We start from the raw sequence: 210,187 nt of genomic DNA, 5'->3' as shown, positions 1-210,187 counted from the left end.
GTTTCCCCCCAGTCAGAGCAGGTTCTGCCCTTCAAATGCTCTAGTTCCCTTGCACACAATTGCTTCCCTCCCCTGAGAACCTCATTGACTCGCTGAGTGAGAAAGGGTCCCTACCTTTAAATCCAGAAGCTCACTTAAATACACCCTGCGGTTCATTACAGTACCTGCCTGCCCTCATCTGCTCAGTTAAATACTTCGTGGTGCTTCCCAAAGCTTGGCTCCACATTGCTGGTCACCAAACCCTAATGCCCCCTCCACCCTCCAGTGCAGCAGTGGTTCCAGTCGAACCAGCTGATCTGGTCTGTCCACCCCCTGCCCCAGTGCCACTTAGGTCTCCCCCCCTAACCCCCCCTCCTCCTGGGCATATCCTGTATCCAGTCCTGGGGTCCAGGTTGTGCGGATCCAGGTCTTTTGAGAAAAAAGCACAACTACTGGAGAGGGTGGGGGCAGGGAAGGCCTGGAGTGGAGTGGGGAGTGTGCAGACCTGAGGTGGGGAGGTCCAAGGCCTGGTGTGGGCTCTGGCCCTGAGACCTTAGGAACCTCGCTCATGACCCCTGGGCCTTTGCGAGCTGTGACGTTTGCTTCCCTCTTAAGGAGACGCTTCTGAATCGTTGCTCCTGGCTGACCTCTGCAGCCAGACCACTGCCTCCTTCCCCTGCCTTGTCAGAACTTGTCACTCCTGCGTCCTGTCCCCTCCCCCTGCTTCCCAGGGGACTGTGGTTGACAGTGGGTGTTCAGCAGAGTAGGGAAGGTGGAGGCAAAAGGCCAGAGAGGGTGTGAGAGGCAGGGCCCAAAGCACAAAATGGCACACGGGCTCAGCCCAAGAGACTTGGAGTTTCTTCCTTCCCATCCCTCAACGCCACCCAGCCTGGGGACACACGGTGCCTGCGTGCCCCCAGCCCCTCACTGCCGAGGCTCAGGGCTGGGGTCCTTGATCAGGTTCACCTAGGAGCTTGCAGTCAGGATCGGGGTTGTCCGGGAAGGCCTGGAGCAGCACGTTCTCAGCATCTCTGACGGCCATGTCCAGGGAGGTGCGGAGCATCCGGTATACGGTGGCGAAGGACAGGCCGCAGGCGGCCAGGGGTCCCAGGATGGGCACATTGAGGAGCTCCTGGCTGAAAGCCGAGGCATCCCCAGAGGCCTGGCCCAGCCGTTCTGCCACCAGCGCCTCCGTGACCTTAGTCTTCGGGTCGTGCAGGGCTTCCAGGATCTTGTGCAGCGGCCGGCCCGTGTGCCCTGCCAACCTGATGAGGGAATGCTGGTCCAGGCCGAGGCTGTGGCGGTAGCCCTCCAAGGAGTGGGTGAGCAGGAACAGGTCGCATGCCACTTCCGGCACGCCTGGCACGGGACTCGGGTTGGCCCCACAGGCCACCGTGGCCACCAGCCAGATGTGCTTCCGCAGCGAGGCCGCCTTCCGCTCCAGTGTGGGCTTGGAGACGTTGGGGAGGGCCATCAGGAATGCGTGCCGCTTGTGGCTCTCTAGGCCCCTCACCATCGCCTCCTCCAGCAGGTCGAAGTCATATTTGCCCAACTCAAACATGGAGAGCAGGAAGACCTTGGGGTCCTTGAGGCCCTCCGCTGCAGGAGACAAGGGCACCTTCAGGGGGTGTCCACGCCCAGCAGGCCCAGCTGTCCTGCCAGCTTCCCCAGGCGCAGGCTGGGTCTGCACAGCACTTGTTTTTAGAGCGTCTGCCCTGGAGGCAGGCTGCCTGCGTTCAGATCCCAGCCTCGCTCCCTACTCCCTGTGTGGCCTCGGGCTGGTTACCAAACCTCTCTGGTTTTACTTACGCGTAAAACAAGGGAATGATTCTACCCACCTCCTAGGGATGTGGTGGTGGTGAACTGAGTTTGTGAAAGTGGTGCCTGGCCTGTGCTGAGCCAAAATGTTAGCTGCCGCCAGCAACAGGTGCCAGCATTTGCCTGGGCGGGTAGTGTTTGCACGGTTCTACCTTTGCAAATACACGAGTCAACACCTACCCTTTTTTGCCCTTAATGCAAGTGACCGTTCTCTGTCACCTGAGACTGCAATGGCAGCTGTAAGCAACCTGCACCCTGAGACCCCGTTCCCTCACCCTGCGTGACGCTGGGCGGGCCCCTCCCGCCAGCCCGGGTCTCGCGGGAAGATGCAGGGGAAGGGGCGGGCCGTCCCTCCAGAATCCAGCTCCCCCCAGAGCCTGCCCCTCACCCTCCAGCCGCTGTACACAGTCGTCGCGGATCTGGCTGAGCACCCTCTCTTCCGAGAAGGAGCTGGGGCGGCGGCTGCGGGAGGCGGCGATGTCCACGTCCACCTTGGAGCGGACGCAGTAGAAACGCTTGCCCTGCTGCAGGATCTCGCGGGCCAGCCGTGCGTGGTTGGCAGTGAAGCTCTCGGACGTGAGGAGGAGGAGGAAGTCGTACCGGTCCAGCAGCACCCGCTGGACATATTTGTCAGCCTGGAAGGCGGGGGCGCCTATGCCCGGCAGGTCCCAGATGATGACATTGGGGTACTTGGGGTGCAGGTACGGCGTGGGGGCCATGGTCATTTCCACCACGCCCGTGCAGGCTGAGGTGGGGTCCTCATCCCCCAGCCCGCGGATGGCATTGACAAAGGTTGACTTGCCTGAGCCCGTCCCCCCGGTGACACCAATGTCCAGCCGGACATTCTCCAAAGAATGAAGTGTGGACTGTAACATGGCAGCTACTGCTGGCAGGTCCCCTGCCTCGAAGGCCTCCTTCAGAGCCCTGGTGTCCCCCAAGAGCTCCAGCATCTTGGACTGGCTGAGGCCTGACGGGAAAGCTTCGCTGGCCATGGGCTGCCTGATCCCTGGTCCTCCGCCTTCAGGACTTGGTGACCCTGAACAGGACAGGCAGGTAAGGGAGTATTTTCCCTCCGAGCAGCACCCTCTTCCTTACATCCCTCCTCTTGCCCGAAGGATGTGAGACACCAGCAGGAAGAGCACTGAGAATGTCATACGATGCCACCCACCCCACCCCCACCGGCGCCCTGAGCGCCATTTTTGTTTCTTTTTAGGGCCACACCCGAGACATATGGAAGTTTCTAGGCTGGGGTTGAATCAGAGCTGCAGCTGCCGGCCTATGCCAGAGCCACAGCCACGCCAGATCCAAGCCACATCTGCAACCCACTCCATAGCTCAAAACAACGCCAGATCCTTAACCCACTGAGAGGGGCCAGGGATGGGATCCGCATCCTCATGGATACGAGTCGGGTTTGTAACAGGGACTCCCTAAGTGCTTTATTTTTGTTAACATGTATTCATCACGGCCAGCTTCTCCTGCAGCATCTCATCCACTCCTCTTCACAGCTGGAAAAGGAGATCCTTCCCACCCACATTGGGCACCGAGACCATAAGTCACTTGCCCCAGGCCTCCAGCTCGTGCATGGGGATGTTGGGAATAGGACCGAGGTCTTCCGAGCCTAGAATTTGAAGTTTTAGTATTTAGGAAGCATTTACCATGTCCTGGGCACTAGGATGAATCATAAAGGGTGGTGACTAAGAGCTGGAACCCTCATCATTGCTGGTAATCATAACGTTGATTTGACGCGGACTCCGGGCCAGCCCCTGCTCTAACCACCTACACAACTCCACCAAGGCCCCGTTTACAGACCAGAAACCTCAAGCTCAGGGAGGTAAAAGTCACTTGCTAAATGTCCTAACAGCCTGACCAGAGCCAGGATATCTGCCAGCTCCCTCTGATCCTTTTGCCGCATACCAGGCCCCTCAGTCCTTTCCCAATTGAGCCCCTGCCTATGAGCCAAGACTTCCTTTGGGTGCAACAGTTCTCCTGTACCAGCAGGAGACCCGGTGGGTCTGGCGCATTCCAGGAATTTTTTTTTTTTTTTTTTTTTTTTTGCTTTTTGGGCCTGCACCCGTGGCATATGGAGGTTCTCAGGCCAGGGGTTGAACCGGAGCTACAGCTGCCGGCCTATGCCACAGCCACAGCAACTCAGGATCTGAGCCCCATCTATGACCTACACCACAGCTCACAGCAACGCCAGATCCTTAACCCACTGAGCAAGACCAGGGATCAAACCCCCAACCTCATGGTTCCTAGTCAGATTCGTTTCCACTGAGCCACGATGGGAACTCCCTGGTGCATTTGTGGAAATATTGCTCACCCTTGCTGCATAGCTCTTGAGTACCCTTGTCTGCTGGGGAACTCACACAAGCCAGCCCCTTCCCACCTCTGGGCTTCGGAGTCCTGGCGGTAGAATGGACGAGGCAGCCGCACCTACATCCTGGTGCTGCACGACTGCATCTAGTAGTGCACTACTATCCTGGTGTCGTGGGGTTGCATGACACGGGGCAAGTCCTATCCCCCCTGGAGCCTTTATTTCCCCCTGTGACAGGTGGGGGCATCGGTTTCCTCACCGGGGGGGAGTGAACGGTGACTCCTCAGAGTCCTCCCAGCTCTGCTGTTTGAGGAAGACTCAGGGTCTTACTGCAGATGAAGCTCAGGCAGAGGCCAGCTTGGGAAGGGCTTGGGACATCTGGCTGAGCTTGACCTTTCTCTGCGAGTAGCCACGAAAGGCTTCTGAGCAGGGAAGGGAGGGGTTGGAGGCAGACGTTCAAAAGAGCCCTCCGTGGCCTTCCGGTGTATGAGATTGGAGCCTGGGAGACAAGGCAAGGGGCTGGGGCAAGACCCAGGTGAGAGGGCAAAGCCCGAGCTGGAGCAGGGGCTGGAGGACGTGACAGGGGACAGGGAAGGGAGAGACGGAGGCAGAAGGGACAGGAGGAGGCCACCAGATGGAAGCAGGAGATACAAGTAACCCAGGCTCTCTTTTTTTCTCCCCTTTTGGCCACATCTGGGCCAGGGATCGAATCCAAGCTGCAGTTGCCAGATTTTTTAAAATATTTTTTGGGGGGGACTCACACCTGCGGCATATGGAGGTTCCCAGGCTAAGGATTGAATTGGAGCTGTAGCCACTAGCCTACGCCACAGCCACAGCAATGCCAGATCTGAGCCGTGTCTGCAACCTACACCACAGCTCACAGTAACACGCAATTCTTAATCCACTGATCGAGGCCAGGGATTGAACCTGCGTCCTCATGGATGCTAGTCAGATTTGTTTCCCCTGAGCCAGGAAGGAACTCAGTTGCCAGATCATTAGGTTGTCTCTCTAACCTTAGGCCCAGTGTGGTGAGGGCATGCCTGACCGTTCCAGCCCAGCCACTCAGGGCCATTGAGTCCTGTGCTTAGGAGGAGGTCTGAGGGTCCACAGGTGTAGGGATGTGGGCTTTCTTGAGAATGGATTTGGAAGGGGCCGCCTTTCTTGTGCATCTGGGGGTCTGGAATATCCTATGATCCCCCCACCCCCTTTGGTGCAGGAGGGTCCATGTGAACCCCAGAGTCAACAGGAGACTTTCTGGGAAGACAGGAATCCTTTTTTTACCAACCACAGAGCTCTTCAGCAAAGAGCATCAGCACCCCGTTTAATCCTCCAGGCAAAAGTGGACCCCCTTAGTCTGTTTCCTAGGGGTAATTTGAGGCCCCCTGATGAGGCTAGAAGTATCACCAGGGCTCAGAACACCCTTAGGGAGTATTGGTGAGGCCACCTCCATGGCACTGGAGCCACCTTGTGAATTCCTGGAACCTCACCTTCTCTGCACTTAAATCCTTCCCTTCCCTGACCCTCATCCATGTCCGAAGCAGCACCCAGGTCAACCTGTCCTGTCCGAGCCCCCCGTCTGGTGGATCTTTAATTTTTAAACATGACCCACCCTTGACTCAGCATGTGCTTGAACAGATGAGTATGTCAGATTCACTTTTGCCTCTGGCTGAAGAGCCAAGCATTCAGCGAAAGGCTGTGCCAAGGAGCTGGGTTCCCAGGGACCCCAGGAACACCTGGGCCAGACTAATTCGCTCATTCAATGTGTTGAACACCATCTGCCATCCAAGCCTCGTGCAGCTTCAGAAACTCCAATAGGCGCAGACAGACAGACACACACACACACACACACACACACACACACACACACACACACCCAGAAGCCCAGTCGCAACCAACCACCCTGGATCTCAGACCCACAGCATCTCCCAGATCTTTCTGATCACAGACACACCAGCAAGCGCATCACCACATACATCCACATGCAGACAGCACACCAGCTTTCTCAAACGGGACTCGTTCTAGATGGCCCACTGTTGTGGCCACCTCCTCTTCCCTTGGAGGCTCCTAGAAGCACCCACTGGTCCTCTCACCACCTCCGCTCTCGTTCTGCCTTCCCCAGGCTCTACACAGAGGCCAACCCAGTGGCCACCTGGCCTCCCCTCTCCCTGCCACCCACCCTCACCATCACTCACAGGCAGTAAGGCTGGCCCAGGATGTCTGGTCTCCCCCACATTTGTGTAACCCAGTTGCTAAGCACCATTGTGCCCATCCCTGGGCACCGATTGGTTGCCCCTCCCCCACCAGAGTAGGCCCCTGGGACACTGGGGTTCTCAGAAAGGGACATAAGATTGCAGGCCCCAGTGCCCCCTCAGCCACCGACCAAGGTGGATCCAGGGTGGGCTGACCTGTCACCCCACAAATCCCTCTTGGTCACTTGGGGGATCAAAGAGCCCTGGACCCCCATCCTCACCTTGAACCTCTCCCTCGCAAGGTCAATTCCTATCCCAGGTCAGGATATCCCTCTTGGACTTGGGCCCACCTGCAATCCCCCGCCCCCATCCCTGCCCCAGCCCCTCCACACCCCGCCCCTCAGCAACTGCAGCTCTCATTTTCACCACATTGGCCTTTTGGGTTCGGCTGGTTTTGTTAAGGCTTGGTTTGTGGATGAGGCGGGGGGTGGGGGCTGTGCTTTTCATTTGTCTTCCGACAAGTCGCGCTTCTTCCAGCTGTCCAGAATGTACTTGAGGAGGAGGCCGAGCTTCCGGCGGGCTGAGAGCGGGGCCTCCTCGCAGCTCCCCTCCCTGGATCCCCGCTTTTCCACACCATTGTCACCAGCGGCCTCCAGGCTGACGGGGGGCTGTGGCTCGTCCTCTTCCAGGGCCTTGATGCGGACCCGCTGGGCGTCCTCCGCCATCTCGTTGAGGCAGCCCTGGAGCATGGTGTAGACGGTGCCGAAGCTGATGCCACCGGCCACCAGCGTTCCAAACACGGGGATGCCCTTCTCAAAGGCCCGGGCCACGCGCATGGCACCGTCGGACGACTGCGAGTAGAGCCGCAGGACCGTCTCCGGCGAGACCTCGTTGGCCAGCGGGGAGCGGATAACCGAGCGCAGGTCGCCTGCCTGTTTGCCCACCTGCTCGGCCAGCTTGGCCAGCGAGTCATCGTCCAGGCCAAAGCTACGGTGGTAGCCGCGCAGCGAGCGGATGAGCAGGGCGTCGTCGTAGGCGGCCGCCAGCCCCGGCACGGGCAGGGCCTGGATGACGCCTGATACCAAGGCCGTCTTGAGCACCTGCTCCTGGAGCATGTCCTTCTTCTTCTGCAGGGCCTCCAGCGAGATGTCGGGCAACGACAGCAGGCCGGCGTGGCGCCAGTGCGCGGGCAGGTCGTGCTCCCAGGTGGACACGAGCAGTGGAAAGTCGTAGCGCGCGGGCGAGAGGTTGGACACAAGGAAGATGCGCGGGTCGCTCACGCCGGCCGCGCGCAGCCGCTCGGCGCAGTGTTCGCGGATCTCCTGCAGGACCGCCGCCTCGCTGAAGCCCGAGGGCCGCTGGGTGCGCGAGGCCGCCAGGTCCTCGTCCACCTTGGTGCGCACAAAGTAGAACTTCTTGCCCTGGCGCAGGATCTCGGAGGCCAGGCGGGTCTCCACGGCGCCGCAGCGGCGCGGGGACACCAGCAGGAAGAAGTCGTAGCGGCCGAAGTCCACCTGCTTCAGGTACTTGTCGGCCGAGCAGCCCGGAGAGCCGGCCCCCGGCAGGTCCCACAGGGTCACGTCTGGAAGCTGCGGGTGCGGGTAGGGCGAGGGCTGCATGGTGGTCTCCACGACGCCGGTGAGCGCCGCGCCGGGGTCCTCGGCGCCCAGGCCGCGGAGGGCGTTGATGAGCGACGACTTGCCGGCGCCCGACTCGCCGGTGACGCCCACCTCCAGCCGACCGCCCTCCGAGGAGGCCAGCAGCTGCTTGAGGCGGGAGGCGGCCTGCGGGATGTCACCCGACTCGAAGGCGGTGCGCAGGGCCTCCAGCTCTTCCTTGGCCATGAGGATGGTGGTCTCCTCCTCCCCGGGCACCGCGGGCAACTTCGAAGTAGCCATGGTGACCGGCGGTTCAGAGGGCGCGGGAGGGGGGCTGGGAGGGTGTCACGGACCGACGCGTGATCCTCGGCGTCTGCAGAGAGCGGGGAGAAGGAAGCCGTTCACGCCTCCGGGGCCTTGGCGTGGGGCAGGGAGAGAGACTCACTAAGCACGTCCCCGTGGAACCGCACAGCCCTCTTCCTTCTCAAAAACCCGGGGACCGCTTGGGACACCGAGTAGGGGGCCTTGGAGTCTGGTAGGCCCGGGGTCCCATCCCATCGAGGCTACCGACTCGACGTGGGACCTGGGGCAAAACGCGGCACCTCTCTGAGCCTGTTTGCTTCCAGGCTTAATGGATGTAACAACCGACCAGCCTCTGGAGGTGATGAGGACTCTTCGGAATAAGCTAGGAACTCAGACATTTCGTAGGCAGCTTGGAAACCCATTCGGTCCCACGGACCTCCAGGCTTAAAAGCCCAGCTCTTAGCTTATTGCTGTGGTGACCATGACTAAACGTCCTGCGTTTTCATCTTGCACTGAGCCCCAAAGCAGCCAGGCCTGTGCCGAAAAGGGCTTCAGCTCAGCTCCTGGGCTCAGGCATAGAGAGCAGCTGCTCTCCCACTGCTGCTGTGATGGGAGCAGCATGAAGGGATGGCCAAGGGCACCCGGACCTGGATCCACACTGCCGGGGATGCCATCAGGCCCTGCCATGTACCGGCTGAGACGCTCAGGGCAAATTCCTTACCTCTGCCTCACCTTCCTCATCTGGAAGACGAGGATCCTAATGCTCATAATAGCAAACTAAGGGCTGTTGAGAATGAAACGAGTTAACATGTCTAAAGCACTTAAAATAGGGCTCGAGAAGTTCCCATCACGGTTCAGAGGAAACAAATCTGACTAGCGTCCACAAGGACACAGGTTCGATCCCTTGACCTTAAGGCTCCTGCACTACCATGAGCTCTGGTGTAGGTTGCAGTCTCAGCTCGGATCTGGCGTTACTATGGCTGTGGTGTAGGCCAGTGGCTATAGTTCCAATTTGACTCCTAGCCTGGGAACCCCCATATGCCACAGGTTTTGCCCTAAAAAGACAAAAAAAAAAAAAATTGGGCTCAACTCAGAGCAGGGGATCTGTGTCATCAGCATCATGGTCACTAGTATCATGATTCCTATTCCTCGCTGTGTGACGTCCCTGCCCTCTCTGAGCCTCAGCTGCAGCTTTAGCACCAGGGAAGGGAACCTTGCCCACCTCTCAGGGCTGCTGTGACCATCGTGAGCACCATCGTCTGTCTGACCCTGGACCACCTCTGGAGACAGTCTTGGGTTCAGCCTGGCCTCATTAGACACCCAGCCCTGCTTGGCAGGCCTTGCTAGGCCAGGTCCCCGGGGCCCGGGGAGATGGTCTCTCCTGGGATCCCGTCCTCCTCACCTTGCAGCTTCCCTGGCCCTCCCTCTTCCCGGTCACCCTCTCCTTGTCCATCGCCTTTAAAATACACGCCCTCCTTGTCTGAGATACTTCAGAGAACCCTGGGAGAGACGCTCAGGTCAGGGATCACTGTCCCCATCAGATGGAGACGGACTGAGCCTCAGACTAGACAAGCGATGTCCCTGCTCAGAGGCACAGCCAGGACTCAAACCAGGGTCCCTCCAAAGAGCTGCTCTCCCTTCAAACACGTGTCCTTGCCTCCCCTCTTCTCTCCTTGGCTGTCCCCTTCCTACCTCATCTCCATCCCCTGCAGAAGATTGCCCTTATTCCATTGTTCCCACCAGGTCTGATCTCCCCCCCACCTCCGCACCCCCAGGGCTACCCCAGTCCCTCCTGCACCTTGTCCCCTGCTGACCCACAGGGCCCAGCTAGAGAGCCCTGCCCTCGGGGAACTCACCTGCCCTGCAGGCTCTCCCTCTCCCCTCTCACTCTCCCTGCTGGTGGGGCCTCCTCCCCTGTTAGCACAAGGTCAGGGCCCCCCGTTGCTAGGACCCATTATAATGGCAAGCCACAGCTTATTGGTCAGCCAGCCCTAGCGCAATAATGTAAGAGTGATGTCAGGGGGGCGGGGTCCCACGTGGGACTGGGACCCCGCCCCCCAACTGCTCACCGGCCACCACTCACCCACACACAGGGACCCAGGGAGAACTTTCTGACACCAACTTTTTCCAACCCTGACTGTGGTCTCCATCATCCCCGGACAAAGTCCCAGCTCTGCAGCCGGGCATCTGAGGGTCTGGCCCGATCACCACTCCACTGTCTATTTCTCCTCCATCTCAGGACTCCGTCTCCCAAACAAGTGGTTCGCGTTCCCTTCTCTGCACTGCCTACGCACTTACCCACCAGACAAGGGGTTGCACATGCGCTGAGGGTGGCTGCTGAGCTCAACCAGCGCTGGCTGGGATGGGAAGAAATGCTGGCCAGGACTCTCGGCCTCTAGTGGTAGCCAGGCAGTGCCACATCCCAATTCAGGATCTGGTTGCCAGGCTCCCTGCCCCCTGGAATTTTAACATCCTCTACCCACCCCTGAGCCCATCCTTCAAATCCCAGCTCAGGGAGTTCCCATTGTGGCTCCGTGTGTTAAGACTCTGATTAGTGTCCATGAGGATGCAGGTTCAATCCCTGGCCTCACTCAGTGAGTTAAGGATCCTGCTTGGTGCAAGTTGCGGTGTAGTTTGCAGATGCGGCTCGGATCCTGCCTTGCTGTGGCTGTGACATATGCAGGCTGGTAACTGCAGCTCGGATTTGACCCCTAACCTGGGAACTTTCATATGCTGCAGGTGTGGCCCTAAAAAAGAAAAAAAGAATGTTCCTGACGATCCGAAACTCAGTCATGGAAAGGTGCTGCCAGAAAACAGCTGGGGAGGAGGTGGAGGCCCAGAAAGGTAAGAGACAGCTCAAGGCCGCACTGAGAATGGAGGAAGGGTAGTCTGCTGACGAGTCTAAGTTATCTTAAACCACAGGCAAGACCACGCAGACTCATACATCCTTCTTGACACTAACACAGAGACCAAGAGATTTAAAAATATTCTCAGACATTCCCAGACAGCAAACACACAGACCAGGGTTCCTCCCCCAAATCCACAGACACACACCCCTGGCCCAGGAGGGAAAGGAAAGACACAGACCCTCAAAGAGAGTCATTGCAGAACAGCCAGACGCAGGCAAACATACAGATACGACAGCCTCGAAAACAACACACTTTCAGGTACACACAGACTGGATCCTCTGAAACCACTGCATCCCTTCACTCTGCTCCAGCTCCCGAACCCCTGTACCCAGCCATGAGCTGGCAGGGGTCCCCACAATTGCCTCAGGCCAGACTCTGCCCTTGGGGCCTCCAGGTCAGAGGAAAGGGGGATGGTCACAGCCCAGGGTGACTGTGGGCCAAGCCAGCTGCAGGGCACCTGCACAGATGCAGTCAATGCAGGCTGCCACGCTGCCAGGCATGCTTCCCCCAGCTCCTGAGAGCACCAGTCAGAGAGAGGCTGCACCAGTGCCTGCCTACCAAGCCTCCTCTTTTCTTCTTTCAGCAAACACTCAGCACCTCCCCAGGCTCCATCCTGGGCTGGGTCCTAGGGATGCAACAATGACTAAGGCAGCCCTGGGCTTTGCCCCCACAGGACTCAGCATCCAGTGACAGAGTCAGATCCATGCCCCAGACAGGGACAGCCCAGAGCAGGCAGGACAGAGATGGCAGCCCCCAGAGGGCTGTGGGAGTGCCAAGGGACCACCTGACCCAGGTAGGGGGTCAAGGAGGGCTTCCTGGAGGAAGAGGCACCCGAGCTGAGCTCTAAGAATGAGTAGGAGTGAGCCAGATGGCCTGCAGGGGAGCTGCATCCCAGGCGAAGGAACCAGCCTGGGCAAAGATGCTGCGTTGAGAGCTCTCATTCGCCTGGTGACTCACTCAGTTATTTGGTCATTCCACACGCATGTGTTTGGACCTGACCCCAGACCCAGTGCTGGTCCAGAGACGTGACACACACACACATCCCTGCTCTCGCAGATGTCCCGGGGCTGGTGGGGGTGCTGACATGCTTACATGCCAAGGCAGAGGGTTCATTTTCAGAGTGTTTATGAGGCACCAGATGTGCATGAAGCCCATCAGATGGAGAAATGGCTTCCCCAGGGCTAGAATTCTGGCCTTCCACCTATCATCCCAAGCCAGACACGAAACCCAGGAGCAAGACTGGAAGAGAGAGGGAGACAGAGACAGATGAGATGATCACATCCAGCCTTCCCGACTCCCGCGGGTTCGTTCCCCACATCCTCCAGATGAAGGTGCCATGGTCATCAGCGGCACCGTTTTCCATCCCACTAACAAGGGGGTATGTGTGGAAATGCTGCCACTGAAACTATGACAGGAGTTCCCTCGTGGTACTGAGGGTTAAGGATCCAGCATTGTCACTGCTGTGGCTCTGGTTACAGCTGTGGTGCGGTTCGACCTTTGTCCAGGAACTTCCGCATGCCTCAGACATGACCAAAAAGAAAAAACCCACCAAAAGAACCCCCCCCCAAAAAAAACTATGACATATATCCTTATTGCTTAAAATGTTTATTTTACACTTATTGCAAGCGTTCTTTGTAGACTTATTTTAAAAATATGGATCTTTATCACTCACCACTCATGTGGGTATCTAACTAGGAAACTACACAGGAAACAAACCTGGCTAAGCTCTTCCTAAAACCACAGCATCTGACTCTGTGGAGTCACTTCTGCCTCTGAGCAGCAGACATCCGCACTTTCCCCCACCACACATGTCTCATCAGGGGCAGCCACGAGGCTATAAAAAGCAGCTCCATTGCCCTGAACCCAGGCAGTGACAGCTGCGTCACAATGGCTGCCTGGCGGTAAGGGGCCATCAACTGTGACACTTCTCGATTTCAGAACTGCTAAAATGCAGGGAGGGTGATAGGGGTACCTCTTAGAATCAATGACGGCCTTTCCCGAGTGTCCACCCTGCATCTGCCGGTCCAGGAATCCAGTGATGACGGAGATAGGACTTCACGCAGGGGTGAAGTTTGTGCAACCTATGCTTTCCTTTCCAAGGAGAGGAAAAGAGTGAAGCCTTGAGTCAAAAGATTCAAAGCATGGAGTTCCTGTTGTCGCTCAGCTTAAGAACCTGACATGGTATCTCTGAGGATGTAGGTTCGATCCCGGGCCTCACTGTGGGGGTTAAGGATCCGGCACCACTGCAAGCTGAGGTGTAGGTTGCAGATGTGGTTCTGATGCAGCGTTGCTGTGGCTGTGGTGCAGGCCGGCAGCTGCAGCTCTGATTTGACCCCTGGCCTGGGAACCTCCGTGTGCTGTGGGTGTGGCCCTAAAAAGAAAAAAACAAAAAATTCAAAGCATGGACATGTGTTGCAAAATTACAAATACCACGTTCAGGGCGAGTTTATCTCATGAGAGGAGAGAGGAAAGGCTCGCGGTCAGGACAAGGGGATTTCGACTGTTTTGACAGTGTTTTCTGCCTTTCAGCTGAGCGGTGCGAAACACTGCTTATTTCTTTGTTTTTGGAGGTTTGGAGTAATTTATAATGTATTTTTTAACTTGAATAATGGGCTCACAACTTATGCCCTTACAAAAAAGTAGAAACGTACCAGAAGTTCCCATTGTGGCTTCATGAATCCGTCTAGGAACCATGAGGTTTCAGGTTCGATCCCTGGCCTTGCTCAGTGGGTTAAGGATCCAGTGTTGTCGTGAGCTTGGTGTAGGTCACAGATGTGGTTCGGATCCCGCATTGCTGTGGCTGTAGTGTAGGCTGGCGGCTACAGCTCCGATGAGACCCCTAGCCTGGGAACCTCCATATGCTGCAGGTACAGCCCTTAAAAGCAAAAAAAAAAAAAAAAAAAAAAAAAAAAAGAGTAGAAACATTCCATAAAATTAAAGTCTCTGCCATATTGGCCCCATTCCATCCCCCAAAGCAGTCCCTTTCTTCCCCTGCAAACTCCAGGGTCACCATCATTCAGCGACTGTTTCCGCCTGTGATCATTTCCTGAGCACCTGCCATGGGCTCCCAGCTCATCCGGTGTGGATCACATCCTGGCCCCATCCCCGGGGGCCTCCAGGCTCACAGAAACGTCTCCTTCCTTCCTCGCCCCGTCCCCACCACCCCAAGGCCCTCTGCACCCACACCTCGGGGCAGGAATCCTCCAGACAGGTTGTGCTGGGGAGAAAGAAAGGGGCTTTTGAAGTAAACACAAATCCTGACCGCGTGGCCCCCGAGGGTTCACTCCCTCCGCATTAACAATAGTAAATGTGGAGCTCCCGTTGTGGCTCAGCGGTTAATGAGCCCAACTAGTATCCATGAGGATGCAGGTTTGGTTCCTGGCCTCTCACAGTAGGTTAAGGATCCAGCATTGCCGTGACCTATAGTATATGTCACAGATGCCACTCAGATCCTGAGTGGCTGTGGCTGTGATGAAGGCCAGCAGCTCTGGGTGCTGCCTAAAAAGACCAAAACAAACCAACAGTAGTAAATGTTCCTGGTTATTTGTGTAACTCTTTCCACGTGTACTTTTCTGATTTCTGTGCACAGTTCAGTGCTTTCAACCATCACATCAACTCTGTGCGTGGGAACTGTTACTGCCCCATGTCACCAATCCCAATGGGAAAATTGACTTCCAGGAAATCACCCAAAGTCATAAAACTGGTAACTGGCTCAGCTGTCTTTGGAGCCCAGGCAGACGGGTGTCAGAGTCCCTATTTTTAACCACTGGACTGGACTCTCTGATTTGCGTCTCCTCTCTGGCTACTGAACTTTTGATTTGATTTTGCTATGGAGAGGCCTTAGAAGAATGCCACTTCCCTAGGGGTGAAGTGAGATCTCTGAAGGTCAAGGACATTCTAGGAAGGGCCTTTTGCTAATGAGCAGGGAGGGAGGCACGTCATGCCTGGCTCTCATCGGACTCTATGTTGTGTGTATGGGCTCTGAGGCACCCTGAAGTATTTGAGGATGAAATACAATGTCTGGTATTTGCTTTAAAACTTCTCAGCAGGAGTTCCCATTGTGCTGCAGGAGAAACCAATCCGATTACTATCCATGAGGATACCGGTCTGATCCCTGGCCTTGCTCAGTGGGTCGGGGATCCCAGCATTGCAGTAAGCCGTGGTGTGGATTGAAGATGAGGCTTGGATCCCACATTGCTGTGGCTGTGGCGCAGGCCAGCAGCTATAGCTCTGATTCGACCCCTAGCCTGGGAAACTCCATATGCCATGGGTATAGCCCTGAAAAGCAAAGAACAAACAAACAAACAAACACACAACTTCTCAGCAGAGGAGTTCCCTGGTGGCCTAGTGGGTTAAGGATCTGCTATTGTCACTGCTATGGCTCAGGTTGCTGCTATAGCATGGGTTTTATCCTGGCCTGGAAACTTCCACATGCCTCATGCATAGCTAAAAAAAAATTAAAATTAAAAAAGCTTTTTAGTGAAAATAAGATAGTAAACAATTATGAACTTGTTTCTAATTATCATTCTGTGGTTTGGCAAATTCACAAATACTTTTTCACCTTTTTTTTTTTTGTCTTTTTGCCTTTTCTAGGGCTGCTCCCATGGCATATGGAGGTTCCCAGGCTAGGGGTCTAATCAGAGCTGTAGCTGCCAGCCTATGCCAGAGCCATAGCGACGTGGGATCCAAGCCTCGTCTGCAACTTGCAATGCCGGATTGTTAATCCACTGAGCAAGGCCAGCGATCGAACCCACAACCTCATGGTTCCTAGTCGGATTCGTTAACTACTGCACCACAATGGGAACTCCCCCTCTTTTTTTTTTTTAAGGCTGTACCCCTTCCCAGGCTAGGGTTTGAATCGGAGCTACAGCTGCTAACCTACGCCACAGCCACAGCAATACTTGATCTGAGCCCCATCTTCAACCTACACTACAGCTCATGGCAATGCCAGATCCTTAACCCACTGAGCAAGGCCAGGGATCAAACCCACGTCCTCATGGATACTAGTCAGGTTTGTAACCTACTGAGCCACAATGGGAACTCTATTGTTTCTTTTTATGGCTGAATAGTATTCCATTTTATTAAGAAGTACCATATCTTTTTAATCCATTCATCTGTCAATGGACATTTAGGTTGTTTCCATGTCTTGGCTACTGTGAATAGTGCTGCTATGAACATACAGGTGCCTGTATCTTTTTGAATTGTAGTTTTGTCCAAATATATACCCAGGAGTGGGGTTGCTGGATCATATGATTGCTCTATATTAAGTTTTCTGAGGTGCCTCCCCAGGGTTGAAGTGGGGAGACTGTTTTCCACGGTGGTTGAGGGTTCCCTTTTTTCCAGACCCACTCCAGCATTTGTTATTTGTAGACTTATTAATGATGGCCATTCTGACTGATGTGAGGTAGTGCCTCATTTTAGTTTTGATTTGCGTTTCTCTAATAGTTTGTGAAGGTGATCATTTGTTCATGTGCCTCCTGGCCAAGCGTATGTCTTCTTTGGAGAAATGTCTATTTAGGTGTGAACTGGAGTTTGGCACTTGCCTCTACATGGATTAAATCATACGTGGTGCTCTGTGATCTGGGAAAACTGAAAGTTTTCGATAGATTTTTTTAGGAGATTTTATATGCCCACTTCTTACATCTCCGATTTGACCCCTAGCCTGGGAACCTCCATGTGCTGCGAGTGCGGCCCTAAAAAAAAGTCCTTCTCTTGAAACACCTAGAGTGGGTTGCCTTTCCTGACTGATCCCTATGGATTTAGCCACACTCCTCCTTCTTTGCTAACAGAGCCCCATTTTTGTCAAGAATCTGGGGTAGCCATGTGAGCACTGGGGGCCTCTCTCAACCCCAGGAACTGAGTCTTAATTAGGCAAAGTCAATCAGGATATGCCCTCACCTTGCCAGGGACTGGCCCATGGGACAGGGAAGCCTGCCAGGGGATGGGTTTCTGAGAAGATAAGGTTGGGAAGCCACCTCTTCCAGCCTCGGCCGTGGATGTAAGAGGACATGGTACTGGAGCTCTAGCCATCATGGTGCAAACACCAGCATGCTGAGGATGGCAGGGCAGCAAGGTCGATCCTCCAGGGCTCCTTGGAACTGCTGAAGGAGTTCCCCGGGGACCCCCACCCCCATTCCTTCTGTTGTGCTGAGTAACATGAGCTCTTCCTTCCTGTTGCTACCCCCAGGGGGCCTTTGTGTTGGCCATTCCCTCTGCCTGGAGGGCCCCCCACTCACTCCCCAGGCATCTGCAGGGCCCCCTCCTCAGCCCCTTCAAGTCTTTACCCAGATGTCACTCTTAACCCCACCCCGTATGAAAATGCACCCCTTTTGCAGCGTCCTCACCCCTTTTCCCTGAACTGATTTCTCCAGCGTACCCAACACTATCTGGAGTATCATATGAGAGCTTTATTATCTTCCTGAGAACATAAACTTCCTGAGATCAGAGGATTTGATTTTTTTTTTTTTTTTTTTTTTTTTTTTTGTCTTCTTAGGGCTGCACCCACAGCATATGGAAGTTCCTGGGCTAGGGGTCAAATCGGAGCTGTAGCCGCCGGCCTACCCCACAGCCCCAGCAACACTAGATCTGAGCCATCTCTGCAACCCACACCGCAGCTCACGGCAACGCCACATCCTTAACCCATTGAGCAAGGCCAGGGATCAAACTCACCCCTCGTGGATACTCGTCAGGTTCATTACCACTGAGGCATGACAGGAACTCCCATAGGATTTTATTTAGTGAGTATCCCAGTGTCTGACACTGTGCTGGATGTGTAGTATTGTGATCAGCGCATTTTTGTTAAATGAATGCGGAGTGAACTGTCTCAGTGCTGTAGTTGGACTTTCCATTACTTTAGGCTACACGCAAATGTTCTTGGCATCCTGCTGCCTGGTAAGGTCCTCAGGTTTACCTCTCTGCTCCGTCCTTAGGGTCCAATGCTTGCTCTAAAATGATGCTCACTCCAGATGGAGCATGTGATCTTAATGCCCATCCTGGCTCCTGGACATTATCATCTGCAGGTCCCCTCAGGTCCCAGAATCCCCAGAGGTGAGAAGAGACCACACATCAGGGCCCCACTTAAGGCTGCAGTGGCAGACAAAGGAAACGGCACACCACTCGGCTTTGTGGGATGTGATTCATTCAGACGTGGTTATACCAGGAAGACCAAGGCTGGACTGAAGGGGGCCCCTGGTCAGGATGGAATGAGCCACTCTGAAAGCCTTGGAGAGGGAGTGTATTTGGCCTCGAACCTCACCTTGGCTGCCCGGGATTTTGCTAGACCCCAAAGAGGGAGACAAAAGGAGGAGTTGTTTCCCAATGTTCATGAGAAGAGATAGAGCCCTCATCTGAGGCAGTGGCCTGGTGCTCCCCTAGTTTGAGGAAGACTGCTTAGTCTTTGGGGACCCCAATCTGAAGGAGAATGTGTAACCGTGGAGCCATCTCTAATCCGAGGAAGAAAAACAGCCTAGTCTGAGGGAGGAGGTAGAGTCTTTGGGGTCCCGGCCTGAAGAAAGAGGACTAGCCTTGGGGAGCCTCGTCGTCCGATGGAGGATGTTCACCCTGGTTTTTGACTTTTCTTACCAGAAACTTCCAGGCCCCTAGAGATGCCCTAGGAAGGGGGAGCCAGGGCGCCATCTAGCGGAACAAGCAGGGGGCTGGGGGATATGAGCGTGGACTGGGTGGGAGGGAAGGGGTGAGCGGGATGAAGGCGGAGAGGAAGGGTCGGGGGTAAAGGGTTGGCGGAGGGAAAGGGGTGCGGGGGAGGTTGTTCGGGGAGGGGGATGCCTCAAGAGAGCGCCGCGGTGCCCAGGGCGACCATCAGCAGGGGCAGAGCGAGGCGGAGGCCGGGCGCCGCGCCCGAGTGGCACTTGGCGTCCAGGACGGCGCGTTGGCTGGTGCTGCAGACGGGCCGGCGGGCCAGCCGGTGGCTGGGGAGCGCCGGGAACGCCTCGTTCCCGCACAGGTCGCGGGTGCCGCAGCCGCGCACGCTCACGTTCCGGCCGCCTGCGGAGACACGGGTGGATACGGGGACGTGAGGATGCGCGCGGGCAGGTGACCCACTGCCCGAGCGCGCCTGGCACACGCGCCTGGCGCCTGGCACCAGCCCCGCGTCGCCGTCTCCAGACCCTGGGGGTTCCTCTAACCAAGCAGGTTTCCCTGAAACTCCCTCTAGCCCTATGGGGTCACTTTCCTAAAACACTCTGTCACCTGGAAAGGGGAACATGGGAGCCGGCCAGCCTCAGAGGGAGTGTCACAAATCCATGTCCTTCGGGAAAAACTCACTGGGAATGTTCCGATTCTTGAGGTGGGGCCGGTCATGGTCAGCATGTGGAAGTTCCCAGGCCAGGGACTGAACCTGAGCCACGACAGTAGCCAGAACCACAGAAGTGACAATGCTGGATCCTTAACCTGCTGAGCCCCTAGGGAACTCCCCTAGAAAAAAAAATTTTTTTTAAGCTTTATTGAAGTATAGTTGATTTACAAGTTGCAGAAAATTTTAAATTACACCTGTGAACACTGTGTTTCTTTTGGACAGCACACATCTAGAAGTGTAATGGATTCTCTTAACTATCACAACAGTCTTGGGGGTAAGAGACCATAATTGCCCCCTTTCTCAGACGGGGAAATCCAGGCACAGAGAGACAAAGTCTCAATCCCCAGATCACTTGTCTCATAAGTGGCAGATCCAGGATTGGAACTCGGCAGCCTGGCCCAAGTCCCACTGTGGGCCCTCTACTCCACCACCTTGCTCATGAACGCACTTTATCCTCACAAAACCCTGTGAGATGTGCTCCCACCATCCCCATTTATCAGAGGAGAAAACTGAGGCTCGAAGACATGAAGTTGCTTGTCTTGGGCCACATAGACTCAGTGATGGAGATGGACCCCAAACCCAGGCCTGCCTCCACCCAACAGCAGGGCATCAGGCTCACTTCTGCACATGGGCACGCATGCACACTTACCTTCTTCAGACACCAGGTCCAGCTGGACACACTCGGTCTCCTCGCTGGGACACTGCATGTAGAAGGAGTGGTTGCAGGGCCCCGAGAGGCCCTCGGGACATGCAGGACACAGGAACTTGCTCAGGGTGCTTGAGGCCGGCAGAGTGGCTATAGAGGGGAGAGTGACCAAGAGCTGGTCAGGACCTCCCAGGGCCCTTTGTGCCCTCATTGGCTCTACTACAGGAGAACAACCTTCATGAGCTTTCCCACGGAGATGGGCAGCCTGGTTGGGAAATGGAGCTGGAGGGCCTGCCCTCCTCAACCCAGGACAAACTTCCCTCCAGAGTCACCCCACCACCTCCTCAGCCACCCATCTGACTGCTCTCTGGCAGCATCATACCCAGAGGGGTGGGCGCCTGGCAGTTGCCTTGGCAACAGGTGGTGTTGACCCAGAAACCAAAGCCAATGCTGTAGGTCAGGGCAGAGATGGAGTTGTCAGATGGGCAGTCCTCGGAGGCCATGCAGGAACCATTTCTCCAGGCGACAGAGTTACCTTCACCTGAGGCTGGAGAGGTATGAAGAGAAGCAGTCACAAGCCACCACCCAACGGAGTCCCCCAGTCCCTCTGGGTGCTCACTCTGCCTGAGATGCCCCTACTGCATGTGACGCTATTGCTCATCAGATGCATAAGTTCAGAAAGTCGAGTTCCCGTCGTGGCGCAGTGGTTAACGAATCCGACTAGGAACCATGAGGTTGCGGGTTCGATCCCTGCCCTTGCTCAGTGGGTTAACGATCTGGCGTTGCCGTGAGCTGTGGTGTAGGTTGCAGACGCGGCTCGGATCCCACGTTGCTGTGGCTCTGGCATAGGCCGGTGGCTACAGCTCTGATTGGACCCCTAGCCTGGGAACCTCCATATGCCGCGGGAGTGGCCCAGGAAATAGCAACAATAACAACAACAACAACAGCAAAAAAAAAAAGAAAAAAAAAAAAAGAAAAGAAAGTCTTCCTCCTGGTGCCTTCTCCTCTGACGGTTCCAATGAACAGGTGGCTTGGTACCTGTGATGTCTCCCCAGTCTCTCTCTGAGTCCCACATGGGCTTAGCCAGAAACTTCTCTGGGACCCTGAAAACGCCCAGCACTTGGTCTGGTACATTATCGTCAGTGTTCCTCGGTATATCGCTGGAGTTCCTCTTTCTCCCATTCATGTACATCTTGGAATTCATACCAGAGAAGAGCGGATTTCTAGTTTAATTCCTCTTCCCATTTACAGAAGAGTCCAGTCTTTCCCTTTATGGGGCAGCCGACAGGGAACTTGGGGGCTCCCTCTCCCGAATGTTGCAATAGATGCCAAGTTGGCTGCAACTGTATCTCTCAGCCCACATGCTTTTTTTGCAACACGACGACCACTCTCCCATCAAGAGGTGGCATCTATTGGAGTTCCCTTGGTGACTCAGTGGGTTATGAACCCGACTGTTATCCATGAGGATGCAGGTTCAATCCCTGGCCTTGCTCAGTGGATTAAGGATCTGGTATTGCTGTGAGCTGTGGTGTGGGTCTCAGACGAGGCTTGGATCCTGAGCTGCTGCGGCTGTGGTGTGGACCAGCAGCTGTAGCTCTGATTTGATCTCTAGTCTGGGGACTTCCATATGCCACTGTTTAAAAAAAAAATGAACTTTTTTTTTTTGGCCATGCCAAAAGTTCTGGGGCCAGGGATTGAATCCACGCACAGCATTAACCCAAGCCACAGCAGCGATAACACCAGATCCTTAACCCATTAGTCACCAGGGAATTCCTAAAATTTACTTAACTTTTTTTTTTTTTTTTTTTTTTTTTTTGCTTTTTAGCACCTCTTGATGGCACCTGCTGTATATGGAGGTTCCCAGGCTAGGGGTCTAATCAGAGCTACAGCTGCCGGCCTACACCACAGCCACAGCAATGCAGGATCCAAGTCCCATCTGTGACTTATACCACAGCTCACGGCAATGCCAGATCCCTGACCCACTGAACGAGGCCAGGGATCGAACCTGCATCCTCACAGACACTATGTCAGGTTCTTAACCTGCTGAGCCACAACAGAACTCCCTAGTATCAGATTTTAAACTCATAGCCCCCATTGCAACCAGCCTCTGTTCTCCATGGCCAGGGAAGGGCTACCATGACTGGAGTCAAGGCAGCAAACTCAGGAGGGCAAGCAGAGGTCTCCATGTGTCTCAGGCCACATTTCTTTTTTCATTTTTTTTTTTTTAAGGGCCGCACCTGCAGCATATGGAAGTTCCTAAGCTATGGGTCTAATCAGAGCTATACCTGCTGGCCTATGCCACAGCCACAGCCACAGCAACATGGGATCCGAGCCATGTCTGCGACCTTCACCACAGCTCATGGCAACGCCAGATCCTTAACCCACTGAGCGAGGCCAGGGATCGAACCCGCATCCTCATGGATCCTCATCAGGTTCATTAACCGCTGAGCCATGAAGGGAACTTCCTCGGGCCCCATTTCTGCCTCTCCTCCCCAGTCCTTTCCGCAGGGGCACTTACCTGTGATGCCCGCTGTCTGAAGGCAGTGGGTCCTTTCTTCTGGGAAGGGGAGAGGGCTGCAGTGGTAAAGCTCTGAGCAGGTGAAACAGGTGGTGACCTTAGCCTTGGTGTGGGTTGCAGGTGCACGGGGACCTGAGGCGAGAGGAAGATGAGCTGGCTGGAAGACAACGCGTGCGTGCCGGCGTGCCCAGGTGAGTGCGTGTACGTTTCTGAGCCCATGGCTAACTGCCTGTGACCGTGTTTTGTGTATGCACTTCTGTGATGATGCAGTTTGTGTGCACGAGCATACGGGCCTGTTTCTCTGTGTGCACACATGATTGTGTGCGCCTACATTGCACTCTGAGTGTTGTGGATTTTTCTGAGGAAGGAAAAATGTGGGTGTGTCCGCTTCCACGGCCCCTGTGTGTAGGTATCTCTGTGCATATCTGTGGGAACAGAGCCCATGTTTATGTGTGGGTGTGAAGAAGGCTGGTTTTGGAGGTCTGTGTTTCCAGCAAGGCCTAGGATGCTTGGAGATATAGGTCAGCGCATAGATGTGAATTTTGCGAATGTTAGTAAACTGTTTCAGGATGTCTGTATGTATTCTGTACCTTTGTGTGTTTGTGTGTTTGTACCTGAGTCTTTCCCGGTCCATGAGTTTCGATCTGATAACCACTTCGTCCCCACATGGATATATTATATGTCCGCAAGGATTGTATACACAAAAATCCCATGTCTGGGAGTTCCCATTGTGGCCTAGCGGTAAGGAACCCGACTAATATCCATGAGGATGTGGGTTTGATCCCTGGCCCAGCTCTTGGGTTAAAGATCCGGCATTGCTGTGAGCTGCCATGTAAGTCGTAGACATGGCTCAGATCTGGTGTGGCTGTGGCAGTGGTGTAGGCCAGCAGCTGCAGCTCTGATTCGATCTCTAGCCTGGGAACCTCCATATGCTGCAGGTGTGGCCCTAAAAGGACAAAACAAACAAACAAAAAACCCACGTCCCATCTTCCGGTTGTTAGTAATCCTGCGATGCCCTTTTCCTTTTCCATGTTGTACATTTTAGCTCCCACGTCTGCCTTTTCTCTCCCTTTGTCATGATCAGCCATTCTATCCTCTGCTTAGTTTGGAAAAAGAAACCTCCTATCAGCTGGTAATCTGAGGCAGTGAAGATGAGAATGTTCCCACACTGCCTAAGATTCAGCAAACAGATCCGCTCCTGCATCCCAGAACTGGCCTTGCTGTGCGGGTTCTAACAAGCGCATCTCTAGGTCCCTGGAACCGAAGGATGCTGCTCTATCCAGTTTTGAAAATTGCCTTTGCTCCTCTGAAGGGTCTGTGCTTCTATTCAGTTGTCTCACTTAAAAAGCTGTTGCCCTGATAAATACTATATCAATTAGCACCTGTCTCTTCTGGAAGACAGGTTATGGTCAATGTTCTTTGTTAAGCTGAAGGAAGACTGTTGGCAAATCTGTCTTCTTTCACAAGCAAGGAAGTGAAGAAAAGAAAGGCTGCCAGGTTTCTTATTTCAACCAAGTTTAGATCTCTAACCTCATTTACACAACAGGATGTTTGTGTTTAGAAATACTTGCTCCTCTGTAGGTGTGTTTTGGGTGATGAGACCTAAATGTAGGTGTCTGTTGATGTGTGGATATGTGCCCATGGGATTTTCTGCTTCCAGGTGTCAGGTGGTGTGAGTGTGTGTGTGTGTGCGCGCGCCTCTGCGCTCGCTCATGTGGGTAATTGAACCCCCAGGAGCGGGATGAGAGGAAGGGACCCATAGGACTGGGAAGGGCAGGTGGGATTAAGGGTGGGCAGAGAGGGTGGGGTCTCAGGAAGTCCAGGCTCGAAGCACCTGACTGGGTGGGAGGAGCCACATAGTTGCATTCAGGCTTGGCAGTGAGATGAAATCCACACGCTTCCGGGCCCAGGGTGGTGTTTGCTTGCAGATGGCAGAACTCCAGGGTAGCACAGCCCTTCAGGACCTGGGGAACCCCTGCAGAAACAAGGGGACGCTGCAGGGAGAGACTCTGAGCTTGAGCCTTCCCACTTTTTTGTTTGTTTGTTTGTTTTTTGCTTTTTTTTTAGGGCTGCACCCATGGCATATGGAGGTTCCCAGGCTAGGGGTTCTATCAGAGCTGTAGCCACTGGCCTACACCAGAGCCCCAGTCAATCTGTTTTTTGCTATTACTATGTATCAGCATTCCCAAACAATGGCAGTGATAAAATACCTCTGTCCCTGAGTGGACCACCCCCATCATTCTTGCTCCTCCCACCCCCACCTTCCCAGCACATCACTGCTTAGAGCAGAAAGACCCCTCAGAGAATCTAGTCCACCAGACTGTCAGGAGCAGAAGCCCAGGCGACTTCTCTCTTTCACTTTGCTGGCTTCATAGTCTATTCACTGATCAGTGTGGTTCTATTCTAAGCTTTCTGCTCAAAAAGTCTCTGCTCCAACCCTTTGCAAACCCATAGTGATGATTTAAAAATACATCTGTAGGAGTTCCCATCGTGACTCAGTGCTTAACGAACCCGACTAGTATTCATGAGGACGTGGGTTTGATCCCTGGCACCACTCAGTGGGTTAATGATCCTGCGTTGCTGTTGCTGTGGCTGTGGTGTAGGCTGGCAGCTACAGCTCTGATTCAACCCCTGGCCTGGGAATCTCCATATGCCATGGGTGCGGCCCTAAAAAACACAAAAGAAAAAAAAAATGCATCTGCAAATTCTTTGAGACCAAGAGGTGGTGGCCTATACCTCCTCTCCATGACACCAAATGGACTTTTGTGATCTTTCAACCAACAAAGTATGGCAGAATAACAAGGTGTGATTTCTTAGTCTAGGTCATAAAAAACCATGTAGCTGCCCCTTTGTTTGCTGGAATACTCGCTCTTATAATCAGTTGCCGTAAAGATGGTGGCAGCCATGATATGAGGAAGCCCAGTTTGACCAAAGAGGAGAAGCCACATGGAGAGAGAGAGAGCGACCAAGTAGCCCCAGCCACTGCCTTATTTGCTGCACTATTCGGTATTAGAGTCTCCAGCCACCAAATAAAGAGCCCTGAGGCAGCCATGCTGTGAGGAAGCCCATTCTAACCAATGTAGAGAGAACACCTGGAAAAGCCCGGAGTCTACATGGATGAGATGCTCATCAAGCCCCTAGCTGCTCTCAGCCCTGCAGTTCCAGCTCCAGCCACCCTCTGACTGCAACTATATGAGTCCCACAATGGTCCAATGGAGCTTTTCCTGAATTTCCAACCTACAGAAATCATAAGAGTTAATAAAATGACTGTTGTTGTTTTAAGTCACTACAGGCAAGAGTGATGCGTTAAAAAGCCATAGATAACCAGAACACATCTGCAAATAAACCTCAACACTTATTTTTGTGCAGGTGGGAGGGAGGCTGGCCGTGCAAGGGACTTCCTGAAGGGGACGCTTACCTCCATGCCGTGTCCCGTTGGGGGTGAGACACATAGTCTGGTTCCCGGTGCAGTTCATGACCGAAATGGAGTCACACGGGGCCGTCTTATCCCCAGAACAGTAGCGACACTTCACCCCATTGGGCTGAGCTTCGGGTTCTGCCTCTGGTGGGAGTGGGTGTCGTGAGGGTGGGGTGGAGCAGAAGAAGACCCCCACTCAGCCCCCCTGCCCCACCAGCCCTCTGTTCTTGCTGCCTCTGTCCACCACAGCCAGGCATTTTCCTCAAAAGTGGGACCAGCCTGGTGTCAGATGCCACCTTCTGGCCCTTGAAGATGTCTTCTGAGGAGAAGTGATCTGGCCTCACCACGCTACTTTGTCCTAAACAAACCTTCAGGCTGAATTCCAAGGGTTTGTCCATTCATTCCACAAGCATTTCTCTCTTTTTTTTTTCTTTCCCCACAAGTATTTCTTGAGCACCTACTATATGCCAGGCCCTGTTCTGGAGACACAGTTCTGACCACACAGACAAAAGCTCTCCCTCAAAGACCTTGAGTTCCAAAAGCGATGAAAAAGCGATCCTTGTCACTGTAGGTTCTGAGGGGCTGTGGTCTTCTACAAAAGAGTGGGACTGTGGCTTCCGGGTCCTCTACCACCTTATTAATTTCAGAGCTTCCTTAGAGATCCGAAACATTTAAGAGGAAGCTGTTTACGCATATTTTTGCTGCATCCAAACTAAGCCATAGATCTTTTTAATGTGGGTTTATACTGAAATGTTGGCAGATACAGAAAAGTAGCATCAAGAACTGTGCTGGCTAATAGGTGGCTGCTATCTGCACACAGCTACTAAGTACTTAAACTGTGGCCGATTCCCTCTGGGAGGTATTGTGAGTATAAAACACACCCTAGGAGTTCCCGTTGTGGCTTAGTGGTTAACAGATCTGACTAGGAACCACAGATCTGAGTAGGAACCACGAGGTTGCACGTTCGATCCCTGGCCTGGCTCAGTGGGTTAAGGATCCCAGCGTTGCCGTGAGCTGTGGTGTAGATTGCAGACATGGCTCGGATCCCGCGTTGCTGTGGTGTAGGCTGGCGGCTACAGCTCCGATTCGACCCCTAGCCTGGGAACCTCCATATGCCATGGGAGCGGCCCTAGAAAAGGCAAAAAGACAAAAAGACAAAAAAAAAAAAAAAAAAAAAAAAAAACCATCCTAGGCTTCACAGGCTTAGTATGGAAAAAAAGAAAATATTAATAATTTTGTATTAATTATCTCCATGTGGAAATAATGTTGACTTATTGATCTATTTATTTATCCGCTTTTTAGGGCCTCATGTGCGGCATATGGAAGTTCCCAGGCTGGGGTCGTATCAGAGGAGAAGCTGCCAGTCTATGCCATAGCTCACAGCAACACTGGATACTTAACCCGCTGAGCAAGGCCAGGAACTAAACCCGCATCCTGAAGGATACTAGTTGGGTTTGTTACTGCTGAGCCACAGTGGGAACCCTTTTAGATAAGATACCTTAAATAAGATCTGTCTTGAAAACTAATTTCACTTGGTTCTTTGTACTTTTGAACGTGGCTACTAGAAAAGTTTTCATTCCAAATAATGCCACTTGCTGCAACATAGATGGACCTAGATTTGATCATACTAAGCAAAGTCGGAAAGGCAAAGACAAATATCATATGCCATCACTTATATGTGAAAGCCAAAATGATACAAATGAACTTATATATGAAACAGACTCACAGACATAGAGAACAGACTTGTGGTTGCAAAGGGACCGGGGTGGGGTGGGGAAGGGATGCAGTGGGAGTTTGGGATTAGCAGACACAAACTATTATATAAACTACAAAGTCCTACTGTAGAGCACAGGGAGCTGTATTCAATATCCTATAATAAACCTTAGTGGAAAAGAACATGAAAGAGAATACACACACACACATGTATATATGTGGTGTACTTTGCTGTATACCAGAAACTAGCAACATTGTAAATTCACGATACTTCAATTATTAAAATAATAAATTAAAAATTTTTAAAAGTAAAGCTTTGCTGTACAGTAGAAAAAAATTTGTCTTGGGGAAATAATTTAAAAAAAAGAAAAAAGAAAGAAAACTTTCATCCCCACTATGGCTCACGTTATATTTCCACTGCCAGCACTGCTGTGACCACCTACAGGAGACAATTGCGCCAAGTATTCCGAGGGAGTTTGGTTTGATGCTCTCCTACGAGCCGGCTTTACAAGCTGCCTGGCATGCCTATCTCGCAGCTCGGACCTGGCTATTTGATTCGGTTGACGTGCCCCGTTTAGGAGAAGGGAAATCAGCCCAGACTGTAGAGCTGTCTGCCCACTGCTACACCTGCCACATACAAACTCCTTCTTTGGAAAAAAAGAGCCAAGGAACACAAAGTGATCTTTATCACTGCTCAGGGGCAGGTCTGGAGTGAGCCAGTGAGGAGGTGCTCACTGCCAAAGTCAAGCAAGTGCAGAGTCCTGAGCACCTCCGCTCACCCTGGCCTGGGGCCCATGACATTTCTTGTTGTGCTTAGCTGGCCTTCAGGGAAGTCCCTCTTCTAAGGAAAAGTAAGAGCCTGGGGCTTCTCTCCAGCACCCCAGCAACTCAATAAGCACAGGTACATTTTTTTTTTTTTCTTTTTTGGCCATCCCGTGGCATATGGAGTTCCCCAGGCCAGGGATCAGATCTGACCTGTGGTTACAACCTAAGCCAGAGCTGCAGCAATGCAGGGCCGAGCAGGGACAGAACCTGTGTCCCAGTGCTCCCAAGATATCGCCCAAATCCACACAGCTAGCGATTTATAGAATGCCCACTCTGTGCCAGCCTTATGCTAGATGCTCCTCCTGCCAAAGTTATTTCACACCTATTTCCCAGATGAGAAAACCAAGGTTCTTCTTGCCCCCTAATCATCCAGGCAGTGCCAGGAACTGAGGCCAAATTCCCACGACATCCCACCCGGGTGTGTGATGCCCCCAGGTCCCCACTTACAAACCTTGTAGGGTAGACAGGCTGCAGTCACTCTCACAACAGGCCGTGCTGACCTGGAGACTCAAGCCAGGACCGTAGGTCAGGACATAGATACCTTCGCGGCACTCCTCGGGGGCCATGCAGGACCATTCCTAATGAGAGTCCCATTTGCTGGTGACAGATGTTGAGGAGGGAGATTAGAGACGCCCCCCTCAAGCCCTGTGGGACTTCTGCCTCCTTTGCAGCCATCCCCAGAGGTCAATCTGGGACCTCAGCTGGAGTTGAGACCACACCCCCACACCCCACACCCCACCGAGCCCAGCAGCACCAAGCTGAGCCAAGAGGGAGTTTGGGACCGCCAGTCCCAGGGGGCTTGTCTACACCTTTCCCCTCCAACCTCCACCCACCCATTTCGTCCATCCTCTCTGCCTAGCCCCCTCCCCCAGGCTGGTCCCCCACCCATCTGCATCTGGCTGAATAAACAGGAGTCCTGGGCCAGAGGTCAGGTTATCTCCGTGCAGTTTCCCAGCAAAGGGCAGGCTGGACATGTCTTGGAGGTCCCTGCGGGGAGAGAGGGGTGATCAGACCTTGTGATTTGAGAAGGAGAAAAGGAGAACACGCACGCGCGCGCGCGCACAGGTGCGATTCAAGAACAGAACTAAGGGCTGGGGAGTTCCCGTCGTGGTACAGTGGTTAACGAACCCAACTAGGAACCATGAGGTTGCGGTTTTGGTCCCTGCCCTTGCTCAGTGGGTTAACGATCCGGTGTTGCCGTGAGCTGTGGTGTAGGTCGCAGACGTGGCTCAGATCCTCCATTGCTGTGGCTGTGGCGTAGGCCAGTGGCTACAGCTCTGACTGGACCTCTAGCCTGGGAACTCCATATGCCATGGGAGCGGCCCAAGAAATAGCAAAAAGACAAAAAAAAAAAAAAAAAAAAAAAAAAAAGAACTAACGGCTGGGGCTGAATAGCATAGAGGGAACTATGTCCAATCACTCATGGTGGAACACAATGAAAGATAATAGGAGAAAGAGTGTGTATAAATGGATGCCTGAGTCACTCTGCTGTACAGCAGAAATTGACAGAACAATGTAAATCAACTATAATAAAAAAATTTTGAAACAAAGACAAGTGCTTAGGTACAATCATAAAATCAGTTATTTGTGCAGTATTGCCATGAAAAAAAAATAGTAACTAAGGGCTGGGGTTGGAAGGCTATGGGGAGAAGATCAAAGAACCTGGTCCCAGTGGCATGTGAATGGCATCCTGGGTGGGTGAAGCAGCGTGGGCAAAGCCTAGGAGAGGGAACCAGCATCTCCACGCTGGAGCTGTGGACCGTCTCCATCTGATCTCAGCATGAAACTCATCCTCCTAACTTCTCCCCGCCAAGCCCAGAACCGAGAGATGTGAGCTCCAGGTTTGGTTCCAGCCCATCAGACTCTGGCTCTGGGCAAGCCCTTCCCCTCATCCCAGACTGAGCCTCATTTTCTTCATCTGCAAAATGGGAATGAAGATTTCCAAGGTTGTCAGGAAGATCACAAAGGGACTACAGTGTCACTGTCTTAGAAAGATGGGAGGCCAGATGGGGGAGTAGTTTGCCAAAAGAACCAAAGGATAGGACCAAAGGATAGGACTAAGTGAAGTTAGTCAGACAGTGAAAAACAAATATCATATGATATCACTTAGATGTGGCGTCTAAACAAGGCTACAAATGAACTTAATTTGCAGAACAGAAATGGACTCACAGACTTTGAAAAACTTGTGGTTACCAAAGAGGACAGGTTGGGGGTGGGGGTGGGAGGAATGGGCTGGGGGTTTGGGGTTGGCCCACATGGAAGGATTGGCCAATGGGGACCCGCTGTACAGCACAGAGAGGTCTACCCAGCGCTCTGTGATAAGCTATGTGGGAAAAGAATCTGAAAGAAAATGGATGTGTGTCCGTGTTCAAAGGCATCATTCTGCGCAGCAGAAATTAGCACAACATTGTAAATTAACTATGCTTCAATAAAACTTTAAAAAATGACAGAAAATTTGGAGTTCCCGTCGTGGCGCAGTGGTTAACAATCCGACTAGGAACCATGAGGTTGCGGGTTCGGTCCCTGCCCTTGCTCAGTGGGTTAACGATCTGGCGTTGCCGTGAGCTGTGGTGTAGGTTGCAGATGTGGCTCGGATCCCACGTTGCTGTGGCTCTGGCATAGGCCGGTGGCTACAGCTCCGATTCGACCCCTACCCTCCATATGCCGCGGGAGCGGCCCAAGAAATAGCAAAAACAAACAAACAAACAAACAAAAATGACAAAATTTAAAAAGAGAAAAAAAAAGAACCAAAGGGGAGATAGGCAGGCAAGGTAAATGAATAAAAATAAGTCATTCATAAGAGCTCACCATCAGACAGGACTACTCATGGCCTCATACTATTCTGTGCTCTTAAAAACTCCTCAAACAGGAGTTCCCGTTGTGTCAGAGTGGAAACAAATCCGACGAGGAACCATGAGCTTGAGGTTCAATCCCGGACCTCACTCAGTGGGTTAAGGATCTGGTGTTGTCATAAGCTCTGGTATAGGTCACAGGCTCGGCTCGGATCTGATGTTGCTGTGGCTGTGGCGTAGCTCCGATTCAGCCCCTGGCCTGGGAACTTCCAAATGCCCCGGGTGCGGCCCTAAAAAGCCAAAAAAAAAGCTCCCAACCATATTTTTTTTAAGTTGAGAGTTATGTTTTATTTGGAGCAGTGCTGAGAACCTAAGCCTGGGATACAGCCTCTGAGAGACTGTTCTAAAAAGATAGTGGAGTTTCCTTGTGGCTCAGCAGGTTAAGGTGTGGCACTGTCACTGCAGTAGCTCAGGTTGCTGTTGTGGTGGGGGTTCAATCCCTGGCCCAGGAACTTCCATATTCTTTAGATGCAGCCAAAAAAGGGGGGGGGGCCAAGGTATATAGGAGTTTTTGCAAAAAAAAAAAAAAGCAGGTAGCATGTAGTCAAGTATCAAAAGATTACTGCTAATTAAAGACAACCCCGAAGTTCCCTGGTGGCTCAGTGGGTTAAAGATCTGGCATTGTCACTGCTGTGGCCAGGGTCGCCACTGTGACAAAGTTTCCATCCCTGGCCCAGGAACTTTTACATGCCATGGGCACAGCCAAAAAAAGAGAAAGAAAGTAAAAGAAAAGAGAAAATCCAGATGTCTCAAGTTAATGAATTTACTGCTTTTCTATCTCTTCAAACATATTAATTTAATGAATGTCCCCAACAGTCCCCTGATGCAGAGTCATTATCACCTTCATCTCACAGGTGGGGAAACTGAGGCACAGAGAGATTAAGTGGCTTTCTCAAGGTCACACAGCTAAAAAGTGGCAGAGCCAAGATTTGAACCCAGACAGCCTGGCTCCAGAACTATGCTCTCAAATACTCTCTTCCGCTGCCTGTGCCAGACAAAAAGCCAAGGCAGAGGAGCAGGGGCTCAGACTCTGAAGCCAAATTCCCACCACCCACGGGACCTAAGGGTCCACCCTCTCGCTCTCTGAGGGACCATGCAAAGCATGCCTACCTTCTGGGGCTGCCAGCGCTCCAAGGAACGCCAGAGGAGGGAGAAGCCAAAGTATGATCCAGGCTGGAGAGGAGGAAGCAGGACCCAGGTGCCCAGGCCTTTTATCCTGGAGCCTTGGCTAGGGAGGCAGCCCTGGGAGAGGGAGAGCAAATAAGCTGGGGAGATAGAGGCCTCACCTGCCATCTGGGCCACTGGGACACTGGGCAGGGAGGGGACTTAGAGAGCTCAGAGATGGGGAGACTGAGTCCTGCAGGGCATGTGGGACAAGCCTGAGGCTACACACTGAAGCCAGAGAAGGATGATGGGGGATTCTTCAGTGGCTCAATGGGTTAAGGATCTGGCATGGTCACTGCTGTGGCTGGGGTTGCTGATTCGGCACTGGTTCAATCCCTGGAACTTCCATTGGCCAGAGACATGGCCCCCTAAAAAAGGATGATGAGTATGTTATTATTATTCCTATCATTATTAAGTTTGCTGGTCATTCCATAGAGATGTTAACTCACTGGACCCTTAAAATAATCCTGCAAGCCGGGAGTTCCAATTGTGGCTCAGCAGATTAAAAACCTAACATAATGTCTGTAAGGATGTGGGTTTGATCCCTGGCCTTGCTCAGTGGGTTAAGGATCTGGTGTTGCCACGAGTTGTGGTATAGGTCCCAGATGTGGCCTGGATCCAGGGTTGCTGTGGCTGTGGTGTAGGCTGGCAGCTGAAGCTCCGATTTGACCCCTAGCCTGGGAACCGCCATCTGCCATGCATGCAGCCATGAAGGGAAAAAAAAAAATCCTACCATTACCATTAGCCATTAGCCTCAGGAGGCGTATTCAAAATATTTGACCATCAGTCAGTCTAGGCCAGGCTATATGGCGGTAACAATTCTACCCCATTACTAGAGTGGCATCCTGGTGCCCTCCATGGACCTGGCGTCTCCCTTTTAGTTACTGGAAACTGGGGGTGTCTGGGAGGACCCAGACCTGTCACTGGGTGTGGGGAAGCCAGAGTCTTGGGAGGGAAGATTTTTACCAATCAAATTTGGAAGTATCTCAATTTGTTTTTTTGTTTTTTTTTTTTTTTTTTTTGGCTTTTTTAGGGCCACATCCATAGCATATGGAGGTTCCCAGGCTAGGGGTCAAATTGCAACTGCAGCTGCTGGCCTATGCCACAGCCACGTGACGCCAGATCCGAGCCACATCTGGACCTATGCCATAGCTCACAGCAATGCTGAATCCTTTATCCACTGAGCAGGGCCAGAGATTGAACCCACATTCTCATGGATACTAGTCCGGTTTGTTACCACTGAGCCACAATGGGAAGTCCCATCTCAATATTTTAATAACTGATACCGTTGAAATCAGCCCTAGTTTTCCCATCACACAGAGAAGGAAACTAAGGCTCAGAGCAGCCCAGGCCCTTGTCCAAGGCCGCAAAGTGAGGATGTGGGCACAACAAGGATTTGAACCCAGGCCCCTCTGACCCTTGGGCTTCACTATGAGGAGAGAGGAAAGACAGCCCTGCTCTGGATGAGGCCGGCATTGCTCTCTCACCCCTGCCTCTGCTGGGCAGCCTTGATGTGCCTATCTGTTCAATGGGAATAAGGTCCATCTCAACCGCCCCCAAAGGGCCTTCCGCCCCAGCGCTTGGAATGTCTCTGCACAAACCTAGAGTCCCCACCTCTCCTTTGAGGTATAATTATGAGGACCTCTCTTCCCTTGTTTGGGGCCTGAGTGTGTTGAACCCTAAGATCCATTTCTTTCAATTCTGAAAGCCTATGATTTTTTTTCCCCACTGTACAGCAAGGGGATCAAGTTATCCTTACATGTATACATTACAATTACATTTTTTTCCCCACCCTTTGTTCTGTTGCAACATGAGTATCTAGACAAAGTTCTCAATGCTATTCAGCAGGATCTCCTTGTAAATCTATTCTAAGTTGTGTCTGATAAGCCCAAGCTCCCGATCCCTCCCACTCCCTCCCCTTCCCATCAGGCAGCCACAAGTCTTTTCTCCAAGTCCATGATTTTCTTTTCTGAGGAGATGTTCATTTGTGCTGGATGTTAGATTCCAGTTATAAGTGCTTTCATATGGTATTTGTCTTTGTCTTTCTGGCTCATTTCACTCAGTATGAGATTCTCTAGTTCTATCCATGTTGCTGCAAATGGCATTATGTCATTCTTTTTTATGGCTGAGTAGTATTCCATTGTGTATATATACCACCTCTTCCGAATCCAATCCTCTGTCGATGGACATTTGTGTTGTTTCCATGTCCTGGCTATTGTGAATAGTGCTGCGATGAACATGCAGGTGCATGTGTCTCTTTTAAGTAGAGTTTTGTCCGGATAGATGCCCAAGAGTGGATTGTGGGGTCATATGGAAGTTCTATGTATAGATTTCTAAGGTATCTCCAAACTGTTCTCCATAGTGGCTGTAACAGTTTACATTCCCACCAACAGTGCAGGAGGGTTCCCTTTTCTCCACAGCCCCTCCAGCACTTGTTATCTGTGGATTTATTAATGATGGCCATTCTGACTGGGGTGAGGTGGTATCTCATGGTAGTTTTGATTTGCATTTCTCTAACAATCAGCGATGTTGAGCATTTTTTCATGTGTTTGCTGGCCATCTGTATATCTTCTTTGGAGAAATGTCTGTTCAGGTCTTTTGCCCATTTTTCCATTGATTGATTGGCTTTTTTTTGCTGTTGGGTTGTATAAGTTGCTTATATATTCTAGAGATTAAGCCCTTGTCGGTTGCATCATTTGAAACTATTTTCTCCCATTCTGTAAGTTGTCTTTTTGTTTTCTTTTTGGTCTCCTTTGCTGTGAAAAAGCTTTTCAGTTTGATTAGGCCCCATGGGTTTATTTTTGCTCTAATTTCTATTGCTTTGGGAGACTGACCTGAAAAAATATTCATGATGTTGATGTCAGAGAGTGTTTTGCCCATGTTTTCTTCTAGGAGTTTGATGGTGTCCTGTCGTATATTTAAGTCTTTCAGCCATTTGGAGTTTATTTTTGTGCATGGTGTGAGGGTGTGTTCTAGTTTCATTGCTTTGCATGCAGCTGTCCAGGTTTCCCAGCAGTGCTTGCTGAATAGACTTTCTTTTTCCCATTTTATGTTCTTGCCTCCCTTGTCAAAGATTAATTGACCATAGGTGTCAGGGTTTATTTCCGGGTTCTCTATTCTGTTCCATTGGTCTGTCTGTCTATTTTGGTACCAGTACCACACTTTTGATGACTGTGGCTCTGAAAGCCTATGATTTTAAATCACAATTGCTGGAGCTCCCTGGTGGACTGGTGGCTAAAGAACTGGCATTGTCACTGCTCTGGTGCAGGATCTGAGCCATACTTGCAACCTAAACCACAGCCATGGCAATGCCGGATCCTTAACCCACTGTGCCGGGCCGGAGATCGATTCCATTGCACCGCAGCAGGAACTCCAAAAAGCCACCACAATTGTTAATCCCCAGTGGGCAGGTCTATCCTCCTGCAAGCCCATGCTCTGGCCTCAGGGGGCAAGGTCAAGGATGCCCACCCCCAATATCTATATTAGATCTTAGGAGACCATAGCTGGACTGGCACATCCCAGGAAGGAAAGAAGTTATGTTGTCAGGCCTCCACCAGTCCCTAAGCACGTGACAGACAAGGAGAGTGAGGTGTCACTGCCCCAGGGACACTAAACCGACTTAGGCCAGTGCCTTCAGGAAGCTCTCGATCAATGGTCGCAATATGACCATAGGGGGGATTTGTACTAGTGACGCTCAGGCTTCCAGGAACCCACAAGCGTGCACACACACACAAGCGCGCGCGCATCCAGAGGGGGATGAGCGTCATGGAGCCATAAGGCCTGGATTTAAGTTCCGTTCAGCTGCTTCCAGCTGGGTGGTCTGGGACATTTCACCCACCTGAACCTCAGCTTCCTCGATTGTCAAGCAGGGCAACTAGGAGGATCTACAGAAAAGGGCTGCTGTGAGGATAAAATGAGCTGATGTATCAGCAAGAGCTGAGAACAACAGACACTCTATAGCATCATCATCTCATCATCATCTCATCATCACCGTCATCATCTCATCATCACCGTCCTCATTCTCTTCTCATCATATTCATCATCATCTTCATCTTCCTCCTCACCTTCCCATCTAGCAGCAGGCCTGGCAAGGCTGTGTGGGCCTCTCCTTTTGGCTCAGAGGAGAACTCCCAACCAAGAGAAAGGACCAATCCAAGGCCACTCAAAGTGCAGGCCGGTCAGGCTTCCCAGGCTATGGGGCGATGACGGCATCGCATCAAGGAGCTCGCTTTAGAAGGCACCAGTCCTCAGGGGGAAGGGAACCTGGGGACTCCTCCTGCCAGGGCGCTGCAGCAGGGACAAGTTTGGGGAGGAGGCCCACCTCCTTGCCGGGTGAGCCCTGAGCCCCTTTGTTCAGGAGCAGTGGAAGAGGGAGAACCGTCCCCGGGGAACCAGGGAGGAGGGAGGGGCTCCTGGTGGTTCGTGACTGGAAGCCAGTCTCCGCAAAGGTTAGTTGATAACTCGGGCTGGATACACAGGCCACGAGCTGCACAAACATGATGTTTTCAGGGTAAAGAGCATGAAGGGCAAGGAGACAGGGAAGGGATGTTTCCTTGCCCTTAATTTGAAACCTGGAGGTGAGGGGACATCGGAGAAGTTCTTTCATGCACATCGAAATAAGTACCAGCACATGCAGCTCCCTTTTATGACCAAACACACTGTCCTGCCCCTAGACTTTTCTACCTGACAATCATGTAACCTGACTTACAGAGTTTCCTCTTTCTTTTTTTCTGCTGGATAAGTGTGCTTCTTGTATTGTTAGGTATGTTCCCATTGCTCGGTATTACAAACTCTGCCGCTGTAAAGAATTATGTACCAAGTTCGCTCATGTGGTAAGTGGTTTTGAAATGTCAAAAAGGTTTTCTACATTTGTAACTTTGAGAACAATTGCAAAATGACCGTCCACGGGGTTGTACCAATTTACAGCAGTGTGGGGTGGTCCCTGCAGATCCTCCAACTCTGTGTATCATCCGATGGTTTTATTTTGGCCAATCTATAGGTGATTGTGGCCATGAATTCTCTGTGGATCCTTCCATCAAGAGATCAAATCTATTTCCCTTTCCTCAACTCTGAGCCAGCCTTGGAACTTGCTTTGCCTGATAGAATGTAGCAGAAATTGGAGTTCCCTGGTGGCTCAGTGGGTTAAGGATCCAGCATGGTCACTGCTGTGGCTGGGGTTTGACCCCTGTTCTGGGAACTTCCACATGCCAAAAAAAGAAAAAAAGAAGATCGCATGGGTTCTGAGCTTCACCTAAGGGGAACTTGCAGCTTCTAATTGTCACTTTCTTACTGCCGAGAACCGTTCTGCTGCTGTGTGAACCAGCTTGCCTCCTGCAGGATGCGGGAGCTGAGCATCCCAGCTTTTCCAGCTGACAACCTCCAAGTGAGGCCGTCTAAGACCAACCGGGCCTGGCCAAGCCAACCTGAACCAAGATGAGGCCAGACCACCCACAGACTCTCCAGGCGTAATGTTTGCTTGTTTCGAGCCACTTAATTCTGAGGTGCTATGACAGCAAAAGCCAGCTGCCCCAAATGGTATATTAGCATCATTTTCATAAGAGCCATTGTGCCTCCTCTTTTGTCTTTTCCTAATTTTTCTATCGATTCATAGGAACTATATCAATTTCCTGTGGCCACCACAGCAAAGTACCACAAACTGGGTGGCTTAAAACAACAGAAATGTGGAGCTCCTGTCGCGGCTCAGCAGTAATGAACCCGACTCATATCCATGAGGATGCAGGTTCAATCCCTGGCCCCCACACTCAGTGGGTTAAGGATCCGGCATTGCCATGAACTGTGGTGTAGGTCACAGCCGCAGCTCAGATCTGGCGTTGGTGTGGCTGTGGCGTAGGCCAGCAGCTGAAGCTCCAATTAGACCCCTAGCCTGGGAACCTCCATATGCCACGCCATAAAAAAAAAAAAAAAAAAAAGAAAGAAAGAAAGAAAGAAAAAAAAAGAAAGAAAAACCAGAAATGTATTGTCTCACAATCTGGAGACTGGAAGTCCAAAATCCAGATGTTGTGAGGGCTGTGTGCTGTGCTGATATGCTGGCAGTCTTTGGCTGGCAGCTCATAACTCCAATCTCAGATTTTAGCATCACATGGCCTTTTCCCGTGTCTCTGTCTTCACGTGGCTATCTTCTTCTTTTTTTTAATTAAATGTTATTGGAATACGGTTGACTTGCACTGTTGTGCTAGTTTCAGGTGTATAGCAATGTGAATCGGTTATCTGTACACATATACCCATTCCTTTTCTGATTCTTTTCCCCCATAGGTTATCACACAGTTTTGAGTAGATTTCCCTGTGCTAGACAGTAGGTCCTCGTTCCTTATCTATTTTTTATTTTATATATAGTACATGTGTGCATGTTAATCCCAACCTCCTAATTTATCCCTCTCCACCCACCCCCACATTTCCCTTTGGTGAATATAAGTTTGGTTTCAAACTCTTTGCATCTGTTTCTGTTTTGCAAATGTGTTCTTTCACACGTGGCCATCTAAAGACACCAGTCACACTGGTTTAGGGGCCCACCCCACTCCCTTGTGACCTCATCTTAACTAATTACCTCGGCAACAACCCTGTTTCCAAATAAGGTCACATCCTAAGTACCAGGAGTCAGGACTTGGACGTCGATGCACTTCTCCCTCCCTCCCTGTCCTATCTTTCTTTTTCCTCCTTCCTTCTTTCTTTCTTCCTTCCTTCCTTCTTTCTCTCTCTTTCTCTCTTCCTTTCCTTCTCTTTCTTTCTCTCTCTCCCTTCCTTCCTGCCTTCCTTCTCTTCCTTCTCTTTCTTTTCTTTCTTTCTCTCTCTTTCTCTCTTTCTCATATTTCAGTCCCTACTAGGGACTTTTTATCTATTAGCAACATGAGCCCTTGCAATGGAATGGTTATTTCTGCTACTGCAGCTAACTGGGGAAACCTGAGCTGCTCAGTGCCAGAGGGAGGAAAATCTCCTTCGCACAAACTCAACACATCTTTCCCCTCTGGATCCCCTCTTCTCCCCAGGTCACCCCAACCCCATGAAGCCAGAAGGAGTGTGGCAAACGGGATGAAGGGAGGATGGGATGGAAAGAGGCTGGGGCTTCCAACAGCTGGTTCTCGTCCCTCCAGGGCAGTGACACTCAGCGCTGTAATTTTGAGCGTGGGTGGTAGAGCCAGGCTGCTTGGATCCAAGATCTATACTTACAAGTCATCTTAGTCAAGTGACTTAATCGCTTGTATTCAGTTGCTATTGTTGATGTAATAAATTACCACCAACCTAGTGCCTTAAAGCAACAGAAATGTATTCTCTTACAGCACAGAGGTCAGAAACCTGAAATGGGTCTTCAGGGGCTCAAACCAAGGGGTTAGCAGAGCAGTGCTCCCTCTGCAGATGGTAGAGGTGCAGTGGTCTCCTTGCCTTTTGTCTTTTTCTTTTCTTTTCTTTTTTTTTTTTTTTGGCCGAACCCGCAGCATATGGAAGTTCCTGGGCCAGGGACTGAACCCAAGCTGACTCAGTGACAATGCCGGATCCTTAACACGCTGTGCCACAAGAGAACACCCTCCTTGCCTTTTTCAGTAGCTGGAGCTGCACCCCTTGCATTCCTTGGCCCGTGGCCCCTTCCTCCATCTTCAAATTCGGTAGCAAAGCAGCTTCTCTCTCTGACCCTGCTTTCATCTGCTTCTGCCTATAAGTTGCGAGTCACCTGCCTCTGTAAGGACACTGGTGGTTACAGGTAGGACCCACCCATATCATCAGGATAATGTCCCCATCTTAAACTCTGACTTAATCACATCTGCAGAGACCCTTTCTTCCCATGAGGGACATTCACAGGTGGCAGGCTGAGGACCTGGCTATCTTGGGAGGCAGGTTCAGCCCACCACACCTTTCTAAACCCCCGTTTCCTCGACTGTAAAACAGGAGACTCTGAAGATTCACTGAGTTATACAGAAAAGCACTCAGACAAGTGCCGTGCATAGCACAGTCACCCAGTCGCATTGAAAGGGGAGGGAACTCATTTAATGGCACCCCTTTGGGCCTCAGTTTCTCTGTCTGGAAAATGGGGGAAGAGGGAAGGAGATCGTGGGGGTTTCCCAGCTCTGCTGCTCTTGAGGGGTATTCCTCTTCTTCTTCTTCTTCTTCTTCTTCCTCTTCCTCTTCCTCTTCCTCCTCCTCCTCCTCCTCTTCCTCTTCTTCCTCTTCCTCTTCTTCTTCCTCTTCCTCTTCTTCTTCCTCTTCTTCTTCTTCCTCTTCCTCCTCTTCCTCTTCTTCTTCCTCTTCCTCTTCTTCTTCCTCTTCTTCTTCCTCCTCCTCCCCCTCCTCCCCCCCTCCTCCCCCCCTCCTCCTCCCCCCTCTCCTCCTCCCCCTCCCCCCCTCCTCCCCCTCCTTCCCCTCCTCCCCCTCCTCCTCCTCCCCCTCCTCCCCCCCCCTCCCCCTCAGCGTATGGAGGTTCCCAGGCTAGGGGTTGAATCAGAGCTGCAGCTGCCAGCCTTCACCACAGCCACAGCAACTCCCGATCCGAGCCACGTCTGCAACCTACACCACAGCTCATGGCAATGCCAGATCCTTAACCCACTGAGCAAGGCCAGGGATGGAACCCACAACCTTATGGTTCCTAGTTGGATTAATTAACCACTGAGCATGACAGGAACTCCTCCCACCTCCTGTTTTCTCAGTCTCTCTCTCCCTTCTCTGATTCCCCCTGAGTTGTCTTCAGCCTCTAGCTCTATCTCTCTCGCTGTGTCTCCTTCCCTGTGTGTGTATGTGTGTGTGTGTGTGTCTGTCTGTGTGTCTCTCTCATCTCTCTCCCTCTGTCTCTGCATGAGAATTCTCCTCTCCTCAGCCCTGGGAAGCCCCCGAAACTGTGGGCCTCACCAGGAACCCCCAGGCAGGTAAGAGACGGGCGAGGCCCAGGTGAGTCACAGAGGAAGGAGCTGACATTCCAGCCGCTTTTCTGGCGTCTTGCACAGCCCAGCCTCCTGCCTGCCCCCTCCCGTGTAACACGTCACTGGACCTCACAGTGTGTGTCACTTGAGACACAGAGAAAGCGAGTCAGAGACAGAGATAGAAAGAGAGGGACCGAAACAGAGGGACCGAAACGAAGACATGGAGAGAGACTAAAAACAGAAAAAAAGATATAGGAGTTCCCATCGTGGCGCAGCGGAAATATATCCGACTAGAAAGCATGAGGTTGCAGGTTCGATCCCTGGCCTCACTCAGTGGGTTAAGGATCCAGCATTGCCTGTGGTATAGGTCGCAGATGTGGTTTGGATCCTGCATTGCTGTGGCTGGGGTGTAGGCTGGCAGCTGTAGTTCCGACTAGACCCCTAGCCTGGGAACCTCCATATGCTGCAAGTATGACCCTAAAAAGCAAAAAAAAAAAAAAAAAAAAAATACAGAGACACAGAGAGAGGGAGACAGAGTCAGAGAGAGACCAAGAGAAACAGAACAAAGAAAAAGAGTAAAACAGAGGTAGAAAAAGACAGAGACAGAGAGACCCAAAAAAGGGGGGAGACAGATGGACAGATTTACAAGACCAGAGCAGTCTGAGGTGGGGATGGGAGCGCTCTCAGTTTATTTCTCTAATTCTTCAAGTAAGAGAGAATATCTCTGCCTGGAGAAGTGAGCTCATCCAGCCCGGAAGTGATAGGTCCAGACCCCACAGCTCCATGTGACCCTCAACCTGAACTTACTTTGCCCTAAGAGATGCCTCCAGCCACCCCAACCCCAACCCCATTTCACAGCTGGGAAGAGCAAGATCTGCCAAGTGAAGCCACCTGCCCAGGGTCCCCCAGGAGCAAGTGGCCGAGCTGGGTCTCAGGCCCACCTGGACCAACACCCCAACTTCCTCTCTTCTCATTTCATCTGCATTCACATGCCACTCCATCTTCAGGCCAACCCCAAAAGAGGCCCCTTTTGCCACATGAGGAAGTCATGGCTTGTGGGGGAAGGATATCTGTTGACCCAGGTGACGTATCCTGCTGTTGTCAGCATGACAGCCGCTGTCCTCAGACTCCTGACGGCACTGCCTTCCTCCCCATACCACAGAGAGGAAATTCAGGGCCAGAGTCTAATAACAATGGCAGTGATGTTTTTGCTGAAAACTTACTACGTGCCAGGCATGATGGCAATCTACTGGGGGGCCCTTTTTATGTCCTTAGCCCACCAGCCCTGGGAGAGAGGCACTTTGCTTTCCCGATAAGGGACTTCAAGCACAGAGAGGTGAAGTAACCTGCCCAAGACCACACAGCTAATGTGTAGCTAGAATTTGAACCTTCAGAGTCTGATCCCAGACCCCACACTCTTAACCCCTAGGCTGTACTGCCTCTTAGAAAAGAGGATTTCTGGAGTTCCCACTGTGGCTCAGCAGGTTAAGAACCCAAGTATCCATGAGGATGCAAGTTCAATCCCTGGCCTTGCTCAGGGGGTTAAGGATCTGGCATTGTTCTGAGCCGCGGCATAGGTTGCAGGCGAGGCTTGGATCCTGCGTGGCTGTGGCTGTGGCGTAGGCTGGCAGCTGTAGCTCTGATTAGATCCCTAGCCTGGGAACCTCCATGTGCCTTGGGTGCAGCCCTAAAAAGCAAAAAAAAGAAAAGAAAAGAGGATTTTTTTTTCAGGATTTTTCTTACCTTGTCTTAAAATGATTACCTTAAGACTTTGGTGAATTAGTAAGAATAACAATAGTATAATCATTTTCACAGTGGCAGGGGTGACTAGGGCTTACTCACAGCCTACAGCTGTGTCCCTCCCAATTCTGTTCCCGTCACGCTGGCCTTTCTGCTGTTCCTTAGGTCGCCTCAGGTCCCCTCCCACCTCTAGACCTTTGTATTTACTGGCTGTTTCCCTTCCCTGGAACTCTTCCTGGACCATCTGCCCATCTTCTCGCACTACATTCAGCCTCTGCTCAAAGGCCACCTCCTCAGGAAAGCCCTCCTGGATCACCTGGCCTAAAACCAACCTCGCCTCACTTGTATCCTTGAACCTCCTTTGTTTTTCTGCATTTTACTTATCACTGCCTCATGGTGACAGATTAGATAGCATATATTCACTCCCTACTGTTTCAAGGGCAGGGACTTGGTTTCCTGCCATGTCCCCAGCTCCTGGACCGTTGCCTGGCACAAAGTAGATCCTCGGTAAATGTAAAGAAATTTTTTGAGTCCTCCATGTGGGCCAGTGACTGCTTCAGGCATTTAACTGCATTACATTGCTCTGACTGGTCAGAAGCATCCTGGGAAGGAGAAATGACTTTATCTTTTGCACTCTTCCTTTTTAAAAAACTTATTGTAGGAGTTCAGTGGTAATGAACCCAACTAGGATCCATGAGGACAGGGGTTCGATCCCTGGCCTTGCTCAGTGGGTTAAGGATCTGGCGGGCCGTGAGCTGTGGTGTAGGCTGACAGCTGCAGCTCCAATTTGACCCTTAGCCTGGGAACTTCCATATGCCACGGGTGCGGCCCTAACAAGACAAAGAAAAGTGTTTTAACAAAACATTTATTATGAACTCTTACCAGTTACTACAAACTTTTACACAGAGGAGACAGAATGGCATGTAAGTTAGCTTGATATAATTGATAGATTTTTTTTTTTTTTTTTTTTTTTGCTAGTTCTTGGGCCACTCTTGTCGCATATGGAGGTTCCCATGCTAGGGGTTGAATTGGAGCTGCAGCCACCGGCCTACGCCAGAGCCACAGCAAAGCTGGATCCGAGCCGCGTCTGCAACCTACACCATAGCTCACGGCACCGCCGGATTGTTAACTCACTGAGCAAGGGCAGGGACCGAACCCGCAACCTCATGGTTCCTAGTCAGATTTGTTAACCACTGTGCCACGACGGGAACTCCTCGATAGATATTTTTGCTATTTTACCTTTCCCTTTTCCCAAGGTATTTCAAGGTAAATGCAGACACCACTGTCTTTCAACTTCTAACACAACTTATCACAGTGGCAGGGGATGACATGGCTTACTCAGTGAGCATCTGTAAAATATAAGAATAATTTTCCCACATAACCACAAAGCCACTGTCATAACTTTTTGGCTTTTCTACTTTTTTGGCTAAAGTGTTTTAAGGTAAATTGGAGATGTTATTTCATCCCCAAATACTTCAGCGTACGGCTCTAAATGATAAAGACATTTCTCACATAACCACGATACCGTTATCCTTCCCAACAAGACTAAGGAAAGCCTTGTATTATCTAATAATCAGCTGCAGATTTGCTATCGCAAAAAAAAGTTTTAATCCGAGGTGTGAGGTCCTTTGCCCAAAGTCCCATGGCAGGAAGAGAACTGGAATTTGCACCCAGGCAGTGTGGGGACAACTGTGACTACGGCCAGCATGAGTCAGAGTAGAGCCAGCCCCCCACCCCGGGCTGGCCGCGCCCTGGTAAGGGAAATTTTTGAGGAAGAGGGGGGTGCCCCACGCATCTGGAGCTGACTCCTTCTTTCGCAAAACGTTGGGAGGAGCCCCCGGAGCCACAAAACCGTCTCCTTCCTGGGGCCAGACTGAGAAGTGCAGGGAGACGGCAAACAGGAGCCGCTGCCGGACATGGGCTGCCCCTTGCTGCTGCTGCTCTTGGTTCAGATCTGCGTTCCAGGTAGGGGCTGGGTGCCTGAACCCCTGCTCCGGGGACCAGGACCGATGGCGGGGGAGGGAGAGGGAGGGGAGGGGAGGGGAAAAGAGCTCAAAGTCTGATGAGTTGGAAGAGGAGGTCTTAGCATCCAGCTTCCCCCCCACCCCGACCCCACTCTCATGCTCAAATAATTCTGCTATCTGCAGCCCCACACGGCACAGTACCTGGCAACCAGTAGATGCTCAGGAAATATTAGTTGAATAAAGGCACTTGACTTCTGCCACCATTTGGCGAGTGCGTTCTTGATTCCAGGCACTCTTCTAAACTCCTTCCTTGCAATTTCCAACTGGGCGGGCAGTAACTATTTTAACTCCGTTTCACAAAGAAGAAAATAGGCACAGAGAGGTTAAGAAACTGGCCTGAGGTCACACAGCACTCCATGAATAAGTGGGATTCTGACCCCGTAGGGGCGTCTCACAGCCCTCTCTTCTCCCCCCTCCACACACACACGCACACACACACGCACACACACTTGAAAGAGAGAGGACAGCGCCTCATTTTACAAAAGGTCTAAAGAGAGGCTGAGCGTCGCAGAGCCAGGGTTCGGGGACCCAGAACTTGTCCTTCGAGGAGCCTTTACTGTTTTCAAGCCGACAAGACCCTCTCAACTCCTTTCCCCGGAAAATGTAAAAAGTGTTGAAAAACGAAAGGAAATTGGGAAGGAACTGTCAGGGCGGGGCGGGAGTAGGGGTGGGGGTTGGGAAGTGGTTTAGTAATGAATACCTCGGAAAGCCTTCCGGACCGCGGGAGGCCTAGAATGAGTAATGACTCGGGGCAACTCGGAATTTGGAATGGGGAAGGGACCGCAGTGGGGGTCCGGGGAAGGGATAGGCCTTGGGGGCGGGGGCTAGTGGGGCGGGGGTTATGCTGTGGGGGCGGAGATGGTGGGCGGGGTTAGAAAGTCGGGGCGGAGCTAGTGGGCGTCGTTGGGACGTCGGTGGGCGGGGCTAACATCTCCGGAGCAGCTAGTGGGCGGGAGGAACTCTTCCCCCCTTGGCTCTGTCAGTTGCGGTTAAACTCTCCACAGGTCTGATAGGCGAAGTTAAAAGTTTTCTTGGATTGCTGGATGGGGAGAGAACGCTGAAGAGAGGCCCCGGAGGGGAGGAGAATTTGTGTGTGTGGGCGTCGTGGGGGGGCACCGGGAGCCGGGGTAGAAAGTAAAAATCCGGAGTTCCCATCGTGGCGCAGTGGTTAACGAATCCGACCAGGAACCATGGGGTTGCGGGTTCGATCCCTGCCCTTGCTCAGTGGGTCGAGGTTCCGGCGTTGCCGTGAGCTGTGGTGTAGGTCGCAGACGCGGCTCGGATCCCGCGTTGCTGTGGCTCTGGCGTAGGCTGGCAGCTACAGCTCCGATTCGACCCCCTAGCCGGGGAACCTCCATGTGCCGCAGGAGCGGCCCAAGAAATAGCAAAAAAATGACAAAAAAAAAAAAAAAAAAAAGAAAGAAAGTAAAAATCCGCTGGTGTCGGTGAGGGTAAACACCCCTAGAAGAGCTCTCGAGGCCAAACAGACCGAAGGCGGGCGGGGTGGAGGAAAGGACCTAAAAGGGAGCTGGGCTAGAACGTCCACACGCGCAGAGACATTGGGGTATCAGACTTTCAGGATGGGCCCGGCGCCGACAGAATTAAAGGGGAAATGAGCGAGAGCAGGGCCTTGGAAGGACCTGTAGTCGGGGAAAGGTCTTCAGGGTAGAGCGCGGGGTTAGGACGTTGGCCTAAAGATAGGCTCGAAGTACAGCTGGCTGGAACCCCGGGGCGGGCACGAGGCCTGGAGACTTGGTCCCAGGTGTTAGGGCTTAAGGAGGCGAGAGGGGGATCCTGGTGCTGAGAAATAACACTCTCCTTCCCTCTGCCCCAGCCTCCTGGGGCCTGCAATGCATGCTCTGCAAGAGGACCGGGAATTGCAAAGTGGAAGAATGTGCCCCTGGCCAGGACTTCTGCAGGACCACGATCCTGCACACCAGGGAAGGTGAGCTCCCCCAGTGCCCCCACCACCACCTCCAGGCAGGGAATGCGAATGCGAGTGACTGAAAAACCTTATCTAGCAAAAAATCAGGGAAATGCGCACCAAAAAGACAATGAGACTCAAGACCCACCAGGTTGACAAGCATTTAAAAATCTGACAAGGGAAGTTCCCATCGAGGCCCAGCAGAAACGAACCCAACTAGGATCCATGAGGTGTGGTTTGATCCCTGGCCTCGCCCAGTGGGTTAAGGATCTGGCCTTTCCTTGAGCTGTGGTGTAGGTCAGAGAGGAAGCTCAGATCCGGATTTGCTGTGACTGTGGTGTAGGCCGGCAGCTACAGCTCTGATTTGACCCCTAGTCTGCGAACTTCTACATGCCGGCGGTGTGGCCCTAAAAAGACCAAAAAAAAAAAAAAAAAAAAAGTTCTTAACAGTATGTTTGTGATATGAAAAACAGGAAAGAACCTGAAGTCAGTGGTCAGCAGAGGAGAAACATGGCATAGTCACATATTATAACCCACCGCAGCTTAAAGGAAGGAACTAAGGTTCCAAGTATTAACATGGATACATCTCAAGTCTGTGGCGCACCAGACTGTGTCTAAATAAGAAACTTAAGATTGAGGAGTTCCCGTCATGGCGCAGTGGTTAACGAATCCGACTAGGAACCATGAGGTTGCAGGTTCGGTCCCTGCCCTTGCTTAGTGGGTTAACGATCCAGCGGTGCCGTGAGCTATGGTGTAGTTTGCAGACGCGGCTCGGATCCCACGTTGCTGTGGCTCTGGCATAGGCCGGTGGCTACAGCTCCGATTTGACCCCTAGCCTGGGAACCTCCATATGCCGCGGGAGCAGCCCAAGAAATAGCAACAGCAATAACAACAACAACAAAAAAAAAAAAAAAAAAGAAAAGAAAAAGAAACTTAAGATTGAGAGGAAAAAAAGTGTATTGCAAAGTCTGATACCTTTTGAATAAATAGTATACAAAAATTTAAAAAAATAGAGATTCTCTTGGTGGCCTAGCAGTTAAGAGTTGTGTATTGTCACTGCTGTGACTCTGGGTTGATCCCTGGCCCAGGAAGGAACTTAACACGCTGTGGGCCCAGCCAAAAATAAATGAATCAATTTGCAAAATATTGATCCAGAAATTCCTCAATCTGCAAATAAATGATAGTATATATTGTTACACTTAGAGAGTGTGAGAGTTGCACCAGAGGTTGCCTCTGGATGGGCATAAGGGGAATGGGATTGGGAGGGTGGTGGTAAGCAGCAGGATTTACCTGACATGTGGAGTATGGAGTTCCCAGGCCAGGGATCAGATCCAAGCTGCAGTTGTGACCTAAGCTGAAGCTGCCACAACATTGGATTCTTAACCCAGTGTGCCAGGGGCCAGGGATCGAACCTGTGTCCAGTGTTCCCAAAAGGCCGCCGATCCCATTGCACCACAGGGGGAATTACTAACTAACTATCTTTTTTTTTTTTTTTTTGGTTTTTTAAGGGCCGCACCCGCGGCATATGGAGGTTCCCAGGCTAAGGGGTCAAATCAGAGCTGCCACTGCCAGCTTACACCACAGCCACAGCAAGGCAAGATCTGAGCTGAATCTGCAACCTACACACCACAGCTCATGGCAATGCTGGGTCCTTAACTCACTGAGCAAGGCCAGGGATCAGACCTGCAACCTCATGGATACTAGTCAGATTCATTTCTGCTGAGCCACAACAGCAACTCCACTAGTCCGGTTCTTAATTGGCTGAGCCACAACGGGAGCTACCTATCTTTTAAATTTGGTGTCTTTTTTCAAAAAATATCTGAAAACATATATGGCAAAATGCTCATATTTTATAAAGTTCAGTGATGAATGCACAGTATTTATTATATCATTCTCTTATACTTTTTGGTAAGCTCGAAGCATCTTCCTTTAAAGATTCCCACTAGGGAGTTCCCATCGTGGCTTAGTGGTTAACGAATCCGACTAGGAACCATGAGCTTGCGAGTTCAATCCCTGGCCTTGCTCAGTGGGTTAAGGATCCCACATTGCCATGAGCTGTGGTGTAGGTCACAGATGCGGCTCAGATCCCCTGTTGCTGTGGCTCTGGCGTAGGCCAACGGCTGCAGCTCCGATTAGACCCTAGCCTGGGAACCTCCATATGCTGCAGGAGCAGCCCAAGAAAAGGCAAAAAGACAAAAAAAAAAAAAAAAAGATTCCTATTAGAGGCATGTCCCTGCTAAGCGTACCAAGCTGAGAGGGAGGGGTAGATGGATCCAGAAGTTCCCAGAGATAGTGGTGTCACTAAGAGAGACACTGGAGGGGCGGGGGCGCGGTAGGGGGGAGATAACTCTAGAGAAGATAGAATTGGATTCGAGCAAGAGGAGAGGCCTGGGCAGGGATCAGCCCTGGGAGTGGGTGACCTTATAACCAGGTCACCCCAGAGGCTGATTAGGCCCAGCAGAGCCCGTGGGGTGACAAAGAGACTTTCCTCGCAGGAGGTGAGGAGCTGGAGGTGGTGGAGAGAGGCTGTGCCCACCCGGAGAAGACCAACAGGACCATGAGTTATCGGACAGACCTGCAGATCGTCACCCTTACAGAGGCCGTGTGTGGCTCCAATTTGTGCAACCGGCCCAGTCCTGGTGAGTAGGGCAGTGCTTGCCATCCCCAGCCCCAAAGCATCCCCACCTCAGCCTTATCCCCATCCTGATCCCATCCCAGTCCTATCCTACCTCCACCCCAACTCCATGCCTGACCCCAGCTCAGACCTTTCCTTCTCCCAAATACATCCCCAGCCCAGCCTCACTTTCAATCCCATCCCCAACTTTGTTTTACTCCCAACACTCCCAAATGCAAACCCATCTTCCCTCCAAACACATGTCAACTCCATCCCCCAATCAACCCCATCTCATATCAGACTGTCCCCAATCCCACTCCCAACTGCACACACACCCCATCCCTAATCCTTTCTCATCCTGTACGTGTCTTGTGTGTGTGTCGTTGTTTTGTATAAGATGCAACACCTTCCTTTAGAAGCTATACACACCGCTTGAGGGATAGGTGAGGTTCCTCACTGCAGTTTTGCCATCTAACTTTTCTCAGGGGACAGGAGATGGTTCGGGCAATAGATGCTTTGTGTCTTGGTCCCTTAGCAGACTAGAGATACCAGAGACTTAAAGTTCTTAAGGCACATCAGAGAGGAGGGGATCAGACAGACGGTGGGCCCAGAAAGTTTCTTAGAATTGACGATCCTTGAGTTAAAGGGGAAGAAAATTCAAAGAAATTTCATGTTTGTTTTTGTTTTTGTGTTTTAAGGCCGTACCTGCAGCCTATGGAAGTTCCCACGCTAGGGGCCCAAGCAGAGCTGCAGCTGCTGGTCTACACCACAGCCACAGCAATGTTTAGCTCTGAGCCACATCACAACTTAGGCTGGATCCTTAACCTTCTGAGCGAGGCCAGGGATCAAACCTGCATCCTCATGGACACTAGTCAGGTTCTCAACCTGCTGAGCCACAGCAAGAACTACCTCCATAAGGTTTTTTGTTGAGTTTCATGGCTTTGGGCTCTGGTCAGTTTCAGAAAAAGATTTAGAGGCGTTCCCTGGTGGTCCAGGTTAAAGATTCAGCTTTGTCACTGCTATGGCTTGGGGGCGCAGATTAGATCCCTGGCCCAGGAACTTCTGCATGCCGGGGCATGGCCAAAAAAACAAAAAGGAAAAAGACTTAGAGAGGCTCAAATTCCCAAGGTCTCACAGGAGAGGAAGGGTGGGGAAGGGTAGACCCATGGTGTGAGTTCAGGCAGACGTTCCTCTTTCTGGCCCTGGTGAGGAAGGAAATTGTCCAGGCCAGGCGGGTCACGGCGACCGACACGTCAGCAAGCAGAACGCCTGCAGATGCGCTGGGTATTTTCTTGCTCTTCATCCTTCCTGATTCTGTTAGATTGTCATTTATCTTGCCCTCAAACTTTTATCTGTTGGCGGGGACTGAATCAGATGTTTATTTTCAAGTAAGTGACAAAAGAGAGGATGCTAGCTTCCTCTCCCTGTTAGATGTGCTGAAAGAAAGCACTAATAATTGAATCCTAGTAATACTTGTAATCAGAAGTAATATTCAAAATATTTAACAATAGGGGTTCCTGCTGTGGCTCAGCAGATTGAGATCCCAACTAGTATCCGTGAGGATACAGGTTTGATCCCTGGCCTTACTCAGTGAGTTAGGATCCAGCGTTGCCACAAGCTGATCTGGCGTGGCTGTGGCTGTGGCCGGCAGTTACAGCTCTGATTTGACCTCTAGCCTGAGAATCTCCATGTGCCTCGGGTGTAGCCCTAAAAAAAAAAAGGACAAAATATTTACCTGTTTGCCAGGGCAGAAGGCATTGACAAGTCAGGACAGACTCCCCTGGAAGCTTCCTACTGGGCCTGGTGATGCCCCTGTAGTGAATCTTGCAGACGTGATAGTTCTCAAGAGGAAATTGGAGAGTTTTCTGGTGGCTCAGCAGATTCAGGATCTGGTGTCATCACTGCAGCAGCTCAGGTTGCTACTGTGATGCAGGTTCAGTCCTTGACCCAGGAATTTCCACATGCCGTGGGCATGGCCAAAAAAATAATAAAAATAAAATAAAGGAAGGGTTGGGAGTGGTCAGGAGCCCACCAGGGCGCTTGGGCAACAGCTGTCAATTCAGTAATTTAATAACTGATATAACTATGTCAGTCCCATTTATTTTTTATTTATTTATTTTTTGACCACACCCGCAGCACATAGAAATTCCCAAGCCAAGGATCAAACCCATGCCACAGCAGTAACAATGCCAGGTCCTTAACTGCTAGGCCGCTAGGGAACTCCATCAGCCCCATTTCTGATGCCATTTTACCCTTCTCATGCTGATTAGAATCGTTGGCTAAACCACATCCTGTACCTACATGATACTTGGTCCATAGCAGTGACCAAGACAGCTGTGGGCCCTGCCCCTGTGGGGCTCATAATCGAGTGTGTGTTTGTATATGTGTGACAGACCCATCACCAGACAGTGACTGCTGTGACTCACATTAGTCAGAGCTGGGACAGCAAAGAAGTCAGGTCAATGATGGGGAAACAGAGACCAGAGGGGTCAAGGCCAGGATGACTAAGAGTAGAGGCTATGGGACATTGATGCAGGTCAGGGAAGGTTTCCTACAGGAAGCAACAGCTAAGCTGGATTTTGAGGGCTGAGTAGGAGTCAGACTGTTAAGACAGTGGAGGAGTTCGCGCTGTGGCATAGCAGGTTAGAGACCTGGAGTTGTCTCTCTGGCAGCACAGGTTCGATCCCCAGCTCAGGCGCAGTGGGTTAAGGATCTGGCATTGCTGCAGCTGTGGCATAGGTTGCAGCTGTGGCTCAGATTTGATCCCTGGCCTGGGAACCTCCATATGGGGCAGCCAGAAAAAAAAATAAATAAATAACCCACAGTGAAAAGGTGGTCCAGACAGAGGGAGCATCCGATGCAAAGACCTAGAGGTGAGTGAAAGTAGCAGGGCTGGAGGAAGGACGAGATGGGGCAAGAGGAACTGATGAAACTGGTCAGGTCCCATTACCCAGGGCCTTCTAGGCTGCGGCGGGGAATACAGACTTCACCCGGGGGACACGGAAGGTCATGAAAGGGCTTAAGCAATGAGTGTCAAGATCAGACTTGTATTTTTTAACAAGTTATTCTGGCCTCAGAGCGGAAGATAGACTGGAGAGAAGCAAGGATGGTAGACGGAAGACAGGCGAGGGGAGACTGACTTGGAGGTGTGTGAGGCTGTCCAGATAGGGAAGAGTGTCCAGAAGTTCCCGCCATGGCCCAGTGGTTAACAAACCCGACTAGTATCCATGAGGACGTGGCTTCAATCCCTGGCCTCGCTCAGTGGGTTAGGGATCCAGCATTGCCGTGGCTGTGGCGTAGGCCGGCAGCTGTAGCTCCAATTCAACTCCTAGCCTGGGAACCTCCATATGCTGCAGGTATGGCCCTAAAAAGACAAAACACAAAAAGAAAAAAAAAGAAGAAGAAAAAGCATGTCCACTGTGCAGATGGAGAGAAGGAGATGGGTTTAAGAAATATTTAGCAGGTAGATAATCAGGACTTAGTGATGGATTAGATGTAGGGGGTGGGTCTGCAGTTCTGGTCATGATGCAGACTCTTGTATCAGATCCCCCACCACCACCAATGACAGCTGTGAAAGCTGGACAAATTAGAAAGTTATTGAAGTCACTCAAGAGCAGCAGATGAAGAGAGGAAGTTGAGGTGCTCCGGCCTTTGAAATAAGGGAAGCACAGAAGCTGAGTTCCACAGACAAGCTGGCTTTTTTCTTGAGCGCACTTTGTAATTCACGGTTCTGGAGGGGAAGTAGAACACAAATAGAAAGAAATCATCGCGAGACGGAAAAGGCAGAGGTTGGAGTCTGCGGCTGCCAGAGTGTCTGGGAAATGAGAAGTGAAGTCCTGGAATGCATGGAACCACAGAAAAGGGAGTCCCCAAATCTGCAGATTTCCTTCAAGTCATTGGCAAGCTGTACATGCATAGGGTGAGGCTCCAAGAAACTCACAGAAAATAGTATTTGGGAAACTACAGAACTGAAGAGGGATTCCAGCAGACATATGGTGCTGGGGGACTGAGGTTGCCAAGTTGGAAAGAGAGGTCTTGGGCTTTCCTCTGAGACCACACCCTAGGCGTTAGGGCAACACTGAAATAGACCAGCCATAAAAACGCCTTCATCCAATCTTCAACAGGAAGAAAACCTAATCCTCTTTGGCAAAAGATGAGATCATTTAGAGCCTTTAAAAATCATCTTCATGGGAGTTCCCATTGTGGTTTAGCAGCTAAGGAGCCCGACTAGTGTCCATGAGGACACAGTTCGATCCCTGGAAGGATCCCGCATTGCCGTGAGCTGTGGTATAAGTCACAGATGCGGCTCGGATCTGGCGTTGGTGTGGCTGTGGTGTAGGCCAGCAGTGGCAGCTCTGATTCGACCCCTAGTATGGGAACCTCCACATGCCACAGGTGCAGCCCTGAAAAGAAAAAGAAGAAAGAATTCTCTTCATAGAGTTCCCACCATGGTGCAGTGGGTTAGGAATCTGACTGCAGCAGCTCCACTCCTTGCAGAGGTGTGGTTTCAATCCCAGGCCCAGAACAGTGGGTTAAAAGAGCTATCATTTCCACAGCTGTGGCTTAGATTCAATTCCTGACCCAGGAACTTCCATATGCCATGGGTATAGGCATAAAAAGAAAAAAAAAAAATTGTCTCCTATATCTGGTACAAGGTCAAAACTTGCAAGGTATCCTAAAGGAAATAGAAAAGACCAATTGACCAGAAACCAAGAGAAAAATCCAACAATTGAAACAGACTTGAAGTTCCCGTCATGGCTCAGTGGTTAACAAATCTGACTAGGAACCATGAGGTTGCGGGTTCGATTCCTGCCCTTGCTCAGTGGGTTAACAATCCAGCGTTGCCGTGATCTGTGGTGTAGGTTGCAGATGCGGCTCAGATCCCGTGTTGCTGTGGCTCTTGCGTAGACCGGCAACTACAGCTCTGATTACACCCCTCCCCTGGGTACCTCCATATGCCACAGGTGTGGCCCTAGAAAAACACAAAAAGACAAAAAAAAAAAAAAAAAAAAGAAAGAAAGAAAGAAAAGAAAGAAACAGACTTACCATGATTTAGATATTGGAGTTATTAGACTGGGAACCTTAAATAGCTATGATCAACATAGTCAAGACAATAGCAGGATCTTTTTTAGCAGAAATCTGGAATCCAGATTTAAAATGAGTCCAATAAATAGAGAATAGGGGCTGAAACTCAATAGACATGCTTAATGGAGATCAGAAACAGCAAAGAATTAGAGAACTAGAGGACAGGGCTGTAGGAGTATCCAGAGTCTGCCAGATTTCTCCCTAGGGGACTTAGGTCCATCTCAGAGATGTGGAACTCAGGAGATGGAACAATTTGGAGAAGATGGTGTCTCGTTTGGGGCATGTAAAGATTCAGGTATTTGATGGATAGTCAGGGGACCTCCAGGAGGCACTTGGGTGTACAGATGTGAAGCCCAGAGAGAAATCTTGCCTGGAAAGAGATTTATGAGGTCCTAGCAGATGGGTGGAGATGAAGCCATGTCAATGGATAATATCCCATGGAGAGAGTGTGTATCATGAGAAATGATTAAAAAAAAAAAAAGGGCTTAGGACAGAGCCTGGGGATCACCCACATTTAGAAGAGAGACATGGGAAGAAGAAGACCCACGGGTGCTATTTTGGCAATGATGGCAATTCATGTTTTTATTTTCATGGTAGTTCCTATGAGAAGACATGGGTAGTTGGCCTTATTTTTCTTTTGCGAGGGTGTGGGGAAGATTCAGCTTTGGATGTAAGTGATTCACCTAATTATAACTGCTGGCCTGCCAGTTGAGAGCCTTGGCTGAGGCAGCCCTCCAATTTCTCTAAGACCTGGCCCAAACTCAACTCAGATATCTGGGGTCAGGAAGAAGAGGGCATGCCAGGCTTGGGAATGGTGTGAGCCAAGACCTGGACCGAGGAAGGACTCTGGTGTTTCCAGGGAAAAGTAACTCATCCCCTTGGCCTGGACCGGAAGGTGCATGTGAGAGAAAAAAGTTATCACAGATCAATCAAGTAAGGCTTTGACCTCTGACCCAGTTGGGTAGTATATTATCTATTGCTGCATTAGAGATTGGGCCAGAGCTTAAAACAAAAATAAGCGTGTATTATTTCACAAAGTTTTTGAATTCAAGAGTCTGGGAGTGGCTTAGCAAGGTGGCTCTGGATCTTTCAAGGGTTTTTGTTTGGTTTTTGTGGGTTTTTTTTTTTTCTTTTTAGGGCTGTACCCACAGCATATGGAAATTCCCAGGCTAGGGGTTGAATCGGAGCTGTAGCTGTTGACCTACACCACAGCCACAGCAACACCAGATCCAAGCTGCGTCTGCAACCTACACCACAGCTCACGGCAACACCAGATCCTTAACCCACTGAGCGAGACCAGGGGTCACACCTGCATCCTCATGGATACTAGTCAGATTAATTTCCCCTGAACCACAATGGGAACTCCTTTCACAGGGTTTTAGGGAAGAATGAAAGTAGGCCGCAGTCATCGGAAGGCACCCAGGGTACCTTCATTTATGGAGATAATAAGCTCCCATGGTTGTGGCAGAGGACTCAGCTCCTCATCATGGAGACCTCATAGTGGGGCCGCCTGAGTGTCTGTACAACAGGGCCCAGCTTCCCCCAGAGACAGTGATCCAGTGGAGTCAGGAAGAAGTTGCAGTGTCTTAGATGAACTAGCCCAGAAGCCATGCACCATCATTGCCACAATATCCTGTTGGTTCCACAGGTCAGCTTTATTCCTTGTGGGAAAGGACCACACAGGGGCACAAACACCAGGAAGCAGGGTTCACTGGGGGCCATCTCCGAGGTTGGCTACCGCAGGGAGCAATAGAAGGGTTTTAAGTAAGTGTTCGTTCTCCCATTCATTCATTCACTTATCAAATATTTCTTGAATATCTTCTCTGGCTCTGGCCCTGTTCTGGGTCATATTGGGACACAGTAGTGACCAAGACAGCCCTGGCCCTACTACCTCTTGGGACTGAATCCAGCGAGGGAAACAGACCTGTCACCAGAGTGGGCAGGACTGGGACTGGGGAGTCCAGCCTGGGAAGTCAAAGAGGGCTTCTTGGAGGAGGTGAAATTGGAGAGGATGACCCCTTGCAGAAGGAGAAGGATATACAGAAAGGAGGCAGCGAGGGACAGTGTTCCAGGCAAAGGCAACAGCAGATGCAAAAGCGGGGTGTCAGGCAGCACATGCACTCGGGGACTGAGGGCAGCCTGTGTGGCAAAGAGTCTGAGGGGCCGGGGGAGGGAAATGAGGCAGGAAGGGTGGCCAGGACCCAGCCTTTGATGGGCTTTGAATGCCACTCTGAGTTCTGTGGATTTTATTCTGAGAGCACCGGGGACCCACGGAGGAGTTTTGAACAGAGGAGAGGCAGGGTCAGATTTGAGAATTAGAGACTTCCTTCCAGGGCTGTGTGGGATGCACTGGGGTGGGAAGGGCAAGAATGGAAACCAGGAGGCCAGGGAGGAAGCCGGTTTTGAAGGAGGTCTAACCTGGTCATGGAGCCGGAAAGGAAGGGATGGATTCTGGAAAGATTCAAGAGGTGGCACGTGCAGGACCTGATGATGGCTGAAGGGTGGGATGAAGAAGGATTGATGCTGATGTGAGTCCTCAAGGGAGCTGGGTCTCTAGGACTCTCCCCATGGAGCCTCACCCTCCTGCTCCTTCCCAAACAGGCCGGGCTCCTTTCTTTCCCCGAAGTCGTTACCTTGAATGTGCTTCCTGTGCCTCGTCAGACCTGAGCTGTGAGCGGGGCTGGGACAGGAGCCTGCAGTGCCGCAACCCTGGAGAACAGTGCCTGGATGTGGTAACCCACCGGAGCCTGGAAGGTGAGCCCCCACCTGCCAGCAGCTCCTCCTCCCTGCTTTGCTCCTCCCCAAGGCTGTACTGAACAATCCCCAAAATAACAGGGGTTTTAGCAGGGTAGAAAGTACTCACAAAAAGTCCAGTGAGGGGAAGTCCAGGGCCACTAGGGCAGTTCCACAATCACCAGGAACCCAGATGCCTTCTCATTCCTTCCATAGTGCTTCCATTCTCAAGTTTGCCTCTTAGTCCAATATGGCTGCCTGAGCTCCAGGCCTTGTGCCCAAGTTCCAGGAAGGAGGAGGAGGGAAAAGATGGGACAAAAAGGGGGCACCCCTCCTTTTGGGAAGGTTCTCTTTTCTGGAAGTGCCATAAAACCTTCCTACTTAGATCCCACTGGCCAGAACTTAGCCACATGACTATACCTACGGAGGCTGGAAGTTGTATCTTTTGGCTAGACAGATGGCTGCCTCCAAGACAATGAGGGCTGTATAGTGAAGGAGGTAGCAGAGGACGGATGGCCAACTGTGGCAGCTGGCGAATTCAGTCTCAGCCCCTCACCAGCAATCTGACCTCGTCCTCTGCCCTTTACAGGGAGTCCCGGGGATGAGCGCCACACCCGAGGCTGCGGCAAACTTCCTGGCTGCCCCGGCCCCACCGGCTTCCACAATAACCACACTTTCCACTTCCTGCGGTGCTGCAACACCACCAAATGCAATGGGGGCCCAGGTAAGGGGCAAGGGACCTGGCGTGAGGCCCAGGATTGGGGCAGGGAGGTGCACTCTGGCTGACTGCTGCTCACAAGCAAACCCCTCTGAAAAATGAACCTACCAAGCCCCTCCTCAAAGAAGGATTCTGTGTGGGGAGTTCCCGTTGTGGCTCAGTGGATTAAGAACCCAGTACCGTGTCTGTGAGGATGCAGATTTGATCCCTGGCCTTCCTCAGTGGGTTAACGATCCCTCATTTCTGTGGCTGTGGTGTAGGCTTGTGGCTACAGCTCCAATTCAACCGAATGTGGCGAGTGGCTACCACATTGGACAGTGTAGCTTCAAACTGCAAGCTCTCTGAGGGCAGGGACTGTTTTGTCTTACCCAGTGCCCGCCAGGTAGGGACCAGGAAGGGGCTCATGGGTAGCAGGGAGCTGGGATTTCCCTCACAGGCCCTGGAGAACCCTCCCAAAGTGGGTGCTGTTCCGAGCCTGGCCACAAGGAGGCCCCATGACATCTCGGGTGGAGAGTTGGGAGTCCTGGGGGGGTGATGCTGTGAACTCCCTGTGCTAATTTCCTTGGTTTGTGTCCTTTTCTCCCTAGTCCTGGATCTTCAAAAGCTGCCTCCAAATGGCTTGCAGTGTTACAGCTGTGAGGGGAACAGCACTCATGGATGTTCCGCTAACGAGACTGCCCTCATTAGCTGCCGAGGCCCCATGAATCAATGTCTGGAAGCCACAGGCACTAACGGTGAGGCCCTTAGGTGACTGGGAGAGAATACTTATGGGGGGAACGGCCTTCTGCAAGAGGGGACTTCCTGTCAAGTTGGATTTAATTGAGATGGATCTTCTTATTGAAAAAGGCGGGGCTTCACTCAGGAGAGTGCAAAGCATAGTAAAGAATTAGGACTTGTTCATTAGGAACTGGATCTTTGAGCCACAGAAACATGGACTTTGGGGCTGGGACTTCCTGTGGACCTCATGGGAGTCCATGCTGTGCCATCCTGGGCAGGTCCCTCTATTCCAGTGGTCCTCAAACTTTGGGGTCTCAAAAGTCCTTCATGCCCTTAAAATGTATTGTTTATGTCAGTTATACCTGTAGATATTTATTGCATTAGAAATGAAAACTAAGAGACTTTAAAAGATGTATATATTCATTTTAAAAGAACCACTGGAGTTCCCTCTGTAGCACAATGGGATCAGCAGCATCTCTGCAGCTCCAGGACACAGGTCTGCCCCGGCCTGGCCCAGTGGGTTAAGGATCCAGCGTTATCACAGCTGTGGTATAGGTCGCAGCTGCAGTTCAGATCTGATCCCTGGCCTGGAAACTTCCATATGCCATGGGGAGGCCAAAAATGAAAATAAAAATAAATAAAAAATAAAAGAACAACTAGGAAACTCATGACAGATGAGCATAACACAGTTGTTTTATGGAAAAGAAAAGACATTTTCCAAAAACGAAAAAAAAAAAAAATGTAACGAGAAGGCTGGCATTGTTCTAGCATTTCGCATTTCTTTAATGTCTGGCTTCACAGAAGACAGCCTGATCCTCATATCTGCGTCTGCATTGAGTCTGTTGCAAGATCCCACGCCCTGAGGTTTCTGGGAAATCCTGTTGAACCCCTGTGAGAGGAAAAAAATGCCGCATGATGTTTTAGCATTATTGTGAGAATAATGTTGGCTTCACATATCGCCTGGAAGGGTCTGGAACCCAGGGTCCCGGGACCATTCTTCAAAGTGCTGCTTTCTCCAGGCAGCGGCCACAAGGTGGCGGGTCACCCAGCCCCAGGTCTCACAGGATCTCCTCTCTCCTCAGGCCTGGGGAACCCAAGCTACACTGTCAGAGGCTGTGCAACCCCTTCATGGTGCCAAGGCCTCCACGTGGCTGAAGCCTTCAGCCTGACCCATCTCAACGTCTCCTGCTGTACTGGAAATAGCTGTAACCAGCCAGCCCTGGATGTCAGGCCCCGCACTGGGGGCGCAACGCGGCCTGACCCTGCCTACTTCAGCTTCTTTGTCACCCTGCTTATGACTGCCAGACTGTGGGGAGGCACCCTCCTCTGGACCTGAACCTCACACCCCCACTGCCCTGGCTGGATCCAGGGGACCCCTTCGCCCTTCCCTCAGCTCCAGCCCTGCCGACTTGCTGTGTGACCTCAGGCCAGTGTGCTGCCCTCTCTGAGCCTCCGTGTACCCAGCTGTCAGAATGCTTATCTCAGAGGAGACTTGTGAGAAGCAGAGGAGAAAAGCCAAACAAAGGCTGCGGGCCAGCAGGCTAGAGCTCTTGTTATGATGAATATTGTTGCCGCTATTATTGTTATTATTAATTATTTGTTTTATTTAATATTTTATATGGAAATAAAGATTTTTCTACCAGTGAACAAAGGCAGGTCCACCCTTCGCCATGTGGGACGGATGGGGGCGGGCGGGCACATTTCCTCAGGCTCCTGGAATTAGGGGTCACATTGTGGGAACTGGGCAATAGAGGCCCGAGCCTGGGGAGCTGTCCCGTGGAGGCTTCCACCTTAAGCCACCTCCATCTCTATTTCTGGGCTCCACATGCAACCTTCTAACTCACTCCCCCAAGCACTAAGCTGCCAGTCTCTTCTCCCACATCCAGAGATCAAGGCTACTGCGCTGTTCTGAGGAGACATGCCTGCATTTCCTGGGGGTTCTGAGATGGGAGATGAATAGGAGATGACCCCCGAGTGCCCTGCGGTGAGAAGCAAGGACAGGACTGCGTTCCCCTGCTGCTCCGGGGGCCGGCGATCAAGGCTGGCCTCTCTTTCCTGGGATGCCCTCAGACTGACTGTGAAAAAGACACAACTCCCATTTCAGTGGCACTCTTTGAACACAACAGGGAAGAATTCATGTTTTCCCTGGTTTGCCAAGAGACTGAATTACATTCCCATGGCTTAGGAAGAAAAAGGACTTTTTTCAGAGTTCCCGTTTTGGCTCAGCAGGTTAAGAACCCGCCTAGTATCCATGAGGATGCAGGTTCCATCCCCAACCTCACTCAGTGGGTTAAGGATCCAGCATTGTCGCGAGCTGTGGTGTAGGTCACAGATGAGGCTCGGATCTGGCTTGGCTGTGGCTGTGGTATAGGCTGGCAGCTGAAGCTCCGACTGGACCCCTGGCCTGGGAACTTCCATATGCTCCAGGTGCTGCCATAAAAATACAATAAAATAGGAGTTCCTGTTGTGGCTCAGTGGAAACGAATCTGACTAGGAACCATGAGGTTGCAGGTTCGATCCCTGCCTTGCTGAATGGCTTAAGGATTTGGCGTTGCTGTGAGCTGTGGTGTGGGTTGCAGACACAGCTCGGATCTGGTGTGGCTGTGGCTGTGGCGTAGGCCAGCGGCTACTGTTCCAATTTGACCCCTAGCCTGGGAACCTCCATGTGCCACAGGTGTGGCCCTAAAAAGCAAAAAAGAACAACAAAAAAACCCAATAAAGTCAAGTCTCTGGGGAAGAATCCTTCCTGGCCTCTTCCTCACTTCTGGGCATTGCTGGCAATCCTTGGCTTGTGGCCGTATCACTCCAGTCTGCCTTGGTGCTTAGGTGGCCTTCCTTCCTGGCTGTGCGGCTCTGAATCTCTTTCCTTATAAGGATATTAGGCATTGGATCGAAGGGCCTGCCCTAATCCAGTATCATCTTAACTTATCACATCTACAAAGACCCTATCTCCACATAAGTTCACTTTTTTTTTTCTTTTTTGGCCACACCAGCAGCAGGCAGAAGTCCCCAGACCAGAGATCAAAACTGCACCACAGCAGCAACTGGAGCCACAGCAGTAATAATGCTGGGTCCTTAACTGATAGGCCACCAGGGGACTCGAAGTTCACATTCATAGAATCTGGCGTTTGGGATTTCAACATATTTGGGGTGGGCACATTTCAACCTACAACACCAGCTGGTTTCAGATACATGGCCCTAGATAAATCAGCCCATCCATCTCCAGCTGTTCCAGCCAGCCCATTTGGGCCCCAGTCCCTTGAGCAGACACGCACCGATCCTGCTGTGCCTTGCTCAAAGTCCTGACCCACAGAATCATAAAACAAAGAGGTTGTGCTTTTACACGGCTGAGTTTTGGATAATTTTGCTATGCTACAGCGGTTGGCTGGAACAATCAATTGTTTGTCTGATTTTTTGCTAACTCCCCAGGAGCATTTCCATAACGGGCAGTGTCTTTTATTTGCTCCCTACAGTATTCCCAACACCTAGAAGAGTGCCCAGGGCATGGCAGGTGATGAAGAAAGGAAGGAAAGACTGCATCTTCTATGCAAAACCTGGGCTAGGGTTATATTGCCCATGATGCCCTAAGGCAGAGTTGAGGCCAAGATGACATTTTCTGAGATGCTTCATAATTAAAAGTGAGGTTAGTTTCACTTTCCCTGTAATGCCCTACAGCACAGATTGTGTTGCAGAATCCAGCCCTCACACAACCAAAGCCCCCCTAGTCAGTCAAGGAATTCTCTCCCACTCAGGTTTGTGCTGCCAATAACAAAACTGAGTTTGGTGCAAACAAAAAGTCTTTTATTATTATTTTTTTTTTACAGCTTCACCTGCAGCATATGGAAGTTCCCAGGCTAGGGATCAAATTCGAGCTGCAGCTGCCGGCCTACACCACAGCCACAGCAACACCAGATCCAAGCCTCGTCCAGGACCTACGCTTCAGCCTGTAGCAACACCGGATCCTTAACCCACCCACCAGGGCCGGGATCAAACCCACATCCTCATGCATACTAGTCAGTTTCTTAACCTGCTGCACCACAGTGGGAACTCCAAGACAGGCTTTTATTCAATGGCCAGAGAATGGAGAAGCGGAGCTTAGGCTCTAAAATTTCCTTCTCCCTGACTGCAAGCTGGGACAAGCTTTTTATAGAAAAGTGTGGGGAGTTCCCTGTTGGTCTGGTAGTTGGGACTAGGCGCTTTCACTGCTGCAGCCTGAGTTGGATCCCCAGTCTGGGAACTGAGACCCAGCATCAAGCCACTGCAGGCTGAGGTGGCAGGGAGGGTTGAAAAAAAAAAAAAAAAAAAAGAGTAGGTGTTCCCATCATGGCTCAGTGGTAACGAATCTGACTAGAATCCATGAGGAGGCAGGTTCGATCCCTGGCCCCGCTCAGTGGGTTAAGGAGGCTCCTGGGGATGGGGGTCTTTTGTCATCCTGATTCGTGGCAATGGGTGGTGATTTTCCAGAATGCAGTTCAGGACTCTTTTCTGTCCTCCTCTGGCCCCTTGCTGTCTGGGTGGGAACTGGGTGAACCGATAGGGTGTAGCAGGTGGAGACCTTATTAATGCAATGAGATGGTAATGAGCTGTAGAGCAACATTTGTCTCGGTTTTGAATTTCAGTCAGCTTATACTGGTTTCTCGAGGTTAAAGCCCTCATGTCTCTGTCTTGTAAATGCAGCTAGAAGATTTAGTTTGGGTTCTCCAAAAGTCCACTGGAAGTAAGGATTTTATTAGAAATTGGGGAGGGGAGCCTTCCTTACCTCCTTGCCTAAGACAAGAGTACTTGTTTTGTAGAGACAGTTAAGGAGCAGGTTAGGACTCTTGGGTTGGCTCCCCTGGGTGACAACTGGAGGCTAGGATTGCATCCATCAAGATACCCCAGAGCAGAGACAGGAGGCTGGGAATACAATTCCCATGATGCCTCACAGCAGAAATAGAGGCTAGGACTACATCTCCCATGAGACCCTACGGCAGAGAGAGAGAAGGTTAAGATCTCATGTCCCGTGAGGCCCTAACAGTGGGGATCAAAGGATGGAAATGTATGTCCCATGGTGCAGATATTGGGGCTAGAGATAAAATTCTCATAATGTTCTACACCAGAGCTCGTGATCAGGACCTCATCATTAATGGCTCCCAAGTTTTTGTTCAGGGATCTTGGTTGCAGGAAATAAAATCTGTTTAAGCTGACTCAAGCAAAATGACAGCATCATTGGAAGTTTAGAATTCAAGCAAAAGCTAGGTCTCTGGACTGCACCAGGGACAAGACACAGAACTGGAAAGCCGTGTGTGAAATCAATGTTGTGCCCCTTTTGCAAAATCTCTGTCTCTCGGTCTATGTCCCTCTCCCCCCTGAATATTTGGTTTCCCTCAGGGGCTGGGCTTCTGCTTTAGTTTTGTCTCCTCACAGGCTACCTTCTTCTGTCTCAAACATAGCAGCCAAATATGTCCTTGAAATGTCAAATGCCAATGAAACTGAACAGGAGGACCCTGTGGGTCACCTCAGCACAAGCCTTTGTGTCCCCCCATTCTTGTTTGAAAGGAATAGGCCTCGCTCAGCCTCCATGACCCCCCAAAGGGTAGGTTGGGTTACCCATCAGAGAAGACACCCCCCCCCCACCGCAGAGACCAGGGAGGAACAGTCAAGAAACAATAGTGCAGCCCTGGGGCAGGGTCCCAGTTCTTCTTCAAGGAATATACACAACAATAACTTTGAGCTCTTCCGAGGAGCTAAAACCCCCAAGAAGTGGAAGACATTATGAAGACGGCTGCACTCCAGGACCACCAGAACCAGTCCTGAGGGCACCAAACACCAACTTTGACCAAAAATGAAAGCGTGCCTCTGCCTGATCCTTATCTGTGGCCCTATTTTCTACACCCAAACTGTAAAACCACTTCCTCATCTCTCCCACGGGAGGGCACAGTCTTTAGGGCGTTAGCCTACTGTGGCCTCCTTTGCCTGGCAAAGCAATAAAGCTATTTTTTTTTTTCTCCTTTGCTCCAAATTCTGTCCGCATGTTTCTATTTGGCACTGGTGGACAGAGGCCAAGTTTCAACAACACCAAGAACTACTTGTGTCTGGTTCTAAAATTTTTTTTTTTTTTTTGGTCTGTTATCCTTTTAGGGCCACACCCTCGGCATATGGAGGTGCCCAGGCTAGGGGTCTAATAAGAGCTGTAACCGCCAGCCTACACCACAGCCACAGCAACTCGGGATCCGAGCCACGTCTGCAACCTACACCACAGCTCACGGCAACGCCAAATCCTCAACCCACTGAGCAAGGCCAGGGATCAAACCCATAACCTCATGGTTCCTAGTCAGATTCGTTTCCACTGCACCATGACAGGAACTCCCTGGTTCTAAAATTTTAATGAACAGACTCTTCTCTGATGGGGTCCAGTTTGGGTCAAGACTTGCCTGTGACCCTCCTCGGCTATGGCCAGTGATGTTTACATCAAAGCCCCCCGGTATAGCAGTAAACAGATATCCACTGCTCCTGCAGTTATCCTGTTAGGAGACCATTGACTGAAACCACTCACCTCAGCCAGGCACAGTAATAGCCACTTGCAAAAGGATCCTGAGCCAGACCAAGTACGGGCCAAGCTAGACAACTAGCAAGAGACAACCAGTCTCTTTCCCATAAAACGGGAGACTGTGAGCTGTGTGGTAGAGCAGTTCTCCTGGGTTCCTTTACCCTCCTGCTCTCCACCCAGACACCCTTTCCCAAGAGAGTCTTTTGCTTTGTCAGCACATGTGTCTCTGTGGACAATTCATTTCTGAGTGTTAGACAAAAGCCCATTCTCGGGCCCCGGAAGTGGTCCCCCTTCCTGCAACAATGGAACACAGCCCACAGCCCAAAGATGGTACACAGCCCACTATCCTAGCTCTGGCCCCATGGGCTGTGTACACATTGTGGGGGAGCAACTGAAAAAGAACACTGCTCCTTAGAATGTTTTAATCTGCAAACAGGGCTGCCTCCATGTGTTCTATGGGAATCACAGGCAATATGGTGGCCAGGGCTGTTTTTAAGAGGACACTCAACTCAAAATGGTTGAAACAAAGAGGAAATTGATTATCTCACAGAACAAGAGATCATGAGTTAGGGCAGTTCCTGGGCTGACTAATTCAATGCTTCCATTATGTCCAAAAGGATCCATTCAAGCCTCATCACCTCATGGCCTCAAGATGGCTGCTGCAGTTCCACACATCACACCCACATTCAGAGGCAATAACAAAGGGCCATCTCTTCTTGGGTCTCTTTTTAAAACAAAGAAAGCTGATCCCCAAATTTCCAGGCCTACTTGCCCTCCTCATGCTTTACTCATCTGACTAGTTTTATACTCCCATGCCTACAGCATTCACCAGAAGGCGGTATGGAACCACAGTATCGGGCAAAGTGTATTCAGACCCCACTCCTGGGGCTTCCCCCACATCTTCTATTAAAGAAAGGTTGATGCCTGAACAAAATCAGGATTCTCTTAGGAAGGACCCAAGGGAGAGGGAATGTGTATGAGAAAAAAACCCCAAAGCACCACCCAGTTTTCTTCCAGTACAGGGAAAAACACACTTCTTCCCTACTGTGTCTTTCTCCTGTGTGTCTCCTTTCCTCTCACACTATTACCACATTCACAACACTTCTGGTTTCCTCCACACTAAGGAATTCTCTGTGACACCAACTGGGTATTTTACAACTTCACTCACTTCTGATGCTACCTACCTGGAAATAGCCCCAGATCCCACAGATTAAGGGCTCAGTCCTACACTCTGCACTTCAGATAACAGTTGGAAGTCCAATAGTTTCCCAGTGGCTCAATGGGTTAAGAATCCAGTGTTGTCACTGCTGTGGCAAGGTTTTGATCCCTGGCCAGGGAGTTTCCAGGCACAGCCAAAAACAAAAGTGTCAACTAAAAAAAATACAACCTGATAGTTGAGAGTTAAGTTTTATTTGGGGTGAAATTAGGACTTAAGCCTGGGAGACATCATCTTGGGTAGCCCTGAGAAACCGCTTGGAGGAGACAAGGGGGAAAGCTAGGGTTTATGAGTTTAAGAGGGTTTTTGGGTTTTGTGTGTTTTTTGCTTTTTTTTTTTTTTTTTTGTCTTTTTTGTCTTTTCTAGGGCCACACCTGTATTCCCAGGCTAGGAGTCCAATTGGAGCTGTAGCCGCCGGCCTATGCCACAGCCACAGCAATGTGGGATCTGGGCCGCGTCTGTGACCTACACCACAGCTCATGGCAATGCCGGATCCTTAACCCACTGAGCAATGCCAGGGATCGAACCGCAACCTCATGGTTCCTAGTCAGATTTGTTAACAACTGTACCACCACAGGAACTCATAGGATTTTATGAGTTTTTGCAACAAAGGAGGGGGTAGTAGGAATAAAATATTTACAGATAACCGGATTTACAGAAGATTTACAGAAAACCCATTTCTGTGGGAAGACTAAAAGTCTAGGCTTACTGGAATCCCTCCTTCATACGCCTTCCTGAGTTCCCTCAGGGCTCATTGGCCCACCCTTGGGAGCGGCTGTTCTCACAGGTGACCATGACATCTTTTGTCTTGCCCACCAACTACAGCCCAGGAGGCAGTATTTCAGATAGCTCTGAAATACTACTCCAAAAAGGAAATATCAAATGTAAGTGGAATATCAAAATATAAGTGATAAAGCTGAGGGGGAGGTGCGTGCAGCCACACACACATCTTACAGGAGTTTTCTGCTGGTCTTGTGAAGGTGACTGCTAGTCACAGACATTCGTCATCATTGATAGATTTAGTGCTTTTCCTAGATATGAAGAGATGCAAGAATCAGGCTCATAAAATCTTCTCCTAGGGAGTTCCCTTCGTGGTTCAGCAGAAACGAATCTGACTAGAATCCCTGAGTTTGATCCCTGCCTCAATCAGTGGGTTAAGGAGCCAGCGTTGCCATGAGCTGTGGTGTAGGTCACAGACTCAGCTCAGATCCCAGTTTCTGTGGTTGTGGCTGGCAGCTACAGCTCCAATTCGACCCCTAGCCTGGGAACCTTCATATGCCGTGGGTGTGGACCTAGAAAAAAATGCACAAAAAAAAGGGCTCCTAAAAATATCTATCTGAAGATCTGTTCTTCCAGTTTTCCTAGAGCACAGAGTGCTTCACTCCTGGTCTCCACCCTGGGCTCCACTGGGGGTGCTGTGGGGTCGGCAGCTTCAGTGGCTCATGTTTTACTCCATGTAGAGGCTAATGGCAGGTGCCAGACTTCAGTTCACGAAAGAAAGTCCAGGAGTTCCCGTCATGGCTGAGTGGTTAACTAACCTGACTAGTATCCATGAGGACTAGGGTTCGATCCCTGGCCTCGCTCAGTGGGTTAAGGATCCGGCATTGCCATGAGCTATGGCGTAGGTCACAGACCTGGCTTGGATCCTCTGCTACTGTGTCTGTGGTGTAGGCTGGCAGCTGTAGTTCTGATTCAGCCCTCAGCCTGGGAACTTCCATATGCTGTTGGTGTGGCCCTAAAAAAAAAAAAAAAAAAAAAAAAAAAGGAAAGTCCAGCTTGTTACCTGTTCATCTGACCAATAGGCTATAAATCAGAGAGGTTCCCATGAACCCTCTCTTCAGGTTTAATTAATTTGCTAGAGCGGCTCACAGAACTCAGGAAAATAGTTACCTTTACTGGCTTATGAAAGGATGTGATTAAGGATACAGAGGAACATCCAGATGAAAGGAGTTCCTGCTATGGCACAAGGGGGTCAGTTGTCTCCAGAGTGCTGGGATGTAGGCTCGATCCCCAGCCTGGCACAATGGGTGAAAGCATTCAGAATTTCAAAGCTGCAGTGTAGGTCACAACTCTGGCTAGGATTTGATCCCTGGCTGGGGAACTCCTTATGCCTTGGGGTAGCTGAAATAAAAAAAGCAAAACAAAACAAAGAGCATCCAATTGAAAAAGATGCATAGGGCAAGGTCTGCCGGAAGGGGCACCAAGCTTCCATGTCATCTCTGGGCGTGTCACTCCCCTGGCACCTGCACATGTTCACCAGCCCAGAAGCCCCCTGAACCCCGTGCTATTGGGATGCTGACAATGTCAAGCTAGCAATCATAGTTTGGTGTTTCGGTGATCAGTCCTTACCCAGGAACCCACTGAAAGTCACCTATTAGAACAAAAGACACTTTTATCACCCAGGAAGTCACAATCATTTCAGGAGCTCTGGGTCAGGAACTGGGGTCAGAGACCAACTATTAGCACAAAAGATGCTCCTGGTACGCTTATCATCTAGGAAATCACAAGGGTTTCAGGAGGTCTGTGCCAGGGACCAGGGGCAGAGACCAGTATATATTCTTATTATCTCACAGAATGATACTGAGAGAACAACTAAGCAACTCCGAACCTTATCAGGACTTCAGAAACTCAAGAATGATCAACTCATGGTGTGCAGCCCATCTGTCCCCAAAATGGCAGGCACAGCAGCTGTCTTCCCAGTACCCACTTCCGTTTGAGAAATCTAACTTCACCTCTGACCTGGGGATGGGGAAGCCCGTGGTTCAGATCTAAATTAACCAACTTAATCTCATCCCTTAGCCATTGGCAGTGATTCAGTGATTCAGAGGTGCCATCATCTGGACCACCGAGACACAATGGAAGGTGGGTTTTTTTTCTGGGGGTGGGGGGATGCTCCTATGGAAAAATACTTCCCCACTCTGCTGACGAAGCTCTTTCTTCTCTCCTTTCTCTTTCTCCACTCCATCTCCCACAGTTTGGCTCTTTGAGTCTGTCTATTTTTTTCTCTCTCTCCCCCTCTCCAAATGTGGAGGAAAAGTGTGGCCCCAGGGCTATTTGCCAGCCATCCTGCAGCATAAGTGAACCATTTATCCTTAGGAGAGATCATGCTGAAGCCAGCCATGCCCAAGATTTTTTATGTGTGAAACAATCCTCTTTTTCTTAATTTTTTTCTTTTTTGTCTTTTTAGGGCCGCACCCATAGCATATGGAAGTTTCCAGGTTAGGGGTTGAATCAGAGTTGCAGCTGCGGTCTACACCACAGCCACAGCAATGCAGGAGCCAAGCTGCGTCTGCAACCTAGACCACAGCTTATTGCAGCATCGGATACTTAACCCTCTGAGCGAACCCGCATCCTCATAGATACTCGTCAGGTTCATTACCACTGAGCCACAATGGAAACACCAACAATCCTCTTTTTCTTAAGCCAGTTGGGTTGGATTTGCTGATACTTGCATGATAACCCTAATGGAGAAAGTACCCTGGAGGAGGACAGGGACGGGACCGTCACTCTTTTGATGCCCTCAGGTGGAAGAAAAGGTGGGACCCCAAAAAGACAGCTGAGAACCAAGCCAACATCCCCCAGGGCACCCTGCAGATGGAGCAAGAGACGTCGGTTAGAGCCATGAGCAGGGGGTCTAAGGTTCTTGGGAGGAAAAACCACCCTTAGCTACTACCCCCAACCCAGTTGGACACCTCTCTTCCAGCTATCCTAACACAGAGTATGAGCCCTGGAAGGATTGGAGATTATCCAGCCTGACCATATCTTTCCCTGGTTTACAGAAAGGTAAACTGAGAATTTAAAAAGAACAGAATCACTCAGGGCTGTGGTCCTGGGACTTAGAGGTTGATGGGAGTTTGGGTCCCAAAGACAGAGGACGCTGGGAACTGGACACTGAGGACAGAAAGGGTGCTGGCAGCTGAAGCTTGTTGGTGGACCTTGATATAGATTTATTTGTTCTTTCTACAGCCTCACTTGTGGTACATGGAAGTTCCAGGCTAGGGGTTGAATCGGAGCTGCCACTGAGGCCAGATCTGAGCGGCATCTTCCACCTACACGGTAGCTTTCAGCAACACCAGATCTTTAACTCACTGAGCAAGGCCAAGGAGGGAACCCGCATCCTCATGGATACAAGCTGAGTTCGTAACCCACTGAGCCACAATGGGAACTCCTGGGTGTAGAATTTTTTTGGTGGTGATGGAGATGAAGAGCAAGGATTTTTATAGGTGGCATATCCCTGTCTACCCGATCATCACCTGATGATGGAAGAGGTTGAGGTTTCCTAGCTTCTGTTGTTTCTCTCATTCTTCCTGGGTCCTAAGGGTGATAATCCTGCAACAGGTCTACAGGATCCCACAGAAGTGGGCTCAGGGAAATCCACCTCCCAGGAGGGAGAAGGGACCCAAGTCTGGATGGGTGAGTCAGCACCAAAGATGGGAGAGAAGTGAGAAGGGCACACAGACAAGGGCACAAAGAGAGACTGGGGCAGGAAGAGCAGGGAAGCAGGGTGGGGAAGCTAGACGCCAAGGAGCCTCTCCCTCCGGGGGAATGATGCAGAGGGTGAGGACAGGAGGGAGGGTGAGACCTGACCCCAGCCCAGCCTAGTCCTGCCGCCAGAGATCCTGGACCTGCCCAGACTAGGCTGCTGCCTCCCCTCTCAGGGTGGCTCAGGGCACAGCCTGTCACATGACACTTTTACCCTCACACTCACCTGTCCACAGAATACCTCTCACGCTCACCTTTCCCATAGCCCACTCCCGTTTCCTCCACGCTCGCACCTTCACAGGCACTCCCCCTCCAGGGTATGCGCACCCCGCACCCACACCTCCACTCACCACTCACACTCACCTTTCTTGCCCAATTCCCCCTCTCTCGACGCTCGCAGCCTCACACACATCCTTCCCCTCCACGCACACCGGAGCCCTCGTGCACCCTTCCCACGCCACCCTCACCTTTCCCACGACACACTCGCGTCACACCACCTGCACGCCCTCCCCTCTTCACCTGTCACCCACCACCTCTGCCCTCACCTACCACCCGCACTCTCGCGCGGCGGATCGGGCTCGCACACGCCCCCAGCCCGCCCCCGCCCGCGGCCCCCCCAGCTCTCAGGCACCGCCCCCCTCCGGCCCCCCCACTCTCTCGAGGTGCCCTCTCCCCGCTCGTCCGGGGCCTCCCCGCCCCCTCCTCCGCGCCGGCCCCGCCCCGGCCCCGGAGCCCCGCCCCCCGGCGGGCAGGGGGCGGGGCGCGGGGGGCGGGGCGGGCGGCGCGGGCGGTGCAGGTGCCGGGCCGGGAGCGAGCGGCGGCGGCGGCGGCGGCGGCACCATGGGCCGGGCCCGGCGCTTCCAGTGGCCGCTGCTGCTGCTGTGGGCGGCCGCGGCGGGGCCAGGTAGGGTCGGGGGCCGGGGCCGGCGGGCCGGGCTGGGGCGGGGGGCGCGCCGCGGTGACAGCCCGGGCGGCCGCGGGACCGCAGAGGCCGAACAATGCGCGTGGGGCCGGGCCGGGCCCCCTCCCCGGGACAAAGCGCAGCGCGGGCCGGGAGCCGCGAGCCGCGAGCGGGGGAGGGGGCGCGGGCCCTGGCCGCTGTGCCGCAGCCCCCCCACTCCGCACAGGCCCGGAGCCTGGCGGGGACAAAGGGCCCGAGACCCCCTCCTCCAGCCCCCAGCCAGCCTTCTTGGGGCTGGCCCCGCTGTCCTTCGGTCCGGCGTCTGTGTCCCTCTGTCCACCTGTCTCTGAGTCCCTCAGTCTCTCTCCTTGTCCCCCTACCCTTGTCTTCTGTCCCTCAGTCTCCAAGTCTGTCCCTCTGTCTGTCCCCCTTTCTCCTTGCTTCCCTGTCCCCCACCTCTCTACCCTGTCTTTGTCCCCCACCTCTTTCCCGTCGTCTCTGTTCCTTTTTACTGGGTCACTCTGCCAGCCCCCATCACCCCCCTCCATTCCCTCTCTGTCCCCCTGTATTTCTGCCCTCCCCCTCTGCCCCCATTCTCCCTCTCTGTCCCTGTCTTGCTGTCACCTCTGCTTCTCTCTCCCCACCTGTCCCATTCCCTTGTCTCTCTGTCCCCTTTCTGTCATTCCTGTTTCTTTAGCCCCCTCTGTCTCCTCTCTCCCTCATTCCCCACTATCCCTTCTCTCTGTCCCACTGTCTCCCCATCTCCCGTCTCTCTGCCTCCCCTCTCTACCCGTACAGCCTCCATCCTGGGATTCCCCCATCGCCATCCTTCATTTCTCCGTTTCTCTATCCTTCTGTGTCCCTGGAGAGGAATTGAGTCAGGCAGGGCATCCTGAAGGGCCCTGGAGGGAAATGTGTGTGTGTGGGGGGGACCTTGGCATGTGGGCACACACGTGGATTCAGCAAATGCCTCCCAAACGCTGCCCCTCCCCACCCATTCACATAGCCAGGTGGTGACCTACAGAGAAGCCCCCACGCTCCAGGACATCCAGGAAGCCCTCCACATACCCTTGTCACACACAAGGAAAGCTGGAGACCTCCAAGATAGGGTGACCCTGAGATTGGGGACAAGGTCAGGAAATGTCACCCCCACACTCACACTCTCACACTGGGGGAGGAAGCCACTCTTGGGGGGAATGGTGACTGGAAGGTGGCTGGGCAGAAGTGGGAGGGCTGGATGTCCTGTAGAGACTTGGGAAATGTGACCAGATGGCACAGGGCTGGGAGCCTGCCTGGGTTGAAATTCTGGCTCTTGGCATTTGCCAGAGCAGCCAATGGCAAGCTCTCTTCCCTCTCGGGGCCTCGGTTTCCCTTTCTTTAAAGTGAAGTTGTTGAACTCAGTGACCGGAAAGGAAAGGAACTCCAGCGTGGACCCCTGAAGGGCTTTCTGGCAAGCTGGGTGCAGTCGCACCTTCCCCACGCCAGAGTCTGAGGCAGAGCCTCCCTCTCCTCCCCTGGGCACAAGGCGAGGGACAGAGCTGGCCGGTCAGGCACCCTCCGCCTTGCTTGCTTCTATAGTTCTCTGCTGTAGCTTCAGAACTTTCACCATTACCTCCTTTCTTTGTGGCAGAGATGACACAGTTTCCCAGATGAGTGTTTTGGTACCTTGGCTACTCCTCCATCCCGTATTTCTTTCTTTCTTTGTTAGGCCCTAAAATCCTGGCTCACAGACTCCTAAAACCAAGGAATCCAGTAAACAAAGAACCGGGGATTTTAGAACATTGACGTCTTTAAGCTTCTAGAATCCCAGAGTCTTCAGAATCTTGACACCTTTAAAATTCTAGAACCTTGCTGGCATTGGCCGCCTAGCCTCCTGACATCTTCAAAATCCTGAAACCCTGACCTCTTGGAGATCCCGAATCTTGACCCCTCTGATGTCTAGAATCTTGACAGTGTAGGATCGTGGGACTTTGGATTCTCGGAGTCAGAAGATAGCCTGATGACCAGCTGCTCAGTTCAAAGAATCTCTTCTGTAGCACTTCTGGGAGGGAGCTGTACAGGCTCGGCCCTTGTTTAGTTTTAAATTCACTGCTTCCTGGCACCCTAATCCCTTCCGTAAACTTCCTCCAAGTTAAACGGTGTGGGACTTTACAGGTTGAGAGAGAGCTAGGTGTCTCGGGAAGTACTCTGGAACCAGGCCTCTCTGGTGTCATTCGGACCCCTGCCCGGGCCCTCTCTGAGTCTCACTTCTCATTCTGTAAACCATGGGCTGGGCAGCTGGGATGCGTAATCTCAGAGGACCCTGCCTGCTTTCCTTCTCCTTGGAGATTTCTGGACGGCCTTGGCCACCAGATTTTAGGAGGTCCCCGTGGTCCCCACACTTCCCTCTTAGTCACTGCCCCCCTTGCACTCTCACCTGGCCCAGTCAGCAGGGGTGGGGATGGGAGATGGGGTTCATTTATGCCCTTTCAAAAATGTGCTCTCTTTTTCCTGGCTCACTCATCTGCCAAGAATACCAGAAGAGGATGGTGAGCTTTCTTCCAAAAGAAAGAAGGGTCCAGGCTGGGTGGGTGAGAGGAAATGAGAGATGGGTTGCCTGCTCAGAGATGCCCCCAGGCAGAATCTGAGACCCTACCTGCAAGCCAGGAATTGGATGTACGTGAAAGAGCAGAGGAAACAGATAACCGAATGCAAAGGAAAGACATAGAGGCTAGTAAGGGTTGGGGGGCTTTGTGGAGGGAGACTTTGTTGATCCCCAATAATGCTTTCCTCTCAAGTGACTCACGTTCCCCTCCCTCTTAAAGTTCTGACCAGCCACTCTGAGAGCAGGGTTCTGTCACGGATCCCCTCCCACCCATGAGCCAGATGCCTGAGTCCCCAGAGCTGGGGTCAGGCTCCGCAAGGGATTCCAAGACCTTCGACACAGCAGGGCTGGGGCCTGGGGTGGGTTAATGTCGTGCGAGCCTGGCCTGTCCCCGTCTTGGGGAACACAAAGGCAGCTTTCTCTCTCTGGGGTGGGGGTGGGGGGGCTGGGACACCGTCGGACTCGCCAGCGCCCAAGGGCCTGTGGCACCAGGACCCAAGCACCCACTGGTTCCCGCCTGTGCAGATCCCAGGCCTCTAGGTCCTCTGGGAACCAGGCACCAAGGCTCCTCAGTGGGCACCCAGTGGGGCAAGAGGGCAGCAGCAGAGCCCAGGCTCTTCTGGAGAGGGGTGAAGAGGGGGCACTGGGGGTGGAGGATAGGACAGTGCGTGCTCAGTGCAGACTCACACGCTTCCTGGAGGAGCAGGAATTCTTCCCCTGACCCCACACCCGGGGAAAACCTCCGGAGGACTCCCCCACCCCCTGGCTGGGCTTGTGGCCCGGAATCCCCGGAGTTCTGACTATCCCAGGAACGTGGGGGCTACAGGGGGAACTTTGTGTGTGAGGCTGCTGACTCACCCCTACGCCCCCACCTGATGCTTGCTTCTCAGATTGGGGCTCAAGAGGGCTGGGGAGCCAGGGCTGTGCTTCTGGGGGTTGAGGACTGTGGACCTTGAGTCAAAAGTTCCCAGGAAACGAGGGGGATGGGGGCCTGGACTCTGGGTCCGAGGGAGGAGGGCTGGGGGCCTGGACTCTGGGTCCGAGGGAGGAGGGCTGGGGGCCTGGATCCTGGGTCTGAGGGAGGAGGGGCTGGGGGCCTGGATCCTGGGTCTGAGGGAGGAGGGGCTGGGGGCCTGGATCCTGGGTCTGAGGAAGAAGGGGTTGGGGTTTTAGATTCCTGGGCCTGAGGAAGGAGAAGGCTAGGGGTCTAGACATGTATGTCAGAGGGAGTAGGGGCTGCGGGTCCCAGACTCCTAGGTCTGAGGGAGGAGGTGGCTGGGGTCTTGGACTCTGGCTCTGAGGGAGGCGGGGGCTGGGGGCTTGAACTCCTAGGTCCCAGACTCCTAGGTCTTGAAGGAGGGAGGAGTGGGGGTACAGACTCTTGAGTCCTGAGAGGAAGAGGCTAGGGGTCCCTCTCCAGGTTTCTGAGGGAGGAGGGGCTGGGACCCCGATGCCTAGGTCCTGCGAATACAGGCGCCTTCACAAGGCTGAGCTGGGAAGAATTGATGCTTTGTGCGAGGATGTTCGGACTCCGCCATTGATGGGGGGCTGAGGGGGGGGTTTGGTCAGGACACAGGGATGTACCACCTCCCTAGGGAGGAAGTGGGGGAAGGAGGCATGATGCCATGAGCCCCCTGGGGAGAGGATACAGAGGGGGTGGCTGTGACCTTCCCGGAACCGTGACCTTGAGACTCCCTTGGGTATTCGCTGACTCAGGACCCAGGAAGTGCTCCCCCCACTCTGCTTAGTCTCCGTGGAAACATCCACCAGCTGTGTACTCTGGACCCCTGGCTCCTGGGTCCTGAGGGAGGAGGGGGTTGGAGGCCCAGAATCCTGGATTTGAGGAGGGAGAAGCCTGGGGGTTTGAGACGTCTGGATTTGAGGGAGGAAGATGCTGCGAGCCCAGACTCCTGGTCCTGATGGAAGAGGCCGTTAGGAACCTGGACTCCTGGATCCTGGGGAAGGAGGCAGCTGGGGGCTGGGTTCCTGGGTCTTAGGGAGAAGAGAGGTGGATTCTGGGTCTCTATATCACCTGCTCAGCCACTCTTTCCCAAACCCTCCCCAGTCCCTTTTCCAGGCACCATCCCCATGACGGCTCCAGGCTGTCAACACGTTTAAAGGGCCAGCGCCCCAGTCCCCAAAGCTCAGCCCCTCTCTGACCAGAGTCCTGCCTCGCCACCCCCCAACCCCGAGACAAAAGCTCCTGGGACATTAATATTCCGGGCACAGACGCTGTTGGTTACTGACTCCTCAGGAGGGGGAGGGAATGAGACAAAAGCCCCCCACCCTCACCCCATGTGCACCCTCAAGTAGAGAGCAGGGGATACATGGAGGGGGTGCAGATCCGGAGGTCCCGATGGCTTCCAAGAGATGGTGAGTTTCTGTCACTGACTTGCCTGGGACCCTGAGCCTCATTCTCCACATCTGTAAAATGGGGGGCTAGCACTGGACGAGCCCTGAGGTCCAGGATCCACCGATAGGCTTCAAGATGATTTTTTTTAAATCGCCGGAATGTGCAGGCAGGCCAGTTTTCCTGTGAATGGGCATGTTTCCAGAGGTTGTAATAAGAGCAGCTTTGCACAGAGGGCTCCCAGAGCTTCGGGTCCAGGACTAATCCTTGTGAGTCAGGACTGGCACCATCCCCATCTTACAGACGGGGCATCTGAGGCTCAGAAAGGTTAGGCTACTTGCCCCCGTTCACACAGTTGGCAAGTGGTCCAGCTGGGATCCACCGAGGCGTTTAAAATGAGAATTATGTGATGCCACAAAGTTGTTGTGAGGCTGAAATGAGATAGTGCCTGACACATACAATCCAGGCATCAGCCTCCCCGGCCATTTATCAGGTGCCAGGCACGCTTCAGCACTAGGTGCAGCAGTAAACCTGAGGGGCTACATCCCTGCCTTCATGGGGCGGATACTGGAGTGATGGGAGACAAACAGATGATAAACTAGTACACAAATTCATAATTTCCATCAAGTGAAATAAATAAAAGTGAAAAATTTCCATCAAGGAAATAAAACGGTGGTGATGAAATAGAAGGAGTTCTGGCGATGAAGGCACAGGGGTGGGGGAAAGAAGGCCTCTCTGAGGAGCAGAGACCTGAATGAGAACAGGAGGCAGTCCTGGGATGATCAAAGGGGAAGTACTTTCCTGGCAGAGGTTAAGAGCAAGTGCAAAGGCCCTGAGGTGGGAACCAGCTCAGCATGTTTGAGAGGCAGCAAGGCCAGTGAGGCTAAGTGAAGTGAGTAGCAGGAGTGTGGTCAGAATTGTGGTCAGAGGGGGGGCCAAGCCACAAAGCACCTTGAAGACTAAGAAGTCTCCATTTTCTTCTTCTTCTTCTTTTTTTTTTTTTTTTCCTTTGGCTTTTGGCTTTTGGGCCACACTCACGGCATATGGAAGCTCCCCAGCTAGGGGTTGAATTGCAGCTACAGCTGCCAGCCTACACCACAGCCACAGCCATAGCAACGCAGGATCTGAGCTGCCTCTGTGATCTACACCACAGCTCACAGCAATGCTAGATCCTTAACCCACTGAGCGAGGCCGGGGATTGAACCCATGTCCTCATGGATACTAGCTGGATTTGTTTCTGCTGTGCCACAAGGGGAACTCCCTGTATTTTCTTCTAAGTGTCATGGGCAGCCTTTCAAGTGTTGTAAGCAGAGAGGTGACTCGATCTGATATCCTTTCTTGAAAAGTCCATCCAGTTGCAGTGCGGAGAATGGCCTGGGGGGAGGTCGCTATGGAAGTAGGGAACCTCAGTAGCTCTTAAAGGTCCAGGTAAGAGATGCTGTCCTTGGACTGGGTGATGGGAGGTGAGGCAGACAGGCGAGTAGGTTTGGGATACGTTTGGGAAGTAGAGTGCCTGGATCTTGCTGACAGAATGGATATCAGCGGTGAAGGGAAGGGTGAGAAGGCAGATGATTTCTAGGTTTGGGGGCCTGAGCACCTGAGTGGATGGTCATGACATGTACTGAGATTGAGAAAACATGGGGAGGAAAATGTTTGGGGCAAGGGCTGGACGTGTTCAGTTTGATTTTTCAGGAAGTAGGAAATAAACCCCTAATGGTGGCTTAAGTTCACAAACTTTAACTTATGGTTATATTTAAACATAAGAGAAGGCAGAAGCAGGCATCCAGGGCTTTTATGGCAGCTCCACCTCATCACCAGAGACCCAGGAACAGACTTGTCCTCTTTCTTTCTTTCCTTCTTTTTTTCTTTCTAGGGCTGCACCTGCAGCATATGGAAGTTCCCAGGCTAGGGGTCCAATCAGAGCTACAGCTGCTCGCCTACCCCACAGCCACAGCAATGCCAGATCCGAGCGAGCCGTGTGTGTGATCTACACCACAGCTCATAGCAACGCTGGATCTTTAACCCACTGAGTGAGGCCATAGATAGAACCTGCAACCTCATGGTTCCTCGTCGGATTTGTTTCCACTGCACCATGACGGAAACTCCTGTCCTCTTTCTTTAGGAGGTCCTCCCCAGATGACACAGGACACTTTTCCTTCTGTCTGATCAGAGAACTTTATCACATGGCCTCACTTAGCTGTAAGGGGGTCTGGGAATTTCTCTTTCTACTGCATCCAGGGCAACAGTAAAATACAGTCAGGATTCTTTTACTAAGGAGAAAGGGAGGACTGGATACTGGGTGGAATGCTAGCTGTCTCTGCCTCCTCCGCTTAGAATTAATCTTTTCCATCCCTCAGCCCCCAAATCAGGTAGCCCATCCCTCTTACAGGGACCATAACACTTCGATGGGATATTACATGATTCATGTCTGCTTCCCCATAAATCTTGAAGGCCTTCCAGAATAGGGACCTCATCTGCCTCATCTCTGGGCACCTAGCCCCTGAACATCCCCCACCCCCCACACACACAGCTCAGGAAATACTCAAACGAATGAATGAGACAGAATGTAAGAGGCACGAAGCGATAGTTATCCAGACTTTAAAGGTAAATAACCAGGTCCAATGGGGCTCTTTCCCACTCCAGTTCCTTCACTGGCCTTCAGGATAGAAGCTAATCTCCTAGCCTGGCATTAGAGGCCCTTCCTAAGCACATCCCACAGCCCCTCGCCAATGCTCGATACTTTTCACCCGGACAGCAAGGCGTGGATGTGATCAGGATATAGAGCCGAGGGATCTGGATGTAGATCCTGCCTCTGCCACTCTCAGGCTGTGCCCCCCGGCCGAGTCATTTGCTCTCTCTGGACCTATTTTCCCATCTATAAAATGGGAATTAGAAAAAAAAATCGGGGAGTTCCCGTCGTGGCGCAGTGGTTAATGAGTCCTGCAACCATGAGGTTGCGGGTTCGGTCCCTGCCCTTGCTCAGTGGGTTAACGATCCGGCGTTGCCGTGAGCTGTGGTGTAGGTTGCAGACGCGGCTTGGATCCCGCGTTGCTGTGGCTCTGGCATAGGCTGGTCGCTACAGCTCCGATTCGACCCCTAGCCTGGGACCTCCATATGCCGCGGGAGCGGCCCAAGAAATAGCAACAACAACAACAAAAAGACAAAAGACAAAAAAAAAAGAAAAGAAAGAAAAAAAGAAAAAAAAATCGGGATTGATAATAGTGCCTGCCTTGCGATGATGAAATGGAAATTGTAAAAGTGATGCCTTTACCACAAAACCTGGAACAGGAAGTGCCTAATAAACAGTAGCTATCGTGGTTATTGTTGTTTTGCAGATGATAGTGACAATGGTGATGCTTCTGATGATTAATCTCAGCTTCGTAGGCTGTTTCCTCAGCTGGAAACACCTCCTTACTAATCTTGTACCTTGTTTCTCTGATGGGTTCATCAGGTTAAGTTAACTGCTATAACAATGGACCTGAATCTCAATGGCTTAACAGAAAAGTGTCTTTCTCACTCATGTCACAGTCCTCTGCAGGCAGGTCCCAGGGTGTAGGCAGGCAGGGCCCTGGGCGCCTTCCAGCTGGTGAGCCTGTCCTCCTCTGGGCTCCTTGGAATCCTCTCCATTTAGGCAGCATGAAGGATTGCCAGTGAGATAAGGCTCAGAGAGGCAGTTCTCTCTTCTACCTACAGCCCATTGGCCAGAAATCAGTCACATGACCCTATCTAAGCACAAGGGATCCTAGAAAATGTAGCCTGATCGTGTGTTGTCCTGTTGCAGCAAGAGGGACCCCTTCCAGGACCCGAGCACAGGCTCTTGTCTAACACTCAGAAATGAATTGTCTGAAGAGACACATGTGCTGACAAAGCAAAAGACTTTATTGGGAAGGGGCGCCCAGGGGAAAGCAGGAGGGAAAGGGAATCCAGGAGAACTGCTTTGCCACGCGGCTCAAAGTCTCAGATTTTATGGGAATGAGGTTAGTTTCCGGCTTGTCCCTGGCTGATCATCTCAGCCCATGCTTGGTCTGGCCCAGGGTCCTTTTTGGTGGCACGCGCACCTTTTGGCCAAGATGGATTCCAGTGCCAAGGATCCTGAGGGGTTGGTTGTCCCTCCCAAATCCTCCGGGTGAGCCTTCAGGGCAGCACCGTGTGTGCCTTATCAGGGCCTCCTGTTGTGAGACAACTTGTGCAGGCAGCTATTAAGGTAGGCAGTTTCAGCCGGTGGTCCCCTAACAGTACCAGTTAACTTTAGTGGTGTTAAGAGATCTTCCAAGATTATCTGCCTTAGGAGTTCCGATTATGGCGTAGCAGAAACGAATGCGACCAGGAACCATGAAGTTGCGTTTTTTTTTTTTTTTTTCTCTTTTTTTTAAAGGCCACACTTTGGAAGTTTATGGACGTTCCCTCGCTAGGGGTCAAATTGGAGCTGCAGCTGCCAGCCTGCACCACAGCCACAGACACGATGGATCCTTAACCCACTGAGCGAGGCCAGGGATCAAACTTGCATCCCCATGGATACTAGGCAGGTTCATTACCGCTGAGCTGCAATAGGAACTTGTAAATTTTTTCTTTTTTCTTTTTTTTTTTTTTTTTTGATTAGTTGCATGTTCGATTCCTGGCCTCGCTCAGTGGGTTAAGGATCCGGTGTTGCTGTGAGCTGTGGTGTAGGTCGCAGACAGGGCTTGGATCCCACGTTGCTGTGGCTGTGGTGTAGGCCGGCAGCTGTAGCTCCAATTTGACCCCTAGCCTGGGAATCTCCATATGCCGGGGGTGCAGCCCTAAAAAGCAAAAAACAAGCAAAAAAGCAAAACGATTAGCTGCTTTTATTTATTTATTTATTTTTGGTCTTTTTGCCTTTTCTAGGGCCGATCCTGTGGCATGTGGAAGTTCCCAGGCTAGGGGTCTAATCAAAGCTGTAGCTGCCGACCTGCGCCAGAGCCACAGCAACGCGGGATCCGAGCCGCGTCTGCGACACACCGCAGCTCACGGCAATGCCAGATCCTTAACCCACTGAGCGAGGCCAGGGATCGAACCCACAACCTCATAGTTCCTAGTCGGATTCGTTAACCACTGAGCCACAATGGAAACTCCAACAATTAGCTGCTTTAAACGACAATTATGTTATCTGTTCATGGCTCTTGGTGGGGGCGGGTCAGCAATTTGGACCTGATCAGTTGGGCACTTCTTCTCTTGGTCTCATCTAGGGTCACTCATGTGGCTCCAGTTACCTAGCGGTGCAATCCACTGGGGCTGGATGGCGCAGGATGGCCTCACCCCCATGGCTGGCAGTGGGTGCTAGCTTCTGGCTGGGTTTCTCTCTCCATGTGGTTTCTCATCCTCAAGGAAAGCTAGTCTGGACATCTTCACCTGACAGTGTCGGGGCAGCAAGAGGGTGTGAGCAGAAGCTGCAAAGTCTTTTGAGATCTAGGCTTTAGGACTCATGCAATGTCACTTCTAGAAAATTCTGTTCGTTAAAGCAAGTCACAAGGACTCCCCAGATTCACAGGGGCAGGGTGCTTCGTTAATGGGAAGAGCAGCAGAGTCACTTACAAAGGGCCCGTACATGGGTGGGAAGAATACCATGGCCATTTCCGCAGACAAGCTACAACGTATGCTCAGGTGTGAAAGATGGGGTTTGGTGAATGCATAGCGGGTTCCCATGCCTGGTGAACTCCTGCTCGCCCTTTAAAATGTGGATCCAATGGTGCTTTCTTTTAGAACCTTCTCCGAGCATCCATCTCCCTGGGTGATCTCTGTCCAGGTCCTCTGGGCTCCCAGGGTGCTCTGTGCTGCCCCCATTAGAGCACATACCCCTGGATCTTGCCTGCTGCGCCACTAGAGCAGGGGGCAGGTTTTGTCCACCTCCCCAACTCCAGCCCATAGGAAATGTTGGGTGTAATGAACTGAATGAGGGGGGAAGGGAAGGGATTGGAGGTTTGGATGGGGAGCAGCGGGAGAGAGCAAAGACTGAATGGCACCCCTCAGCAAGTCTCCTTTCCTGTCTCTCTGTCATCTGGTCCAGGGGCAGGACAGGAAGTACAGACAGAAAATGTGACAGTAGCCGAGGGCGGGGTGGCCGAGATAACCTGCCGCCTGCACCAGTATGATGGATCCATAGTTGTCATTCAGAACCCAGCCCGGCAGACCCTCTTTTTCAATGGTACCCGCGGTGAGTGCTGGGGTCTGGAATCCTGGTTCTTGAAGGAAGAGAGGGCTGGAGCCTGACTGAGGACAGAGCTGAGACTCTGGGCTCCTAGGTGGGAGGGAGGAGGGGGCTATCAGCCTGGATTCCTGGTCCTGTGGGTGGGAGGGCGTGAAACGTTCTGGGTCCCCAAGGGAGTAAGTAGGTGGGCGACTTAGACGTAGCTACGGTTGGAGAAAAGCGGCAGAGAGCTGGACTCCAAGCTCCTGGAGGAAGATGGGACTTCTGAGGTCAGGATTTCCCAATTTCATTCTTGCTCGTTCACTCTCTAGCCCTGAAGGATGAGCGATTCCAGCTTGAGGAGTTCTCCCCGCGCCGGGTACGGATCCGGCTCTCAGATGCGCGCCTGGAGGACGAAGGGGGCTACTTCTGCCAGCTCTATACGGAGGATACGCACCACCAGATCGCCACGCTCACTGTCCTGGGTAACGGCCTCGCCTTCCTCGGACCCAGCCCTTTCTCCTTTCTCCTCTGCTTACCCCTTTTCCTGAAACCTGACCCTGTCTGTGTTTTAACTTCCTGGACATCTGGACCCAGGACATAGGGCCGGCCTTCCTGACCTCTGGCCTCTGGGTTTGACCCCTGCCACCTGGGACCCTTGTTCCTGTTGGTCCCTGGAATCCCTGAAGCTTGGGTACTTTGAGGCCCCCCCGCCCGCCCCCCCCCAGGGTCTCCCCTGACTTCGCCTTTGCCCTCTTCTCCCTGTGGCAGTGGCCCCGGAGAATCCTATAGTGGAGGTCCGGGAACAGGCAGTGGAGGGTGGCGAAGTGGAGCTCAGCTGCCTAGTTCCGCGTTCCCGCCCGGCCGCCATCCTGCGCTGGTACCGAGATCGAAAGGAGCTGAAAGGTACTACCTGGGGTCGGGGATGTGGTGGGTAGGGGAGGTGCCAGAAAAGGGCAGGTCTTGAGAGGAGGCGGGCCTCCTGGGGGCGTGGTTTGGGAAGGGCCGTTTACGTGTGGGCGGGGCTTAAGGAAGCGCACAGGTTTGGGCCGACACCCTTCGGTCACTTTATAGCTGTTGAATCAATTGATAGATAGGAGGGCGTGGGGTGAAAAGGGGAGGAGCTTTGTGAAGAAGCTGGTGGGGTTCTGGCCCTCTTTCGGGGAGTGGCGCGATTTGCAGGATTAGAGGGGAGAGCTGTGTATAAGGGGCGACACTTGGCAAAGAGCTTGCTTTGGGATTGGCTGGGGGAGGCGTTGCTCCTTCGGAGTGGCGCCAGAATCTGGGACTGACAGTGTCTGGGCGGGGCCTGGCAGGGGTGAGCAGCGGCCAGGAGAACGGCAAGGTCTGGAGCGTTGCGAGCACAGTGCGGTTTCGTGTGGACCGCAAGGACGACGGCGGTATCGTCATCTGCGAGGCACAGAACCAAGCGCTGCCCTCTGGACACAGCAAGCAGACGCAGTACGTGCTGGACGTGCAGTGTAAGTGCCCGGCGAACCAGAGGGAGGGTTCCTAGCCACGAGTGATAACCCAGACAACCACTGGTTCTGTCTCACTTCTGCCCACAGACTCCCCCACAGCCCGGATCCATGCCTCCCAAGCTGTGGTGCGAGAGGGAGACACCCTGGTGCTGACGTGTGCTGTGACGGGGAACCCCAGGTGAGTTCTGGGGCCCGAGAATCCTGGGTCCTGAGAGAATAGGACTGGTGACTGGACACACGTGTCTCGGGAAAGAGGGGACTGTGGCCCGGACTTCTGAGTCCTGAGAGAGGAAGGATCTGGGGGCTCAGACTTCAGATTCCCCCCCCCCTAAGGAAGGAGGTTGTGGGGCTCCGGACTCGAAGATTCTGAAGGTAGAAGGGGCTGGAGGAGAGGCCAGGATTCCTGAGACCCTGGTGATGGGTAGAAGCTAGGCCCCGGACTGTTAGTTTTCTAGGAAGGAGAGGGTTAGTAGGGACCCTCTTACTGGAAATGCTGCGCATTCCCGAGATGTCGGTATTGGGTGCTGGCACCTGCATCCCTAACTCTCACTAACTTTACCTCCGCCCAGGCCAAACCAGATCCGCTGGAACCGCGGAAATGAGTCTTTGCCGGAGCGGGCCGAGGCAGTCGGGGAGACACTTACGCTGCCCGGCCTAGTATCAGCGGATAATGGCACCTATACCTGCGAGGCGTCAAACAAGCACGGCCACGCGAGGGCGCTCTATGTGCTCGTGGTCTACGGTGAGCACCTGCTTCAGCAGGCCCTCGGAAAAGGCTCAGGGCCGAGTCGGTGCGGGTCTCCGCTTTGTCCTGGGTGGGGCGGGGCCTTGGGAGTGGGTGGGCTGGACTGGATAGTGTTTGAGGCCCCAGGCCTGTGCAAAGAACCATCTGAGTTCAGATTCGGTTCTGCACTGTGCTATTATGAGTAACTGTTCCTTAAGTTACTCATCGGTAAAGTAGAAATGAACAATATCCGGAGTTCCTCTGTGGCTCAGCGGGTTAAAGACCCAGCATTGTCACTGCTGCAACTCCAGCCGCTGATGTGGCACAGGTTGGATCCCTGGCCCGGGAACTCCCACATGCCATGGGCACCACCAAAAAAGAAAAAGAAATGAACATCACGTACCTTATAGGGTTGTTGTGAAGATTAGATGAGCTAAATATAAAGCGGTCAAAGGCCCTAGCTCAAAGTATTAAGTGTTTAGCTCCTACGATGTGGGGCAGGCATTTTGGAGTGGTTGGGTCCTAGCTTAGCATTTTAAATACGGAGCGGTTTTAGACAAGATGGGAAGAAACTTGGAACTGAGGTCAGAAGCAAAGGGATGTACTGTTTTTGTTCTCTGGGGGGGGGGGAGGGCGGAGAGGGGAAGAGGAGGAAGTTGGCATTAACAAGATGACTTGGGGGTCGAGTCGGGCAGTGTACAACCCGAAGTTTGCTTCGGGAAAGAGTGGCACCGGGAGCCAGGGGCCACCCGGTGGCAGTAATTTGAGGGGCGTGGTAGTAAGGGGGCGCGGTTGGATGTGGCTTGCAGAATGGTTTAAGACAATGGCAGCAGTGCAGCCGGGCTGGGACTGTCCTCTGATGACCTGGTCCTGCGCCCTGTCCCTCTGGCAGACCCTGGTGCCGTAGTAGAGGCTCAGACGTCAGTCCCCTATGCCATTGTGGGTGGCATCCTGGCGCTACTGGTGTTTCTGATCATCTGTGTGCTGGTGGGCATGGTCTGGTGCTCAGTAAGGCAGAAAGGTGAGTGGGGGCGAGGCCTCAAATTCGGCAAGGGCTGTGGTTGGTGGTGGGGTTCGGAAAGGGGTGGGGCCTAGAAGATTCGTAAGAGGGCGGGCGCAGAGCCGGGACAAGGGGGTGGAGCCTACATCTAGCATTTGAAACTTGGGGCCCAGCCCCCAAAAGGGGCGGGTCTTTCAGTGCACAACCCTGAAAGAGATGAAGGGTTGAAGCTGCGTTTAGGCTACGCCTTTGAGTTCTTAACTGCTGAATTTGTTGGGAGCAGAGTAAGGGGATGCCACCGCGAGGAGGGATAAAGGGCTGATCTTTCTGTGAGCTTTTGGAGTGTCGTCCTAATTCTGCTTTTGCCCCTTTCTCTGCCCCCGTTTTGCTATTTCCTGGACTTGATTCCCTCGCCCTGTTTGTTTCATCTCTCTCTCTTGCTTCGTCTGGTATGTCTTGTCTGCCTCCCTGACCAACTCCTGGGTCCACACCTATGTGTCGCCTCTGCCCCCGGGGCACCCCTCAGGCTCCTATCTGACCCATGAGGCCAGTGGCCTGGATGAGCAGGGAGAAGCAAGAGAAGCCTTTCTCAATGGCAGCGATGGACACAAGAGGAAAGAAGAATTCTTCATCTGACCCCACCTCCATCCCAGGCCTGGGCCTGGGCTGGGGTCCACCCCACTGCCAGCTGCAAAGACATTTATCAGAGTCTGGGATGGTGGGCTTCTCCCCCCACCACTAACACCTCAGACACTTGGGCAGGGATGGGGGTGTCGGATGCCTGGGTCTCTGCAAGGGCCAGAAGCAAGAGTCCAGAGGTCTGGGTCCCCCAGGGGGCAAGGGCCAAAGGTCCAGAAGCCCCAAGTCCAGGGAGGGCGGTAGGGATTGGGTTGGGGGAAGATAACTGGGGGAAGGTCAAGGCCCCTAGGCTACAGAACCAGGTCTTGTGGGGAAGGGTCAGATTCTGGGAAGGGTGGGGTGGGCAGGGAAGGGGAATACAGATTTCTTTGGGGGTCCCAGACCCCATGCCAGCCATTGTAGGAGTTCCACAGAGCTCTGGGCACCTCTTTGCAAAGCCATGTTTGCACGGTGGGGGTAAGGGTGGGGGGAGGGCGTGGAAACAGGGATTCTGTGTCTTTGTGTCATAATTTTGATGGGGGCAGTGAGGGAGACAGCCCCAACTCTTTTCTCCAATCCCCCTTCCCCAGGCTCCTGGGCTCCCCTCCCCTCCACCTCCTCCCCCCACATCTGTCCCATCCATATTTGTCTCTCTGTCCACCCACTCCTGGGGGGGGCCTTCCCCATCTCTCCTCCGGCCCTCCAGGGAGGGGGAAAGGAGTTTGGGGGGAGGGTGCGTTGGTCTCTATGGTTTTATATATAATATATTAAAAAAATCAAAAATCTGTATGAAAATATCAGATTGCGCCCCCCTCCCCCCATTCCTGGCTTTTGCCCCCTTTTTCTTGTTTAAAAAAAACAAAACAAAACACATTTTGTACGGGGCGGGGAGGGGAACGGGGAGGGGGGTTTGGCAATCCCACTAACCACCATTAAACTGAGGAGAGAACACGTGTTTGGGGTGGCTGTGTGTCTGTCCTTCTGCCCAGAGCTGCAACATGTTGGGAGGGGTACTAAACCAAGGGAGGAGGGAGGGAGTGTGATGGTTGCTGGTGGACAGTATAGGCCAGGAGAGGGTCCTTCCTTCTCCAAGGACACCTCCACCCTCCCAGGAAACCTGGATTTTTTCTGGTCCATCTTTAAACCAAAAGTCACAGTCTTTCTTCATCAGCCGCTGAACTACCCCATCCCCTCCCAATGGCCAGGATTCTTCCACTAGCTCACCCCAACCCTGCCATCACCCTTCAAGGAGCTCAATCACTCACATCTTTTGTTGTATTTTTTTTTTTTTGTCTTTTTTGTCTTTTCTAGGGCCACACCCGAGGCATATGGAGGTTCCCAGGCTAGGGGTCGAATCGGAGCAGTAGCCGCCGGCCTACACCACAGCCTCAGCAACGCCAGATCCGAGCCACGTCTGTGACCTACACCACAGCTCACGGCAACGCCGGATCCTTAACCCACTGAGCAAGGCCAGGGATCGAACCTGCATCCTCATGGTTCCTAGTCGGATTCATTAACCACTGAGCCACCACGGGAACTCCAATTACCGGCATCTTGACCTGTCAACACCTGTCCCTGCCCTACTCAAAAATCTTTCCCTAGCTCCTCATCACCTCCAGATCAACTAAGAGCTCATCCATTCATCTAAATTTAAGACGAGTGATTCTAATTTTCGATCAAGAATATATTAACCTTACTTTGTGCCAGCTGTTGCTAAAAGGGTTGGAGATGCCATGATGAATACAATAGGCAAAAGTTAGGTGTTCCAGACAGCTTAGCATTAATCTCAAACTAAGGACCCAAAGTGAAAAAGGGTAACTCCAGTCTTACCTTCACAAAGCTTTCACGAGGGAAACAGGAAGCAAAAAAACTTAATATCAAATTGCCATAAGTACTATTAAGATGAAGTACAGACGGAGTTCAGTTGTGGTGCAGCGCTGACTAGGAACCATGAGGTTGCAGGTTTGATCCCTGACCTTGCTCAGTGGGTTAAGGATCCGGTGTTGCCAGGGCTGTGGTGTAGGCCGGCGGCTACAACTCCGATTAGACCCCTAGCCTGGGAACCTCCATATGCCGCGGGTGCGGCTCTCAAAAGACAAAAAGACAAAAAAAAGGCAAAGTACAGAGTAAGGGGGTGGGGAGGTACTATTATAACTTGCTATTATGGAAAACATCAAACATACAGAAGTTTGCAGGATAATGAAGTTCCATACACTTGTCACCCCAGCTTGAACAACCATCAGCTCACCACCAATCCTGCTTTATCCGCAACCCATTCACTTCTCTAAAGCCAATTTGGAGGTGCTAGCTTAGATCAGGGAAAGCCTGTCAGATTGACATCTGTGCCAAGATATGAATGATGAGCACAAGAGTAGCTATTAGAAGGTCGGGAGGCAAAGCATTTTCAGGCAAGAACAGCAAGGGCAAAGGCCTGATATGGTAAAGAGATCGGGGTGTTTGAGGGGGAAGTGGAGCTAGATAGGCTCTGATAAAGAAAGGCTGGTGAAGCCAGAGATAAGCAAGATTAGACCACGTGTACAGCCTCTGGACCATAATAAAGGGTTTGGATTTTTAAGTGGTGGGATCTCACTGGACAGTTTTAAACTGGAATGTGAGTCACTTCCAGGAAGCCTGGAACGCAGCAGTAAAATCTGAGCTCTTAATGTCACCTGTGAGACTTTCCTCTCTCTAACTCTGTTCCGGGCATACTAAACTGCTTTCGAGTCAAATCTTGCGATTTTTTTTTTTTTTTTTTTTTTTTTGCCTTTAGGCCTTTACTCTTGCTATTCCATCGCCAGAAAGACTCCCTGGGGCAGGCGCCACCTCTGGTTCCCAGTTTCCTCTGTTCAACTTAACCCCCAGTCTGACTACTCTGGCTTGTGGTTCTGATTATGTGTGACCCTCCTTCCTTTGATTCGAGGGCCAGGGAGGCAGAGGCCGAGTATGTTCACTGAAGAAACCACAGTGCCCAGGGCCTGACATAAAAGAGAGCAATAAATATTTATCTTGGTTGTGGGGTGAGGGTTGATAAGGGTCAGTAAGGGTCTTGTCCCTTGTGCCACCTCTCCGGATGCAAACTAATCCTGACTAATCTAAACTCACGCTACCCACTTCGCGCTAGTCCACAGCCCCTGTGCGCATGCGCTACGGTCAGGCGCAGCGCCCCCCACCCCCTATGCTCCGCATATGCTGATCACTGCGCTCCGGAGTAAGGCCCCTCAGGAGAATATGCAAATCAACCTTGCCAGCGCCAGAGGCCTCCCCTGGTCCCGTGCTAAGATTATGCAAATGAGCAAGCCTCAGGTCCAGGATCCTGGCCGAGCTGGCAGCCCCCCACCCGCAGAAAATCCCATTTTGCGCCTTAGGCGCGTTCAGGCTCGCTCACGCAGGCGCGAGGCTTGCAGCTTCTAGTTCCGTCCGGCAGCGGACTGTACCAAGTAAGCCCGGACAGCGAGGGGCAAAGCCCAGAACCCTCGGCGCGAGGTTCGTCGATTGCCCAACTCAGAAAGCCCCTCTTCCCACTGTGCGACAGGAATGGTCTATCTCGCCGCGCAAGCGCCCTAGGCTCTTCACGCCCCTTGCACGCCCTCCTACCCACTTGCGGCGCAGGCGCAAAGCCTGGGCGTGCAGCCGCTGCCGCCGAGCCGGAGCTGGGGGCCGCCAGCGCGGGTGAGTGTACGGGATGGAGGTGCGCGGGGCATGCTGGGAGGCGGGCGCTACGGCACCGCTGCATGATGGGAGTGACGGCTCCCGTCACCGAGGAGCCACCCGCGGTCGTCAGCGGCCGTGATGGCCTGAGGGCGAGACCCGGGCTCCCTTTTCTCCTCCGACGAGGCTTCGTGCTGCCCTGGGGCATCCTGGGAAGACGGGATGGCCTGCCCTAAAGCATTGTGGGAGTTTGTTTGCTAGTCGTTATGGGCCTGGTGCATTCTGGGATTATCCTAGTATCTTGTGGGGAAGACGTCCCTTTTGTCACACACCTTCCGCTGAGCATCCTGGAAACTTGGAGTGCTTCGACGAAGAGCGCATTGGAAGGTGGTCATTATAGGCCCCATACATCCTAGGGGAAATTTCTGCAACAGCAGGGCATTGTGGGGAATGGTCCTTATATTCCTGTTTAAGATTTTGCTCTTGCCTTCTTGTCCTAGCTTTGTGGGAATGGATGCCTATTATGTTAACGCATGGCATCTTGGGAGGTGGTTGCTGTAGGCTCAGGACATTGTTGGGTCTTGGTACTGTGTTTGCATCATGGTGGTGAGAGAGCCTCATTTATGCCCCTCTAAAATCGTGGAAGCCAGTCTGGCCGCCATATTCATTGTAGGAATGGAACTTGGGCACCAAGGAATGCCTCCACCTGACATCTGGAGTACTCTGGAAGGGGCTTTGTGTGATGTGGGCTTGGGGAAAGGTAGGCTAGACTGGAGAGCAATGTTTCCTGGCAATCCAATAGGAAGTTTTGTCCGTGCTGTGTGGTTTGTTGCCAGTTAAAATATAGAACATCCAGTTAAATTTGCGTTTAGATAAAGAATTGTTTAATACACCTATGTCCCATGCAATATTTGGAATGGACATTTCTGAAAGACTTTATCTGAAATGCAAATTTAACTGGGCATAGTATATTTTTATTTACTAAATCTGGCAAGCTTATCCTGCCATAAAGTAGAATTCCCAAATTAAATGGGGCCCTATAGGCCATAGGGTATTATGAGAACCCTCCTGTGCCAGTTATGAATCCTCTCTGTCTTTAAAGCCCAGCCCAGGTGTCATTAAAAAGCTTACCTGCCATTGATGCCAGCTTTCCCATGCCCCAGCTTCCTCCAGGCTTCAATCCTAATCTTTTTCTCTTTAGTCCCTAGCATTAAACTTGCCCTCTAGATTTTGAAGGGATCATCTACCTTCCATCATATTACCCAGTGCCCAGCACAGGCCATGGCATGTAAGAGGTGCAGCTAAGACTGCTAGCCCCTTCATAACTTGCTCTGCCTGGCTCTCTACTGTCAGCGAGCGCAGTGGGAGACAAAAGAAGCTGTGTGTGTGTAGGGAGTATTGCTGAAGGAGAGGCGTCAGAGAAGGCTTCTTGGAAGAAGCAGAGGTGGTATTTGGGTGGGCAGAAGTACAGAGGTTCTTGTGTTTGAGGTGGGCTTTGGAGGGGAGTAAGCGTTCTCCAGACAGACAGACAAGGAGGAAGGAGCACATTCTTGACAGTAATTGCAGGATTTGCTACAGCAAATGTGAAATGTCCTGGCGTGCACAAGGAGAGGTGAGATGTCTGGAATGGCCAGGGTTTATGGAAGGGTGGGGATAGTGATAACCACAGTTAATGGAGTACCTACCAGTAAGAGCACTTTATATGAACTGAATCTTCAAAAAGTCTTTTCAGCTGTAAGCCCATTTGATGAAAGAGCTAGGATGACATGGCTTCAAATCCTAGATCACCCACCTACCGGTTTGGTGTGACCTTGGCCTCCTTGTTAATCCTCTTTGTGCCTTAATTTCCTCATCTGTACCAGGGAGATAATTATCTGTCTCAGTGTGCTTATGAGGACATAAATTAAGCCCTGGAAGCCCTGTTTGTACCTAGAAGGAAACAGGCTAGCAAACAGGCTTTGCTGGAACCTACACAGCTAGAATGTGGCAGATTTAGGTTTCAAACCCAGACACCATCTTTCCAAGATGTGAATTGATGTAGAATTAGGGCGGACATTCACAAATTAGTGCAGCCATTCTGGTTGTTTACATACTGAACTACTTCTAGACTGGTTGTATATCAAGTGAATCCCTACCTCCAGCTGCCACCTTGGACTCTCCCCTCAGCCCCGGACCTTCCCGCAATCCAGCAAGTAAAGGGCTCATGCACAGGACCGTGTTCCATTCTCAGTTCTTTTTTTTTTTTTTTTTTTTGTCTTTTTGCTATTTCTTGGGCCTCCCCTGCGGCATATGGAGGTTCCCAGGCTAGGGGTCGAATCGGAGCCATAGCCACCGGCCTACACCAGAGCCACAGCAACGCGGGATCCGAGCCGCGTCTGCAACCTACACCACAGCTCACGGCACCGCCGGATCGTTAACCCACTGAGCAAGGGCAGGGACCGAACCCGCAACCTCATGGTTCCTAGTTGGATTCGTTAACCACTGCGCCACGACGGGAACTCCCCCATTCTCAGTTCTGATTGGTTCCCCTGTCAGTCCCTGCTGTTAAATATTTGAAATAGTACCCTTCCCCACCCCATCGAATGGGAACCACAGACAGCTTTGTTGCCCAGATGGGGAAATTAAGGCCTATAGAGGGGCAGAGCCTGCCATCAAGGCCCTATAGGCACTCAGGGACAGAGCTGGGGTCATCTTTGCCTTGCCCACAGCAGGGAGCACACCGAGTCCTGCGGAGGCAGATGCTATTAAAAATTTATTGAGTCACCACAGGCCTTTCCTTCCCCTGTCCAGCATCCCTCTCTACCTGCCGACATCCTGCCTTTGAGGACTTGTGGCCAAGGTGTGGCTGTGGAAAGCTGGCCGGGAGGGACACTGCTCAGCTGCTGCTCTGCTCCTGTCTCCCATCCCCTCCCCTGGCCATGACAGAGACCCGTGAGCCTGCTGAGACTGGGGGCTACGCCAGCTTGGAAGAAGATGATGAGGACCTCTCTCCAGGTGAGATGGCCTTAGACGTGGTGTTGGCTTGAAACCCATCCTGCTTTGGGATTAGGGCCACACTGAGAAATCTTGAGGGGGAGTGGGTCCTTGTCTTGCTAGGTGTTCTATTCTGATGAGGACTCTGTGCCCTGCTAGGGGATCCCTTCCTGCTGAGACTCCTGGGGGTTGTAGATTGGCTGGCATTGCTCTCTTTGCTGGAAGTTCCAGATTGGCTGTGGTCTCTCGTCTTTCTGGGGGTTCTAGATTGGCTGTAACATCTTTCCTTGCTGGAGGTTCTAGTCTTGCTGTGATCTCTCTCCTTGCTAGAAGTTGTAGATTGGCTTTGATCTCTTTCCTTGATGGAGGTTCTAGCTTGGCTGTAATCTCTTTCCTTGCTGGAGGGTCTAATTTGGCTGTGATCACTCTCCTCACGGGAGGTTTCAGATCGCCTGTGATCTTTCTCTTTCTTAGGGGTTCTAGATTGGCTGTCATCTCTCTCCTTACTGGAAGTTCTAATTTGGCTGTGATCTCTCTCATCACTGGAGGTTTGAGATTGTCTGTGCTTTCTCTCTTTTTGGAGAGTTCTAGATCGGCTATGATATCTTTCCTTGCTGGAAGTTCTAGTTTGCTTGTGATCTCTCTCTCTTTTGGGAGTTCTAGATGGACTATGATCTCTTTCCTTGCTGGGGGTTCTAGAGGGTCTGCGGCCTCTGTCCTTGCTGGGGGTTCTAGAGCGTCTGCGACCTCTGTCCTTGCTGGGGGTTCTAGAGCGTCTGCGACCTCTCTCCTTGCTCGGGGTTCTGGATTGGCTGTAGCCTCTCTCCTTGCTGGGGGTTCTAGACCGGCTGTAGCCTCTCTCCTTGCTCGGGGTTCTAGATTGGCTGTGACTTCTTTCCCTTCTGGGGGTTCTAGATGGGTTACAATTTTTCCCCTTGCTGTAGATTCTAGACTGGCTATGTCTTCCCATCTGACTGGGAGTGCCCTTCCGGGTACGACTTCTTGCCCTACTATGATTTCTCTTCCAACTGTGACTTCTTGACCTGCTGTGGGCCCTCTCCCGACTGCGACTTCTTGCCCTTCTGGGCATTCTAGACTGGCTGCGACTTTGGGGCCTGCTGGGCGCACTGCCTTGGTGGTAACTCTCGACCTTGCTGGACTCTTGAGTTGGGCTGTAACTCCATTCCCTGCTGGGGGTAATCATCTGACTGTAACTCTTCACCCTCCTCGGTGACGCTGGAGGCCGGTTGTGACCATCCTCCTTGAAGGGAGTTCTTGTGGGGCTATAACTCTTGGCCCTGCTGGGGGCTACAGCCAGGCTGGAACTCTTCCCCGGACCCGAGGCTCCTGGTGGGCTGTAGCTCTTCTTTCTGCTCTTGTGTCTAGGCTGGCTCCTACTCCTTTCCCGATTGTTGGTTCTAGGCCGGCTGGAACTTTGTTTTTGCTGGGAAGTGGCAGTTCTCACCCTGCTGGGCGTAGCTGCTCTGGCACCATGAGTTCTTACCCTGCTGGGAGTGCTGGCCCTGTTGGCTGACCTCTTGGAGCTGCGGCTTCCCCTTCTGCCCGGAGTTCTGCCCCGGCTGCGTGTGCCTCTGCGCCGGTGTCTTACCCCGCTGGCCTCACTCGCTTTGCTGGCCCTAGTGTCGGTGCTGGCTTTGCTAGGCGTTTGTGCCCTGCTGTGGACTCGGGACTTGCCGCAGGACTGGCTAGAAGGGGCTGCCTTTGTACTTGCCCATTTGGGAGACTTGGAACTGCCTGGGCTTGTGACTGAGTTGGGGGCTCTCGATGGCTTGGTGGGCACTGGGGAGCTGTTGGGCATTGTCGATCTGGTGCTCTTCAAGGAGGGTGGAGGCTTGGGAGACGCTGCGGGCATCGAGGGTCCAGTGGACGCCGGAGACATGCTGGGCTTTGGGGCTCTTGTGGGCGGAGAAGGCGTGGTGGCCGCAAAATGGCTTGTGGTCCTGGAAGTCATTGTGGACATGAAAGGCCTGGTAGCCGTGGGCGATGACCTGATTGCCTTTCCCAGGCCAGCTTCATGAAGTCACAGTGGGCAGTGAAGACCCCGGAGGGGAGGTGGTGTGAAGTCAGGTGTGGGAAGAGAAGGAGGGGTGGGGCCCCCACCCAAAGGTGGAGGTGTTTCCTCTCCGTTTTGCAGCCATTCAGCAAATGCCTCCCAAGGCTGCCTTAGGCTCAGCATTGCTGTGGACGCAGAGATGGGTCAGACCCAGGTCCTGCCTTCTATGAGTCTCCAGTCTCCAGACCCAGGCAGTGAGGGTGTGTTAGGGGCAGGGGGAGCCCAGACGAGACACGGACCGCCTGGACAGGTGGGGGGGACCTCACAGAGGAGCTGATGTGGAGTTTCGGCTTAAAGAGGAGCAGGAGTTTGCTAGTAGAGAAGGAAGGGTCTCCCCAGGTGGGACAGGAGCAGAGGCAAAGGCCTGGAGGAGGGAGAGCAGGGCCTCGGGGCCACCCCTATTCATTCAACCCTCATGTCCTGTTGGGGACCCTGAGATGAGTCAGACCTGCCCTTGAGGGGTTCCTAGCCCGATGGGGGAGACGTTCTGGGGCCCAGACGGCTACAGCCTTTAGGGCAGTGACAGGGGAGAGAGGACAGGAAGAGGGAAGAGACCCTCCCCCTGAAGTTGTCAGGGGTGGTGACTTCCTAGAGGACAAATCCTGTGCCAGGCAGATAGAGCTGGAAACAGTTCCAGGAAAAGGGACCAGCCCAAGCCAAGGCCTCAGGCAACATTTGTTAAATGGCAGACGATAGGGTAGAGGAGGCGGGAACAGGTAAGAGCACAAGAAAGCTGCAGGAAAGGATGTTGAGCAAAAGTAACCTGTTCTTCCGAGCTGGGTGTTGCCTGTGACCCAGCAGGGAGTCTGACCTGGCCTGCCCCCGGGCTGGGGGGGAAGGGACTTGGACAGGCACAGCCCTGCGGGCTCAGGGCTAGGACAGCCCAAGGTAAAAGAAAGCGGCAGGCTGCCTAGGATTAGGAGACCTGGGATGCGCTCTTGCTCTCTCGGGGGGAAAGCCCTCCTGCTACGTACTAAATGATGCCCTGGAGACCCCAGCAGAGGGAGCCCATGTGTGAAAGCCTCAGCAGAGGTTTGTCAGATTGAATGCCAGGCACAGAGACTGTTTCAGATGCCAGGGACACAGCCACGAACCAGACGAAGTCCCTGCTTTGGGGGACAGGCAGTAAACACACACGTAGGTGTTGCATACGGTAAATTGAGGAGAAAAATAAAGCTGAGCTGGGGTGTAGCGAGTGCTGGGGAGGGATTCCTGGGTAGACAGTCTGACCAGCGTTTCACTGAGGTGACACTTGAGCAGAGTCGTGGCAGAGGGGAGGGATCAAGCCTTAGTTATCTGCAGAAAGGGTGGCAAAGGCCCCGAGGGGGGTGCCAGTCTGGGCTGTTGAGAGATATGAGGAGCCAGTGCGCCTGGCTCAGTCATGACAGGGTCCCCGTGCACTGCCAGAATGAACTGAGGAAGGGGGGCTGGATATCCAGGGCTAGGCTGTCGCTGTCCTGAGAGATGCTTTTGGCAGGCTCCTGCCACTGCACCTGAAGAAGCCAGTATTTCCCACCCTGCTGCTGCCGCTGAAGTGGGGGACTCCCTGGCCATGACCAGGCCCGAGCCCGCATCCCCCATAAGAGCTGCTGGTGCCACCATTTCCTGCACACCAGCTCTAAATTTTTTCCTTTTTTTTTTTAACCTAAGCTTATCCTGGGCATGTCCTTCATAGCCATGAAATCACAGCAGTATATCTATACTTATAAGTAAATTAACTCAACTGGATTTTTTCTTTCGGCCACACCCACAGCACACAGAAGTTCCCTTGCTGGGGATCGAACCTGCACCACCATAGTAACCTGAGTCACAGCAGTAACAATACCAACTCCTTCACCTGCTAAGCCAACAGGGAACTCCCAGATATTTATGTGTATATGTATGTGTTATAATTTGCTTCGATACCTGTTCAAGTGTTTGGCTTCCTGAAATGCTCCAGTGTAGGCCATCACCATGTGTGGCTTTCCTTGTTAGAGCTTTGTGACAGGAGGCCAGTGAGGTGCCTGACTTCTTTGTGCCTCAGTTTCCCCATTCGTCACTTAGGGATCGCAATGGTACTTCCTTCAGGGCTGTCCTAAGGATTAGTTAATACATAAAACTAGGTCCTTGGAGTTCCTGTTGCGGCTCAGCAATAACAGACCGACTGGTACCTATGAGGATGTGGATTCGATCCCTGACCTTGCTCAGTGGGTTAAAGGATCCTGGCTTTGCCTCAAGCAGCGGTGTAGGTCGCAGATGTGGCTCGGGTCTGGTGTGGCTGTGGCTGTGGTGTAGACTGGCAGCTTCAGCTCCAGTTCGACCCCTTGCCTGGGGTGCGGCCCTAAAAAGCAAAATAAGACAGGAGTTCTCATCGTGGCTCAGTGGTTAACGAATCTGACTAGGAACCATGAGGTTTCGGGTTCAATCCCTGGCCTTGCGCAGTGGGTTAAGGATCCAGCATTGCCGTGAGCTGTGGTGTAGGTTGCAGATGGGGCTCAGATCCCGCGTTGCTGTGGCTGTGGCATAGGCTGGTGGCTACAGCTCTGATTAGACCCCTAGTCTGGGAGCATCCACATGCCTTGGGAGTAGCCCTAGGAAAGGCAAAAAGACAGAAAAAAAAAAAAAAGGCAAAACAAGACAAAACTGTTCTTGAAATAGCAGCGGACACTGTCGTTTTTATGATTCCCACTTCTCCAACTTTGCTCTTTTCACACGCCTAAGATGAAGTTCATTTGCTTGACACATAGGTGCTGAGCGCCTGCTGGGTGCCGGGCTCTGTGCATAGGGAAGAGCGGGGCGTGCCCAGGTTCTCCTCCCCCTACTGTGGCCAGTCTGCACCGGGGACAGAGAGGGGACAGCCAGGCGTAGCCCTCCGTCCTCTGATGCCATGACCTTCCTCATCCATCTCCCATAGGCCCCGAGCATTCCTCTGACTCCGAATACACTCTCTCTGAGCCGGACTCCGAAGAGGATGAGGAGGAGGAGGAGGAGGAAGAGGAGACCACTGATGATCCTGAATATGACCCTGGCTACAAGGTGAAGCAGCGCCTGGGGGGGGGCCGGGGGGGCCCATCCCGCCGGGCCCCCCGCGCAGCCCAGCTCCCGGGCCCCCCAGCCCAGCCCTGCCAGCTCTGTGGCCGTTCACCCCTTGGGGAGGCCCCGCCAGGCACCCCACCTTGCCGGCTCTGCGGCCCCGCTACAGCCCCCCAGGAAGCGCCAGCCCCTGACAGCAGGGCTCTCGGGGAGGAAGCGGAGGAGCCACCTCGGGCTGGGGAGGGCCGGCCAACCGGGAGGGAGGAGGAGGAGGAAGAGGAGGAGGAGGAGGGCACCTACCACTGTACGGAGTGCGAGGATTCCTTCGACAACCTGGGGGAGCTGCATGGGCACTTCATGCTGCATGCCCGGGGTGAGGTGTAGGCAGAGCCCCCCCCAGGGAGCTTGCAGGGGGGTGGGGTGGGGGTGGGAGGAGGGGTGGAGGACATTGGGTGGTCCCAGTAGTCCTGGGGACGGGGTGCCGCCGATCTGTGTTGTCTTAGCAGTAGATGTGTGAAGGCCAGAATAAAAGCCGAATTCTGTGTGTGTTGGCCCAGTGTGCGTTTGGTGTGTGTGTGTGTGTGTGTGTGTGTGTGCGCACGTGTGCGAGCACTGGTATGTGAGGCACGTGCCTGGGCATTAACCCACCATCCCTGGCTCCTTCGGGAAACCCTAGGATGGTTGTTGCCAAGATAATTAATATTTACTAAGTATGTATGTTCAGTGTGGTTTCCGTGTATTTAATCATAGACCCCATGATGTATATAGGCCCAGACACAACAGAATTTGGCGGGTGTTTCGGGTGGGCAGATAACCTCCACAGGGTGGTTTGGGGGCCCAGGCCATCTTGTCAGCTTTTCGTCTTTCACACGGTCATGGCTGTGTCCGTGGCCTGGCTTCTGCTGGTGGAAGGGGAGAGGGAGCCTGGAGAGGTACATGTGTTCTCTTAGAAGCCCCAGCCTGCAAGAGGTGCTGCTTCCACTTAGCTTCCTTTGTGGAGAGATGAGTCACATGGCCACAGCTCGCAGCAAGGGAGTCTGGGAAAGGCGGTCTAGCCAAGTGCCCAGAAAGCGGAAAACAGTTTGTGGAAGACAGCTCGTGCTCTCTGCCATTTCATCCAGGACCCTCACAAAGAGGACTTGAATTATAATCATAGCTGTGCTTCACGAGCGCTTCCTGGGTGCCAAGTGCCGGTCCAAGAGCTTTATAGATATTGACTCGGAGAAGTGGTGCATCTAGGAACTTACAAAAATAGAACCTTAATTATAATTACAGCTGCCATTTTCCCAGCACTTACAGAGTGCCGCATTTTATTTGCATGAGATCATCGGGTCCTTAGAATAACTCTGCGAGATAGGGACTGTGATCCATTAATTCATTTAGCAGGTATCTTTTGAGGACTTGCTGTGTGCTAAGCATGGGGGACATAGCAGTGAAGAAGATAAAATCCTTGTCCTCGTGGCGCTTACGTGGAGGTGGGAAGGGGCCGCTGTGGGGCAGACAGTAAACAAGCAGGACGCAGCCCAGGCTGGATGGTGCTAAATGCCATGGAGAAATACAGAGCAGAGAAGGTAGAACAGTTCTGGAAGAGGGTGCAGTGAGGGTTTTTTTATTTTTATTTTTCGGTTTTGGGGGGACAGCTTTAAATAGTGGGGTCCTCCCTGAGGAGGTGACAGAGACCTATGCCGAGACCGGAAAAACGGGAGGGAGGGAGCCTTGCACGCCAGTGGGAAGAGGATCTCAGCAGGAGGAAGGAGGAGCCCGCCCCACGCGTGGTTGGAGGGGTGAGCTCCGGGGAGCAGAGGGCCAGCTCATGACAGCCTTGTGGAAACATCGCCTCTTGCTCTGAGATGGGAAGTATTAATTCACAGAAGCTTGGCATCAAAGCGCCTTTGAAAATAGAAGCCTAATTATAATAATAGCTACCCTTTACTGAGCATCTACTGTGTGCCAAGCTCCGTTCTAAGGCGCTTTACATGTGTTAACTCATAGAAGCTTGGCAGCTAAGAACCTTCAAGAATAGAACCTGAATTACCATAATGGCCATCATTAAGTCAGCACTCACAGCGGACCAGGCCCTGGCTATGCGCTTTGTGTGGACAATCGCATCGGATCCTTATGAGGTAGGGACTGTTCCTTACTTACTCATTCGACGAGGATTTCACGAGCACCTAGCAGCTGCAGGCACTGCTGGGGGAGCTGGGCATAGAGTGGTGAACACAGTGAACAAGGATCTCTACCTTTGTGGAGGTTATGCATAAAGGGGAAAACAGATACTTAAACAGTTAAGTAAAATGTGTAGAACGGTAGAAGGTAGTATGTGTGGTGGAGGAAAAGGGGAGGGAGATGGGGAGCTTTTGTGTGTGAAGCCGTTTCAAATGGGGGTAATCAGGGAAGGCTCCACTGAGAACATGACAGCAGAGCAGAGACCTAGAGGAGGAGGAGGCGACCATGCTGCTGGCTGTGGGAGCAGCAAGTGCAAAGGCCCTGAGGTAGGAGCCTGCCTGGGATGTTTGTGAAAGCATCCTTGGGGTTGTTGCTGAGGACGGCAGGGGAGGAGACGGTGGGAGGGCAAGGGCCGTGGGGGCCAGAGAAGGGCAGCAGGGAAGAGGGCCAGGTCGTGTAGGCCATTGCACCAACTTTGCTTTTTCTCTGAGTCTGTCATCATCGTAATCGTTAGAGGCATAGGGGCTGTCATCCTGCCCACTTTACAACTCCTACAATTAGGGCGCAGAGAGGTTGAGTCATCTGCTAGAGGTCACACAGCTAGAAAGAAGCAGAGCCCAGGTTTGAATCCAGGCAACTGGATGCAGGGCACACATTCTTAGCCACTGAGCCACACTCGAGAGATGGCTGTTCATAGCCACCATCTGATTTGCAGGAGTGTATTTGGTCTCTAGAGTTATTGAGGTTTTTTAATCACATTGGTTGCCAACATTTTTAAATGGGCAGATTCGACCATAAAAATGGAAGTTTCCGGCTTCCCTGCTGAACCCACAATCCCATGGGGCGATAGTTTGCTGGAGCTCAGCAGGGGTCACCTGTTAATGGCCAGTTCCTCCCACATGCCCGGTCCCCACTGTCTGGCATCTGGACCCCTCATACCCTGCTTGCATCACTGACTTATAGTACCTGCTTGGCCCCAAAGAGCATTTGCACTTTGACGCTGTTACAGGATCTTAGACCAAAGTATTTCAGAACGCATACTTTTCATCCTAGAAGCTCCGAATCTCAGAACCTGGCATATTTCCACTCTTTGAGGCTTTCATAGCCACTATAGCTTAGCATCACTGAATCTCAGAATTGTCAAACTTAGGGCTCATTAAAACAGCAGGGATGGATTTTATTTCCTGGGGCAGCATGCCTAACCCTCTTCTGATGTCACACAGGGTCTTCTAAGCACAGAGGTAGAGAATTACCCATTCATCAGCTAAAGTTACTAGGGATCATGAGAGACTGGGAATCAAGAGACCTGGTCATGCCATTCTGGGTCCAGGCAGGATATGGAAACCACGCTAGGAATTCCCAAGCGGATTCAGTGCTGGGAATTGGTTATCACACAGGTGTTAGAAGGCTGAAAGCACAAATGTGGAAAAGTGAGGTAACCGAGAAGTTAGTGTCTGCCAGGCGCTCCTCCCTCTAGGGCTGGGCTACAGAAAGGGAAGCTTGGTGACCAGAACCAGTGGGAGCTCGGAGGGCAGGCAGCAATGTGTGGCTGGTGAGGGGACCGGTGACGAGGTGCCACACAGCTACTGCTAAACCTCGAGGGAGCCATAGTGCCATGTGCTGAAAGTAAAGGGGCTGGAGCCCGAACTGCTGCTGGAGGAGGGGTTCCAGCAGGAGCCCAAGACAGGGTGAGTCCCTTCTCCCCTCTTCCAGCTTCCTTCTGCTCATCGCCCTGTGGGAAGAACTGAAGGAAGCCAGCTCCACAGGGGGTCTGGGAAGCCCAGCTGCAGGAAGCCCAGCATCAGGGAGCAGTGCGCAAGGGTGGGCTGAAGCTGAGAGATAGGTAAACAGTGGGGCACGGTCAAGGAGTTTTGTGGGCAGGGACAGGGGTGTCTTTTTAGGGGGCGCACCTGTGGCATATGGAAGTTCTCAGGCTAGGAGTCAAATTGGAGCTGTAGCTGCTGGCCCTACACCACAGCCACAGCCAAGCCAGATCTGAGCCGCGTCTGTGGCATGCACTGCAGCTGACGGCAATGCTGGATCCCCAACCCACTGAGCGAGGCCAGGGATCAAACCTGCATCCTCGTAGATACCAGTCAGGTTCGCCACAGCTGAGATAGTTTTAGTGGCCATGGTAAAGTGCTGTCCTGGGTGTGAGGATAAAGCAGTGGGAAGACATCACACTTGCCTCAGCAGCTGGGCACAGAGGGAGGACACAGATGACATAAACAAGAGTGATAATTCCAGGTGTTGAAGAGTTCTAGGAAGAAATTAAATCAGGGTAAGGGTTATAGGTGCCATTTTAGCTAAGAAGGCCCTCTCTGAGGTGGCAGGCATTGAGACCTGAATATTGAGGAGACAGTTTTGCAAAATTCTGGACAAGTGCAAAGACCCTGAGGCAGAAGCCAGCCTGGCACATATAGCTGGAGTGTAGTGAAGAAGACAGGAGTTCCTGTTGTGGTTCATCAGGTTAGGAACCCACCAGTATCCATGAGGATGTGGGTTCAATCCCTGGCCATGCTCAGTGAATTAAGGATCTAGTGTTGCTGTGAGCTGTGGTGTAGGCTGGCTGCAGCTCCAATTCAACTGCTAGCCTGGGAACTTCCATGTGCCGCACCTGCAGCTCTTTAAAAAAAAAAAAAAAAAAAAAAGACAGGAGAGTTGAGATTGCTTACTGGGCTGGGACCCAGTCATTGTTGGGTTTTGGGGGCCTGGGTAAGGTCTTTGTATGTTATTTATGGGATGGCATTGAAGGGTTTTAAATGAGTGATGTCAGCTGATTTACATATACACAGGGAGTGGTCTGTAGTAGAGACCTGGGGGTGGGCATGGGGAGCAGTAGTGATAGCAGACCCAGCATCCTGCTGTCTTGCTGCTCTGCCATCCTATGGTTGCTCTCATGGTCTGAGATGGCTGGATACCATGTTCATATGCAAGGCGGGAAGGTGGAAGGAAGGCAGGTTCCCTTCTGAAGCTTGAGGACTCTACTAAGGAATTTAGTGAGAACTCAGTCCCAGGGTCACGCCTAGCTGCAAGGGCATCTGGGAAATGTAGTTTTTGTAACCACCATGTCCCTAGCTAAAAACTGGGAGATAGCTCAGTCTCTCCCATATCCTTCTCATCTATGGGCTTTCAAAATATCCCTCAATTTGAACAGAGTCTATGATTATTGTACGAAGGGCACCAACCATTGTCTCAAGGGCAAGGCAGGCAATGCAGGGGAGTAAAAGCTGGTCCAGTGGAACTCAGCCCAGGGTTGGGCCTTTCAAGAGCTGAAAATAGGATCCTAATGGGCTATCTCCCAGTGTTGGCCAAATTCAACAGGAAACAGAAGGTATCTCTGTTTGATTCCAAACTGGTTCCCCCACAGGGCCAGACCAGCTCTGCCCTGAGCTCCCCACTCCCTGAACCTTGCTCAAATGCTGGAGTTCCTTGCTTAGACAAATTAGTATGGACCTTTTCTGTTTTTAGATTGTTTATTTATGCCATCTCATACATATAAAAAATACTCCATGACCAGAACGGTACATAAAATCATTTAAAAGAACAATAGGAGTTCCCGTTGTGGCGCAGTGGTTAACGAATCCGACTAGGAACCATGAGGTTGCAGGTTTGGTCCCTGCCCTTGCTCAATGGGTTAAGGATCCGGCGTTGCCGTGAGCTGTGGTGTAGGTCGCAGACGCGGCTCAGATCCTGCGTTGCTGTGGCTCTGGCGTAGGCCGGCGGCTACAGCTCCGATTCGACCCCAAGCCTGGGAACCTCCATATGCCGCAGGAGCGGCCCAAGAAATAGCAAAAAGACAAAAAAAAAAAAAAAAAAACAATAAATTACCTGGGGAGGAGCGGCTGGGGTGGGGTGGAGGGTGGGCCAAGTTCCAATACCGTGGCTCCTCTTGAGTGGGAAAGGCTGGCAGGGGGTGGGAAGAGACCAGGGCAACCCCCATATGACTTTGCTGCCCCATCCCCCAAAGGCCAGTTGCTCCACATCTGGAACCCATTTGGTGGCATTACAGGCACCCCTCACTCTCTCTGCCCCTTTCAGGCACAAATCCAGGGCAGTTTGCTCTTACAGCCCCACTGCATCCATTCGGGGAGAACTAAAGGTGATTACACAATCCGCAGCTCGTTGTGATTTCAAAGTCTCTAGTTGGGAATGAGATACAAATAATAATTTTCCCTCTTTCTAGTTAATTTCTTAAAGATCTCACTGTTGCCTGATTTTACGTTTCCCTAAAGGCTTTTGTGTCCTCCAAAGACTGAAGCTCCAACCGAGCATCTTCTGCGTCCTCTTTATCAGCAGTCTTCTGCCTTTCCTGCCAAGTCTCCCATTCCCATATCGTAGTGGGTCCTACCAGCCACAGAGCCCCCACTGCCCTGGGGAGGGCTTAAGCCGCGCTCAGAGCTCACCCCGGGCATGCCGGATGTAGTGTTGATGCAGCCCTGCTTCCTGGGCAAAGTCCTGACCACACTCAGTGCAGGCGAAGGGGCCAGGAGGTGTGCGGGCCTCGTGTGCCTGGCGATGCCGCCTCAGAGAAGCGGCCTGCCCAAAGGTCTTGCCACAGTCAGGACAGGGGAAAGTGGGCTGGGTGGTGGTGGGGGCAGCCAGCTGGGAGGGCCTGACTGCTGGACCGTGGCTGCGCTGATGGGCGATAAGGGCCTTGGAGGAGGGGAAGGAGCGGGCGCAGGTGAAGCAGATGAATTCGACCCCCTGCAGCTTCTGGGCCACGAAGTCCTCTGGGTGCTCCCGCTTCATGTGACGCTCCTGGAACTTGGAATCGGCAAAAGTGATGAGGCAGCGGGTGCACTGCAGGGTCCCCTGGTGGCCTGAGGGACACAGGGTGAGGTTGGGGGAGGCCAGCAGGAGTCCCCAGGGCCTCTCCTAGCTCCAGGGTCATGCTAACTGAGGGTGCAGTGCTTCCTACATGCCAGGTGCTATGCCAACGCTGGACAGCTGCACAGGGAAACCTATCAGACCTGTCTTGTCGCTGAGCAGACTGACACTCAAAAAGGTTAGGCAACTTGCCAACAGTCATGATGCTAGGGACTGAAATGCTGGAGTCGGGATTGGAACCCAGGAGGCTGCTCTTCTGATAGAGCCATGTGATGAGAGCACTGCCAATGGAGCCAGCTGCCTGGAACTGAATCCCAGTTTTCCTGCTTCCTGGGCAAGTAAAAACAGTGTTTTCATCTGGAAAATGGCACCCATATACCATAATGATATCAGTATCTACCTCATAGGGTTTTTGGAAGGAATAGGTGAATTATAAAAAGTGCTTTGAACAGTGCTACACAATAGTTTGCAAGAATTACTGTTGAGAAAAGCAGCCCTGCAGCCAGGAGCTGGCCTGGCACTCACAGCTAGGCCTCAGCGTTCTCCTGTTGAGCATAAACAATTTCACAGAACATCGTCAGAAGAGGCCGTGCTGTGACTGAGGCGAATGAAGACTAGGCCACGCCATGATGCCGTCTGAACACAGACAAAACGTGAACACTGTCTGAGCCGCAGAACAGGCCAAACATCCCCCTGTTCTGCTCATATGAGCGCCTGCTGCTGTTCTACCAATCACAGCTGGAGCCTTGCTTTGTTCCTCCCTCCTTCTAGGTAAGATTTATTAAAAAAAAAAAAAAAAAAAAAAAGCCAATTGTGTAACTGCCCCCCTGCTTCCTGGCAGCATCCATTCAGAACAAATACCCCTTTCTTGAACCCTTCCCCAAATCACCTACCACAAACCCAGATCCTGTAATTTTCTTATTACTAAGATGCCCCGTGGGGTGTGTGCTTTTTCAGTGCAATGAGCAATAAGCCCAGCCAGTTCAGCTCTAGGTATACTCCTGGTGGTCTCTGGCTGGAGATCATTGACACCTTGCCTCTCACTACAAATACTTAACCTCTCTGCCTCAGTTCCTTCATCTGAAAGCGCTAAGTACCAATTGCATAGGGCCTGTTAGGAAGACTCAAGGAGATAACGGGTTAAACTCTTAGAATGGGCCCAGCACATAACAGGCAATCAAGTAGGAGCTGTTGCTGTTACCCTGTGTCAGACCGGCTAACTTCATTAATGCCAGGCTTTTCCCTTTTTCTGCTCATTCTCACACCAACCCTGTGAGGTAGTTAGCAACATACCTCTTGATAGGGCAACAAGAGGCTTGAGCCACACTGCAAGTCTGGGGCAGAGTTGGGACTGGAGCTTACTGTCCCTTCTTAGCCACTTCTCCCACCCCAAGCCTCTCTGGATGCCACTTTGCCTCTGAGCTGCAGCCCATGCATGCTTATGTGGACAGAGCAGTGTGGGTATCTCTGAGGGTAATAAGAGTAAGGGCAGGGAGTGGCAGGTCCTGGTAGGGCAGCTCATGGGTCATTACAGCTCCTTCCCAACAGGCAAGTCCCTGCAAAGCCTTGGACACTGAAATGCTGTAGAAATCCTTTTAGCATCAGCTCCTGCACCCACCCTCCTCTGGTCAGCAGGACTCACAGTTGTCACCACCTGGATTTGGGGCACTTCTCTCCTTGGACGAATCCTGCTGCTCCGTGGTCACTTTGGAGTGTGGGACCTCCAGAGGATCCTGCTGCTCCATGATGACTGGGATCCCCCTGGTTAAGAGAGGGACATGCATGACAGAATAGTAAGTCAAATGAAGTCGCTCATCTCTAGCTAGCCTTAGAGGGCCCGCTAATCCTATGACCTTTGACAGGCTCTTTGCCAGCCTTTGCCCCCCAGGAGATACCATCTTAAATTGTAACCGGATGGAGTTTTCGCTAGACAAGATTCAATCTTCCCCAAAGATTAAACTTGCTGGGTTTGTGACTCCCCTTAGAGCCTTCTCATTTGCTTGAGATCTCTGACCTATGCCTCGTATGTCAAACTCCCTCCCTGAGCTCAGAGCGTGGGACCCTTGACCTTTGACCCTAGCCTCATCCCCCTTTCATCCCACGTGACTTGAGGCATGTGGTGGTACCCACGGTTTAGCCCGCCTCCTTTCGGGAAACATCTTTCTCCGACATCCCGAAACCCTTGTTCCACCCAGAGGCCCCTCTTTCCCACGCGCGCGCTCAGCCGCTGTGTCCCGCTGCCGCCAAAGCTGCGAGAAGCCCAGGGCTCCGCTTTTCTCCAGACACCAGAGGGCTGCCTTTCGTTGTGCCTGTCAGTCACTCGTCACAGCGCCGCCACCCGAAGGGAAGCGGGGTAGGGCCCACCGAGTCTAAAGTCCCGGTGGTTTCCACGGCCTTTCGCCTGATGAGCCTTTCAAAGCCGAGGTCCCCGATCGCCATCCGGCAGCAGTGCAGTCGCACCAACCCGGTCCTCAAAATAATGGGCGAGGTCCTTCTCTGCATTGGGGTGCGTAATGATGACGTTGCAAGCCATTCATGCCGTAAAGACCTAAGCTTATTGCACAAGTGTGTTAGATGTTCCTGGTGCGCACGCGCTCTCGTTCCCTCATTGTTCAAGGCCCGGCGGCTGCAGAGTTAGAGAAGGAACATTCTTCCGCCGATCTGCGCAGGCGCTGCCAAGGGCCGTGTCCCTGAGGTCACGCTTGCGAGACACGCCCCCTCCTGAAAGGAATGACATCAGGTTAGAGCCCCCGGAACGGGTCTGGACGTCCCCAATTTCTGGCGCTCTAGCCTCCTCGGCCTCCGTCCCCGGACCACAGGGGCGGGGCTTCTCAGCGGCTGACCGGCTGCTACGGACTGCGCTCTCCCGTGTGACCTCGCTGTTTGTTCGGTTGGTGATTGGAAGGGAAGAGTGAGAGATTAAAAACATTTGTGTCCCTGAAGGAGGAGGAGGCTGGTGGCCGGTTTCTCAATTTTTGAAGCAGAAAGGGAAACATCCAGAAAGGGCGGCCACCACTCCCGGATCCCTGGGGAATAGGGCCCGGGAGCGAGGTTTTTAGGTGCATGGGTGTGATAACCGAGAACGAAAGAAGGGTACAGGATGAAAGGCTGAAATCTGAGACCAGAGTGGGGCGGCTAGGAAAGAAAAAGGTTGAATGCTTCCTGACCCAGGTCTTGTCTCCTTGCTTTCTAGCTATGCCTTCGCCACGGGGTGATGTGACCGTCTTGTTCCTGGGGCCTCCGGGCTCGGGAAAGTCTGCGCTGATTGCAGCGCTGTGCGACAAGGATGTGGAGACTATAGAAATCCCCGACAAGCGTCCGGATTCCGGGCTCCCCAGCCTTCGAGCTGCGGGCCCAGGCCTCTTCCTGGGTGAGCTGAGCTGCCCACCCGCAGCGCCGGGGCCCTGGGCGGCGGAAGCCAACGTGCTGGTACTGGTGCTGCTCGGCCCCGAGGGGAATGGGGAGCCCTTGGCCCCAGCGCTGGGGGAGGCAGCGCGGGCCGCCCTGGCCCGAGGGACGCCGCTGCTGGCTGTTAGGAATCTTGGCCCTGGGGAGTCACAGAATGAAGCCCAGGCCCGGGATCAGACAGCGGCCCTGCTGGACAGCGCCGGTTTGGGCGCCGCGGCTCTCTTCGTGCTACCGACCGACTGCCGCAGCAGCGAGGGCTCCGAGGAACTGGAGCGTCTGCGGACGGCGCTGCGGAGCCAGGCGGAGGCGCTGCAGAGGTGAGCGTGGCGTTTCAGGGTGGGTTGCAGAGGCCTGGGGCTTTATTGAGTCTACACCTCCCACCCCTAAGATGCTCCTTGAGGTCTGCGAGACCCCACCTCCAGCGCATTTTGAGCCAGCCTTAACAGAATATCTGTTGGAAGCCCTGTTCCCTTGTCTGGGTCCTGCCTTTTAGCGCTGGTTTTGAGGTCTGTGAGGCTCCACCCCAAACTAGCACCCTTTTTTGTCATCTGGGCTCCATCCCAGCCAAGGGTCAGCTAGGTGTTCTGACTTGTCATCCAGGTTCTGCCTCCTGTGAGCGCTCTCTGAGGTCACAAGTCCCTCTCCCGAGAGAATTCGAGGAGAGCCCAGGACCTAGCACCCAAATACTACCCCAGGCCAAAGTGTGAAGAGGGCTCGCCATCGCCCTATAAGCTGGTAATTCCTTCCCATATTTTACCGGAAGACTCTGCTTTCTAGTCTTCACCCTCCTCTCCACCATCTGCTTGGTTCTCAAAGATTTCAGTCTCTGGAAAGCCACGGCCTCAGCGAGCTTTGTCGTTTTGGGGGCCTTCCCCCACTTCCTTTCTCTAACCCCTCTCTCCACTTGCTGGCTACTTTGTAAATTTTCTCCACCCACCCGGGAGACATCAAAAAGAGATGGACTCAGGGAGGGGCAGCCTCTTCTCTGGGCCAGGCCCACCACTCATCTGTTTTCCTTAGTCACACCCCTTTGATAAAAACTAGATGCGGCTTCTCCCCTCCCTGGTGTTTTTTTTCTTTCTTTCTTTCTTTTTTTTTTTTTAATGGCTACACCTGAGGCATATGGATGTTCCCAGCCTAGGAGTCGATTTGGAGCTGCAGCTGCTGGCCTCTGCCACAGCCACACCAGATCCAAGCCACATCTGCGACCTGTACCACGGCTCCCATCAATGCTGGATCCTTAACTCACTGAGTGAGTCCAGGGATTGAACCCACATCCTCATGGATACTAGTTGGATTTATTACCACTGAGCCATAATGGGAACTCCTCCCCTCACTGGTCCTGACATCCCTTCCTACACCTACTCTCAGTAAAGAGCTCCCTTGCCTGTCCTTCCCTCCTTCCTCTCTCTCTCTCTCCTTCCCTTCCTTCCTTCCTTCTTTCCTTCTTTCCTTCCCTGCACCTGTGGCATGCAGAAGTTCCTGGGCCAGCAATGGCATCTGAGCCACAGCAGTGAGGATGCTGCATCCTTAACCAAGTGAGCCACCAGGGAAGGCCTCAATTTTCATTTACAGTCCTGATTCTGTCTTTGCTCCAAGCTTCACTCTGAGTTTTGTCCCACCGGCACAGTCTTTTCTTAATCCTGCAGGTTTCTCAGAAAGCCTCCCTCCTAAAGGATGTAACCCTAGGGAAGTGTAACTCCCAGAGTGTAACCCCAGCCTGGTCCCAATCCACCTCTCCTGCCTCCTCTTTTTTCTTTTCTTTTTTTTTTTTTTTTGTCTTTCTGCCTTTTCTTGGGCTGCTCCTGAGGCATATGGAGGTTCCCAGGCTAGGGGTCGAATCGGAGCTGCAGCCACCGGCCTACACCAGAGCCACAGCAACATGAGATCCAAGCCTTGTCTGCAGCCTACACCACAGCTCAGGGCAACGCTGGATCCTTAACAGGCTGAGCGAGGCCAGAGATCGAACCCACAACCTCATGGCTCCCAGTCGGATTCGTTAACCACTGCGCCACAATGGGAACTCCTCTCCCACCTCCTCTTTAAGCGCCTCTCTTTTCTTCATAGCCCTGGTTTCTATTTTCTGTGCCATTAGTCTGGCCTTTCCTTCTTCATTGAAAAGTTCCACCTTGGTCATGATAGCCCAGCTTCTGCACTTGACCCTGTCGCTCCCTGTCCCCACAGGCTCCTACCACCGGCTCAGGATGGCTTCGAGGTGCTGGGCGCAGCAGAGTTGGAGGCTGTACGTGAGGCCTTCGAGACCGGTGGCCTGGAGGCGGCGCTGTCATGGGTTCGAGCCGGCCTGGAGCGACTGGGCAGCGCACGCCTGGACCTGGCGGTGGCTGGTAGGGCTGACATGGGCCTTGTGCTGAACGTGCTTCTTGGGTTAGATACTGACGACCCAGGTGCAGTGCCTGCCTCAGTGCCTGAGAGTCCCACTTCCTATCCGGCCCCAGAGCGCCCCAATGTGGTGCTCTGGACCGTGCCTCTGGGCTCCATGGGCACTGCTGCCGTCCCACACCCGACCCACTACGACGCTGTCATTCTCGTCACCCCTGGGGCCCCCACCGAGAAGGACTGGGCCCAGGTCCGGCCCTTGGTGCTACCGGATACACCGCTGGTCTGCGTGCGAACAGACGGCAAGGGCGAGGATCCAGAGTCTCTGGGAGAGGAGGAAAAGACGGAGAAGCCCCGCGGCGAGAGCTTAGAGAACGCAGGTGGAGGAGGGGGTAAAAATGCACGCAGTGAGGGGAGGGAGACCCCTGGCACTGGGTCGCAGAAAGCAGGCTGTGGGGAAGGTTCCAGCAGCGAAAGTTTGCAGCCGATTGCCGTTGGCGCAACGAAAGCGGGCAGCGGGGACTCTGAGCGCACAGCGCCAGTGAGCCCAGAGGACGAGGCGTGGGAGGTCCTGGAGGAGGCGCCCCCGCCGGTGTTCCCGCTGCGGCCGGGCGGGCTCCCCGGGCTGTGCGAGTGGCTGCGGCGCGCTCTCCCCCCGGCCCAGGCGGGGGCTCTGCTGCTGGCGTTGCCCCCGGCATCTCCCCAGGCGGCCCGAACCAAGGCTGCGGCGCTGCGGGCAGGGGCGTGGAGGCCGGCCCTGCTGGCTAGCCTGGCTGCGGCGGCAGCCCCGGTGCCAGGACTGGGCTGGGCGTGCGACGTGGCACTCCTGCGCGGTCAGCTGCGGAGTGGCGGCGAGCGCTGGGGCTCGAACCCGCGGCGCTGGCACGTCGGGAGCGAGCCCTGGGCCTCGCGCCCGGGGAGCTATCCGAGCGGACGCGCTTCCCCGGTCCCGTGACTCGCGCCGAAGTGGAAGCTAGGCTGGGTTCGTGGGCGGGCGAGGGCACCGCCGGGGGTGCGGCGCTGGGCGCGCTCTCCTTCCTGTGGCCTGCGGGTGGCGCGGCGGCCACTGGCGGCCTGGGCTACCGCGCGGCGCATGGCGTCTTGCTGCAGGCGCTGGACGAGATGCTGGCCGACGCCGAGGCAGTGCTGGCACCGCATGTGCCCACGCAGTGAGCGCTGAGTTGAGGGCCAGGGCTTCCCGGGTGCCCTGTGTGCAGGCCACTCGGCTCTGTCAGGGGCTGAACACTCAAATCCGGGTTAGAGGGAGAGGGCATGGGGGTTCGGACTCTAGCATGGGACGTCTGGGCCTGCGAGATAACTCAGAATCCTGGGTGCTTGAACCGGAGGAGGGCTCTGACTGCTGGTGGGAGGTGTGACTTCCTGGGTCCTGAAGGGGAATAGAATTTGGGGGATAGGACTCCTGATTTCTCTGGGAACCAGAGGCTGTGATCCTTAGGCTCCTGAACTCCTAAAGGGAGTTGAGGGCTTGGACTCCTACAAAGGGGTATATCTGGTCTCCAAAAAGTAGAAACCCGCCAGAGGGAGTGGAAGCTCTGATTCCTGATGAAGGGGGTCTCCATCACCCTAGGAGTCTGGCATGGAGGAGGGGGCCTGGGTTCCCCAGGGACCTGGGAACCTTGGACTTCTGAGCCACAGGGGGGTGTAAGGTCTGGGTGTCCCGGGGTAGGGGTAGGCTGCCTGCAGAGAGGGCCTTAAAGCTTCCCTGGGGGGAGGAAGGTCTCCTGGTTCTCAAGAGGGCTGTGGATGTTGGGTCCTATTTCATGGGTGGTGGAGGGTCTCCATCAAAAGAGGCGCTGGGGGCTGTGTGAGAGAGCTGGGGACCTTTTGATCCCTCTTGGGGAAGGTAAGAGTATCTAATACTTGCTCCCCCAGGGCCTGGTGACCCAGATGTCTTTCCCAGCTGTCTTGGGAAGAACGGTAGCACAAAAATGAGAGGAGACAAGAGGGCTGGGCATGGTGGGCTCTGCGTGTAGCCAGAGACTAGGAATGAGGCTTTCTGGGTGTGGAAGGGCAGAACCTGGGGCATCTCCCACAAATCCCTATTGGATTTGGATCCTGGCAACTGCCTCTCTCTGAGTTGGTCTGGGAAGGGCTATGACTGTCCCCCATTTTATAAGTGCTGAGCGATTATGGGGCTGTTCCTCCATCCTCTCTCCTTTAGAGGTTTTCATCATTTTTCAGTCTTGGTTTCTTCTGTTATTAACTTGAATCCTTTCTGGCTTTGGTATTTTGTACAGCAGCTGCCTTTTGGGAAAAGCAGCTGTACAGCTGCAATGACGCAAACTTATGTGTTGGCCACTTTGGATATTTCCAGAGGGGACACAGAGTATGCTGCAGTGAGCACAGGACCCACAGAACAGCTGGGCAGGGGTTCCAGACCATGGGCATGTGCCACAGTGAGGCAAAGGCAGAAGCCACAGGTCACGGAACCCTTCAGTGTCAAAAACAGAAAGGGGGGGACCCGAGAGGCCCTCCAGTAGAATCTCTGTTATGTTAGATGGGGAAAGCAGCACTCAGAGAGGGCAGGCTCTGGGTCCAGCAGCACACAGCGAGGCCCCTGCCTGTTCCCATTCCCTGCTCCATCCCATCCCCCAACCAACCTGATCTGTCTGCTGCTTGAGTGGGCCACCCGGGCTCCTGCCGCAGGACCTTTGCACTTTCGGTTATTTCTGCCTAGAATGCTCTACTCCCACATCTACCCCTGACTGGTTCCTTCTTGTCAATCTGGTCTCAGCTCAAATGTACCCTCAGAGAGGCCCTCCCCAACCGCTGTAACTGAAGTAGCCCCCACCCCCACCCCTATTATTCATCTTGGCTGGTTATTTTCCCTTGTAATCATGAAAATCATGTAATCCCTTGTAATAGAGAATTACTTTATTTATTTATTTATTTACCTGTTTATTGGCTCTTATCCCCAAGTCTTGGTCCCTGCTGTACCCCCAGCACCTAGAATAGTGCTTGACACACAGAAGGTGCTTGACTGAGTTCGTTCATCAGTGGCAGAACTAGAGTTGGAATTTAGGTTGTCGGCCTCTTGCCTCAAGGCAGGGAAAAGGAGTGAGATGGGGGAGAAACAAGCATCTCCTGGAAGAGGAAGCCCCTGTCTGAGGTCAGGGGACCTGGGAAGGAAGCACGGCTTTGCCACTGTCACTCTGGGTGACTTGGGCCAGTGCCTTATTTTCCCACCTGAGAAATGAACGGGCTGGATGAAAACCATACATTCTTTCAAGATCCTACTCAAAGTTACCCTTCGAGTGTAATTGCTCTGAGGGGCAGGTACTTGAGGGATGTGGCCGTCTTGACCTTGACCTCCCACCACTGACACAAGGGTGAGAAGGCAAAGACTCTAATACTGAATGGCTCCTGGCATTGTCCTCAAGGCTCTTTCGACCTTGGGAGACTGTTGCTCATCCATGTCAGTGATACCCAGAGTAACACTGTCTCCCTCAGTCCAGAGATCAAGCCTGCCTGCCGTGTGCAGGAGCGGGAGAGGTGCCGAGCAGTGCTGTCCGGTAGAAAGAGAATGTGAGCCAACATGTAATTTCACATTTTCTAGTAGCCACGTTAAAAAAGGAAAAGGAAACAGGAAACGAATTCTAATATGTTTTACCCCAATATAGCCAATATTGGAGTTCTCTGGTGGATCAGCAGGTTAAGGATTCTGCATCATCACTGCTGTGGCTCTGGTCGCTGTTGTGTTGCAGGTTTGATCTCTGGCTCATGATGCAGCCAAAAAAAAAAAAAAAAAGACAAAATATTATTATTTCAACATGTAATCAATGTAGAAAGTAAGAAAAAATATTCCGCCTTCTTTTTATTGCTAAATCTTTGTAATTGGTGTGTATTTCTCACAGCCCATCTCAATTCAAATGATACATTTTCATCAGAAATACTTGACCTCTGTTTAGATTTCATAAAATTCGTATTCGGGGAAGTCGATTCATATAACGCAAGTCACCCCAATTCTATTGAATAGTTTTTCAACAACTGACATGAGTATCAGTTTTTAACCTAATTGGATGTGACAAGTGTAAACTTCAGTTTCCCAGTTGGACCAGCCGCATGGGGCGCGTGGCTGCAGAAGTGGACGGCACAGCCCTTGCACGTCTCCACCGTCGCAGGGAGTTCCGTGCACAGTGCTAGGGTCACACAGCCCTTTTACCGACCATGGAGGCGACCTCGGGTGGTCACTCCTCAGCAAGTGGCATCTACCTCACAGGGTCACTGAGAATTGAGTGTACATTTATACGTGCATTCCTTCTCACACACATCAGTGTAACCGCAGCCTCTCCCGGAAGCTGGCACATTGGGAGCACGAACTTTAGTCTTACTGCCCTTGCCCACAGCCCCTCAGCCCGGGCAAAACAAAGATGACTCATCGTCGGAGCCCGTGTCTCAGCGCTATGCCTTTGCTCAGAGTGCCCTCCCCTCTTTCTGCCACTTTGACACCCCCTCTCACTGGGTCCTGTCTGGCATCTCTGCTCTACACTCCTCTGGGTCACACTCCCTCTGCCCTCCTTCCTGCCAAAGGGAATCATGCCTGAGATCACATCTGAGAAAGCGAGACCCAGTTTTGTTTTCATGTGTCACTGTCCCTTGTGGACTGTGCGCATCGTGTTCATAAAGTTGTCGGTCGGCACTTTTGGGTGTCACCACTGTCTTTCGGAGGGGTTGCCTTTAAATCATGCCTTTTGAAGGGTTGAACTTCAGGCTCTGCCAAGGCAGCAAGTCGCTAGTGAGGCATCTGTCTCTGGGAGCATCCAAGCAGAAAAGACTTAGGGATGGATGGATGGCTACCATCACAGTGTGTCTACCTGGCACCTTCGGGCTGGAAGATCTTCGAAGGCAGAAATTCAAGAAAATGTATTATGAATCTTGGCATTGCCATTGCCGGAAGCAGAATAAGTGCAAAAGACTTGTCACCTCATTGAAGTTTCGTGCTTGTCTGGACAATGATGGAGAGACGTGTGTCCACTGGGGTGGGGAACCGTGAGGGCAGGTGAATTGAGGGTGGGTTGGCCTGTGGTGCTTTCTGGACAGGTGAATAAAAAGGAGCAGAAACTCCATGGTGCGTCTGTTCTTTGGGAACTTGAAGGGGAAAAAGATGCTTGGGGTCTGGACTGGAGCTGGAGGCCTAGACTCTTGGGTCTGAGGGAGGAGGGGTCCAAAGGTGGGTCCCTAGAGAAGGAGGAAGAGGGGGGTCTCTGCAGGGTAGAATCTCTTGGGGTGGAATTGAGAGACTGAGTTGTGCCACCATGGTGGGGGGGGGGCGGGGTGGACTAGTAACTGTATGGACCTTGGGGGCTGTGATATAAAGCATTTTAGTTCTGGAACAAGCTTGGCCCATGAATGCCCCCAATCTGTTCAACTTCTCTGTAGTCATGTCCTCAGAGAGTCCCTTGTCATCCTGACTCGAGACCTGGCCATGTGACCTGCTTGGCTGCTGGGACAATAGCAAACATGCAAGTGGAAGCTGAAAAACGGCTCATGCACTAGGACTTCCTCTCCTGCTGTTCTTGGGACCCCTGCCACTCCCACCACACAAGAAGCCCACGGGCGCCCTGGTGGCTCAGCAGGTTAGGATCTGGCGTTGTCAACTTCTGTGGCTCTGGTCACTGCTGTGGCTTGGGTTCAATCCTCGGCCCTGGAACTAATGCATACTGTGGGTGTAGCCAAGAAAAAAGAAGTCCAGGCTGACCTGCTGTGATAAGACATGTGGCCCGGTCAGCCCTGACACTCCAGTCAGGGTCAACCCTGTGAAAGAGAGCTGCCTAGCTGCAGCTGAAGCCAGCAGAGACTAGTAGAACCACCCAGTTGATCCCAGAGCAAATTGCCAACCCAGAGAATGAGCTAAATAAAAGGCAATTATTCAGAGTTCCCATCATGGCACAGTAGAAACGAATTCGATTAGGAACCATGAGGTTGAGAGTTCGATCCCTGGCCTTGCTCAGTGGGTTAAGGATCTGGCATTGCCGTGAGCTGTGGTGTAGGTCGCAGATGTGGCTCGGATCCCACGTTGCTGTGGCTGTGGCATAGGCTGGCAGCTGTAGCTCTGATTCGAACCCTAGCCTGGGGGCGGGGGCGAGGGGGGGAAGACAGCTTGTGGATGGGGCTAGATACAGAAGGTGAAGGGTGAGTGGACTTTAATGAGTGGGTACTTGTTCACCCAGTACCACACCTCTCCCTCCCACTGGAGGGGGAGTATACTTCCCCCTCGACGGCTGTTGGCTTTGACCCTGTGATTTACTTTGTTCCATGGAATATTGGCACTCCTGACCTCAGCTGGGACTTTGGTGCGCTTGGTTTTTGTGCCCCTGTGATCAGCCATGAGAAGAGCATTAGCCAGAAAGCCATTGACCCCAGAAGACTGGGGAACCCCATGGAGGAAAACTTGAGTCCCCCCACTATCCAGACTGGAGCCAAACCCACTAATGCACAACCAGAAGCAGAGCCACCCCAGCCAAAGCCGTATAGAGAAGAATGCTTGAGACAAGTCTCAGTTGGGGGTGGTTTGTCACATGTCATTACTGCAGCACGAATTGACTAATACAACTTTTGGTTTTTTACGGCTGCTATGCCCATGGCATATGCTGGGACCCAGGCTAGGGGTCAAATCGGAGCTGCAGCTGCCAGCCTACACCACAGCCACAGCAACGTTAGATCCTTAAGCCACTGAGCGAGGCCAGTGATCGAACCTGTCACAGACACTGTGTTGGGTTCTTAAGTCACTGAGCCACAACGGGAATTCTGATTAATATAACTTTATTGTTTTCAACCACTGAGATTAGGGACTTGTTTCTGTGGCATAATCCAGTCTGCCCTGATTGATGCCAGGGTCTAGTACCTGCCAACTAATGGCCACTCAATAAGTGGCAGCTATTACAGTGATTTGCCCAGACTCATTGCCTCCAGAACCAGCATTGTCTTAAAGGGGCCAGGCACTGTACTAGGGCTTGTTTAGTTATCTTTCATTTGACTCTTGAGACAGTCCTGTGAGGTTGTAACTATTAATATCCACATTTTGCAGACATGAAAACTGAGGCAAAAAGAAGGAGAGGTGGGGGAGTTGCCTGGTGGTTTGGTGGTTTATTGGTTAGGATACAGCGCTTTCACTGCTGCGGCCCCGAGGGGGAGGTCAACCCGGAGAGGTGATCATGGACTCTGGAATCTGACCCTCTCTAGCTCTCTGACCCAAGGCAAGTGACACCACAACCCATGCCTCAGTTTGCTCCTCTGTAAGATGGGGTAATGCTTTCAACTTCATAGAGTTGCAATTATGAAATGAGGTATATGGCATGAAAAGCACTTAGCACAGTATGGCAGGAAGTAATCCCTTAGTAAAAGGTAGGGTCTTCCCTCTTTTCCTTCCAAAGAGGCAACTCCCAAGGTTTGAGACCCCTATTTTCTGCATCACACCTCCCTGAGATGCATTATCTCACAAGGACTCAGGCTTGCTGTTAACCTGTTTAATTTATAGGCACATGGGAGGCTGTAGGTAAGGATGAACAGAGACCAAACACCTCATGTGCCTTTGTTCTTCACTTAGTTGCCAGAAGGTGGGGGCCTGGGAAACAGATGGATTGGCTGATGGTGTAGATACTGGAGGCTGAGGGCACAAGGGTCCCAGGCTTGATGTGGCTGGCATTCTCGGTAGCACAGCCTTGAGTAGAGAATTTGATACCTGGGAGGGGGGTTTCCGACCAGAGTCAGGGCCTCCAACCCCCACCCCCCATCACCCAGAGGTCCTGCCTCTGCCAGCTCCTCACCCAGTTCTCTGGGACCACAGTCTCCCCCAGAATCTGGAAGTCTGGGCCTCCAGTTCTAGGGCCCCTGTGCCCTCCTCCAGAAATCCAGGTGCCCCTTACCAGCCTGCACATTACCAGTAAAGGTGGCGCAGTGGGTTTCCTGGCCAACGCAGAGGACCTCCTTGGTGGCAGAGCATGTGTCCTTGAAGGAAGCGGTGCAGGAAGGGACTGGAGGCCATTCTAGTAGGATTCTCGAGGGAGCTGGAGAAGAGGGGGGAGAATAAGGTGCAAAGGGACCAAAAACCCTTTCCCAACCAATCTGGGGAACACCAGTTGCTAATGGACACTGCATCTCACAGGTAAGGAGACTGAGGCTCAGAGCAAGGAAGATGCCTGCCCAACGTTACAGCGAGGGTCAGTGGCAGGCCACAACACTCACAGCCGGCTCCTGGGCAGGCGGGCAGGCGGCAGTCGCGGGGGACTCCAGATGTGGGCTGAGCTGGCGCTTACCAGGCGCAGCATTGTGGTTGCAGCCGTCGCTCTGGCAGCAGCGCATGTTGGACACCATGTGATTCTCGGGGCTCGTGGTGATGGAGAGGAAGCCTGAGCCGCAGGCGCTGGACTTCACGCATCCTTGGTACCTGTTGGTTGACTGGTGGCCCTCTGCTGGACGGGGAGGGGGGGCACTCAGGGGCCTCGGGGTCTCTCCCAACCTCACCCTTGCCCCCAGCCCATGGCTCTCTAGGTGGTCCCTTCCCGCCCCCAAAATCAGACCCCCTTATGTGCCCAGGGTGTGGTCTGGATGGTGTTTTACACATACCCCTCCCCCCAGGGTTTTGGGAGTCTCTTGGTGCCCTGGTGCCTACCTGATGGTTCCTTGCACCCACCCCACCATACTGCCATGCTGTAAGGGTCTCACCTTTTTCAGGCTACCTATGGCTGCCTCCATGCGCAGGTGAAATTGTCTCTTCCAGCTTTCAAGATTTCTGCCCTCCCCTGACCCTCCGAGTCCCTGTCACCAAATGCGGGGATGCCACTCTCACCTCCCACCCTGCAACACCCACATCCTTCTCTGTTTAACGTGGTCACTCCCCAGACCTCCCACCAATGCCTCTTGCTGCCCTCCTTGACCAGGCCCAGGTCTTGCCTAAAGCGCCCCCTTCCCAGCTCCAGGCCTTCCTGTTCTCACCGTATGACGGTCTCTTCCAATCCAAGGATGTCCCTTCTCCACCCCACAGAAGGGTGGTTTTTCCCAGCTTCCTCCATCTGCCCCAGGTCGGCATCACCCCCCAGCATTTGCCTGGATGGTCTCTTTAAGCCTTTCGAGTCCTTCCCCCGCCCACACCAATGTTTGCTAGGTGAGCCGGTATGCAGTCTTCTATCCCGCCTTCCTTACACACCCTCTCTGCCCCAGATGGTTCCTTCCCACACTCCTCATTGCCCTTACTCCCGTCTTAGGCTTTATCCTCCAATCCTGCACTGTGCCCATCAACTCTCTCTGAGCGAAGGTCTCTGGGTCTCCTTCAGCTTTGGATGGACACACCCAACCCCCTGCCAGTGATTTCTTCCTTTGCTCCCCTTCTCCTCCATCCTTTCTCAGGGCTGGGATAGTCCCTTCCATTTAAATCTTGCTGCTCCTTCCCGTTTTTTAATTAATTAATTAATTTTCTTTTGGGGGCTGAACTCACAGCATATGGAAGTTCCCCCACTAGGGGTCAAATCAGAGGTGCAGCTGCCGGCCTGCAGCACAGCCACAGCAATGCTGGATCTGAGCCAAATCCATGATCTACGCTGCAGCTCACAGCAACACCGGATCCTTAACACACTGAGCAAGGCCAGGGATCGAACCCAAATCCTCACAGACACTAGGATGTATTCTTAACCAGCTGAGCCACAACGGGAAACTCCTCCTCTCCCATTTCACCCATATGCCGCCCCTTTGCCCCATCTCCACTTCTCCTCTGTGCTGATTTGGTCCGTGCTGCAGGATTATCTTCCTTCTGCCTGGTGTGGTCCCTTTTATATCTCTCCCTCTACCCCAATATCATCTCTCCTCCTCCTGTCACAAATGGTCTCTTAGAGTTCCCATTGTGGCGCAGTGGAAATGAATCTGACTAGGAACCATGAGGTTGCAGGTTCGATCCCTGGCCTTGCTCACTGGGTTAAGGATCTGGCATTGCCACAAGCACAGCGTACATCAAAAATGCAGCTTGGATCCCCCGTTGCTGGGATCCTGCATTGCTGTGGCTGTGCATAGGCTCAGATCTGATGTTTCTGTGGCTGTGGCATAGGCCAGTAGCTGTCACTCTGATTGCACCCCTAGCCTGGGAACCTCTATATGCCACGGGTGTGGCCCTAAAAAGCAAAAAAAGAAAAAAAGAAATGGTCTCTTCATGGAGTTCCCATTGTGGCTTAGCTGGTTACAAACCCAACTAGTATCTATGAGGATGCAAGTTGGATCCCTGGCCTCGCTCAGTGGGTTAAAGATCTGGCGCTCCAATCTAGTGCTGCTGTGGCTGCGGTGTAGGCCAGCAGCTGCAGCTGATTCAACCCCTAGCCTGGGAACTTCCATATGCCACAGGTGTGGCCCTAAAAAGCAAAAGAAAAGAAAAGATCTCTTCCAGTCCCCACTACCCCTCCATCCCTGGGATATCCCTTTTGCCCCACATGACCAACCTGATGGCGTTCCTTCAACCCATCCCAGCCCTTTCCTTCTCTTCCATACCCCATTTCGCCTCTTGCATATTGGATTCCCCCCTCTCCCCGCGTCTGGATTTCTCTCTTTCCCCTTGTCCTTTCTTTCCTGATAATCCCTTCGTGCCTAAGAAAGTCTTTCTGTCCGCTCCTCCCCCCATCTTCTGCTTGGGAGCCTCATTTTCAGAAAGCGATGACAATGGCGGTTGTGGTCTTCCCATCAGCATCCTCGCTCTGTCCACCTTGGATTATCTTTCCCTCTTCCTGCCCGCTCACCACGCAAAGGTTCCTCCCAGTGCGCATGTGCTCCCCTGAAGGCACCCCCCCCCCGCCCCCCGGATCTGACTCTGCCCCTGCCCTCTTACTTCTGACGTCTCAGCCGCCCGGACCACGCATGAGTCCCGGTCGGCGTCGCAAGTCCTCACATCTCCACCGCAGGTGAGTCGGAGCCTGTACACACCTCACAGCCTCCAGATCGTTCATGGGCGGGGCACTGACCTCTGTCCAGGGAACTGTCTGAAGCTCTTGCAGGGACGGGAAGCGACTCTACCTGGGGCAAGTTTCCCAAACTACAAGGCTGGGGGCTTTGGACGCTAGGGTCCTTGGAGAAAGCTTGGGAACTGGGATGGGGAGTGGGGGAGCTGGGGAAGAAGATTTGCATGGACTTTTGTGAACCTTCGGATCCAAGTGGTTCTCAGATGTGGGCCTCTTCCTTTTAGTTACCCTCCGTAGGTCTGCACCCCCAGTCAAGAAGGAGGGGTGAGGGCCAGGAGGGCAAGGGCATGGACCCCTTGGTCGTGAGAGAGGAGGCAACTAGGGGCCCAGACACCTGGGTCCTCAGGAAGGTGGAGTTTTCTTGAACTCCTGCATCTAAGAGAGAAGGGGATTGGGGACCAGAACTCCGTAGAGTCCTGAGAGAAAGGAAATCTCTCCCTTTCCAACCATTAAAAAAAAAAAAAAAAAATTCCCTTTCTGGTCATACTCTGATCTGATTTTCTAGAATTCAAATGGGTCTTAATTTATTTTTGGGGGTCTTTTTAGGGCCACACCCGAGGCATATGGAAGCTCCCAGGCTAGGAGTTGAATCAGAACTGCAGCTGAGGCCTGTGCCACAGCCACAGCAGTGCCAGATCCGAGCCACATCTTCAACCTACACCGCAGCTCGAAACAACACCAGAATCCTTAACCCACTGAGCAAGGCCAGGGATCAAACCTGCATCCTCATGGATACTAATTGGGTTCTTAACCTGCTGAGCCACAACGGGAACTCCCCAGATACCTTATTTTGAGTGCCTTCCCCCAGGGATCAGAGGATTCAGAGCCCACCCACCCCCACTCCTTTCTCAGGGATTCAAATGCAAGTTTTTGAGCTATTCCTCCTCTGGGATCCCAAGCTTTCTCTCCTTTACCCTCTGCTTTCACCATGAATCTGAATTTTCGGACTCTTTCCCCCTGGAGGACCTTGCTGAATGCTGTCAGTCTTCTTTCCTGGAGTCCCAGAAGTCCAGGCCCCTAGTCACCCAGACCCAGGAGGGTGCAGAGCAGGGCAGAGGCCAGCAGGAAGGTCTCAGGTTTCACGGAAGTCCTCATGTTGGGTGAGTGAGCCTGCAGTTCCAGGACCCCAGCTCATGGGAAACTGAGGAGGGGTGGGTCTGGACACAACTTACCCCTAGGGTGAAAAGTGGCTGATGTGTAAGATCTGGGGGCAGGCCTCTGCACCTCTGGGTAGGAGAAACAGAACCAGAATCCAAAAGGGACATGGGCATCTGGTGCCCAGCCCCCTCCTCCGCCCGGACCCCAGGAGTCTGGGCCTCCATCGCCTTTCTTCCATCAGGACTCAGACGGGCACTTCCCTCTTTTTTCCCTTTCCCACCGATCCTTCCCCGACCTTTTATTTTCTGGCCTGAAGCCCAAGATCAGAATCTGGACATTAGATTCCCTGTAGGATAGAGCGGCTGGAAGGACTGAGATGCCCTCTCCCTTCTCTCTCTCTTCCCAGGGAGGTCCTCAGCGTGGGCGGGGCCCTAGCTGGGAGCGCCCACCTTGTCCAGGCTCGTTCTGCAGAGGCGCCGGCGCCTAGTCTCCCTTCCTTTCTTGGCACGCTTGGTTCATACTCCCTTTTCTGTGTTAAGGCTCTCTCCAGCTCCAACCCCACCCGAAGATGCGCTTCTGGGTCTCGTGGGGACCGAACAGATGGGTGCCTGTCAACCGGCAGGGATGGGCGTGTTACGAGACGGATGCCCACAGGTCATATTGGACAACTGAGGCAGGGTTGGGAGCCGTCGAGGCTGCTTGTGTGTCTGCCTTGGGCACGTGCTTTGGGTTTTATTTAGGTCCTTTACCCACTCTCTCTTGGCCTCAGGCATAACTTTCAAAGGTCCGAGATTTTTTTTCCTTGTGTGTTGGGCGGGGCGGGGGAGCGGCGGCAAGGGAGTAGCCAGCAACCGCTGAGGGGATCCGGTTGCAGATCCCTGCAAAGATCTGCTCAGGTTTGCTGCCCTCTTGCTTTTCGGGCTTCAGTTTGGGCGGTGAGGATGGCGAATTTCTTCTGGGTCCCACTACCCGAGGCCGTTCGGGTAGCAAGACTCTCTCTCCGAACGCTGGGTGTGAACGTCACTGGGAGGAGGGGCTAGAGAGCTGTTTGGCCTGAGGGAGGCGGGAACAGCTCGTTCGTTGCTAGGGAACAGCGCCTCTGGCCTCTGGCTGGAGAGACGCACTGGGCTTGCGCAGTGTTGACGCGACCTCCGGCGCGCCGCTGTTTGAAAGGCCCGAGCCTCGCGCGCTTGCGCAGTTAAGCCCGCGCAGGGAGCACCCCCTGTCCGCCCCCTAAACTCAGACCCTCCTGCGTCTTTCTGGCCAGGCGAAGCCCACGGCGCTGACATGCCGGAGATCCGCCTCCGCCATGTGGTGTCCTGCAGTAGCCAGGACTCGGTGAGGGACTGGCGTGGGGGGAGGTTGGAAGAAGTAAAGGAAATCGTGAGGGGTCTCTATGAGAACTTTTGGAGTCTAAAAGGTGTTGAAGAGAAATCAGCATCTGGGCTGCAAAGAACAACGAACTTTATTTGGAGTCTTAGGAATTGCAATTCGAGAGATATAGATTCCCATAAAGCTGAAAGAGGGTTGGGAAAGAGAGTCAGGAGCTTATGAGGACGAAGGCTCGTTAGGTTGAAGTTGTCTGGAGAGAACTGTAGTTGACTCTGAAACAAGTAAGGAAACATTTAGCTTTAAAGAATAGGCTGTCATGAGTTACTTTAGGGTAAGGGAGCCATAAATAGATAGGCTGGCATGAGTTATTTACCGAGAAGGTTGGATTAGTATCTTGAGTTTCTAGCAGATGTTTTGGATATCTGTGTTAATGCAGTAAGCGGTCACAAGGTCAGGTTCCGTCCAGGCTGAGACCTGCATGGGCACAGTTCCTCAGTGGCCTCCCAGCTCCATTTTAGCGAGCTCTCTTAGCAAAACGGACTTCATTTTGATTTTCCTTTCAAAAAGGAACTTCTGGGGATTCTAAGGAGGCCACGGGGGAATTTCCTGGCAGCCGTAAGGGAATTCTGGGAGAGAAGTGGAATAGGAGGCCTTCTGGGCATCTATGGAACTTCCAGAGAGGAGAGGAGGGAGTGGGGAGCTTCCTTAATTTCCAGGAGAAAGTGCTGTAGGGGACTCAAGGCAGAGTGTGGGGAATTAATTGGGAAACTTAAATCTGGGGGATTTCAGCGGGCTTGGGAGGACTCAAAGGAATAATCTGAGAGCTGGGGAACTAGCTGGCATCTCAAACTCTCCCTTTCCCACTCTTCTCTCCAGACCCACTGTGCAGAAAACCTTCTCAAGGCAGACACTTATCGAAAATGGCGTGCAGCCAAGGCGGGCGAGAAGACCATCTCTGTGGTTCTCCAGGTGATCCTGCCCTCCCCCCTCTCCTCCATAGGAGTCTGGAGACCCAGGTCTGGACTCTGCTCTTGAGTTAACTGGCAGTGAGTTGAGACACTTCCCCTTTGGACCTCAGCTTCCTCACCTGGAAAGTGAGCAATGTGATCCCTTTGCCCCTTAGCACAGGAGAAAGGTGATCCGGGGCCCAGGCCAGGGATGACTGTAGGAATCGGTGCGGGCCCAGGTAGTTTCTGGGCTGCAGGTTCCTCAGCTGGAACGCAGTGAATCATTGCCGTGTATCCTGCCTTTTAAAGTCAGTGGGTTCAAGGCTGGAAGTGTCTCAGATCATCTAAGCCAGGCAAGCTAATTTTAAAGATGGAGAGGTGGAGGGAGTTGCCATTGTGGCTCAGCAGTAATGAACCCAAATAGTAGCCATGAGGATGCAGGTTCAAACCCTGATCTTGCTCAGTGGGTTAAGGATCCAGCGTTGCGGTGAGCAGTGGTGTAGGTTGCAGACGAGGCTCAGATCTTGTGCTGCTGTGGTGTAGGCTGGGAGGTACAGCTGCTCTTTGCCCCCTAGTCTGGGAACCTCCATATGCTGCAGGTGCGGCCCTAAAAAAAAGAAAAAAAAAAAGATGAGGAAATGGAGGCGTAAGGGAAGGAGAAGTGAGGTGGCTGTCTGAGCTGCCACGGCTGGAAAGCTGAGTGCTTTGGTGCCCCTTTCACCAAGTCCGCCCCCAGCCCTGTGGAGTTGGAGGAAGGCAAAGGGGAAAGGGGAGTTTGACCTGAGATGGTTATAGAATTCCAAACAGGCTGCTCCCTTTGGGCATAAGAAACTGATGGGAGAAGCGAGCTCAGTGTGATTTAAGCGTCTGCCCTTTGCCAGGTGCCAGCCTGGGTGTTTTCCTTGCATGTTCTGGCTCTTCACGGAGTCGGATGTCCTAAGGGCTGTAAGAACCACTAGTAAATGGCAGTGCTAAGACTTGAGCCCATTGTGGGTGCTCATAACCATTTTGTCATACTGCTTCTTGTTCACACATGGGCTTGCATTTTTTGGGGGTAGATTTATTTATTACTATTTTTTGGTAACATAAAGCATTGTCAGGAATTGTACCCAGACTTTATGGAGCACTTCATACCAGCTATGTTTCACTCATTCTTTTTTTTTCTTTTTTTTTTTAAGTTTTATTGAGGTATAGTTAATTTTCAAGGCTTTGGTAATTTCACTCTGTACAACAGAGTGACCCAGTCATACATATGCACACATCCATTCTCTCTCAGATTCTCTTCCCACGTCAATTGTCACAGAGTACTGGGTAGAGTTCTCTGTGCTGCCGCTTCATTCTTACAAGAACTCTGTGGGAATTCCTCTCCTGGCTCAGCAGGTAACAAATCTGACTAGCATCCATGAGGATGCAGGTTCGATCCCTGGCCTCACTCAGCGGGTTAAGGATCCGGTGTTGCCATGAGCTGTGGTGTAGGTCACAGACGCGACTCTGATCCTGCATTGCTGAGGCTGTGGTGTAGGCTGGCAGCTGTAGCTCTGATTTGACCCCTACCCTGGAAACCCCCATATGCTGTGGGTACGGCCCTAAAAAGCCAAAAAAAAAAAAAAAAGTATATGTGTGTGCGTATATATATGTATGTATGTATACATTACACACACACACATATATATATGTCCTACCAGAAGGAGGGCCCCTGCTTTATAATGTGGGAAAGGTACAGATATTGAGTTCTTACCTCAAAGGTACAGTTGAAGGAGTGCTGCCTTATGACCTGGCAGGTGGGTGCGAGTTTCTTTGCCAGTCATTAGCTGTGTGTGACATGTGAGCCATGTATTTACCTGTCTGAGTATCAGTTTGCCCATTGGGAAAGCTTCCGCCTAAAGTGGCTGTGAGGATTCAGTGAAGCCTGGCCCAGGGGGAGCGGAGCCAAGTGTGGGAGACAGAATTATGGCCCCCTGAAAGGTGTCTGCATCCTAATCCCCAGAACCTGGGGCCATGTCCTTTATGGGACATCCTTTAAGGGACTTTGCGGATGTGATGAGCCAGGATCTTGAGATGGTGAGATTGGCCTGGATGATTTTGGGGGGTGGGAGCGGGTGTAATGTAATCACCAGGGTCCTTATGAGGGAACGAGGGAGGCAGGAGAACCAGAGTCAGAGATGTGAAGACAGCTTGAGTGGTGCTGCTGCTGGCTCTGAAGAGGGAAGAGGGGCCACAGCTGGGGAGTGCAGGGGACCTCTAGAAGCTGGAAACGGGACAAGGAACCGATCCCCACCCCAGAACCTCTCGAAGGAAAGTTTATCTCAGCTAGTGAGACCACATTTCAGACCTCCAGATCTGTTAGGATGTGTTGTTTTCAGCCGGGAAGTTTGTGGTAATTTGTTAGGACAGCAATGGGAGACCAGCACCTGGCACTCAATAAGAAGTGTTCTTTTTGCTTTCTCTGTTTTTTTTTCTCTCTCTCTTTTTTTTTTTTTTTTTTTTTTTGCTTTTTAGGGCTATACCTGCAGCATATGGAAGTTCCGAGGCTAAGGGTCAAAATCAGAGCTGCAGCTGCTGGCCTACACCACAGCTACGGCAATGCTAGATCCTTAACCCACTGAGTGAGGCTAGGAATTGAACCTGAATCCTCATGGATACTAGTTGGGTTCTTTTTTTTTTTTTTTCCCCTCGCTTTTTTTTTTTTTTTTTTTTCTATTTCTTGGGCCACTCCCACGGCATATGGAGGTTCCCAGGCTAGGGGTCTAATCGGAGCTGTAGCCGCCGGCCTACGCCAGAGCCACAGCAACGCAGGATCCGAGCCGCGTCTGCGACCTACACCACAGCTCACGGCAACGCCGGATCCTTAACCCATTGAGCAAGGGCAGGGACCAAACCCGCAACCTCATGGTTCCTAGTCAGATTCGTTAACCACTGCGCCACGACAGGAACTCCCCCCTTGCTTTTTAAGGCCACACCTGGGGCATACGTAAGTTCCTAGGCTAGGGGTTGAATCAGAGCTAAAGCTGCCACCCTACACCACAGCCACAGCAATGCAAGCAAGATCCCAGCCATGTCTGTGACCTTCACCACGGCTCACGGCAACACTAGATCCTTAACCCACTGAGCGGGCCCAGGGATTGAGCCCTTGTCCTCATGGATACTAGTCGGATTTGTTACCACTGAGCCATGAGGGGAACTCCCACTTGTTGGGTTCTTAACCCACTGAGCCACAGCAGGAACTCCCTGTTTGTTTTTCTTTTATGATCTCAGCATATGGAAGTTTCTGGGCCAGGAGTCACATCTGAGCCAGAGTTGGATTTGCTGCAGCTGTGGTAATGCTGGATCCATAACCCTCTGCACTGGGTGAGGAATCGAACCCTCATCCCTGCCATTGCAGAGACATTGTCAATCCTGTTGCACCACAGTGGGAACTCCAAGAAGGTGTTTTTTTTTTTTTAATTGACATATAGTTGATTTATAATATTGTGTTGGTTTCAGGTGTATAGCAAAATGGTTTGGTTTTAGATAGATAGATACATCAATTCATAGATAGTTGTATGTGCATGTTGTCTTTTTGCAACTCTTTTCTATTATAGTTTATTACAAGATATTGAGTATAGTTCCCTGTTCTTTTTTTTTTTTTTTTTTTTTTTTTTTTTGGTCTTTTTGCTATTTCTTGGTCTTGGGCCGCTCCCGCGGCATATGGAGATTCCCAGGCTAGGGGTCCAATCGGAGCTGTAGCCACCGGCCTATGCCAGAGCCACAGCAACGCGGGATCCAAGCCGCGTCTGCAACCTACACCACAGCTCACGGCAACGCCGGATCCGCAACCCACTGAGCAAGGGCAGGGATGGAACCCGCAACCTCATGGTTCCTAGTCGGATTCGTTAACCACTGCGCCACGACGGGAACTCCAGTTCCCTGTTCTATACAGTAGGTCTTGTTGTTTAGTTTATAAATAATGGTGTGCATCTCTTAATCCCAAACTCCTAATTTCTCCCTGCCCTCCTTTCCCCTTTGGTAACCATAAGTTTGTTTCCTACATCTATGAGTCTGTTTCTGTTTTGTAAATAAGTTCATTTGTCTTGTGTTTTGGATTCCACATCTAAGTGATACATTTGTCTTTCTTTGGCTGACTTCACTTAGTATGATAATCTCTAGGACCATTTCTAGGTTGCTGTAAATGGCATTATTTAAAGAATTTTCAGGAGTTCTTGGAGTTCCTGTTGTGGTGCAGCGGAAATGAATCCCATTAGGAACCATGAGGTTGCAGGTTCAATGGTTGCAGGCCTTGCTCAGTGGGTTGAGGATCTGGCTTTGCCATGAGCTGTGGTGTAGGTCTCAGAAGCAGCTCGAATCCGGCATTGCCGTGGCTGTGGTATAGGCCAGCAGCTACAGCTCCAATTAGACCCCTAGCCTGGAAACCTCCATATGCTGCAGGTATGGCCCTTAAAAAAAAAAAAAAAAAAAAAAAAGAATTTTTAAACTTTAGCCGTGATGATCCTTTTGTGACAGATGAGGACTCTGAGGCAACTGACTTATCAAACCACTTGGTGAGGGAGGGCAGAGCCCAAGTTATAACTCAGGGGCCATTGTTTCTTCAGCAGGTGGTTCCTGGGGGCCCCCCATCCACCTGTCTGTCCATCAGGAATGTATGGAAGGTCTTCTGTGACGGCAGGATCTGCTGCCATTCATGGAGCCTGTGCTCTGTCCGGGCCCTTTCCTAGAGCATTTGCACGTGTTCTTCATTTGAATCTGCACAGCGACCCTGTGAGGTATAAGTAGTTTGTTTGCATTTTAGAAAACAGGCCCAAGGGGTGACATGAAACCCTTTGTCCCAGAATCACACAGAAGTAAGTAAGCAGAGCCAGGAAGGGCCAGGCACTGCACCTGTCACAGGGGACACAGTAGGACATGACTCCAACATGGTCCCTGCTCTCACAGAGCTGAAAGTCTGGTGGGGGAGACAGATGCCAGACAAAGACAAATTGAAAATGTAACTATATAATGTCAAGTGACGATGATAAAGAGCAGTAAAGCAGGGTCAGAGGGTGGAAGGAGCACCGGGTTGGGGGCGGCTTCGGTGGGTCTGAGGAAGTGACATCTGAGCAGGGACCTGAGTGGTGGAAGGAGCCAGCTAGGGGAGGGTCTGGGGGAAGAGCGGGCTAGGCAAGGGGAAGGGCTGGTGCAAAGGCCCTGCGGTGGAAAGGAACCGGCCTGTTCTCGGGCAGAAGGAAGGCCGGCCTGGCCGGAGGAGAGCCACCAGGTGGGGTCAGGGGCAGAGGAGTAGCTGGGGACTCGTGTTTCTGGGCGGCACCTTGCACCATCCCAGGCCTCGGAGCTGGAAGCTGCAGTGGAGGCAGCGGGCTTCCCCTGGAGCCCCTTCCCTCAGCACCTCGTCCTTCTCCAGCCCACCCGGGGTGGGTGGCAGAGCACACCTGACTAGCCAGCCTGCTTGGGCTCCTGCCGCGTGACCTCAGGGAAGTGACAGAACCGCTTCCTGCCTGTTTGCTCATGCGGAAGATGGAGATAATAATAGTTCCTGGCTCGTGGGGCTGTCATGCAGAGAGAAGATAGACCTCCGGAGCACAGAGCTGTCCGCTGCGGGGCCTGTGGGTGGCGGTGGCTGGTGTTCTGTGCCATCTCAGTTTCCTTCGGAGGGAGGGTTGTTGTGACGCCCCTCCCCCTTCACGCGCGAGGAAACTGCTGCTCAGAGAGGTTGTACGTCACCCAGGGCTGCACAGCTTGGCAATGGCAAGGCTGGATTTGAATTCCAGCTCGTTTTCCCCCAAGTCCAGGCTCCTTCCCCGCCTGTAGCCGGTCCTGTCTGTAGCACTGTGTGGGTGGGGTGACAGGACAGATTGGACTGTCACATGATCCTGGCAGTGGGCGCAGTGTAGGGTTGTGGGTGAGGTGCCTCAGAGGATGCTAACAACGCATCATTCTAGGAGCTAAATTAAAAAGCCCCAGACTGGAAAGCAGGAGACTGGCTTCAGCTGTTCCCAACTGCCGTCCACCCCGCATGCCTTTCTGTGCCTTTACTGTCAGACGGGGTGGGACTGGCAGAAGCTTTGGGGGAAGCCTTCCTAGGTCTTTCCTTCTCAGGAAGAAGAATCGTGGAGCAACAACAATGATGCCTCCTGACTGACAGCAGCAGAGGGCCTCCTGCAGGCCGTGCCCTGCAGCCATAGTTGTTTATGCACATAATCCCAGATTGGGCGACATCCACATTTTGCAGATGAGGAAACTGAGGCTCCGAGAGGTTAGCTGACAAGGCTAACCTTGTGCAGAGCTGGGGTTCAAACCCAGGAGCCAGTGGTGAGCAAAACCAGACCAGGCCCTACCCTCAGGGAACTTCCAGGGAGTCCTGTGTGATTGGAGGTGGGGGTGACATATGCCATTTGTCTGCTTAACTCTGGCAGGAGAGCTCCATGGTGGCAGTTTATAAACTAATCCGGCCAAGTCTGGCGGAGTTGGGGAAGTAGGTATAGGGGCTTCTGCAGACAGTGAGAGAATATTTTCGAGCTCTGACTCTGGGCCACACCCTGTGCTGTGTGCAGGGGATACAGTGGCCCCACTCAGCCTGGCTCCTACTGTCATGTTGACATTACTAGGAGATGTGGTGGCCCCGATGGTGGCCATTTATCTTCTAAGGTTCCATGGCGAGCACTGACTGTGCTTTCTCTCCCCTGCAGCTGGAGAAGGAGGAGCAGATACACAGCGTGGACATTGGGAATGATGGCTCAGCCTTTGTGGAGGTGCTGGTGGGCAGCTCGGCCGGAGGGGCTGGGGAGCAAGACTATGAGGTATGCAGGGCCTTCTGGCCCAGAAGCTGACTGATCCCTGCCCCAGAAACTCTCGTCATTGCCCCAGGGTCCCCCAGGCTCCAGGCCAGGGCGGTGACAAGTCACACTGACCTACCTTCTGGAGGAGCCCAGGGTTCAAGGAGACAACAGACCCAGGTGGTAGGCCGTGCATGGCAGCTCTGAGTCCAAGCTTCCATCCTGATTGCATGAAGAAGCAGAGGCACCTCTTTCTTCTCTGATTCAGTCATTACTTGAGAGCAAAACTGCTTTTCTCTGGTTCCAGAACTTGTTAAGGATATCCCTGCAGATTGAGATTCCAGATTGCTTAGGGTGCCTCTGTTAGCACCTCTATGTATAACAAACATTTACAAGAAGGAATGCCCTTTACTCTCTTAGGAGTATTTAAAAAGTTGTCCTAGAGTTCTGTTGTGGCTCAGTAGTAAAGGAACCCGACTGCTATCCATGAGGATGCGGATTCGATCCCTGGCCTTGCTCAGTGGGTTAAGGATCCAACATTGCCATGAGCTGCGGGGTAGGCTGGCAGATGCAGTATCTGATGAGACCCCCTAGCCTGGGAACCTCCATTTGGCACAGGTGTGGCCCTTTTTTTTTTTTTTTTTTTCTGGTTGAATTAATTCAAGCTGGATTGGCGAGATCATAACAAGTCAGGTAGTGAATTAATGACGTGTTTTGGGGTAAAAATAAACCTACTGTGAAAAAGAGAGTTTACAATTTTAGGTGGCTAAATTAGTTTTCTACAAGATATATATTTTTTCTTGCAGTGAAAAATTGCTTTTCATGGGGGTATGTCTTGCATAGAGTGAAATGCACAGGTCAGAGTTCTGAGAAATGTGTATGCACCTGCAGAGCCATCCCCCAACTCGAGACACAGCGTTGCTGTCTCTCTGACAGTTCCCCCTGGTCCCTGTGCGGTCACTCCTCCCACCCTCAGCTCAGGCCACCACTGATCTCTTCTCTGTCACTACAGACTAGTTTTGCCTGCCCTAGAGTTTCATGTAAATGGAATTTTAGGAGTTCCCGTCGTGGCTCATCGGTTAACGAATCTGACCAGCATCCGTGAGGACACAGGTTCGATCCCTGGCCTCACTCAGTGGGTTAAGGATCTGGCATTGCCGTGAGCTGTGGTTTAGGTTACAGACCCGGCTTGGATCCCGAGTTGCTCTGGCTGTGGTGTAGGCCAGCAGCTGTAGCTCCGATTTGAACCCTAACCTGGGAACCTCCGTATGCCTCCAGTGGGCCCTAAAAAGGAAAAAAAAAAAAAAAAAAAAAGAATCTTATTAACATGTATTCTTTTTTCGTGGTTGGCTTTTGCTCAATGTCCTATTTTTTGAGGCTCTTCCTTATTGTGTATGTATGTCAGCGGTCCGTTCCAGCTTATTGTGAGGCGTAGCACTGTAAGCGTAGATCACGATTTGTTCATCCAACCCACTGAGCCAAGTGGAAACTCTGCCACATTTTTTTTTTCCTTTTTGGCCACCCCGTGCCATATGGAGTTTCTGGTCTAGGAGCCAGATCCGAGCCGCAATTGAAACTTATGCTGCACCTGCAGCAATGCCAGATCCCCGACCCACTGTGCCAGGCTGGGGTTCAAACCTGTGTTCCAGGGCTCCAGAGACGCTACGGATCCTAATGCACCACAGCGGGAACTCCCACCACTTTTTGTTTACTATGAAAAAAACTGCTGGGAACATTCTTGTGCAAGCCTCTGTATAGAGATCTCTTTTGGATAAATATCGAAGCATTTAGTTTCAGGGTCTTCGTTTAGGTATGTGCTTTAAGCTTACTGGGAATGGATGCCTTTCCAGAGTGGTTATCCCATTTCATATTCCCTTCAGCAGCATGGGAGTTCTCTCTGTTTCACACCCTTACTTATGCTTCATGTTGCCAGTCTTTTAAGTGAACACGTGTTGAATTTCATCAAATGTTATTCCTGCCTCCCAAGGTGGTTTTTAACAAATGAGGTTTTCCTGAAACACACATTCTAAAAGTCCTCTAAGTTCTCAAAAGGCAAACTGAGGCACATTATGTTCTGAAGAGTTTCTCTGAGCCAACAGTTGAATCAGGCAAACAAAACTGAACAATGATTCAGAGTGCTGCGTGGTGGGCTAGGACAGAGGTTTTTATAGAGAAGACTTAGAAGCAAAGCAATTATTTAATTGGCTAGAGCTTCAATGGTTGCCTCACTGGGAAAAGTTAGGACTTAGCTGTTTATGATTAGTTGTTCCTACATTTCATTTTCTTAGATTTGATTTTGCCAACTCTGCCTTAGATTTGGGTTGGTTTACTTAGGCTACCTAAGCCTCTAGAGCCACCCAGTCTAATGGCCTCCTTGTTTACAATTTAAACAAAATTAACAGTCTTTGGGATGATTTTTTTAAAATTCTCTTTTTTTTTTTTTTGTCTTTTTAGGGCCGCACCTGCAGCATATGGATGTTCCCAGGCTACAAAATAGGAGCTACAGCTGCCCACCTATGCCACTCCCACAGCAATGTGGGATCCAAGCCAATCTGTGACCTACACCACAGCTCACGGCAACACTGGATCTTTAAGCCACTGAGCGAGGCCAGGGATCAAACCCGCAACCTCATGGTTCCTAGTCGGATTCATTTCCGCTGAGCCACAATGGGAACTCCTAAAAGTTCTCTATTCTTAGCAAACAGATTTAACTCAAATTCTACCAATAAATAAATAAAGGAGTTCCCACTGTGGCTTAGAGGTAACAAACTCGTCTAGCATCCATGAGGACACAGGTTTGATCCCTGGCAGCAGGTGCGGTCCTAAAAAAAGAAAAAAAAAATTCTATTTTGTGAAAAAAGAGGAAATGTATCTGGTGTTTGAATCTTTATTATTCCCCTTTTTATCTAGCCAGGAAGGTGGAATGGCTAGCTCGGGGCTTCATCTTTTCTTATATGTCACAGTCTCCCGTTCTCTCGAGATTTTTTTTTTCTTTTTTTTTTTTTTTAGAAATAAATTTTTATTTGCAATTGTTCATCTCAGACTCACATACTACCAAAAACCAGAAATGGTGGCTTCTTGTTTTTTCTGAATCTAACGTTGTGGGGTTTTTAAAATTTTTATTTTTGTCTTATATTTCTCAAGATTTTTTAATTAAACTTCTGCCGGAAGTTTTGTTATAACTTCTAGCCAAGACCAGATTCAAGACTCTAGGGCTTAGAACACCTGGCTTCTGCCTGGAGGCTAGATATGCCTGGAACGGGCAAAAAAAGAAAAGGAAAAAGGGCCGAGCAGGGCTGGTCCGTGCCGATGTCAGCAATACAAACCAAGCTGAAGGCACACATTGTAATAACTAATAGCATTTTCTACAAAATCAACACCATGTTCTTTTTTGGCTCTCCAGATTCTACAAAGCAGATACCTAAGCTTGCGAGGTCAACACAGGCTAGAGGACAAAGGTTTAATCCTGGAACCTTAAAGGCAGTCTTGGACGGTAAAGTGACTGGAGCTGTCTTCTCTTTACAGGGAGTGGGAGGAGAGCTCCCCCTTAGTGTGGGTGGCAGCTGCCAGCCACAGTTTACACTGCCCCATCATTTAGTCACTAGGTGATGATTCAGCTCCCCCATCAGCTCCAAATCAGTCCTTTTATAAACAAGTATAGTCAAGGCCAGGGAGATGACTTTCTTCTGTATAATTTTCTGCATCTTTGTTGTTTCCTTTTCATAGTCGGAGCTGAGCACAAAGAGATACTTAGTTATAATCTGTGTTTTTCTCAGCAAAAATCTTCCATTTTCTAATTTCACAAAATTCACAGCGTGTCAGTTTGAAGAGACTAAGTAACAGATTATTACCCAACTAAAACTGGCTCGCTGCCTAAGGATAGTTATTGTTTGTTTAGGAGGGATATTAATTGGATTCTTAACCTGCTGAGCCACAGCAGGAATTCCTAAACACACATTTATATTGTGTGTTTAATGATATCAATATACGCCGTCTTTGCGGGTCTGAGTATGCAGTTTGTGGTTTCTGCTGACCCTAAATCATGGCAGCGTTTCCTTATGCCTCGTGTGTGTGTGTGTGTGTGTGTGTGTGTGTGGTATATGTGTGATTGTTAATTCTGTTCTTGGGGAATATATCTGTGGGAATACTTGTGGTATGTGGAAGTTCCTGGGCCAGGGATTGAACCCGTGCCAAGCTCCTACAGTGATAACGCTGAATCCTTTAACCCTCTGTACCACAAGAGAACTCTGCTCCACATCCTCGAGAGTCCAGGCCTGTGGTTAGGAGTCTCCAGAGGGAATTTTTCACCTTTTCTCTGAGGTTCCCCCAGAGCTAAGGCTCCCACTGACTCTCCCCTCGAGACTCATTTCCCCCCCATTTACCCACAGAGGGTGTTGCCCTTTGGAGGGCCCGTCTCTCCTCCCCATGGCCATGGCTGTGTCTCCCCTTCTTCCCTGCTGCCACCACGTAGAGCCCTTTAATGTCAAGCTCTGTGCCACCTGGAATCAGCAACAGGGCAGACACCAACATCAGTGCTACCCACTGTACCAGTCAGGAGACTGAAGCCACACCAGTTAGTTTAACAGAGAGAATTAACCTAAAGAATTAGGAGATAGTAACATAAAGAATTAGTGAAGAGGCCAGAAGCCTAAGGGAGGACAAACCAGCAACTGCAGGGCGAAGCCGGCACCCTTAGGGCCGAAGGATCCAAAGGAAGAGACTGGAATTACTGAAATGCAGATGCTTAGAAGTTTGGAGGTGGGGCTCTTGGAGGCGAAACTCAGACCCCGGAAGGGGCCACCCCGGCTGGCCCTGGTATGTGCCTGAGAGGGTGGCGTGAGGCTACTTCTGCAGCTTCTGAACTGATTCAGGCAAACTGGATTCACCTGCCCCCCAGGGAAGTGAGCACAACTGGGGGGCTGCTCACAGATCTGCAAGAAGGCGCAGATCCCACCTCCCTCCTCCAGCCTTGAGCCCCTGTCTCTAGTTCCCCCTGTCAGCAGAGCCTGACAAGGAGCAGCTGGAGATGAGAAATGTCCCGAGCATCCCAGAGCTGGGCCACCAAGGGTGCGTTTGAACAGAGAAAGAGTCATTTCATGACAGGCCAGCCCCCCACCTCCTTGGATTCTGCACTGTCATTTCTGGCCTGCTGTAATTCCCCTTGCCTTTTGGCCGATTCTGCCGTGCGTTTCCAAAAGGCGTTTGCATACAGTGCTGGTCCTTGTGAACATCCCCCTGCTGTGGGCGTTTCCTTGGGCTGTGTAGCCTGCTGTGTAGCCAAACATGGAAGTCTGCGCAAGAATTTAGGGAAGGATGGCCCGGATCTGGGGATAGAAGGATCCTTCCAGGGCCTGGGTCAGGGGAGGATTGCCTGGAGGCCCAGAAACAAGAGAAGAAGCCTTGAGACCCGTTGAGGTGCAGCTGGATCCAATTACTCCCTGGTCCCCACTCAGGCCCGGCCCTCTTCCAGCCCCTAGGAGGTGTCACTGAAACCAGCCAAGCCTGGTTCTCACTCACTGTGCCTCTTCCCAGGTCCTTCTGGTCACCTCATCTTTCATGTCCCCTTCCGAGAGTCGCAGTGGCTCAAACCCCAACCGCGTTCGCATTTTTGGGCCCGACAAGCTGGTCCGGGCAGCAGCAGAGAAGCGCTGGGACCGAGTCAAAATTGTCTGCAGTCAGCCGTACAGCAAGGTACTCGAGGTGGGAGCTGTGGTGCAGGGTCCTTGGTCCTGAGTCCCAAGAGAGGTGAGGGGCTGACATGGGGTCCCAGAGGGCTGGGAGGACCAGACAGTGGATTTTCCGTGGGGTTATAAGGAGACTGGGTCCCTGTGTTCCCTGAATTTGGGTATTTGGGTTGAGATCCTCCCCAGGTAGGAATCTTTGTGTCCTGGAGGGAGAGCTCAGGGAGTTGGGAGGGGGAGCCTCTGACTTGTCAGAGATGTGGCCTCATAGATTTGGGCCCCGGAGTTTAAGATCATGAGCTCTCGAGTCAGAACACTGGTTTAAAACCTGGCTGTTGGAGTTCCCATTGTGGCGCAGTGGAAATGAATCTGACTAGGAACCATGAGATTTGGGGTTCAATCCCTGGCCCCACTCAGTGGGTTAAGGATCTGGTGTTGCCGTGAGCTGTGGTGTAGTTTTCAGGTGCAGCTCTGATCTGGTGTTGCTGTGGCTATGGCATAGGCCGGCAGCTGTAGCTCTGATTTGACCCCTAGCCTGGGAATCTCCATATGCCACAGATGTGGTCCTAAGAAGAAAAAAAAAATAAAACCTGGCTATTCCCCTCCTTAGCTGGGTGACCTCGGGCTAGTGACTGACTTTACCTTTCTGGCCTCAGGTTCCTGATCCTTACAGGGTTGCTGTAAGTTAGGGATGCTGCGCTGTGGTGACGAGGCCCGGTGTGTAATGACAGCACACGGGAAAGGTGTACTTCTTACCCAGGGGTCTTTCCCTGGAGGTGCTCGGCTGGTCATGCTGGGACCCAGGCTCCTTCCTGTGGCTTCGCATCTGCCCAGCAGAGGGAGAAGGAGCCTGGAGAATTTCTGAGTTCCAGAAGTGGCACCCAGCCCTCCCTCCTATTCTGCAGGCAGGAATTTGGCATGCAGAGTGGATTCGCTTAGACAGCAGCCTGTGCCAATTGCTCTGAGGCTCAAGGAGCAGGGGCATGCAAAGGGCTTGGCCCCGAGCCTGACCCTGAGTCAGGGCTCAGTGACAGCTCGCTCTTGTTACCCTCATCATTGTCATCTGGCACCTCCCCAGACACAGGTGTCCGTAGGAGGGAAACATCCAGAAAGGGTTTCCCTGAATGAAAGGGACTGAGGCCACGCCTCTGTCCTTGGCCAGACTCCCTGACTCCTACCCCTCCTTTCCCAGGATGCCCCCTATGGCCTGAGTTTTATACGGTTTCACAGCCCCCCCGACAAAGACGAGGCCGAGGCCTCATCCCAGGTAAGCTCTCCCTGCCACGCCCAGAGCTTTCTCCCTACCTCCTCGCCGCCTGCCCACAGCCCTCCCACTGCACTGACCTTTGGGACCTTAGAAGGTGACCAGGCTTGGCCAGTTCCGCGTAAAGGAGGAGGATGAGAGCACCAGCTCCCTACGACCGGGAGCGCTCTTCTTCAGCCGGATCAACAGGACACCCCCAGGTAAGTGCGGAAAACCTGGGTCCTGAGAGAGTAGAGGCGGGGGGCCTGGATCCTGGGTCTGAGGGAGGAGGGGCCGGGGGTCTGGACTCCTGGGTCACTGCTGGGGTTGGGAACAATACTCTGTGCCCCAGGGACAGGAGCCAAACGGACTAAGGGCCCAGCCTTTTCAATCTGGATCCACTTCCCCCCTGTCCAGTTGCAGCCAGTGACCCAGCAGGACCCAGCTATGCAGCTGCTACACTGCAGGCCTCCAGTGCAGCCTCCTCGGTGTCTCCGGCCTCCAAGGCAACAGGCAGTGCCTCCAGGGCAGCAGGCAGCACCTCCAAGGTGAGCTTACCAGCCCGGGTGGGGAGCAGAAGGAGAGGAGCTGGAGGCCTCAGCCCCTCCCACCCCCTCAGCCTCAGGAGTCCCCCAAAGGCAAGAGGAAGCTGGATTTGAACCAAGAAGCAAAGAAGACCCCCAGCAAACCGTCAGCCCAGCCCTCACCCCCCGCCCTCAAGAGACCCAAACGTGAGCCACCTGGATTCCTTGTTCCCGCAGGGGCCTGATCCTGGGTCTGAGGGAGGAGGGGCTGGGGGTCCGGCCCCCCTTAGGACTGAGTCTACTCTTTGGCTTCCCCAGTGCCAGCTGCTCCCCGGACCCCAGCCACGGCCCCGCTCCCTGCCCCAGCACGGGGGGCAGCACCTGGGAAGCCCCGAGGAGAAGGCGCCAAGCCCAGGGCCCCCCGAGCTGGCCCGCAGGAGCTGGGGAAGATCCTGCAGGGTGTGGTGGTGGTGCTGAGTGGCTTCCAGAACCCCTTCCGCTCGGAGCTCCGGGACAAGGCCCTCGAGCTGGGGGCCAAGTATCGGCCAGACTGGACTCCGGACAGCACGCACCTCATGTGGGCCCCGCCCCCTCGCGTTGCCTCTTGCTTTCGCTCCCTGTCACTTCGCCTCTGCATCCTCTGCCTCTTCTTCCCTCTGATTCCTGCATCTTCCTCTCGGCCTCCCTGCCCCTTGGCCCGTGTCCTTCTCCCTGGCTCCGCCCTTCACCTCTCAGGTCCCACCTGGCTGACACCCTCCCTTCTCCCCACCAGCTGCGCCTTTGCCAACACCCCCAAGTACAGCCAGGTCCTAGGCCTCGGAGGCCGAATCGTGCGCAAAGAGTGGGTGCTGGATTGTCACCGCATGCGGCGGCGGCTGCCCTCGCGGAGGTGAGGCCTTGCTGCGTGTGTGTGTGTGGTTTGCACACGCACACCTGGGTTCAGCCTGTGATCCCTGTGAGCAGTGCCGGGGATCTGGAGAGAACTCAGGCTGGGGTCTCCAGCCCAGAGTCAGCTGACTTCCCGGAGGAGGAGGAGGGGCAGGGGCCGGGAGACGGAAGAGGGAGGGTGGGCTTGCCTAGGGTGTCCATGGAGGGCTCTGGGTAGTCTGCTTGGTCGGGAAAGGACACTGCAGGCTGAGGAAACAGTTTGCAGTTTGCAGGGCAGAGAATGGAGTGTTGGGACCTGATCACATTCTTTCCTCCAAAGCCTCTGCTTGGTGCCAGGCTGGGCTGGGCAATGCTGGGCCACAGACATTGGGTCCTGCCCTTAAAGGCCTCTGACTTCAGTGAGGGTCCAGACTTGTTCTGAAACAGTTTGCAGGAAGACCCTGGGGGGAACAGGGACTGCAGCGAGCCAGGGGTCTTCAAGGAGAAGAGTTTTGCTAGGCCAAACAGAGGTGGACAGCATGCTGGACGGAGGAGCCAAAGTAGAGTCAGCCTGGCATCTGCCTGGGCAGCTGCGGGGATGCGCAGTTCGCAGTGGGAGGCAGGAAGTGGCAGGAAAACGAGGCTGGGGCAGCAGGGACCACAGAAGGCTTTTCAGCTGGGGAAAGGCAGGGTCAGATCTGAGGCCTGGGGATTGGAGGGGAGGCCTCCTGAGTTGTACTCTGTGTGGTGAAGACAAGGCCCGAGCGTGTTCAGTGTTGGGGCTGTGCCTGGCGTGCTTGAGAGACAGGCTTTCCGGGAGGCGTGCAGGTGGAAGCCAGAAGGTGGATGGCTGAGCTCAAAGGCCTCCCAGGGCCTGGGCTCCGTCCCGCTCCTCAGACCCCTCATCTGTTGTTTGGAAATTCAGTCATCCCTGGAAGCCAAGAGTGAATTTCTGTGTTTAGCACACACTTGCTCGGCTGCTGATTATCCTGAACTGGTGCAAGGCCATTTATGGACTTTATTTATCCCATTGAGTGTATCGTCATATTTATTACAGAAATATGTGTGGCTTTGGTTTGCAGAGCGGACTCCCTTATACCCCACTGGGGGACATTCTCTAGCAATCTGTGCACCTGCTGTTTGCTGTTGTCATCTGAAAAAATCAAAATTCTGAACCGTGTCTGGCTCCAGGGGTCTCCTCTGTGCGTAGTAGGGAGCCAGGGGAGCTGTGTGTCTGGGGACAGGGCCACCTCTGTTGTGAGGGGTGAGGTGTCAAGGGGAGGCTGCAGGTGGGGACTCTGGGGGAGGCTGAGGCCTGGGGTGGGAAGAAGGTGGGATTGAGGACAGAGGAACTGGATTTGGACTATCGTCTGCCTAGGAGGGGTAAAAGGGTACGTGGAAGAAAAGGCAACCAGACAGACAGTATCGGATTTGTAACTGGATTTTGACCCTGCAAAATTCAGAGAGCACTTTATATTTTTAAAATCCAGCAATAGAAGGAAGGCTCCAGGGTGATGGTCTTTTTAGGGCCACACCCACGTCATGTGGAAGTTCCCAGGCTAGGGGTTGAATCGGAGCTGTAGCCATTGGCCTACACCACAGCCACAGCAACGCCAGATCCGAGCCGCGTCTGTGACCCACAGCACAGCTTACGGCACTCTGGATCCTTAACCCACTGAGCAAGGCCAGGGATTGAATCTGTGTCCTTGTGGATCCTAGTTGGGTTTGTTAACTACTGAGCCACAATGGGAACTCTCAAATTGAGTGTTTTTTTAATTTTTTAATTCAAAGTATTGTATTTTCTTTTTTTTTCTTTTTGTATGTGCCTGTGACATGAGGAAGTTCCAGGGCCAGGGATTGAACCCAGGCCGCAGTAGTGACAATGCCAGATCCTTAACCCACTGAGCCACAAGGGAACTCCTCGAAGCACTTTAAAGAAAAAGCTTAGTAACCCACCATCAATTCTGCATCCACTACTTTACTTTAAATCTTCTAAACTTCCCCTGAACCACAGTTTTACAGTGGCGGTGACTTACCCAAACAGGGTGTCACCAGCTTTGAAACAACCAAATCATGTGCAGAAGGGTTGAAACGTACAAACTAGGAAAGCACAGCCAACAGGTTCATTTGCCTTCTGCCGTATACATACTCTTCCCTGTGATTCGGGGCAACTTGATTGACCTCTCTGGGCCTTGTTTCCTCATCTGTGAAATGGGGCTAAAAGTAGCACCTACCTTAGGATTCAGTAACTCTGAATCTATTAAGTGTTCAGAACACTGCCTGGCATGTAGGAGATCCTGTACTGTGTTAGCTGTTGTTATGATCAGAACTAGGAAGATTCTTTTCCTGGAGTATCAGCGGCTTGAGGAACACTGAATAATATAGCATCAGGGTCTTTAAAAATGTGTTCGCTTTTGAGAATTTTCCCTTGATTGTCAGACATTCTCCTAATGAGAAACTGACTTTGAGTCTCAAAGGGAATGGTCATTTCTGACTTTTTTCTTTAAGAGGGAAGAGAAGCCAGAGAATGCTCTGGTCTCCAGTGTGGGTGGCTGGGGGACCATGGGGCCCTTGAGAAGCTAGGAGGCGGGGCCACAGTTGCCTCCCCAAATACATAGTAAACGCCAATGCCTGATGCTCCTTAAATATCCTCCCCTCCTCCCCCGGAAAACACGTCTGCTGTTTGTCTGAGGGCCCAATCCTCCCCTAGGTACCTCATGGCGGGGCCAGACTCGAGCAGTGAGGACGAAGGGGGCTCTCCTGGTGGCAGCAGCGGGGATGAAGCACCCAAGCCTCCCCGACAGGTCTGACACCCCCTGCCTGGGTGGGGGAGGGTGGAGTGGGTTGGAGAACATGAGTGTCGTGATGCCCCAGACTCTCCACGCCTGCTTCCTGCCGGCTCACACCTGCATGGCCCCTTCCCCCCTCACCAACCCATCCGCCCTCCTCAGCGTCCCCAGACCAAAGCCAGGCCCCCTCAGGCAGCAGGACCCAGCTTACCCCAGAGACCCCCAGCCCCAGAAGAGACCAAACCAGCCTCACCAAGGCCCCAGGACGATACCGACATCGAGGGGGAGCAGTCAGGTCAGAGCCTGAGGAAGGAGGGGCCGGAGGCTGGACTCTGGGCCTGAGGGAGGAGGGGCTGGGGCTCCAGCTCCAGGGCCTGGGAGCAGAGGGGCTGGAGACCCAGACTCTCTTATCAAAGCCTGAGCTCTCGGGTCTCAGGGAGGTGGGGCTGGATCCCAGACAGTCAGATCCTAACTGGATCCTCAGTGGGTCTGGAGGGCAGTTGAGATTGGGGGTTGGGATGCCCACATCTGTGCTCAGGCTTGAGACTGGGAGGGAATGCAACACCAGTCTTCCCGGAACATGAGTTAGGGGCCTCACATTGACTAAGCTTCCACCCGCAGGACAGGACAACGGGGCAGAAGATTCTGGGGACACTGAGGATGAGCTAAGAAGGTAGGACTGGGTCTGGGGGTCAGGGTGGCCCTGGCTTGGGAGGAGGGGCATCGAGTATGCAGGTTTTTCCCCCTCCCCTCTTGGCCCCGCCAGGGTGGCTGAGCAGAAGGAACAGAGGCAGCCCCCTGGCCAGGGGGAGAACGGCGAGGACCCATACGCGGGATCCACGGATGAGAACACGGACAACGAGGGGCCCCCAGAATCTCCTGACCTGCCAGTTCCTGAGCTCCCAGGTGGGAAATCCTCCCTCCTCATGTGGGATCTCTCCCTGTCACTTACCTACCATGACTTGCCCCAGCCCACCTTGGGGTCACTGCTGCCCCGTGTGACTTGTCTCTTAGTCTCCTCATCCCACTCTCCGGCCCTGGCCACCTCCTGTCCCTTAGGCCTCTTCCCCTCCCTTTGGATCCTCTCCCAACTTCCCTCCCTGTCTCTGTCCTGGCCTCTGGTGTGATGATCACAGCCTGGCTCTGGGCATGACCTCCTTTGGCTTTCCACTCCCCCCTGCCCCCCACCACAACGCCCCTCCCCAGACGCCAGGACCACCTGGGCTTTGAAAGTCTGCGGGTGCCCAGGCCCCAGCAGCAGGTTGAGTTTTGTCAGTGAGGGACGGGGCCCAGCACACTGACGATGAGGACATTGCTGTCTGTTGGGACCTACGTGGTGACAGCATTGTTATTTGTCACCCCAGACTTGCACATGGTGGGGTGGGGACAGGAGTCAGAGCTTCTGCCGGTTGAGAATGAGGGTCTGAGCAGAGGTGAAGTTCGTGGCCCCTGGAAGAAGCCGCTTCCACCCAGTTCCTCACTGGTGACAGGCGGGGGAGTGCTGCGCTCCTCCCGAGCCCCCAACGTGGCCTTGGTCAGTCGATGGCAAGTCACGTCAAACTGGATAAAAGGATCAAGACAGGAGTTCCCGTCGTGGCGCAGTGGTTAATGAATCCGACTAGGAACCATGAGGTTTCGGGTTCGGTCCCTGCCCTTGCTCAGTGGGTTAACGATCCGGAGTTGCCATGAGCTGTGGTGTAGGTTGCAGATGCGGCTTGGATCCCGCGTTGCTGTGGCTCTGGCGTAGGCCGGTGGCTACAGCTCCGATTGGACCCCTAGCCTGGGAACCTCCATATGCCGCGGGAGCTGCCCAAGAAATAGCAACAACAACACAAAGACAAAAAAAGACAAAAAAAAAAAAAAAAAGGATCAAGACAGCCACAGTTGGGGAGCGGCAGGATGGAAAATTCCAACCCGGGCCGAGCTCACGAAGAGATTTACTTCATGTAAGAAATAGTAATTGACTTTTACCATTAAGCAAAACAGCAATGACAATAACAGCAACTACCCAGAGGCTCAGCTGGGCCTGGCCGGGAACCACTGCCTATCATGTATTATTCCCACGCCAGGGTGTGCTCGGACACTCCAGCCCCGCTCCAGCTGCCCCACCACCTTCCTGTCCCCCCTCCGCGTGCCCTGTGGCTCCTGGCTGGTGTGCTGGAACTCCAGGGACCTCAGGCCAGGTTCTTTCCCCGTCTCCCTTGCAGATTTCTTCCAGGGCAAGCACTTCTTCCTGTACGGGGAGTTCCCAGGGGACGAGCGGCGGCGGCTCAGCCGATATGTCACAGCCTTCAACGGGTTGGTCTCCAGGGAGGTTGTGGGGAGGCCGTGGAGGGTGGAGCAGGGGTGTAGTCTGCAGGAAGGCCATGGAGTTGGGTGCCAGCCCCGCAGGCTCTGCTGAGGAGCCCTGGATGCGTAGCTTCCCCTCGGCTTCCTCTTCTCCAAAGCAAGGCTCCCCACCACCCTTCTGAAAGGATGGGTGACGGGTGGGAGCTTCGTGGCTGTGGCCAGCCTGGCCCATGAAAGAGTGGGGGACCCACAGGCATACCATAGGGGACACAGGTGGGGATGGGAGAGGATGGCCTTGGAGGACAGCTGGGGAGTAGGGCGTCAAGAGAGGGGACACCGATTCTCTGCCTGTTTTCTTCTCCCACCAGGGAGCTTGAGGACTATATGAGCGACCGGGTCCAGTTTGTGATCACGGCACAGGAGTGGGACCCCAGCTTCGAGGAAGTGAGTCCAGGAGGGGCAGGGAGAGGGGACCTAGCTTGTGCTTTGCATCCCCTCCATCCCCTCCTCTCTCACACGTCCTCATTTGCATCCCGCCCCGCCCTCAGGCCCTGATGGACAACCCCTCCCTGGTGTTCGTCCGCCCTCGGTGGATCTACAGTTGCAACGAGAAGCAGAAGCTACTTCCCCACCAGCTGTATGGGGTGGTGCCCCAGGCCTGAGGTGTTTGCTTGTGCACATGCACACACACACAGGAGTTAATAAAGGTGACTTGGTTTGGAGCAGCTGCCCCTCCAAAGTCTCCCCAGGTCCCCAACAGGCTTCCAGCTTCCTGTCTTATGTTTGGTTTTGCTTCCACTCCCAGGTCCAGGCCTCTGGGCTACCCAGTGACTTCTGTCCTCGGGTCCCCAAAAGAACCAAGGGGCTCTTTGTCACTCCTTCCCAGCCACTCACCTCGGTGGTGGCAGGGAATTGGGAATCCGACGCTGAGCTGCTTCTGACCCTCTGAGCCCATTCCCGGGTCTTGGTTGTCTGTCTGTGGGTCCTGGGCTGCAGGCCAGAATGTTCACGGGGTGAGCCTCTCTCTCAAAGTCTTGGCTCCCCTGGGCCAGGGACATCTCCTTTCTCCAGGGCTCTCAGAGGGAGCTATGTAACTGTCACCAGCCTGGCTTTATGTCGTCTCATTTAGGAGGTAGGCTTGGGTGAAGGAGCATTTTAATCAACCCACCCAAATCCTAAGCCCCCTTCAAGACTCTGCCACATTCAGGGTGGGAATTGCATGGGGTGATAGAGAATCAGGGCTGAAGCTGGGAAGGTGCTCTGGCGGGGGCCAGGGCCCTGGGGGAAGGCCAGGAAGTGGGAACCAGCTGGTGACCTCTGGTGACGAGGCTTTAGGGGCAGGCCTGGCTGGAAAAGTGGGCACAGTCCTGGCAGATGTTGGCACAGGTGGCTGTTTAACAATAGTGAAACGAAAAAATTCCCTTCCCCAGTTCAAGTGCTTAGTGGCTGCTGGACAGGACAGCACATGGAGTGCATGTCCCTCACCGTAGAATCGGGATGGGGCTGTCCTGAAGTGCTGCGAACTGCAGGCTGAGAAACTTGGACTTCATCCTGGAGGTGGGCCAGGGAGGGGGCAAAGGGTAAAGGGCGGGGTCACAGCTGAAGAGCAAATTAACCACAAACTTAGTGTCTTCAAACAAAAGAAATGAGTTTCCACTGTGGCGCAAGGGGATGGGCGGCATCTACAGCACCAGGACACAGGTTCAATCCCTGCCCTGGCACACTGGGTTCAAGGGCCTAGCATTGCTGCAGCTCTGGTGCAGGTCAACTGCAGCTCTGATCTGATCCCTGATTTGGGAACGCCATATGCCACAGGGTGGCCAAAAAAGGAAAAAAAAAAAAAGAAAGAAATGAATAAGCCTTCTAGGTCTGGAGGTCTGAAGTCCAAAATGGGTCTTACTGGGCCAAACATCCAGGTGTAGGCTGGGCTGCGTTCCTGGAGGCCCCAGGCAAGAATCTGCTCTAGTCTCTTCCAGCTTCTAGCAGCTGCCCACGTCCCAGTCCCCATTCGACCTTCAAAACCAACAGTAAGTCTTTCTCACGCTGTGTCACACTGACACTGACCCTTCCTGTGGTTACTCTGAGCCACCCGGATAACCTGGGATAAACTCCTTGTTCTAAAGTCAGCTCATTAGCAACCCTCATTCCTGCTACCTTAACCCCGGGGATCAGGGTGTGGGCATCTCTGGGAGACCATTATTCTGCCAACCACACCCACCAAGTGTGAGACACTGGGGCTGCCACCTGAAAAAAAGACCAGATCTGCACTTAGGGTTGATTGGCTAGGGTGGCGCTGGGCAGTGATAAATGCCATGTGAGCTGGGCAGTGTTCCACTGTGAGAAGATGGGCGTCTCAGAGGACTCAGCCCAGCACGGCACTCAGGGTAGTTAGGGTCTGGTGGAACCATTCCAGGCAGAGGGAAAGCAAGTGCGAAGGTCCTCAGGCTGGACACGTGCCAGGAGCCGCAGGGCGTCCTCGTGTCTGGAGACCCAGCATCCACCCCACTCAGCACTCCCCCCATGTTTGCTTGTAGCCAAACCCCATCTCTCCTGGCATCAGCTTTCCTATCTGGACCAGGTAAGGCTGGACCAAAGGAGTTTGTGTCCTTGAAACTTTGATGCGGGTGTGGTTGCTTTGGAGGAAATCTTCCAGGACAGCTCCACTGTCAGCATGATGCCAGGTTCCTGCCGGCTGGGAGGAGGGATCCTGCCCCTCTGCTGCCTTCCCCCAGGGCCGTGCTGACCGGCCCACAGCTCCTCCGCCTGCGCTGCTCTGCGGGTTCCATCCTTTTGCTGGAGATTCTACAAACTATCTCTCCCCAATCTGAGCTCAGACAAGAACTCCTCAAGAAGGCTTTTCCTGGAGTTCCCTGTTGTTGCAAAATGGCATCAGTGGAGTCTCTGCAGTGCCAGGATGTAGGTTCGATCCCTGTCCTGCACGGTGGGTTAAAGGATCTGGTATTGCTGTAGCTGCTGATCTCTGACCTGGTAATCTTATGCCGCAGGAGGTGTTTAGGGAAAAAAAAAAAGAAGGCCTTTGCTATCCTAATGGAATATGGTATTGCCATCATAGCTATAACTTGGTTTGTTTATGGCCAAGTTTACTTGTCAGTTTTCTCTACAATTTGTACTTATTGTATCTTAAAGATATTTTCTCTGTAGTGGAGGTTATACCAAGATGTTCTACTTTATTTCCTTCTAAATACTTCAGTTTTGTGTTTCAAATTTAGATTTTTTTTTTTTTTTTTTTTTTTTGCTCTTTTAGGGTCTCACCTTCAGCATATGAAAGTTCCCAGGCTAGGGGTTGAATCGGAGCTACAGATGCCAGCCAACACCATATCCACAGCAACACAGATCAAGCCTTGTCTGAGACCTATACCAAAGCTCATGGCAACGCAGGACCCTTAACCCACTGAGCAAGGCCAGGGATCGAACTCGTGTCCTCTTGGAGAGTAGTTGGGTTCTTAACCTGCTGAGCCACAACGGGAACGCCCTAGATTTGGGGGGGCAGGGCATGCTTGTAGCATTCAGAAATTCCCAGACTAGGGATTGAACCCGCGCCACAGCAGTAACCAGAGCCATAGTAGTGACAACACTGAGTCCTTAACCACTAGGCCAGGAGAGAACTCTTCAGATTTGGATCTTAAATCCTTAAAAACATTTTTGTGTATGGTGTGAAGTAGAGATCTGTATTAGTTTTATGCTGCTCTAACAGATTACCACAAATGTAGAAGCTTTAAACAACACAGATTTATTGTCTTAGAGTTCTGGAGGTCGGTAGTCCAAAGTCCGTCTGAGTGGGCTGAATTCATGGTGCCAGCCAGGCTGTGTTCCTTCTGGAAGCTCTAGGGAAGAACCCCTTTCCTTGCCTTTTCTAATCTCTAGAAGCTGCCTGCATCCTTGACTCATGGCAAGTGCAGGTCTGTGTCTGAGCTCTCAGCGCCTTCTCACTAGCCTATTTGCAAGCCAGTACCACCGGCCTCGTTACTGTAGCTTTGTAATAATTCTTGGTATGGGGGAGGCAAGGTTCCCCTACCTGTTCAAAGTGGATGGCTTCTGTCCCTCGTTTTTGCCACTACTTGATTGGTGACCATTTCCCTCACTAGACCAGGTCTGATCTGTTCATGGCTATGCTCCTAACACCCTATGAGGAGCCTGGCACACAGTACCTGCCGAATACACATCTCTAGAATGAAGAGCAGCCTACTGTCAGCTCAGTCATCCATGTTTTATAGCTGGAGAAACATGCTCCAAGAGAGGGACCATCTTTGCCCAAGATGATGCTTGTAATGGCCTGTAACACTCCCATTTTATTTTTTATTTTTTATTTATTTATTTATTTTTGTCTTTTCTAGGGCTGCTCCCGTGGCATATAGAGGTTCCCAGGCTAGGGGTCTAATTGGAGCTGTAGCCACCAGCCTACACTAGAGTCACACCAATGCTGGATCCAAGCCGCATCTGCTACCTACACCACAGCTCACGGCAACACCAGATCTTTAACCCACTGAGCAAGGCCAGGGATCGAACCCGCAACCTCATGGTTCCTAGTCAGATTCGTTAACCACTGCGCCATGACAGGAACTTCAACACTCCCATTTTATAGATAAGGCATCTGAGTCCAGCAAAGTGAGGAAGTTTGTCTAGGGCCTGAGGCTCTTAATCAGTGTGTGAGGGTTGGCTCCAAAGCTTGGGCTTTAATTTTTTTTTCCTTATTAGGGCTGCACCTGCAGTATATGTGAATTCCCAGGCTAGGGGTAGAACGGGAGCTGCAGCCGCCGGCCTACACCACAGCCACAGCAACTCCAGATCCGAGCCCAGTCTTTGATCTACATCACAGTTCATGGGGCCAGGACTGAGCCCCCATCCTCATGGATCCTAGTTGGATTTGTAACTGGCTGAACCAGGTTTGATCCCTGCCCTTGCTCAGTGGGTTAAGGATCCAGCGTTGCCTTGAGCTGTGGTGTAGGTCACAGACGTGGCTCGGATCTGGTGTTGCTGTGGCTCTGGTGTAGGCCGGCGGCTACAGCTCCAATTAGGCCCCTAGCCTGGGAACCTCCATATGCCGCAGGAGCGGCTTCTATTGTAGTACACCCTTTGTTCTTGCTTTGATTATTTTGTCTATCTTGGGAATCCTTCCATGTAGAGCTACCTTTTCCCCTAGAGATACATCTTCCGTGCTATGGCTGTAGTATAATTTCTCATCTGGTCCCCTAGTGATGGTGTGCATTGTGCACCTTTATGGTTTTTGGGTTTTTTTTTTTTTTTTTTTTTTTTGCCATTTCTTGGGCTGCTCCCGCGGCATATGGAGGTTCCCAGGCTAGGAGTCGAATCTGAGCTGCAGTCACTGGCCTACGCCAGAACCACAGCAACACGGAATCCCAGCCGCATCTGCGACCCACACCACAGCTCACGGCAATGCCAGATCCCCAACCCACTGAGCAAGGCCAGGGATCAAACCCGCAACCTCATGGTTCCCAGTCGGATTCGTTAACCACTGAGCCATGACAGGAACTCCTGGTTTTTGTTTTTTTCACCTGCTTATCTACCGGATAAATTCCTAGAAATGGAACAGTTGACATGAGCATATGGGCATTTCAAACTTTTTATAGAAACAATCAATGGCCAAAGTGGAGGCACTAATTTAAACTCACCACAGAGTGTTTCTCATGCTTCTAACCAGCACACAATGCCAGCGGACATTTAACATTTGCTGTGTGAAGAGGTGGGAAAAAAACAGACCTCCAGGTCTAACATCTGGGTGCTAACTCTATGGGTGCACTTTCCTTTCCCCCAAACAAGGAATTCCTCCGCCTTCTAAGTTTGGCCGGAGGGGCTGACCTCTCTTCTGGCTACCTGGAAGAGGCAAGTCCATACAGCCTGGCTCAGATGCCACCTCTTTATTGACAGGGGTTGCCAGCAGAGGAAGCCAGTGAGCCAAGAGGAGGGCTCACTCCCGCTCCCCAGGGCTCTCAGCCTGGTGGTGGCTTCGTTGGTGAATGAGCAGGAGGCGTCTCTGGCCAAATGCCTGGCCGCAGTTGGAGCAGCGATGCCGGCTGGTGGCCTGGTTGCCTGGAGCGGTGGGGGGGTCGTGACATAGGCGATGGGCAGCCAGTTTGGAGGGGAATGAAAAAGCCTTAGGGCAGTGGGGGCAAGGATAGGGGCGGGCATCGGTGGCATGGTGTGTGTGGCGGTGGGCCGCCAGCTTGGAGGGATAGCAGAAGGACTTGGGACAGTCGGGGCATGGGTAGGGGCGGGCAGGAGCATGGGTCCAAAGGTGGGCTGCCAGCTTGGAGCGGTGGCCGAAGGCCTTTGGGCAGTGTGGGCACGGGTGCGGGCGGGCGCCGCTGTGCGTGAGGCGGTGGGCCGCCAGCTTCGAGGGGTAGGAGAAGGCCTTGGGACAGTCAGGGCACGGGTGCGGGCGGGCACCGCCGTGCGCCAGCCGGTGCGTGGCCAGCTTGGATGGGTATGAGAAGGCCTTGTCACAGTCAGGGCAGCGGTGCGGGCGCTGGGGCGGGGGCCGCCGGCGGGGTCTGGAAGGTGCCCCCGTGGACGTGGCGGGCCCTGGAACCGACTGGCTAGGCTTCTGCGGCGGACCCTGGTTGGGAGCTAGGGGACAGGAGGGTTGGTGGGCTCCCATGAAGCAGCCAACGCCCTGAGTCTAGACCAGGCTCCCCTTCGTTCTTGATAATCTATTGGATCATACTGAGATCCCCCAAAAGGCATGTTCCTGCTCCTCAGCCCCTGCCATGCATCTTGCTAAGGGGCTCCAACGGGTTACCTAGAAAGAACCCCAGAGCTAAGGCCTCCCCAAAGCTACTAAGGTGTCCGTTCTAGTATCTTCCCAAGTGATCACCCTGAAATCCCCCACATCATCTCCTCTAGAAAGGATCACCGAATCCTCCCAAGGACAACCTGGAGGATTGCCCAGAACGTCAAGCTTTGGGGATCCGAAATTGTTATCACTCTAGGCCCTCAAACTTTCACCCCGAGATTCCCTCAATATGTGCTTCTCTTAGCCCCAATTCCTGGACAATGTCCCTTACCCACAGGTGGAGCGGCTCTCACCTTCTCCCTTGGTCACGGGTTCCTTGCCAGTGGGACTAGGATCGGTGCCCCCGGCCTCCGACTCCACATCTCGCTCCAGCATCTTGCCGGCCCAAGAACCTAGACGAAGGGCCTAGGGAGGGAGAGGGGGAGACGCGGGTGGTTATCGGGCTGTTGGGAATGGGACTGGAGAGGTTATTATCAAGGGTCGGTTTGCTTAGGAGCAGGGTCTATTTAAGTCTGAGATCCTATTAGGAGAGGGTAGCGGTTGCCGTAAGGCGGGGTTATGCAAGTCCGACCCAGAAGCAGTCCGTTTGGAACTTAGTCCCAGAGTTTGAGCTTTCGAGCGGAGTGGGCGGGGTCTCTACAACTTCAAGTCCTGGCGGCCCCCTGCGCGGAGCTGGCGGGGCCTTCCTAGTGGGCGGAACCGGCCACGGAACCTCAGATGCGGCTGGCTGGAGCTATACAAACGGGACCCAAAGTCGGTTGCTCAGCAACTCTGTACTAGGGGAGGGGCCTACAAGCTCAGTAGGCGAGATTTCACAACGAACAGGTAGCTTTACCCAGCTCTAGGCTTAGTCTCAGTTCTCTGACGCCGGGTGAACTGCCCCTTTCTTGTCACTAAATTTCAATCCCGGCATGGAGTTGGAGCCGTGGAAGGTAGATGGGAGACCTGAAGGAAAACACAGACAGAGGGTGGCTCGTGCATTGCGATCCAGAGACCCCTAACGGACTTCTCCCTAGAGGTCCCAAACGTCTTGACCTCCACGAACCCCATGGGATCAGGGCATTCGGGCACCAATGCATCCTCGCAAGGCTCAGGCGCCAATGCAGCCCCTCTGGAACCTATGCATCAGGACCCCAATCGATCCCTCTTCGGGAGTTCTGGCGTTCAGCCCCCAATCCACTTCCCGAAGACCCAGGCGTCTGGGCCCAGACCCCTGCCCTTCTCACCTGCGGACGGCCCCTCCCCGGGGGCGGGGCTCCGGGCCCCTCCCTCGGCGGCCGCGGCCACTGCGGTGCTGCCTTCGGACTCCTAGGAGCTGCACCGCCCGGCGCGCGCCCTGCGACGAGAGGGCGGGGGAGGGAGCGCGCGCGAGCTGCTGGACCCAGCCTCATTTCCATCCCCTCCTCCCACGCCGAGCCGGTGAGGGCGTCAGTACGCATGCGCAGTCGCGGCCCGCGGAGGCTGCTGCAGGGGAGACGAAATGGAAGGAGTGGGTGGGTGCACAAGGCCAGCAAGTGGGTGAGCAAGCGCAGAGCTATCAGCCTAAGTACTGGAGGAAAGAGTACCGCCGCTTGCGGGGCCTACGGTGGCTGACTGGAGTCAATCACGTGCAGAAGCTAACACGGGGAAACCTCACTCAGAGATCACCGAGACAGCGCTCAGCATGTGTACTTTCCCTTCTTTTCGAGAATTCCTCTGAGTCCCGTCTCCCGAATCAGTTTCAAGGCCTTGGCAAGAAAAACCTAGCCATTTCTTCGAGAGAGAATGGGAGATGGACTCCCGACTCAAAGCGAGCGGAAGGTTAAAGTCACGTTATTAGCATAGCGCCTGGGACTCTTCGCCATTGGGTGATTCGGGATCTCCCACCTCAGTGCCACGGACCTAGGCGAGGAGGGCAGCAGTGTCCAGGGCCCTTGTTCCTGGCTGGAGGTCCTGGTGGCAAGCGCGGGGTGGCTTGCTTGGCACCCTTGCCCCCTGGGAAGTAACGGCGCACCTTCGCGCCCAGCACAGGAATGACAGCGAAGCTCCCATAAACCATCCCAGCATGGGTGGGTCTTCAGCCTGATAATGTACAGGGATAATGTACTGGCCAGTCCTGGGAGCGGTGGGAATTATATGAAAGGATAATTGGGGCTCTGGAGCCAGATTACTTGAGTAACTGGAATCAAGACTGGCACTTTCCAGCTGTGTAACCTGGGGCAAGTGACGTCATCTTTCTAAGCCTCAGTTTCCTTACTTATAAAATGAAGATTTGTTATGATTAAATTCAGTAATCAAGAGTTCCCCTTGTGGCTCAGCAATAATGAACCCGGCTAGAGTCCAGGAGGATGCGGGCCTCACACGGCGGGTCTAGGACACAGCATTGCCCTTAGCTGTGGTTTAGGTGGGCAGCTGCAGCTCCTATTCATCTCTTAGCCTGGGAACTTCCCTATGCCGCGGGTGTAGCCCATTAAAAGAAAAAAAAAACAATAAAATTTAAAAACGAAAAATAAACTTTAATGAGATAATCTGTTGTTCTGGGACTCACCCAACAGCCCCTCAAGGCACGAATGACCCTGGGGAGTTGCCATCGTGGCGCAGCGGAAACATCCGACTAGTATACATGAGGATGCCTTTGATCCCTGGCCCTGCTCAGTGGGTAAGCGATCCAGAGTTGCCATGAGTTGTGGTGTAGGTCACAGACGCGGCTCTGATCCCCTGTTTCTGTGGCTGTGAATACGGCCGGCAGCTGTAGCTCCGATTGGACCCCTGGGAACTTCCATATGCCTCGGGTGCGACCCTAAAGAGAAAAAAAAAAGACACTAATGACACCAAAACATACATTTTTTTTTCTTCCCACCGCTTGCTGGGAAGTGTACTGGGGTCTCTTGTTGGGTTTCCCTTCTCTAGGGAGAGAAGTTTGTGCTTCTCTCAGTGTGTCTCCCTCGCCCCGTCCCCCCTTTTTTTGTCCTTTTAGGGCCGCTCTCTCGGTTGATGGAAGCTCTCAGGCTAGGGGTCCAAACCGAGATGTAGCTGCCAGCCTACAGAGCGAGGCCAGGGATCGAACCCGCGTCCTCCATTCTCCTGGGTACTAGTCGGATTTGGTGTCTCCCTGTTCTTTGTTTTCCTAGATCTCACGGTTTTCTATCTATCTCCCCCAGCCCTTTTCCGTCCGTCCGCGTCCTCACCCCCAGGACCTCCCGGCCCCTTTAAGGCGGGCCCCGCCCCGTCCGCCCCGCCCCTCCGGGGTCATCCCTGGGTGCACCCGGCTTCCGCGGGCGTTCAGACTCAGCTCTGTCTCCACCCAGCCGCGGGCGCGATGGCCGCTCTGAGGGTCGCTGGGCGGCAGCTCAGCCAACACCGTGGGTCTGGAGCCCCCATCCTCCTACGGCAGGTTGGTGATGGCTGGACTCGGGAGCGGCGCAGGGGCGGAACTCCAGGGTCTTTAAAATCAAGAGAGATACCAGGGCTCCGAAGCTTGGATCTTTGCGGAAAGGGGCGTAGGGCTAGACTCCGGCGTCCTTTAAAGGGGAGAGTTCTAGGACCCCCTGGGCTTGGGGCCGGACTTTTGCGTCCGTTCCAGAAGAGGGTGATGGGGGCCCAGATTTGGGGATGGATGGAAGTTGGGACTCATTGGTTCAGACGGAGTAAAGTTTGGAGGTCCCAGACTCCTGACTCTGAGAAGGAGGGAGAAGGGGCTGGAGTTTCTGCTTCTGGATCTTAGGAGGAGAATCAAGTTGAAGCCTGGACTCGGGGTTGGTCCGCAGTGAGTGGGAGTCTGGTTCTGTGCCTTAACCTGCCCCCCTCCCCTTTCCCAGCTGTTTGAGCCCAAGAGCTGCACCTATACTTACCTCCTGGGTGACAGAGAGTCCGAGAGGCCATTCTGATAGACCCGGTTCTGGAGACGGCGCATCGGGATGCCCAGTTGGTCAAGGAGCTGGGACTGCGGCTCCTGTATGCTGGTCAGTTTGGGGTCCGTACTTCTGGGCCTGAGGAGGCGGGGCGGTAGAGTGAAGAGGGAAGCTGGGGGCCGGGGTCGAACTGCAGGGTATGAGGGAAGAGGGGGCCGGGGGTTGGAAATCCTGCGTGCCCTCCAGAACCTGGCCCTCCTCTCTCTCCTAGTGAACACCCACTGCCATGCGGACCACATTACGGGCTCCGGGCTGCTCCGGTCCCTCCTTCCCGGCTGCCAGTCTGTCATCTCCCGCCTTAGTGGGGCCCAGGCTGATTTGCACATTGAGGATGGAGACTCCATCCGCTTCGGGCGCTTCGTGAGTTAGCTGCTGGTCCTCGAGAGGGTGCTGGCTTGGACTTCTTGGACCAAAGGGAAGAGGGGGTTGGGGCCCTGGGCTCCTGAGTCCAAGGGCCTGGGTTCCTGTTCCCTGAGTTCCTGTCTCTGGGAGGAGGGTGCCATAAACCCAGACGGTCAACTGGGCCGAGAGACTCTGGGCAGGTGTGTCTCTGGCTAAACCCCTTCAGTCAACACTTACGGAGTTTCCTATAGCCTTGGGGGAACTCCTTTGGCCTAGAGTCTCATAAAATTTGACTGGGAGTCTGAATTCCAAGGTCACAGCTGAGGGAGAGACTCAGCCCTGTCATCCCAGAGCCACTGTAGGAGGAAGGAGTAGCCTGTCGCCCAGGACTAGGACTAGGGTGAGGCAAGAGAGGCAGCTAGGGCACAACATTTAAGGAAGTGCTCCTTCTCAGGGCCCTGCAGAGACAGGGCTGGTACCTTTTAGTGGGCGCCTCCTTAAACATTGAGCCCTGCTTGCCTCACCCTAACCCCAGCCCTGCTATTGCCTCACTCTAGGAGGGTCTGAAGGGCCCTACCTCCTCTCTTTTCTTTGCCACAAGCATAATCAGCAGGTTTCCAGCCAGGATTTCACCCAGGGTAAAAGATGGGTGACAAGCATACTGGGGAGTCACTCTCAGAGGGAGGGGAAACAGCTGGCAGGACTTCTTTTCAGATCAGAGTTGCTAAAGATTGGCTGGCTTTGGGGACAGAATGCCAGGTGCCAGGTTTCCAGCCAGGATTTCACCCAGGGTAAAAGATGGGTGACAAGCATACTGGGGAGTCACTCTCAGAGGGAGGGGAAACAGTTGGCAGGACTTCTTTTCAGATCAGAGTTGCTAAAGATTGGCTGGCTTTGGGGACAGAATGCCAGGTGACTGGGTAACGACTCAGCCTCCAGGTTAGAGGGTTTTGCTAAATAGTTAAAATCTGAGTCCGTGTTTTCACGGAAATCAGGGCTTTATGTGGGATCAGAGGGTTTAGCTCCACTGGATTACAAGCCTCTTTATTTCAAGCCGCCTTCTGGAAGCAGGTAAAAAAATGCCTTGTACATTTAAGTATACGGTACATAATAGACAGGTACTAACAAGCATTTCTTGGGTTGAGAAACCTTAGAAGTGTTAGAAATGGTTGAAGTTGGAGTTCCCGTCATGGTGCAGTGGTTAACGAATCCGACTAGGAACCATGAGGTTGCGGGTTCGGTCCCTGCCCTTGCTCATTGCGTTAACGATCCGGCGTTGCTGTGAGCTGTGGTGTTGGTTGCAGACGTGGCTCGGATCCTGCGTTGCTGTGGCTCTGGCGTAGGCCGGTGGCTACAGCTCCGATTCGATCCCTATCCTGGGAACCTCCATATGCCGTGGAGCAGCCCAAGAAATAGCAAAAAGACAAAAAAAAAAAAAGGTTGAAGTTTTTTTTTGTTTGTTTTTTGTTTTTTTGTCTTTTCGTCTTTTCTAGGGCCACACCCATGGCATATGGAGGTTCCCAGGCTAGGGGTCTAATTGGAGCTGTAGCCACCAGCCTACGGCAGAGCAACGTGGGATCCCAGCCGGGTCTGTGACCTACACCACAGCTCATGGCAATGCAGGATCTTTAACCCACTGAACGAGGCCAGGGATCGAACCCGCAACCTCATGGTTCCTAGTCGGATTTGTTAACCACTGCGCCGTGACGGGAACTCCAGAAATGGTCGAAGTTTTGTGTCAAGATGAGCCCGTTGTTAAACTGGATGAGTAATGTTTTCAGCGAATCAATATGAAAGGGTTTTGCTGTGGAAGATTTAGCTTTAGTGTTTGGTTATTTTATTTTATTTTCTTAATAATATCTTTTTTTTTTTTTTGGTCTTTTTAGGGCTGCACCTGCAGCATATGGAGGTCCACAGGCTGGAGGTCTAATTGGAGCTGCAGCTGCCAGCCTATACCACAGCCACGGCAATGCAGGATCCGAACCGTGGTTGCCGTCTACACCATAGTTCATGGGCAACACCAGATCCTTAACCCACTGAGCAGGTTGGGTTAAGAGGCCAGGGATCAAACCTGCGTCCTCATGGATACTAGTCAGGTTTGTTACCCCTGAGTCACAACGGGAACTCCCAGTGTTTGGTTGTTTTAAACAGCTTTATTGATAGAACTCACCAACCATCCAGTCCACCCATTTAAAGCGTACAATTCAAAGTTCTCCTATGGTGCAGAAGGTTAAGGATCCAGCATTGTCACTGCATCATCTAGGGTTGCTGCTGTGGTGTAGTTTCATTCACTGGCCCAGGAACTTCATATGCTGTGGGTGTGGCCAAAAAAAAAAAAAAAGTGTACTATTCAATGATTTAGTACATTCTCAGAGTTGGGCATCCATCATCACACACTGGGAGAAGCACAGACTTCTCTCCTTAGAGAAGTGGAAAGCCAACAAGAGATCCCAATACTGGAGTTCCTGTCATGGCTCAGTGGTTAACGAATCCGACTAGGAACCATGGGGTTGTGGGTTCAATCCCTGGCCTTGCTCAGTGGGTTAAGGATCGGCGTTGCTGTGAGCTGTGGTGTAGGTCGCAGATGAGGCTGGGATCCCAAGTTGCTGTGGCTGTGGCGTAGGCCAGCGGCTACAGCTCCAATTAGACCCCTAGCCTGGGAACCTCCATATGCTGCGGGATCAGCCCTAGAAAAGTCAAAAAGACAAAAAAAAAGAGAGAGATCCCAGTGTACTCATAGCCCACAGGGGAGGTTGTGTGAGTCTTCCAGTTCCTCCACATCCTTGCCAACACTTGTTAATATCTGTCTTTATGATTATTCAGCATCTTGTTTGGTTTTCATCTGAATTCTTTATAAACCTTTGGAGACGGGTCACTTTTTGTTTTTCCCCTCTTATCCCCCCACCCCCGCCAAGTTTTAAAACTGGGGAGTTGCCGTTGTCGCTCAGCAGTTAATGGATCTGACTAGCATCCATGAGGACACAGGTTCGATCCCCAGCCTCGCTAAGTGGATTAAGAATCTGGCATTGCGGAGTTCCCGTCGTGGCACAGTGGTTAACAAATCCGGCTAGGAACCATGAATGAGGTTGCGGGTTCGGTCCCTGCCCTTGCTCAGTGGGTTAACGATCTGGCGTTGCTGTGAGCTGTGGTGCAGTTTGCAGATGCGGCTCTGATCCCGTGTTGCTGTGGCTCTGCTGTAGGCTGTGGCTACAGCTCCAAGTAGACCCCTAGCCTGGGAATCTCCACATGCCGCGGGAGCAGCCCAAGAAATAGCAAAAAGACAAAAAAAAAAAAAAAAAAAAAAAAGAATCTGGCATTGCTGTGAGCTGTGGTGTAGGCTGGCAGCTACAGCTCTAGTTGGACCCCTAGCCTGGGAACTTCTATATGCTGTGGGTGCGGCCCTAAAAAAAATATAAATAAAATTTGAATTGTAACATACATATTTTCATGCACATATTGTACATGTGCAGCTTGGTAAATTTTTACATATATCTCCTCTTGAGTATCCACCACCCAGATCCAGAATATACCTATCATCCCAGAAGGCTTCCTTGTCCCTCTTCCTGGCCATTGACCCTCCACCAAGGGACTGTTCTTCTGACTTCTTTAATCATAGACTAGTTCTACCCATTCTGGATCTTATAAATAAATAGGAATCATAGAGCGTGTACTCTTTGTATCTGCTTCTATCACTCTACATAGTTTGTATATAATTGTAGTTCTTTCCTTTTTTGCTATATAGCGGAGGTTGGCAAACTTTTTTCTGTAAAGGACCAAATAGTAAATATTTTCAGTTTTGCAGGCCATAGGGTCCCTGTTGCAACCACTTAATTCTCCTGTTGGTGTGAAAGCAGCCATGGACAATGCCTAAATAAATAAGCATGGCTGTGCCCAAGTGAAACTTAATTTATTATGGTCACTGAAATTTTTTTGGGGGGGCTGTGTCCATGGCATGTGGAAATTCCCGAGCCAGGGATTGAACCCGAACCACAGCAGTGACCCGAGCCACTGCAGTGACAAGGCTGGATCCTTAACCTTCTGTGACACATGGGAACTCCCACCAAAATTTTAATTTCAGTAATTTTCATGTATCATGAAATGTCATTATTTTTTTGATTTTTTTTCCCAACCTTGAAAAATGTAAAAACCATTATTGGTGTTTTCTTGTGGTGCAGTGGGTTAAGGATCCAGTGTCGTCCCTCAGTGGCTTTGGTCACTACTGTGGCAAAAGTTTGATCCCTGGCCCTGGAACTTCCACACACCGCAAATGTGGCCAGAAATAAAACCCAAACCAACCAACCATTCTTACTTCTCAGGCCTTATAAAAGCAGGTGACAGGCCAAATTTGGTGCACTGACCATAGTTTGCCAGCCCCCGATGTAGAGCATTTCATTGTGTGCCTTGATGACAACTTATATCCATTTTCTTTTTGATGGTTGATTCCAGTTTTGGGCTATTAAGAATAATGCTGCTATGAAAATTCTTACATAAATTTCTTGGTGGACATTACCCTCAATTCCATGGAGTGGGCATGGTAGGTCCTAGAGCTGATATAGATTTGACTTTAGTAGAAACTATCAAATAGTTTTGGACTGGTTGTGCATTTTACATCGAGTGGGCCAAATTTGGATGGTTTCACTGTAGAATGGATTTTCTGTTTTGATGAGCAATGATTGAGACTTGAACATTTTAGCTCCCATGAGGGGTAACATATTCTGAAACTTAGTCTTGCTTGTTAAATATGTTGCTTTTGAGAGGGTGGTGCTCAAAATATTAACCCCCAGGGCCTATTTTAGAGATTCTGACTTAGTTGTTTGAGGCAGAGACAGGAAATCAGTACAGTTTATGAGACTGAACTCAGGACCAGGAAATCACTTTTTGTTCTGGCTGCCTCTGTGGCATGCAGACATTCTGAGCCAGGGATCGAACCTGAGCCACCAGGGAAGTCCAAAATTGGTTGTTTTTTTGTTTGTTTTGTTTTGTTTTGTTTTTGCTTTTTAGGGCTACACTAGTGACATATGGAGGTTCTCAGGCTAGAGGTCGAATCGGAGCTACAGCTGCACAGCCAATGCCAGATCCTTAACCCATTGAGCGAGGCCAGGGATCAAACCCGCAACCTCATGGTTCCTACTCGGATTCATTTCCACTGAGCCACGAAGGGAACTCCTCCGTCTTAATTTTGACCTATCTTTTAAGCTGTAGATCTCGTTACATGATCCCCTAAACAGAACAAGTAATTTTGTTTTCTTTCACCAAGGAAAGAAGGTTTAGGTGGTGAAGGTTCAGAGTATTTAGCTACAGTGGAAAATGACATTTTGGGTTTTTGAGTTTAGAGGGCACAGAAACATCAGTTGGTTATACCAAGGTTAAGTGCTTTTAAATTAACAGTGCTTTTAAATTAGCAGTAGCAAAGGAATGAACTTGAGAACCAAATTGAAAGCGCGAGAGCTTACTTGCCACCAGGGGGCAGTGCGGGCCATCGGAACGGCCAGACGAGGGAACAGCAGTATTTTAGTATTTTCAAAACAATTAAATAAAAAGAAATACAGTTAGGAAGTTCCCATCGTGGCTCAGAGGTTAGTGAATCCGACTAGGAACCATGAGGTTGCACGTTCGATCTCTGGCCCCGCTCAGTGGGTTAAGGATCCTGCGTTGCCATGAGCTGTGGTGTAGGTCACAGACATGGCTCGGATCTGGCGTTGCTGTGGCTGTGGTGTAGGCTGGCGGCTACAGCTCCGATTAGGCCCCTAGCCTGGTAACCTCCATATGCCGCGGGTGTGGCCCTAAAAAGATTAAAAAAAAAAAAAAAAGAAAAGAAAAGAAATACAATTAACACCTTCATATACTTCATCTGATATTCACCAGTTGCTGACATTTTTTCTTTTATCACATTTGCTTTATTCCTCTCTCGTGTACATACTTTTTAAGCTAAATTGCAGACTTTTTACCCCTAAAGACGTCTAAGAATAACATTTTCCAGAGTTCCCCTTGTGGCTCAAGGGTAATGAACCCGATTAGTATTCACGAGGATTCGGGTTCGATCCCTGGCCCTGCTCAGTGGGTTAAGGATCCTGCGTGGCTGTGGCTGTGGCCATCAGCCCCTAGCCTGGTAACTTCCATATGCTGCGGGTGTGGCCCTAAAAAGAAAAAAGAAAAAAAAAAAAAGAGTAACAATGTTTTCATACATCAGCAGTTTCAAACACAAATGCTTTGGTCTCAGAATTCCTTAACCCTATTAAAAATTACAGACGGCCCTAAAAAGTTTTTGTTTACCTGGGTTCTATCCATCAAGACATACGGTATCAGCTATATGTCAATTATATCTCAATTTTTAAAAGAAATGAAATGTAACTGTTTAGATATGCAAATATATTTACTGTATTACAAGTTGAAACCGAGACTTTTTTTGAAACGCAAGAATATACAAGCCCACATTCCATCAGTCATCAGAGTGAGGACATCATCGCAAGTCATGGAACTTCTGGAAAACTCCAGTGAACTCCCCTTCAGTGTGAGAGGGGAAAAGGGCCAAAGCCATCTTCTTCACATTACGAAGAGTTTTGATCTCACAGACCCTCAGGGTTCCCTCAACTGCACTTTGAGAACTATTGGTTTATAAACTCCTTGTTGCGTTTAACAATAGACAATAATTCTTTTTTTTTTTTTTTTTTTTGCCATTTCTTGGGCCGTTCTCTCGGCATATGGAGGCTTCCAGGGTAGGTGTCGAATCGGAGCTGTAGCCACCAGCCTACACCAGAGCCACAGCAACACGGGATCCCAGCCTCGTCTGCAACCTACACCACGGCTCACAGCGACACCGGATCCTTCACCCACTGAGCAAGGCCAGGGATCGAACCCGCAATTCTTGGGCCGCTCCCGCGGCATATGGAGGTTCCCAGGCTAGGGGTCGAATCGGAGCTGTAGCCACCGGCCTACGCCAGAGCCACAGCAACGCGGGATCCGAGCCATGTCTGCAACCTACACCACAGCTCACGGCAACGCCAGATCGTTAACCCACTGAGCAAGGGCAGGGACCGAACCCGCAACCTCATGGTTCCTAGTCGGATTCGTTAACCACTGCGCCACGACGGGAACTCCCAATAATTCTTAAATATTTCTGAAATCCAGCCCATGTTGAAATTTCTCCAGTTGTCCAGGAATCATTTTTACAGCTGTTTTTAGGAACCAGGACCCAATCAAGGTTCATACCTGGCATTTGGCTGTTCAGTCTATTTAGACTCTTTTAATCTAGAACAGTTTCATACTCTTTCTGCCCCATGAAATTGACTTAAAGATTTGTTTAAAATTATAGGAGTTTCTGTCATGACTCAATGGAAACTAATTTAACTAGTATACATGAGGACACAGGTTTGATCCTTGGCTTCGCTCAGTGGGTTAAGGATCTAGTGTTGCCGTGAGCTGTGGTGTAGGTCGCAGACACGACTTGGATCCCACATTGCTGTAGCTGTGGCTAAGCTGGCAGCTGTAGCTTTGACTAGCCTGGGAACCTCCATATGCCTCGGGTGTGGCCCTAAAAAGACCAAAAAAAAAAAAAATTATAGTTGATTTACAATGTTCTGTCAACTTCTGCTGTACAACCAAGTGACCCAGTCATACATATATACATAATTTTTTTTTTTTTTTTTTTTTGGCCCTCCTGCAGCATATGGAGTTCCTGGGCTAGGAATCAGATCTGAGCCACAGTTTTGACCTAAGCTGAAGCTGCAGCAATGCCAGATCCTTAACCCACTGTGCCAGGCTGGGGATTGAACCTGCGTCCCAGTGCTCTCAAGATGCTGCCGGTTCCATTGCACCACAGCAGGAACTCTTTTTTTTTTTTTTAATTCTTTTTCTCGTATCACCTTCCATCATGTTCTATCACAAGTGATTGTATATAGTTCCCTGTGCTATACAGCAGGATCTCATTGCTTATCCATCCTATTTTGAAGGTTCCGGCCTATTGTAGAATAGCCCACTTTCTGGCTGTGTCTGGTATTTCCTCGGTGTCCTTTAACTTGTTGTTGTTCTTTTTTTTTTTTTGGCTTTTTTAGGGCCACACACACGGCATATGGAGGTTCCCAGGCTAGGGGTCCAATCAGAGCTACAGCTGCTGACCTACACCACAGCCATAGCAACATCAGATCCAAACCGTGTCTGTGACCTACACCACAGCTCAGGGCAACGCCGGATCCCTAACCCACTGAGTGAGGCCCGGATCAAACCCACAAACTCATGGTTCCTAGTCAGATTTGTTTCCCCTGCAGCACAACAGGAACTACCTAACTTGTTCTTCTAAAACTTTTCTTTGCCTTCAACTGAAGTAGATGGCAGATATTTTTGTGTTGGTTAATAATAATAATAAAATAATGTAATGAAATAACTTAATAGTTAACAAATATTGAGTGTTTGCTTCTCACTAAGCATTGTGCTACACTCTGTGAGTGCCTTTTCTCAGGGATTATCTCACAGGATTTTCAGAATCAAACATACTCCTGGTAGCAGGGAGTGGTGGGGCCTGTGGCAAGTGCAGGGGTGTGTGCCCCATTAACGGAGGACACCCCTACGTAATTCAAGTTGATTATTCATGCTTTGGAATGTAGTCTGTCTACTGTCAAGCCTTCTTTTTCCAAATTAGAAGCTGCAAAAGTAGGAGTTCCTGTCATGGCTCAGCGGGAACGAATCTGACTAGCATCCATGGGGATGCAGGTTTGATCCCTGGCCTCTCTCAGTGGGTTAAGGATCCAGCATTGCTGTGAGCTGTGGTGTAGGTTGCAGAGGAGGCTCAGATCCCATGTTGCTGTGGGTGTGGTGTAGGCCGGCAGCTACAGCTCCTATTCGACTCCTAGCCTGGGAACCTCCATGTGCCACGGGTGCAGCCCTAAAAAGACCAAACAAAACAAAACAAAAAAACAGAAAGAAAGAAAGAAAGTAGCTGCAAAAGTACATTTTTGAGAAATCTTCCAAAATTTAAGGGTAAACTACAAATTTAGTCTTTTTTTTTGTCTTTTTAGGGCCGCACCTGCGGCATATGGAGGTTCCCAGGCTAGGGTCAAATCGGAGCTGTCCTCATGGATGTTAGTCAGATTTGTTTCCACTGAGCCATGACAGGAACTCCCAGACTTTTAATAACTATGGAGCAGTACAAACAAAACATTGCTATTAAGCCTCCACTGTTTTGTTTTGTTTTTTTTAATTTTTCCTTTTAGGGCCACACCCGAAGCATATGGAAGTTCCCAGGCTAGAAGTTCAGTCAGAGCTATAGCTGCCGGCCTACACCACAGCCACAGCATCGCTGGATCCTTAACCCACTGAGTGAGCCCAGGGGTTGAACCCACATCCTCATGGCTACTAGTCACATTTGTTATGGCTGAGCCACAACAGGAACTCCTCCATGCATCTTTTCTGACAACTAGATCTCATTAAACCTTCATAACCACATAGTGAGAATCAGAAATAGCCCCCATTTTACAGAGAAGGAAGTGCAGCGAGGGAAAGTGACTTGCCCAGAAGTTATACTGAGAAAGTGACTGAGCCAGGATTTGAACCCAGGAGGCTTTGTGGTTCCACTTGATCAGTGTTTTGGAAGTTATAAAACACTAATTATTTTTATTATTAGCAGTTAGTGTGTGCTGGGCATTTTAAAAGTGCTTTCCATACATGAAATAATTTAATCTTTATAAAATTCCAGCAAAGTGGAGACAATTATTGGCCCCATTTTACAAATGATCAGAGAGGCTCAGAGAGGTAAAGTGACTTGCCCAAGGTCATACAGCTAGTAATAGCAGAGCTAAATTTAGAAGCCACGTCCTCTGGCTCCAGAGACTGCTCTTAACAAGGGTCCAGGCGCCCTCGCCAGGAGAGAAATATTTTACATCTGGATTCAGCACCGAAACCTCAGTTTCATGAAATATCACTTACCCTCCCTGTGTCCCAGGCACTCTGAGATTTCCCACTATTCTCTTCCTCCCCACTCCACTCTCTATGTCCAGCCCATTTTTTTCCCCTCATTGTCTTGATGTGGGATTCATCCATATCATCACGTGTAGTTATATATAGTTTGTACATTCTCATCCTCTACCTCAGTTTTCCTCATCTGTAGAATGGGGACAGGAATGGCACTTGGGAGTTTCTGTCGTGGCTCAGTGGGTTGCAAAGCTGACTAGTATATATGATGACATGGGTTCGATCTCTGGCCTTGCTCAGTGGGTTAAAGGATCTGATGTTGCTGTGAGCTGCGGTATAGGTCACAGATGCAGCTCAGATCTGGCATTGCTGTGGCTGTGGTGTAGGCTGGTGGCTATAGCTCTGATTCGATCCCTAGCCTGGGAATTTCCATGTGCTGCAGGTGCGGCCCTAAAAAGACAAAAAAAGAAAAGAAAAAGAAAAAAAGAAATGGTGCTTACCTCATAAGGATGGGTGTAGCCTGAATGATTTCAGTTAGGTCGAGTGCTTAGATGAGAGCCTGGCTCAGGAGAAGGGATCCATCAGTGTCAGGGCCCCTGAAGAGTGGGTAGTCCTGACTGGTGGGAGAAGAGGGAATTCCGTGGGCAAAGAGGTGTGGAAAAGCCTGGTGTTTTCTGGAAATGATTCTGGGGTTCAGAGTAGCTGGGGAGAAGTTCCTGTTGTGACTCAGCTTGTTAAGAACCCGACATAGTGTCAGTGAGGATGCAGGTTCCATCCCAGGTCTTGCTCAATGGGTTAAGGATCTGGCGTTGCCACAAGCCGGGGTGTAGGTCACAGATGTGGCTCAGATCTGGTGTTGCTGTGGCTGTGGTATAGATCTGCAACTGTGGCTCCAATTTGACCCCTAGCCCGGGAACTTCCATATGCTGCAGGTGCAGCCATAAGAAAGAAAAAGAAAAAAGAACTGCCAGAGTAGCTGGGGAAAGGAGGACGTTATAGAACATTGGGTGGAAGAGTGGGCAGGCACCAGAGCAGGGGTTGAGGGGCTGGATCTCTGCCCCGATGGCAGTGGGAGCCAGGGAAGAGTTTTGAGCAGAGGGGGCAGAATTGGCTCTGGGTGATCCTCCAGCTCGAGGTCATGCAGGCGATGGAGGAGGCTGGTAGACTAGGGAGAAGGCTGGTGGTAGGTCAAGCAGGAGAGGCATCCACAGATTCACCAAACCGGATTGTGTAGTACTATAATAATTACTACTGAAAAAAATCCGACTATGTGTGGAACCACACAGTTCAAATCCATGTTGTTCAAGGGTCAATGGTATATACTCTTAAAACCTGGCTGTTTACAACGGATGTCCTTCTGAGTGGCCAAGAGTCATGCGATAACCGATTCACGTGGTTAAATATTTTGAACACTACATCTACATTTTTAGTTCCAAAGACTCCCATGCCTTTTTATTTTTAAAGACATTTGGGAGTTCCCGTTGTGGCGTAGCGGAAACAAATCTAACTAGTAACCATGAGGATGTAGGTTTGATCCCTGGCCTCGATCAGTGGGTTAAGAATCCTGCGTTGCTGTGGCTGTGATGTAGGCCGGCAGCTGTAGTTCCGATTCGACTCCCAGCCTGGGAACCTCCGTATGCCTCAGGTGTGGCCCTAAAAAGTGAAAAAAAAAAAAAGAAGGAAAGAAAGAAAGAAGGAAAGAGAGAGAGAAAGAAAGAAAGAAAGAAAGAAAGAAAGAAAGAAAGAAAGAGAGAAAGAAAAAGAAATTTGAGGAGTATGGAAACATACAAAACAAAAAGTGAAAGATCATCTTTCTACCACCAAAAGGTAGTATTAATTTGGGGTGGGGGATATGTTTTTTCCCCCAAGATTTTGCAAGGTTTGTGATTTTGCTTTGCTTTTGCTTTGCACTGCACGTGTATGCTATTGTAGATGAGTTAGGAAAATATTTGGCAGAAAGTAACTGAAAAACCCATACAGTGGTTTAAATAAATAGGAGTTTAATTTTCTCCTATAGCAGGATATTTGGAAGAAGGCAGTCATTCCCTTTGATTTAACAGCGCTATCGTTTGTGGGTTCACGCAGCTTTTTCTTCATGGTTGCAAGGTGGCTGCTACAGCTGCAGCCATCACACCTTGAGTTCAGAGCCAGATGAAGTGGAAAGGTCAGGTGCCAGTCCCTTTTATCAGGAAGGGAAAAGCCTTCCCTGAAATCCTCAGGAGACTTATTGAGATCTCACTGTTGACCACAGAGCTGTGTCAGGGCCCCCCAAGTTGTCAGGGAGGATGGGGAAGAGCTGGGCTTGGCTGGGCACACTGATGTCCCAAACCGAATTGGAGATCTGTGAGTGGGGAGGGTTAGAGTCGATATTGGATGGGTGTGGAAACGGTCTGCACACAGTGTCCTTCAATAACCAGCAGTTGACTGACCTGGACAAGGATGCTAGTTGGTAGGAGGGACCTCTGTTGAGAGGGGCGGAGGGGTGTGTGAGTGGGAACTAATCTTATAAGCGATTGTTAGATCATTGGAGTAGTAATTTTTTCTGACAGCTGCTTTCCTGAACTGCGTGTGGGGATTTAGATAACCAGGATTCCCTGGGCAGTGTTTTTGTGCTCGTGCATCAGGGGTTCTTTTTTTTTTTTTTTTTTTTTTTTTTTTCTTTCCTTTCCTCTTTTTATTTTTAGGGCTGCACCTGCAGCATCTGGAAGTTCTGAGCTAGGGGTCCAATTGGAACTGCAGCTGCTGGCCTACACCACAGCCACAGCAATGCAGGATCCCAGCAACAGGGGATCCAAGCTGCATTTTTTTTTTTTTTTTTTTGTCTTTTTGCCATTTCTTGGGCCGCTCCCACAGCATATGGAGGTTGCCAGGCCGAATTCCCAGGTCGAATTGGAGCTGTAGCTGCCAGCCTATGCCAGAGCCACAGCAACGCGGGATCCAAGCCGCGTCTGTGGCCTACACCACAGCTCAGGGCGACGCCGGATCCTTAACCCGCTGAGCAAGGCCAAGGATCGAACCTGAAACCTCACGGTTCCTAGTTGGATTTGTTAACCACTGAGCCACGACGGGAACTCCCTCAAGATGCTTTTTTGACCTACGCTGTAGCTTGTGGCAATGCCAGATCCTTAACCCACTGATGGAGGCCAGGGATTGAACCTATATCCTCATGGATACTAGTCAGGTTCTTAACCTGCTGAGCGACAGTGGGAACTCCTGTCGGGGTTCTTAATGGCAGACCTTAGAGTACCTTTGAGGGGTCAGAAAGTGTGTGCCTCTGAGACGTTACTAGGAGATGCTAAGCTGTGCTCTAAAATACTATACCCTCAAACACCCTTAGCTGCTCTGACAGTAAGCAGTCTGGTAGGCGAAAAACAAGGGCTTTAAAATTTAGATCTCCCTTTCCTTCCTTTCTTTTAAGGGAGAGCAGATATGTTTTCAGATATTTTTTGACTATGTTCCCTCTTCCATGAATTGCTCTGTTTTTTTCTTTTGCCCATTTTTCGTTTACTGGTTCTTATTGATGTTTGGGAGCTGTTTATGTATTGTGGCAATTCACACTTTGTAATTCTTTTTTATACACGCTAGTAATATTGTCTCTGAATTTTTTTGTGTTGTAACTCTGATTTTTTTTCCTTTTTTCTAATGAAGTTAAACTATGCAGTCACATCTGTCACTGTTTTTCCCTATGGTCTCTAAATTTCCTATTGTGCTTAGAAAAACCTTTCCTACCTCAAGATTTTATATATATTATGTGTGTGTGGGTGTGGGTGTCTAAAAGAAAATGTATATATTCTTCTGTATTTCCTTCTAGGATTTTTATGGTTGTTTTATGTTTAGATATTTAGTTTATCCTGAATTTTGTGTTTTATTTTTAATTATAAAATGACATGTTTGCTGTAAAAAAGGTAATATAGGAAAACCCCCCCAAAAATATTTTAAGTTAATGAGTATATTTTTTAAAAAGATGACACTGTACAAGTTGCTTTGCAAACTTTTTTGCATTTCCTAGATGGTAAAACATCTTTTCGTGCCTTTAAATATTTCTGTGCAGCATCATGAAATTTTATTTCAATAACATAATTTTAAATGACTGCTTAGTATTCCATATTTATATTAATGTGCTTATCTTTTTCTTATTGATTTGCAAGGTCTGTTTGTACATTAAGTATCCTGACTACTGTGTGGTATATATATATGTATTGCAAATATTTTTTGCCAGCATGTTGGCTCACTTGAAATTTTATGACATCATTGCCATTCAGAAACTTTAAATGTATTTAAATTCAAACCATTGATCTTTCCCTTAATGAGTTAAGACTTTGGGGATCACACTTGAATGTTCTTCCCTGACCAAAAAGCATGTATTTATTTGTATTCTTATTGTCATCATTGTTTTATGGTTTTATTTTCTTACTTTAAGTTTTTAATTCATTGAGAGTTTAAGAGTGCGGTTTGAGTCTAGGATCTAACTTTTTTTTTGTTTGTTTAATCAAAAAGCAGTTATCTGGATGTGACCCTGGGATGGGGCAGGGGCTTCTGAGGCCAGTTTCACTGTGAGGGAAAAGCCACAGGCTTCTTGCTGACTCTGTACTCTCCTTCTCTGCCAGGCCTTGGAGACCCGGGCCAGCCCCGGCCACACCCCAGGCTGTGTCACCTTCGTCCTGAATGACCAGAGCATGGCCTTCACTGGAGACGCCCTGCTTATCCGTGGATGTGGGCGGACAGACTTCCAGCAAGGTCCAGGCCCCTTTCCCCAGCACAAGATCTTAGTATGGTTATATGGGTACCAGGGTTTTAAGTGTCAGTTTCAAGAAGGAATGAATGATCAATTATATTTTAATTTTAAAAAAGTTAATTAAAAAAAAAAGAAGATCCCTAAAAGCACAAAATATCAGTTAAAAAAAAATGAATGTTAAGACTTTTAGGGGGTCAGGATTAGGTTCAAGTGTAGCTTCTGGAGTGGGGGAGAGGTGGGTTTAGGGTTAGCTGTTGGGGGACAGTTAGAGTCAGGCGTCAGGCGTGTCAGTTATCTATTGCTGTAAAACAAGTGGCCCTAGAACCTAGTGGCTTAAAACAATGATTAACATTACCTCACACGGGTTCTGAGAGTTAGGACTCTGGGAGCCGCTTAGCTGAATGGTTCTTACTCAGGGTCTTGCATGAGCTTGCAACCAAACATCTACTTCCAAGGCAGCTCACTTTGGCTCCGATGGCCTGAGAGCTATTGCTGGTCGTTGGTGGGAAGCCTCAGTGTCTCATCATGCGGACCCCTCTCCAGGGCTGCTTGAGTGTCCTCATGCTGTGGCAGCTGGATTCTCCCAGAGAGAACAATCAAAGGGACAGACAGAGAGATAGAAGCTCTTATTTATTTATTTTTTAAAATCACCTTGTTTCAAAAGTTAAACTCTGGGGAGTTCCTGTCATGGCTTGGTGGACACAATCTGACTGGCATCCATGACGAGGCAGGTTTGATCCCTGGCCTTGCTCCATGGGTTAAGGATCTGGCGTTGCTATGGAGCTGTGGTGTAGGTCACAGACACGGCTCGGATCTGGCGTGGCTGTGGCTCTGGTGTAGGCTGGTGGCTGTAGCTCTGATTCGACCCCTAGCCTGGGAACCTCCATATGCTGTGGGTGCAGCCCTAAAAAGCAAAAAAAAAAAAAAAAAAAAAAAAAAGTAAAACTCTGTTATTTCTGCCATATCTTATTTATTTGAGGCAAGTCACTTAGTCCAGACAACTAAGTCAACATGAGGGAAATGAAGTGTCACATTTTGAAGAGTTTCAAAGTGTTTATAGACTTATTTTTAACCATCCCCCCGCCCTCAAGGGGTTTAGGTTGGGGGGGGGAAGGGCATGGGCTTTGATGTGAGTAGCTGTGGCGTTAGATTTGGCAGTTTAGCTGCTAGGAGTCTGTTCGATTCAGGGGTTTAATTGCTAGGGGGTGGTGTTACAGTTGGGGTTAGCTGTTGGGGTGATTAGACTAAGGGGTTTTGCTGTGGGAAGGGTGTTTAGTTTCAGAATCTCAGGGTTCAGCAGCCCTTTGAGTGTGTGTGTGAATGTGGGGTGAACAGGAGAGTGGGAGGGTTTAGCTCAGGAGGCGGGCGAGGCTGCATGAGAGAAGGGGGAGGAGGCGCAGTGAGCTAGCTGGCAGTGGGTGACCAGATTCCCAGGCTGCATCTTGCTTCCTCTTTCCTTATCTCTTTGTCTTGGTCTCTATCTTTTTCTCTCTGAGGCGCCTAATCTATTTATCCATTCCCAATACTGTCATGAGAGTGAAAGATTTAGGCTGAAAGGAAAGGTGGCAGAATGTTCCAAAGAGGTTCGCTTCTGTCCCAACATAGGATTCAGAGCTTCTTGTCAGAACCATGACTCCATTCTCTTCCTTAGCCACTTTGGCATCAGTTTCTTACCTCCCAGTCCACCTTCCCTGCTTGGAACCCTTTCTTGGCACTTTGTGCTTCAGGGCCTCATCCCAGCCTTCTTTACAGCTGTGTTGAATTTCTCATTATTCCCCAATTCTTTGCATATGTGGTTCTACCTGCCAAGAACACCCTTCCCTCTCCTCCTCCACTCAGACAAAGGGCTCCTGGCAGAAAATGAGTGGGAGGGTTTAGCTACAGTGATTTTTTTTTATCCTTCCATTCTTTTCTTAAAGGGAAGGGATTTGGAAGTTTCTCTTGTTCTTTTGCTCCATTGACCTCTTGAGTTTTCCCTCCCCAGGCTGTGCTAAGACCTTGTACCACTCGGTTCATGAAAGGATCTTCACACTTCCAGGAGACTGTCTGATCTACCCTGCTCATGATTACAATGGTGAGGGCTTCCTGGGGGAGGTGTGGGATTTACATAATTTGCTATTTGAGAGGAAGCACCAAACTGCCGTAATCCTCATGTGGCTTGGAGACTACAATTCCCAGAAAGTCCTCTGGCCAAAAAAATCAAGTACTTAGTAGTGTACTGAGTGTGGATGTGGAAAATTTGATGCCTGGAATTCCACAAGACATAGACTTTCCAGGAACTTCCTTGCAGAACTGAGGGAACTGTGGGAAACTACACTTCCCATAGGGCCCATTGGGGAGGGAAAGCAACCTGTTAGTCCACAGAGGGCCTCCTGGGAAATGTAGTTCTGGGAGGCCCAAGGCACTGGACTGACTGGACAACATTCCTCCCCCTCCCTTGGCCACTAGGGCTCACAGTGTCCACTGTGGAGGAGGAGCGAACTCTGAACCCTCGGCTTACCCTCAGCTGTGAGGAGTTTGTCAAGGTCATGGACAATCTGAAATTGCCCAAACCTCAGCAGATAGGTGAGCCGTTGGGGGTCTGGATTTCTGGGTCTGAGGGAGGAGGGGGCTGGGAACTGGACTTCTGGGTCTGAGGGAATGAGGGGCCTCAGGGCCAGAACTCTAGTTTCCCACAGAAGAAGGGCTCTTAGGATTTCTGGGGTCCCAGTGGGGTGGAGGGGGGATTGGGAGGGTCTGTCTGGGTTCCTTGGTTTCACTCTGGTTTCTTCCTTTCAGACTTTGCTGTGCCAGCTAACATGCGCTGTGGGGTCCAGACCCCCCCTTCCTGACTCTGGTTCTCAGGTGCCCGTATCCGTTAAGAATGCTCTAGGTGGGGTGAGAGGAGAGCTGCCGTCACTGGAACCTCTCTTCTCTTCCCCTCCCTCACCAGCCCCTCAAACTTCTTAAATAAAAAAAAAAAATTTTTTTTTCTCCCTCTGACTTCTGTTTTCTGGGCGAAGCAATTGGGTTTCTGGCTGAAGTGCCTGTGGCTAGTTCTGGTCCCTGAAGTGGCCAGGGCAGAGGGCAGGGTCCCAGGACTGGAAGAAGGAGATTTTTCTAATTCACAAGATAGAAGCAGGCAGATACCAGGGGCAGCGTTTCTCAGCTCCTTTGATTAGAACATCGTCTTGAGTTCAAACCACTTCACTCTGTGAGACTCAGGATAAGGTACTTCGCTTCTCATAGCCTCAGTTTCCTCATGTGTACGATGGAAAGAATAGCAGTAATAACAGGGTGTTGTGAGGATCCAATGAGCCCGTATGTATGAAGTGCTTGGCACACTGCCCGGCAGACTGCCCATCAGGGTTTCTTACTGTCTTTGAGAATCTCCCAGGCACTTCCAGGCTTGAGTGTCAATATGCCTAGTGGTCAAGACCATGGACTTTCCAGAGAACAAATACGATGTTAACATTAACAACACGTGTAGACTTTGGGTTCACTTGCCCCCCTCAGCCTCAGTTTCCTAACTCTAAAATGGAGAGAGTCATCTGTTTCTCTCTAGGCTGCTGTGAGGATGAAACATTAATGTCCGTGAAATGTTTATCCTTTATACACATGGCTCGTGATAGCCAATAATCCTTTCTCACAGACCAGTTATCTTCCTGTTTTTGCCCAGAGAGGAAAGGGTCTGGCTGAGACCTTTAACCTCTGCTCTCCACCCGTAGCAAACTGGGGGGGGCACACCTCTCCCTGTCTTTGGGAGAGTTTCTGACTCAGCTCAGGGCACCCCCTCCCCTCGCCCAGCTCCCCAAACCGGTCGGGTCCCTTCTAAAGGGCTCATTAGAGGGGAGAGGCCCCTATCTCCATTCCCCTCTTCCTTTCAGTATTCCCAGGGAGTCCTGGGAGGTGCTTATGCACAGGTGATCTAGGCGCCTGGCCCTCCAGGGGGCAGGAATGGGGGCGCTGGGGGCAGAATTGGGGGGGTCGTCGTGCTGGGTTTGCTGAAGGTGGGGCCGGTGGGGCCGGGATGGCCGGATGCCGCGGCTGCGGGCGGGGCACGCTGGTCGCTCCCTCCTCCCTTGAGAGCTGTTGGACCTGTTGTTCCCCCCCTCCACTTCCGGGATGGTGGGGAGGGGGATAGAGCAGCCTCTCTCTCCTCCCTCTTCCCCAGCCACCTGTCTAGTGGGCCGACACCGCAGCGCCAGAACGCAGAGCGGAGCGCACCGAAACTTGAGCCGGTGAGGGGGCCGGGGCTGCGGGGGCCGGAGGGGTCTGGAGTTCTGGGATCTCGCTCCGGAAGGAGCCTAGGACTCGGACTCCTGGTTTGTCCAGAGAGAGCGAGAACAGAAGTTCCGACTCCTGGATCCTGGGCGAGGTGGCAGGGGCGCCTCTGCCTTACATGGTGGGGTCGGAGCTGAGATTACTGCCGCTCCAGAGAGGACGGAGCGGGAGCCCGGACTCCTGGGTCCACGAAGAAGAAGGTGACCGGGTCGCTCTAAAGTGGTCCAGGGGTTGCAAGGGGGCTGCAGGGAGAGTGCGAGGCTCGACACCTGGATAGCAGGGCGGGACCGGTAGGGGGCGAACTAGGACCTGGGACTCAAATTCCGGTCCCGCCTCCAGGGGCGTGACGCCCTGGGAGCCATCGAACCCCGCCCCTAGAAACTCCAGGTCACGCCTTCGGAATGCTCAGTCCCATCCTTTGAACTCAGGCCGCACCTCTGGAACGCTCTCCCGGCGCCTCGGCTCTCTGGCGGGGCGTTCCGGCCTCTTGGACCACGCCCTCACGCTACCCGGCCGCGCCCCCGGAACTCCAGGCCCCGCCCACCCGGCTGGTCCCGCAGCAGCCATGGGGACCCGGAGTAGCCCAGACGAGGGGACCCCGCCGCCTGCTGTCCCGGAGTGCAACGTGGAGGTCCAGTCACAAGTAGCCGCCCAGCTCCGGGAGCACCCCAAGGACTCCGGGGATCAGGAGGGGCCCGAGGCCACAGTAGAGCTTCCGAGCGGCCAAGGAGCTGAGCAGCAGACGGAGGAAGAGGAAGAAGTGGGAGAAGGCAGCAGCACGGAGAGCAGTCGCGATGCGGTGAGGGCCCAGGGGGGCGAGAGCCGCGGGGGGACCCAGAGAGACAGACCCAAGCGAGTGACAGAGAGACAGGTACAGAAAGACCAGACAGATCCGGAGACAGGGAGACTGAAAGACAAAGACCCAAAAGAGTCAGAAACATTGAAAGACCAGAAACAGAGACTCAGAGAGATGGGGATAGAGACACAAACGGAAACCCAGAAACAAAGATGCTCAGAGAAACAGAAATAGAGACAATGAAATCTTGAGAGAGCGGAGGGAGAAAGAAAAATAGCGATTCAAAAAAGAACTAAATCATTTGCAGCAACATGGATGGAACTAGAGACTCTCATACTGAGTGAAGTAAGTCAGAAAGAGAAAGACAGATACCATATGATATCACCTATATCTGGAATCTAATTTAAGGCACAAATGAACCTTTCCACAGAAAAGAAAATCATGGACTTGGAGAATAGATTTATGGTTGCCGAGGGGAGGGGGAGGGAGTGGGGTGGTTGGGGAGCTTGGGGTTATTAGATACAAACGATTGCCTTTGGAATGGATTAGCAATGAGATCCTGCTGTGTAGCACTGGGAACTACGTCTAGTCACTTACCATGGAGCAAGATAATGTGGGAAAATAGAATGTGTACATGTATGTGTAACTGGGTCACCATGCTGTACGGTAGAAAAAAATTGTGTTGGGGAAATAACTACTAAAATAATAATAATAATAAAAGAAAAATAGGGATTCAGAGACAGAGGACAGATACTGAGTCAGGAAGATGAAGCCCAGAGAAAAGGGGGAAAGACTCAGACCAGGGAGAGAGAAAGGGAGATGCAGAGCCTTCGAAGACCTGACACGAAGAGAATGGGACCTGGATAAAGCGAAACACTATCCTTGGAGTTCCCTTCGTGGCTCAGTGGTTAACGAATCCGACTAGGAACCATGAGGTTGTGGGTTTGATCCCTGGCCTCTCAGTGGGTTAAGGATCCAGCGTTGCCTTGAGCTGTGGTGTAGGTCGCAGAAGTGGCTCGGATCCCGCGTTGCTGTGGCCCTGGCGTAGGCCAGCAGCTGCAGCTCCGATTAGACCCCTAGCCTGGGAACCTTCATATGCCATGGGTGCGGCCCTAGAAAAAGACAAAAAAAAAAAAAAAAAAAAAAAAAAAAGAAAGAAAAAGAAACATTATCCTTGAGTTGGCTTATACCCCCTCCTCAGACTGCGAGGGCCTGGGCCACCTCCTGGGGCCGAGTGGTCCTCGGACCTGCACCCCCCGCGCCTTGAATAAAAGAGCTTGAGGTTGAGTTACGTCGACTCAGACCCTCAGGGTGGGGGTTGGGGTGGGGAACACACTTAGTGACGGGAGGGGACGAATCCTCTCCAATTGACCACGCCCTCTTCAACTTCAGGCTGAGGCTCCGCCTCCCGTTCAGACCCTGGGCACGCCCCCCGCACCCACTCCATCTGGAGAAGGGGTGCGAGGGGTGGCGCGGCGGCTTCGAGCGCAGCAGCTGGAGGCATTGACTCGCGTGGCCTTGATGGAGCAGCGAGTGAAGGAATTACAGCGTCAGAGGAAGGAGCTGAGGATCGAGGTGAGGCTGAGGATCGACCTCTTGGGAAGTCTGGCTCCAACTCTTAAAGAACCCACAAGGTCAGGCTCCCAGTTCTTTCCAACTAGGCATCCAGCTCCATCCTCCCTTTGAATCCAGTTTGGAGTTCAGATTCCCAGGTCCCTCGCTCAGACCCAGGCGTCAGAGCTGCCAGCAACCTCCCTACTCAGACTCGAGTTTCTGGGTCCCCAGCCCTTGCATTGTCTCTGCAGATGGAGGTGGAGGTGGCCCTGCTGCGGGGTGAGCTGGCTGGAGAGCGAGTGGCCGCTCGGCGGGAGGAGGAGCAGCTCCGGGAGCTGCTGGGACAGCAAGTGGATGCAGAGCAGGGCGGCCAGGAGCAGCGGGAACAGGTCTGTTTGTCCTGCTGGGTCTTCCTCGTCAATTTTCTTCGTTGTTGGACAGACATTCCTGGTGATGCACCTAAGGACCTGGGCCCCGGATTTGGGGATACTTGGCCTGGGGGGTGGGGGGAGTGACTTTCCCTGTTTTCCTCCTTCCTTCCCCGTTTATGATTTTGGGGCCTGACTCACTGGGGCGTCTTTCTTTGCCCCATCTCACTTTATGTCATATTGTGAAAAATGTCAAATCAACAAAAATAGTCAGACGGCTGCCAGGTGGTGCTCTCCCAAGCTTCATCAGTGAATTGTCTTTCATTCTGGTTTCAAATTCCCCAAATTTGCTTCCCCACATGCAGCTTGTGGAAGTTCCTGGGCCAGGGGTTGAACCAGTGCCAGAGCAGTAACCTAAACTGCAGCAGTGACAACACAGGATCCTTAACCCCTGAGCCACCAGGGAACTCCAAGAACTCCTTTTAAAAAACATTATCCCTATATCATTATCACACCTTAAGAATTAATAAGTTCTTGGAGTTCCACCTTGGCACAGTGGGTTAAGAATCTACCTGCAGAAGCTCAGGTTGCTGTGGAGCTGCGGGTTCCATCCCTGGTGGCACAGTGGGTTAAAAGGATCCAGTGTTGCCTGTGGCTCAGATTCAGTCCTTGGCCCAGGAACTTCTCTATGCTGCTTGTGCAGCCATATTAAAAAAAAAAAAAAAGTGGTAATTAGAAAAAAAAGTTCTTAATGTCTTCTCATTTCCAGTCAGCTTTCAAGGGTCCCAGATTATCTCAAAAACAGCAGTTAAGGAAGTTCCCATGTGGCGCAGCTGGCTACGGATCTGGCAATGCTGCATCTGTGGCACGGACGTGGGTTTGATCTGTGGCCCAGGAACTTCCACATGCGCTGATGCAGCCAAAAAAAGAAAAACAAAACAAAACAAAACAAAAAAACACTAACCAGCAGTTAACAGCTGGCTGTTTGAATCAGATCTCCCAAAGGCCAGTATACTGTAGTTGGATGAAATGCCTTGTGTTGTTTCACCTCTAATGGTTCCTGCCTACTGTTTTTCCCCTATACTGTTTTTTGGAGAAACCAAGTCTTCTGTCGCCTGGTCAGTATGTGACTGGCTGTGTGCCTAGCGTGTCCTTTTTCTCATTTCCTTTCCAGCAAGCAGGTGTTTGGTTAGATGTGGTGGCTGGACGGGATTCAGCTGTGCTGTAGTGCTTCCTGTGCGCTGTGTTGGGGCTGAGGGTGGCAGGGGGGTAACTCGTCTCCGGTTCAGACCTCTGATGCCTTTATTGTAATCCTTTACTTAAAGGCTTTAACATCCATTGGTGGTCATTCCTTGGACTGGTTCGCAGTATAGATTGGAAAATGATAACTTTGTAATTTTCTCAATCTCTTTCTTTGCCCTTATCTTATATATTAGAATTACCTTGGGTTGGGTCCTGAGCCTCTATACCCTCAAAGAGCCTATAATTCTCCCAGTCCTGAGTTCTCTCGCAAAATCTAGACCTGTGTGTCCCACTTCCTAAGATGCTGGTTCCTAGATGCTCTTTCCTCCCCTAGAACCTGGGATTCTGGACCCCCATCCTTCCTCCCTCTGACCCAGGAGTCCATGCTCCCAGCCCCTCCTCCCTTGGACCCAGGATCCAGGCCCCCAGCCCCTCCTCCCTTGGACCCAGGATTCCGGCCCCTGGCCCCTCCTCCCTCGGACCCAGGAGTCCCAGCCCTTCTTGTTCACCATAGCCAGAGCTGACCTCAGCAACTCCCCTTTCCATATTGTCCCTTTGGTCAGCAGGCCAGAGTCCTGGGCCTTGCTCTGCACGTCTCCTTATCTCTCACCTCAAGCCTGTCAGTTGCCACGGTCTCTTCTCTGTGCCCTCTGAATCTCCTCTGCAGTCTGTCTCCTTTCCATCTGCGCTGCCCAAACCTCAGCGAGGTCCCGTTCGTATTGCTGGGAGGACTCCTGAAGGAGCTGTCCTCAGACCCTGGAATCTACCTCCCAGAGGGATGATTCCACACCTAGATGCTCCTCTATCCTTTCATCCTTCCCCGGCTCCCCACTGCTCCAGCTTAGTGGCTTCTCGGCCTGGTGGGCCAAACGGATGTGAACTGCACCTTGCCTGCCTTTCCACAGTCATCTCCCACTCATTTCTTCCCTCCACCCCCCGACCCTATCTTCTTCCTCGACAAGAGTTTGCCCCCCACACCTCCTGTACTTTTCAACTTCCATCTATTTGTGCCCTCTGTCCCAAATGCCCTTCCAGCCCTCTCTATCTCCCCAGGTCTAAGGGGAGACCTGTTTTTTGAGGCTCCTCACTTTAAAATCCTCACATCCAGGAAGCCTAGGATTATCCCAGTTGAAATTGCTCCTGCCCTCTGGGTTCCCACAGTCTCTGTTTCACTGCCCTGCTGGCCCCAGGTTTTTAACTGGCTGTGTCCCCACCAGGAATGCAGGGTCCAAGTCTGCCCCTTGCTCTGGGTCCCCCGTATTAGTAACCCAGCCTGGAAATGTTTTACATTCATTCCCTCATTCACTTCTTTGAGAATCTTTTTAATTTTTTTAAAATTTAATTTTTGGAGTTCCCCTTGTGACTCAGTGGCAATGAATCCAACTAGTATCCATGAGGACACAGGTTCGATTCCTGGCCTTGCTCAGTGGGTTAGGATCTGGCGTTGCTGTGAGCTCTGGTGTAGGTTGCAGACCCAGCTTGGGTCTAGCGTTGCCATGGCTGTGGTGTAGGCCAGTGGCTATAGCTCCCATTCGACCCCTAGCCTGGGAACCTCCATATGCTCAGGTGCAGCCCCCAAAAGACAAAAGACAAAAAAATTTTTTTTTAAATTTTTTATTAGAGTATAGTTGATTTACAATATTGTGCCAAGCTCACTCATTTCTTGAACAGCTCTTTCCTTGACACCTGCTCTGGGCGAGCTCATACAAGCATGAAGCAGACAGTTAGGGTCCCTGCCCTCCTGAAGCCGACATTCCAGGCCAGGAGGGGTTTGAGATCCGGCTGGCCTGGCCCTGTCTGGCCTCTCTTTCCCTCCTTGTGCTCAGGCTGAGGCTAAGAGCCGGGTTGTTCATTCAGGAACAGAGGCAGCTGAGCGAGGAGCGGGATCACGTGGAAGAGCTTCGCCAGAGACTCCGGGAGGCCCAGGGACAACTCGACTCGCAGCCAGAAGACCAGCGTGAGCGGCTTCTGCAGGGGGTGCAGGAGGTGAGGGCCCTCTGGACCCTCTCAGGGACCCCATGTCCAGGCCACTCAGGACCCAGACATCCAGGCGCACGGTCCCCTCCACCCCCACCCACCTAGGAGCTCAGGCCCCAGCTCCCTTCCTCCCAGAATTGGGAGTCTAGATCCTCCGCCCCCTCCCCCCTCATTCCCAGGAGTCCCGGTCCCTCCCACTACTTTCCTGCTTCCCAGGGGTCCAGGCCTCCAGCTCTTTGGCATCCACCACCCCCCCATACACACACAGATGAAGGAACAGCTGGACGTGGCCCAGCGCGCCTATGAGGACCTGGAGTTCCAGCAACTGGAGCGGGAGAGCCGGCGGGAGGAGGAGGACAAGGACAGCCCAGGCACGCGGGCTCTGGACCCCAAGGTCCAGGAACTCCAGGGCAGCGTGGCACAGCACAAGGTGAGCCAGGTTTGGCCATCCCAGCCTCCCCTTGCATTGCCATCTCTCTCCTCCCCTCTCTGTCTGGCCTCTTCTCTGTCCTCATTTCCTCCCTCTGTCATTGCTTCAGAATAGGAATGACACTCGCTGATGTTTATTGAGCATTTACCATGTGCCAGGCATGGTCCTAAATATTTCATGAGTATTAGATCATTGAATCCTTATAACAATCCTGGGAGACAAGTCTATTTTTTTCCCCCCATTTTATAAATGAAGAAACTCAAGGTCAATGTGCTCAAGGAATCTTGTCTAAGGTCATTTCGTTTGTAAAGAATAGAGCTGGGATCTGAACCCACCCCAAAGCTGGGATCTTTGCCACTACGCCCTTTGCCTCTCAAGCCCTCATCCCAAAAGATGCTTCTACCAGTCCTTTCTGGAAGCTTCACATTCAAGGGTTTGACAAGTCTTGCTGGAAAAAGCAGCATGTTTGACTGTATTTAACATGGAGTTTCCCAAAGCTTTGGATGAGAAAATTCTGATATGGGGAGTTATCATTGTGGCTCAGCGGGTTATGAACCCGACTAGTGTCCATTAGGATGCGGGTTTGATCCCTGGCCTTGCTCAGTGGGTTAAGGTGTTGCCATGAGCTGCAGTTACAGGTCGAGGATGCGGCTCGGGTCTGGCCATGCTGCAGCTGTGGTGGAGGCCAGCAGCTGCAGCTCTGATTCGACCCCTAGCCTGGGAACCTCCATATGCCGCAGGTACAGCCCTAAAAAGGACAAGAAGAAAAAAAGTTGTGATGTAGGTCTCCTTTCCCTGCTTCTATTTCTGGCTCTTTTTTTCTGTCATTCTTTTTCCTTCCTGTCCACACAACTTCTGCCTGTTTTCCTTCTGTTTCTGTCTTGTCTCTGCATCTCTGTCTCTTGGCTCTGTCTTGGTTCATCCTTTCTGTATCTATTCTGGTTTATCTCTGTCCCTTTCTCTGTCTCTGTTCTTGGTGACTTTTTCTGGGTCCCTGTCTCCCTTAGTCTCTGGATTTTGGCTCCTCCATCCCTCCAACCAACCCCGGGTCTCTTCTGGACCCCAAAGGGAAGAGGGCGCCGGGGAGGTTAACTCTGAGTCCCCTACCCTCTCCCAGGCACCCAGACCCTAGGGTCTCTGTTATGGGGCAAACCCCACCCTCTCAAGGGGGACTTGGTTCTGTGGGAGCCAGTTGGGGACCCCTGGGGCAGCTGAGTAACAGGGCCTGGGGGTGCCCCGCAGCGCCGGATCCAGGTCTTGGAGGAGCAGCTCAAGTCGTTGGGGGAGCAGATGGCAGCTGAGAGCCGGGGTCTGAGCCAGAAGAAGGAGGAGGCCCTTCAGGCCCTGACTCAGGTAAGTTCTCCTCAGACACCTGGCCTACTGTCCTCACTTCCCCTGGAGCCTTCCATCACCTCCCTGCACCCCAGATGTCTCCTCGAATCAGGGAGAGCTGCCGTAACGGCCCAATATGACCCTGAGGTGTGGTGGTCACTGATGTCTTGCCCTCCCCAGGAGCGGAGCCGACTGCTTGAGCTCAGCTGCCCTCAGGGAAGTCCTGGCAGGGAGTTTCCTGAGCCCAGCCAGGCCCTCACCAAGGTATGGGGATTTCATGGGCCCCCAGTCCCTCCTCCCTTAGACCCAGGAGTCCACCCCCCAGCCCCTCCTCCCTCGGACCCAAGATCCAGGTCCCCAGCCCCCTTCTCCCTTGGGATCTAGGATTCTCACCCCCTCATCCCATTTACTCCGGGATCCAGCAGTTCGGGCTCCAGGCCCTCCTGCTTAGGGCACCAGCAGTCTCTGCCCACAGTCCTCCCTCACAGACCACAGTTCAACTCTCTTGGGACCTTGAGCCTTTGTTTTTCCATCCAAGAAAATGGGCTGGCCTGGAGGCGGGGGCCAGGGCATCCTTCCAGCGCCGTCACTTCCACCCCTTCTCCTGCAGCTCCTGTTCACCCAGAAGACAGACCGCCAGTTGCTGGTTCTCCAGGACCCCACTGCCCACACTGCCACCGCCTCTTCCTGCCTGTTCTCTGTTCACAGCTCCCTCCAGGTGCCCCCCCAATGCCTCACTCACCACCCGGGTCTCTCTGGTTGCTGTGGCTTTCTCTGCTGTGAGTGTGGGGGAGAGGGAAGGTTGATCAAGGGGCTTTGTCATTTTTTTCTGGCTCCAGCTTTATTTTTTATTGTCTCTTTCTTCTCCCTAACACCTCACCCTTCCCTTGGAGGAATGGGAATGTGCTCCCCCAGCTGTAAATTTTAAAAGTGACCCAACAGGGCCTATTGATAAGAAGGCCTCCCCAGAGTTTCCGTTGTGGTGCAGCGGAAACGAATCCAACTATGAACCATGAGGCTGCGGGTTCAATCCCTGGCCTCCCTCAGTGGGTTAAGGATCCGGCATTGCTGTGAGCTGTGGTGTAGGTAGCAGGCATGGCTTGGATCTGGCATTGCTGTGGCTGCGACATAGGCTGGAGGCTACAGCTCTGATTAGACCCCTAGCCTGGGAACCTCCATATGCCTCAGGTATGGCCCTGAAAAGCAAAAAAAAAAAGAAGGCCTCCCCTCCCCACCCCACTGGCCCCCAGCCCCCTCCCCAGGAGTGGCACAGCGCCTTGTTTCTTGAATATCCTTCCTTCCAAATCTTCTGGATTTTTTTTTTTTTTCCAAAAATGTGTCTACTTAGCTACTAGTGGCTTTTATTTTCTAACTTAACCCTCTACAGTGGAGAATGTTTTCTGTTGATACATTTAGAGCCTCCTCTTCCTTTTTAATGGTTCTGTAATAGTAATAATGACGTAAATAATAACAATCATGATGACAGCTAGTATTTGTGGAGCCTTTATAGTGCATCAGGCACTGTTTTAAATGCTTCCTGTGGATTCACTCATTTAGTCTTTGCAACAGCTCTGTAAGCTGGGTCCTTCTTTTTTTTTTTTTTTAACTGCTGCATCTGCGGCATATGGAAGTTCCCAGGCTAGGGGTTGAATCTGAGCTGCAGCTGCTGGCCTACACCACAGCTCACAGCAACACCGGATCCTTTACCTGAGCAAGGCCAGGGATTGAACCTGCATCCTCTCAGATACTATGTCAGGTTCTTAACCCACTGAGCCACAGTGGGAACTCTCCAAGCTGGGTTCTTATCTCCATTTTATAAATGAGGAAACTGAAGCGGAGAGGTGGTTACTGAACCAGCTAGTCTGTGGCAGAGCTGGACTTTGAACCCAAGCACTCTGTTATCGGAGCCTATGCTCTTAACCCCTCCAGGCTTCGGTGCAGCGCACAGTTCTACTGGGGACCTTGCCCCAGCTGTCCCTCTGCAGATGGCGATTTGAGTGTTTTGCCGTTTGAGCAGTTGCCGTTACGAGATCCATGTATGTGTGTCTTTGTACACCCAAAAATAAGATTATAAATAACATTAATTATTATCTAAATAATTATATTGCATATTATAATAGTTTTGTTGATTACATTGCCTAATATAATTTCTTATTAATTAATGTTAATATTAATATTTGAGGAGTTCCCGTTGTGGCTTAGTGGGAACAAACCTGACTAGTATTCAGGAGGATGCTGGTTTGATCCCTGACCTCCCTCAGTGGGTTAAGGATCCAGTGTTGCTGTGAGCTGCGACGTAGTTCACAGATGGAGCTCGGATCTGGCGTTGCTGTGGCTGTGACTGGCAGTGGCTGGCAGCTGCAGCTCCAATTCAACCCCTAGCCTGGAAACTTCCATATGCCATGGGTGTGGCCCTAAAAAGACAGAAAAAATATTACTATTTGAGAGCTTAATGTAGGCCAGGGTCTTCTCAAAACCATCTTATCACTTTGAACCATATGAAACAGCTATTATTTGGAGATGAGAAACAGTCAAATACTGACAGTTTGCTGTGCTTCAACCTATATGTGTGTGTGTGGTGTATATATATATACACCACACACACACACCATATAGCATGATATAATATATGATATATATAATATATATAATGTAAGATGTGTTTCATGGATATATAGTATAACCCAATAACATATATATTCATGAAATTATATTTATGTATTTATATAGTTTTTTTTTTACTCAGAACAATCTGTAGAAGTAGGTCCTATTATTATCCAGGTAAAGGGTTAGCAGATCTTGTAACTTTCTAGCTGGTTCCCCTAGAAGCGTGATAAAGGTGGATTGTCCGCTGTGTTGCCAGGCAGCATGACTTAAGGTAAATATGACCGTTATAAGCAAATCGCATATCTATACTTGGTAGGAAGCCGGGTCCATTCCTATGGAGTCGCTACCTGAGTTAATGGCTCCTGTGGACATGGAGCTTCTCAGGCCAGGTGGACCCTGTACCCACAAGTATGGGTCCCATACTCACCTTGTATCTGGGGGTCCCCTGGGGCCAGACACTGACCCCTGGAGGCTGGTGGCTGTGCCGGGCACTCTCCTGTGTGCCTTGTGTGAGGTCACTTGTTGTATCAGCCACGGCAGGGCGGCAGGACGTTACTCCCTTTACAGAGGGGGGTTCCAGCCTGAGGAGAGATGTGACTTGGCAAAGTCACACCTGGCTAAGTGGCAGAGCCAGGTGGCAGTCACTCAGAGCTAGTGGCAGTGGACCAGAGGGAGTGACTGGGGACCTCTGGGCACAAAAAGAGCCCAGGGAGTATTTATTTACTCAGCCAGAGAGACAGTAAACAAGTGGACAGATAGGAGTTCCTGTTGTGGCTCAGCAGGGTAAGAACCCAACTAGTATCCATGCGGATACAGGTTCGATCCCTGGCCCCAACTCAGTGGGTTAAGGATCAGGTGTTGCCGTGAGCTTTGCTATAGGTCAAAGATGTGGCTTGGACCCTGTGTTGCTGTGGCTGTGGCGTAGGCCGGCAGCTGCAGCTGTAACTAGACCCGTACCTTTGGAACTTCCAAATTTAGGTGTGGCTCTAAAAAACAAACAATGCAAAACAGCAACAACAATGGAAAAAAAAAAGCCAAGTGGACAGATGAATGCAGGAATTAATAAATTACTCCTCCTTGACCCTTCCTCTCTTTCTCTGCAAGTCGTATTAAATCCATCTCAAATTTCACCCCTTCTTTCCAGGATCATTTGATGCCTAAGAGTATCCACTCTGCTTGGGTTCCAATACCTGTTCTGCCACTTCCTAGCTGGCTAAACTTAGATACAGCTCCATGCCTCAGTTTACTTAGCTACAAAATGGGAATAATTGCAGCATTCATGGGTTTAATGCATTGAAGTGCTTAGTGCTTGCCTGGCACATAGTTGGTGCTCAGTATATGTGGGCTGCTCCTGCTCTGATGATAGTTATAATGATTGGTATTAGTATAATTATCATCATCCTTATTCCACCCACCTCCCACTGTCATCTCTGGATGCTGTGACCCTGTACCGGCCTCCTCACTGATGTCTCCATCTTACCTTTTGTCTCCCAATAATCTATTCCCCAAACAACAGCCTGATCTTCTTCCCTCCTACTTCAGTCCTTCACACCAAAAGCCTTCAGTGATTCCCCCAAGCTTCTCACCATGGCCCACAGGTCCCTATGTGATCTGACGCCTCCCCACCTCTCACCAGCGCCCCCTGTACTGACTCTGCTCCAACCTACCAACACTCCATACTTATTCCTGCCTCAGGGCCTTTGCACTTGCTGATCCTGCCACCTGGAACACCCTGCCCCTCAGTCTCTCCTGGCCAACTCTTATCCTTTGGGCCTTAGTGTCAGTGTCCAGAAGGCTGTTCCTGGCCTTCCAGTTGGAAGGTGATCCTCTTTTATTTCACCCTTTTATAACACTTACAGCAGTCTTCACTCACAGCAATTTCCGATAATACACTCATTTATATGATGGCTCATTCAGTTCCTATAACCTAAACTTTTCATTATTAAAATAGTACAAAGATAGGAGTTCCCATCGTGGCGCAGTGGTTAACAGATCTGACTAGGAACCATGAGGTTGCGGGTTTGATCCCTGCCCTTGCTCAGTGGGTTAAGGATCTGGCGTTGCCGTGAACTGTGGTGTAGGTTGCAGACATGGCTCTGATCCCACGTTGCTGTGGCTGTGGTGTAGGCCAGCGGCTACAGCTCCGATTAGACCCCTAGCCTGGGAACCTCCATATGCCGCGGGAGGGGCCCTAGAAAAGACAAAAAGACAAAAAAAAAAAATAGTACAAAGATAGAAAATCACATTCAACACATGCACAGCCTAACAATGGGAACACTCCAGTAACTCCACCTGTGTCCAGAGATAGACCCCCCCACCTGTAGGCCTTCCCCAGTGAGGGCCCCTACTGGCCTCCTGGAGAATAACCACTTGCCTGATGTTTTTTGCTTTTTTTTTTTAAGGGCTGCACCTGAGGCATATGGAAATTCCCAGGCTAGGGGTGGAATTGGAGCTGCAGCTGCTGGCCTACACCACCACAGCAACACCAGATCTTTAACGCACTGAGCGGGGTCAGGGATCAAACCCGAATCCTCATGGATACCAGTTGGGTTCGTAACCAGCTGAACCAAAATGGGAATTCTGAGACTGACGTTTATCGTCTTTTTTACGTTTCTTTCAAGTTCCACCAGTTAAGTATCTATCTCTAAACACTGTAGTCTTACTTGTGTGTGTGTGTGTGTGTGTCTCTCTTTTAAGTCTCCTTTAACACACAGACTTCCCCTGCCTTTCTTTCATCATCCCCTTTGCAATTTATTTGGTGAAGAAACCAGGAGGGGAGTTCCTTTCGTGGCTCAGTGGTTAATGAAACTGATGAGAATCCATGAGGACGAGAGTTTGATCCCTGGCCTCGATCAGTGGGTTGAGAATCTGGCATTGTGGTGAGCTGTGGTGTAGGTTGAAGATGCAGCATGGATCTGGCATTGCTGTGGCTGTGGCTGTGGCTGTGGCTGGCAGCAGCTGTAGCTCCAATTAGACCCCTCACCTGGGAACCTCCATATGCCGAGGTTTTGGTCCTAAACAAACAAACAAACAAACAAACAAAAAAACAAGAGAGAGAGAGAGAAAGAAGAAGAAGAAGAAACCAGTAGTTTGCTCTGTAGAGTTTCCCAGGCAGGGTTTGTATATGGCACCCATGAGAGTCATTGTCACTTTGCTCTGCCTCTTTATTTCCCATAGAGTTGGATTTGGGGCCTGAGCAGAAGCAAGGTTGGCATTTTGGTAAATCCTCCCTGACATGGCATGTCTGTTTCTCTTTTTGCGGCATCAGTGCCTTCACTGAGTCATTGACTAGAGGTCATGAGTATAGAATCCCATCTGTCACTCCTTCTTCATTTATTGATTGAAATACTTCTTTAAAGAAGGGCTTGCCTTCATTGGTTATTTGGTTACCCAGAGATGTGGTTTTTGTAGGAAAAGCGTGGAAAATGCTTGATGGTTTCAATTTTTTCACCTGTCTTCAGAACAAAGAGTTAGTTCTCTTGCATCTTCCAAGGTGACCCACTCGGCTTTTCTTTTAGTATTATTATTAGTTACTCATGGAGTACATGTATTTGATGAGCTACAAGCTATGGGTGTGAATATCCCTATTGTTGCTCAAATTATGCGTCTTATTTATTTTTCATATTTTTTATTATCCAGGCAAAATTGTTGCTGCTTTTTTAAAAAGAAACAATTTCCATTTTCCTTATTTATTATTCTTTTTTTTTTTCATTTTTTGGTAATTTAATTTTTCTTTTTAGGGCTGCACCTGTGGCATAGGGAAGTTCCCAGGCTAGGGGTCCAAGTGGAGCTGCAGCTGCCGGCCTACACCATAGCCATGGCAATGCCAGATCCAAGCCACATCTGTGACCTACACCACAGCTCAGGGCAATGCCAGATCCTTAATACACTGAGCAAGGCCAGGGATCAAACCCACATCCTCATGGATATTGCTTGGGTTCTTAACCTGCTGAGCCACAACAGAAACTCCATTTCTTGATAATTTTTAATTTTGAAATGGTTCGAGAGTTAAAGAAAAAAATTCAGAAATAGTAGAAAGAATTCCTGTATACCTGTCACCCCATGCCTAACATTTTACCACAGTGGATATTTGCTTTGGTTATTCTCTCTCTGTACACACACACACACACACACACACACACACACACACACACACACAATTTATTGTTTTCTGAAGCGTGACTCCCCTTTACCCCTAAACACTTCTACATTTATTACTTAAGGCCAAGGCCATTCCCGAGCATGACCACAGTACAGCAATTGCATTCAGGAAACTAACATTGAGAAATACTATTCAAGTTCATAGATGTTTATACTTTGTCAGTTGTCCCACAAATGTTTTTTCCCTAGCAAAAAACGAAAAAAAGAAAAAAAAAAAAATCCGGTCCAGAAACATAAGCTGCATATGCTTGTCATGTTTATTTTACTTTATTTTTTTATTTTATTTTATTTTATTTTATTTTATTTTATTTTATTTTATTTTATTTTATTTTATTTTATTTAAAAACTACCATTCCCCTCATTCAAAGTTCAAAGGGCATGGGAAGCTATTGAGAGAAAATACTTTCATGGCTTGTTTCCATCCTGGGCCAGCCAGGCTCACTAATTTCTCCTGTCTTCCCAGAGATGTTCTATATTCAAACAGTCGTGTGTATACTTTTCCCCTCTTTTTATGCATAGATAGTAACTTCTTTGCACTGTTACGTGCTTGCTTTTATCTTGGATGTTACTCTTTATCTGATAGAAAGGGCACCCTTCTGCTTTTATAGGCTTTGGAGTTTTTCTCAATTCTGATGATCCCTGGTTTATCGATCCTGCCCCTTTTTGATGGGCATTTACCTTGAACTCAGGTCATTTTTGCACATGTCTCCGTGTATTCACAAGATATAGTTCTAGAAATAGAATTGGGGTTCAAAATTTTATGCATTAGTCAATTTGACTTTTTCTTTTCTTTTTTGGTCGCCCCATGGCATATGGAGTTCCCAAGACAGGGATCAGTTCTGAGCCTAAGCCACAGCTTCTGCAATGCCAGATCCTTAGCCCACTGCCAGGCTGGGGATTGAACCTACGTCCCAGGGCTCCCAAGATGCCACTGATCCCTTTGTGCTACAGCAGGAACTCCTCATTTTGATTTTTAGAGAAGAGGCAAAGTGTTCCAAGGGAGTTCCCTTGTGTGCAGAGGGTTAAGGGTCCAGCGTTGTCAGTGCAGTGGCTAGAGTAGCTGCTGTGGATCGGGTTCTATCCCTGGCCCAGGAACTTCCACATGCCGTGGGCCTGGTCAAAAAAAAAAAGATCGACTCAGTAAAATGTCCCCAGCATTGTGGTAGAATGTCTGGTTTTCCCACATCCCCCCAACACAGTAGGCTTTTTTTAAAAACCATTTTATCAATACATATAATCCACCCACCCCATAATTCACCCATTTAAAGTGTGCAATTCAGTGGGTTTTAGTGCAGTTACAGAGTTATGCAATCCTCACCACAATTGATCTTAGAGCATATTCATTCCGTACCCTTTAGCCATCACCCCTCAATTCCCCTCTCCTCCCAGCCCCCGCCAACCACTAATCCACTTCCTGCCTCTCTGGATCTGCCCATTCTGGATGTTACACTGTGTGGTCCTTTGCGACTGGCTGCTTTCTCTCAGCATCGTGTTTATGGTGGCTTTTTGATCTGTGCCAATTAGATGGTGGTTTTGCTTGGAGGTTCTCCAACTTAATGGTGGAGACCGAGCTTCTTTTCCTGTGTGTTTTCAGGGCTCCATCGGCCTCCAAAGGACTGGAAGTCTGTCCCGGAAGAGGGGGGAGAGAGGGAGCCAGAGGGGATCCCCCCGGCCTCTGTCCCTCCACTGTACTGGTGAGTAGGATGGCGGAACCTGGATGCCTCCTTTCCGGGACACGCAGGGGTGCTTAGGAGCATCCCAGCCCCCTAACCCCAGCCCTTCTCCCCAGGAGCCCTGGAGGCCTCAGCTCTCCCACCAGTCGCCGGAGACTCCGGGAGATACCCCCTCTATCAGCTGCTGAACTGTGGCCCCAGGAATGGGTGAGACGTCAGGGAGAAGGTGGGGAGATGGGGAAGAGGCCGGGCCACTGTAACCCGCCCCATCTCTGCTCCCTCCTCCCAGCTGTGCGGCCCTCCACCCGGACATCGCCCGCATGGAGCGCCTGCTGAAACAGGCCTGGCGGAGAGGGAGCGGCTGCTCCAGGCCAGGGTGAGACCCCAGACCCTCCTCCTTAGGGGCAGGAGATTCCGCCCCCTCCTGCCTCTGACCCAGGGACCCAGGAGTCCAGGCCCGCCCCCCCCCCCTTCCTCCTTCAAGGGCCCGGGAACCCAGTACATGTTCCCCACTTCTTACTGGTTAGCGTTCTCATTCTCGTTGATGCTGTCTTTCTGCATCCACAGGAAGGGACGAGAAGGAGCACAGAAGCTTCCTCCGGCCCTGATGTACCTGCCATCAAGGTCAGTCCTGCCCCTGCCCTCCTCCTCCCTCTCCCCTGCTCTGTCTCACCCCCTGGTGTCTACCTTTCTTATCTCACCCTCTCCTCTCCTCCAAAGGCACAGGAAAGTGTCCTGGGAGTTCCCGTTGTGGCTCAGCAGGTTATGAACCTGATTAGTATCCATGAGGATGCGGGTTCAGTCGCTGGCCTCTCTCAGTGGGTTAAGGATCCAGCGTTGTCGTGCGCTGTGGTGTAGGTCGCAGATGTGGCTCAGATCCGGTGTTGCTGTGGCTGTGGTGTATGCCAGCAGCTGCAGCTCTGATTCGACCCCTAGCTTGGAAACTTCCATATGCCACAGGTGCAGCCCTAAAGAAAAAAAAAGAAACAAAGAAACAAGATTGTCCTGGGTTTGGCAAGGGAGAAGAACTCAAAAAGACCTAGTTTCTGGAGTTCTGTTGTGGCTAAGTGGAAACGAATCTGACTGGTAACCATGAGGATTCGATTCCTGGCCTTGCTTGGTGGCTTGGAAATCCGGCGTGGCCGTGAGCTGCGCTATAGCTTGCAGACATGGTTTTGATTCTGCGTTGCTGTGGCTGTGGTGTAGGCTGGCTGTGCTGTAGTTCCGATTCGACCCCTAGCCTGGGAACTTCCATATGCTGTGGGTGCAGCCCTAAAAAGCAAAAAAAAAAAAAAAAAAAAAAAAGTCCTCGTTTCTGTTCCCACCCGGGGTCATCTGTATCCATGGCGTATCCGTAGGTGCCATGCTCTGTTCTCTGTGCCTCGGGGGTGGCAGAGTAAGTGTGGGTGTTATCAGTTACTGCAGAATGAGGTATCTATAAGCTGGGGCTTTTAAGTGTTATTTAAAATTTTGCTTTATCTTTTTGATTCTTTAAAAAAAACTACTATAGAAATGTTCAAGCATATTCAAAGGTAGACTAGACTAATAAACCGCCATGTGCCCACCATGCTGCTCTGGTGTTTATCGATTTTGAATCTTGTTTTCCAACTTTTTTGTCCTGATGCCTTACCTCCTTCCCACTCTGCAGGGGCATATTTTAAAGCAAATTCCAGATATTGTATCATTTCACCCATACCTCACTATGTATCTCCAAAAGATAATTTTTTTAATGTAACAAAAATTCCATCCTCATACCTTATGAGATTATTAATAATTCTATAAACTTTTTTTTTGGCTTTTTAGGGCTGCACCTGCAGCATATGAAGTTTCCCAGGCTAGGGGTCTAATCAAAGCTATAGCTGCCGGCCTACGCTACAGCCACAGCAACACAGGATCCAAGCCACACCTGTGACCTACACCACAGCTCACGGCAACCCCGGATCCTTAACTCACTAATCAAGGCCCGGGTTCAAACCTGTATCCTCATGGATACTAGCCAGATTCGTTTCTGCTGCACCACAATGGGAATTCCCTGTAACATTCTGGTACACGGTCCATTTTCATATTTCTGTAATTGTTTTCAAAATATCTTTTTTGTAGTTGGTTATCTGAATCTGAAGGCAAACAAAGCACACACAGTGCATTTAGTTAAAATGCTTCTTAAATCTGACACTGAGCCCTCCTCACTTAAATAAAATGCCGTTTATTCACGGAAAAAGTCACTTATCCTGTAGAATTTCTCACACTCTGGATTTAGCTGTTAGGTCCTTATTAAAATTTTATGTTTACTCATGCTATTAGCATGAGACTTTTTGGTTATAACAAATGCTATAGAATTGGGGAAAATGAAGGTCTCCTTGCCTTCCCTCTGGAGTTGCAGGTGTTTTCTATCATAGAGAAGCCTTCGAATCTTCTTTTGTATTCTGTGAATTTATTATTTTTCTTGTAAATGAACATACCATTCCCAACCTGCTTTTTTTTTTTTTTTCCTGGCTGCACCCATGGCACACAAAAGTTCCCAGGTCAGGGCTTGAACAGGTGCCACAGCATTGACCCAGGCCGCTGCAGTGACAATGCCAGGTCCTTAACCCACTCTGCCACAAGGGAACTCCTCAACCTGTTTTCTTTTTTCTCAACTATTTGCCCTTTCCTTATTCATTTCAACCCAATATTTATGGAGTGCCTCCTTTGTGGTGGGTCCTGGGTTATAGTAATGACCAAAGTGACAATCCCTGCCCTTGGGGAAGCTGGCATTTAGTGGGGGAGATAGACAAAAAGCAACATCAATAAGTAAAATAAGTAGCGTGTCACGTGCTGCTAAAAGCCTGAGAATAAAATGAAGCAGGACAGGCGGTGGAGCCTTCTGGGTGTCAGGCATAAGCTCTACCTCATTAAAAATGAAGCACTCCTGCTGTGTAGCTCATCACTTATTAAACGGTCCCCTGTTGTGTGCATTGTCCCCCAAGCCTGCCCCCTGACACTTCAAGCTGCCTTGTTGTACCCATGAGCAAGTGCGTCTCTGGGATTTGCACCCGGAAGTGGGATCAGCAAGTCAGGGAGCCTGACAGCAGGGAGCTCATCCATGAAACAGCCCCGTGAGGAGGGCTGTGATAACCACCGAGTTCCAGTGCAGGGAAGCCAAGGTTCTGAGAGGGGCAAGCATTCCCTGGAGGGGATGCAGGTGGGCAGTGGGGGAGCTGACAGTCCCAGGCCCATCCCCACTGTCCTGGATCAGGGCCTGCCACATCCCACCTGGGGAACCTTGGTGAGTCACTTCCTCTCTAGAAGCCTCAGTTTCCTCATCCGTGAAATGGGGTTATCTCTTTTGGAGAGGCAAGGAGGTGATCCCTTGGCACAGTGCCAGACACATAGTAGGACCTTCCATTCATGGTGATCATTAATGTTACTGCGTGGGAGTCCCCATTGTGACTCAGCAGAAACGAATCTGACTAGCACCCATGAGGATGCAGGTTCGATCCCTGGTCTTGCTCAGTGGGTTAAGGATCCGGAGTTGCTGTGAGCAGTGGTATAGGTTGCAGACGAGGCTTGGATCCTGCGTGGATATGGCTGTGGCATAGTCCACTGGCTATAGCTCTGCTTTGACCCCTAGCCTGGAAACCTCCATATGCTGCAGGTGCAGCCCTAAAAAAAAGACAAAAAATGTTACTGTGTGAATTTGGCAAGATGACCCGCATAAGAGTCCAGGCCCCAGCGGGTACCTCTTTAACCCCCTCTTCCTCCCCTGTGTGTCCCCAGCTCCTCCCCATTTCCCCTCCTCCTAACTTGCCCCTGCCTCCCATGAGTCTTACCTCTGTTTCTCATCTCTTTTTGCTTTGGCTTTGTGTCAATTTTGTTCAGCCCTCGATATTCAAAGCGTGGTCCGTGGACCACCAGCATCAGCGTCCTGGTTCTCTGAGCTTGTTAGATGTTCAGAACTTCACCCCCACCTCAGAATGGTTGCAGCTGAGCCTGCATTTTAACAAAACCCCTAAGGGGTCCACTTGCATGCTGAAGTCTGAGGTGTGCTGTTCTCTCTCTCTTTTTTTTTTTTTTTGATTAAAATATGTAGTGAACACATTTATTTCTCATTGACAGTTTTTCCAAGTTAATGACCTTCTGTTATATCTTTTTTTTTCTTTGAGAACTTTTATTTTTATTTATTTATTTATTTTTAAAATTTTCCCACTGTACAGAAAGGGGATCAAGTTATCCTTACATGTATACATTACAATTACATTTTCCCCACCCTTTGTTCTGTTGCAACATGAGTATCTAGACAAAGTTCTCAATGCTATTCAGCAGGATCTCCTTGTAAATCTATTCTAAGTTGTGTCTGATTGAGGTGTGCTGTTTTGAGCCTTGGTGGGACCACGGGGATCATATTGTTCTTTGCGGGAGACGTTGGGAAGAACCGATGATCAGCCGGGCCTCGGAACAGTAGGCACTTTCCTTGCCTTCATTCTTCTCCCCTTTTTGGCCACCTGAGATGACCACTCTGCCTGGGAAGCCCTGACTCAATCAGCTTGGGCTGTGTGTCTTGGGCCTGGTGACTTAACCTCTCTGAGTCTTGGTAACATCTGGAAAATGGGAATGACGAGGTATTTACCTGCTAAAGAGAGTTTGAGGGGGCAGAGGGTTTTACCTATAGCAGGTCATGATCACAAATTTCATCATGACAAGAATAATATCAACAACAACAATGATAATGGAAACAATGTTCTCCTTTATTGCTTACTCACTATCTGGTCCCTGTTCTACAGAGGCAGTAGATGAGGGTCCCGCCGAGATCTGTCACTTCTCTGACATGCCTCTGATGTTTCAGGATGTGAGCCCTAGGGTCAGGAATACCTGGGGTCCCATCCCAGCTCTGCCACTTAGACGCTCTGTGTGACCTCCTGTGGATTATTTTGTCTGTACCTGCCCATCTGAAGAATGGGGCTCATGGTAGCCCTGTCCCAAGGGTGGTCGTGGGGAGTCAAGGAATGGATGCTGGTAAAGCCTGGCCAGAGTGTCAGTCAATCAGTGTAGCTGACCGAAATATATACATTTATTTCTTTTTCATGCGGCATCTGTGGCATATGGACGTTCCCAGACTAGAGATCCAACTGGAGCTGAAGCCGCTGGCCTACACCACAGCCACAGCAACGAGCTAGTCGGGTTCATTAACCTCTGAGCCACGGCGGGAACTCCCTGGAGGAAATATCTTGATCTTCATTTTTTTTTTTTTTTTTTTTTTTGTCTTTTTGCTATTTCTTGGGCCGCTCCTGCGGCATATGGAGGTTCCCAGGCTAGGGGTCTAATCGGAGCTGTAGCCGCCAGCCTACGCCAGAGCCACAGCAACGCAGGATCCGAGCCGCGTCTGCAACCTACACCACAGCTCACGGCAACGCCGGATCGTTAACCCACTGAGCAAGGGCAGGGACCGAACCCGCAACCTCATGGTTCCTAGTCAGATTCGTTAACCACTGCGCCACGACGGGAACTCCGATCTTCATTGTTAACGCTGCTGTTAAAGGCTGTGCGGGCTCAAGCTTTACCTTGAGCTACGCCTTCAGACCGGCGCCCCCAGCCCCTGGAGGAGTCCAGGAGGCTGGACCCCCTGAGGACCCGGTGACGTCACTGCTCCGTCTCGTCCCTCCCCAGGCCCCGCCCACGCCCCCCTCTGGCCCTTCTGGCCCTCGGGTCTTGGATCTCCGGCAGCACCTGGAACGCTGGGGCCACAACCCGGAGAACTGCCCGCATGTACGGGTGTCCGGGGGCTGCTGCCGCGGACCCCTGGTGAAGATGGGCGGCCGCATCAAGACTTGGAGGAAGCGATGGTTCTGCTTTGACCGCCAAGCCCGCCGCCTGGCCTACTACGCGGGTAAGCCCAGACTGACTGCCTTGGGCCGCAGGCCCCCAAGACCCCGGAAGAGGCCACGCCAGACTTTCACCCCAGAGACCCGGGAGTTCCACCCTCAGCCTTCTTCCTCTGAGGCTCAGGAGTCTGGACCCCTAGCCCCTTCCCTCTTTTGCCACCCAGCCCTCCTCAGCGCACGGAGAACAATTTTGTGCCATTGGCTCCCCAGACCTCATTTTCCTAAGATACACTGGAGGAGCCTGAGCATTGTCAGAGCCCAGGCTCCAATCCTAGGGGTCCAGGCCCCTCCTCCTTCCTCTCTAGGGAACCAATGATTCTGAGCCTCTCTTTGAGTTCCTTCCCTTCTCAGTGATGGAGGCACTGGGGATGGATTCCAGCTCCCCAGACCCCCTTCTCCAGTCTTGTCCAGTCATCACACCCAGGCTCCCACCTGGCATCAGCATTCACTCACCTCCCAACCACAGTGCTGTAGGGACCTTCAGATTGTCACCGTGTTCCTCACTCCTACACCAGTCTCCGGACTTGGGTCCAGCGATCGCCAGCCCCTCCCACATACACACCCCACATATGCACACACATCTCACTGGTTCTGTTTCTCCTTCACCTCCCCCCATCAGACAAGGAAGAGACCAAGCTCAAAGGCGTCATCTACTTCCAGGCCATCGAGGAAGTCTACTATGACCACTTACGCTGCGCCTTCAAGGTGAAGCCCCTGCTTGGTGCTGCCCTGCCCTGCCCTCCCCGTTGGTGCCCCGCAGTCAGGTCCTAGCTTATCCCCTGGAAAGGCCCCTACTGTCAGGGTACTTCATCCAGCACAGGAAACCAACAGGTCATTTCAATGCAGGGACCAAAAATTAAGAGCTCCGTCTTGGGCTCTCAGCCACTGTTCATTTTCTTGGAATGAAAGTTGTAGAGTAAAACTTTGGCAAACTCAGAGGCCAAGTTGAGAATAAATGACTAAATCGGGCAGGGTGATGACTGGGGGGGGCAGCCTGGGAGCAAGTCAATGAGATGATCGTTTCTCAGCATCTGCCCATAATTGCCAAATGGGAATGGGCCCCCATGGTGTCATATTGTATTTATTTCTTCCCTAGAGAACACAGAAATTGGAATTTTCATAAAAGTGCTGTGCCAGAAATGTACATGTTGGCAACTGATACAGTGTTTAGAAAGCTCTGAGAGCAACTGTGCCTTTTTAGAGCTTAGGTTGGAATCCAGTTGTCAGACATCAGGAAAGTGACTCCCCTTCTGCAGCCTTAGCTTTGTCATCTGCAGAATGTGCACTCTTCAACCCATTTCCTCAGAGCTGAGGTTAAAAAGAGACGTAAGGGATTCATTTAACTTGGGGTTGGGAAGTGGATACTCAGTAAATCGGTTGTAGACACTGGCTTTCCCCAGTTATGAACCAGAAAAATGGACCTAGATTTTGGGGGGAAGGGAAATTTGAATGCCTGTATTTCTAATATAGGATGAGGTAGGCTGGGGGATTAGACACAAGTCCTTTAAAATTCCTCTTGTTCCCAAAATTCTAAGTGCCTTCCTGTGTTAATTCATTCAATCCTCATAACCCAGTGAACCAGATAGCATTATTTGGGAAGACAGATGGACAAACATTCAGTGAATCTAAAAATTTGCCGAGAGTTCAGCAGGCTAAGAATCCGACTATTATCCATGACGATGCGGGTTCCATCCCTGGCCTCACTCAGTGGGTTAAGGATCTGGTGTTGCCTCAAGTTGCAGTGTAGGTCGAAGATGCGGCTCAGATCTGGTCATGCTGTGGCTCTGGCGTAGGCCGGCAGCTATGGCTCCAATTCATCCCCTAGCTTGGGAACTTTCATATGCTGCAGATGCAGCCCTAGAAAGCAAAAAACAAAACAAACAAATAGACAAAAAACAAACTTGTCCAATGCCACATAGCCCGTAAAGAGCAAGGCTGGGATTCGAACTAGGGGGGACCCTGGGTCCGTTTTCTTAACCGCCTCTGGTCCGCTTCTTCTTCCAGAGCCCCAACCCTCGCCTAACGTTCTGTGTCAAAACCTACGAACGCCTTTTCTACATGGTGGCACCCAGCCCAGAGGCCATGCGTATTTGGATGGACGTCATCGTGACAGCAGCAGATGAGAATCACGCCCCCTGAGTGGCCACACCCTCTCCGGGCGTGGTCCCAGCAAGGCCCCGCCCCACAGCCGGAAAGCCCAGGCTTGCCCCTTTGGAACTCTCCCAGGAATTTTACAATCGCTGTGTTTCTGCTGGTCAGAGCCACGACGTTCTGGGCTGCAGGTGCCTTCCCCCATCAGGAAGCCAGCCCCTGGGGTCCTGCCCTGGGCAGGAGGATGATTGCGGGGGGCGAGAAGGAACTATTTATTGGTGCCCCTGTGATGCCGAATTAAACATGGAGGAAAAACAGTGGTTATTGCTGAGGTTCCCAGCACAGGCTTCTAGGGTCCCTCCGCCCCTAGGGAGGACATCTGAGTTAGGGATACCTCTGACAGCCAAGTTCCCCGCAGCCAGTTCTCCCCTTTAGGAACGGAGGCCTTCAACCCCAAGGTCATGGCTGGGAGAGGGGACGTGGGAGGCGTGCGTCTTTAGTCTTGTGGCAATTTTGTTGTTTCAGTTTGTGTGCCTGTCTGCTTCCACTCTTTCGGACCTGACTAGGCCATTGGCAATTTCTGGGAACTCCTAGTCCTGCCTTCCAGGAGTGTTATTCCCTTTGCCTTTCCCTTAACCAGCTGGCTCCTTATTCTTCATGTCTTAATTAGAATGTCCCCTCCTAGAAGCCCTCCCTGACTCCCAGCTGGGTCAGGCACCCTGCCCCCACTTTGAGCTCCCCTGTCCAATCCCTGAACATCCTGGCTCATCACTGGTGACGGATCTGTGTCCTGATGGACTGGGAGCTCCATGAGTGCAGAACCAGGGCTGTCCTTTTCATGGCTGTGTCCCCAGCACCAAAGAGTACATTTCATTTCATTTCATGAAGAAAAAAAAAAGCCGTCCTTTCACCTCTCGATCTTTGTACCTAATATTCCCTTTGCTAAGTCACTTTTCTGCACTCTGTCCTACTCATCATTCAGGTCATAGCTTAGATGTTCTCTTCTCTAGGAGGACTTCTCTGATCCTCCTGGCTGAGTCAGATGCTCCCTCCGGGCTTCTTGTACCAGCCCCGATCATGCCTGTGCCTTCCCCATCGTGGCCTTGACTTTGGGTCATCCCTGCTGATGAGTGTGTTTTCTGTGCTGGATGGGAGCCCCAGGAAGCAGGTATTGAACTCTTCCCATCCCTCTGGAGTCCTTGGCACACAGCAGACGGTCTATGTACAAACTAGGTATTGAGGGAATGTCTGGTGGGTGAATAAATTGATGAGGAAGATGCTGAGGATAGGGCAGTGGTAAACGAGGCAGACCTAGCTCTTATTGGAAATGTCCCCTCCATTGGGAAGCTCTCCCGGATCTCTGGCAGGCCTCCAGAGTCCCCTAGGCACCTCAACCACAGCCCTGACCACTTCCTGTGTGGAACGGGTCTTTTCCTCCCTTAAACCTTTCTGGAACTAGGCATTCACTATCTCTTGCTCCCACCTCTTCAGGACCTAGGTGTCTGGCCCCAGGATTCCTCGAAGATCTAGATCTGCTCCTGAGTCCCAGGAAGGCAAACACCCTTCAATCCCCAGGCCCTTGGGGACCCCAGGTCTTCTTTGGCCTCTGCCTCCAGGTGTGAGACATCTGGATTCTTGGATCGTTTCATCCCTCAGCTCCTCTGCAAACTGGGTGCACCTACCGGGGCCAGCTTCACAGGCATGTGACTAGTGTAGTTGACAGGTCCCCATGCTCGGAAGAACCCTATTGAGTTTAGTCATCTGTGATTTCTATCTGGAAATTTTTTTTTTTTTTTTTTTTTTTGGTCACCCCATGGCACCTGGAGTTCCCAGGCCAGGGATCACATCTGAGCTGCAGTCTCAACCCATGCTGTGCCAGGCCGGGGATTGAACCTGTGTCCCAGTGCCTCAGAGATGCTGCCAATCCTTTTGCACACACAGTGGGAACTCCCATCTGGAAATTCCTAATTTTGTGTTTGAATTTGTGTTTTGTTAAGTCTGAAGGGACATGGAGCTTGAGCTGGGGGGATTGGGGCCTTGGCTCAAATAAGATCCCACACCTGCCATCTCCCACTCCCCCAGGACTGGTTCTGTCTGCCTTCCCCTCCCTGCTCCTGCCCTATGACCTCTGCCATCCTCTGGCCCTGGCAGGGCCTGGGTGATGATAGGAAAGTCAGGCATTTGTGCCTCATGGCATCTCAGGTGGGGCATGGAGGGGGCAGATGATGGAAGGGGAACCCAACAACCAGGTTGCTTCGGTTGTGGGGCATGGTCACCTGCGGGGGTCTGTGCTCACCCCACGAGTGTCCCTGCGGCCAAGGGAACATAACATTACACACCGTAAGGGCTCAAGCCCTAACCCCACCCCTGCTCTGACAACCCAGACAGAGTAGGTCTGAGCCAGGCTGAGAACGTCACTGGGCTAAGAGCCTGCCTTCCCCCAGGGGACAGGAAGCCTATAGTGACTATAGCTCCAGGTTTCTCTGAGGCCCTGACTTCCAGGTCGGGGGACCTGGTGCCTCCATACTAACCCCACTGTTTGTCTATCTGGGGAACCAATTCTAAATCTCTTTGCAGTGACCCCTATGGAGAGGAGCTGGGGAGAGTCCCAGAGTAGGTGTAAGTAGAGGCCCCACATTCAAACCGCCCTCTGCTCTCTGGTCCCTGGCAGCAGGGAGTGGGGGTGGGCAGGGAGTGGGGGTGGGGGGAGCGCGTCAGTGCCGGGATCTGGGCAGGCCTGAGCAAGAGGAGACTCCCCACCCTGGGTCCCACTCCCTCCCAAGACGCCAGCTCTTCTGGTCTGGCCAGTTGGGGTTCCTCCCTGAAACTCTCCCACGCACCTGGGGCCTGCCGGGCTCCTGAGCTAACGATAATAATAGTATTGTCACTCCCTCCCTCAGGAGAGAGGGGTTTTCAGACCTATTTGGCAAAGGAGGCAGCTGAAGCTCAGAGAGGGAGATGGAGTTGCTTGAGGTCCCCCAGTAAGAGGATGACACAGGCAGTATCAAAATTTCTGCCCTATCTGCCTTTGACACTTTGCCCACTGCTTCACTCCACCGTGAAAGACCCTCCTTCCTTTATTATAAAGCAGACACCTCAGAGGCTCAGAGAGGTGAAGACACTTAGGCAGGGTCACACAGCAAACCCTAAATGGGGCTGGGATTCCAGGGCTGGGAGGCAAGGAGGCAGGGGGCAGTGCTGAATGACTTCACAATCAGTCACTGACTTTCTCTCTCTGAGCTTCAGCATGATGCCAAGTGACCCAGCCTCAGTGACTGAGGTGCTAGTCATTGCTGAGAACTGGGGTGCCCCACAGGGTCCGGCCAACGATAGAATCTTTATGAACATATTCACGGGCAAGGAGAACAGACTCACGGTTACCAAGGAGGAGGGGTTGGGGGAGGGATGGCGTGGGAGGCCGGGGCTGGCAGATGTGAGCTATGATACACGGAGGCGATAAACAACGAGGGCCTACTGCAGAGCACGGGGAGCTATAGTCAGGGTCTGGTGATAAAACATAGCGGAAAAGAATATGAAAAAGTGTATATATATGTATAACTGAGTCACTTTGCTGTACAGTGGAGAGGAACACATTGTAAATCAACTATACTTCAAGAATAAAAACAAATCTTTATGAACACAGCTGCTATTTTTCCTGCCATAGGTCAATTTTTATCTATGAGTCAGGAGAAAGGAAGCAAGGGTAAATCTGTCTCTTAAATAATAATATCATAAAAATCATATATAATATAAGCAGTCACTTACACTAGCCAGGAGTGAGGATGCTTAGTCATTTCGTGTTTTGCACAGTGTTCTCTTTGTTTCTGTGTTCAGACATGGGAGGCCATGGTCCTGATGGTGTCTCCACTGTGGTCACAGTGTGGCCCCATTTTTTTTCGATCTTTTTAGGGCCGCACATGGGGCATATGGAGGTTCCCAGGCTAGGGGTTGAATTGGAGCTGCAGCTGCCGGCCTACACCATGGCCACAGCAACGCCAGATAGGAGCCTCATCTGCGACCTACACAGCTCATAGCAACACCGGATCCTTAGCCTACTGAGCAAGGCCAGGGATTGAACCCCCATCTTCCTGGATACTAGTTGGGTTCGTTACCTGAGCCACAATGGGAACTTCCTGTGATTCTCTGTCTATTTGTACACGCAGGTAACTACTGCCCAGATGAAGACAGTGGGGGCTCCTTACTATTGCTCCTCTGGGCCAGTGCTCTTTGCAGTCACCATTTTGATTTCCATGGCCACTGATTAGCTTGTCTGTCCTAGAACTTCATAGAAATGCAGTCACATGGTATGTTTTATTTATTTAAGTCTTCTTGAGTGCAACACGAAGTTGTTGAGATTCATATTGCTGTGCAGGCCAGAGGCTGGCCTGTTTTCATGGCTGTGTAATTGCATGAGATTAGTGAATCACTCTTCCTTCTTCCATGCATTTCTTGATAATTTTGGCCTCATTTGCCAGACTGATAGATTAAACCAGCAAATCTGATTGTGTCCTCCAGCTGGTTGAGACCCCTTGAAACATTCTCCATCTTTCTCAGAATTCATTCAAATCTCTCCTCGGGGCCTATAATGCCCTGCCGGTCTGGCCTGCGCCTGGCTCTTCTGCCTCAGTTTGCACCCCCCCCCCTTCTGCGCTCTCCTCTCTGTGTCTGAATGGTGCTGTTTCTCATCCGTCTTTGCATGTGCTTCTCCTTCTGCTCTGCTGTGTGCTCTGCCTCCACCCTCACCTGCTTCACTGGCTGAACCTCCGATTCATTGAGATTGTGAGGCCACTTGATTTACAGCCTCAGGGAGGCTCCACCAGCCCCACTTCTAGCTTCCACACTTTGTAGCTCCCTACACTTCTTCCTTCATTGTCCTTGCTGTAAATAACAATTTGTCAGATGATGTGATTGATACCTGTCGCCCCCATAAGACTGTGAGCTCTGTGAGGACAGGCACTGGTTCTTCCTCTCCAGCATCAGCCGGCCCAAAACCTGCATCTCATTCCATATTTACTAAATGCTGAGGGTTGGGCAGACCCTCTCCCTGAGCCTCGGCGCTCTCCCCTCCACCCCTCAAAGACACAGACTTTCTCCTGGGAACTGCCACAGAAGCTTGACGCCCTGCCCTTTCCCTCCTTGGCAACTGTGGGTGACGCACCCAGGGGCGGGTGTCTCGCCCCATGGCTGACGCTGATTTGGCCCAGTTGAGCAAGGCCATGGTTGCCCCGGGGGGAGGTTACTCATCCTGGGCTCAGGTAAGAGGGCCCAGGTTGGGAGGCGGCACACCTAGGGGGGAAGCCGAGAGAGCAGGACCGAACCATGGACCCTGCCGGGAAAGCAGGCGCTGGGGCAGTGATCTGGACTACAGGCTGGCTGCTGCTGCTACCGCTGCTGCTTGCAGAAGGTGAGTCTGCTGCTGGAAGGGGGCCGGGAGGATAGAGTGGGAAGCTCAAGGGTGGAGGGTTCCCTCATCCCCTGCAGAGAGGGCTGTGGGAAGGAGCTCCCATCCTGAGCACAGGGCGCTGTGGGAAAAGATCTTCTTCCATCTGCAGCAGTGGGAAAGCTGACCTGCCTCGTCAGAAGGGGCTGTGGGAAGGGTTCCCTCACTGAGCCCACTTGAATGTGGGTAAAACTCTCCCATCCTGAGTGGAGAACTGCAGGAAGGAGTGTCTCCCCCCCACACACCTCCCCCCGCCCCATCCACGGCAGACATCCTTCACCTTGGTCTTAAGGGCCGTGGGAAAGATGCTCCCGCTGTTGCATAGGGAGCTTGAAGGGAAGGGACACAATTTCTCCCATGGCCTCAGACCTGGGGAGAGGTTTTCTTTACTCCCGCCCTGGAAAAGGGTGTGCAGTAGGGTTGCATAGGGACACAGGAAGTGGGAAGGACTACTTCCCTTTTGAGGGAAGAGGCTTCAGTAGGGATCGCTCAGTTCTACCTGTCCCCAACCCCTAGGAGCGCAGGCCCTGGAGTGCTACAGCTGCGTGCAGAAAGCAGATGACGGATGCTCTCCGCAGAAGATGAAGACGGTGAAGTGCGCGCCGGGCGTGCAAGTCTGCACAGAGGCCGTCGGAGCGGTGGAAACTAGTGAGTGGGGCCTCGGGGGTCCCCTGCTTTACCCCTTCAAGAACCTCCACCCGGGCCCCACCTCCTTATGGTCCACCCCTCCCTCTGAATTTGGCCACACCCCCTTCAACACCACCCTATTCTTCCAGCCTGGCCTGGGTCCTTCAGCACGACCGCGCCATTAGGGTTTAGAGGGGTGCGGACTGAGACTTGCGGATGGGTGGGGTGAACTGGGAGAACTGGCAACTCGTCTCCTTCCAGGGCACACCCTATCCATTTCCCCGGCACCACTGAGATCTTCCTACCCACTTCTGTCCCTGCCAGTATCCTCCCCACCCCAACTCAGCCTCTCCCATCCAGCGGGGCCCTTGGTGATGGATATCCCTCTAGAGGTCATCTCCTGCGGTCCCTGGGTTGAGGCTCATCCCCTCTGACCCGCTGCTATCTGAGGCCACAGCTCCTAGGAGGCCCATCTGTCTCTGATCCTGTGCCTTTTTTATCAGTCTCAGTTCCTTCTGATGTTGTTTTCTGCAGTTCTGATCCTCTACGGTCGTGCCCCTTGTGTCCTCGCTCCACTCTTGGCCCTCCGCTGTCAATTGTGTTGAGTGTCTGTCAGCCTGTCTGTCCCCTCGGACTCAGCTCTTTGAGGTTTCGCCCCTCGGACTTTGGTTCTTTGCTTTCAGATAGCATCTCTCTGAGCCCTCCGCCCTGCCACCCTGACCTATCTATCCTCTGGTACGGGCCTATTGGAGGCGGCTCCCAGAGGCCTGCCCCTCTAATCCAGCCCCCTCCCTTCTGCAGTCCACGGGCAATTCTCGGTGGCTGTGCGGGGCTGCGGTTCGGGCCTCCCCGGCAAGAATGACCGCGGACTGGACCTTTACGGGCTCCTGGCCTTCATCCAGCTGCAGCAGTGCTCCCAGGACCGCTGCAATGCCAAGCTCAACCTAACCTCGCGAGGGCTCAACCCCGCAGGTCGGTGGGGGCGGGGCCCTAGACCCGGGGCGGGGCCACCTCTGGGCGGAGTGGCTGGGGGCCGCCACCAGCTGGAGGCGGGAGATCTCCGCACGGGCTGGGGGCGGGGCCACGCCCTGGGGCGGGGCCGCGAGGCCGAGTGTCCGTCGAGGGGTGAAGACAGGGCGGAAGGGACCCCCGAGCTGTGCTTCCTGAGCACCGTCGACCCCTCCCTTGCTCCCCGCTCCCCTCGCAGGCAATGAGAGTGCCTACGGCCCCAACGGCGTCGAGTGCTACAGCTGCGTGGGGCTGAGCCGCGAGGCGTGCCAGGGAACGGCGCCGCCCGTCGTGAGGTGCTACAACGCCAGCGACCACGTCTACAAGGGCTGTTTCGACGGCAACGTCACCTTGACGGCAGGTGAGCGAGCTTTGGCGTACCGGGCCTGCACGGGTTGCGGTGGCTTTTCTGAGGCCTCAATGGAGGGTGGGTAGCAGCCGTTTGCCGAGAGGGTTCCTCCACCTCCAGCGCATTGTGGAAACTGGAGGCCTAAGTTCTTGTCCTAGAGCATCATGAGAACTGCCGTCCTAGCCCCAGTTTAACTCGGGAATAGGAATGCTTTTGTCCTCGAGTTTTGGGAGAAATACGTTTTCGCAGAGGCCTGCAGAATGGGCGGATGTGCATTGGGAAATGTGTTTAAGCCTCCAAGCTTCTGCCCAGGCAGCGTGGGGAATCATTCTGACTCCTAGAGGCTCAAGGGGTTAGGGTCCCCACTTGTCCCAAAATATTAGGAGAGATGTGGTGCTGGTCTCTTGTCTCAGGGAACCATGGGAGATGGTCTTCAAATCCCATCCTTTGCCAATTGTATTGTGGGAGATGTAGTTCTGACTGGATTCTGGTGGGGTGGGAGAAGGGAGAGGGGAGGCCATGATCTGTTTTGCCTGTGAGGGGTGTTGTATCCCATTGCAAACCTTTCTTCCAAGGCATTGTGGGACTTGTACTTCGGCCTACACATTTTTCCCCCTCCCAAACTACTCTGGGAAATGGAGTCCACTATATGTCAAAGACAGTGGGATGGTGTTTCTCCAAGTGGGGCCTGAATTGAGACTTTTGGGTTAATGTATCCAGAGTCCTTCGGTCCCTGTTTTGGGAATTCTTGTCCTTGTTTCACCCCTAAGTTTCATTCTGGCTGTACCTACCCCATCCCTCCAACCACGGTCATACCTGTGTCTCCCCCCTGCAGCTAATGTGACTGTGTCCTTGCCTGTCCGGGGCTGCGTCCAGGATGAGTTCTGCACCCGGGATTCCGTGACAGGCCCCGGGTTCACGCTCAGCGGCTCCTGCTGCCAGGGGTCCCGTTGTAACTCGGACCTCCGCAACAAGACCTACTTCTCCCCTCGATTGCCGCCCCTCGTCCTGCTGCCCCCTCCTCCGTCCACCACTCTGGCCCCAACCACTTCTGTCACTACTTCCACCCCGGCCCCAACCACCTTCACCTCCACCTCCAAACCCACTCCAGCTCGGACCAGCCAGATTCCACAAAAGGTTGAAACTGAAAACTCCCAGGAAACAGAATCTAGCTTGGTTGGAGGTGCTGGTGGCCACCAGGACCGTAGAAATATGGGGCAGTATCCTACCAAAAATGAGCCTCATTATAATAATAAAGGCTCTGCCGCTCCCTCTGCGGGGTTGGCGGCTCTTCTGTTGGCTGCAGCTGTTGGTATCCTACTATGAGCTTCTCCACCTCTTGCCCCACTTCCTTGGCCCAGGGTACTGTCTCTTGCCATTACTCCCTTTCCCACCCCTGGACTGGGCTGGCCCAGCCCCTGTTCTCCCAGTCTCCCCCGGACCCCCAGCTTCCGCTGCACTGGTTTGCGGCTTCGAGACAAAGTCACCGTTGTATATATATATATATCCTGCCAGGGTGTTCTAGCGTTTTGAGGGCAGCAATGGTATCTCCCTCATCTTTGTCTCTCCCTGGTCTCCTCGTGGTGCCTAGGACAGAGGAAGGTCAGAGCTGGCCCAGGGAAGGTGGAGGAGACAAGGATAAGCTTCCTGTTCGCTGTCTCACAGCCAACCTGGAAAAGGAGGGGGCGGGTGGTGGCGGAATGGCTCCCTCTTCTGACGGTTCTGCCCCCACCCCTCCTTCCTTGTGGGAATCATTTTGGCGCCTTTGTCTTCTTTTCCAGACTGTGAGCTCCTCAAGGGCAGGGACCCATGCCTTATGCCTTGGTGTGGTCAGTGTCTGGCACAGAAAGGCTTCAATAAAAGTTTAATTACTTTGTATAGTGTTTTAAAGGAGTTATTTCTACTTCAGCCGCTTACACTAACCTCCTGAAGCTGAGCAGAGTGGGAATGTCAAAATAGAGAAACTGAGGTCCAGAGTCACAGCCCTGGGGGAAGTCAGGTTTGATCTCCTTTCATCTCCTGAAGTTTATACCCACTGTTGGGTGATCCCACTGGTGAGGGGGAGAGCGGGTGAGGCCATCGAGCAGGGTGGAGGGTGAGGGGACTTTCAGTAAGGCTTGGGAACAGATGAGAGCTTTGTTTCATGGCTTTGTACACTGTCCTCAGGCCCCACCCACCTTGGCACTCTGTGCTTTCTTAAGAATCATTCAGTGGCTCAGCCACCACTGGGGCTGAGCCAAAGAGCTGGCGGGTGCTGCTGTCAGTCTTTGCTTCCTGTTGGGAACTTGGGGCCTGAGCCCCACCACCATCTCCTCCAATCAGATGAAGGCTTGGAGGTTCAGGAAGGAAAAGCCAAGCTTAGGAAGAAGAGGCGTTGGTAGGCTTCGGGCCTGCTGGATGGAGGGGGAGCAGGTGTGGGGAATAGCTGAGATAATAATGGTAATTGCCGACACTGCTATTTTTTAAACAGATTTATTGAAGTATAGTTGATTGACAATGCTGGGTTAATTCCTGCTCTATACCAAAGAGATTCAGTTTATATATATATTCTTTTTCTCATTCTTTTCCATTATGGTTTATCACAGGACATTGAATATAATTCCATGTGCTCTGCAGTAGAACTTTGTTGTTTATCCATCTTATGTATATTAGTTTGCCTTTGCTAATCCCAAACTCCCACTCCATCCCTCCCCAACCGCCCTCCCACTTGGCAACCACGGATCCGCTCTCTGTCTGAGATGCTGTTTTTCTTTCATAGATATCTGCTTTACTGTTAATACTAGAGAATAGTGTGAGGTAATAGTGAAATAGTGGGAAATAGTG

The 210,187-nt window shown here is 51.9% G+C and overlaps 14 protein-coding genes across 32 annotated transcripts; 8 read left to right on the top strand and 6 right to left on the bottom strand.

Moving 5' to 3' along the window:
- LOC100523557 (interferon-inducible GTPase 5-like) lies at positions 1,996 to 3,040 on the bottom strand. Its single transcript, XM_021094486.1, has one exon. The coding sequence runs from the start codon at positions 2,787 to 2,789 to the stop codon at positions 2,013 to 2,015; it is 777 nt and encodes a 258-aa protein (XP_020950145.1). The 5' UTR covers positions 2,790 to 3,040; the 3' UTR covers positions 1,996 to 2,012.
- IRGC (immunity-related GTPase family, cinema) lies at positions 6,763 to 10,107 on the bottom strand. Its single transcript, NM_001190289.1, is given in 2 exon segments — positions 6,763 to 8,271; positions 10,058 to 10,107. A coding segment is annotated over 1 exon segment (1,395 nt). The 5' UTR covers positions 8,199 to 8,271; positions 10,058 to 10,107; the 3' UTR covers positions 6,763 to 6,803.
- Positions 19,292 to 46,005, bottom strand: LOC106507601. Of its 4 annotated transcripts, XM_021094483.1 has the most exons (8): positions 45,330 to 46,005; positions 32,507 to 32,638; positions 28,996 to 29,531; positions 26,007 to 26,150; positions 24,423 to 24,563; positions 22,589 to 22,720; positions 20,453 to 20,617; positions 19,841 to 20,220 (listed from the first exon to the last, which is right to left on the bottom strand). In XM_021094483.1, exons 3-8 carry the CDS (start codon positions 29,108 to 29,110, stop codon positions 19,979 to 19,981), a joined length of 939 nt encoding a protein of 312 aa, XP_020950142.1. In that variant the 5' UTR covers positions 29,111 to 29,531; positions 32,507 to 32,638; positions 45,330 to 46,005; the 3' UTR covers positions 19,841 to 19,978. The 4 variants fall into 4 exon arrangements, with proteins under 4 accessions (XP_020950141.1, XP_020950142.1, XP_020950143.1 ...); XM_021094484.1 differs by lacking the exon at positions 32,507 to 32,638; XM_021094482.1 differs by lacking the exons at positions 24,423 to 24,563; positions 26,007 to 26,150; positions 28,996 to 29,531; positions 32,507 to 32,638; positions 45,330 to 46,005 and adding an exon at positions 19,292 to 19,543 and having other exon boundaries at positions 20,074 to 20,220; positions 22,589 to 23,376.
- PLAUR (plasminogen activator, urokinase receptor) lies at positions 44,946 to 60,626 on the top strand. Its single transcript, XM_003127198.5, has 7 exons — positions 44,946 to 45,129; positions 47,023 to 47,133; positions 49,608 to 49,751; positions 57,413 to 57,565; positions 58,134 to 58,268; positions 58,850 to 58,996; positions 60,062 to 60,626. The coding sequence occupies exons 1-7, from the start codon at positions 45,081 to 45,083 to the stop codon at positions 60,313 to 60,315; spliced, it is 993 nt and encodes a 330-aa protein (XP_003127246.2). The 5' UTR covers positions 44,946 to 45,080; the 3' UTR covers positions 60,316 to 60,626.
- On the top strand, positions 71,990 to 87,960 carry CADM4 (cell adhesion molecule 4). Its single transcript, XM_021094480.1, has 9 exons — positions 71,990 to 72,110; positions 83,064 to 83,210; positions 83,516 to 83,668; positions 83,955 to 84,089; positions 84,500 to 84,664; positions 84,752 to 84,842; positions 85,234 to 85,406; positions 86,281 to 86,409; positions 86,915 to 87,960. Exons 1-9 carry the CDS (start codon positions 72,047 to 72,049, stop codon positions 87,022 to 87,024), a joined length of 1,167 nt encoding a protein of 388 aa, XP_020950139.1. The 5' UTR covers positions 71,990 to 72,046; the 3' UTR covers positions 87,025 to 87,960.
- Positions 89,756 to 106,342, top strand: ZNF428 (zinc finger protein 428). Of its 3 annotated transcripts, XM_021094479.1 has the most exons (4): positions 90,723 to 91,041; positions 93,445 to 93,648; positions 98,595 to 98,716; positions 106,280 to 106,342. In XM_021094479.1, exons 1-4 carry the CDS (start codon positions 90,921 to 90,923, stop codon positions 106,325 to 106,327), a joined length of 495 nt encoding a protein of 164 aa, XP_020950138.1. In that variant the 5' UTR covers positions 90,723 to 90,920; the 3' UTR covers positions 106,328 to 106,342. The 3 variants fall into 3 exon arrangements, with proteins under 3 accessions (XP_013844108.1, XP_020950137.1, XP_020950138.1); XM_013988654.2 differs by lacking the exons at positions 90,723 to 91,041; positions 106,280 to 106,342 and adding an exon at positions 89,756 to 90,675 and having other exon boundaries at positions 98,595 to 99,259; XM_021094478.1 differs by lacking the exon at positions 106,280 to 106,342 and having other exon boundaries at positions 90,716 to 91,041; positions 98,595 to 99,259.
- ZNF576 (zinc finger protein 576) lies at positions 104,337 to 108,219 on the bottom strand. Of its 6 annotated transcripts, none has more exons than XM_005655924.3 (3): positions 108,074 to 108,219; positions 107,364 to 107,470; positions 104,337 to 105,702 (listed from the first exon to the last, which is right to left on the bottom strand). In XM_005655924.3, the coding sequence occupies exons 2-3, from the start codon at positions 107,452 to 107,454 to the stop codon at positions 105,275 to 105,277; spliced, it is 519 nt and encodes a 172-aa protein (XP_005655981.1). In that variant the 5' UTR covers positions 107,455 to 107,470; positions 108,074 to 108,219; the 3' UTR covers positions 104,337 to 105,274. The 6 variants fall into 6 exon arrangements, with proteins under 6 accessions (XP_005655981.1, XP_003127242.1, XP_005655980.1 ...); XM_003127194.4 differs by having other exon boundaries at positions 107,352 to 107,470; positions 108,074 to 108,211; XM_005655923.3 differs by having other exon boundaries at positions 107,840 to 108,205.
- Positions 108,293 to 116,541, top strand: IRGQ (immunity related GTPase Q). The gene is given in 4 exon segments (XM_005655925.3): positions 108,293 to 108,449; positions 108,903 to 109,434; positions 111,302 to 112,290; positions 112,293 to 116,541. Coding segments are annotated over 4 exon segments (1,866 nt in total). The 5' UTR covers positions 108,293 to 108,439; the 3' UTR covers positions 112,628 to 116,541.
- Positions 118,126 to 123,848, bottom strand: PINLYP (phospholipase A2 inhibitor and LY6/PLAUR domain containing). Its single transcript, XM_021097545.1, is given in 5 exon segments — positions 118,126 to 119,181; positions 119,660 to 119,997; positions 123,435 to 123,507; positions 123,509 to 123,542; positions 123,544 to 123,848. Coding segments are annotated over 5 exon segments (801 nt in total). The 5' UTR covers positions 123,732 to 123,848; the 3' UTR covers positions 118,126 to 119,013.
- XRCC1 (X-ray repair cross complementing 1) lies at positions 124,669 to 146,708 on the top strand. 8 transcript variants are annotated; one of them, XM_013988646.2, is made up of 17 exons: positions 124,669 to 124,845; positions 125,716 to 125,808; positions 132,467 to 132,577; positions 138,086 to 138,244; positions 139,427 to 139,501; positions 139,593 to 139,698; positions 139,895 to 140,025; positions 140,097 to 140,208; positions 140,320 to 140,578; positions 140,774 to 140,890; positions 143,579 to 143,672; positions 143,820 to 143,952; positions 144,279 to 144,330; positions 144,424 to 144,563; positions 145,865 to 145,955; positions 146,315 to 146,390; positions 146,495 to 146,708. In XM_013988646.2, the coding sequence occupies exons 1-17, from the start codon at positions 124,795 to 124,797 to the stop codon at positions 146,606 to 146,608; spliced, it is 1,914 nt and encodes a 637-aa protein (XP_013844100.1). In that variant the 5' UTR covers positions 124,669 to 124,794; the 3' UTR covers positions 146,609 to 146,708. The 8 variants fall into 8 exon arrangements, 7 of the variants coding, with proteins under 7 accessions (XP_013844100.1, XP_020950135.1, XP_020950136.1 ...); XM_013988644.2 differs by having other exon boundaries at positions 124,678 to 124,845; positions 140,079 to 140,208; XM_021094474.1 differs by adding an exon at positions 135,957 to 136,046 and having other exon boundaries at positions 124,684 to 124,845; positions 140,320 to 140,890.
- On the bottom strand, positions 151,531 to 155,357 carry ZNF575 (zinc finger protein 575). 2 transcript variants are annotated; one of them, XM_003127188.4, is made up of 4 exons: positions 153,945 to 154,508; positions 153,554 to 153,663; positions 153,012 to 153,123; positions 151,531 to 152,552 (listed from the first exon to the last, which is right to left on the bottom strand). In XM_003127188.4, the coding sequence occupies exons 3-4, from the start codon at positions 153,091 to 153,093 to the stop codon at positions 151,894 to 151,896; spliced, it is 741 nt and encodes a 246-aa protein (XP_003127236.1). In that variant the 5' UTR covers positions 153,094 to 153,123; positions 153,554 to 153,663; positions 153,945 to 154,508; the 3' UTR covers positions 151,531 to 151,893. The 2 variants fall into 2 exon arrangements, with proteins under 2 accessions (XP_003127236.1, XP_005655971.1); XM_005655914.3 differs by lacking the exon at positions 153,554 to 153,663 and adding an exon at positions 155,246 to 155,357 and having other exon boundaries at positions 151,535 to 152,552; positions 153,945 to 154,182.
- On the top strand, positions 154,630 to 174,563 carry ETHE1 (ETHE1, persulfide dioxygenase). Its single transcript, XM_005655917.3, is given in 9 exon segments — positions 154,630 to 154,766; positions 155,859 to 156,091; positions 156,516 to 156,564; positions 156,567 to 156,659; positions 156,820 to 156,968; positions 171,461 to 171,590; positions 173,573 to 173,662; positions 174,037 to 174,153; positions 174,367 to 174,563. Coding segments are annotated over 9 exon segments (918 nt in total). The 5' UTR covers positions 154,630 to 154,762; the 3' UTR covers positions 174,420 to 174,563.
- Positions 175,558 to 200,838, top strand: PHLDB3 (pleckstrin homology like domain family B member 3). Its single transcript, XM_005655930.3, is given in 17 exon segments — positions 175,558 to 175,808; positions 176,280 to 176,650; positions 178,040 to 178,222; positions 178,453 to 178,590; positions 181,669 to 181,797; positions 182,057 to 182,218; positions 183,461 to 183,571; positions 183,731 to 183,814; positions 184,161 to 184,268; positions 191,913 to 192,012; positions 192,108 to 192,198; positions 192,281 to 192,333; positions 192,336 to 192,367; positions 192,559 to 192,615; positions 197,635 to 197,854; positions 198,469 to 198,554; positions 199,854 to 200,838. Coding segments are annotated over 16 exon segments (1,923 nt in total). The 5' UTR covers positions 175,558 to 175,808; positions 176,280 to 176,416; the 3' UTR covers positions 199,989 to 200,838.
- LYPD3 (LY6/PLAUR domain containing 3) lies at positions 203,992 to 209,242 on the top strand. The gene is made up of 5 exons (XM_003481875.4): positions 203,992 to 205,344; positions 205,897 to 206,028; positions 206,809 to 206,979; positions 207,215 to 207,376; positions 208,200 to 209,242. Exons 1-5 carry the CDS (start codon positions 205,260 to 205,262, stop codon positions 208,688 to 208,690), a joined length of 1,041 nt encoding a protein of 346 aa, XP_003481923.1. The 5' UTR covers positions 203,992 to 205,259; the 3' UTR covers positions 208,691 to 209,242.

The sequence above is a fragment of the Sus scrofa genome, chromosome 6 (assembly GCF_000003025.6).
Source record: "Sus scrofa isolate TJ Tabasco breed Duroc chromosome 6, Sscrofa11.1, whole genome shotgun sequence".
Taxonomy (NCBI): domain Eukaryota; kingdom Metazoa; phylum Chordata; class Mammalia; order Artiodactyla; family Suidae; genus Sus; species Sus scrofa.
The sequence above is the reverse complement of the archived record's forward strand: the minus strand, read 5'-3'. Positions and strand labels throughout refer to the sequence as shown.

Coding starts and splice junctions, on each gene's coding strand:
- LOC100523557 (XM_021094486.1), bottom strand. CDS start 2,789: ATGGCCAGCGAAGCTTTCCCGTCAGGCCTCAGCCAGTCCAAGATGCTG.
- ZNF576 (XM_013988651.2), bottom strand. CDS start 107,607: ATGGTATCTCCTGGGGGGCAAAGGCTGGCAAAGAGCCTGTCAAAGGTC. Junction 105,703..107,351: donor AAATCCAGGTGGTGACAACT/GTGAGTCCTGCT, acceptor TGTGTCCCTCAG/GCCACCAGGGGACCCTGCAG.
- LYPD3 (XM_003481875.4), top strand. CDS start 205,260: ATGGACCCTGCCGGGAAAGCAGGCGCTGGGGCAGTGATCTGGACTACA. Junction 205,345..205,896: donor ACCGCTGCTGCTTGCAGAAG/GTGAGTCTGCTG, acceptor CCCAACCCCTAG/GAGCGCAGGCCCTGGAGTGC. Junction 206,980..207,214: donor GCGAGGGCTCAACCCCGCAG/GTCGGTGGGGGC, acceptor CTCCCCTCGCAG/GCAATGAGAGTGCCTACGGC.
- XRCC1 (XM_005655921.3), top strand. CDS start 124,795: ATGCCGGAGATCCGCCTCCGCCATGTGGTGTCCTGCAGTAGCCAGGAC. Junction 138,245..139,426: donor GCAGTCAGCCGTACAGCAAG/GTACTCGAGGTG, acceptor CTCCTTTCCCAG/GATGCCCCCTATGGCCTGAG. Junction 140,891..143,578: donor CGGCGGCTGCCCTCGCGGAG/GTGAGGCCTTGC, acceptor ATCCTCCCCTAG/GTACCTCATGGCGGGGCCAG.
- CADM4 (XM_021094480.1), top strand. CDS start 72,047: ATGGGCCGGGCCCGGCGCTTCCAGTGGCCGCTGCTGCTGCTGTGGGCG. Junction 83,211..83,515: donor CTTTTTCAATGGTACCCGCG/GTGAGTGCTGGG, acceptor TTCACTCTCTAG/CCCTGAAGGATGAGCGATTC. Junction 85,407..86,280: donor CTATGTGCTCGTGGTCTACG/GTGAGCACCTGC, acceptor TCCCTCTGGCAG/ACCCTGGTGCCGTAGTAGAG.
- PLAUR (XM_003127198.5), top strand. CDS start 45,081: ATGGGCTGCCCCTTGCTGCTGCTGCTCTTGGTTCAGATCTGCGTTCCA. Junction 49,752..57,412: donor GTGCAACCGGCCCAGTCCTG/GTGAGTAGGGCA, acceptor CTTCCCAAACAG/GCCGGGCTCCTTTCTTTCCC. Junction 58,997..60,061: donor GGAAGCCACAGGCACTAACG/GTGAGGCCCTTA, acceptor CTCTCTCCTCAG/GCCTGGGGAACCCAAGCTAC.
- LOC106507601 (XM_021094481.1), bottom strand. CDS start 23,222: ATGGACCGGGAAAGACTCAGGTACAAACACACAAACACACAAAGGTAC. Junction 20,618..22,588: donor TCAGACAGCGGGCATCACAG/GTAAGTGCCCCT, acceptor ATACCTCTCCAG/CCTCAGGTGAAGGTAACTCT. Junction 20,221..20,452: donor CCAGGCGCCCACCCCTCTGG/GTATGATGCTGC, acceptor TCCCCTCTATAG/CCACTCTGCCGGCCTCAAGC.
- ZNF428 (XM_021094478.1), top strand. CDS start 90,921: ATGGGCCTGGTGCATTCTGGGATTATCCTAGTATCTTGTGGGGAAGAC. Junction 91,042..93,444: donor GACGAAGAGCGCATTGGAAG/GTGGTCATTATA, acceptor TCCCCTGTCCAG/CATCCCTCTCTACCTGCCGA. Junction 93,649..98,594: donor TGATGAGGACCTCTCTCCAG/GTGAGATGGCCT, acceptor CATCTCCCATAG/GCCCCGAGCATTCCTCTGAC.
- ZNF575 (XM_005655914.3), bottom strand. CDS start 154,157: ATGCGTACTGACGCCCTCACCGGCTCGGCGTGGGAGGAGGGGATGGAA. Junction 153,124..153,944: donor CGGGGAGGGGCCGTCCGCAG/GTGAGAAGGGCA, acceptor CTCCCTCCCTAG/GCCCTTCGTCTAGGTTCTTG. Junction 152,553..153,011: donor ACCCGTGACCAAGGGAGAAG/GTGAGAGCCGCT, acceptor CCTGTCCCCTAG/CTCCCAACCAGGGTCCGCCG.